The sequence below is a fragment of the Lontra canadensis genome, unplaced genomic scaffold (genome assembly GCF_010015895.1).
Source record: "Lontra canadensis isolate GAN:19392208 unplaced genomic scaffold, GSC_riverotter_1.0 scaffold21, whole genome shotgun sequence".
NCBI lineage: Eukaryota > Metazoa > Chordata > Mammalia > Carnivora > Mustelidae > Lontra > Lontra canadensis.
In genome coordinates this window covers 11,404,553-11,692,910 of record NW_022631015.1, presented here as the reverse complement: position 1 = coordinate 11,692,910, position 288,358 = coordinate 11,404,553, and the positions used below count along the sequence as shown (strand labels likewise).

Here is a 288,358-nt window from a genome sequence, read left to right as displayed (position 1 = left end):
GGAACAGAACCCCATCAGAATTTCAGAAGCAATCATTTCTGTTTGCTCAATATACCAGGAACTTCTGCATCACAACCAGATTTTAGGAGCAAATGAAATGGAGGACAAAGCCAACGGAACCTGTCCCAGAATATCTAACAGGCGGATTAACATGGCCTCATGTAAACGCAGAAGCTGCAAAGGATACTGTTCATTGTACCTTTACACATACACACTGATACACAAGTAAACTTCAAATGCGTTTCTTTCAAGGTCACCTAAGACAGCACTCACTCAAAACACAAAATGTAATCTCCTCTTTCCAATTTAGAAGACGTAGCAAGTTTGTCTTCTGAGTGACGCCTCAGGTTTGGTGAGATATCCATCAAGGCATCTCATCCATATTAATTAGTTGTTAATTGGTCTTACTGCTTTATTGACCTTTCAGGAAGTTCTATGTCATTTATTGCTTTTCTTGCATATGTCTCTGTAATGTTCCCACGAAGGAGCAATCTGTCACTGATCTATGCATTTTATCACATGGGAAAATAATGAATGAGGTGAGTGGGTTTTGGTTGGTATGGCTCAATATGTCCTTTAGAGGTCTTTTGTTTTCATTCAAATACCCTTGAGTTACAGATGCATATTGTGATATGTCCCTTGTCAGTATTGATGTAATGTTTACCGTTAGAGGCAGAGCAGCTTAGATAATATCCCCACCTAATCATGTTATGTTGCTGGTTATGCCTTTCTTCAGTCCAATATCCCTTTATTCTATGCTTGTGGAATTTTAGAGACATCTGCCCTAGCCAGATTCATGCTAGCTTCTTGGTATCAGGAAACATGGTCTAACTTGTGTTACATCAGTTAAACAGAAATGACTTGCTGGATTTCATTATACACTTGAATGGTACGATTGGCAATGACCATATGGCTAAGCCTGAGTTGGTATATGCAGGCATAGCAAGAGGCACTGGGAATCTGTGCTTAGGGAGCCCTCGACTTACCTACTACCAAGGACAATTGACCTCATGCTTTAATTCCATCTCCTAGGGAAAGCGACCTTGTAAAGCACTCCTTTTCTCTTGAAGGAGGACTTTTATCTTAAAAGGAAATTCAGAGACAGGAGGCATTAGATGGGGCTCCTAAATGCTAAAGTTGGAACTTGGAATATTTTCTCCTTTCTTTAATAAACCATTACAGAGTTTGCTTAGAAGGAGGCAGGAACAGGTGTTTTGTTTTGTTTTAGGTTATACAGCATGGAACTTTTTCAAAACTGAATCTTAACCAAAATTTCTCCTGTGGAACATAACAGACTTTTAGCAATGCTGAGAATTTCTGCTTATGGATAATGGCAAGAAAAAAAGAAATTTGAGATTATTTGGGCAAAGAATTGGAATGAATTCATTCTGAAGATATCTGCTCTGAGTCACTTACCCCACAGAAATTTTAGCTGATTTTACCACTAGCAAAAGTCATAGAGACCTGCAGACAGAGTGTCAGTTCCAGGGTCAAGTCTAACTTAGAAAAGAAAAAGGAAAGGAATAAACAAACAAAACACCTAAAAAAGCACACAGCCTTTACCCAACTGAAGCCATTGGCCACAGATATGACACCATATTATTTCCAATCAGCAAACACACTTACTTTCACCTCTGTGAACCTGATTTCTGTTGCATACTTCTGAGGGATCTGATTCAGTAAGACTGTGTGGATAAAGCACAGTTTTAAAAAGATTTTATTTATTTGAGAGAGAGACAGAGTATGGAGGGTGGGCAGAGAGACTCCGCACTGAACACAGAGCTGGATGCTGGGCTCAAAACCAGGACCCCAAGATCTTGACCTGAGTTGACATCAGACACTTAACTGACTAAGCCACCGAGGGGCCCCAAGCACATTTTTCAAGTCAAAAATGCTCTTGAATTTCCATTTCCTTTACTAATTCCAATCTTTAACCTAATAATTTACATATAATATGTATGTGTGTGTGTATTTACACATATTCTGAAATGATTGCTTCAAGTAGGTTAGCCTTCCCTTTACCCCTGGGAATTTCCTAGTTCCACCCACGGGCAAGCCTACTTCTGGCAGTCTCTGTTGTCTGGCAAGAGAGCAGTCCCGACTAGGCCAGAGAGGTGGCATCAGCAATAGGAATTTGCTTGTCATAAATCACAGGAGACTAAACAATGGTACACCCACACATTACCATGTCTGGCAAGTAAAGACTCTAGTTTTAGGGAGCTTTACTGTTACCAAACTTTCCAGTGCCTTCCCTTCACTCCAGGAGATACCCATGCATAAAATTATGAAACAATTCTTCTTTACCATTCCCTAAACCAATTGCTCACCCCAGATGAGTACCTATTCACAAGGGAGCTGTGCTGTTGGTTCTATATTAGCCTCCTCCCCGGCTCTGACACTGTTATTTTGTCTTGTCTCTAAATGCAAGGAATTCAAGATCCCCTAAATCAGGATGTATCATTTTCTACCCCTGGAAGACATTTGCCATACATCTCTGAAGATCCACTTTCCAGACAACAGCCAGTCCATTGGTATTAAGCTCATGTTCATGTAAAGAACTTGCTGCTGAAATTATTTTATAATCCCTGGTTCTTCTACATGCAAAATTTTGAACCATTTTTTTTGGGGGGGGGGAGATCCTGATGTACTGCAAAATAAAACAATGACTGAATCTCACGTGATGTTTTATCCATGGAGAAAACGCCAGTCTACTGGACAGCACACTAGACCCTTGCTAGATCGGTAGCATCCACACAAGCTGAAACCCTTTGGAAATGCAGGATCTGGGACTCTATTCCAAACCCACTGGATCAAAATCTGCACCTGAACAAGCTTTTCTGGTGATTTGTAGGAACATGAAAGTTTGAGAAAGCTACAGTGGACTAACTTTGACTGATTCACGTCAAATCACTTTAACCTTTGTGCTAAATAGTGAGAAGACTGTAGCCCCAATCTTTCAAAAAATTAGAGTTTGAGGATGAAAACTGAGATCCTAAATGCAGTCTTCACTCTTGTTCTGTCCCAGTGTTGTAGGAAACACAGTTTTTCCACTCTCCCAAAGAGTTGTCTCCCTGTGTGCATCAGCTAATAATCCCACTTAGGCGTGACTTCAAGGGTCAGTAACCATGGTGTGGGCAAAGGTGTTTTGTGAGAACTCACTCTGGAAACATTGTTTTAGTAAAACCTGACCCACCAGAAAGTCCCAGACCTTATCCATGTGGTTTGGCAAAAATTCCACAGGCTCCCTGAAACGACCTGTACCCTTTCACTCTGTGACCAGGTAGGGAAACACACTGTTCTCTGTAGTCATGGTCACTCGGTGGATTGTAGCTGCTCTTTTTCTCTTCTTTTTCCATCATGCTTGGTTCCCACAGTATTCAGACAGATGCGTCCAGTCCATTTCTATGCTTTTGCACATAGGATGGAGACAGAGGAATAGATGTCAGGATAACCACACACCAGTGAGCCAGACAAAGCCAAAGTCATCGTGGACGGCCATAGCAAAATCCCCAAGGCTGGGGGCTTAAACAATAGAAATTTACTTCTCACAGTTCTGGAGGCTGTGATATCAGATAAAGATGCCTGCCAGTCCATTCCAGATGAGAACTCTCTTCCTAGCTCGCCAACAGACACCTTCGTGGTCCAGCTTCACATGGACTTTCCTCTATGGCACATGGCAGGAGGAGGGAGGATTGGAGAGAGAGATATCTGGTGTTTCTTCTTCTTCTAATTAGGTTGTTAGTCCCATCAAATTAAGGCCCAACTCTTTTTTTTTAAGATTTTATTTATTTATTTGACAGTCAGAGATCACAGGTAGGCAGAGAGGCAGGCAGAGAGAGAAGGGGGGAAGCAGGCTCCCTGCCGAGCAGTGAGCCTGACGTAGGACTCGATCCCAGGACCCTGAGATCATGACCGGAGCCGAAGGCAGAGGCTTTAACCCACTGAGCCACCCAGGTGCCCCTAAGGCCCAACTCTTATGACCTCGCTTAACCTTTATTATTACCTCCTTATAGGCATTATCTCCAAATACAGTCACCCTGGGAGTTGGGGCTTCAACATGTGAATTTGAGGGGGACATAATTCAGTCCATTACATTCTACCCTCTAACCACCCCCCAACCACTGTCACCAAATTCATGTCTTTCTCATACGCAAAAGGTATGAGTGAAATTCATCCTGAGGCAAAAGTTCTCTCTGGTTGTAAACATGTGAAACCAGACAAGTCATGTTTCCAAGATATGATTGTGGGACAAGCAGAGGATAGACATTCCTAGTCCAAAAGGGAGAAAGGAGAAAGGGAGTATCGGGTCCGGAGCACGTCTAAAACCTAGCAAAGTAAATGTCATTAGACCTTAAGGCTCAGGAATAATTCTTTTTGGCTCAATGCTCCTCCCGCAGGCCCACTGGGGTGACAGTGTCATCCCCATGGCCCTAGCTGGTGGTCCTGCTAGGGCTTTGAGCAGGGGTAGTCTGGCTTGGTAACACCCAGGAGATGGCCCTCCACCCTTTGAAACCAACAAGGAAACAGCCCTGCCCCTGGGCCTATGGTAGGAGTGAAAACACTGATGATCTCTGAGTCACCTTTGGGTCATTCTTCCCTTTTCTTGAAGGATAACACATGTTTATATTTGAATAGCTCTGTTGTCTCATCCTATAGAATCCTAGAAGTCTAACAGCCTGTGTTCATTTTGTTTTATTTTCTTGGTTCCCTGTAACTCCAGGTGGCTGTATTTCTGATGATATAATCCCATCTCTATTCTGGGCTTTTCCACTAAAATGGCAGTTTAAATCTGGTTCACACCCACACTAATCCCTTATCAAACTGGCTGTTGGACCAAACCCTCAGTGTTCTCCTCTGAACACCTTCATTTTTTATAATGTGGTTAGGCTAAGAATTTTCCAGATCTTCACCTTCTAATACCTTTTGGCTTGACAATTCCTTCCATGTATCTCTCCCTTTGCATTTTACCGTAGCTGGTAAAGAGAAACCAAGCTATTCCATCAGAACTTTGCTTGGACATAGCCTCAGCTAAATGTCAAATTCCTCCATTCCCAAGTTCTACCTTCCACCAAACCCTAGAACACACACACAGTTCTGCCGCGTCCTTCGCCACCGTGTAACAAGGCCGGTTTGCAATAACCTCTTCCTCATTTCTGTCATACCTCAACAGAATGGCCTCGAATGTCACATTGCTGCCAATACTATGTTCATGATGCTATGTGTTCCCTAAAATAATAGAGGCTTTCTCTACAGCTCTCCTCTCTTCCTGGGTCCTCCCCGCAACTGCCGTTAATGTCCGCATTTCTACCACCAGTCCTTTCCAAAATCTCTAAGATCTTTCTACCACGTGCCCCCAGACTCTTCCAGCTTCTTCTCATTACCCAGCTCCAAAGCCACTTCCACGTTTTTAGGGATTTGTTATAGTAGCACCCCGCCGCCCCTCTGTACAAAATCCGTGTTAGTCCGTTCAAGCTGCCATAACAAAATACCACAGACTGGCTAGCTCAGACAGCAGACATTTATTTTCTCATAGTTCTGGGGCCTAGAGATCCCAGGTTACAGTGCTAGCCAGTTAGGTTCCTGATGAGAGCTCTCTTTCTAGCTCTTAGCTCTTGATCTGTCCTCATGTGCCTTTCCCCTGTGGCATGTGGAGGGAGTGGGGAGTGGGAAGGACACACAGAAAGTGAGAGACAGACATCTGGTTTATTTTTCTTTTCTTTTTTTAAGATTTTATTTATTTATTTGACAGAGAGAGAGAGAGAGAGATCACAAGTAGGCAGAGAGGCAGGCAGAGAGAGGGGGTAGGAGAAGCAGACTCCCCGCTGAGCAGAGAGCCTGATGTGGGGCTCGATCCCAGGACTCTGAGATCATGACCTGAGCCGAAGGCAGAGGCTTAACCCACTGAGCCACCCAGGTGCCCTTTCTTTCTCTTTTTTTTTTTTTAAAGATTTTATTTATTTATTTGAGAGAGAGGCAGTGAGAGAGAGCATGAGCGAGAAGAAGTCAGAGGGAGAAGCAGACTCCCCGTGGAGCTGGGAGCCCGATGCGGGACTCGATTCCGGAATCCCGGGATCATGACCTGAGCCGAAAGCAGTCGTCTAACCAACTGAGCCACCCAGGCGTCTTTCTCTTTTTATAAAGATCCCAGTTCCTATCAGATTAGGGTTCAACCCTTATTACCTCAATTCACCTTAATTACCTTTTTATAGGCCCTATCACTAAATACAGTCACATTGGGGTTTAAGGCTTTTGCCACAGAATTTTGTGGGGGATACAATTCATACCATGACAACAATGTAATTAGGAATTCTCCGGAAGAGTGTTTCCAAAATGATTTCTTTTGCCGAAACGTTGTAGGATCTGAAACTCCCTTGAAATTTTCCAGACCAGTAAAATGCCCAACGCCAGTATCAGTGTCATTCGTGGCATAGGAACATGTGTCATGAACTTATAAGATCAGCTCTCTGGGGACCAGCCTTTTCCCGCCAGCAGCTATACTTACAAACCAAGGTCCCTTTAGAGCGATCTGCTGGGCAGCAGGTCAGATCTACACAAGGAAACAGGATCATGGAAACCAAGTAGGTTCTGTCGCCTGGAAAAAGATTCCTAGTAACTTCCGTTCTGACAAGACCTGACCTGCTCCTACACCACACACAGCAGAAGCCAGGGCCCGGAGCCCTGCCTGCTACCAGTGTCATCTAGGATAAGTGTAACAAAACCACCGGCCCAATGCTTTTACAGTTTAACAAACATTTCCGAATGCAGCCGCCCATGTAACCAATATCCATTGAACATCTGCTACAGACACCGCTCACTGTTCCAGATACTAGGATGAAGCAGCTAGGAAAACAGTGCCACATGCTAGCGATCGGTTCTTAATGAGGATCTTGCAAAGGGGACAGAGTATTACTATTCCCAGTTTAAGACGGAAGACTCAGGCAGAGAGGTTAGCGGCTTGGTCTAAGCTAATAAATGATGTGTAAACCGAGTCTAAGTCTTCTGGCCCGAGGTCTGGTGCTTCTCAATCCCACCCAGAGTTTATCTCACCTTTCCCCCAAATGACTTATACTCCTCATAGGAAATGTAGAAACACCCAGGATTGGGGGGCGTGGTGGTGGTGGTAAGTCAAGACATTATGTCAAAGGGGCCCCAAGGTTAGGGACAGAGAGAGGAAAGCCAGAGGTGACAGATGAAAGAGTTAATTCCAACACTGATGTTGGATATCCGACCTGCCTTGACATTGACACTGGCCCCAAAGAGCAGGCTTATAGATTCTGCTTGCATGGGCTTGCCAGGATCTCATCAATGGCTTACAGGAGAGGGACTTTTGATTGATATTCTTGGCACAGAAGAACAATGTCATTGCAACTCCCAGGCAAATTACTGTCTGAGGAAATGGTTTTCCACCCAGGCAAGCTTTTTTTTCCTCCGATGGTCAGAAATGAACAATAGGATTCTTGTGCTCTCTCTCTGACCCCGAGACATGGGGTGCAGAAGGAAGACTTTCAGAGGCTGCCCTGCCTTCCAGGTGGTTCGGGTCAGGCATGCTCCATTCAGAGACTCCCCACCTGTGCCTTCCATTGGAATCCCGTACCAGGAGTTACAGAATGGAGGCCACAGTGGAAATAATGGGAAGAGAAAAGTGAGATCATCTTCATGAGGAAAGGGCCATATGACACACAAGATGAAGGAAAACATTTACCCCTCTACATATGACTGGGGGTCTATGTGTTCAGGGATCTTGCTTTGCCTCTGGGAGGTGAACTATGGGGCACGTAAATCCAGCAGTGCTATAGCAATTACTGGGGATAGGTGGAGAAGATCCTGTTACCTGAACAGGCTGGTGAGTGTGGACGTGACGTGTTAAAAACAGCTTCTGCGGGCACCTGGGGAGCCCAGGCGGTTGAGCCTCTGCCTACAGCTCAAGTCATGATCCCAGGGTTCTGGAATCGAGCCCTACATCAGGCTCCTAGCTCAGCAGGGAGTCTGCTTCTCCCTCTCCCTCTGCCCTCCCCCACCCCCATTGCTGCCCAAATAAATAAAAAAAAAAATCTAAAAAAAAAAAAGAGGAAGAAGAAGAAGAAGCTTTTGTTTACAGGACCAGGGAGTCACATTCGCCTTCTCTTTTTTGCTCATCACTGGTGCCCACCTGCCTCCTCCTCACCTTCCACACATTCTGCCTGTATCTCCAAACGATATCCCCCGCCCCGCATCACTCACAGCAGGAGGACGGCCATGGACTCCTTACTTAGCCCAGTTTCCCCTCTGGCTCCAAAGAGGAAGGAAAAAATGCATCTGTACTTTCAGAATGAGTAGCTCCAGGACACGCGGGCCGGAAGGCTCAGTCCTTCCAGGGTGTTTCTCTAATCTGGAATTCCAAATTTAGCAAGGGGCACGGCCCTGGCTTGCAGAGAATGACTTTTTTGAAGACCTTCCACCTATCAGCAGAAGTGCAACATGGAAAAGCTTCCGAGAGTCACACTTTCCCTGCAGGCTTTCAGTTACTTTGTAAACTCCACCTTAGGGATTTCCAAAGCCTCCGCCTTCACGGGAATCCTCTCTTTTTCATTAAAGTGAAGCATGTTTGAGGAGACTGGACAGAGTGACTCAGGATGGCAGGAAGGGAAAGGCATTGAGAAGTTAATCAGGAGGGCAGTCCCGCTCCTACCTCCTGTTTCCTCTGTGACTGTGCGTTGAGTCTCATCTTCTCAGTTCCCTCACCTGTAAAATGAAGCGGATCTCAAGTCCCGTGCAGCCGCATCACAGAGATGTTTTAAAGTCACAGTCGAATAGTTCATGATAAATCCATAGGAGAAAAGCCACTGAAAGTACATTCAATGGGGATTTTGTAGTTATTCACTGTGATTATGACTGCCACATCTTAAATGCTGAAATGTTTTCAGGGATAGAAAGTTTTAAAAAGACATCCTGAGACTATTTTTTTAAGGTTTTTTCTTTTAAGATTTTATTTATTTATTTGTCAGAGAGAGAGAGAGAAAGAGAGAGAGCACAAGCAGGGGGAGCAGCAGGCAGAGAGAGAAGCAGACTCCCCACTGAGCAGGGAGCCCGATGCCGGACTCGATCTCAGGACCTCGGGATTATGAACTGACCTGAAGGCAGATGCTTAATGAACTGAGCCACCCAGGTACCCCAAGGTTTATTTCCACCCAGGTGCCCCAAGATTTATTTTTAAGTAGTCTCTACAACCAACGCAGGGCTCGAACTCACAACCCTAAGATCAAGAGTCACACGCTCCCCAAGCTGAGCCAGCCAAGCACCCCTGAGACTTCTTTTTTATATCAATAATTATTTTAAAGCTATTTCTTGAATGTCAGTCTAAAACCCAATCATCATAAACTTTGGTGACATTTTGTTCTTGGTTTATTTGTTCCTGATGGGGGAAGGAACAGAAAAGATGCTTAATTAAAAGACCATATCAGTGTGAATGCGATGAGAATTCGATTCGATGTCGATGAGAATTCCGGTTATATTAGAATACCTATCACAGTGATTCTCAAAGAGTAGTCTGTTGCCCTTGGGATTTCCTGAGGTCCCATGAGATCAGAACTATTTGATTAATAATACCAAGCTGTTATCTGGCTCTTCCACTGTGTTGACATTCGCACTGATGGTGCAAAAGCACCAAAAGTGGGCAGAACAGCTGTTGCCTTAGTACAAAGCAAAGCAAGGGCTCCAGCCTCACTCACTAATAGTCACTGTTTTTATCACCAGAGAAAAAGGGAGATGTGGTTTCGTGTCCTCAAACAAAAACAAAAACAAAAAAATAGGTGAAATGATTAATTCTAGTTAATCTTAACCCTTTGACTAGACGTCTTTTCAATGTTCTATGTGATGAAGTAAGAAGTGTGCAGAAAGCACTTGGGACACATTACTCCCACAGATGCACAATGGTGTGAGCTGCAATCTGAAATAGCTCCTTTTCCCATAGAACAACATCTTTGCTTGACGGACAACTGACAGCAAACTATTGCTATGAACGTGACTATTTGACACACTTTTCCTTGAGGTTGGAAAAACAAAGCTTGTCACTTCAAGGAGAACAACAGACATTATTGCCTGCCAAAGATAAAAATGTGAACCATCAAGGCAAACTTAGAATTTGGGAAAACTTTTATCTACTAATGTAAACCTCACAGTCTTCTGACACTTGTCTGAGATGATCAGTGATATTAACAAATGGGATATTTAGATATCGTATAGCCGATAGTTTAAGTATTGTGTCGTCAAATATTCACTCAGCAAACGGGTATTTTCCGAATGGTTGATGCATTATATGGCAAAATCATGCTTAGGCAAGAGATCTGTTAAGAAAATATAATTAATTTTTATTAAAACTAATTATTTTTGCTAATATGTGCTGAGTTTCTCATTGTTGTTTTATACAAATAAATATCTTAACTTTTTCCACCTTAATCTCAAAAATATTAGTTATTTTATGTTAATATATATTGAATTTCATATTGTCTTTTCTTTTTTACTTTTTTTTTTTAAAGATGTTATTTATTTGACAGGCAGAAATCACAAGTAGGCAGAGAGGCAGGCAGAGAGAGAGGAAGGGGGAAGCAGTCTCCCTGCTGAGCAGAGAGCCCGATTCGGGGCTCGATCCCAGTACATGGGATCATGACCTGAGCAGAAAGCGGAGGCTTTAACCCACTGAGCTACCCAGGTGCCCCTTTCTATTGTCATTTTAAAAAGAGAAAAAATATTTTACATATTTTTCAGTTTTATTTTCTAATATATTCCATATAACCCATATAAACAAAAGCTTCTTGGGATCCTCAATAATTTTCAAGAGTATAAAGAGATTCTGAGATCAAAAACCTTCAGAATAACCTGTCCTATCGATCTCAGTCTTATACATTGTAGTGAGACACTCCAAATATAAGAAGGAAGGACTATTCCATCTCAAGTCAATAAATACTTTCTTTGACTGAGAGAGACAAAAAGATGACATTTGCATCCATAAGGATATATTCAACAAAAGTCTGTCTGAGCAGTTGATGGTATGTATTTTCAAATCGGAATGTTGCATTGTAGTGAACTGGATTTGAACCATCCTCACACAATGCACTCATTCACATAACAAATCTATTGAGTTCCTACTACTTGCCTGTGCAGTGTTAGGCTCTTACAGTACGACGATGAACGAAACATGGTCTGCCTTCAAGGAGCTCACAGGTTTTAAACAAGTAGAAAAAGAAATTCTGCTCACACTCATTTTGTTTATCTAGATATTCATTCAGTGGATGCTGCATGTCTGTTCTGAGCCAGACACTAGTCTAGACATTGGGCTGACAGACACAGGCTCTGTTGGCCTTCCCAAAGCTCACAGTCTCTCCACAAAGCCGAGAATCATCACACAAACCAATGTTTCATTGATATTATGGCGACTGCTCTGGAGGAGAGGGATAGGGTGCGCTGTGAGAAATTAAGAGCGACTGAGCCTGGTCTGGGAGGATGGAATAGCCTTCCCAAGGAAGTGATTTTTTTTTTTAGATTATTTATTTATTTATTTATTTGAGAGAGAGGGAGAAAGAGAGTGTATGAGGGGAGGGGGACAAGAACAGAGGGAGAGGGAGAAGCCGACTCCCTGCTGAGCAGGGAGCCCGATGCGGGGCTCCATCCCAGGACCCTGAGATCATGACCTGAGCAGAAGGCAGAGGCTTAACCCACTGAGCCACCCAGGTGTCCCCCAAGGAAGTGACCTTTGAATGATAATTAAATGAAGAGCATCCCAACCGGAGGAAATATTATATATAGGTTATAAAAACAGAGAAACTAAAAGAAGGTGAGCACAGTGAATGCATGGACAGCCTGAGGAAGATAAAGACAGAACAAGCTGACAAGGTGAGCAGAGCTCCAAGGTCAACTAGCTAGTAAGTAGTAAGGTTGAGGTTCAAATCCGGATCATTTCTCTACAAATTTAACTAGTACCTCACTAACTCCATTTACAAATATAAATTATAATTTAGGACCTATGACCTGCTGTGGGCCATAATATACACTCGACAATTCATCTGTATGAGTCTGTGTCATCAATTCTCTTGGTTCGGTACACACAAATCCCCATTTTATAGATGAGATGACAGGGCACAGAGAGGTAAAATAACAAGCCCCAAGCTACACAGCACAGCAAAGAAGTAGCAGAGGCAGACCTGGAACCAAGGAGTTTTGGGTTCAGAGTGTCTACTGTCTCTGCACCACCTCACAGACCACAATATTGGCTGGTCCAAGACCCGGTATTCACAACGGGGTCTTTAAGTCTTCTTTAATTCTTTAAGTCTTCCCTGGACTAGAAATCAGGTTGGTGAGTAAAATCTCAGTATCTTCTGGGCAACACCTTCAATGGCCTGGAAGACTACACATCTGCAGAGTGCCCCTGGCATAGGAGGGGTGAGGGATTCCGGGATTTCTTCCCGTGTGTCACCTGACATTTCGGTGACAGCTTTGTAGCAAAGAGGAATGAGCTGTTGAGGAAAATCTTTCAAACATGCATCTGTCCTTCCTCATTCCAGATAAATTATGTTAATGCATAGCCCATTACCTAATGGAGTTGTGGTTTAACTTCCTTCTTTCAAGCCTTTTATGGGAAACAGTAAAGATGGGGACAGCCCACACAGTGTACATTTGACTGTTTCAGGAGAAATTCCCACCACCACACCCTTGCTTTCTTTGGTTTCTTGAGTTTAAATTTCTATTAGGCATGTATGTTGATGCAATTTTTGAAAGTTGCTTAAGATAAAGCAATTGCTAGGGAATGCATGAGTTTGGAAACAATGAGTCTTCAAAAAAGTGTTACTCATGTGATTGCCTCCTATTAAAAGGTGTGAGAGAAAGAAAAAACTGGTTTCAATTCTAGACTACACTTAATTTCTAAAGAACAGAAACATGTGAGCAATTATCTTGATATTCCACTTACTGTAGAGCAATGAGCAATCTCATTGGGTAAAAATGTAGAACCATGCTTTTTGGCAAATAGTTTTATAAAGCAAGTGGTGCGTCTGAGGACACCATCTTATGCCAGTGCCTTTCTTTCTGTCCTCAAGCCATCTTTCCCGCCACAATACCTAAAGGTGCTTCCTTGCAAATGCACATCTTCAATTTTCCATGATGAAAATGCCTTCCAAGAGCATTTAGAGTCAGGATCAGCTGTGAGTGATTGAAAACTCAGACTAGAAGGGCTTAAACTTGGTGAAAACTGATGTAATCTCTCACATGAAGGTAAGAGATCCAGGACTAGAGTGATGACCTCGCCATGATCAGGGCCTCCAGCATTCTCTACCTTCATGTTCCACGTTCTCAGTTCTCAGCACAGAACAGGATCCACCACCAGCCGTCACATCTGCATCCCAGGCAGCAGGATACGAGAAAGAGAGGCAGGATATGACCACTTTGTCTCCTTCAGTGACTCTTCCTAGATATCATTCATACCACAGCTATTTATATCCCTTAGTTCTTTCACTGAAAGAGGAGAATAGATGTTGGAGGGCAATTAGGTCTTTGGCCATCACAGCAACTCTGTGTCCCCTTCTAGTTCCATGTGCAAGACACATTCAACCTCTCTCTCTCACAGAAAGAATCCCAAAGTTCCATCAGATTCATGTATCTAAGTTCAGGGCTTTCAGATAATCTCTAGTGCTCTTCATCAGGTCTGGACATGGCTACTCATGATTTGAGGGTCTATAAAAAATCTGTTATCTGATATAACTCACCCAATGTGCAGTAAGAATGGGATAAATGACAAAGTTTTCTCCCATTTAGAAGAAGAGGGTAAGAATTAAGCAATTGTTCCCTTATCCCTAAAGATGATAGAATCCTCTGGACAGGAAAAGAAAAAATGTCTAGTCATGTGGTAGACCCACATTCCTACTGAGAAGGACTCCTTATGTGCTGTTATCCGTAGACCCTGGCTCTCATCCTTGGGAACTATTTCTACCACCATGATCCTTTGAAGCACGTGCCCTTCTTAAAGACCCCACAGATTACATGGCCTTTCTCTTGGTGGTGGCTGGATCACTTTAGCTGTTGACTGGTCAAGAGCATTTGTAGGACAAGTTGCGGCCTCTTTGTCAGTACAAAACTTGGTGGGCCCTGGCCTATTTGATTGTAATCAATTCTACTTCTACACAACCACAAAGATCTTGTCTGAACATAAATTTTATGCCTGATATTTTTGTTTTCTTTTACTTCATAACCTCTCTACTCTCTCTCAACTTAGGTTCCCCTTACCATATTGTTCCACCTATTTTCAACCGAGAGTTTCTACCTTTATGGTCCAAGATGGCTCCTCTGGCTTTAGCCATCATATTTGGGCTTTAGCTAGAAGGAAGGAGAGAAGAAGGAAGAGGGCTGGCACATCCCTTAAAACACATCCAGGAACTGGACACATGCCTTCTGCTTTTATCCATTAACAAAATCGTAATCACTTGGCTGCATCTATCTGTTGAGGAGAGTCATGGAAATGGAGTTTTTCTTCTAGGTGGACATGACTCTGCTAGCCTTCAGAGGCTTTATTACTGAGGAAGAAGGGACACACAGGAACATTCGGGAATAAATAGCCATCGTTCTACACCTAGATGTGTATTTTCTACTAAGTTTAGAAAAATGGACAATGATAAAGATTGCAACGCATATCAGAGTGAGAGAGGAACAGGCACCCCTGAGGCAGCAACCTCAAAGAGACACTGCTTACCTCCTTTGCCCACTCCTGGCCCAGAATTTTAACAGTGATGGTTGACCATGGTTCTTAAGCCAACACACAATGAGGACTGCTGTGTGCTAGGGTGGGGACTGGCTATGAGATCTCGCCAGTGATCTGTGCAACTTATCTCAAAGAAGCTTCTAGAAGTTGGCATCTTATACAAATGACTAAAAGATCAGTTGAGAGTCGATAAACTCGCCAACTGATACATGCAATTTTCCAAACAGTTGGCCTCGGTCCTGCACATATGAATGTAGAAATGATAGATGGAATGGTTCTCAATTAATTTCCAATTCCTCTTCACTGCAGAATTGGGTAACCTTTCATCAAATGGAACTAAAGGAACTGCACCCATTGCAACACTTGCTTGAATTGTGTTCTTTCATTTTCTTCTTTGCTTTCACTTCTGCGGTTATAATGGTGATTGCATCAGATCAAGGCTTACAAACCGATCGTGGTGGAAAATTCTCAGTCTCTCTTCCTGCAAGAGCCAAATGCCCATGCTTGTACCACTGTTGGCATCAGTCAGGGTCTCAGGAGGTTTGCTGTGCTCCAACATGACACTGGGTGGCCTGAAGGTTATATTAGTTAACGCTGGACACAGTTTTCGCCTGTGAGCATTTCTCGCTCTCTGACAAATGCTTTTGACCAACTTCCTCCTGGTATCTAGGGTCACTGAGTTTAGGGCGCTTCCTGTCCTACGGTTCTGAATATTTCCTCTGCTGCAGCTACTTGCAGGGACATGGAGTGAGCAACGGGGGATCTCCGTTTCCTTCATGTGAGCCGTATGACACAGGACTTGAGAAATGGTCAGTTGGGATAATGACTGGCTTTTTTCACAGCATACATGTGCCTTCGTACCCCAACGTAACTTCTACATCCTCTCAAATACAACCCCCCCTGAAAACCAAATCACAAGGAAATAGAAACATGGACTTCATTTGTTTTTCTGTAGCACTTTGGCTTATAGTAAGGTCCTGAGGTTGATTTGCATTTATTTGCCTTTGAGCATAGGTGAAATGCTCATTCTCAGGAAATGCAGTTTGAGGGTTCTGAGTCACTTTCTGGAGCAGAGAATATTTTTTCTGCACCAAAGGGAAAAATGTATGAGGAATTCTTCAAATAGAGCTCTGGACCCCTAGAATTAAGATGTCTGCATGTCACCATCGTCAAGCAAGAATAGGCCCAGAGCAGCAGGCCATCATATATGGTCCCAGTAGGGAAACCACGGTTGTGTAGCAGACGAGAAAAAGACACTAGGATGCCACTCCTTCATTGTGGATGAAAGTCAGAATCTCTTCTTTACCGAGTTTCACTTACAATTCTGAAATATATCAATGCACATTCTTGTGCAAGCCTTGTGTTTTTACCATAATCTTTACAGGAGTTTATAGACTTCTCCTCCAGCCTAGGCATCACTTTCTCAGGACTGTCACCTGCCTGAAAACCTCTTTATATTCTTTGAGGATAAAAGCCTTTATTTTGAGATCAAATAAATAGATCATGTTGCTCAATCTTTCTTCTTGTGAAGAAATGCCGAGCTAATTAATTAGGACCATACTTGGAATGTAACTTGAGCTCCTTCAAGATAGAGTTATCTAATAAAGCATTTAGAACTTTACCAGTTGTCCCCCTCCCCAATTTTGTCCTCTGTATCAAATGTTTTAGGGAAAAAAATATGTTTCTAAATGGAGCCCTACTTTTAAGCATAGAACCTATTTTTATTATGACATCAAAACCAGTCATTAACTGAAAGACATGCTGAGATTACATTCAAACTTATTCTATTATTGACTCTAAACATCTTCGGAGTAAGAAAATACTTTTCTTTCTACTTGCAACTGTAGAGAAGTTCTAGTCCTACAGAATTAAACAAGGATTCTTTCTCTCCCTTCTAGTGTGAAATTAAGAAAAAATTCAGTCATCTCAAAGGCAGAATACATTTCACAAAGACTGATACGCTCTTACTTTTATGTAATCCTGCTTTCAAGAAAAACAACATAGAGAAACAGTCTTTCATAAGCCTGTAAAGTCAGTATTAAGGATAGTTCTGTTATGACATATGCCTGGTGTCCTAGAAGAACCACAATGTCGACAACAAAAATCTGTGTTATGACAATGTTATAGGGTCGTCCCGTGCCATGTGGTGGCCACATGTGATGGTTTCAATTAAAATTTAAACTAGTTAAAATGATATGGAATTGAAGATTTAGTCCATCGATCCTACTAATTCAAACATTCAATAATCACTTATGGTTACTGACCACTGCACTGCAGAAAGTTCTCTTGGACAGCTCTGTTCTAGAGTCTACTCTTGTATAGATTATCTGTTAATAATCTATTTCTATTTCATGAATAGAAATCCAGAGTCTGATCTGGAGAGTAAGAGCCCAGGAGGGAAATTGAATAAGAGCGGTTTAGAAACACCATGCACTGCCTCGATGTCACAGACTAGCAGCCACCCAAGAGAAGAAAGTTCATAGCAATGTTTCCTCTTTTTACTTTAAAACACTTTTTGTATTTCTTTTCGGTGGGTGGAAAAGAGCTAGCAAATCATGCACTGTGTGCATTTATCTCTTTTTTGGAAAAACAGAAAAGCAAATATCCCCTGCTCCACCCAAATCATTGTTGGTTAAAAAAAGAAGGAAAGAAAGAAAAAGAAAAGAAAGCAAGAAAAAGTTAGTGAACATCACTGTGTTATTGTGTTACCAAAATTAGCAGTGGGTTCAGTTGAGAATAGGAAGGAAGTATGGCAGGACAGACTTTCTAGGGAAATGGACAAAGCTGACGCTCCCAAGCCCTATTTTCCATACAGTTGAATTATACACTATCTTAGAGCCATCTACCTTTTAGTGTAGTTCAAGCCCCTGTTCTAGACATGAGAAAACAGAGACCCGGAGACGAAGAAGAGACTTCCCCAAGGACACTTGCAATGTCGCTGGAACAATAATCACAGCAAGTTCTCCCTTAGATTATTTTACCCACACAACCACTACTTTCCTTATACACTAGCTAAGAGGATACTCCACTCTCTCCTTTAAAAAAACCTATAGGATAAAAATAATTACTTTTTGCAAAAGGTAAAATATCGTGGTTCAGGAAAGCACTGTAATTGGGCAAGGGAATATCTGCCTTCTTCCTGGTTTTGCTTCTTCATGGAACAACTTGGGGCCTAGTCACTGGCCCAGTTGCTCCCTGGCCCATCCTCAAAAGTCAAAATGACTCCCTCATCTCTGGCCCTCTTGGGAGGTGGATGGACATTTATTTGTGTGAAGTCCCTCTAAATGCAGACTTTCCCGAGCAGGGTCATTTTGGAGTGGGTTATTTCCAGAATCTAAGTGAATGAATGTCATATAGGATGAAATCCAATTGCTTCTGATCTGCTTTTGAGTACAGAGCCACAGTCCCCTTGGAGACCCCAAAGTAGACCCTAGTCTTGGTCTTGGGAAATGGTTAAGGGCAGGGCAGTATTAGAAGGACTTGACTTCCAATCCGAATGCTCTACTTATCTGTGGTCAGACCACTGGTGGCCTCAGCCTCAGTTTCCTTACTTACTATGGTGAAACAATTAAGACCCATTTCCCTGTAGCTTTGAAAGGATGAAATTGGTTACTAGAAATGAATCGTGTGATACATCCATGTTAGAAACATGAGAAAAGTGACATTGTTGAGAATGGACCCGAGAACCCCAAGAACCCCAAGAAGACATTGCCTCCAGGCATCCTGCCTGAGACCGTTTCCAAATCTGGGCTTCTTTGCCACCAGCTGAGGGAGCATTTCCAAGTCTCGCTCTCAAATTTTGCCACTTTAATAAATGCGTCAGACCACAAGGTGGTGCTTTATTCTAAAGTTTGATATTAGGAAGTTTTGCCAACCACAAAAAGTGAATAGCAAAGCACATTCAAGACCATTCTCGAGTGCCAACTTCTTAACCCTAATACAAATATCCAGGTGGACTCCTGTCCTCCGCCACTAAGAAGCAAGGTGCACAGGCCACATAAGGAACACCCAGTCCTCTTTGTTCTTCCGTTCTTTGACTGAGAAGGAGGTAGGGAGATCCCTGGCAAAGCTGAAGTCTTTCTGTGGTTCCTTTATCTAGAGCATTATGTAAACTCCTGTCAAATCTATACATGCACTGTGGTTTCCCCCAATTGCTGTCACTCCATCTCCCGGTGAGCAGCAGTTCACAGAGTTCAGTGAAGAGGAAGAGAACGAGGGTATCCTTGTGACATTTATCCTGAGGGGGTGAAAAGTCACCTTCCCCCTTGTAGTGGAGGGACTGAAACCAGTGACCAGAACAGATCATGGAGCTCTGTGTGCAAAGCAGATGTCCACCCTGCTGAACTTCCAGCTTTCAAACACTCTTGCCATGGGGACTCCTTGAGCTGGCAGTGGGTTCAGTTGACATATGACAACTGAACCACAGCAATCTTGTTCATTGGGTTAACTACCTCGGACGAGGAGAGCAGTCCGGGCTGTTGAAAGGGCTGTGACGCCCATTTGCAGGCCATTATTGAGAGGTATTAGAGAATTCGCCATCCTGAGTACTAGTCCTGGCTCGCTCACTCCCTGGCTGCATGGCTTTGAGCAATTCCATGAATTTTGTTTACCTATAAAAGGGTGGGGGGGGTGGGAAAGGCAGGTAGACCAGATGACTTCCAAGGTCTTCTTCAATACCAGCATTGTGTAAGTCAGTCTCATTGTTCCAGAAGAAGTTCTGCATCAGCTAAGGCCTGGGATATTGTAGAGGCTAGGAGGGCTTCAGGGGGAATGCCAGAGAATATCAGGCAAAGACCGTAAGAGGTCAGAGAAAGGCAGGAAGAGGACAGAGCTAGGAAGAACTAGGCTGAAGAGACAACAGCTCAGATCCTATAAACTTGGGCTAAGACATGGAGGCGAAGAGAGAGGCTTTTTGTGGAAAATGGCCTCTATAAAGGAAAAAAAAAAGGGGGGGGGGAGGAGTGGGGGGGAGGTAAAGGGGTTTTTGGGATCCAGCCAAAGGATTAGCCCTAAGACTGTTTTCTAGCTGATCCTATGATAACAGCTTTCTAAAGCCTTGTGTAGACTTCCCTTCACCAAGTTCTTTGACCTTTTAATCCTTCTGAAAGTGACCTGCCCTCTCTTTCTACTAATGAGAACAGGGACAAATAAAAGAAAGTTTGCTAGCAGTCATTCCAAGAACATTCTGTTGATTTTCTCATTGTTCTTCAGGCTGCACCCAACAACCTTTCATTATAAAATAACCGAAAGGCCTTGCCATGAGTCACAATGGCTGTCATCCATAAACTGCACCCCAACTCCTATCCCACAGCATTTATCCTTTAGTCTAGTCCTATTTCGAGTGGACGAATCAATTAGGATCAATGAAACATCAACGATCAACTTTATTTTAATCGACTCAGTTCCATTTTAATGAAGGAATTCATAAATTCTTCTTCGAACAAGGAAAACACTAACACTTGGCGGAAGGCGAAGGGGATGAAAGATGAGCTTGACAGAACCAGGCTGCTTGGCTCAGAGAAAATACAGGGCAAGATTGCTACATTCCACAAGTTACTGATTTTGGAGGAGGCTGCATTTGTCCTCTTGAAATGATCTGACTCAGCTTCTTCGGATCTTATGAGCACTCTGGCCGTGTTGTTTGGGAGTCAGATGACCCTTATTTATTTGATTCTGGACATTTTATTGTCTGCTGAAAAAGAATAAACTCAGTTACCGAAAATATGAGCAGATTTCCCGTATAGGGATCTAGTCAAGATGTACGTATGTTATTGAAAATTATGTGTGTGCGTGTGTATATATATATATATATATATAATATAAAAATTATATATATAACATATATAAAATATATATTTATTTTATATTTTAACATATAGTTTAATATGTATTTTATTTTTATTTAATGTATATATTTAAATATCTAAATTTAATTTATATTTAATTTAATTTGATTTATATAAATATATATCTAATATATATTTTAAAATAATATAGTTTAATATATTAATGTTTAATATATTGATAAAATATATTATAAATATTATAAAATATATAATTATATATACTTATATATATATATTGAAGTATGTCAAACTCTATAGTTAGATGTTACATTGTAATAGAATATATAAAAATATAGAGAACTGCTATCTCTTGGGGAAAATGTCAACATTTTACCCCTTCCTTTATTTAGTCCAAATGCTAATGAAAGCCTAATGAGTTTAGGTCTATGGGTTGTTTGAAAACTTATTTTCATTCAAATTCATCACTGAACACATCAGACTTATACAAAAGATAAAAACTTACCAAAAAGAAGGAGTTACCATTGGTATGTGTCTTGAGTGACATTTCTGAGTAAAAACTAAAGAAATAAATCAGACAAGAATATTATTCCAAGAAAACAAGGTCAGGGTTACAGAACTCATTCCCCTTCTGTTTAAGAAAATAAATGCACATACCTTTCACTTACAACTCTGCAGATAACCATGTGTTTTTTCTCACAAAACTTGTCTAAAAAGCCACTGAAATTGTTTCATTTTGTTTCTGGTTAGCACAAAATCCTGGAAGAATCTGGAAGGCAAATTATAGTTCTAGTAGAAAGAAAAAAAACAGCATTTTTAATAGTCAAACTTGAGCAGCAAACATGTACAGAATGACAAGAGTACATGTTTTCTTTTTTTAAAAGATTTTATTTCTTCGACAGAGAGAGCAAGAGAACACAAGCAGGGGGAGTGGTAGAGGGAGAAACAGGGAGCCTGACTTGGGGCTTGATGTGGGACTTGATGTGGGACTTGATACCAGGACCCCAGGTTCATGACCTGAGCCGAAGGCTGGTGCTTAACCGACTGAGCCTTCCAGTTACCCCAACATGAGTGCATGTTTTGAGTGGATTTCACTACATGATTTTTCTCATTGGTTTTCAGATTTGTTGCAGTTCCTTTACATCAGTAATTTTATCTTTTCCAATCAAGTATGAACTTGACTTTTGATTCATCAAAGTGGAGTTCTGATAGATCATTGGACTTTACATTTAAAATGCCAAGCCAAAGACGGGGTTCGCAGGACCCCTCACCACCCTTTTGGGGTCAGTGACGTTCAATCCCCTGGCAGGAGGTCAGCTCTGCTGTGGAGGCAGGAAGTCAGGGTGGGAGGGCTGGAGGTCCACAGCAGGTTCTGGACCATTTAATCTCATGGCTTGTCTGGCTGTGAATCTACTTTCTATTAAAATATAATTATGTGTACATGGTGACAAAGCTCACATAGTACGGCAAGCCATTTTTCACAGTAGGAAGCTGCAGACAGTTTGCTGGAGATGCAAGGAATTATGTTTCTCCACCTTAGGCCAGTTAGCTACTATTCTGGTACTGTACCTCTCACAAATCATTTCTAAAAATCTCCTGGGTCTCCAAAATAATGCCTCGTTTCCTCTTCTCACGTTTTTGTCTACCCTCTGCAACAGAGTTCTGTTGCTTAATAGAAAGGAGCAAATACGAGCAAATCTGCTTACTTGCTCAAATTTATTCGTAACCCCAAAATCAATACCCGCATGTTTTCACAGTGATTTGCGGACACGTATGGAGCGGAGAAAAATGCGAGATACCAAAGCCTGTGGTCCCAGCTGAACTAGACCATGTGCTTGCTGCTTTCTTGTTTCAGCTCTCACACTTGAATAAAGTGTCTTTTTTGGCTATCTATTTAGGCCCACATTCTTTGCATGTCTGTGCTTTGTTTTTTGGATGACTTCACTGTTTAAAATGGCCCCCATGCAGAGTCGTGAAGGGTTGTCTACTGTACCTAAGAACAAGAAGGCTGGGATGTGGGGTGCCTGAGTGGCTCAGTTGGTTGAGTGTCTGACTCTTGATCTCAGCTCAGGTCAGGATCTCACGGTCATGGGATCAAGCCCCACAGGGGGCTCCACTCAGGACAGAGTCTGCTTCTCTCCCTCTCCATTTGCCCCTCCCCCTGATCTTCCTCTCAAATAAATATTGCTGTTTTTTTGTTTGTTTGTTTTGTTTTGTTTCTTTTTTTTAAAGAAGGCTGTGATGTGCCTCCCAGGGAAAAATAACGTGTGTTCCATAAGTTTCATTCAGGCATGAGTGACAACGCTGTTGGCCATGAGTTCAACATTAATGAATCCACTTTTTGTATTACATAAAGTGTCCTTCAACAAAAACACACATAAAACAAAGTTAGGTATTGATGGATGGATGGAAATGTAACAGAGGCTTACAGGAACCTAGCCCGTATTTCCTCTAGGAGCAATGGCTCAGTGTCCACTAATGTTCACAGTGACTTCTTAGAACATAAACGCCACTCAGAGTGAGAACAACCATAACTACCATTGGTAGCTTTTCAGCTTCCCAAAATGCATATTCCTGCTTCTTCTTCTTCTTCTTCTTCTTTTTTTTTTTCCAAAGAAAGGAAACTGGAGACAGTTCAGAGAAGAGAAACAGACATTTTATAAAGGAAAAGAAACCCTACAATGAGGAGTAAGTGCAAGTGGGGTTTGTTGAGTTTGCAAAAGAGATGCGGTGAAGACCCTTTCTGAACTCCATTCCAAAGAAGGGAGAGATGGCTGGGCAGTGTTGGTGATAGAGTGGTCAGCACAGCTGCCTTCCAAAGATGGGAGAGAGATGGTCCTACATTCAAGCAGATCAGATTGTGTTTGAATGCAGTGGAACATTTTACTGGAACTTTGGAATATGAAGTTCCATTCCTAGGGAGCATTAAGAAGAGAGAACTGACATTCATTCACAGAACCGCTAATATGAGTTTGAGATTCCAAATCAGGCATCTGTCTAGCTTCATACAGCTCTAGGATTCAACGAATGGCACCTGTTGTAAGGGGCCCCGCGAAGCTGAGGTTATGGAACATTTCTCCCTAGGACAGAGTTATCTAGTCTGAATAAAGCTGTGTGGGGATGAAAGCAAATCACTGGCCATACACTGACCAATATTTTCCAGACTGTATTTCTTGGAAAATGAGTTTCTGTTTCATTAGTGTGTGTGTGCTGGTGGTAGGAGGTAGTTGGGGAAGAAAATTGTGTGTATGTGTGTGTGTGTGTGTGTGTGTGTGTGAAATTAGTGATTTTTCTCTCTTTTTTTTTAAGATTTTATTTATTTATTTGAGAGAGAGAGAGAGAGGAAGAAGCAGGGTAAGGGACAGAGGGAGAAGCAGACTCCCCACTGAGCAGGGAGCCCGATGCGGGGCTCAACCCAGGACTCTGGGATCAGGACCTGAGCTGAAGGCAGACGCTTAACCGACTGAGCCACCCAGGTGCCCCATGATTTGTCTTTTTTAATATCACACTTCAATTTTATGGGTGGACATATTATTTGGCATTTTGCTCTTTATCTGCGGTCCAAGCCTATGGGGTTTATAATCACACAGACATGAGTTTGATAAGTCGTGTCTCCGGTGAGTTTCTCCTCTGTGAAATAAAGATGACCCTGTCTGCCTCGCAGGGTGTTTACTTTCTTAATTGAGATATAATTGACACACCCCATTAGATTAGTTTCAGGTGTACAACATGGTGACTGGACATGTGTACACATGGTTAATAGTCACCACCATGAGTCTAGTTACCGTCCGTCCCCTTATACAGGTAACTGCAATGTCAATGACCAGAATTCCCATGCTGTATGTTACACCCCTAGGACTTATTTATTTTATAACTGGTGGTTTGCACTTAATGTCCTTCTCCATTTTACCCCGGCTCCCCAACACCCTCCTCCCCTCCAGAAGCCACTAATCCCACCGGGTTGACTAGAAGATTTTGTCTCTAGTTCAAGCAGCTGTCCCACTCTGCCTGCTCTTGGTTGCCCCCGCAGGCTCAGCGTCTCACGACTAAACCGTAAGCTCCTCCGAGGCAGGCAACTGACAGCAGCATGCCTCTCACCTAAGCGGGAGCTCAAGGAAAGTCTTTTTGACTTTTGAAGGATCAGTATCTCTGAGCCCCAGCCAAGAAATTCCCTCCCACGTCTCCCAGAAGTCTGGCCTCCAGGTGTCTCAAGGATTTCCCATCGGTTTCAGCTGAAATATGGCTTCTTCCCCAAAGCCTGGCCCCCAGGATTGGGTTAATAATCCCTCAGCCCTGCATGATTGCTGCCCCTCTAGCATTCATTCACTTACTCCGATTTAGTGATTCTTTATTAAGGGTCTGCCAGCCTCTGGCCAACAAGATGGACACAAGCCCCATCTCTTGGAGCCGACAACCTATCAGGAGAGGTAGTCCTTCAACAAATCACTGCACACACAAAAAAGTGTTTTGCTTTTAATTTTGCAGGAGACTACAGCACTATAGGATGCATGAAGGAGAAGACAACTAGGAATACAAATCACACTTTCCGGGCTACATGGTTTATTGCCAGATTTCTTGCCAGTTTCCCCGACTTGACCACAGAGGGCAAGACCTCTAAATCTGGTTTTCTCGGAGCACAAGCCCCAGACTTGAGCAGGACACACTTCGTAGGGCCCTAAATGAATTGCTAATGTCACCATCAGGGAACCTGCTTCTGTAGGGCTCTGCATTTGCTCCCTTGTGACAATATGGGGTTTTGAGTATCGTCCTCCACAATCTTCCTTTGTCCCTGAATGGATAGAAATTAGTGGCACAGGTATGGGAAAAATCTTGTAAAGCTTGGGGCATTTGCTTTCAGAACATCTGACCCCCTCTTTGTGCCTGCTCTTTACTGATGAGAAGGTTCTCCCCCCTGGGGGGCCCAGGCACCTTTTCTCTTTCTCTCCCTCCTTAGGCGGAAACTCTGGGCTGTCAACCATTTATGCTTTGCCTGAAGCTCCTTCATTCCAACCCGTCAACTCTCCCTGGTCCATTTCAGTCTTCTTTTCACTGTGGAGTGAGAAAGCTTGTGTGTTCTGGAAGAGGAATTCCAGACAATTGTGAAAAGTGGCCGGGGAACGGAGATGCCAGCCCCACTCCCCGACGTGTGCACGTTATGGCTACAAGTATTTACCTTATCATTATGTCACAGGATGTGCCCTAGGCTGCACAGCTTCTTTTGCATAACTCAAATTGTACAACGAATGCAACTTTTCAATGAAATGACGTCCGGAGTCCAGGAAGGCAAATTTAGGGTGTGATGGTAAGTTAGCCCTGCCGTGGGTGCTCGCGGGTCCCTGTGCCCAGATTGAATTAGTTCCTCAGCCCGAGTGCCACCACTGGCCTCTCCCCTAGTCCCCGAGCACTGAGGGCTCTGGGGCTTAGGTGTCTGTGCCCTCCATTCTGTTCTGTTTGCATCTGAATGGCGCCTCTGCTCTGCAAACTGACATGCAAGCCCTTTGCCCCCAGATGGCATAGAGGAGCCCGGCCTCGTGGGGACAGCGGAGCACGTGCGTGTGTGTCTGTGCGCGCATGTGCGCTTTCTGGGGAGCCACGTGCAAGAGCACTGTGGGAGGACATGAACAGATGGCAGAGCATTATAAGGAAGAGCATCCTGGAAGCTGGAAGTAGGAAATCTCAGCGACTGGAGGTGTAAAATGAGGGTGTGAGCGCTGTATGCCAATGAGCACTGCCCGAGTCGGTAAGGATTTTTGGTCATTGGTGCCAATTATAGAGATCAAAGAAGTGATGAAAAAGAGAAAATAGAGTATTTATTTGCATAAATGATCCCCGATGGTGCATGCCTACTGTGTGTCAGATAACGTGTACTCTAAGTTGTACTGGATTCAGTGTAACAACATCTGTACCTACTCATGGGGCATGGAGATCGACAAACAGGCCAGAATTAAACACAAGCAAAAGACAGAAGCAGGCTTCTTCCAGACAACACCAGATTTTGAACAGGTGCCTTTAACCACAGTGAAGCAGCCCAAACCTGTTTGTTCTTGTTTGCTGGGGGCGGTGATCTGTCTAGAGGGCTTTTTTGAGGTGTGTCGTTTCTCCCCCTTTTACCCTCTGCCCCCTCAGTCTCCACTCCCTCCTCTCTACTGCTTACAAAGGTGAGGGTCAGTGAACCAGGAACATCCCCAAACAACGGGCACCTTCCAAGGGTAGGAGCCATTTGTGGAATTATCAGAGAGTGAGAGGGCTCAGAGCAAGTCCAGGTACGGGAGGAAGGGCGAAGAGAGCAAGAGATACCCTTATTTGCTATATTTAGTAGTGGAAGGGAAAAACCACAGTAGAAGAGAGAGTCTACCACAGTGAAAGAAGGCCAGGCCTGTAGAAAATATATTTTTACATGTATGAGGCAGGGATCGTGCCTTTATGAAAATGTACATACACAGATAAGATATAAAAAGAGAGACATGATTGATTCATGCAAATATAACACTAACTTGTTCTTTATGAAACTTCAGAATTTTTTTTAAAGGTTTTTGTTTATTTATTTGAGAGAGGGAGAGAAAACATGATTAGGGGGATGGGCAGAGGGAGATGGAGAAGCAGACTCCCCTCTGAGCAGGGAGTTGGGTGTGGGACTTGATCCCAGCATCCTGGGATCGTGAGCTGAGCCAAAGGTAGACTCTTAACCGACTGAGCCACCCAGGTGCCTGAAATTCTTCAGAATTTGTGCTTAAAACACTGTATTTAGTTACAGAGTGCTGACTGTGTGCTAGGCATCAGGGAACTGTGATTAGCCAGGCTAGGCGTGGGGTCATGCCCTCGGGGATCTGAGAGCTTCCTGGGCCGGCCCGGATCACCCAGGAGAGTGCATGAGTCTGTGCCTCCGATGGAGCGTCCCAGGTACCAGGCCAGCATCTCAGAGAGTGACTTGCCCTCTTGGGAGGGATAAAAAAGCATCAGGGAAATCCGCCTGAGGGAAATCACATTTCTTGAGAAACAAAATCACGATGGTCAGGATTATTATCTTATTTCATAACAGAGTCCATGTTCCTCGTCCTTCATTGTTTTTTTTTTTTTGTTTTGTTTTTTTTTTTTTTAATTTGGCTCTCATAGCCATGCATCTGCCAGGAGAAACAAACAAGTTGGAAATTCACCGTAAGTGTTGGCTTCCAGCTTCTGACACATCATTTGAATTTTAAATATCCAAGATGTAACTTTATATGCAATTTTTTTTAATGTTTGGATTTTTTTTTTTTAAATCATTTACTTACCTACCCGCTCAATGAGTATTTGAGCTCTAGACATATGGGCCACCCTGTGCTGTATTCAGAATACAGAAGCTGGCTGGAGACATCGGGGGAGAAGGGAAGGTACAAATGAATATATCACTGTAATTGTAGTGAGGGTTTCTCTGTGGGTCAGAGTTCTTAATTATAGATGCTAAACAATTTAAGCAGAAAGGGATATATGAAGAGTGACAGCAGGCTTCACACTGGAAAGTGGCCTAAAGAAATAGACTCAAGGCAAGAATTGCAATGCCAATGTCCCAAACCATCCTGCACAACGAAGCCACAAAGACAGCTGCCACCTTTGCCAAGGCGAGAATCACATCTCCTCTTCCAGGACCCCCACCAGTTAAATGAACTCCTCTATCCACCTGTCTCTCTCACTGAACAGCAAGTCAACACCACCTCCCACATATATGCCTGATATATGACCCAACTACTTCCAGAAGCCAGCTTCAAGGGATCCTAGGAAAGACAGTTTTAGTCATAGTCCTTGCCTTCTAGAAGGAGATGGGAATGCACATTGAGGCAACCCACCAGTCAGTCATAGTCACCAAGAGAACAAGCAGAGGTCTATCAGAAGGAGCAGCATGAGAGACCTGCTGTAGGGTGGGTAATAAAGCAAGGCTGTTCTGAGGAAGTTGCTTTTAAAGTGGGTGGAGAGGAAGAAATGGGATGTCGTTCAGGGTGTGCAAAGGCCCCGAGGTAGGAATTTGGCAGTGGCAGCAAACAAGAAAGTAAAGGAGAATGAGGGTGGGAAACATAGAGCTAAGCCTGAGAGCTTTCAGAGAAACAGAGGGGGTGGTTATGCAGGGCCTAGTGGCCCTTCATACTTTATTCCATTTGCAATAGGAAACCTTGAGGGGCCCATGAAAGGGGAGCTGTGATGATACATTTCATTAACATATCGCACTAATAAACATGTTGTAATTTATCGTTAATGCTCTCGGCTCCACGAAATGAAATACCTGACTAAAAGGGGCTTGGATACGTTTATTTTTATCACCTAACAGGAAGCCTAGAAAGAGGCAGTTCCAAGAGTGGTTCAGCTGCTAAGCGATGTCCAGGATCTGGGTCAGCTTCTTCATGATCCTTGGGGCTTTCCCCACCTGTGCACGAGACAGTGGCTGCAGTTCCAAGCCACACATGCTTCGTCCGTGGAAAAACCTCTCCTTGGAAACTAGGAAAAGAAAGATATTTTCCTGAATCCCTCAGGTTCCTGTGGTCCGTGTTGGGGGCCATGGCTCTGCTGAGCTGCAGATACACCAGAAAAATGATTAGCTGACATTTTCAGATGCTGCAGTGGGAGGTAACCCCTGCCAAGAAGGGGGAGGTGGCGACTTCTGATCGGGAGCTGAGGCAAATGCCAGGACTGTATTTTATTACAACACATACTCGGGTCATCCAAGAGAATGAGGATGGCAGGTGAGAGACAGCCAAGAGCAAGAGTGATGTTCGCCCAGACCTGCCTGGCTAGACAACTCTAGAAACTCCCCAAGGCATAGGATGAGATGGTTAAAATAAATAAATCCACGCTTGTATAAATCAATCACTTTTTCTTGTGTAATTGTGCCTCCTAGAAACTTTGTTTATAAATTTATCCATAAGCATTTTCATAGGGTGATATCAACCAGAGAGGTGGTTCTTGCTATACACTATCCCTGGACCTTAGACGTAGGCTTCCCTGCACCCCGGGGTCCACTGATGGGCTTATGGATGATTTTCCTTGGTCTACCAGACGGCTGTTTGACAATTTGCACACACAGGCGTGTGCAAAAGCTGCTTTCGCCTGACAGGGTGCCAGTGGGAGGGGAGTCTACCTGGACAACTGTACTCTTGGCGATTGGGTTTTATTAAAGATGGATCTTTTCTCATTTTACCCTCCTCTTCTATCTCCATTCTTTCATCGTCTCGAAACAGTTCCAAATTTCTCCCTCCCCGATGGTGGGGCTCGGTCATATTTTCCAGTTGTTGTTTGCACAAGAGAGAGGCAGGCAGGCGCACCCCCAGATTTACGTTATTTTTCTGTTTCTTTCTCATGCTCTTTGGAGATATGCTAATGACCTTGCCAGACCCCAAGGCGATGACAAATCTGGAATGCTGTTCTCTTGCCCATTATGATAGAGTGGTGAATAGTCATCTCCCTCTTTTGTTTTCATCACAGACTTTGCCTGATGTATTCCCAAACCCCTCCACCAAATCCCTGCTCCGGCTGCTCTCCATCTGGGAAAGCAAAGCTTACAGCTGTGTCTGCATCTGACAGTGCAGTTCCGTGGCTCTGACAGCAAGACCGGCTCGTGGTTAAGTAGGAGAGACTCCACTGGAGAGATGTGTTTGGGAAATATCCATTTGCAGGTGCAGAGGGAAGGTGCAGGGGGGGGGGGAGATGAAGAGAGAGAAGACTTTCTCTAAAACCCTTTGGCTAAATTAAAGATAAAATTGTAGGTTCTCATGTGATGTTTTTAACATTGCAAATGGAGTGTTAGCTCTCTTGCTCCCTCCCCTGCCCACTGCATTGCAACTGGAGATTTAATGTTCAAACACCTGATGCCCAGCACCCCCCCATCTGATGCTGAAGTCTCCTACCAGCAACGAGACGTGGGTAGGAGGGAGGAAAAAGCGGAAGTGAACAGAGAAGGAAGATGGAAATGGGCTGAGAGAAAAAGAGTAGATGCATCCCTGTAGGTAAGTGAGGGGATGCAGCTGCTAGGGAGCAAGGATTAATCCAGGTACAAAAATCCCCTCATCCTATACATTTGAATGCTTGTAAGTGGCAGACATTCAACCAGCAGCACACACTGATGGACAGGTGACCATCAAGAAAGACACATCCCCGCTCTCATGGAATGACATTCCAGCCAGGGAGACCAAGAATAAGCAAATACGCAAGGATACGATATCATGTCAGAAACTGTTAAGTATTACTATTGGTTTTTAAAGATTTTATTTATTCATTAGAGAGAGAGAGAGCATATGCAGGATGGGGGAGGGGCAGAGGGAGAGGGAGAGAGAGAATCCCAAGGAGATTCGGTACTGTGCATGGACGCCCAACAGGTCACTCCATCTCATGACCCTGAGATCATGACCTGAGACAAAATCAAGGTTGGATCTTCACCAGTTGAGCCTCCCAGGCATCCCCAGGAGCTGATAGGTCTTATTAAGAAAAACAAAGCAGGTTAAAGACTCAGAGAGAGGGGAGGATGGCAGGAGACAGAGATCTCTCTAAGGAGGTGATATTTGAGAAGAAAACTCAAGGAAATGAGAGAGTAAGAGACCCAGAGAGCTGGGAAAGAGCACACCAGGCCTAGAAGAATGGCGAGAAAAGACCCAGAGGCAGAAGCAGGCTGAGAAAAGGGAGGGGTGGAACAGATGGCAAGAGGGACAGACAGGTAGGAAAGGAAGTCAGGCCCAGAGAAGATAGGTGCTGCTCTAAGTGCAGTGAGGAGCTCCTGAGAATTTTCAGCAGGACAAAGCAGTGCTTTGATTTTTGTTTTTAAAAAGATGTCTGTGACATTAAAGAATGGCTCAAAGTAAGGTGTTGGTGAGGACATGGAGGAACCAGAATCGCCATGTCATACCTGGGAGCTCGAATTGGTAGATCCATTTCAGAAAGTCAACTGATGGTACTTACTAAAGCTGGACGCAAGCTTTGACCAAGTAGCTCCACTCCAGTGTATCTGTCCAAAAAAAGGAAAATGGCTGTGTCCACCAAAAACCAGGCACCACAGCCTTCACGGCACAGTTATGAACGATAGACCCAATCTGGAAACGTCTTAAATATCCATCAGCTGTAGAATTGGCAAATAAATTGTGGTAGAGTCACACAACGACTGTAACTCAGAAGTGAAAAACAACCACCTCCAGCCACGTACAACCGATCGAAGGACCCTCACCAACCTCACCGGGAGGTACCAGCGGCCAAGCACAAAAGAGCACATTCCGTATTCCTTCGCTAACATGAAGTTCAAAAAAGAAAAATGCATCTGTAGTAATCAACACCACAAGAGTCGTTGTATTTGGAGATTCTTGCCTGGGAGAGGCCCAGAGCAAGTCCTCTGAGAGCTGGGAGTGGGTCTCTGTCTGGGTAGCTCAGTCGTTAAGCGTCTGCCTTCAGCTCGGGTCAGGATCCCAGGGTTCTGTTCAGTGAGGAGCCTGGTTCTCCCTCTCCCAATCCCCGTGCTTGTATTCCTTCTCTTGCTGTCTCTCTCTCTCTCTGTCAAATAAACAAATAAAATCTTTAAAAGTTAATTGATTAATTAATTAAAAAATACTGAATTCCAGAAATCCAACAGGAGACCTCATTATTCAATAACCCAGGAAATTGATATATTGTACATGTAGATACACAAGCTTTTAAGTATGACCTCATGATGTAGGGTAGTATATGATTATTAAATTAATACACTTATACAGTAATACACTTATAAGTACCTAAGAATAGATTTTAGGAGTTGTGCCATTTCATATACCTTTTTTTCAAAGATTGAATTTATTAATTAATTAGTTACTTTACTTATTTATTTATATAATTGACAGAGAAAGAGACAGCAAAAGAGGGAACATAAGCAGAGGAAGTGGGAGAGGGAGAAGCAGGCTTCCCCTGGAGCAGGCAGCTAGTGAGGGGCTTGATTGCAGGACCCTGGGATCATGACCTGAGCCGAAGGCAGACACTTAGCCAACTGAGCCACCCAGCATCCCTCATATACATCTTTTTATTTTTATAAAGATTTTTATTTATTTATTTGACAGAGATCACAAGTAGGCAGAGAGACAGGCAGAGAGAGAGGGGGAAGCAGGCTCCCCGCTGAGCAGAGAACCCGACTCGGGGCCCGATCCCAGGACCCCGAGACCACGACCCGAGCAGAAGGCAGAGGTCTAACCCACTGAGCCACCCAGGCGCCCCCCTCATATACATCTTGATTGTAAAATTCATATTGTAATATTGTAAATTTATACTAGCTTTAAAGCTCGAGGAAGGGTTCCAGATAAATATGGTGAAATGACATAGCGTTACAGAAATGACTTTCTCTAATACCTGGTAAATAAAAATAACAACCTGAGTTTGAACTGTGCAGGTCCACTCATATGCACAGGTTTTTGTTTTGTTTTGTTTTTGTTTTATAAGTACAGTCCTGTCCTGTAAATGTATTTTCTCTTATAATTTTTTTAACTTTTATATTTATATTTTTATTTAATAATTTTAATTTAATAATTTTATTTAATAAGTATATTATATATATTTAACTTTTATATTTATATTTTTATAACTTTTATAACTTTTTTAAAAGATTTTTTTCTTTGTTTATTTGACAGACAGAGATCACAAGTAGGCAGAGAGGCAGGCAGAGAGAGGAGGAAGCAGGCTCCCTGCTGAACAGAGAGCCCAATGCAGGGCTGGATCCCAGGACTCTGGGATCATGACCAGACCCAAAGGCAGAGGCTTTAACCCACTGAGCCACCCAGGTGCCCCTAATTTTCTTAATAACATTTTCTGTTCTCTAGCTCACTTCATTGTAAGAATACAATATATAATACATGTAACATACAAAATACGTGTTAATTGGTTATCAGCGTATTATCAGTAAGGCTTTTGGTCAAAAGTGGGTTATTAGTATTTAAGTTTGTAAGAAGTGAAAGGTAATACGTGGTTTTTTGACTGCACCGTGTGGAGGAGACCTGAGCCCCTAACCCCTGTGTTGCTTTAGATTTTTAAAAGATAAAAATTTCTCTAGCAGGATCCAAATAAGGAAAAAACAAAGCATTATTTCATAAGCATAAAACTAGTGGTTGGAAAAAGAAACAAGATATTCTGCAGTGCCTTGGCTCTTAAGTACATCTCCATCCCTGGGAAAGGTATTAAGGAAAGGCCCATCTTCATCGTGAGAGCGTCATAATACTCCATGATTTGGAAGAAAGTAGACTAAGGGTAATAAAATAGGCTTAAGAAAAAAAAAATGATCTAAGGACCCAGAATCTTTCAAAAGTTGGACATGAATCCAGTGTAGTCTAAAACTGAAACATATAGTTAAAAATATAGTGATAATTATAACGAACAAGGATCCAATCTCTTAAAAGTTTTCATAATCGTTTTCTTTAGAGACATTTTCGTTGGTGAAGAAATGCTTCATGAAGTTCAGGCAAGTCTTTCAGGTTAACGCCAGTTTGTTTTTCCTCCGTGAAGGTTAAATAAAATTAACCATGATTTTAAAAAGTGAATAGCTTTGACAGAATTATTTTATTTTGAAACAATTATTTGATATGCAGCTCACTTTTTTTTTCTTACCAATCTCTTTGCCCGTATACTGATCGAACGTTCTAGAACTCCAGTCCGTAGACTACATTCCATATTTCATTTAGTCTGCATAGTGTTTTCAAACAATTTTGAGAAAATAGTGTCAAAGTAGGGGGGTTTGATTACAGAAGCAAATGCCTCATATCTTCGAATGAATTGGAAGGCCTGGCGACACAGGGGCCACACTCCTGCTTGGCAACGATCTGTTCTGCCTGAGTGATGGTACCATGTCCTCCGGTGAGGCATCGCTCTCCAGTTTGCCATGGCTCCCACCACCCTCTGATTGTCTTTAGCAACAAAGAGAACATTGGCTTCTACTTATCATTTCACTACACTGTGGTTTTCTAAAAGTAGAGAAACATTCCCCAATACCCATGTGGAAAAGGCTAAAGGAGACAAAGGAGGTTGAGTGAATTTTCCACACAAACCATCTTGATCACTGAGGCTCCTTTTGGTTGCTGAAGGCATTTCAGTCACCATGACAGGCCTAGAATGATGTCCACCAAGTTCCAGTACCAATATCTTTGTTATTTTTTCTTGTGGGGGAGCAGTTACTTTCCTTTTTGTAGTCTTTTTTTTTTTTTTTGCATTCTTTGATTTTTTTTTCTTTATGATGAGAGTGTCCCATTTTTATTAAAAAAAAGATTATTTAAATACATATACATATACATGAGTATGTTTATATAAACAGACATATATTCCTACGTAATTATATACGTTTGTGTGCACATATATAATGCAGGTTGGTGATGGGAAAATGATACAAGTATTCTCGTAAGAGGGTAGAATACAGATCCTTAGAGATAGTCTATGTACTTTCAGGGAATCCTCTCTATTCCATATCAAGGCAAAGGTAACTTCTTCTTCTTTTTTTTTTTTTTTCCTTAAGAGTTCATTAATTTGTTTGAGAGAGAGAGAGAGAAGGCACAGAGGGAAAGTGAGAGGGAGAAGCAGACTCCCCATTGAGCAGGGATCCCAATACAGGGCTCGATCCTAGGACCTTAAGATCATGAGCTGAGCTGAAGGCAGATGCTTAACTGACTGAGCCACCCACGCACCCCCAAAGGTAACTTCTAAATGAGGCATTCATTTATCAGGCGTTAAGACTTCCCAGGCTTTCTACAGCAGCAGAAAACAGTATTTTTAGTACCGCTGAAGGAAAACTGTAAAAAACAGGTCTATTCCCAAGGAAACCACACCTAAATTAGGAAGATATTTTTTTCCACTGAAAAAAGATTGACAAGGAACTTAATCTGAATATATGATGAGGTTTTAGTTGAGTTGTATTTAATCAATCTCCCTGGCAGTGGTGTTTAATTTACAAAAGCATATTATTTCCTTCTTCAGATTATTCAGTTCAGTCCCCAGAGGTTGTATCCAACACACTAAAAACCAGGAGATGACAAATGCATGAAGGAATAAAGGCAGCACTTTTCACACCCTTGTTGCTTTCAAATTATAGTCCTTCATTAGACTTGTTCCTTTGGAGAAAAAAAAAAATCGAACAGTGCTATTGATGTTTTCTGTATTGTAATTGACCTGAGCGACTATAAACTACTCTAACTAGGGCGAAATGGGTAATAAATGAGAATCACGAAGCATAAAAGCAACAGAGATTGAAATTTAGTGTTTCCAAGATATTACTTGCTTCAAAACGATGCCAGCTAGCTAGCTAATCAGAGGACATTTCCCAGTTCACCAGTAATGGTAAGAATTGTTTGGACTATAGCATAATTTTACATTTTTTTTTATTCCACTTTTGCACTCCCTATTTGCGTTTTCTGTGTTCTCCCTTCTCTCCCTGGCCCCGTAGTCAGGGACTCTGCTTCCTGTCGACCGAGTACTCAATCATCGGTATCTGATTGGTACGGCTTCTCATTTACCATGACCTCCTTTTTGAGTGAGAAGACACGTCTTTCTTTGTCCTGAATCAAGGTTTCCCTTTTAGGCTTTATCATCAACTGTGTGACTTTGGATGAATCCTTAACTTCTCTATTTCTCACACTCCCACAATATGTGATAAAGAGAAAAATGTCAATATTGTTTTTGCCGCACAGGATTATTTTGATTGTATGCATGAGGCAATTACATCCTATCAGATGTAATATGCTAAATATGTATCTGGGCATATTTAACAAGTCAACACGTGTAAAGCCTTTCGTATCTGGTCTACGTTGCTCAATTCCTGTTCATGTTCATATACATAAATCATATTATTTATATATTCATTCAATATATGCCTCTTGAGTGCCTGTTCTAATACCGGGTATACATCAGAGAATAAAATAGGCAAAAATCTCTTCCCTCATGAAGCATCATGGAGAAATCAGCGATGAAGTAAGTACATTCTATGGGATGTTTGGAGGTGATGAACGCTATAGAGAAAAATAAAGCAATAAAGGAGAATGAAGAGAGTTGAGGAAGGGGAAGAGGGGATTGGTTTGTAATTTTGAACAAGGTGTCCAGAGAAGGTCTTGTTGAGAAGGTGACACTGAAATAAAGACTTGAAGGAAGTAAGGGAAGGAACAAGGAAAGTACCTGGGAGAACTGTGTTCCACGCAGAGGTAACAGCATGTGCGAGGAACAGCAAGAAGCCCAAGGGGCTAAAGTAGAGGGAGGCTGGGGGCAAGCAGCAGGGGATTAACCACTCCATATTCTTTTGTTTTGTTTTGTTTTTCTTAAGATTTTATTTATTTATTTGACAGACAGAGATCACAAGTAGGCAGAGAGGCAGGCAGAGAGAGAGAGGGAAGCGGGTTCCCCGCTGAGCAGAGAGCCCGATGCGGGGCCCGATCCCAGGACCCTGAGATCTTGAACTGAGCCTAAGGCAGAGGCTTAACCCACTGAGCCACCCAGGTGCCCCTACCACTCCACATTCTTGAATGCCACATTGATGGCCATAAAATCTTTATGTATGTATGTATGTATGTATGTATTTTTAATAAATAAATGGGCAAGGGGCTCCTCTTCTGCATGGAAACAAGTCAGTCTCAAATTCTGTGCTTCCCACAGTCTCTCACCCTCTCCAGAGCCTCCTTAGTGAAGCGCACGGAGCTGAAGGACTGGTTTTCACACTGTTAATGAAGCCTCCAGAGCTAATGTCTAAGAACAAGCTTAATGTAAATGACACCATTCTTTGGAGATCTCCCCTTCAGTTTGGGATGAGCCTTTGGCCCAATCAAAAGCCACAGACAAGCCACAGACAAGCAGCGGGCTCAGTCCCTGGAGCTTGCGACTCGATCTCACGGTTGTAGGTTCGAGCCTCACCTTGGGTGAAGAGATTACTTAAGGAAAGATAAAATCCTTAAAAAAAAAAAAAAAAGCCATAGGCAAGCCTTCCAGTCAACCTACAAATTCAACTCTTACCTACTACACATGGGTTTAACTATGAAACTGTCTTTTGTCTCCTTCGCCCTCTAAACTATGTCCTTGATTAGAATAATTCTCCCCTTACCATTACTTTACACGTTCAGTGCCTCAGGGCAAGTCATATTAAAATAAAAAGAAAAATGCTAAATTTGTAAACCGTATCTTTGTGATTTTTGCCCAAATTTTATCACACACGATACACGTGGTGGGGCGCCTGGATGGCGCAGTGGGTTAAAGCCTCTGTCTTCGGCTTGGGTCATGATCCCAGGATCCTGGGATCGAGCCCCGCATCGGACTTTCTGCTTAGAGGGGAGCCTGCTTCCCCTTCTCTTTCTGCCTGCCTCTCTGGTGATCTCTGTCTATCAAATAAATAAATAAATAAATAAATAAATAAATAAATAAAATCTTAAAAAAAAAACATGTATTTTTCTGGCCTCCGTAAGTTCCTTTGAGTTCCGTTGTTTTGCCACTTACTAGCTGTGTGTGACCTTGAGCAAGTTGCCTCAGGTCTCTGGGCCTCAGTCACCTCAACTGAAAAATGGGGATGGACGTGATTTAGAAGGATCAAAAGAGTTAATATAAATATAGTAATCCCCCTGGGACACCTGGATGGCTCAGTGGGTTAAGCGTCTGCTTCAGCTCTGGTCATGATCTTGGTCCTGGGATCAAGCCCCCCCAACCCCACCACAGGGCTCCCAGCTCAGTGGGGAGTCTGCTTCTTCATCTCCCTCTGCCCCTCCCTCTGCTCCTGCTCTCAAATAAATAGATTAAATCGTAAGTAAGTAAGTAAGTAAGTAAATACAGTAGTCTCCCCTTATCTGTGGGGGGTACACTCCAGAACCCCCAGGGATGCTAGAAATCACAGCTAGTACGGAAACCTGCCTACACCACATATTTTCCTACACGTACATACCCATCATTAAGTGTACTCCATAAATTAGGCACAGCAAGAAATTAACAAGTAACTGATAATAAAATAGAATGTGGAGAAGAATATACTGTAATGAAACTTATGTGGATGAGGTCTCTCTCTCAAGTAAGTAAGTGGCTTACTGTGCTGTTCTCACCCTTCTTCTTGTGATGCGTTGAGAGGATACAGTGCGATGAGATGCAGGGTGGTGGCTGAGGCAGGCACTGTGACGTAGGGTCAGGCTACCGCCAGCCTTCTGACCTTGTGTCAGAAGGGTAGTCATCTGCCCCCAGACCATGGATGACCTCAGGTACCCAGAACCGCAGGAAGTGAAGCCGCGGCTGCCGGGAACCGTCGTAGTTATTTAGCTTAGTGACGGGTCTCCAGCAACACTTCACGAATACTTCTGGTTGTCATAGTCACTGTTATTTTGTTTTACTGGGGAATTGCTCAAAAGGCAGTGAGACATTAGGTGCTACAAAGCACCCGCGTAAATTAATGGAACATGTAAATCAAAGAAGTAGCAAAATTGATGACCACGCTCCTGGGTCTCCTGTGGAAGTATCAATGTTAAGGAAGCACTGACTTAAATCATGATTATGGACTTTCCTTTTTTCCAGATAGTCAGCAATTTCAAACAAAACAGCTATGTTCCTGTTTTTTACAATTTGGAAGAGATATGCCTTAGAAGATATTTTTCTTTTTTAAGATTTATTTATTTATTTGGGGTAGGGTGGCTCTGTGGGTTAAAGCCTCTGCCTTTGGTTCAGGTCATGATCCCAGTATCCTGGGATTGAACCTCACTTCGGGCTCTCTGCTCAGCAGGGAGCCTGCTTCCTCTTCTCTCTCTCTCTGCCTGCCTCTCTGCCTACTTGTGATCTCTCTCTCTCTGTCAAATAAATAAATAAATAAATAAAAATCTTAAAAAAAAAATTATTTCTTCATTTGAGAGAGAGTCCAGGGAGGAGGGGCAGAGGCAGAAAGAGAGTTCTGAAACAGGCTCCCCATTGAGCATGGAGCCCAACCTGGGGCTCGATCCCACCACCCTGAGATCATGACCTACGCCAAAACCAAGAGTCAGACGCTTAACCCACTGCACCACCCGGGTGTCCCTCAGAAAGTATTTCTAGAAATGTCTGTCACTTTGTAACATACTGTAGTGGATAATAATGATAATAGCAACCATCTGAAGGGGTTTTGCTCAGTGTCAGACACTTTATGTATACTATTTCATTAATTTTCAGAATAATCCCAACAGGGATGTTACCACCGTCCTTATTTTACAGTCGAAGAAGCTGAAGGCCAGAGAGATGGAATCAATCACAGCTAGTGGGCGACATCTCGGAATTCAGATCAGCATCTGCAGTCTCCCACACCTGGCTGCTTAAGTCTAGTCTCTTGATTGCAAAGTGCTTATGAAATGCCTGAACAATTGACCAGACTTTCAGTCGGTAGTCGCTGTCAGCTTCTACGGCTGAGGCTATAGGGCAATTCACCAACTATTTCTAGAAAAGAGTGCAGGCTACAGGAAATAAGTGGAAATCCCAGGTCCTTGGGTGTATTAGTAGGAAATTTAAATAATCTATGGGAGGAGATCAGGCTGAGGGCAACTTTTAAGTGTCATGATGAAAATTGTATGTATGGAGCATTTGGGTGCCATTGTACTGCACAGACGTTTAAAAAACAAAGACACGATCCCTGGCAAGATCTCCTTAATAAAGAGTGGAGGGTGGGGGCACCTGGGTGGCTCAGTGGATTAAGCCTTTGCCTTCGGCTCAGGTTGTGATCTCAGAGTCCTGGGATGGAGTCCTGCATCGGGCTCTCTGCTCAGCAGGGATCCTGCTTCCCCCTCTCTCGCTGCCTGCCTCTCTGCCAGCCTATTTGTGATCTCTCTCTCTCTCTCTGTCAAATAAATAAAAATCTTTAAAAATAAAAAAGAGTGGAGGATGGTTAAATCCATCTTTAGCAGATGCATTACCTTTCCATGTGCACGCTACAGCAATCACTTGTAGGAATTAAGACCTCAGACTAAAAGGAAACCACACGACGGGCAATCAAAGTGAGGTACCCTACTAGATTAGCCAGGTGCCAGCAATCTCTACACATCCGAGATGATTTGTCTTCCTTAAAAAATCAGCAGAATTGGAACAGATTTTTAAAAAATACTTCTGATACTTTGATGTAACATTTTTCCATGGGATCCAATTTCCTCATATTCTACTTGATCAATGTTGGCAACCCCCTAGGTTTATTAACAGGTGGTATTGACAGGTTAATTACAGGAGGAAATTAGTGCACCTCAGAGACCAGGGGGATTTCTCCTACTTTCAGTCACTTTTAATTGTAAATGATTTGCTACAGCTTCTCATTCACCTCTTGGGCTAAGGGTTCGGACAACAAGGAAGTTTCATTAAATTTGGGTCTCTTATCCAAGCTGGGATCTAGCACTGTGCCTTTGCTAGCAACTTGGCAAAGACAGATTTGCATGTATAAAATAGTAAAGACGACCTAAACACAGCATATTGGTTTCCTAAGGCAGCCGTAACCACATGTCCCAAGCTGAGGGGTTTAATCCTTAAACACTGATTCTCTCACAGATCTAGAGGTGAGAATTCTGAAATTGAGGTGTTAGGAGGGCCATGCTTTCCTCTAATGGTGTCTGTGTCCAAATTTCCATTTTTTTAATTAACATATAATGTATTATTAGCCCCAGGGGTACAGGTCTGTGATTCACCAGGTTTACACACTTCACAGCACTCACCATAGCACATACCCTCCCCAACGTCCACAACCCAATCACCCTCTCCCTACCACCCTCCCCTCAGCAACCCTCAGTTTGTTTTGTGAGATCAAGAGTCTCTTATGGTTTGTCTCCCTCCCGATCCCATCTTGTTTCATTTTTTTCCTTCCCCACCTCCCACAGCCCCCCCGCCTCTCAAATTCCTCATATCAGAGAGATCATATGATAATCGTCTTTCTCTGATTGACTTATTTAACTCAGCATAATACCCACTAGTCCCATCCATGTTGCTGCAAATGGCAAGATTTATTTCTTTTGATGGCTGCATAGTATTCGTGTGTTTGTGTGTGTGTGTGTGTGTGTGTATACATATATATGTATATATATACACACCACAACTTCTTTATCCATTCATCTGTTGATGGACATCTAGGTTCTTTCCATAGTTTGGCTATTGTGGACATTGCTGCTATAAACACTTCGGTGCACATTTGTATCTTTCGGATACCCTTCGGATCCTACATTTGTATCTTTAGGGTAAGTACCCAGTAGTGCGATTGCTGGGTCATAGGGTAGCTCTAGTTTCAACTTTTTGAGGAACCTCCATACTGTTTTCCAGAGGGGCTGCACCAGCTTGCATTCCCACCAACAGTGTTGGTGGGAAAATTTATAAAATTTATAAAAAATTCCATTTTTTATAAGGACATCAGTCATCTTGGATTAGAACCTACCTTAGTGACCTTATTTTAACTTGTAGTTCCCTGTAAAGACCCTGTGTCCAAATCAGGTCACATTCTGAGTTATGTGGGGGTTAGGACTTAAATACAGGAATGTGGATGAATTTGGATGGGACACAATTCAACCCACCACACAGAGTGTTACTATCATGTTAATGACAGTTCCAGCATTGGGGGGGCACCGAGGGAAAGAGGCAGGTCCCGTGTCTTGTGGTAAAATGGGCTCAGGGTCCTGCAGACCTGGCTACAAATCCTGACCTTGTCATCTGGGAGATGTGGCTTTAGGGAAGTTATTTGTATCATTTGCTAAAATGTAGGTCATAACTAATTATCGTGCAATTTTTTTAGAAAAAAATGATCCTTTAAAATTACAGTTATTTTATATGTGTAACAAATATGTAGTTTACAAATACTAATTTATATAATCCTTACAACAACCCTAATGGGTACGTACAGTCGCCACACAGAAGTTAAGTAACGTACTCTCAGTCATACGACTAGTAAGAAGCAGGGGCACGCTAGTAGCTTGGCCCAAGACCTGAAGACTTAGCCAGTCATGCCCCTTCTGCTTATTAAAACTGGCCTGCTAGGCCCCTATACCCCTTATGACACAGCAAGTCATCCTCCACCTACCCTTGCTCCAAATATTTGACTGGCTTCCCATCTGTCTGCCTGGGAGGGAAAACCAGGACCCTGATCCTGCCTCCAAAGCTATCAGAGGTCTCACCCCTGCCGGCTTGTGACCTCATCTTCTGTCACTCCCCCTATTTCTTCTGCTCCTGCCAAACCACTTTTCCTGGACACTCAGGCACCCTCTGACCCAGCTCTTTGCCTTTGCTGTTCCCTCTGGCTGTAATGCTGTTCCCATTACAGCTTCCCCAGGACTTGCTCCAGCCCTTTGCTTAGATGGCACCAATCTGTCTGCCTGGCCACTCCCTCTTCACCTGCTACTATTTCCTTTCTCTTCACGTCATAACGTTTATTGTTTGCGTATTGCTTCTCTCCCTGACTCCCAGGGTGTCTGAAGATGGAGTCTTTGTTTATTCACTGCTGGAATCCCAGGGCTTTCTGACAGGATAAGTAAATCAGTGGACTGAGTGATTACTGCCACGCTTGATCTTGCTTCATAAATAATGATTGCAATTTTTTTTTAAATGCAGAAACCAAAATTCATTGAAAGGGGCACAGGATCGGGTGGAGAACAAGATGATTCTGGCGGGGGGACTTTCTTTCTTTGTATTTAGGAGAATGCATGTCACTGAGATGCACCATGCGTTGATCTTTCCAAATTGTACTGGGACATGGCGCCCAGCAGAGAAGAAGCCCTTGCCACCCAGGGGTCGAGGAGGAAGAGCCAGAGAAAGAAAAGCAAAAAAGGGAAGAAAGGAGGGGGAAGGGAGAGCAAAGGAGAGCAAAGGAGCAAGAAAAGGGGAAGGGAAGCAGCTTGCATGGCGCTGACAGGGAAGCTGAAAACCCAGGGTGTGTCCACAAGCAGCCCACGGTCGGGAAGACTTGGATGTGTCCCGTGTCAAAGGCAGCATGACAAAACCACTCTCCTTCTCGCCCGTCTGCATGGAAGAACGCCCTGTCTCCTTCTTCGTTTTCCCTTAATGCAGAGAAAGGATTTTCTCCGAACCCCCGAAGACCAGTTTTCTAAGCCACGGTCACCCCAAGACCAGCAGAGAAACTTCTTCAACATGCAGTCACCCCCGGTGGCACTTTCAAGTCCTTGGTGGCACCGGGCAGATAGTTCAGTCTGGTGTCACTTTGTTTTCTCATGGGCTGGCAAAATCTCGATCTGTTATTTTCTGAAGGGCTTTTCTTTTTTTTTTTAATTTTTATTTTTTTGTCTCTTCCTGCTGTTTCAGCAAACAAAAACAATAGCTTGTGAGTGACTCTGAGCTTCTGTCACCCCTATAATAATAAACTACCACACTGAAAGGGGGACAGAGGCAGACTCACCCCACAGGAAGTACATCGGGGCTTGCAATTCCAAATGTTTAAAAGAAAAATGGGCCAAGCCCAGGTTGTGGTGTCTATGACTAATGAAGACTTTGCCGGCTGCCACTCTTCATGGGTCTGCAACAAGAGCCGGGGTTTAATGGGTAACCAGGCTGCCTGGATCCTTCCTCAGCCCAACCCCAGCATTCTCCCACTGGAATGTCCTTATCAGCATGAAGAGTCACCGCATTCCATACAGATCTTTCCAGCACAGGGAGTGTGAAGCGGTACTGCTATATAAGGTTATTTGAGCTGCCAAAGTGCTGCTTTCAGTAACAAAGCTCCATGTGTCAGACCATCCTCTTCCCCTCCCCGCCTGCCCCCATCAAGGGCAAAAGGGAGAAACTTCCTGGATGAGATCGTTAGCAAGATGGACCGCAAGATGCAGAAATATGCTGCCACTAAGGATGCCTGACATCAGCTAGCATTTGGCATCTGAAAATATATGCCCTTTTTTGGAATCTAGAAAGCCAGCTTTCTGGGGTCATGGGTCACACGTGGGCATTTCACAGGGGGTGCGGTTCATGAAGGCAAAGACTCACATTCACAGTATAGATTTGGGAAGGTACACAGATGGTTACTTCGTTTTCCTGAAAATCGAAAGAGGAAGGAGGTCTGATTTCTAGATAATTTTCTAGGAAGTCCGACTTTTCTGACTTTAACTCAGGGTTCACACTGCAAAGGAGGGCTGCAGGGAGGGCAGAGAGAGAGTCGGCATCCACTGGATTTGATGCAGCTTGTAGAGTGGGATACGTTGACCCTCTATGAGCTAGGTTTTTCAACTTGACATCACAATGAATTTGTGGGTTCTGGGAACGTGGCAGCTCCTCTGTTTATTCGACCAACACTGATCTGCAGTGTACTCTGCTGACGTGCAATGTTTGGAAAGAAAGATATAGGCAAAAGAAAAGTGATCCAGAAATTTCCTAAGCTAATGACGGGAGATAGTTAAGAACCGACAATAATACCTCAAACAATCAATAATCTTGCATTACTGGAAACATAGCAAGAAAACAAGACAGGCACTCCTAGTTATTAATAGAATACATCTTCGAAGTAATAAAATACAGAAGAAAAGATTTTCCATGCTAGTATGACAGGAGAAACTTAGCATGACTGACCCCATAGTGTTTCCATTTCCCTTGCTGCTGTGACCTCCAGCTTAGCAACATCTGCTTAGTCCTGCCTGTAGATATGCTATAGCTAGGATTTGCAATAACTGCTTTTTACCCAAAACCTATGTCACCATGAAAGATAAAGTACATACAGAAATGACTATGCTATGTTTAAGATGAGGAGCGGCATGACCAGAATCCTGTACCCAAAGACCAACTTGACAAGGACAAAGAAGTTAGACCACCTTCTTCAGTTGTCTCCAGACGTCAGTCACCTTTGGACTCCAACCCCTTCCTGCTTCCCCCTTTGGTTAATTGAAAGAAGCTCGAATTCCATGCCAAGGGGAGGTGATCCTTTACAGCAATGGTCCACCACCTCTCGGTTTGCTGGCTTCCCCAATAAATCACTTTCATCGATCTTATGCCAACATCTTTCCTTTTGACTTATTGACCTGTTGTAGACGAACAGAATGAGTTTAGGCTTATAGTAGAAGATAGTAGCAAATAAAAGTTGCCCCCTGTAGTATCTAAAATTTAGAATTTTTTTTTTTTTACTCCTAGGCAATAATGGAAGATATGGATTTAGATCAAAGTGTTTGCCATCATAAAAATTACAGAAAAATGGTTTCTTAAGTGTGGAGGACACTACCTTTGGTGGAACCCATTTGGTTTCTTTCCCATTTCCTTTCATCCTCCAAAGTCAGCAAAAGGTTCTTTTAGTGTTCTTTTTGTGAGATCCCCTCCCCTTGCACAGCCCTAAAATCAACCTACAAAAGTTTAAAATGGGATTGAGATAAAAAGAGAAGAAAGCATACATGGTGAGAGAAGTCTCTTAGGGAATTCTCCCCAAGTCATTAGTGAAAATTGAAACTATGTGCATTGGAATCCAAATTATTCATCTTAGGAGTCTCTAGTACGAGAGACCATGCTTTCTACACATTTAAAAAATAGTTAATCATTCTATTTAAATGAGTGGAAATTGAACACTAGAAGGGAAACAAAAACAAAAACAAAAAACCACATATGTTTGGAAATGTCCAGATTCAGATAAGAACATGAGTAAGAACATGAGTTTAGATAAGAATTGCATGAGTCAACCGAGATGGACGACTGTCTATTAGACGCCCACCTCTTCCGGGTATGTAAACCGCAACGCCCCCAAAGTCTGATGAAAAACCAATGTCATCAGTAGTTTGGTGTTGACTTCCATGTTTGTATCTCTCAGTCTGAGCAAGGTATGTAATGGGTAAAGTTGTAGGTCAAGGAATAGAAGATGTTTCGGTGAAATGCTTCTTTTATACAAAGGTATTTTTGAGAGGATTATAAAACAATGATAATATTATCAAGTAGAATGCAAAAGGTAGTTGAATTTTAAAGCGAAGTGAATTCAAATAAACTTCAGGCATGAGGCAGAGTACTGGGGGCTATGGGTTCATTCTCTTTGGCCGGAGGGAGTCTTCGGTAGGAAGTGTAAGAAGCGCATCTCGGGGGCACCTGGGTGGCTCAGTGGGTTAAGCCTCTGCCTTCAGGATCCTGGGATCAAGCCCTGAATCAGGCTCCCTGCTCAGTGGAAAGTCGGCCGCTCCTCCTCCCTCTGCCCCACCCCCACTCATGCTGGGTTACATGCATGGTCTCTCTCAAGTAAATAAATAAAATCTTTAAAAAAGGGGAAAGGAGAAGCATACCCCTCAATCCCTATGAATGGACCTAGAATCCTTAGTGGGAATGAATGCTAGATGCATAGAAATAGCTGCCCCCAATGAATTACTTTCCTAGACTCTAGTCTCTAGACTTCCTCACTGCTCAGTGCCCATTGGGGTCGAATTGAGTCCATTTATTTATTTTTTCTTTTTTAAAGATTCATCTATTTATTTTGGAGAGAGAGTGGGGGTGTAGGGAAGAGCAGAAGGACGGAAAGAATCCTGAAGCAGGCTCCCTGCTGAGCAGGGAGCTCCACTTGGGTCTCAATCCCCAGGACCCTAAGATCATGACCTGAGCTGAAATGAGGTCATGAAATCAGGTCAGCTGCTTGACCGACTGAGCCACCCAGGTGTCCCTGAGGCCATTTAATTCTTTTGGAGTTTTGGTGCTGTGAACTGAAAGTTTGTGTCCCTCTGAAGCTCCTGTGTTGAGACCCTAAACCCTAACGTTGAGTGTGACGGTATATGGAGGTGGGGTCTTTGGAGGTGATTAGGTCTTGAAGGTGGAACTCTCCTGATGGGGTCAGTGCCTTTGTACTAAGAGACAGGACAGGGTTTGCTTTCTCCTTCCCTCTCACAGCCATGAGAGGACACAACAAGAAGACAGCCATCTGCAAACCAGGAGGCTCTCACTGGAAGCCAGCCATGCTGGCCCTCTTCTCTCAGACTTCAGCCACCAGAACTGTGAGAAACAAATTTCTGTGGTTAAGTACCCCCAGTCTGTGGTCATTCATTAAAGCAGCTGGAACTGACTAAGACACTTGGTCTCTATCTTTCCAACATTCCTCACCTCTTCTTCTCCATCTCACCGTCTTGGCTTCAGAACTGGATTTGGAACTCTTCACCTTTGACAGTCATCCCTACTCTCTGTAGACAGGAGGCAAAGAGGTTCCTGCCTCCCGCCAGAGTGAGGCCAGCACCCAGTCTACCTGGGAATGGTGATGGGACAGGTGCAGCCCTGGTTTATGCCAGCAAAGGTTGGGCTCTGCACTGGAAAATCCCCCAGAAGGGCCAGATGCTTCCTATATGCAGCTTTTATATTTTGCATTCAAATACCTTGATATAGGGCTCAATGTGTTGCATAATATGGGAAAAAGGCAAAACTTCTGTTAAAAAAATGGTAAACATCTTTACCATGAAATAGCAGGAATGTATTTACACCAAATTTCTTCTAGATTTCACTAAATGCCCACTTTTATTTATTTTCTTTTAATTTTAATTTTTTTTATTATGTTAGTCACCAAATAGTACATCATTAGTTTTGAGGTAGTGTTCCATGATTCATTGTTTGCGTATAACACTCAGTGCTCCATGCAATTCTTGCCCTCCTTAATACCCATCACTGGGCTCACCCATCGTCCCAACTCCCACCCCTCTGAAACCCTCAGTTTGCTTGTTGGAGTCCACAGTCTCTCATGGTTCGTCTCCCCCTCCGATTTCTCCCCCTTTATTTTTCCTTTCCTTCTCCTAATGTCCTACATGTTATTCCTTATGTTTTACTTTTATTTTTATTTTATTTATTTTTTTAAAGATTTTATTTTTTTATTTGACAGACAGAGATCACAAGTAGGCAGAGAGGCAGGCAGAGAGAGAGGAGGAAGCAGGCTCCCTGCTGAGCAGAGAGCTCGATGCGGGGCTCGATCCCAGGACCCTGGGATCATGACCTGAGCTGAAGGCAGAGGCTTTAACCCACTGAGCACCCAGGCGCCCCAATGTTTTACTTTTAAATATTCTTTATGTTCAAGTCTGCCTCTTAGGGCAGGAAGGGAACTAACAGTCAGTACGTTCCCACCACACGGTGCTAAGAATTAAGCACCGCCTTGCCTTGCCTCTCACCTGCTATCAAAACATCACAAAAGATTATTTTTTAGCACCTTCTCACCGATGAGTAAATGGAAGATCAAAAAAGATTCAAATCCAGGTCTCTCTGGCTCCAAAGTCTGGATCCCTGGTCTTTCTATGTGATACTGCCTCTCAAAAGACATCATTTGTAAGTTTGCTCTGGTTCCCCAGTAAGACCTAAAAACTTAAAAAAGTAATCCTCGGCCTCTGCATGTCACGTGACCCAGAAACCCGCCCTCCCCCATTCCACTCCCCCGCCTCCAGCTGCCTTCCACAGGGTCCCGGCAGATCACTCATCCTAGAGCTCACTGCCATCAGAGCTAGTCCGTTCCTTGTCTGGCACCTCTCGATTCTGACTCTTCTGGTAAATTGATCCGCCCCCCCCCATGTTTGTGCAAATCCATTAAGGACTGCAGGCTTAGGAAACAAGATGAATTAAAGAATGTACTTTTTTGGTGATGTTTATAGTTGAGTGGAGGATTCTGAATTTTAAATGGATCTTTTTAATAAACTTTTTCTTTAAATAGCTGAATTCTGAGTTCCTGAATTCTTGACAATCTCAGTATGCCTTCTCAGATCACCCAAGATTGGGTTAGGCATCTCCTTTTGTGCTTCCATCACTTTATAGACCAATACCCATCAGAGTTCATAGTACACCATGTGGAAATTGACATTTTAAAATCTCTGTCCCTCAGGGCGCCTGGCTGGCTCAGCCTGTGGAGCGTGCAACTCTTGATCTCAGGGTCTGGAGTTCAAGCCCCACATTGGGCATACAGCTCACTTCAAAACAAAACAAAATGAAACAAAAAACCTTTGCCTAGACTAGCCCAAGACTTCAAAATATAATTCAGCAAGGTTGAATTAAAATCTGTCATTCTTCAATTTTACTGTAAGCTTCCTTGAATGCAAGAGTTGAATTTGATTCCTTTTTGTCTAAGACCTAGCCCCATATGGCAGATAGGAGGGACAGAAAATAATTTGTTGGAGAGGGTGCCTGGATTGGTTAAGCGTCTGCCTTTTGCTCAGGTCATGATCCCAGGGCCCTGGGATCGAGCCCTGCTTCAGGCTCCTTGTTCAGTGGGGTGTCTGCTTCTCCCTCTCCCCCTCCTCCTCCCTCCCTCTTTCTCTCGCAAAAATAAGTAATAAAATCTTTAAAAAGAACAAAAGTGTTTCCTCAAAAAAATCTGTTGGGGAAATGAATAAATAAATCTTTTCTTCACTAAGTTAATAGTTCCAATTTATTTGAGAAACCTGGTTTCAAGACACTCCCTTCCAACTAAGTTGTTCAGCTTCTTGGTGCCCCACTTAAAAGATGGCGGCCAATCCTGAGAAAATGACTTTAACCATGACCTGGTAAGCCATATTCTGTTATCTCTGGATCAGGACTCTAACCTATCCTTGGAAGTTGACTAAGTTTTGTTTGGTTACTAGGCTCTCTGTGCAGAAACCAGTGAGTCCACAGTAACTCATCATGATTGTTGTGGATTAGGAACAAGTAGGCACTAGGATGGCAAGTCTGCACCCTTTGTCTTGGTAGGTTCCTTCCTGAGCCTTTCTGCTATAGGTGTTGAGTATAATCTTGTATGTAGCAGTAAGCTTCAGTATTTGAACCAAGGAGATGATAAAGTAATCTGAAGAGCCATAAACAACCAGTGATTACGGTTTTGACAACTGTTACAAACTATGAGGACTCTGACCTCAGCAACTAATTTTGGTTGTCTTTGTACTCCAGCGGAGTGACGACCACAGGCAAAGATATGTAGGCTTTGACCCTTTCTCCCAAGCTCTATTGGAACACCCTGGTTCCAGCCATCATCGAGCCATCATCTCTCACCTGTGTTAATACAACAGCCTCTTAATTGGTCTCCTTGTTACTTCCATTGGCCTCTGTTATGATTAATTTTATACATTAATTTGGCCAGAGCACTGTATCCAGATATTTGGTCAAACAGTAGTCTAGATTTTCTGTGAAAGTATTTTTTGGGTGAGATTCATATTTTAATCATTAGACTTGGGGGGCACCTGGGTGGCTCAGTTGTTAAGTGTGTGTCTTTAGCTCAGGTCATGATCCCAGGGTCTTGGAATCAAGGCCTGCATTGGGCTCTCTGCTCAGTGGGAAGCCAGCTTCCCCCTCTCCCACTCCCCCTGCTTGTGTTTCCTCTCTCGCTGTGTCTCTCTCTGTCAAATAAATAAACGAAATCTTTCATAAACAAATAAATAAATCAATAGACTTTGGGTAAAGAAGATGGCCCTCTGTAATGTAGGGTGGGTCTCATTTAATCAGTTGAAGGCCTTACAAAAAAAGACTGACCTTCTCCAGCAAACTGCTTTCATACTCAAGTTTCAACACTTTCCTACATCTCTGGCCTTCTGCCAACTCTAGATTTTGGACTTGCTGGCCCCCACAATCACATAGCCAATTCCTTACAATAAATCTCTCTATTATATGAATATGAACATCCTACAGATTGTTTCTCTAGAGAACCTTGACTAATATCACCTCCAATAGTCTGCCTTCAATGCAGCCATCAAAACAACCTTTTAAAAGCTAAGTCAAAACCTGTCCCCAGTAGATTCCCTTTCCGCTTAGAGAAAAGCCATGCTTCTCACAAAGGCCTCTGTATGATTTGTCCACATTGTACCTCTCTGGTCTAATCTGCTACCGTTGCTCTTGCCCTTGCCCTTGCTATTCTGCTGCTGCCACACTGGTCTCCCTGCTGTTCTCTGAGGCTCAGATGATAGGCATTTGTTATTTCCCTGCCGAGAACATTTTTTCCCCAGAAATGTGTATGGCTCTCTCCATCTCCTCCAAGTTGTTGTTACTTTCTCGGGAAATTCTTCCTTAGTTACTCCATACCTGCTTTCCTTGTCTTCCTCGGGCAAACTTCTTTTTCTTTGAAACACTTGTCATCCCTTGATGTGCTCCATCATTTACTTATTTCCTACTAGTTCTCTTATCACCACCATCACGGAAGCTGATGAAGGCAAGGGTCTTTGGTTCCCAGCTTCCTTCCTTCAGTTACTGAACCAACAAACAAATGGATGAATATTTTGTGCCCTCTATGAAAAAAATTACTCTGTTAAAAAAAAAAAATCTCCAAGAGTTTCTGTTTGAACACAATAAAGCTAGGCAACGAAGACCAACCATGAACCTTCTCCAGTGTTCCATTCTCAGCCCTCTGTCCTTAACACTCTATACCTGCTTCCTGGGGGACTTGGTCAAACCCAAGGTTTCAACCACCCTAAACCTACCCTTCTTGGGGTTCCTGTGTTATTGCATAGGGGTGCCTGGCTGGCTGAGTTGGTAAAGCATGTGACTCTTGATCTTATAGTCGTGTGAACCCCATGTTGGATATAGAGATTACTTTAAAATTAAAAAAAAAATCTTAAAAAATAAAAAAAAATCATTTAAAAAAATGTGTTACTATTCAGATGAAATTAGATGTAAGTCCTAAAAGAATATGGGCACATTGTGAATTTTTTTCTTAATTGATTATAAAAAATTTTTAACTATTCACATCTTGTTTGCATGTTGTTTGGGTTTCTATACAATTCAGAATCCTCACTTTCCCCATTTTGAAGATGTGGATATTTTCCTGTTTCAATTATCTGGCCATTCTAAGCTCTCTCTTCTCTTCTGTGTATATTTATTGAGCACTTACTATATGCCCAGAAATGTTCTGGGCGCTGATGGTACACCAGTGAATGAAGGAGATCATTTCTATGCTCTCATAGAACTGATAATCCAATAACTGAATGAGTTCATTTTTGGAACAAATGCCAAAGACTACCAATGATTTCATCTCCCAGAAATAAAAAGTTATCTACCATTGGATGTGAACATGTATTTATAACACCTGGATATTCTCTATCTTCAGTCCATTTACTTCGTGAGATTTTTCCAATTTGAAGATCGTTTTTCTTTGGAGAGAGGACAGAAGCAAAATTGGAGCTACATAATTCTATCTTCCCTCTGTCTTATGGTGATATTTTGCCTGAATTTCTATCTGTCTTTCTTTGTTCTTCTTTGTGCTCTGGACAGAGTTTTTAAAGCACCTTTGGCTTCCTCTGACTCATTCTATAGAAGACTCCTGACACTAGCTGATTTTGCTCCTTTATGTTTGTCTTTGTTGTAGGCCCTTTAAAATCTGAATTTATGAATAAATATCTGAGCTCATGACAGCCCTTCTGGCTGGTCATATTGGTTGATGTGGTGCTATTCTCTTTACTTAATTTAATTACATGAGGCATCCTATTTCTCTCTCAAGTCAAATGCCCTTTAGATCTTTGGCTAAAGCAGTGAAATTCTGAATTGGCCTTATTAAAATCTGAGATCATAAAGATGCTTTAGACCTGTGCCAGCCAATGTTAGCCTATATGCATTATGAATTCCAGAGGTCCTATTTAAATAAGAAAAAGTGAAACAGGTGAAATTATTTCTAATGATAGGTTTTATTTAACCTAAGCTATCCCAAACATTAGCATGTAAATAATTTAAAAATTATCAATGAGATATTTTGCATTCCTTTTTGAGTGTGTGAAGTCCTCAAAATCAGGCATCTCTCTTGTACTTACATTACCTCTCAATTCTGGCTCATCCTAGTTCAAGGTTTTGATAGGCACCTGCTGCCATATTGCCCAGCATGGCTGTAGACCCATCACACAGCAAATATTCATGCTGCTCAAACTTCCGTTGAATATCAAATCAATTCCTTTACATCAATACATTTGGTCTGTAAAAGCTTTAACAACGGATAAAAGTCCCTTAAGATCTAAACCTGAGCCAGTCTGAAGTAGTTTTTTGCTGTATTATGAGCTCAAATCTCGTGACTTTTGCTTCCTCTCTTTCTCATAATTTGCATATTAATGTACCTGAGAATATCATTTGAAATAATCATCACCTTAGTAGGGGGTCACTAACCATTTCTGCCTCCTCTCTGCTCTGCATTGCTTTTCATCTTTAGTGCCTTAGCTTGTCATAAAGATTAAAAAAAAATAGTGGATTAATCTAGTCTTAAAAGATACCAGGTAAACAAACAAATTGGAAAATGTTTGATCTCATGAGCAAGCAAATAAATGCAAAATAAAAGGACAATTGGGAGCTATTTCACCTATCAAATCAGTGATTTATTTTTAAATGACAAACCTTGAGAATAAAACCTTGTAAACTGTTTACCACACACTATTGTTGATATTGTCACATCCTTTGAAGAGAAAACACTTTGACAATATGAATCAGTGATTTAAAAATATTCATTCCATTTGAGCTTGAAATTATCCTACAGGGAATTTGTTCCATAGAAATTATGAGGGATAATGACCATGATATTCACATGGACTGTTTACTTCAGAATCATTTATAAAAGCAAAAAGAGAAAACAACTTCAAAGTCCAAAATGGAAGTGCGATAAGTAAATCACACTACGTTCATTGGGCAGCATATTAAATATGGAGTGAAATTATGATTATGAAAAGTTTGCTGCAATAAAAATATAAGAATGGCATGTTAAACGAAATGCATAGAGTGAAATTACATATACATTGAAAAATCTATGAAAATCATATGCAAATCAAAGAAAAATACTAGAAAATAATATCCCAACATGAAAACAATGGGGATGCCTGGCTGGCTCAGCAGTGGAACCTGTGACCCTTGATTTCAGAGTTGTGAGTCCAAGTCCCACATTGAGTGTAGAGATGATTGATTGGTTTATTGATTGATTGATTTTAGAGATAATTTAAAAATAAAATTTTAGGGGCAAAATAAAAATTTAGGGGCACCTGGGTGGCTGTGTTGGTTAAGCGTCTACCTTCAGCTCAGGTTATGATCCCTGGAGTCCGGATGCTGGGATCCTTGCTGAGCGGGGAGTCTGCTTCTCCCCCTTCTTGTGCCCCCTCCCCCCATTCCACCCTCTCCCAACTTCTCCTCCTTGAGCATGCACTGCACTGGCATTCTCTCTTTTCTAAATAAATAAATAAAATCTTTAAAAAATGCAGCTCTGTAGCAATGTGCACTGTGTCGGACTTCTGCAAAAATAATCAAAGGATGTGGAGTGTCAGTCTGTGTTCATGTTTTTTTTTGGAACTGGTTGACAATGGCAGATATTTCAACTAATAGACGCTGGTGTAATGACAGCCTCTTAAACAAGAGTGGCTGGTTCACATCTTACATATATCAGCTTGTGTCTTAGTTTCCTCTTACAGGAGAAGTTAGCTGAGAATCACACTTGACAATTATACTTCTTGGAATTTTTAAAAACTACTACTGGAGTTATTAATCCATCTAGTGGTTTCTAAAATTACATTTTTCTGTGCTTTTTTCTTCTGTCTTGGTTATCAAAGCACTGAGATTGTCAAGACAAATGAGCATACCAGCTGTATGTAGTTCTGTGTATAAAACAGTAAAAAGCGTGCTTGGGTAGCTCAGTGGATTAAGTGTCTGCCTTCAGCTCAGGTCATGATCCCAGAGTCCCAGGATGGAGTCCCACATTAGACTCCTTGCTTGGTGGGAAGCCTGCTGTGCCCTCTGCCTGCTGCTCCCCCTGCTTGTGCTCTCTCTCCCTCTCTCTCAAATAAATAAATAAATAAATAAATAAATAAATTTTTAATAAAATAGTAAAAAATATTGGGCATCATGAGTTTTAAATACTAAAAATAGGGGCCACATTTGTGTATCAATCCTTAAGACATTTATTCTGCTATGTTGTTATACAACTTCAGTTTTTCATGAATGAATGAAGGTGTTCAAGAGATGTTGGCATTCTCACCAAGCTGGAATGTGTCAACACCCACTATCATGGGTGTTGACCGATCGAAGAATAAAATAGAAATGGTACCTTAAATAATTAACAGTTTGAGGAAGGGTGTAGAAATACACTGAACAAGCCAACAAGACAGATAAAGAAATGAAAAACAATTATCTGTGGTTAAGTGTGAGTAGGATTTAAGTGCCACAAAACACTACTAAAAAGGACTACTTTTTTTTAAAGTTTTTATTTCAATTGTTTAAATTATTTAAGTAATTATTAAATTTAGTTGATAAATTTAATTAATAAATTTAATAAACCATTATACATTATTTAATTAACAAATTAAATACATTACTTAAATGTAAATTTACTTAAATTTATTTAAGTTATATAAATTCTAGTCTGTTAATATACAGTGATATTAGTCTCCGGTGTACAATGTAGTGATTTTTTTTTTTTCAGGGAAGAAATCTTTATTTTTTTATTTTAATTCCAGCATAATTAACATACAGCATTATTTTTTTTTAATTTTATTTTTTATAAACATATAATATATTTTTTTCCCCAGGGGTACAGGTCTGTGAATCGCCAGGTTTACACACTTCACTGCACTCACCATAGCACATACCCTCCCCAATGTCCATAATAGCCTCACCCCCCTTCTCCCAACTCCCCTCCCCCCAGCAACCCTCAGTTTGTTTTGTGAGATTAAGAGTCACTTATGGTTTATCTCCCTCCCAATCCCATCTTGCTTCATTTACTCTTCTCCTACCCCCTTAACCCCCATGTTGCATCTCCTCTCCCTCATATCAGGGAGATCATATGATAGTTGTCTTTCTCCGATTGACTTATTTCGCTAAGCATGATACCCTCTAGTTCCATCCACGTTGTCGCAAATGGCAAGATTTCATTTCTTTTGATGGCTGCATAGTATTCCATTGTGTATATATACCACATCTTCTTTATCCATTCGTCTGTTGATGGACATCTAGGTTCTTTCCTACAATGTAGTGATTTAACACCTGCATCTATCACCCTGTGATCATCACAAGTGCCCTCCTTAATCCACTTCACCTCTTCCATCCCTCCCTCTATCCCCCCCCACCGCACCTGTCCTTTAGTAACCATCAGTTTGTGCTCTATAGTTAACAGTCGGTTCTTGGTTTTTCTCTCTCTCTCTCTCATTTTATCCTCTTTGCTCATTTTTTTTTTGTTTTTTAAATCCCACATGTGAGTAAAATCAATAGTATTTATCTTTCTCTGACTGACTTATTTTGCTTAGCATAAAACTCTCTAGCTCCATGTCATTGCATTCTTTTTTATAGCTGAGTAATATTTCACTATATATACCATATCTTCTTTTTTTAAAGATTTTATTTATTTATTGGACAGAGAAAGAGAGAGCACGAGCAGAGGGAAGGGCAGAGGAAAAAGCAGACTCCCTCTGAGCCACCCAGACATCCCTATACCAAATCTTCTTTGTCCATTCATCAGTTGATGGACACTGGGCTGTTTCCATAGTTGCTATTGTAGATAATGTTGCTATAAACAGAGTGTGTGTATCCCTTTGAATCTGCATTTTTGTATTCTTTGGGTAAACACCCAGTAGTGCAATTGCTAGATTGTAGGGTGGCTCTATTTTTAACTTTCTGAGGAACCTCCATACTGTTTTCCAGAGTGGCTGCACTAGTTTGCATTCCCACTGACAGTGCAAGAGGGTTCCTTTTTCTCCACATCCTCGCCAACACCTGTTGTTTCTTCTGTTGTCAATTTTACCCATTCTGACAGTGGGAGATGAAAGCTCAATGTAGCTTTGATCTGTATTTCCTTGATGATCAACGATGGTGAGCATCTTTTCATGTGTCTGTTGGGCATCTGAATGTCTTCTTTGGAAAAATGTCTGTTCATGTCTTCTGCCCATTTCTTAATTAGATTATTTGTTTTTGGGGTGTTGAGTTTTACAAGTTCCTTATATATTTTGAATACTAACCCTTTATCAGATATGTCATCTGCAAATATCTTCTCCCATTCCATAGGCTGCCTTTTAGTTTTGTTGATTGTTTCCTTTCCTGTGCAGCTTTTTATTTTGGTGTAGTCCCAATAGTTTATTTTTGCTTTTGTTTCCTTTACCTCAGAGGAATCTGTTTCATTTTTTACACCAATAATAAAGCAGCAGAAAGAGAAATTAAGAAAACAATCCCATTTAAAATTGCACCCAAAATAATAAGATAGCTGGGAATAAACCTACCTGAAAAGATGAAAGATCTATACTCTAAAAACCTGATGAAAAAATTGAAGACAACAAAAAGAAATGGAAAAACATTCCATGCCCATGGACTGGAAGAACAAATACTGTTAAAATGTCTCTACCACCCAAAGCAATCTGCACATTCAATTCAATCTTTACCAAAACACCAATAGAATTTTTCACAGAGCCAGAACAAATAATCCCAAAATTTTTATGGAATCACAAAAGAGCCAGAAGAGCCAAAGCAATCTTGAAAAAGACAAGCAAAGCTGGAGACACCACATGTCTGGACTTCAAGTTAAATTTACAAAGCTGCAGTCATCAAAACAGTATGGTACTGTCATACAGACAGACACATAGCTCAACAGAACAAAATACAAAACACAGACATAAACTCACAATTATATGGTCAATTAATCTTTGACAAAGCAGGAAAGAATATCCAACCAGAAAACGCCTCTTCAACAAATGGTGTTGGGAAAACTGGAAAGCAACATCCAAAAAGAATGAAGCCAACCACTGTCTTACACCAAACACACAGAAAAATTCAAAATGGCTTAACGACTGCTGAGACCTGAAACCATAAAAATCTTAGAAAAGAGCACAGGCACTAACTTTTCTGACCACGGCCCTAACAAACTTGTTAGCCCTACTTTTACCATGTGGCTTTTCTGAGATGTCAACAGAATGTGTGGAATATCCAGTGAAATGACTCCCCTCTGCTTGGAACCCTGGTGCCTCCCTACATCCCTTAGCCTCCAGCATCCCAGTGCAACTCTGGCCCCTTGGGAGTTCTTCTCTACAGGTGACCCTGGAGTTCCGCTCTGAGCATGAGCAGGTTGGTATTTGGTGAAAGACTGAAAGGAACCTACGTGCAGGTTTCTAGAGCTGCTTCTCTGTGCAGCAACTTTTTTTCCTCTCTGGATCACTTTCTCCATAAATTACAGCTGTCTCGGCAGCCCTGAACTCTCCACACCCGTTTCCTCCACCCCGCAAGATCACTGCTCTCAATCTGGGTTAACTCCCTTGCCCTACAGTTTGGAAAGCGCCCCAGGCAGAAAGCTGAACTGAATACCTATCCACACCCCTGTGTTTTCCTTCTCTTAAGAAAGGCAGAACTATGTGGTATACTGTCTGATGTCTGGAAACAGTTACTTGCATCTTTTTTCCATAACTTCTTAAGTAGTTATAACCAATACCTGTTACTTGGTCATGACCGTAACCAAAATTTCCTTCTTTTTGAACACCAAAATACTTATCCCAGAAAGTTTACTTTAAATGTATGTATGTATGTCATGTGCATGTGTGTTTATTTATTATTTTATTTTATTTTATTTTATTATTTATTAATTTTATTTTATTAAACTTCAGTCTGAAGTTTTATAAAAATATTTTGAAGATCTCAGCTGCTTTTCGTTTTTTAAAATTTTTATTTATGTATTCTTTTTTTCTTGTCATTTTTTTAATAGATAATGCTTTCTCCTGGGAAGATTTTGAATGTTGCAATAAAATAATAATACATATCACTTTCCAGCTGAACTTTTTGCTGTTCTGGGACAATTAAAAAATCACTTATAAAAATTCGATTTTTTTAGTGGAATTTAAACTTATGAGTCTGAATTTTTTTTTTTTTTCTATCCTAACTGTTTCACCGGGAACAGAAAATGCATGCTCACAAAACTTCCTCTGGGAAAACAGATTGATGCACTAAAGGGCTGCAGTTCACATTTAAGAGGCTATTAAAAGGGAAAATGGAAGAAACCATCAATAGTCTCATTATTCTAATCATAATGAAATTAAAATGTAAATATAGTCTTCCAGCATGGCATTATTTGTGAATGCCACATGAACAGACGGCAATGAATACAGATCAAAATTTACTTTGTGGGCTGTTCTGGAATAGTGGAATGCAGAGAAGTTTGTTTGTGTCTGTATTTAGTGTGATGATGTATGACTTTAAGAAGATGATAAGGAATTTTTTTTATGTTTGTGCTAGATGTTATTAACAGGGATTGATATCTAAACATTCTAGAAAATCCCAGATAAGCCCACACAGTGGAGACAAATATATCGAATTCTCAACACAAAGGCTTAGAGAGATCCAAAATTAGGATCTTTGCTGAAAATACTTTGCCTCTAGTCTCTTGAAGCCAAAAAAGAAAGGCAGCGTTATGTCATCTGTAATTGTCTCCAAGAACAAATGACCTGACAGAATTCTATTTGTCCTCATTTACATTCTGACTCACTCTACCTTCAGAGACTATTTTATTTTTGTTCTATTTTTATCTATTTATTTTTTCTTTTTTCCTATTTTTTCTATTTTAAATTTTATCTATTTTTATCTATTGTGTTCTATTATCTTTTCTATTTATTTGTGTTTATATTAATAACATGATTTAGCCACTGTGGTTTCTTAAAGTAATTTGAATTAATAATCTGAAATTCTCCATCATTTATTTTCATTAGTGATTTATATTTCAAATTTTTTCATTCATATGGAAAAATATAAGCACTCTACCCTTTGTTTTATATCACTGATCTCAAGGGATATAAAAAATTATTAAGATATAGTTATTTTTGATCCATATCCGTATATAGGAAATGTAGGCTGTACTATAATTTTGAGTGGTGGTGCAAGACAGGGGCCAAAAATGAGTTGAAATCATTGTCCAGTAATTAAATGATCATATCTTGTAAATGCAAAAAAATGATGAAAGGCAGCAAAAAGATTAGGAATCGGGAAATCTGAATTTAAATCCAAACAGGACAAGATTAAATTAAGTGAATAGAACTTAGCTATCTCAACTATCTTTTCCATCTAAAACGAAGGGCTTTTATCGGAAAGATCACTGTGGAGCACATCTCCAAGAACTCCAAAACGCAGTTTGCAACCCAGACATTTCCACAGAATATTTAATAAACACAAGAGGGTGCTGAAGCCAGTTTGCTCCACAGAAGAGCCAGACCCTTTAAATACGCCTTTCTTTCTCTCTCTTTTCTCTCATTCTCTCTTTTTCTCAATTCACTTTCTGAGTGCTTAATGTATCTGATTGATCCCACAGAGGGCATTAAGATCAGTACAAACAGCTTTGCTTTACCATTATTTATGAATCCATTCGTTCTCAAGTTTTTCTACTTTTCAAAATGATTAAAATTACATTTGGTATGCTCCTAACGTTTCTTTTGTTTTCCTTTGGCTTAAAACTTGCTGGGAATTTTTAAGAAAATCATTTCTCTCAGCTGTCCTAGTTGAAAGCCCATTTTCTTTTTTTTTTTAAAGATTTTATTTATTTACTTGACAGAGATCACAAGTAGGCAGAGCGGCAGGCAGAGAGAGGGGAAGCAGGCTCCCTGCTGAGCAGAGAGCCTGATGCGGGGCTCGATCCCAGGACCCTGAGATCATGACCTGAGCAGAAGGCAGAGGCTTAACCCACTGAGCCACCCATGCGCCCCGAAAGCCCATTTTCTTATGAATACATACATTTCCCCTTTTTAAATGTCCGGGGACCATCTCCCACCGCCAAGACAATATTATATTGTGGTTTGGTCTCTGGCATGATTGTTGTGTCTTCCCTTTAAAACATCAGGTCTCCTGGGCTAAGATGGACACCGTTTTCTGAGTCACTCAGGAGGGCCACCATCTGAGCAGATACCACATCCCCGCAGGAAGAACCCACACGGTGTCACACTCATTAGTAATCATAAGGAGTTTCTGATGTTAGTAATGACATTTTCTTGGACAGCATGGTTTGTTTTATTAGGTGGTTCTACTATAGGTCTTTGAATCTTCCTCACAAACCTTTCTGAGGGGAGCATGGCAGGCATTCCTCTTTAAGAAGGAAGACAAGGAAGATAGAAGAGAGTGAATCACGAAGAACATAAATGATGGAGTTGAGGTGAGAATCCATGTTCTACAGCCCCTGGCTCAGGACTTAGTCCAGGGCGCCATCTTTCCTCTCTGAAGAAACAGGCATTTCCCTCAGCCCTGAATTAAAGGGAAAACTTCATTTGACATCTCCATGAAAATACCTTGTTTCATATTAATTCCTGCGTGATCAGAACCTCTACTACTCAGTTGGAAGGAGAACCATAGATCTCAGAGGTGCCAAAGATCTGCTCGCCTAATGATGGGAACACCGATTATGCTTTCTTTTTATTTCACATGCCTGAGGCATGGCATGAAGAAGCAATTTTAGAGTTTGGTTCTTTACATACCTTTTTTTTTTTTTTAATTTAAATGAAAGGGAACTTTCAAAGATTAAATGGGGAAAAATAGTACTGATATGTGCGAATTATTTTCTCTTTGACTTCTCTATGTGTTGAGATCCTAAAACAGATTTCTAAATATCTGCTTTAATCTGCATTTCAAATTGTTTTCCCCTGGGGGTGCCTGGGTGGCTCAGTTGGTTAAGCAACAGACTCTTCGTGTAGGCTCAGGTCATGATCTCAAGGTTGTGAGCTCAAAGGGTCCTGTGTCGGGTTCCCGTTGAGAGTGGAGCTGGCTTAAGAGTCTTCTCTCCACCTCCATCCATCCCCTCTCTCCACCTCCATCCATCCCCTCCCCCAAGCTCTCTTTCTCTCTAAAAAAATAAAAATAAGTTGTTTTTCATTTTTGCATTGTAATTTTTATCTCCTATTGTTAATATAGGAAGTGCTTGAGTTTTGGGCCCCACGTATGGTCTAATTCCCAAATCTTAGGAGCTGTGAATAAAATACAGGGTAACTGGATCATTATTCTAGGCATAATAACTTGGGGATTATTATCTGGGAAATCAAGTTTTGGAAGAAGAGATGTGATATATTCCATCATTTCTGTATCTTGGCTTTTAATCTCGATCATAATCTCAGTCTTTCAGCAGATAAAACAAGTAGCTTCTCTTGGCTCTACTGCAAAATACATTATCATTATCAAAAGAGAAGAAAAGGATTTTAAGGTGAGTCATCAAGATGTTAGCTTCCATGTTGAAGGCATGGGAAGAACCAAATCTTCACTTTGACAAACATAAGCTCTTACCTTAACACACTCGCGTTAGCACAACGGCCTCCAAAATAATATTCGCATGTTCATGTATTGACTTTAGCGAGGGAGTGCTTTGGCATTTGGGTGTATTTTTGTTGGCTCAAGAACTTACTGGAAGTCCCCAAGTACTTTCTTTTGGATTACCTCAGTTCTTTTCTGCAATAACAGATTGGAGAAAAGCTCGCACGCCAAGCTAAACACACATACAATGAGAATTATAAAGTAGTCTACGGTCGGAGTATCAGCTCTTACCTTGACATATCTTCATAGGCCTACGAATCTCTGCCATCATTGCTCTCTACTTATGTGCATCCTAATGTAGTCACATGCTGTTTCACCCCTGTGTGATGTAGTCTCTCAAGCTTACTCCGCATTAAACAATATTTACAAAAAGAAAGAAAAAAGTTTTCTGTAAATGAAAACAAAGATACGTTCATGTATTAGGTTATGAATCTCTCATGTAAATTTCTGACATGGTAGAGGAGGCTCTGAATAATTGAGAAGGAAACGAATGTGCAGATGCTTCCAGCAAAGACTTAAGCCCAGGGTATGGCCTTGGACGCTTTCATATCAGAAAATGGAAATTGTCATGGAGGGAAATTATATGGCATTTATGAAATACAGGAAACACTGAATAGCATTCCCATTTTTTCATACCGAAACGTCTATTTATAATTACTTGTTAAGAAATTTAGAAAACCATAGTAAGTCTGGAGAAGCTTACAATTAGAGCAAATCTCTAGGTGATTATTAAATACCTAGCATAAACAGATACATTTTCCCCCTAAAAATATTGAATGCTTTTAATTATAGTTTACAGGAATAAAGGACTCTTCCCTCTCAGGAGATGAAGAATCTAGTTGATGAATATTGCAAGTGTATATGCCAAGAAAATATCAGAATTTATTTTAATTTTAAAACACATATGTTCAGCTTATCCAGTGATGGCCCTGAAGCTGGAAGAGAATATTGGTAAAGAGCAAGGGAGATAAATATGCGTTGAGATGGGTTGAAATTTCTGGGGCCCTGTGCAAATATTTATCCATTTTATGCCTCAGTTTGCTTAACTCAAGAGGTGTGCTTTCACCCCACGGTGGAAAAAAAAAAATAAATGAAAAAAACCTTGTAAAGTAAGTTTTTATTTTACTAATTATTATTACAAAAATGCTATTCAATACCTTACGTGTATTTTGGGGTTGATAGAAAACTTAACTGAAATTCTACCTGTTACATTTCTTAGAAATAATTTCCAGTCCTTTTAAAGAAAATTCATGTCACCACTCTTGAGCCTTCTGTTTTGTTTTCTTTCTTTTTTTTTTTTTCCTGTTTTGTTTTCTATCTTAATTTTATTCTCTTACAGGACTTTGACATAAATACATTTTCCTTGGAAGTATTAAAACATTACTTGTAAGTGACCACTGTTCTAAGAAAAGGCTAAGAGCTTTTGTAAATTTCTATTCGAATTTTGGTTTTGTTTACTCGTGTTGCAAGAGTAGGTTTCCTCTTTTTAAAGCCTTGAAACATTGCTTGTTAGCAACCCGCTGATGGGGGAAACACTCATCAACAGGGTGGAACAATAGTAACAGTAACATTGAGAGCAATCTTGACCTTGCTGTCCCACACTTTCAAACTCACTCCTCCAGAGCATTGGAAGGAGAAACCTCTTACCTAAATGGTGAGGCAGCACTGGTCTACATTTTTAAGCAAAATGGAGCCCATGCTATTAAAAGATTCTGAGACTGAGGAGCAGTCTCTTCACTCCCCTCTCTGTCTCTGACCATTATGAGGTTATGTAGGACTATACTCCCCTTCTTGTGGACTAGACTGGAGGGGAGAGGGGATATGCAGGGGGTAAATGTGGTGAGAGGGTAGAGGAGAAAGCCCGATGGGTGTGGTCCTAAGCCATCTGCTCCATGATAGCCTTTATCTGTCATAAAGCTGACATTTCTGTCCCTGTCTATATATTGGCTGGGTCCATTACACCCAATGAATGCCCACTCCCAAATACCCTTGCCATGATCCCAAGGTCTTCTTCGGTGATGTCCTGTGCTATGACTTCTATGTGTCATCCTTCCATGCCTTTTCTATACTTTTATGTAAAGACATAAGGCTCTAAACCTCTGTACGCCGTTTGGTTATATCTTTTTATATTTTTTATATAGATTGTACCTATTACATGAATTTTCCTGTAACCGGTTATTTGTATCACAAAATAGGTCTTGGAGATCTATGCTTCTATTTAATGCTTTCCGTTTCAATCATGCTGAGTATTCCAGAGAAAGGATACGTTCTGGTTGATGAAGGCATCACTCTATGTAAGGATACTTAGGTGTTTTTTTTTTAATAATTTTTCAATATAGCAAACAAAAAAACCAAAAACCCCCAAATCACACAATGTTTTTGCTCAAGTTCCTTTGGCGAGTATTCCTCTATGTGTTCCTTCATACTGAAGATTGATATGGAGAAATGGGGAGGGACATAGCTTGTATTTCTGGTTCTAATGAATATTGCTGAATTGTTCTTCCCAATGGCTGTATCAACTCAGTCCTCTACCAGCTGTGTCTAAAAACACTGCTCCTTCCACAGCCCTGCTCACACTTAAGTGATTAGGTTTTTATTACTTGCCTATCTAGTAAAAAAAAAAAAAAAAATCTCATTTTAATTTCCACTTTTCTCATTTCTGTTGAACATGAACATTTGTAATATATTTCTTGGTCATTTGTATTTTTTCTATGAATTTCTTATTCTTACCTTTTGGAAATTTTCCTTTTGGGGCTTTTGATTTTTTTCTTACTGGTTTGTAAAATATTTTAAATATGTTTTAGGTGAATATCCTCTGTTAGATGTATAAACTAAATCCCTTCTCCAGCTGAGTTGTCTTTTTTATTGTTTTGATGTTTTTTACATTGAACCAAAGTTTTGCATTTTGATGAACTTGAATTTATGACCCTTCCTGATTTTTGTTTTTAGTTCCTTATCTAAAAGCCCTCTCTTGCCACAATGTCATGAATATAGTACCTCATATTTTTTCCTAGTAAATTCATAATTTCCATTTTTATAATTATACTTTAAAATGCCATCTTAAGCATTTCGAGTTCAGTCATCAAAACACAAGCTCAACAAATTAAATTCTTTCAAACATTGTTTGTAAAATAATCAACTTCTTTAAAAACATTGAACATTCCAAGCATAACTTTTATAATCTAATCCTCTTCGGTACTTTGAATATGGACTTGGGAGACCGACAAATGGAAAACAAAAACAACCCTAAATATATAAATACCCTCCTTATCATTTAGCCAGTTCATTAGAGGTCAAGAATGAAAATTTCAGAGCATAAAGGGATGCTTGGTTGTCAGCTATTGTCTTTTGGTTCCTTTCTAACTTTGACTTCCCTAAAATAATACCAATAGGTATATTGTAAAAATAATATTGAGGTAACTTTCAATGCTTATAGTAGGCAAGTCAGGCTCTTTAACAAATACCCTAATGAGATGTCATTTGATCTTCCTGCTGATTTCTGAGTTTTGGTATTATTATCATCCCCATTTTTTGGATCAGGAAATTAAGGTACAAGGAGTGTCAATGACCTTCCTAAATTTAGAAAGCTTGTAAATAGTAGAGGAAGGAAATAATCTCAGGCACTGTCTTCTTGGGAGCCTGCACGTAACTAGTGTCAATGTGACCACTTTGTATCTTTCTTAAATAATGTAGAGTATTAAAAAAAAAATCGTAGGGATGGGGGACGCCTGGGTGCCTCAGTTGGTTAAGCTTCTGATTCTTGATCTCAGCTTTGGTCTTGATCTCAAGGTCGTGAGTTCAGTCTCCCCATTGGGCCCCACACTGGGTGTGAAGCCTGCTTAAAAAAAAATAAAGTATAGAGTATTTACCTTCTTTGGACATCATTTTCCTCATTTTCTGAATGGGAAGATTGGAGGAGTTGCCTCAAGCTCACTTTTTACATCTAAAATTCGGTGATTCTTAAAAACACACCCAAGATTTAAAATAATAAAGTGATCTAGAATCAAACCACATAGCTCTCTGACAGATCAATTGTTTCCGATCACTCCTTAACAATCTAATTTGGATAGCCTCCTGTCCCAGTTGGGCATAACCTTGAAGTTGCAGGCAGTGAAGGCAGCCCCAATACAAACACAGCAGAGATGCTAAGAGGCACTAGCCTGATTCTGTGGGGTTTGGGCTCCTCCCAGATCCTGGAGTTTAATTGTTCTATAACACTGGTCTCTGGGCAGGCCTGGGCTCCATGGCCAACCTGGCTGGAATCTTCCTTGAGGAAAATTCTCTGCCCCCACTTCCTGCTAGATTCTACCAAGAAGAAAAGCAAGCATGGACAACCTGGGAAATGAGTACCTTTCCCTTAGCGGCACGCTCATCAGCTGCAAATAGCACACACATCTCCCCCACCCCCCCACTTTTTTTTTTTTTTTTTTTTGCCAGTGGACAGCCCATCTTCTTGACAATGTACAGGAATGTCTTCACTTTTTTGAACGTATAGTTAGAAGAGTTCACGTAAGCTACTAGAAATAACCAGTTTGGTTGATTCATTTTACTTCTGCCTTGTCTGGTTTTCCTGCAAAGCAAAAACATTAGAAACATTTTAAACACAGCACAGCAGTTTAAAAAAGGGTGCAAGTGGGTTTTAGCATAGATGAAGATCCGACATCGTTTTGTACACAGTAGGTGCTTAATGAGTATTTGCTGGATGACTGTTGAGATTTGTCTTTTTGCAAAGCATTCAAAATCACTTGAAAACTCTCATAATCAGTGCTAACATTTATTCAAATGTTTCTAGGCATGAGAAATTGTTAATTTCTTTACACACTGTCCGCTTAAACTTCCAATAGCCCTTTCAGGGGTATACTTCCTACATTTTTAATATAATAAATAAATATAAAGTATTATAATAAATAATTATATTTCCAGATATAATTGACATATAACATTGTGTCAGTTTAAGGTGTACAAAGGCTTGAGTTGAAGCATTTGTAAATTGCGATGTGATTGTCCTTGTAACATTAACTAACACTCTAACACTTCTACCACGTCACAGAATTAGCATTTCTCTTTTTGTGGTAAGAACGATTAAGATCTAGTCTCTCAGCAACTCTGAAGTTTATAGCACAGTATTGTTAATCATAATCACTGTGCTGTGCATTATTAGGTCCCCAGGACATACTCACCTACTAGTTGCAAGTTCATATCCTTAAACAACATCTACCCAATCCCCCAGCCCCAGTCCCTGGTAAACATCATTCTGCTTTCTGTTTCTTCGAGCTCTGCATTTTTGGATTCCACATATAAGTAAGATCATACAGTATTTATCTTTTTCTGTCTGACTTAAACTCACTTAGCGGAATGTCCTCAAGGTCCACTCCTGTTGTTAAATGGCAATATTTCCTTTCCCATGGCTCCATTACATATATAAAAATAATTATATATAAATATCACATTTTCTTTATTCATTCTTCCTTTGATGGAAACCTAGGTTGTTGCTATATCTTAGCTATTGTGAATAATGATGGAATAAGCATTATTATATATATATTATATATATAATATATATAATTATTATTATAATAAGCATGAGGGTACTTACTTTTGCCCTAAAGGATAGATGAGAAAATTGGGGAAAAGAAAATAAATAATTTAATAGTTAGCTGGTAAAGTGTCAACTTGGGAATTGAATTTAAGCAGTTGGTTCTTTTTTTTTTTAAGATTTTATTTATTCATTTGACAGACAGAGATCACAAGTAGGCAGAGAGGCAGGCAGAGAGAGAGGGGGAAGCAGGCTCCCCACTGAGCAGAGAGTCCAATGTGGGGCTCGATCCCAGGACTCCGGTATCATGACCTGAGCCCAAGGCAGAGGCTTTAACCCACTGAGCCACCCAGGCACACCCCCCCCACCTTTTTTAAAAGCTTTATTTATTTATTGAGAGAGAGCTTGAGTGGGTGGAGGGTCAGAGGGAGAGAAGAGAGAAAGAATCTCAAGCAGACTCCTTATTGAGTGTAGAGCCCTTCAATGGGGCTCGATCTCATGACCCTGAGTTGATGACCCGAGCCCAAATCAAGAGTGTGACGCTTGACAAACTGAGCCACCCAGGCACCCCTAAGCAATCTGTTCTTAACATTTCCTTGTTTCCACATGTACTATGTTACTTGTCTCTACATGTAATACTTAAAAGAACTAAGACTGAAGCTGATGTTTTGATTTGATAAACTATAGAACATACACTATCTATGCTAATCATTTGTTGCAATGTGTGGCTTATGAAGCTTGAGGTATTTTTTGTGCATCCCTTCTTTCTTGTTCCTATTCTGTTTGATCATAAATTTGTGAGATGAGTCACAGCAATTAGCAAAGTAATCACTGGCCACTGAAATAAGCCAAGATTAAATGAAGGCTCATTCTCCAGCCCACCGATCTAGGTGGCCCCTAACTCTGGACAAAATTGTAATGAAATGCACAAGTCTTACTAATCGGTCACTTTATATTACAAATCATTTACAAACCCATTCAGCCCGCATTCTACCAGCTGGAGAGGAAGTTACTTCAGTGGCAATGGTAAAACAGTAGCCATGAAAGCTTTCAGTGCTTCTAAGAGACAATAATGAAAGTCTGTCACAAAATATTTTCTCTATTTCAGCTGAAATTCAAAAGAATATAGGACTCTACCTATAGAAGAAGTTTTAAATTGTTTTGACACTGTTTTGTCTTCCAAATCCCTCTCTTTTTTGAAGGATTTCGGAAAAATGACAACAAAGAGTTCACAGGAATTTGTTTAGTTACAAAACAAAACAAACAAAACATTTTCCAGGATAGGCCCCTGGGGTCCCTGTGTCAGTTCTGATCTTTATCTCCTATTTAAAGAACCTTCAGAGCATTGACCTGAAGGCGTTCAGGGTTGCTCAGGCGTCAAAAAGGATTGATGTACCATGTACTAAACATTTTACAACTATTTCCAACAGAGGCCAAGACAAAGAAAAATATCTTTTATTAAGCATTTCACTTCACGGTCATTCACAAAATGAAGTCGTTAGTGATCGGGATCTGAGATTCATTTTGAAAAAGGTGAGTCATAAAAATTATTTTTCTCCTCGTACATTATTTTCTGAAATTCAGTTTCTTATCAGCAACATTAGGATTTCAAAAGGCGGCAACCCCTGGGAGACTGAAATGGTGGGAGTTATTTTATCAGAATAGTTAATATACTTTCAACGAAGACTGGATCTTACCATAATTACGATGATGATGATACGTGGTTGGTTATAAATGAGCAGACTCAGCATGAAATCTTACACTACTACTGGAGAACTATTAGTGTATATGAGTGTGGAAGTAACAGAAAATGTCTCAATGTATAAAGGATGTATAAAGATGTTCCAAAAAAACTAAATTCAAAGGTATCAAAGGACACGATTGCTGAATCAGAATGAGTCTTAACATTTGACCTGACTGGGCAAAACTAAGCCTTGCTATTAGCAAAGCAAACTAAGCATGCCTGGCTAATTGACTGATCTCAAAGCTGGCTTTTCTTTCCATGATTGACCTCCAGGAATGTAAAGTCCTGTTGTCTTTCACTTAACATGGTTTCCTTAGATCCCATTTGGCAACATTCATAGGTAAATAACTAAACATACTCTCTTTCAAATAACTGCAAACGAATGAATGAAAGATGTCTTGTCTCCAGCAAAACCAACTACATAACAAATATCTATTGGGCTTTATATTTATAAAACCCGCAAATACGTGGGCATTATGAAAGGTATCTAATTATTCACTACTATAACCCAGATTCCAAAAGTGAGTTCTGGAAGAAAATAAGAATTAATTCTATATAGTTACTTCTACTGGTTTATTCTGAGATACGGAGTCATTTGCTAAGGAGATCAATTTTTTTTTCCCCTCTCTTACTTGTTCTGTAAAAAGAATTTATTAATATCTTCATTTCCTTCTAAATTCCGATCTTTGCTTTCTTTGCATTATATTTAAATAGTATAACTTAAGACATTTTAAAAAGTACAATTTGATGTTGCCTCTTGCAGGAGAAACACGTTTAAAAAATCTTCTTCTCTATCAAAAGTAAAAGAAAATTGCTCTATTTCTTTTTGAAAATATTTCTGAAAGGATCAGAGTCAGAGATTTTATGATATAATGTTATGCTCTGTTCAATCCAAATGTACATCCGAAACAATGTGAACCAATGTTCAACTCTCCCGTCATTTGGCTTTTACCACTATAAGATATGTAACAAATACATTTTTCTGAATAGTGACTAATAATTGAAACCTAATACACTTTGGAAATTTACACGTTTTATGCTTGATTGGGATTGTCACTTTGCATTGCTATTTTATCTCCTGCTATTTAAATTAAATATTTCTTCACTAAATATTTTTATGATTCCTGTTATATCAATTATGAGAAAGGGCATAGAGAAAGGTTATAAAATCTAATATCTATACAAATATGCATGACACTGGATGTACTCATTTCAGTGGGAAATTTAAATGGGATGTTTTATGAATACTAAGTAGACTTTCACCTAGAAATGAATACAATACAACCCAATTACTGTAAATCATTACTGAAAAGCAATATGGTATAGTGGGGGAAAAAAAAAGACCTACTTTTCAATCCCAGCCTCACTACTTTGTTACCCTTAGGCAATATTCTCAGCCATAAAATGGGAATAACATCATATAACAATTGTCGTAATTATCAAAATTAGAAATACTGCATTATATATAAGGTTATCTATAAGACTTGTTCATAAAATAGACATTATGTATAAGACTTGTTCATAAAATACTCCATTGAATCCATCGATGATCTCAAAACTTTTGTCTGTACAGATACCTTATTAGTTTAAGTAAGAAAATTTACCTAATTCTGAAAATGAATTTCCCATATCCTTTTAAGCCAGGGAATGTTCAACTTTAATTTGGAATTTCATCCCAATAACCTAAGTCAGCTACATCTTTTCGGCATGGCACGTGGTTTGGGTGATGAGGAAATAAAACGGAAAGCTTACCTTTCTTCCATCATTCGCCCCAGTGTGCAGCGCCACACCTACCAAAAAAGCCAGAGCCGCCAAAGGATAGTGCGTCCGCGTGTTGGGATATAGCCTTCATTTCCAATGAAACCTCAGGCATTATTGGAACGAGACAGCCCTAACTTCTCAGGGAAAGAAGCACAGGGATGAGAACACTCTTGTTCTAGGTCACGGGGACTTTTTAATTAAAAAACGGCCCAACTACAAAATAAGCAAAACGTGATTCATGACTCTGAGAAATACACCTGCCTGGTCCTTCTCCCTGCTATGAGAATGTGGCTGGGGCCACTGGTCCTGGTTTCTGGGGTTCTTCTCAGCTGCAACTGCCCATTCCCAGAGCAGACACCGTCCCCAGCACCCAAGCGCTCGGAAGTGGTGTTCTTGTAGAACTCGCTTCAGAAGAAAGTGGAGGGGAGAACGGTTCGGCAGGCCCTCCCCGGGCTAGTCGCGGATAGATCTTAAAGGATTGGTGAAACAGTAGAATTTTTAATATTGCAGTCTTCCCTGAAGATATATTCTTCTATGTCTGGTTATTATGCAAATGTGAGTTTTAGTTTGAGAGCCATGAATTCCCACTGGCTGCTGGCTGTGAGGCTAACTAATCCTGGTTTTACACAAAAGTTAATGGAGACCTGGCATTTCCATCACAATGGTCTTCTCTTTTTTTCATAATCCCCAAACTCTCTCTCCCCTACTGGAAAGATAACTTTATGGTTATTCTTTCTTTATTATTATTATTATTCATTACGATCCCTCTGTATTATTTCTGCTGTTGTGACTCTCCTGGAGTGCTTTCTTCCCCATCATGATGAACTGTCCATGTGCTCCTGCCTGCGGTCCTCTCACCAAGGCCCTTCCCAAGGCTTGGCCTCCAGAGCCTGATGGCCTCAAAATGTGCTCATTTGTCTCTATATTGCTCAAGCCTGGGGTCCAGAAGTCGCAGAATACTCAGGTGGCGTTCAGTCCATGAGACAACAGAGCATGGTGATTTTTGTATGTGGGTCTAACTAATGTATTTCTAATATCCCCAAGAAAATGCTTTTTTGGGGGGGATGGATAAGAATAGTACATATTGAGCTTTGTATAAATGAAACTGCTCCATTTTTAGTACAGTTTAATTTTCCCTGTTGTGTCTTAGATCCAGCCCATCTTTCCAGCTGGTCCAATCTTCTTGCACACTGATCTTCATCTGTTTGCATGGTCAGTAAATGTCTCCTGTAATTTTATGGAGTCCACCAATTAAGAAGAAATACTGTGGCCAGCTCGGTAATGGATCAAGTGTTTCTGCTTTCCATGCTCCCTGCATTATTTCCTTTTCCTCCTCACTTCTCTGGGTTGTTATTGCCAGCTCCTCCCCTAAATTATTCTCCCATTAAAGAAATGACACTTCTTTCCTCGCATGAATGACTCTGAGCCCATGAGTGCCCCCTTCACGTGAGGAGCCCACACTTTTTTTTTTTTTAAGGTTTTTATTTATTTATTTGACACACAGAGGGAGAGCATAAGCAGGGGGAGCAGCAGAGGGAGAGGGAGAAGCAGACTCCCTGCTGAGCAGGGAGCCTGATGTTGGGCTCAATCCCAGGACCCTGGGATCATGACCTGAGCCAAAGGCAGACGCTTAACCCACGGAGCCTCCCAGGCGCCCCAGCCCACACACTTTTAATCATCTTCAATTCTGTCCCTGTTCCCACAGTATCACCATGGCTATGTCGGGTGCTTGCTAAACCACTAAAACATTGTCTGCTCCCTTCATCTTGATCCTTCTTCCTGATTCCTGCACCTTTGCTTCTGTGCAACACTGTTGTCATGCAATCTACATTCAAATACCGGCTCCTGCCGCAGCAATGAAGATTCAAAACAACGAGAGAGGCAGCCTGCTTGTCTATAAAGTGGGAAGATCACCCTTGCCTTGGTCTGAGATTATCAACAACACATAGCAGGGATAAATACTGGTTGCCCTCCACGTCCTCTGTCCATAATGTCCTTCCCTTCTATTGCTTCTGCTCAGTGAAGTTCCTTCAATGCCAAGCTTAAATGTCACATGCTTCATACAGCATTCCCTGATCAATTTCACCAGCAGCTGCCCCTTAGTTGCACTACTATTCCCGGTTGTCCAGTAGCCTCCTTATCTTTGGGGATATGTTCCAAGACCCTCCCCCCAAAACAGTGGATGCGTGAAACCACAGATAGTACCAAACCATCTATTTGCTGTTTTTTTCCAATACATAGATATCTATGATAAAATTTAATGTATAAATGAGGCACCATAAAAGATCAACAGTAGCTTTTTAAAAAAGATTTTATTTATCTGAGAGAGATAGAGAGAGGAAAAAGAGGGCACAAGCAAGGGGAGGGGGAGCAGCAGCAGGAGAGGGAGAAACAGACTCTCCTCTGAGCAGGGAGCACAACGTGGGGCTTGATCCCAGGACCCGGGGATCCTGTTCTGAGCCAAAGACAGATGCTTACCTGACTGAGCCACTCAGGTGCCCCAATAGTAACTCTTAACTTAGAACAATTATAATGTACTATAGTAGAAGTTACTTGAATGTGGTCTCTTTTCTCTTAAAATAACTTACTGTGGCATATTCACCCTTCCCGTGACGATGTGTGTTGAGATGATGTGGGAGGAGTGACACAGGCACTGTGGCGAAGTGTTAGGCTACTACATGCCTGCTGAGGAGGGGCCGGGGAGACACCTGCCTTGGCCAAGGTTGACCGCAGGCAACTGTAACCACAGAAAGCGAAACCACCAATAAAGGGGAACTACTGTTCCGCTCTTATGCCTCTTGAGATACTGTGTCTTACACTTACTCTTCTACCAGAACTTAAGCACCTAGAGGGTGGACACCTAATTGCATTAAATTTGGAACTCCCAAGTGATCTCTATATTATTGGTACTAAATAAATATTTGTTGAAAGCCCTTGTGAATCTTCTCTTCCACTTAGATGGCTTGCCAGGCACATTATTTTTTTTAAAGATTTTATTTATTTATGAGAGAGAGAGTTCGAGTGTGTGTAGGGGCAGGAGAAGGAAAAACTTTAGCCAACTTCACCCTAAGTCTGGAGCCTGATGTGGGGCTCCATCTCATGACCTTGAGATCATGACATGAGCTGAAACCAAGAATCTGATGCTCAGTGGACTAAGACACCGAGGCATCCCCCACCCAGGCATAGTTTTTTTTAAGTAACATAGTCATCTCAGCTATTTCTGTTCTACTGCTTAGCGTTATCTCTATTCGAAAGTCCCGAATCCAACTCCTCCTTCAAAATACAGCAGTCCCCAACATACGCAAATCGTTCTTTAATTACTTAAGATAATAACTTACCTCTCAAAATGTTTAATAGTCTGTGGTTTCTAAGACGTGTGTGCTCTAGTATTATTCTCTAGTTTATATGGCCAAAGTCTTAGGCAGGCATGCTCCTTTGGGGTAGAAAGTGTGCCTTCTAATTTCTTTTGTACCTTGCATTGTATTGGAGTTGGTTGGTACTTAAAATAAATGTTGGATTTGGGGTGCCTGAGTCTGCTTCAGGCCTGAGCCTGGTTCAGGGGACAGGAAACATCCTCCAGTAGGTTATATCTCTGCTTTAACTCTGATGTCTGCAGTTCCTTCCACAGAACCTTATATATGCAAGGTTCTAGATGACCCCGACATAGGTAAGAATAGCCTCATGACTTTCAGATTCTAAAACGTGTAGAGAAAAATATTTTACCATTTTTTGCTTTAAATTTGTTCTTTTTTGTAATCATGGCAGAGAGTCAGGGTCATTAAAATACTATAAATACTATAAAATACTATATATAAACTTTTGTATCATACATAATACCATATATATCTTCACTGAAATATTAAATAGTTAACTCAAAGTTATGGGAAAACAGTTTGGAAGAAGATTCTTGTCTTAGATTTAATATCCCATGCTTAGAATTTATAGGTAGTTTTGAGACAAAATTACTTTAATGGAAGTCACTTTTTGGTGTTGCTTACACATGATCTCAAAACATAAGCTTAATAGAAAAGTAAAGAAGAGCACTGATGTTATATTTTGATATATGCATCAAGAAATACCTTGACAGTCTTCCAACAAAAATAATGAACCGCTCCATAAGCCTTGTTAAGTCCTATCATTTAAAATTTAGATAAGAGATTAACAAATAAGAGTGTTATTTAGAAATATTATCAGTTAATTATCATTCTGAAAAAATCAAGTACCATTGTAGCCTAAAGTTTGGGGAATGAAAATAGGTTACTTGAAGGCCACTAACTTAGGTTAACGCCACACATTTTCATAAAACAGATATACCAACCTTTAAAAACTAGAAAGATGACCTTTTTTTTCTTCAGAAGTTTTATTAGATAAGCTTTATTAATTTTTTTAAAGTAATCTCTACATCCAATATGGGGCTTGAACTTGAGACGCCGAGATCAGAGTTGCACACCCTACTGACTTAGCCAGCCAGGTACCAACCAGACTTTTGGTTCCTTAGCTATTTTCAACACTTCTGAGAATGACACTGCAGTGGGTTCCTACAAGGAGATACTGAAATTGTATCACATTATGCTTTTCACCTGTTTGGCTAAGAACTTATCACAGGGGTTTGCTATGGTCATTGTGCTCTAGTTTTCTAGTGACCTGGGTCTTTCAGTACAAGAGAATAAAAGTCAGATGTAGGCTCACCAGCTCTCTGGATTGCATTATTTGGAAGTCACTTATATTTAAGAATAACAGTGCTCGTGTGGTGTATGAACAATGAATCTTGGAACACCGAAAAAATAAAAGAATAACAGTGCTCTGTGGGAAAAAATGACTTTGCAGAAAGTGTTCAGAATTATTCCCTAGTATTTTGTTTATGTGACTATTTCAAAATATAATGGCCCAGACTTGGGTTTCTCACTTAGCTGCGTATTTCAAATGTTAGCAAACTATTTGAATGTCATCTTGAAGTATTAAAGTAACTAATATTAAAGGTATGTGTATAATTTAATGAATCTTGAAAAGTCAAGACTACAAAAGAACCTTAAGAGGTATTACAGCATTATGAAATTCCCAAGGGAGCATCCAAATACATCAGAACATTTGGTATTTGGTTAAATGTAGAAAATTTTTCAAATTAAGAAAATTCTATCCATACAAACTAAAACAAAAACAAAAACAAAAAAGAACAACAACAAAAAACCAATTCCCAAATTCTGAGCATTACTTTGAGTTTAGAGAAGTTGTACATACCTAAAATATGATTCTAGAATGAAAATGTTTGCTATACTGCTTTAAAATGTTAGGCAAAGTGCAATAGAAAGTATAATAGAAAGCATGACATAAAGTTAAAAGATTAATTTTGAGAAATCTGACAGATAATGGACCTCATTTTCAACAACTATATTGACAGAGCAATGCAATTCTTATAAATAAGTTTCTAGAATTCTTTTCCAATTTATCTTGGAAAAAAAATTTTTTTTGTATTTTTGATAATTGTTAATCTGTCAGTAAGTGTAAATAAAAATTCAAACATGCATCAAAAGCATCACAGACCCATCTAAGCCTGCTGGGGCTAGACTGCATTCTAGAGACCATAATTTAGGCTCAGGGCATGCAGGCTAAGATGGCAGATGCCTTTCCCAAAGTCACAGAAAGCAGGGACTGGCCAACAGCAGGTCTTCAGTACTTCCCCCAATAGTCTGTCATCTCACCAGCTTTGTACCTTTGATATCCCCATGAAGGAGTGCTTTAAAAAATCTGAATACATTGCCTTAATTATATGCTACATATTCAATTTCAATATTAAAACACTTTCTCACAATCTAGCATGTGTAATGCTTAAGTAATAGTGCAAATCACTGCAATGGGAACTGTGAATGTTTTCTGAACAAGTAGGGGTAGTTAAGCCTTACAGGGCAGGAAATAATCATTTCTAAAGAGAGTCACATGAGTAATTTTTAAGTCTGAGTTTGGTTCTGTCAATTTTGGACCCTCTGCATTGTGCGTTTGGCCAGAGAGCTCTCTGAGCATCATCAATAGGACTTCCTATGAGGGAAAGAGCCAGTGGGTAATGAACAGACCTGGGGGCGGAGCCTGAGAGACCGGGTTCACGGGCCTCATCCAATTGTTTTTTTTTTTTTTTTTTTTTAAAGATTTTATTTATTTATTTGAGAGAGAGTGTTCACAAGTAGGCAGAGCAGCAGGCAGAGAGAGAGGGGGAAGCAGGTTTCCTGCTGAGCAGAGAGCCCGATGTGGGGCTCGATCCCAGGACCGTGAGATCGTGACCTGAGCCGAAGGCAGAGGCTTAACCCACTGAGTCACCCAGGCCCTCCCATCCAATTGTTTTTAAGTTATTTTATGTTTACCAGAAATTGTTACAACCGCATTTAGGAACTTTGCACATTCCAGACTGTATGCTGTATCTATGTGCAGGTGTTTATGAGTACTGAATCTTTTAGAAGTTAATACCTATAAAATGAGTTCTCAAAAATAAGTAATGTAAGCCTCTCAGTCATATGGGCTTCCCCGAGTTTCACACGTTTCTCCAAAATACGGGTGGGTGTGAGTGGAAAGAATGTGACCGATGGTTCTTTTCTGAATACAGATTACTGATCATGGGTATATAAAGAAGGCACAACTTAAGCAATGGTAAAGTCAGTAAACAATATTTTACTGAAACATTTCATGACACAGAAAATCTGTCTGAAGTGTAAAGTTACTGTCTTACACAAGAAGGACAAACCCATTTTCAAAGACTAATATGAATACAATAAATATGGAGTTTACATACTAATTTATACACAGAAACTCTGCCCCACAGCCATAAAAATTTATATTTAACAATGCAACATATAATTTAATCATTTGATTTATTTGACAGGTTTTTTTCTTTTTTCTAAACACAAATAACTACCTGGTTTTCATATACATATATAATATATATCTTATGTATATAGATATTCAACAATCTGTACAGCTTCTAAACATAAACTCCTAAAAGGCACAAGTGTCTATACAACATGTACAAAAATGGCTGGAGCGGACACAAAACAACAATTATTGGTCAAAAGTTCATGATTGCACAAAGATTAGTCATGAGTTTATGTCAGAAAAATGTGCTTTAAGGAAAGGAGGGTTTTCAAAGAAACCTTTAAGTGTTATAAAAAAAAAAAAACCACCAAAAAAACAAACCAAACCAACCCGCCCCCCCCACCCCCAATAAAGAGCCCCTAGGTCGCTATCACAAGCCTGTCCTCATCGTCATCACTACTCACGTCGCTGAACTGGGCGGCGGCCTGCCTCCGGGGCGGTGCTGCGGGCCTGGGCGCCGCTCTGTCCGGAGAGAGGGTGGGCCGGCAGGGGGGCTCCGGGAAGGCTTCGGGACGCACCTGTGTTGGAGGCTCGGCGGCACAGGCCCCTTTGCCCTGCACTGGCGCGAGCTCGGGCTGGGGCTTCACATGATTCACGGAGGCGGCCTTCCCTGTGTCTGCTTTACCCAAGCCATCGGGCCTGGCCGGGTCTCTTGTGGGGGCAGAGGGGTCTGGAACTTTTTTTGCATTTGCCCGCTGGACCTGAGGAGACCCCTGAGGAGACGTGGTCCCGCCGCCTTGATGGGCGCCGGCTGCCGGGGCGGGCTTGGGCGGCGCCTCCCGCGCTCTGCTGTGGGTGGGCGGCATTTCGGGGGCGCCCGGCGTGTCCACGGCGGCCACTTGCCCGACCGAGGGGATTAAGGTAGGCAGCGCGATGTTCAAGATCTGGAGGCCTGGAATGTGCGCTTGGGGGCTGGGGCTGCTTTGCGAGGAAGGGTTTGCGGTCAGAACCTGCAGCCCCACGGCGTTGAGGGCGAGCCCCGGCGGGTGCACTTGAGGGGCCACGTTCGTGTTGGTGAGGCCCAAGATGTTGACGGTCTCCATGCTCAGGGACGGCAGCGGCTGCAGGCCCGGGGTGCTGAGGTTCGGCAGGCCCGGCACTCGGATTTGGCCAATGGGGATACATGGCACGACGCCGCTTAATTCGGCCACTCCCGCGGCGTGGGTGGTGCCCGAGGCCTCCGTGGCCGAGTCCCCGGGAGCGCCCACAGTCCTGTGAATGACATTGACGGCTGGGATCGTCAGCTGCATTGGCCCAGCTTGGATGGGTACAAACGTGGAGTACGTGAGGCCGGCAGGTACCACGTGGATCCCCCCGACTGGAACCATATTATAGGGTGTCCTGGACTGCTGCTGAGAATGCAAAGGAAGGTGGCTGAACAGATGAGTCTGGGGGGAGGGCAGGCCTGCAGGCGGCTGGAGGGTCACTGGCTGCTTCTGTTCTGGAGCGTCGGGCTGAGGCAAGGCCCCCGAAGGAACCCCTGCTGCTGTCTGAGGGCAGCGCTCCGCCGCAGGAGGAGGAAGTCTTAGAGACGCTGCGCTCTGAAAGGCAGGACACAAAACCCTTTTACAGCACGGCTCTCTCAGTCACCGAGCTAAACTGCTGGTATCAAATCTATTCTTCCTAACCAGGCGGAAGCATGTATATTTGTATAAAAATCACAAGCTTGCTGAAAAGGATGTTTTCATTAAAAAAAAAAATAATAAACTGCCAACTAAAAAAAAATCTATTACATCTTTAATTTTGAGTACCAGTAACAGCAACACATTTTGTATACTACTTTGCAGTTTTCAATCCAATTTCCTGGATATTGTTTCATTTATAGGAAAGTTAACCTTGCGGCATAGCCATAATTACACTGCTGTTGTTCTACTTCTGTTGTGGTTGTTGTTATTGACGGCACCACCAGCTCTACCTATTTTAGAGATCAGGAGTTCGTGAGAAATTGCGACACTAGCTGGCTATGAATGTCAACTCTAAGGGAAAATCAACTGGAGGATTACTCATTTTTTAAATAAACAGTTGTCATTAATTTAAAAAAATCTGCAGTTGTTTATTTATTCCTTCGTTCCTTCATTCATAAACTTACGAAATGTCTACTGAAAACCAGATTTCCAGGCACTGCGAGGTGTGTCAGTGATTTTAGGCTAAAGATGAGAGCACAGGTGGCCAAATCTGGAAGTCAAAAAGGGACAAATCTTGCCAATCTCCCTCCCGAAAGAGACTATCACCTAAATATTAGCTTTTTCTTGATAATATCTACACTACAGAGTTACATTAACACATATGCTAACTTAAATATCAAAAAATGACTTAAGTATTAGTGCAATAAAGTTAAACTATACTAATTTAGAATAGTCTCTAGAAAGCCAAGCTTGCACAGTCTGCATTTTTCTCCAGGGTTACCTCCCAAACCAAAATCTGCCCCGTTTCAAAATACATCCTATGACCATCGTCAATCCATACTTGAGGTAAGACAAGTGTCAGGGAGATGACTATACGCATCACAGATTTAAATATTCCTCATGAGCCACGCCAGGGGTAAAAGCAGAGACTTGTTCAGAGCACATGTAGGTTGTTTCTGTAGGCCTGTGTCTGGCCTGGAGCTGGTTTTCTGGCAGGTAGCTCTCTAAAGCTGTCATGGCACTTCAATCATTTAAGCAAAGTGAACTTCTTGGTACATTATTTGGGTCACACCAACTTTGCCACAGAAACTGGTAGCTGTCTTGCCAACGGGGGAAAAGTGCAAAATGTTTGGATAATTTAGTGTAAATACATCATATCAATGCCAGTGGAAAAAGAACTCAGGGTAAGCACGGGGACAACGAGGTCCCAAGGTTCACGTTCCTAAGGGCACATACATTATTTTTTCAATGAATAGATTTTCAGGATCCATTTGGTCCGTTTACAGGTTTATGATGACAATATGTGAACTCTGATTAAAATACCTAGCAAGGAACCAAAAGACATAAATGTCCTTTACCCTTAAATAAAACAAAAAGTTAAGGCTAAACAAAGTGATTTAGCCAGAAGTAAATAATTTAAGTCCATTATTTTCTCAAGCCATTAGGATCCCCCTATTTAACAGGTTAAACGAAAGGAAACCAACAACAAAGCATTTACCTGTGTTAAAGTGATAATCTTTCCAGCCACAGAACCTCCCAGAATTACTTCTGAGTCTGGGTAGTCTACAGACATCTGGTGACATGGGGATCTGGGCGCAGTGTCGGGTGACTGAGAAGAGTCTACAGGACTCGTTGGTTCTTCTCCGTCTTTTGTACCGTGCTGCCTGGTCTTTGCCGGGGACTCTGTATTCCTGCTATGGTCTGACTGCACTGTGCTTAGCACAGTCATCTTGGTGGGCAAGGCTCTGGGCAGAACGTCCATCGGGTCGGTGTGCACCCCAGAGAAGCAGTCAGCAATCCTGATGTCCTCCTCCACACTCCCAGAGTCCTGGAGGCTACTTCTAGATGGAAGGTGCTGTGGGCTGGCTGTAACAGAGGGAGCTGCTGACAAGACAGATTCAGCCTGACTGTCTTCATCGTCATCTTCATTTTCATTATCATCCTCATCTGGGCCATCTGATTCTTCAAGGTCATACCCAGACCGCTCGAAACCAAATCTTGGCTTTTCATCTAATAAAAACAACCAAGGGACTATGTTATAGAATGTTTTGCATATGGACAAGTGCACCCTTTTATTGTTATTATTATTATTATTATTATTATTATTATAAGCTTAGCAATGCTGTGAGGAATAGAACAAGTGAGGGCTCTACCCACAAAAAGCCTACAGGTTAGGTGAGGAGAGTGGTGAGGGGAAGAACAGGTGAGTCAGTCCAGGAATCAGAGAGGGCAGGTGCTGACAGAGTGGCATGGCCAGGACACTTGTTAGGGATGTAGAACGTGAAATGGACCTCAGTAAGAGTAGACAGGCAAGGGCAGTTGTATCAAGAAAATCAGAAATAAAGGCCTTAACTATTAAAGAAGACTGAAAGATATTTAAAAAACTGAGAGTTCAACACAATTCTTCCTGAGCTCTTTCTCTCTAGTACTTTGTATTTCCTGTTTATTGGACAAATTAAAATAAAAACAAACCAACAAAAACCTGAGGCCATTTGTATTTGTAAGTGAAATAATTTTATTTAATAATTATATTAAATATTTGCATTAATTTGTGAATAGTATTTTAGATATGTTTCCATTATCCTCTGGGTAGTAATATTCTTTAATATTTAAGACATCTACTTTTTATTTTCTTTTTTACTAAGAGAGGTGTTAAATTTTCCCATCATTTTTTCATTATGATAATTCAACTCCTCACACGAAGAGGAACGTTAACTAAAAGTCATCATATCAGCTTCATATCCTCATGTGGGACCGTGTTTAACAAAGAATATTCAAGAAAGTCCTGTTTCAAATGGTTTCAAAATACTCATAAGCTCATGTGGAACTGGATTTAAAACTCTGTTCAAAAATCTTACAAAATTAAAGGTGCTTTCTCTTAGAAAGCTAATAAACTTCTAAAAAATAGGAGAAAGATGAATGCAAAACATCCACCCTAATTTTTTGTCATGAGCCGTAATAAAGACATCACATTGTACTCAACTTAGCTCTGAAACATTCTTCATTTACATACTTTTTAACATCTGCTTTTACACATGTATTTTGAAGAGGTTTATTTCCTGCATATCACAAATGGTCTGCATCTTAACTTATTTTACTACTCCTTATATATGACAAAGATAAGTTCTTAGAGAAATGTCTTAAGGGATGGACACCAAAACATCTGAGGGTGATTATTTCAAGAAGATGGAATGGGTTAGAATTTTTAAGTTGTTTATCTCAAGTACATGTTACTTTTAGAATTAAAACATTCAAGGACAAAAACATATGCATGTAGGCTACTTTAAAACATGATTTTCATTTGCTTTTTGCCTGAGGGGTTCTGCTGTTTTGCTATAAAATAACACTGATTTGCTGAATCCCACCAGGTGCCCATGCTAGAGATGGAATGGGTGGTTTCTGGATAATTGCCGTGCCTCCTGCCTCACAGATACCTTTCTGCAATCCTATCTGATGTTTGAAATTCTAAAACTGAAGAGTCATTCCCAATTTGTTTTGAGTTTGCCACAATAGTGCCAAATCAGACATTTTTAGGTACTTTTTTTTTTCCTCTTAAAGGGGAAAGTTGAAGAAAATCAGAAGACACCAGATGATTAGGAGAACAGGTGACTAGAGAGGGAGGTTGATTTCATCAGAGGTCAGCCCTGCTACAAAATCTAACTAGGATGAAACTTGCTTTACCTTAAGAACTATTACTCTATTTTAAAAGAGAACAGACCTAATTTTATATTTCCGACTTTTTCAATATGCCTCGTAAAGCTGAGATCCTAGTTAAAGAGTCCAAACTCCAAGCAGAGACAGCATCTGCAGGAAGAGAGGAGACACCAAGTCTGCATCACCTGGGGTGGAGGCAATGGGACACTGGCCAGAAGAGTTCAGCTAAACAGCTGACACGTTGGTTAGAGCCAACTACGGTCTGGCAGGATTGTGTGATTCCTCTGAAACCATGCTCTCCTGAAGGCTCTATGCTGTGAACCCCACTCAAGTGCTCACAGAAGAGAGCACTCAGTATCCATTGTGATCCAGATCTGGAGGACAGGAGCGGTGGCCATAGAGAAAGGACAAGATATTCCACCTGGATCCACGTCCTCCCTTCCCACTAGGAAAAAATGCTACCCTGTGAAGGGAAGGGCACAAGCATCACTGCCCTTAGGACACTGGTGAAAACATACTGCAGTGGCGAAAGGAGAGGAATAGGAGAAAAAACACAGCTCTACTCCTTGAAGAGGGTAAGGATTACCAGGTGAGTTAGCACAGCAGCTTAGGCAGTGGTCGGGAAGCACAAGGGCCACAGCCCAGAAACCTAAGAACCTGGTACATGTGGAAGACAGGCTGAATCAGAACACAGGTGGCATCCTGTCCTCCTCCTCACCCCTTAATACCAAGCTAAGACCTTTAAGTGACAGGTAACAGCCAAAAACTGCTGGGCGAGGGACAGGAGAAGAACAGTAATGTGTACAGTGACTCTCACTGAGACATAGTACACAGGGAAGACCTAAAACTGGGACTGAAACAGGCATTGCTCTCATAATCCACTCACCACCCCAAGGACAAATGATCTCTGTAGCAATCTGAAGGCTCTGGTGCTCTCAAAGTTGCCATAGCTACAATGGATCTTTCACACAGGGTCAGATTCCTAACTAGAGACACTCTAATGCCCACATAAAGGCCCAGCAGGAGGGACACAACCCTTAGGAGGCAAAAAGACTGTTTACAATTTCTGCTGTCTTACAGAAGATGTCTAGCTTTCAACAAAAATTACAAGGCATACAGAAAGGCAGGAGGAAAAAAACCATACTCAGAAGAGAAAAAGCAATCAGAACCAGTTGGATGGGATACAGACATCAGATGTGCCAGAGCATTTAAAATAAGCGATGTGTTAAAGGCTCTCATGGGAATGGTGGACAACATGAAATGTCTAGTGGGAATTTCAGCTGAGAGATGGAAACTATGAAAAGGAATGAAATGAAACACTACCAATGAAAAACAGTAACAATGACAACAAGAAAATGGTTCAACCCAGAAGTCTATGCTCATTGGCAATAATTTTCAAAGATGAAGGAGAAATTCAGACTTTCTTAGAAAAACCTAAACCGAGGGGATTCACTGTCAGCAGACCTACTTGACAATAAATGTAAAAGGAAGCTCTTTAGGCAGAGAGAATATAGTATTAGATGGGAATGTGGATCTACACACACACACACAAATGAAGAGCTTCAGAAATAGGATAAAGATAAAATTATTACTCTAAAGTTCTAATTGCTTGCTCTAAAAGACAACTGAATGTCCACAGCAGTCATAGTATGCTGTGTGTTTACAGCATTGGTAAATGGAGAAGGGAGGAAAGCTACAGCACGAAGGATGGAAAGAAGGAATTGTGATACACTGTTACAAAGTCTTCACACTACCTGTGAAGTAATGTACCATTATTTGAAGGAAGACAACTCAATTTTTCAAAAAGGTATAAATAATAAAGTCAAGGAGGAGATAAATATAACAAGTGTAAATAATATAACAAGGTATGAATAACAAGTCAAGGAAGAGATAAAACAAAATCATAAAAAATGCTCAATTAAGTAAAAAAATAAAATAAAAAAATGGCTGGCAAGATGATACGTTTCATTCTACTACACGGAAAAATGACTTTAAAAGGAATGGCCTAATGTGAACTAAAGGAGAGAAATTGCTAAACTGGATTAAAAAAAGCAAGTGTCAAGTATACATATTGTGTGCAAGAAACGTATTTTAAATATAAAGACAAATAGATTGAAAGTAAAGTTTGGAGAAAGATATACCTTATGACATTAACTAAATTACAGATGGAAACACTAGTATACTAATAGTAGACAAAGTAGATTTGAGAACAAAGAATATTATCAAGACTGAACAGGAACATTATGTAATGATATGGAGTTAGCCTCACTATTATATAATCCTAATTGTGTAGCAATGAAATCAGAGCCTCAAGATAAATGAGGCTAAAACTGAAAAAATTAATAAACCAATCCACAATTACAGCTGAAGACTTCAGAACATTTTACTCTCAGTAATTCATGGAAACAGAATATAGAACGTCAGTAAGAACACAGAAGACCTGAAAAACGCTATCAAATAACCTGTCCCAGCTGACAGTTACAGAACATTCCACCCAACAGAGAATATGTTTTCCTTGTAAGTATACTTGGAACGTTTACCAATATATATCATATTCAGAGCTACAAAGGAAAACTCCACAAATTTAAGTAATGAAAGTCATATAGAGTATGTTTTTGGATGAAAACAGAATGAAACAAGAAACCAATAACTGGAAGATATACTTGAAAATCCCCCAATATTCCAGATTTACCTAACATTCCTAAATAATCCTTGAGTCAAAGAAAAAGTATCAAAGAAAGATCAAAAATACTTTGAGCTACACGAAAATTAAAATATAACATGAAAACTGTGGTAGGCAGCTAAAGAAGTGTTTATTGGGAAATGTACTGTATCAAACGCTTCTATTAGAAGAGACGCCTTAAATAAATAATCAGAGTTTTCACATTTAGAAACTAGAAAAAGAAAACAAAAACCAAAGCAGGGAGCAGAAAGGAAATAATAGAGATAAGAATGGAAATAAAGAAATCGACAAAAGAAAAGCAGAGAAAGTCAATGAAACCAAAAGCTGGGTCCTTGAAAAAAAAAAAAGAATAAAATTGATAAATATCTAGTAATACTGGCTAAGAAAAAAAGATACAAATTACCAGCATTAGGAAAGAAAAGTGGACTACTACTATAAATCCAGAGATATTAAAAGGATAATAGAAAATCTATTAAGGGTACAGTTGGTTAAGCATCTGCCTTCAACTCAGGTTGTGATCTGGGGTCAAGAGTCTCCAGGCAGGCTCCCTGCTCAGTGCGGAGCCTGCTTCTCCCTCTCCTCTCTACTCCTGCTCTCTCTCGCTATCTCTGTCGCTCTTTCAGATGAATAAATAAAATCTTAGAAAAAAACTTTTAAGAATTCTATGACCCACCAATGAAAGCTAGAATTCAAAATTAAAGGTACAATACTAATTAAAATAGCACTAAAATAATGAAATATAAGTATAAATTTAAAAAAGGACCTGTATGTTGAAAACTACAAAATACTAGTTAAAGAAACCAAAGACAGGAAATAAATGAAGAGATATACTAATATTCACAGACTGGAAATTTCAGTATTGTTAAGAAAGCATTTCTTCCCCAATTTGATCTACAGATGCAATACAATTCCATTAAAAAGCTCATAAGCGTTTTATAGATATTGACAACTTGATTCCAAAATTTCAAAGGGAAAAAAAAAACTAGAATAGCCAAAGACGTTTAGGAAAAGAAAAATTGAAGAACTCAGACCCAAGCAGTGTGGTATTGGCAGAAGGATAGACATATAGGGACCAACAGATGAGTGGAGAGAATCAGAGATAAAAACCACACAAATATAGTTAGCTAAATTTTTGACAAAGGCGGTTTCCATGGGGAAAGGACGGTCTTCTCAATAAATTGTTGCTGAAACAAATGGACAACCACATATGAAAAAAATGACACATACTTTATACCTTACACAATAACTCAATGTAAATGTAAAATATAAAACTGTAAAACTTCTTAAAGAGAACTGTAGAAAATCTGTGTAACCTTGGAGTAGACAAAAGATTTCTTACGTATGACATCAAAAGCACAATTTTAAAAAATTGATCAACTAGGCTTCATTAATATTTTAAAAAAGCCCTTTTTTCTCTGAGAAAGACACTACAAAAAAGAATAAAGACAAGCAGAGACTGCAAGAAAACACCTACAAGGCACATTTTGGGCAAAGAAATGGTATCTAGGATATATTTTAAAAATATCAAAATTCAACAATAAGTAAATAAATACCCCACTTTAAAAAAAATGGGCAAAATTTTTGAACAAACACTTCGCCAAGGAAGCCATCTGGAAAGCAAAGAGCATATGAAAATACGCTCATTGTCATCAGTTGAAGAAGTGCAAGTAAAAACTGCGATGAAATGCCACTGTACCTCCCTATTAGAATATTTTTTTCAAAACGTGCGGGTAAGGTTGCAGAACACTGGACTCTCCTACATTGCTGGTGGGAAGGTAAGATGGCAAAGACACTTTGAAAACCAGTTTGACCGCCCGTTATAAAGCTATGCGTCTCCCAGCCACAACACCCAGAGATTCCACTCCTCATGTCAAACCATGCAGGAATGGGAACTTACATTCATATGAAAACCTTAACATGAAGGTCTTACAGCAGGTTTATTCATATTTGCCAAATACTGGCAGCAATCTAAATCTTTCCACCGGTCTGTGGATAACAAACTACGGCACATCAATACAATTGGAATACTATGCAGCAATACAAAAGAAATGAACGAAATGGAAGAAGCCAGACCCCCAAGGCTATTCATTATATTATTCCTTTCATATGGCACTCTGGAAAACTCATGACCATAGGGAAAGAAAGAGATCAGTGGTTGTGAGGGGCTGTCCGGCAGGGGCAGCAGATGTCTATAAGGGAATGGCACAGGGGAATTTGGGGGGTGATGGAATGCCCCTGTATGGAACTGTGGGCTTGGACATATCATTCTACGCATTTGTCAAAGACCGCCCTAGAGTGAGCTCAATGCCATGAAGTGAACTTTACGGTATGTCAACAGAAACAAAATCAGGATGTGGGACATATCCAAGATGGAATGCGAGCTGAGACAGATGATGCTAACTGAAATGCAAGTGAACTGCATAACCACTCTGAAGGGGTGGGAAAAAGGCTCCCCCCTGGGTGAGGGTTCTGACCGGATGAAGTGAAGGCTGAAGACAAAAAGAACTGCACACAAACACTGACTGCAACTGTAAATCTGCTTTTTTGCAAGTGGGTTAGGATTTCTGAAACTGGTTCATTAATTAATACTAGAGCTCTGCAAGGGGCACCCAGGTGGCTCAGTCGGTTGGGTGTCTGACTCTTGGTTTCAGCTCAGGTCATGATCTCATGGTTCATGGAATTGAGTCCCGTGTCAGGCTCCACGCTCAGCGGGGAGTCTGCCTGAGAGTCCCTCTCTCTATCTCTCCCTCTGCCCCTCCCCCATAATAAATAAATCTTAAAAAAAAAAAAAAAAAACTAGAGCTGAACAAATATTCAAATGTAGATGGGGACCAGGTTCCTCACTGCAGGCGAAAGAAAAAGAAGGAAATAGAGAAGGCTAGAATCAACCATGTGGACTGAAATTGGGACTTTCAATATGGACTCATGTTTCATTCATGTATACTGCGTAAGTGTGTGTTTATGTATGTGTGTGTGCATGCCTCCCTTCCCCCCACAGATACAGAAATGAATATAGGTGTGTGTGTAGGTAGGAGTTAGCATATGTACATATACTTCCTAACTCTACCCAGTGACAGAGGACAGAAGCAGTGACAGGTCAGTAGCAGTGAACACACCACATGCAAGATCTTGGTTTCTAAACACCATTCTCCAGTAGGGGGAACCAGAGGTCCTTGGAGAAATGGTTGATGTCAGGGCTGAAACATCTAGGGGTGCTAGAAAATAAGGAACTTCTTAAAGAAAAAAAAAAAGATGGGGCAAGTCAAAAGGGCACAGGAACAGACCTCAACTCTTGATGGCTAATGAGAACTTGAGCTACACAATAAAAAACGGTAAGACTGATCATAACCCGAAGAATAAAATACGTATCCTTGAGTCCATACAGATGTAAATGAATGAAAGGATGAAAGAACAAATGAAGAAATGGTAACTTCTCCCTGCAGAAAAATTCCAGTTAATAAATCAGAACACCCTAGTAATATTCATTGTAGGCAAGATCCATCAGTGTATAAGCAGAGTATCTGCATAGTCTCAAAGTATCTCCCATAAACATTTAATATTTACAAAGGGAACAACAGTAAGTTTACAGTAGAGAGCCCTGGAAGATTAGCCAAAGTCCTTCCAGAGTCCTGGAAGATCATGTTAATATAGATTAACGTGACCAATAATACCTGTTGACATATCCGGATACGACAACACTGAGACAAGTACAATCATTCTACGGCACATTTCTAATGATGCAAACCTCAATCCAATCACGAGCATCCACCAGAAAACCCCACTCTGAGGACATTCTACAAAATGACTGATCAGTATTCCCTACAAATGGCAAGGTTATGAGAGACAACAGAGACTGAGGAAGTCATCAGAGGAGTCAAAGGAGCCATGACCGCCAAGTGCCATGTGGGATTCGGAAGGGGATCCTGGGCCAGAGAAAGGACATCGGTGGAAAAAATGGTGAAACTCAAGTCACTTCTGTACTTTAGTTACTAATGTTGAGCTGAAGTTAATCTCTTAGTGTTGGCAAACATTCCGCAGTTCTGTAATATGCTAACATAAGGGGAAGCTGGGTGAGGAGTATACAAGAACTCTGTACGCGTTTTGCAGCTTTTCTCTTAAGATGAAAATAATCTCTTGGAAAGCTGCATAAAACAAACAATTTGCCAGTACTCCAGGGTCTTTATTTTATTCCCTCAACACCAATATTCTGTCTCCTTCAGATAAACTTGCACAATATCCACTTCCCTGCTGTTCTTATACCCATTAAGGCTTCTTTCTCTGATAAGCAATTTTCTCTTTCTTATTGTTTAGTAGGAAACCATTAATTCTTGAAATCAAATTCAATGCTCCTCTTGGTGAATTTTTAGAAGCACAGGAAATTTCTCCCAAATACATGTGTTAAATTTTCAGCACCTACAACTCTTTCTACCTTGTATTTTGTATCTGGTTTTGCATCTCTTAGTCAGCTGGACAAAGGGTTCTTCCAGCCACCGGGGCTCGGGGAGAATGTAGCTTCGCGCTACATACACGCCAATGCTATTTGATTATAACTAAGACAAGGAGCAGATAAGGACTTGATATTTTCTCAGATAATGATTTAAAAAATGTAAACTGTAGGTAATTATTTTAAAGTGTCAAGCCCACAGCTCACCTGGCTCCTCAGTCTCTGGCTAAATGCTGCACATTCAAATATCCTATTTTAAAAATCTAACTACAGGGTGCTCTGAAAGGTCAACAATAAATTATAGAAATTAAGCTAGCTTATAAATATGCATGAGTCGAATGTTTATAGGCACAGAAATTAAAAGCTTCATGTAATTATTTGATTAGGCATAGTAGAACCTATAAAATGCAATCCCCAAGAATGTAAACTAATCACTCAACGTTAACCTCACAACACATACACTGGACTTTGTAGTGACTATGGAAGTTTAAGAGTACTTGTAGAATAGTATACATCTTTAAAATTTTTAAATTTTATACACACACATACACACACAATTTACATGAAGGATTTAAAAACGACACCATATATCGTTTAATGTGGAAGGACGTAAAACTATTTGGCTCCATGTTAATCTGATTTTGCCTTGATCACGGCAAGTTTCAGACTAAAGCTGGAGGTATGATGGGTGGGAAAGCTGCAGAGTGGCTTCCCTGGACCTTTCTCCCTGGACAGAGCCACAGACCTACAGCCTGGAGAGGAGTTAAGAAGGGCTGGGATTCCTCTCTGTAGTTTTCCTTCCGCGGGACAAGGACAGAGTAATGTTTATCTCTGCATGTGCTGTGTCTTGAAACTCCTGAAGGGGGAGTTTCCAAGTCTGGAAACCTGAACATAAACTCTGGATCATTACATTACATATTACATACATGTATGTTAAACAGGGCTGATACTCTAGGGTGACAGAGAAAAGAGAAAAGGGATAGCTTAAACGAATGGGAGACAATGGCATCCTTTTAAATACCCATCCCAAGGCAGAGCCCACCAACCCCATTCTCTTGTGTTAATACAAGTCCTTTCATATAACTTCACTGTCCCCTTAGCCCTGCTCCTATGCCCAAAGGACACTATTACTACCACATCAGAAATTGTGCCGACGGAAGACGAAGACAGGAAAAATGACTTGTCTGTGATCACAAGCCGGCAAGCATGAGACCTCAGATTTGTTAACTACTCTGAAAACTTACCATTTAGGACTCTGTGGTATTGTCCATTTTGCTATAGCGCGTTACATAGTATGAGAACTATGTGCACGCTGTGCACGGTTCCTGCTGTATCCGACACTGGCAAACTGTGGCTGCGGGCCGCGTGTGGCTCGCTGCCTGTTCTTGTCAATAAAGTTTTCCCAGCATGCAGCAGGCTCAGTGGTTTACAAACTGTCCAAGGCAGCCTTTGGTAACAACCACAAATGTCAGTAGTCATGACAGAGGCTACATGACCCACGGAACATGAAATACTCACTATCAGGCCCTTTTCAGAAAGAGTGGGCCAACATCCAGGCTCTGCTGTCCTGTTTCAATCTAACCAGCACTACGTGATAGCAGTGATCTCAAACTCTTCTTAGCAAGGAAGTTAAGAGATGTCTCTGTGGCTAGGAAGCATCAAAGCCAAAACTTGGAACCAGCTTTTCATGCACTTGGGAGTCCTGTCATTATGTGGATAAGATGTACAGATTTCCTACTATTCTACCCTCATTGTTCTTTTTTTTTTTTTTTTTGGTGTAGAGTGTAACACTCCAGGAGGGTAAAGGCTATAGCTCACCCCTCCGCATCCCCCAGAGACTCTACAACAGACATTAAAAAAAAAAAAAAAAAATCCACACTTGCTTATTAACAAGTTCATAAATGCATGGCCCTTACAAATTCTATTTAGTTTATGTCCTCCTAGACATATTCCCTCCCTGCTCGTAAATTTTTCCAATACTCAGTAAAAATTTATGGAAGTGGAAAATTAATTCCCTTAATTTCTGTGAATTTAAATTCATGAAGAAAAGAAGAGGTAGGCAATGCGGCACTACTGTTCTTCAAAAGTAAATGTTTCCATACACTCTGTCACCCAATTTCTCTAAAGATGTAGTTCCAACTTCAGCATGGGTGGGACAAAGGGTAGCCGGGACCTCCCATCGCTGCCACACAGTGACACCTGCTGGAAGAATCGGATTCACAGGAGGCCAGAGACGCAGGCTCCCGTCGTCTGCTGCCTGTTTTTGTTTTGCTCACGTTTGGAAACAGTACTTGGAGACACAAACAACAGCAACTTGAGGGAAAAAATTCTTGTAAAGCCTGCAACTATGGCAGTAATAAGTTATTGGGTTATTTTGTTTTTGTTTTTTAAAGATGAAAACATCATTAAGAAAGTAATGGGGCCAGAGTTTAATGTTCGTTCACTCAGGAAGTAAAACCAAAAGACTCCTATCCGTGTCGTTGGTTAATGGTATTAACACTTTATCTTACACAGATATCTCCAGAACTATTATGGTTTTGTATTGTACATGGAACATTTTCTTAAAAAGGTGCACTCGTGTTTTCCCTGAAAATCCCAGAATGACAGAAACATACTGTACAGGTTTCATGTCGACAGAATTTCACTTAGAAAAATTCAATTAATTTTAAGGGCAAATATGATACAGGTTTTAAATCCTGCGGTCTGCCATCAAGCTCTTCCACACATTGCTCTAGACTTAAACCCAGCAAGATCAGATCCGCAGCTGCACTGGCCACACTGGCCAGTCCTCCCCGTTGGGCAGCCGAGGGCACGTATTAACATTCCTAGCACTGCAGTCCAGCACTCTGTTGACAAAAACATTCTTTGGATCAAGGCACGGAAAGCAAATAGCTGGCAGCACGGTTTTTGACTGACACAGAAGGAGAAAACGCGAAAGTACTCACTACCACCCCAAGAGCACAGGGATGAAATTCCAGAGACCGTGCAATTTTGCATGGCCCAGACGACGAGCACCACGGGCGGGCTGGCTGGAGGGATGAGACTTCGTGAGCACATACTACTATAATTACAGCTTGAGTTGCTGGTTTTAAACTAAGTGGGAACTTCTTTCAAATGCCAAGTGTCCACATTTTAATGGCTGGCTTAGAGAAACTTATAATTCCTCCTGCTTCATTCAAAGTAAATGGTTCCTCGCATCTGTAAATCGACTCCACTTGGAAATTAGCACAAGAATTCATCCACTGAAGGATAAAATGGGTAGCTACGCAGCCTGCAGTTGCTAAGGGTAGTAAGGAATTCTAAAAAATCGAGGTTCTTGGGTCCTTCATCACACCATTTTCACAGTAAGCTTTAATGAGTCGTCTTTAGCAACCGGGGACCTGCACGTGACTCTGGTGAAGGACATTCTGAATGTTATGTTGGTTGGCACAGTGGGGAATGGGTTTAAGATAATTTGGGGGAAAAAAAAAAAAGACTTAGGATGAATGCCAGGAAAATAAATTCTGAAGTTAAGGAGAAACAAACCCAGAGTAAAACTTTGGGGAAAATAGACAAAATGAGGCAGTCATAAAGGAATAACTAAATAAACATACAGCATTAAGAGGCCTTTAACTTTGGCCAGAAAGCCATAAGCTGGCCAAGACGTTACCAAATGCTAATAATATTTAAGAAATAAATATTCTGGGGGCGCCTGGGTGGCTCAGTCAGTTAAGCATCCAACTCTTGATTTTATTTCAGGTCATGATCTCAGGGTCATGAGATCGAGTCCCATGTCCAGCTCTGTGTGGAGCATGGAGCCTGCTTAAGATTCTCTCTCTCCCTCTACGCCCTCGCCCCACCCCCTGCACACATTCAATCTCTAAAAAAAAACACAGACACACACACACACAGACACACACACACACATATATTTTTTTGGTGAGATACTTTGTAGTAACACTGGCCTTTCATGAGCGTTTAATAAATTTTGTTGTATGAAAGAAAGCTCAGAGATGGTATTTCTTGATGATATATCTTGGTGTGCTACAGAGAAGATAAATTAAATGACCAAACTGCCCAATTTTCCCTGTAAACCTATAAGCACTATCCTTGGTATAGGTTTTCTGGGTCCTAGTCTATGAACTCTGGCATTTAGTATCAGGTCTCCCAAACAAAACCATTGTGGGTTATTTGTTTTTCCTTTAAAAAGATCTACCCCGTTTCTTGGATGTCCAAGGTGATCAAGATTTAAATATACGCAGGAAGGTCGTGCATGTCACATTGGCACTGACCATCTCAGCGCACGTCACATTCACTAATGTGTGCCGAATCTAATTCTCTCTCTTTTTTTTTTCTTAAAGATTTTATTTTTGTGAAAGAAAGCAAGAGACAGCGAATGAGTGGGGCGGGGGGCGGGGGGGTTGCTGAAGGCAGAGAGAGAGGGAGAAGCAGGCTTCCCACTGAGCAGGGAGCTTGACTTGTGGCTTGATCCCAGGACCTAGGGATCATGCCTTGAGTCAGCTTAACTGACTGACCACACAGGTGCCCCCCCAGTCATCCTCCCTGAGGTACCGTAGGAAACCACTGCCGGCACAGCCACCACACGGTTAGACTAAGAAATGTAGCATGGCTATCAAAATTGTGTAGGAATTTAAATCAGTATCTGGAGAAGACAATGTCGCACATTGTCACACTGATCAAGCCCTGACATTTTGGAGGAACGGTTTCCCAAAAGACATGGAGCTTCTGAATCTGGCTACGTATTTTTCTTTATTCACTATATTTTTTAGTGGGCATCTATCATTTATCAGCATTGGTAGTGACAAATTTCAACTGTGTTTAGGCAAAGCTAGGTCACAAAGGACAGTCAGCTGGTAGACTTAGTTATTTCAGACTTTACTTTTCATAGGGTAGACCAGCTGTCCCCCCCACCCCCACCCCAATAACTGCCATCATGTGGGCACAAAAGGCATTGGAAGAGCCATAGCAATCATTACCTTTTTGAAATAAAGGGAAGAAAGCTAACCGTGAGGCGTGCTATGGCACCTTCCTGCCAGCCCAACCTTGGACTTTTCCTCAATGTTTACTGTAGATGTGCAGCAACGGGATTCCAGTGTGGTTTCTGGCAGTACCTTGCGTCAGGGCTTAATATCAGATTTATACTGAATTACAAATTTAAGAAATGATACCAAGATCGCAGGGTGCCACGAAAGCATTTGCTAACCGTTCACCATTAAAGAGAAGACAGCAAGTTCTGTGTGCAAAGATCCCACATCACACAACACAGGCTGACCCCTGCTTTTCATCCCGTGGGCAGGGGAGACGGAGAACACACTAGCAGGCAGGAGTGTCGAGATGGGCAGAGGAGCCTATGCGGCATCTGAAGTCTCCCAAGGAACCATGGCCATGTGTCTGATCCCTACACAGGGGAGACTCTGTGACCAGGAGACAAGGAACCTCAGTGGGCAAGGAGGGTGCAGAGAGGCGGAGCTGGCGCAGGTCACCCAACACTGACCAGCCTCAGACCCCGGAGCTTCAGTCTACCCGGAAGTGTACATTTCGAAATTGAGAACTGCAATACTTGAAAACCACTGATTCTCCTTCCTAACTTTTTAAAAGTCAGCCACTTCGTCTCCGACATGTTCCCCTGGGAAAGGAAACGGACAGTAAAGTGAAACACTTTGTGACAAGCTGCTATATTTTATCACATCCTTTATGGAGACCATGAGGGCAGGATTTTAAAATACACACAAAAATTAAAGCAGGAACAAATCAAGCCCTTACCTTTTACGATCGTCTATTCTATGGGGAGAACAGAAATTAATTCCAGGGGAAAATGCTCCCTAATTTAATAAATGAAGAGCAAGTTTTCTAAATTAGTCATTACACATTTCTATGTATATATACAATGGGATGTCACAAGGGAAAATCCGTACCAGACTTCCCACCCAAACTTGGGTGGGAATGAGGCACGCGGAAGCACTGAGGTGCTCTCTTTATATAAACAGCCCTCCAGAAAGAGGCGTTTGCTCCATGGAATTATTTTTTATTGCTGCTGCTGAAAGGGACCATCCACTTAATGAACGCATGCTTCTTTTAGGTATTACAGTCTAATTTCCCACTACAAAATAAAAGAGCATCATCGGGGGAAAAGAGAAACAAAATCAAAAGAAAGCAAAACAAAAAAGCTCGGCAATGAAAATTCCAGAGTCATGGATTAAAAGCCCTATTATCTTTTCTTTCCTTGTTTCAAAAACATTTGAAAAAATAATCCGGATTGAAAGATAGGTGTCTATGCGCCCGAGGAGGCAATGGCTTTAAATGACTTTAGATGACATCAAAAAAACAAAACAAAACAAAACAAAACCCCAAACTTTTTAAATAAAAGGAACACTTTCTGTATCATGGAATGTTTAAAAGAATAAAAATACTAGAAAAACATCATAACAAAGAAATAATGGGTTTCAAGAGTCACAACATCATGGAACTGGCATGAACTGCCACAGCAGAGGCTCTGGTTACATCTGAGGACAAACGAGTACGTGGGCAGCTGGCACCATCGCTCCCTGCGCTAAAGCCCCCTTGCATAGTCTGATCTGTCCCGCAGCCCCTGTCAGGGGTGCACCCTGTCCAGCTCTCACGTCCTGGCCCAGTTACATGCTTCGTACCTGTTTCTTTCCCTGGTCCTCGGGGCTTCTGCCCAAGCAGCTCTCTCGGGTCCAGCAGATAGCCCTCCCTTACCCCTCCTCCTCACCAGTACTTTTTTAAATAAAGCAACGTACGGGTAAATAAGTCCCTTCCCTTTCTTCGGGGGTACCCTTAGTCATCTTTCTGCACCATCCAGGCCTCCCTGCTCCTGCCCCAACCCCAGCTGAGGCTGGGCTCACTCCTAAGCACTGGGGTGGCGGGGCGGGGGGGGGGGGATGCACGTCCCCTACGGCTGCTCCAGGGCTGAATAAATACATAAACAGATCAACCAGAGAAGCAACTTTTCTTCTCTAGAGCTACCGAAAAACAGGTCTTCGTCAATCTGGAGTGAACATCACTGAAGATGGGAAAACGGAAGAGTCAGATGACCTCAATTACCCTCTCGTCTTCTGATCCCACAACCAGTAACACATTAACAAACGAACGCCGTCATCGCTTCGACAATACCTGTGTCTACCTTGGCCATATCATGTAAACTCTGTTTACAGGTAGAGGCGTTAAACGGCATCTCAAAGCTACGGTCTGATTTTAGTGAAGGGATTTAACAGAAAACGAACATGCCCAATTCTAAAAATAAGAAGGTTGAAGAACTTTCTGACAGATTGTAGGTCATTTTTTCCCCTCTAGTCCTTCATTAAATCAACAACTGTTTACTACCTATCACCTGCCAGCCACCATCCTGAGAAGCTGGAGATTGTGCAGCAAACAGAGAATCCTTATCCTCACGTCCTATTTCCATAAAACACACACAACACACCTGGTAGGGATATGTGCCAGAAGGACTATAAAGCGGAACAGAGAGGTGTGAGTACTGCTGGCAGAAGAGTGGGAGGGGTGTTCGTCTGGGGGGCTCAGGAGGGCCTCGCTGACCCAGCAGCACTGGGCGGAGCACTGAAGGACACAACCAGTTAAGTCCGGCAGAACTGGCAGAGGGCACTGGGAAGACAGGAACTGAGCACAAGCCCGAGTGGGGGCCTGCTGGGCTGTTTAACGAAAAGCAGGGAGATGCGAGTGGGTGTGGATGGGTGAGCAAGGGCAGAAGAGATGGGAGACGAGCTTGGGAGAGACGGTGTGAGGAAGGTAGTGGGCCGGAGGGCTCCCAGCGCACAGCCGACCAAGCACTCGGAAGGACAGGAGACCTTTAGAGGGTTTTCAGCAAAATAATGATGTAATTCAAAACACAACAAAACAAAAAAACAACACTTTGGTTGCTGTGCTGGAAGTCTGTCAAGGGGCTGGGGTTGGACACAGAGCAGTCAGGGGTACTCCAAGCCACTGAGCGGAGGCAGTGGTGACTCTGACCAGGGTTGGGAGGCAGCGGGGGTCAGATGTGGGGAAGATCCTGAACACACTTGGAAGGAAGTGGGAAAGGCACCAAGGATGACTTCAAGACTAGCAGCTGGAAGGACGGGACAAGACACTAGGGGAAGTGCGCTTCTTGGAGGTAAGGGGTGAAAGTCCAACTCGAGGCGCCCATGAGACTCGCCAATGGGGGTGGTGAGCAGACGGACAGATGCGCCAGTCCGGCGTGAATACGGCAATCAGCAGGAGACAGGTGTTATTTCCGTCAGAAAATGGAACGAGATTACTTAGCGAGTGGGTACAGGCAGAAAGAAAAAGAGACTGATCACCACAGCCCTGGGGCACCGCATGTAGAGGCCGTGTTCTGGCAGAAAACAGAACCCTCTCCAGCCATGTAGCATCCTACCGCATGCAGACTTCTGGGCTTTCTCCCCTAAAAACACAGACATCTGAGGAACTGTTCAGCAAGATCCCGTCTCTGACTACTGCCGGTTTAATGGAGAGGAGCCTCTTCTCAAAGAACCATAAGATACCACTTTAGGACAGTAATCAAGAAAACACTAAGATAGCAGGCTCTCATTCAGCCAACACAGGCAAAATTTAAATTCTTATAGTATAAGGTAGAGTCAAGGATGAGCAGAGACAGAAACTGTTCTAGAAAACAATTTAAAATTAGAAAGCAAAATTAATTTTCTAGGCATCTACGTACAAGGTTGATACTGTTGATACAAATTCAAAACACAAACCAACCAACCACATACTATTCATGGATATATGAAAGCACAATAAATGAACTGAAAGGCGCAGTCAGTGTCTGGCTCTGGGAGGGAGAGTGACCGGCAAAGGTGACCTGATGTGTAATGATGTGCTTGACTGTTTTTTTTAAAAATACACTGAATTTATGAAAAAGACTTGAGACAAATATGAGAAAATATAATAATCAGGTCTGGTGTGAATCCCTGAGGGCGTGTAATAAAACTCTTTGTAATCATTCTGTATTTAAAAAAAAAAATTTTTTTTTAGAAGCACAAAAACAGAAGAATGAAAAGAAGTCCACTGTATAAAACAACACGTTTACTACTGTTACATGTACATTCCAAGCCCATAATAAAGCAAAAGTAGGATATGCTGGTTGGCATATTCATAAAGAATTGTTAGGTCTCCAGTACGGTATAGCACTTGGCAAAATCCACCTAGATGCTACAATCTACTATTCAATTAAAACTGTGAAAACACTGAGTATGCTAACCATAATTACAGTAATTAAAAAAAAATTTAACCAAGAGAAAAATCAAGTAAAACTACCCAGTTTTATCAAAAGATCCCATCTGAATAGGGAATCAGGCTATCAAGTTTGAGTTATCATCTAAAACCCGCTTCAAGTGCTTCTGGAATGAGCTGAGAAATACAAACATGAGTGGACAGATATGTAAGTCCACCCATCAGCCAATCTAAGCAATACATGGTTATAATGCAAACCACACTTAATTTTCCTATGCAAATTTTAGATATAAACACTACCTTCCTCTAACTTTAGAGGACTCTAGAGATATTTTACTTAATTTTTATAAGACATCTTCTTAAAGACATACTTCTTAAAGTAAAACAAGTAAATGAGTGTATATTATAATACTACTTTTTACATTTGTGTTTCTCAGACATTAGTATTTCATATTTCTACTTTGTTCCTTTTCTAGTCTGTGGGTAATAATAAACTTGCTGAAACTCTTATTCATTCTTCCTAGCTTTTTACTTGTGAATGGCTCTATATAATAGCAATATAGCAAATAATAATAAAGCAAATAAAATTTTTTTTTTTACTTTATCATGGTAGTTAATTTACTGTGTGACTGCTAGGAGCAAAAAATAAACCAAATAAGCTGTATACATTAGAAGTGAATTATAAATAATTCTATTAAATGTGTAAGTGTCTTTAAACAAAGACACGACACAGAACTCAATTTCTGGCAATTCAAAAATCAGCTTTTAATAAGTATGTTCCTAGGACAGAAAAGTAACACATATGTTAATGTGATAGGCACTTTTAAATCCTGATATTGTCATCCCCAAAATGTATAAAGTGTCAAGGTGCCAAAAACACGTAAAAAGCTCCTTACTGTCCTAAATTTGTTATGATGATTTTTTTCTTCTATCAAGAATGTATCAGTTTATTCCCAAAAAAGAGTTAAAGGCAATCCTTTCTGTGTGCTCAAAATCCTGAATCATATTGGCTTTACCACTTAAGGTGTGAGTCACTTCCTTTGCGTATCCAGAAAAAAATTCAGGGTGATTCATTCAGTGTGTTACTGGTTGTCAGGTGGAATAAAATGCGTTTGACTTTTTACCTATATTTTCAATGATATCCTCACCACTTTCTGTTTGGAAATTTTCTAGATACCAAATAAATGCATATTAACTAAAACATAGCAAGCAAGTAAAGGTCAAATTTAGGGCATGTTTCAAAAAAAGTAGGACAACTTTTTAGGGGAAACTTCTCTCTCTTTGGTTGATAAATTCTTGGCTTAAAAAAAAAAAAGTCTTACGAGAGAATAATTCTACTCTCTAATGAGTCAGAACAGATGAACAGGCTTACGTTCCCTCAAAATTGGTTAAAGATAAACACTTCTATTTGTTGAGCGAACACCATTAAGAAAACAACCGGTTAACTTCTTCAAAGTAACAAACATCTTGGGGATGCAAACGAATGTTCTAGTCCACAAACATTTCCAGAGCAGCTGCTCTGGGTGAGGCCGTGCACCACAGGCTGTGGGTGAAGCGGGCATCACTCCTTCACCAGCTCTGCTCAGGACACGCTTGGAAATCTCGGTGAGGAGGTGAGGTAAGCAGTTGTAGATAACCCCAAAATAAGGCAGAAAGAGACTCAAAGCTTCCAGAGAGCAAACGTTAAACTGCTACAGGAGCTGAGAGCAGGGAGAAGTGGCTACCCACAGTGTGGGAAGGGAAAATCAGAGAAGGCTTCATAGCAGCAGTGGGTTTGAGCTAGACCTCGAAGGAGAGGAAGAGTTTTGTCCAGTGCACACTGGGAGCCGTGTATGCATGGGGATTGAGGGCGGTGGCGGGGTGTAGGGGAAGGTTGGAAAGGGAGGGAGCCAGATCAATGCCACGTAGGCAGGAAATTTAAGCATGAGGAGAGGTGAAAGAAAGAAATGAGAAACAAGGCTGGAGAAGGAGGAGGACAGCAGACTGTAACGGACTTTGAAGATGTGCGGTCAAGCGGCTGGCAGTTCACTTGGGAGGCAAAGGGAAGCCAATGGAAGACGAGCAGTAGAGCAGGAGTGTGAGCAGACACATGCTTCGGGAAGACGGACGTCTGTGGGGTTGGACGGGTGGGAAGGAGAACAAACTACAGACGGGAACACTGATTAGGAGTCTAATGCATCGTGTAAATAAGCAGCAACGACAAGAAGAACTAGGAAGTATCAGTGCCAATGGAAAGAAGGGTATGGATGCAAAAAAACCAGCATATTGTAAATAGCATTTATGAAAAATATGGAATAAAGCCTTACCTGATTCTTCTGTATCTTGTTCATCTATTAAACCTACTGAGACGCCTAAATCCACACATTTCTTGCTATGTGTCTTGGACTTCATGTGTTTTGTCAGATTTCCTTAAGGGAAAAGAATGTTTACTAAGCTTATGTAGTATTATTTTGCTCTCGCATTTGTCAACACTGGCAAATTTCATTCCTCTTTCAAGTGAAAGCACAGACTGTGGTTATACAATTCCAAGACTAAAATTTGGACAAACAAAAGAATTGGTATCTATATGTTGTAATAACCTTGCTATTCATTACTAATAGCTTCTCTTTTTCAAATCTGCCTCCGCTACCCGGAGGTAGTCTACTATAATAGGATAAGTCTACTTTTGCCTTTGGTTTCTATTCTGTAGTCCTCATTTATTTCTGAGAACATTTTATATTTTGTTTAAAGTCCTCTTGGATTGTACTAAAATCTGTGGTTCCTGTAGTCTGAAACCTCCCCCATCATGTCTGCTGGATCTCCCCCATGGTACCTTGTTTCTTTGCATGCTTTGTAGTTGTTATTGAAGGCTCATCTTCAGCAAGACTGTTTCCCATGGAGTCTTAAGGACCCTGGGTTGTACGAACATCTCTATGGATCAGTTTTCCAACTGCTTCTACTTGGGACTTAAGGTTTCAGATCACTAATTCTAGACTAACTAACTAACTATCTATGAATGACATGGCGGAGGTCAGGGGTTTTGCTTTTTAGGAGGTATCTTTTCCTCACTTGATCCAAAGTCACTGGGCAGGAGGGCCAGGCTTATTTCAGAAGCCTCAGACTCCATTCCAGGATTGATGTTAAAACCCCAGGGCTGGATAGCTGTGATATCCCCACAAATTCTTTTTTTTTTTTTTAATTTTGTTTGTTTATTTAATCATTGTTATTTTTTAAGTGTCTATTACTATTGGGGCTAGCATGGAGTTTCTTTTTTCTTTCTGTTACCTGGGAATTTGTTTTTTTAAATTTCAAGCTTGACTATCTATTAAAAACTACATTTGGTTGTTATGTCATAAACAGAATTTCTGTTCACTGGAAGCTGAGAAAGAATTTCCTGCATTAATTTCCCTTCACCATATTGACTAGAAGTCTCTCAACAGTATCTCTAAAGAGGTGTTTTCTTTAGCAGCTAAGTATTACCAGGTTAACTGGGAACCCCTGGGCACATTTGTCCCACATGATCATGAATGCAGGTGGAGAGCTCAGGTTCTTTTCCGGACACCAAGCAGCTTGAGTGGAGAAGGCCACACACACACACACACACACACACACAACTGCCAACAAGGGAAAATCATCTCTTTTGAGAAAACAATCAAAATCTAAAGACTTAGTTTGGTTAGCAGGGGCAGACTAGTATTTCAGAATAAGCATCTAGAAGAGTTAAGAATGTCTAAATCGTTGCTCCCAGCGCTCTGGGCTTGCAGTCACCGGAGGGTGTGCGACATGGCTGTTATTTGTAGAACCTCAGGACCACTGGAAGTGCCTTATTCCATGGAACTGGTCACACTTGTCCCAGCCAACTCTTGTGCTAGACAGTACACTGGACAGCATCCCAGAGTCGGGTGCTTCGGGGGCTCCAGTGTGAGAGGGTGCCTGGACCAGATGAGGTCTAAGACCCATCAAACCCTGACTTCTATAATTCTAGAGGGGACATCTGGCTTACATGGCCTGGCCATGTCGGATACTTAATTTAAATACACTTAAGAAAAAATGAAGCAAATATGGCAAAATGTTAACGATTAGTAAAAGGTGGTTGGTATATTGGTATTCATGATACAGATCTTTACTTTTCTGTCTGCTTCAAAACTTTCATATTAAAAAGTTCAAAAGAAATGGCTCAGCCATCTGAATAAGGCTGAAATTTCCAATTATAAGTCAAAGCACTTTCAATATAATAACAATATGACAAGCCAAATTACGAATTCTACTAATAGTCTCTTTTAAAGTGCTTTTGTTCCCTAAATGGACAACTATAGAACATTATTTGCTTCTTATAGAAATTAATGGATAATTATACCTGGCAAATTTGGGAATATAAAGTTCTAATAAGCACATTTTCTCATAACTTGAGCTATTATTTATTATTAACCTACTTCTTAAATCAGTTAAAATAAATAAACACTCTGCATTTTAACATGCAAAATATACATATTAAGATGCAAATATCCCTTAGCAATGCCATGAACTTTGTGCATTAACTTAACAAGTAAGTTTTTTAACAGATTTAATAAACATGACCCTAAATCCTCTGGAAAGCACGTGAGGTTTTGTTTCTGGGTTCTGACGGCTACATATAGAGTGTCTAGCTTTCTGTGTATAAATGACAGTAAATCCCGTAAAGATGCAAGCTCATTTTCTGCTGACTGACCTTTAAACAGGGAAACAAATTAATTAAAATTCTTTTGACTATGTCCTCATAAAATAAATTAAGAGGACAAATGACGAAGCAGAGATTTACACGCATTGCCATGGGAAGCATGACTCTCTCGCACTGCATATGTCCTTCTCTGGGTGCCGTTTCGCCCCCTCTGCGTGCTCATATTGATATCGCATTGTCATTACATCGCTCTTTCTGTGACCACCAGACACAGCCAGTGAGAAGTCGAGCTGCACCGACTAGGACAACAAGGTAAATCCAGGAGGGCAACATCTACAGCCTCATCTAAAAACAAGTCTCTCAGGGCACCTGAGTGGCTCAGTGGGTTAAGCCTCTGCCTTCGGCTCAGGACATGATCCCAGTGTCTTGGGATCGAGCCCCGCATCGGGCTCTCTGCTCTGCAGGGAGCCTGCTTCCTCCCCTCTCTCTCTCTCTCTGCCTGCCTTTCTGGCTACTTGTGATCTCTGTCTGTCAAATAAATAAAATCTTTAAAAAAATAAAAAAATAATAAAAACAAGTCTCTCGTTAGTTAGCTGCCTTTAGAAGATACTGTGGGGTCTGTCTCACAGACAGTCCCAGGAGGCAGACTTCTACAAGAAAGCTGACCCGTAAAATAAAGAACTGTCATGCTGGGAAGACAAAAAGACTGAATTTGTAGCATTTTCTTCACCAGTCTCCTTAGCCAGGGTAGCTTTCTTCAAATGAGTATTTATTGCATAATTCCAAAGAATTAGCTGACAACACAAAACATTTAAGGTAAATTCAGGGAAGCAGCGTAGCAGAGGGGTGGAGGATGTGACCGCCGTGAAGACCGCAGGCTCACTCTTCAGGGGTCCTTGTGCTCTGTCAGCCTTCTAAGAAACATTTATGTCAACCCCGATGTGGTGCCCTGTTGAGTTATTTCACTAGGATTGCTCGTTGGTGATTCAGAGTATTTGTCTTTGCCAGAAGTCTCTGGAGCCTGATCTGGCTTTCCACACCTAAGTGTTCCTCCCTCTCCTGTCCTTATTTTATGAATATAGTTTTTTGAATACCCTGATTCCTTTTCTTCCTTCTGCTGAGAAATACTCATTTCACCGTATACCTGGAGCCTCTTCTATTTAGTACTTGGCAATCTTCTATTAGATTTTTTATTTTATTACCAGACTCTGGGATGCTGTCCACTGGCCTCTTTTTGGCCTCCTGGTCTCATATTGGAAAGTAACCAATGTTTCTTAATCACAGGATCAAAACCAGCAAAAGGGCAACAAATTGGGTTAAGAGATCAAAACACTTTCTCTTATCACACCGGCACACAAGGCCAGGAGGAACATCCTGAAACCCACCCTCCACTTCCAGAAGGGGAATCCACATCACAGCCGAAGGACTACAGACCGTGAACCTCCCAATTACTCGTGTTGTCTTGAAACTCTTCAGGAACATTCCAAGCTAGCTGAGAACAGTCCTGTTGCTGTTGCTTCCATCACTCTGGCCTCAGGTACTAGTGGCTTGTAAAGAGAGTGAATTCGAAGCTGCTTATTAGCCGCTACCTATTATAACTCTCTTTAAACACCAATAAACACTAGCCCAAAAAAGGAAATAAATTTTGCTGAAGAGCTGATCAAGTTTTAAAACAAAACCCCTGAAGACAGCCAATATAATTAGAAAAAAGGTGCATGTTCACTCAAAAGGGATAAAAAGAAGTTTCTGTTAAAAAAAAAAAAAATATATATATATATATATATATATACATATATATATATATATATATTTTAAACAGAGATTGCGCTTTCAGACAGATAATTTTAGGAATACATTGTTTTATTTTAGAGAGATTCCTAGTTTTTAAAGGGTGGTATGGGATATTAAAGCCTCAAGTAACATATTTTTACATAATGATTCATGAGCAAGAGCCTAATGGAGAAAGTGAGCATTATTTCCTAAGTAGTGTACTCATTATATGTAGCAGGGAATCTGAAGAGGGCAAAATTACCTTAACTACAATAAGGACTTACAATTTAAATAAAAACATATAAAGAATACAAAAAGAGTACTAAATATAATTTTAATGACTAGTTCAGAGTTCTATGCACATTAAATAGTGTAACAGCAATTTTGTGAAGCTGAAATTCAATAGAATTTGGGTATAAAACAAAAAGCATCATGGAAAAAAGAGAAATGGCTATTCATGTCTAAAATTAGATAATAAAACATGAACATAATCATTATAAGTTTACTACAGTTATTATTTAAACATTTTCTTCAATCTTTTTGAGTTTACTGGTAATCATGAAAATTTCTTTCTCTTCTTCAGCCCCAAAGTATTTTTGAAATGTATTAGTCATCATGTTATGCAACTCTAATTTGGAGAGTAAAACAAAAAAGGGAAGTTTCTCCTCTTAAAATGTCATATTTATTATATATGATGTAAAAGTGTATAATTAAAACTTTTTTTTTCCCCTCAGAGGTCTAGAGACAGATAAAGAAAGAAGTCTACCATGTTGACAAGACATATTTATATTAGTCAATTTAAGCTATTGCATCCCTGGTCAAAGAGTAGGTAAAGTTTGGTCTCAGCTCTACTAACTCAACACATATAAAAAGGACTATGAAGCAATGTCATCTCATACCTTTTGTCTTAAAGGAGAAGTTACAGTAAGTGCAGTGGTAGGGGCGGACATCCGTATGGGTCCGTATGTGTTTCTTTAACATACTAGGTTTCTTACAACGTATTCCACATTCTTCACATATGTACTTTCCTCTTCCCCTGCCTCGGACATATACATACTCTTCATTTGATTTATATCTAATTTAAAGAAAAAAAAATAAATAGGGAGATTGGATACTATGTCTTTGAGAAAATAATGATGATTAGAATTCAACTTACAAAAAATACAGCAAGTCACAGTTTTTGTGCTCAATCAATACAATTTTATGCACATATATGTAAGTAACAGAATATTCCAGGTTTTTGCATCAACACTTAATATGCTAACAGCTAAGTCTAATCAAGCAACCTTATTCAATACTAGGTTTAATTTTAGCATAGCACTCTCTCCTTCTAAGCCACTGATTCAAGAGTGTTCTTTATTATTAAATTCAATGACAACAACTCTATGTACTGAAATATTTCTTGGCTTTGCCACAACTACAATCAGCTTTTACAGTATGTTTTTATCATTACCAAATACACAAAGGCATCAAATAGGCAGTGAATTCGTCTGACAATAGATTTCCCGAGGCACTCCTTATTGTAAATCGACGTGAAACCCAGAGTGTACTCTGAAAACAGTTCTTAGCTGCCTCCTAGGACCTATGATGTTTCCTAAATATTCTCTTGATCAAAATGGAATTATTTAACATGACAATTTAACATATATTTTGCCATGAAGATTCTGTTAATAAGCTAAGAAACCTTGCAACATTTATGTAAAATTGGCACTGGTAAGTCTTCATTCACATGAAAGCAAATGTACATTTAAAAAGTATGTTTAAATGTACATTTAAAAAGTAAAATTTGTACTTGCCCTCCATCAAATATTTTAATTCTTCTTGGTTCACTTTTGATTAAGGAATTTTCTTTATCTTGCTCACTGTTAATTTCAGAGGCATCTTTATTGCTGAATTCAACTACTGTGGACTTTTGATTACCTAATGCTCTCTGAAAGGGAAAAAAAAAAAAGAGAAACTAATTTAATAAAACTGAAAACACAAACATGCTAGTGTTTCACTTGGAAATTAAAACATGGCACAGAACCGTACACGTAGTTAACTTACTGGGATGCGTTTCGAGGAAGTAATATGTTTAGAGGACATCTGCTTTCTCCCCTCCCTCAGCTTTAGTCTCTCTGTTGGCCCCCCAGCAACCTGACGACCGTAACCTGTTTGAACAACCCGCCACAATCCACTGACCAACCGCTCACACTACTCTTTACTCCTCAAAGAGCTTTACTCTTTGGAGATGGGAAAGAGCCTGTTCCCCGTTTTGGTATAATCCTGTCTCATACTCCTGAGAGACAGGATTATATCCCCTTCACGGGAAGGCACTGTAACTGTGCATTCTGTCAAGCAGAGGCCCCATTTCCCAAGAATCTCCCCTTTCCCTATTATTTTAAACCATAATTACATTTCCTCTCTGTGTCTTCTCAAAAGTTCGGGAATGCTGATAATTCTGAGAGAAAGCCAGGTCGGAAGTCAGGCTGTGGCCTGATAATAATTATGTCTCTAGAAAAAGGCAATAGACGTCAAAATGAAAAATTGTATGTGCATTTTCTGTGGAAACTTTACAGCGACAGCACCTTAGGATTTTACTAGCGTCACGTTCTCAGCCCCTGTCCTTCTCACACACCCTGTGCAGCAGGCAGCACAGGGGTTATACCCAGGGAAGAAAGGCACTCTTGGGGTAAAGTCACTTGTCCAAGGTCAAGCTCAACAGCCAAGGCTCAAACACCCATTCTTTGGCCAAATCCAACATGAGGTGCAACTTTTCTAATCAAGGGCCCTTTTTTCAAACCACATCTCCAAGCAGACAGCTCTGTGCTGAGCTGACTTATTGTCAGCAAGTGAAGAGAGTGTGCACCCAGACAGAGGGCCTGCGTAGCCTCAGAAGGAGCACCCCGGGGAGCCCCTGTCCTCTCAAGGCCAGGAGTAAAACCAAGCTGCTGGCCCAGGTCAGGAAGGTAGTGCGAGGAGGTCATGATGCTGACCCTGACAGGCAAAAATGCATCGGGCTCTTCTTTTCCTGACAAACACATCGGGTTTCCCCACAATCTAGAATGCACACACATACCTTTCCTTGACTTTATACCGTTAACACTAATTCTACTTTTCACCTTCTTTTCAACACCTAATTCCCATTTGTCTTTTGCTCACTTTCTTACTATAGAATCTGGCTTCTAGTCACCAACTGCCAATGAGCTAGACACCCCCAAATCCTTATCCCGTCCTTGGTCTTTATACACTTGACCACCTGTGCTGTTTATGTTGCTGATACCTTATTTCTCTCAGAAACACCAGTCCTTCAAGACCTGTCCCTTCCTGTCCATTATGAATCGTAACATCTGGGTTGGGAATTAAGAGTCAACCCAGCTCCCAGTCCTCCACAACCGCCTGCCCTTACAACCCAAGTCACCAGCGATATTACAACCACTAAGCCTAGGAACCATGTTCGTCTTCATCTTTATGTGACCTTTATTTGACCTCTCCATCTGAGTAACTTTCCTTGAAATTTCCTCCTTGATCTATGCGATCCCACTTTCTTCTAGTCCTCTTCTTTCTTCTATGAACAACCTCTTTCAGTTTCCTGCATGTTCAACCCTTTAAGTAGTAGTGATCCTGGATCCATCCTGAGCTATTTCTTCCTTCTGCCTTCTCTGAGCAAGCTCATGAATTACACCAACACACCAAGGAATTCCAACACCGTCCACTGGGAGTCCTTGCCTAGCTCCAAACCTAGATACACATTTCCAGAGGCATTTCTACCACAGCACTTGGTACTGAGGAGAGTCACTTCATATAGGCACAGTAACATTCATAAAGCTCTGTTTAAATTCTTATAATCAGATCTCATCTTCCAAGATTATGGTTTCATTGGTCTAAAGTCTGGGTATCAAAAAATTAAGTTCTGAATGGTTTGGATGCACCTTCCTTCACTGAAAAAGCATCAATGTCTCACCACCACCTGGCACATTCTTTGGTTTTTACCCATATTTCCAACCTGAAGGCACAGTGGTGTTTCAAACTTATATCTTCTAGCTACAGCAGACTCCTCAAGTTTCTTTAAAACAAATCTAGTTCTTTCTCACTTCTATATCTTTTCAGCAAACTATTAAAATTTCTCATTCTTATTTACCTGAAAAAAAAAAAATTCCTACTTTTTCTTTCTTTTTTTTTTTTTTCAAGACTCCGTTAAAGAATCTCCACTTTCAGAATCTCTTCCCTGTATCCATACCTCCTCGACCTACTGGCAAAGTTAGAGACTTCCTTCTTAAAACTGGATGTACCTCCCAGTATCTGGGATACTGAAATACTTCCTTATTGAAAAGCATGTAGATATCTAGGAACCTGTATTATACACGCTTGTGAACCTATGGAGGTCAAGGACTTACTCTCTGATTCTGAATGGCCAGAGTCTAACACGATCCCCTTACCTATTTATTCTCACTTCCATGATTTTTCCCATTTTAGAAAGCCAACAACTCTACTAAAACAAATTCCATAAATAACCCAAAGTTACAGCTTTATGACCTTACTCTATGTCTTGAGCACATCGACTCAATTATCCAGTGTCTGAGTCAGCCTTTTTGTGACCCTGCTCTCTAGTACTAAGATTCCAACACTGGGCGGGAGTTGAGACTGGCATGGTGAGGGGAGAGGAGTCAGGGCACACAGGACAAGAATGAATGGCTCTCTGATTATATTTCAAGATGAAATGTAACACTCTTTGATAAGTCACACCTCTGTTCCTCTGCACTAGCAGGGACAAAGCATAAACATAATCTCCTATCACTTAGTATAAGAGAAAGATGAACGTAAAACCATGTTTCTCTGCACCATTATGCAAGGACTTAAATATTCAGCTCAGGGCAAGTTATTTTCAAAATGTTTCAAGATAAAATCACTGAAGGAGTCCATGTGACCCTTAGCAGCCTAACTCCCAGGATAAATTTATCATCCTTTCTTTCGGATAACTTTATACTTACAGAGCACAAGTTGTCATTCAAAATTAAGATACAACTTCCAATGAAAACATTTAAAGTTATCAAGACATTGCACAAACTATTTCTGAAGATAAATGATATGTCAAGTACCTTGCTTAAGTTGCTTTTCCACTTGCTCGAATAGACCAATAAATCTGATTTGGAATGGGTAGTTATTGCTTGACAATATAGTGATTTTCCGGTCTTCTGTTTGGAGTTAAGGAGAGAAAGAGCAACTTTTGTAGGTAAACCAAGTGGGTTTGGATTACTGGCATTAACTGTCCAATCAGTATAGGCTGAAGTTTTCTGGTCATTCTGAGGCAAATGCAATGCCTTCTGCCTCAACAGGTAACACCACGTAAAGTTGGTTGAGGTCTTCAGGCTGGGAAAAGGCAGCTGCCGTGTGTCTCCCGCATCAGACACTAAAAGTGTGCTGGTCGTAGCTGGACTTTGCTCTGGGATGTTCTCTCTGTCCCCTTGGGTTTTAACCCCTGGAGACTTCCTTTCTTGGTTATTGTCTACATGTTCCAAAGGAGACATGTGAAGGTCTTCTGCAGGGACAAGTGAATCTCTCATGGTAAGAGTGAGCGATGTGGATGACTTGATCTTTTCAAATTCCTGTAGGTCGCTTCTAGGTTCTGTGACTACAGAGTTAGAGTGTTCGGATGACAACTGATCAGCTGGTAAAACATCTGTTAAATTAACAGCCTCACTACTAATTTCTGGTGGAGAAAAAATACCCTGTTCCAATAGCACACCTTCAAGAGGCTCTGTAGTACAAACCTGCCTCACCAAGATGGGTTTCTTCTGTTTACTACCTTCACTAGGTCTGGAACTCAATGGCTCCAAGGGTCTAACCTCTGTTGTACAAACAGCCCCATTCTCATCTTTAGCTCGCTTCTGGTGCTTTTCCATGGCAATGTCTAAACTATTTGCTGGGGAAAGCATCCTTTTACTTGAAGCTGAAGATTCTTGCTGGGGGGAAAGCCTACCCATAGACATTTTCTGGGTTATGGACAAGGAAGCTGATGGAGAAAAATTCTGGCCCATCTCTGAAAACGCATTTTCACGAATGAGTTCCTTCTCTGGGTTTGGCAAAGCATTCTGGTGATCTTTTTGCAATTTTGGCATGGAATCTGGTTCTTCGTTGATTGGCACCATGCTACAATTAGCCTGGCAAATTGGTGGGTTGGAGAGATCTTGGGTCACCAGGATCTGTGGCAGAGGCGTGACAGTGGCAAAACAGTATGCTGGAACGTTACTCTGCAGGTGCACGGGCAATGCAAACGATGTTGGCACCTTCTGCGCCTGACCGCCCAGGGGCCCGAGCTTCAGTGGGGGCAGGACACATGAATTAGGCATGGCATCCATTAATTTGGTTGGTAATGCTAATGAAGTCCCACGATGGTCAACCCCAATGGGATCTGAAAGAACTGGCTTTGGCAAAGAAAGTACAGGACTGGAAGAGCAAGACTGGCTCGAAGTGAAAACCTGACAATGAAGTTGGTACTTTGGTGCAAAGCAATCTTTACTTTTAGAAGATACACATACACTGGGGCTTGCATCCAGTTTGACACTCTGTGTAGACACCTGCAGAGACATCTGTGTGTTTTGGTGGCTAAGGGGTGCGTGGATGTGATTTAACAAATTGATACCAAAAAGCTGTTGAACAGGAAAGATGTTAGCAGAGGTGGAACTGGAAGTTTCTGTTCGCTGATCCTTGACTTGAGTGTGCGAGTGCAAAGTGTTTGCAGAAAACTCGGCTAAAGATGCATGAGTGAGCTGGGGGCCCGGAAATGGTGCTGTGTTCACACCGGGAAGAGCAACTGTTTGGAAAGATGGTGGGTTCACGGGAGGTACATGACTATCTGGAGCTATGTTTAAAGATATCTGCCGCATCAGTGGACCTCTCCTTCTTTCTAAGAGAGGCACGTGCCCGGTGACCCCCATGCCAGAAGGGGACGTCAGGGGCTGCGATTCAACAGGTGGTGTCGTCTGAGGTGGAGTTATGCTTCCACAGTCGAATGATTTACTTCTGAAATCAGAGACCTCCATGGATGTTGGCATGCAGCTGATCTGTTCTGAGGCAGCACGCCTCATTTCCCGGTGAGTTCCAGGAACATTGAGTGTATTCGAGCCAGCTGGAATCATGAGGAACTCTGCTCTGTTTAGAAAATCGATTTTGGGGGGAGCCTCAGTTTTAGAAATATCCTCTATGTCTAACGAAGCCGAGAAACTGGAAGTGTGAGACAAACTACTCTCCCTACTTAGACTCCTGGACAGAGTGGAGTCAAAACTTGATTCTGTTGAAGAATGTTCCATCTCGGCAAGACGGAGCCTCTTCTTTTTGGGTGGCAGCTTCTCAGTTGGCAACTTTGACAAAGTTTCACTACGCTGAGGCCAGCTGAACTTCTCTGATTTTTCCTGATCGTAGCCTTGGGCTTCGAGGTCCCGATCTGGCTCTTCTGTGACCAGAATCTCTGGGACTTGGATGTTGTGCTGACGAACTAGTCGGGAGGGCTGTCCTAACACATGTCGTTCATTTGAACTCTTTCTCAAACTGTCCTGAAGTTCTCCTCTCAGAGCGTCTGATGATAGCACAGGCTGGTGAGGGTGAGATGTGTTCTGAGGAGGGTGGCCTTCCTCTGAGGAAATTCCTATCACTTTCAGAGGCCCAGGCTTCACTGTTCTATTCAGCTCCTGGAAGGAAACTGGGGAACCTCTTTCAAAAGACTCAAGCTTGTCGAATGAATTGGGTCTGCTCAGTGAGTTCGTATGCTGAATGACTGAGATGCCAGTTCCATGCCTCTTCAACTCTGTCTTGTCCTGGGTAGCTGAATTTAGGTGTTGCTCCGTGATGGTGGACGGCTTTGGATCCATGATCTGGTCGGGGCCTCTGGCGACCAGTTGGATTTGGGGAGTTTGTAACTGTATGTTTCTGTGCTGCTGGTCACTTGTTATTGCAATACTATGCTTAGACAGAGTGGAAGCGGGGCCCAGAGAATTCTGAAAATGAAGGCCTTCAGAGCTTTTGGGAGAAGCTCCCCTTTCACTTTGCTGAAGTTCATCGTCATCTCCAACACTTTTCATCTTCCTCCTTTTTCTAATCTGGGGTGTCTGTTCCCACACCCCTGTGGAACCAGCAACTCTGTAGTGCAGAATCTGAGGCTGGGTACTATTAGGCACGGGGCTGTGTTCAGGTTCTCTCACAGCCACCTTTGTTTTTGGCCCGTGCAACTCTGAACAGTAAAATTTCTTATGGTTTTCAAAATTCTCCAGTTTTCTATACCTGTTTCTACAGGTTTCACACTCAAACATTGTCCCACGCCCTTGATGCGACTTCTTTTTCTCTAAATGTGAGCCTGGGGCTGACGACTTGCTCCTGGCTGATACAGCGTCACTAGGGGCCCCACAGCCTTGATAGCTCTCATCCAAGGACTGTCCAGGACCGAGAAGGTGATTTTCATTTGCGGAAGAGTCTTCGACTGCTGACTGTCTGACGAGGGTCCGGGGATGCGCGCTGGGGGGCACAGAAGTGTTAGGTCCCGACATGAAGACATCATCGTAGAGCGCGCCAATTTTGTCATCAAATGACTGACTTCCTCTCAGTGGGTGAGGGGGAGGTATTATGCTGGCAGGTACTGCTGAATAACCTGTGGTGGGCATAGAATTACTTCTCGTAATGGGCAAACAGTCAAGGGAAGGTACGGACAGAAGAAACACTTGCTTTGATTTCTCAGTCGGGGTAAAAGGGGACTTCGGTATATCAGAGCCTGAGCTTGTTCTCCGTCCCACTGGTTTCAAATCAAACTGAAAAGAATCTTTAAAAATATATGACTTGGGGGAATCGATACTTCCTCGTCGTGAAAGAGAGGTTCTCCGTGGCTTAACACTATCCAGCTGCTTATCATCTACCAAAGCTTCATTGTCGGAGATAAGCTTTGATATCCGTTCTTCCAGTGTTTTTGTTGCCAAGGGTGGGCGCATCTGACCTGGCAGAAGCAATGCTTTCTCACTTGTTGACAGAGTCGAAGGTGCTGGTGTACTGAGGCGAGGTGCAGAGGGCCCGTTATTCTTATTTGAGTCTTGTTCCACGGTGGGTAACGCTCTGGCAAAGGGAGTCGGTGGGCTCGCTGTCTGGTCGGCACTTTCAGAACGTGAAAAGTAACCAGAATCTGTACTTCCTAAACTCCGAGGACTCAGAAGTTTTCCTTGTTGCTCTTGGGAGCAGTCGGTAGCCTGCTGCCTTTGTAGTTGGGCATGTACCGTTCCTACGTGTGCTTCTTGTCTTCCTTCTGGCTGACTCAGGTCCCCCTTCTGACGGGACTTTTCGTCAGTCTCCAGGGAGGAGGCCCAGGCTGAATGGGACAGGACACTGGTTCCCTGAAGGTCCTTCTGCTTCTGTGCACTAGACAGTTCAGGCTTGGGATCCGTAACCTTTGGGCTGTCAACCCTTAACGGGGACAGGCTGACAGGGTGGACCACAACTTTGGGTAACTCTGTCACAGCTTGGGATTCGGAAGCTTTGTCCTGTAGTGAAAAGTCACCCACCACATGGTCTGGATTGCTGGGAACAGAACCTGATTTCGGTAAAGCTTCAGAGTTTGACATCATTTTCATTATTTGCACAGGCTGCAGGTCCATGGAGGCCGGGTCGTTGTGTCTTTCGTCAGCGGCCCCCTCCTCATCGCTCTCCCCGCTGTCTTCTATGTCTGAGTGGATACTAAGTGCTTTGGGGGACTCCTGTGACAAGAACAAACCACCAGCATCCGGTTGCAAGACAAGACCCAGTTTGATAGTATGTGCATGGGATTTTTTGTGCTTGTACAGATTGCTTTTAGTCTTAAATGAAAATCCACAGGTGACACAGGGATAGGGTCGCTCCCCAGTATGGGAGCGGATGTGCTTTAAAAGCACGCTAGGCTTTGCACACGCCCTATTGCAATACTCACAAATATATTTTCCTTGTTTTTTGGGCTTCTGATCTTTCAGAAGAAGATTGCACATTTGCTCCACGCTGTGGTTAACCACAGAGGCGACAGGAGTTGAACTGTAAATTGGCGGGGGCGCCGACTGTGTAGAATGGGCTGGACTGACTGACATCGGGGAAGCAGAATCCGTTTGCTGGTTTTGAGGAGGAACCTGAGTTCCACTGGAAGGTGAAGTCAGACCCACAGATGACGTCACTGCTATATGATAAACTTGCTCAAGTTTGGCATTGTCTTGATTTTGCAGGTTCACCAATGACCTCGTGAAACCCGAACACCCTGGAAGCGGCGGATTTTGTTGGCTAGGTTTGGAAACAAAGTGTTCTTGTTGATTATGTGGATGAGAAACTGACTGAACTACAACCGGCTCATCCTTCTGAGCAGCAGACACATGCACGGTGTATGAGGTACGAGGAGAAGGCCGTGGTTCAGAGACAAATTCTGGCGGAGTCTGATCTGGGGCCTCCACTGAGCTGCTGTGTAACTGAGAAGGGAGTCGTACAGTTTTATTTGGTCTCAGTTTTTCTATCTTAACCGCGCAAGACGAGCCCTTCTGTGACAAGGTGCTCAGTTCTGGCTCCATTGCTTTCAGTAAGACATCGAAGGCGGTGTTTGTATAAGAGGAAGAAGTAGGACTACGAGTGGAGGAGATACATTCACTATGGTCAGTCCTGGTTTTACTTGACAAAGAACCAGAGTCACATTTTGTGTCCAGGAAGTCTAACTTGGCGGGGTCGGAGCCTTCCGACCCCCATCTCCGCAGCTCAGACGCATGCTGCAGGAACAAGGGCTTCTTTGGGGAGACAGAGTCTTCGGAGTGAGGGGCTTCGGCCACTACCCCAGGAGTTTCTCCATTTTGTTTGGTGAACTGCTTCCCACCTTTTATGGGACTAGGATTCTGTTTCTTGTGAGACGCCGAAGCACTCTGGAGGACAGCAAAAGATGACTCTTCTGTATTCTGTTTATGTTTTGCCTGAAGAGGATTCCTCAGTGGGGATTTTGGTATTTTTTTCAGGTGATTCTCAGCTACAATCTTTTTCCGTTTCACACCTTTAAGTGACTCTGAAGTTGCTTTAATGCCAGCCTCTAAGATTTCTGTTTAAAAACAAAAATTAAAGAGATCAATTGGTAAAATGGTATATATACCAACTATAGACATATTTTTAAAATTAAGATTACAATCACAAGACTGTTACGACAACTGAAGAAGGTAGTCCAAGGAGAGCTTACTTTGGATAAAACTGCATTCGAACAGTCTGGCAATTTTAAGAATTTGGCAATCAAAACCTATTGAAACATTCATGCCAAGACCTTAGTGTACATTTCCAGAATGTTGTGCTCCTTTCTTGACCACCTCTGTCACCAAGGTCTTAGAACCAGATCTTTCAACAACAAAATTACCCTTCTCCTTCACCTGACAGCAGAGGATTCTGTCTACACAATGGTCTGAGAGACCCGCCACACGAAGAAGAAAATTCCGTGTTTTAACGTTGGGTATTTGACTGTCTTCTCACATTTAATATCTTCTAAGGCAAACTTCTCTGCAAGTTTTTAGGAGTACTGTTCTAAAACATGCAATATTGATATTCTTGTGAGAAAAAAGTCTACTATACACTGATTTTTAAAGCAAACATACCTCAGATGATCGTGAGCTATTAGCTGGTAGAAGCATGAAGAATTGCTAACACGGAATTTTATCAATGAACGAAAACTTTATGAAAGTAAAAAAATCTACTTATTTATGGTTCTTCACCAATATAATTTAAAAGTTATAATGTTGTAATGGCCCTTAGTTTAAAAAGAAAATCACCATTTTTAACTGAGCAAAATATTCAATGGCTTTGTTTCTTTGTCATTAATGACAGGAAGGAAGATAGAGCTGACTACAGGAGAGAAGGGATGAAACCGCCACCATTTCTGGTTGTGCTGGAAGTAAATCGGTATTTAAATGGCATTGACCACCCACAGTCTCTGTCAACTATTACATTTTTGAGCAGTGATTACTTGCCATAATTTCATTTGTTTCCATTTACTGGATCCTTGGGCACACACACAAAAACTATTCGGGCTCATATTATTTATTTAGACAAAAGTCAAATACTCTAATTCCTCATATTTTCAAATAGTTGTTGCAATGTATGTATTTGAAATTCACATTAGACCAAAATGCCTACACCATAGTAACCACTTTATATTAACTGAGGATAAAAATTTACATAGGATAAAAAATATCCTAGTCATCTTGTGATTATAAGTTTATATGCTGTCATAGATTTATGAATGAAAAAAATACATTACAAATACGCCAAAGATATATTTACCCACCATAATCAGAAGAGCAAAAAACAAGGTAGGGGATGCCTTGTGACTAAAACATTTGAACTAAGAAAAATAGGGGAAAAAAGTATCAGGCTTGTTGATAAGAAATGATGTTGAGCAAATCGTTTTTATGCTTCAATCCACTCATTTATAAAATGTTTCCCACTGGTTTTCCCTTTTCAAGACGAATGTAATGAAGCTCATGGCACACTCGGTGCCTTTTATTAACCACGCCAAGCAAACAGGTGGAAATGAAAAATCATGCTCGTCATCTGGGTGAGCAATTTCCTCATTTGTCTCCAGAAAGCGTGAAGGTGGGTTGTAAGAGAGGTGAAAGCTACCAGGCTGTCAAAACATGTATAAAAACAGAGAAGAGAAACTGCTGGCGCAGCAGTTCCAAACTGTCAGAACATTCAGAAACACAAGAGCTTTCTTAAAAATCTGCCCATGCCAAACCCCAACCAAGACCTATGCAACCAGAAGCTTGGTTGGTAGACGGGTTTGTTACGTTGAACAGAGTTTTCGGAATAAGCTTTTACTTTTAGATAAAGTTATTTGTTTAAAAAAAAAAAAATTCAACAATGTCTGACACTCCAAAGGAAAATGCAAAAATTCAACGCACAGGCACAACACCCAGAAATACCACACCACGTTTTAAAGGGATTCTATACACCCTCCTATGTGTGTCTTAAACAGAAAGAGTAAAATTTAACTTTGTACTTAAAATGAAGCTGAAGTGAAAATAAAGGAAAAACTCCACTTAAATCCATATTTCTTTATAGAGACACTACATTCCCAAAACATTCCTCTGAAGTTAAGCTTTTGAAAAAACATATTTTAAACAGATTTTCTGAACTATAAGTTTCAATTTTAAATGAAGACCAACTATCTTTTGTCAAAGTGTATAACACTTTCATTCTATTTGCATAGTTGTTTACTCTTGGTTTCTCTAGCTGAATTCTAACACTTACTTGGTGCTAAATACATCAATTCTTTCTTTCAAGACTCTGCATTCTCCTTTGCTTTCTGGCAATGATGCTAAAGTGGAGAAGCCTGGAGCCAGCCTGATTGATGGCCTCCCCTCCTTGGGGTGACTTGCCTTTCTTCTGGCTCAATGTCTGCAAAATTCTTTATTTCTGAAGTCTGATAAATAACTAGGTGTCAGCTCGGGGTCTGTCACTATACAACCTTTCTTTCCCCCCTAGAACACAATGACCTTCTCTGTAAGGAGATACATTTCATTTCAGAAAAAATTTCTTTTATTGTATCTTCAAATAGATCTTTTCTGGCCAAATTTTTTTCTTTGGGGGTAGGCTCCTTTACATTACAGACACCAATTATCTTTATGTTGGACCACCCTTAATGATGATTTAAATTGCTTCCATTTTCTTTTGCTTTCTAATTATCTAAAGCTTTTCCCTATGTCAGTAACTCAATTTTCAGGTCATTAAGTTCCTTACTGTTTCAAATTTATTAGTTTTGGGTGAATGTTGTTTTGTTCTCATCTTGTTCCCTTAGTTCCGTATTTCCCATTTCATCTCATTTTGTCTCATATTATGTTTGAGCTGTTGATTTAATAAATTTATGATCTTATTAAGTTCAATGAAAACACTTCTGTTTCTGAGGTAATAGTTTCTCTAAGGCTGAGTGGTCTTTTTGTGTTCTACTTTTCTATTGCCTGAGATCGTGGGGGACGAAGGGGGTGGCGTTCAGTGGAGAGTACGTTCCTAACAGTACTTTTCTGAGTTATGGTCACTCTTCTAAGATTTTGTCAGGTCTCCTTTAACAGGGTTTACTCTCCTTGTTCAAAGAATGAAGCCCATTCTATTGAGGGTGGGGATGACTCTGCATGTTGGATCAGTCTCTAAATCGAAGGACTTTGTTGTTGTTGTCGTGACGGGAGAGGACAGTGGAGGCGATCAGAGAGAACGTCAAGAAAGGGAGGGTATCAGGCAAACCTGAGCTGAACACACATATTGTTCTAGAGCTGGAGCTGAAAACGTTGTGTGTCTCACTACTGACTGTCACCCTCCACCTCTTGGTCCTCAAGATTTGGAGCAGGAGTGCATAGAGTGGACCGCTAAGCCATCTGGCTAGGAATTACAGAGAGAAGCCTCCTCGTGGGAACCAACGCCTGGGGCAGAATGAAGCGGCAGACCCTTGGGTCTTCAAGAATGAGGCACTCAGGGTAGTTTTTGAATTGTGATTAATCTGAAATGTACCATTAGAGAGTGACAAGAGTTATCTTCTCCTGCCTCCTGATCTACAGCAGAGAGCACCATCATCAAATACTGTCACTGTGGCTACAACATCTGGTACACAGTTACTGTGGGCCACTGAGATCTGGTATACAGTTACTGTGGGCCACTGAGTTAAGAAGATGCATAGACCAGAATGCCTCAAGGCAGAAGTATAGTCGGGGCAGAGAGTGAGAAGGGAGTGGCTGTTACCATCAACACATGTGCTTTTCAATAATTTTAAAGGCAATTTGTTATTATGGTAGACTAAACTGGAAATTAATTAGAGGATGCGAGAGAAAGGCAGACAATGGGATAAGTGGTGGAAGGCAGCAGAAGGGCACTGCCTTGACGATATGCCCACTCTGCACGGGCCTGCGCACAGGCCCACCTTCTGCTCCAAGTATGGAGCCTGCTTCACAGTTGCTACTACTGTATGGTTCCTGGGCTGCTGGTGTTTTACTAACACGGGGCTTGGAAATGCTCGGTGCACAAAGCCTTGTTTGTGCGAAACACAACCCTCTTTCCTTACACAGTGATAACACATAGTCAGAACAGGAAAGGATGGGAAAGGCTCAAGAATGGATCAACCAACTGCTGCAGCTCATGTCCTGGTCAGTGTGCTCCTGGAAATGGCTGACAATCAGGCAAAAGCTCGGAGGCATTCCCAGGTCGGACACCCAAACAGGAATTCATGAACACAGACAAACCATGCCTAGGAGAGGGACAGAAACTGGTAGCGCTGCTACTGCTGGAAGCTTTGATCTGATGGGCTTCACTAAAGAGCCAGTTCTCCGTCAGGCAGGTGGGTAGAACAGCTTGGCCAGATCACAAAGGCCACTTGGCTGGGGACAGGTGAATGGTTAGAGGAATAGTTCCCAAGTCCTCTGTAGCTAAGGCACCAGCACTTCGTTTCCCAAGGCACAAGCGTGATAATCATTAGGGTTCCTATAGTTTTTGAAGACCACCACCAAGGAGTATAGAACAGCACCATCAGCGGGTTTCCAGGTTCCTTCTGGAGAATAACAGAATGAAAACAAACACATCACCTGGCTCCAGAGAGCATCTGAGTTGTCAGTTAAATATGCCAAAAATCCTCCCAAGGCTGATGGTAGGTATTGGGAACCACAACCTTATGTTTAAAATCCTGCCTTGGTTGAAGGTCAATCTCTTTTTCAGATTTACTCAGAGACACATCAGTGTGAGAAACTTTAAGGTCTCTGGGGTCTTGGGGACACAAGGACTACTTCTTCTGTAAGAACAGAGAGCCTGCTGTATTAGTGAGTAAGGAGCCTGGGGACACAGAGACCACGTGGAAGACCTTTCAGGAGTTCACGCAAGGGTTAATAATGCTACCTTGAACTTGGATAGTGATGGTGGGCCTCTCAGCTGATCCAAAGCAAGAAAGCCTAAGGAAGCTTTGCCAAAGATTCTGCTGACTTTCCCATCTTTATCTAGGGGGCCTGAGCTAGTCTGGGGGGTGGGGGTGGGGGAAAGCAATTCATTTTCCATCTCACCAAATCTCAAACTCAATATACATGTGTAGAATTATAAAGTGTAGCTGCAAATCCAGGACTAGAAATTTTCAACAGAGAAATGGTTAGGCTAATTACAGCAGAGGCACTTAACATAACATTACACATTCATTTAAAATAATTACAAAGATTACACAGCAATACGAAAATTATGATCTATTAAATATAGATGCATATTCTTTTCTTTCCCTAGAGAGAAGTCTGGGCTAGAGGCACAGATCTGGAAGTACACAGTGAGAGCCGTTTTTGTAAAAGGACATAAATGATAAGCCAGAGAGCATATACAGTAGATAGAGAAGTCTGACTCAGCACCTTGGGTAATCCCAATCTATTAAGGGTAAAGTAGAAATGAAAAGAAACAAAGGGTCATAAGAGAGATAAAACAAAACACGAGACAGCGAAGGGCCCAGGAAGTCAGGGTTTAGAGACTTTGAAGAAGGAAGACGTGGCCAATAGTGTATTTTTAAATCTTCCATTCGGGGAAGAATAAATGAGAGGGTGCTGGGTTTGGTGGTCACCAGGATTAGGAGGACATTGTTATGGTGAAAAACCATTTCATAGAAGGGTAAGGAGGGAGGGAGGGAGGGCACAGTGAAGTAATAAGGGCCTGCAAACACAGAACACGGTCTGAGAAGTGGCTGTGAAGGAAAGGAGAGAGGCCGGGAGCCAGGATCAGCAGAAGAGGACATGGGAAGGTTCCTTTGGGATAAGGAGGAGCTGAGTGTGGTTAGAAACAGGAAGAAAAAGCACGGAGAGACTGAAAATGTGAGACAGATAACAAATAAATTAATGTGAGATAAACAACTATACTAGAGGCTCCCAAGCCCATCTTGTGTCATTGGGCTTTGCTTTACTGCACTTCGCAGGTAAGTTTAAAAACAACAACAACAACAACAACAACAACAAATTGAAGGTTTATGGCAACTGCATCAAGGAAGTCGATCGGTGCCATTTTTCCCACAGCATTTCCCACTTCATGTTTCTGTGTCCTATTTCAGTCATTCCTGCTGTATTTCAAACTGTTTTGTTATTATGGTATCTGTTACGGCAGAGCTGTGATCAGTGACTATCGCTCATGGGAAGCACAGAAGATGGCTAGCATTTCTCAGCAATAAAGTATTTTTTAAGTGTATCTTAAACTATTTTTTTTTGGCATAATGCTACTGCACACTTACTAGACTACAGTGTAGTGTAAACATTTTTTTTTTTGTAATAATGAAACTGGAAGTTTATTAGCTGGAAACATTAAGTGTGAGAGAATACTTAAATTTTATCAAACTCATTCACATTTAATGCAGGTTATTTTATTTTTTTTAACTTGTAATGAGTTTATTATTGTTATTTTAAAAAATTAACATACAATGTATTATTTGTTTCAGGGTTACAGGTCTGTGATTCATAAGTCTCATATAATACACAGTGGTCACCACAACACATATGCTCCCCAATGTCCATCACCCAGCCACCCCTTTCCTCCAGCAACCCTCAGTTTCTATCCTGAGATTAAGAGTCTCTTATGCTTTGTCTCCCTCTCTGGCTTCATCTTGTTTCACTATGATCCTCTGCCTTGGAAAATAGTATGGAGATTCCTCAAAAAGTTAAAAGTAGAGTTATCCTAGAACCCAGCAATGAAACTACTAGGTATTTACCCAAAGATACAAATGTAGTGATCCAAGGCACACCTGCACCCCGATGTTTATAGTAGCAATATCTACTACAGTCAAACTATGGATAAAGTCCAGATGTCCACCGACTGATGAATGGATAAAGAAGATGCGGTATATATGCATGCAATGGAAAATGATGTAGCCATCAAAAAAATATGAAATCTTGCCATATGCAACAACATGGATGGAATTAGAAGGTATTATGCTGAGTGAAAAAAGTCAATCAGAGAAAGACAATTATATGATATCACTGATATATGGACTTTAATAAACATCACTTTTATATGCATTGGGAAACCAAAACATTCACTTGACTCACTTTACTGAGATATTCACTTTATTGCAGTGGTCTGGACTCGAACCTGAACCACCTCTGAGGAACTGTGTAGATGTGGGAATAATGACTTTTACTGATCAAGCAAGATGAGGCCTCCTTCAATTCATCTCCAGGTTCTTCCCCTTCCTCATGTAATTCAAACATGTAACTTGGCTGAAGAGATGGTATGGCCATTTTGCTCTGGCTACCTTTTCGATCTCCCTTCATAACATTTCCCCTGTACTCACTATGTTTCAGCCACACCGGTGAACTTCCTGATCTTCCACCAAGCCCATCTCCTTTCTGCCCCTGGGAATTCGTACCTGTCAGCTCCCAAAAAGCCCTCCCTACTCTCAACTCTTTTAAGCAACTGGATCATTTTCAACCGTTAGTGCCTAACACCAGTATTACCTCTAGCCTGTTCCTGTCCACCCTATCTAGAGTAGTTACTCCCGACTGCCCACCCACCCTATTCGTTTCCTTCCTAATCTAAATCACAATCTAAAGTGACCTATTTATTTATTCACATGTGGCTTTTGTCTCCCTTTTGATCAGAATACAAATCTGTAAGACTCTGTATTACCCATCTCTATGTATCTGGCCCTTAATAGATTATCAAAGAAATATTTGCTAATGAAAAAGTTCTTCAAGTAAGAAAAAATAAGGGGTGGATTTAATATCAGGTGACCTATTGATATACTTCATCACGTCAGTAAGGGTAACTTAGAAATTCACATGACCATTTTGAATAAGGGTGAATGATATTTAATAAAATTCAACATCCATTCCTTATTTTAAAAAATAAAAGCTAGATGAGTCTGCTTCAAGATGCAGACACTTGAAAAGAATGTTGTTCCCAGCATAATAACATAAAAAAGCTAAAGATATCACAAAAATCATAACTTCTCTTAAGCCCACCAGAAAGTTGAAGTCACTGAGAACCAAAGCCTGAACTCCATGCAGAGATGCATGAAATGGCTCACCTGGGGCCAAGAAGGGAAGGGCATGTGGAGGGAGACATGAAAGTTATTCCAACAAGCAAGAAAATATCATCTAAAACTATAACAAACTGTTAAGAGCTGAGCATGGGCTGGATTAGCCTGGTCTCAGACCCAGGGGAATCCACACTCACTCCCAGGCTCTCTCCCATGAGCTCCCCGGCAGGTACGCACACAGTGGGCAGGGTGGGAGACCAGAGACAGCAGGTCTCTGTGGGAGGCACAAAAGGGGGAGCTACAGCTGTGGAAAATCCACAGAGCCCAAGGCCCTGAGAGCTTCTCTAATGTGGAGTAAAAACCTTAAACTTCAAGCTGCTGGGCAAAGAGCAGCATACCCACAGGGTCTGGGTAAAACCCACTGTGGCTTGGTGAAGAGTAGAAGAAGAAACCCTTTATCCCAGGGGAAGCAGGAAACTGTCCTGGGACCCAAATCCCATACCAATAAAAGGAGAGGTCTGCTACCATGAGAGATGGTCAGGAAGCACAGGAACTAAGACTGAGGCTGGAACAGGACAAGACAGCAATCCTCACAAACCCCCACTACCTGCCTAGCAATGAGGAAGAAGCAACAGCAGTCCACTGCTAGAGGAGGTAAAGAAGTAGAGACTCTACTCCCGCAATGACAGAGGCATCTAGAGCTGAGCATGGAGCATTAAACTGAAAAAAACCTTCCAGACCCCTAACCTATAAGCACAAGGAAATAGGAGGCCATCACAAGAATAACTGGAAGCCAGGGTGGAACACGAAAGATACACACACCACCACCAAAATCTAAACCCAGCCCAACTCCTGAACAAACCACCTCCACTCCCCACCTGATCACCTGAGAGAAGAAAAACAGTGCCCATATCCAGCCACTAAAAACCACTGACCTCAATAACTACTGTTATACACACAATATCCAAAGTTCAGTAAGACCCAGGCATTACTGACCCACTGTCAAGAGACAAAACAAAGAGAAGAACCAGACTCAGGGATGATTCAGATGCCAGAACTCTCAGAGTGGGAATTAAAATAACTCTAATCAATATGTGCATTCACAAATGGGAATTTAAACACACACACACAGAGAAAGCCAAACAGAAATGCTAGAAATAAAAGACAAAGTAATAGAGACCAGCAAAGCCTTTTATAGACTCACTGACAGACCTGACAAAACTAAGGAATTGGTGAACTTACAGATAGGCCAATAAAAATTAACCAAACAGAAATACAAAGAAGAAAAATAGCACAGAAACAAAACAGGAGAAAACAAGAACAGTGCATTCAAGGCCCATAGGACAATCTCAAATGATCTAACATATAAATGAAATCACAAAAGGAGAAGGAAAAATACCGCAGAAGAAGTGAAGAAATAATAGCAAGTATTTTCCAAAAATAAACACACCATAGATTCGAGAAACTTAGACAACCCCAACTGATGAGTAAGAATAAAGAAAGATGAGAAGAAAAACCAAGAAATAAAAGAAAAGGAAAGAAGGAAAAAAAAATCACCTAGACAAATCATATTCAGTGTGCTGAAAATCAAAGTTCAAAATCTTGAAGGTACCCAGAAGTTAGAAAAATGTATTACACATAGAAAATCAAAGATAAAAATTAAAGCAGACTTCTCAACAGAAACTGTGTGGTGACATTTTCACACTACTGAAAGAAAAAAATAAATGGCCAACCCAGAATTCTCCATCAAAAGATAACAGTTTTCAAAAATGAAGGCAAAACAAAGACTTTTACAGAAAAACAAAAGCTGAGAGCATTCATTGCCAGCTGGCCTGTACTGCAATGTTAAAACCTTAATTTGGATCTACATATATAAAAAGGTCTGAAAATGGTAACAATAAAAGAACATTTATAAAAGAATTTTTAAAAATTCCATCACTTTAAAATATCACACAGTGTTACCCTGCATTTTCCAATATGGTAGTGTGTGAGGCAAAATAATAGCTCGGCAAAATGTCCACATCCCAATCCCAGGAACTGGAGACTATGTGTCCTTGCATATGCAAAGGGGACTTTGTAGAGGTGGTAAGATTATGGACATAAAAATGGGGAGACTATCCCGGATGATCACAGGACCTCTTCAAACTTAATTGATTGACAGAAGAATATGAGGGGGCGTGGGGGAGATAGAGGGGTCTCACGTGTGACAAACCTGATTGGCTACTGCTGCCTTTGGAGACGGAAGAAGGGAGCCAGGATCCAAGGAACATAGGTGGCCATTAGAAGCTGGGAAGGCCAGCAAGGACAGGAGGAATTCAGGCCTACAGACACAGGAGTTTAATTCTGCCAAAATCTTAAAGAGCAAAAGACAGATTCTCCCCTACAGACTACAAAAAGAAACAAAGCCCTTAACACCTTGATTATAGCCCAGTGAGAGCATGTCTTATTTCTGCCTTACAAAACTATAAGTATTTTTTAAATTGCTACGTTCACAGTAATTTGTTACATAGTCTTTGGTAGCCACTGGGCACATGTGACTTTAAACTTAAAAACAGTCGGCTGCTCAAAAAGGTTAAAAGGACATACAAAGTATGTTCTCGAACCACAATAAAATTAAAGAGAAATAAATAGTAGAAAGATCTGGAAAACCCCCAACTATTTGGAAATTAAACAACATATTTCTAAACAGCCTAGGGGTCAGAAGGGAAGTCACAGAGAAATCAGAAAAATCAAAACAAAACTTTAGAGAAGTAGGAAAACACAACAAAGAATATTTACCATATCCACAATACACAACATTCAAAATCAAACACTAGAGAACTCTCTCTTGAACCACGTGACAATGAAGGGATTTTTGCCATAATCACTAAGATTTTTAATCAGTTCTTTAGGTGACCAAGCTAACGCAACAGCAATAAAAATAAGTGAGATATAAATAATGGTAAGGAAGAAAGTAGACTTATTTGCTGATAATATAATGGTTTCCTAGAGAACCTATCAGAAATCTACTATATCTAAAAAGAGCTCAGGAAGGTAGATGTCTACCAAAAACATAAAAATATCAGTCTTATCACTTGTACCAAAAATAACTAGTTGGGAAAGATAATGGCAAGAATATTCTATTAGAAACAGCAACAAAAATGAAAAGATGCCTAAAAATAAATTTGGCACAAAATATTCAAAACATACAAAAGAACAGTTTTTTGATATGATTTAAAAAAAGACTTGCAAAACAAAGAAACACACCATGCTCCTGGAAAGAATAGTTTATAGATTACCAATTCAGTTCTTTTCAAATTTCTAAACTTTATACAATACAATTTCACACAATTAAAATTTTTTTTTTTTTTTAAATGTGACATGACTCTAATCTTCGCTTGGGAGGATATTCTAAATTAGGTAATAAAACTATAAAAAAAAAGATATAAGGATACCAACACAGAGAGGCATTAAATTATTAAACAGTATTTTCTCAAAATCAGATTAATGGTTAAACTGAAAACCCACAGAAAGATTACATCGTATATGCGTCTTTAGTATACAAAAAAGTGGCATATTTCAAAATCTTGGGGAAAGGATGATACAGTTTTTCAATATGCAGGTTTCACACATGGAACCAAAAAAAAAGGACAGTAGATTCTGAGCAAACACTGCATTCCACACAAAGTCCATTAATTCAATGTAAGAAATAAAACCAGAGAAAGAAGTGAACTGTGGAAAGACTCTGAGTATATACGAGAGACTCTGGGGTGCCTGCGTGGCTCCGTTGGCTGAGCTTTGTGCTCTTAATTTCAGTTCAGATCATGATCTCAGGGTCGTGGGGTTGAGCACAGTGTCCAGCTCCACACTTAGCATGGAGCCTGCTTGTTCCTCTCCCTCCTTCTGATTGTAGGCTATCTCTCTCTCAAATAAATAAACATCTTAAAAAACAGAAAAATCTCTTTTACATAGAAAAAAGCAAATGACAAAAAGAAAAATATTGAACATATAAGGCAGATATCAGGTTGATATTCTTTAAATGTATTACCTTTTATGGTAATAGATAATTAAGTAATTAAGTAATTCAAATGATGGTCCTCTGAGGATAACAGAACAGCTTAAACGAATTAAAATATTATCAATTTAAAGGCGCCAAAACAGTAGGAAGGTAGTAAAAAGTTAGTAGGCCAAGAGCTAGGGGAGGGTAAAGTCCAAAAAGGTGAACTCAGCATTTGGGCTCCTTTTGCTCAGGGAACATTTGTCCAGATGGAGCAGCTCAATGGCCAAGCAGTTCTTCTGACAATCTAAAAGAGCTAAGGGTATAAATGACAGAATCCAGGGAATGTCATCCATGAGTCCCTGTGAAAATCTACATGGTCCCAGTTGAGAGCCTGAAGGGCTTTATTCTAGAAATAAGAGAGGACTGGATGTAGACCAAGCAAGCTTCACATGAACAGCAACTTACTTCCAGTGGCCCAGAAAAATCAAAGACCCCAAACAGGATTAAGTTGACATTGGATCGTTAGCTCTCCTACGAGCCTCGCAGAAGCAAACTCTTCTCTGGAGGAAGATGTCAACTTAAGCTCTGAACCATTTCAAAGATTTTTTTAACTAGAATGCCTAACTATTCAAAGATAACCGGGCACCAAAGAAAAGAATGAAAGCACCAGTATCACAAAAGATCGACGAGGGTCCAAAATACTGGAACTGATAACACAGAGACTTCAAAATCAATGTACTAATGCTATTAATATTGAAAGCATATTGAACATTGTAGAGGAAAACGGGAAAGTAAAGAAGAGAGCGTGTCTGAGGAGCCAAATATAAATGACAGAACTGGAAAGTACACGCAAATTTAGAACTCCCTGGGTGTCTAAGCTCAGATTACGACAGGGGACTGAGAGGAGTCAAGAGAAACAACAGGGCATAGAGTAGCGGAGACAAAAGGTGGCAAAATGGAGATGTTCCAGAACAAAGGACAAGTCGAAAAGACTGGAACTGGAATCTCGGAACGGGAGGACATAAATAACTGGGCATCCCCCAGACCCAGGACTCTATAAATTCAAGAGTGCCTCGGAGCACCAACAAGATAAATACAGAGAAATCACACCTATTAGCCCCTCTGTGAAACTGCGAGGCAGAACCGAGGCCCCCAAATCTAAAAGTTTCAGGAAAATACGTTAAAATGAAGATGGATCACCTCCCAAGGAGCAGTAATTAGACTCACAAGTGAAGCTCCTGATGGCAGCAATGTGCGCAGGCAGGTGAACTGCCAAGCTAGAAGACTCTAGTTTTATACTCAACAGAAGTTTTTTTTTTTTTTTCCCCCCACGAATGAAAACGAAGGAGACATTTTCTAATAAATGATACTTGAAGTAATTTGTCACAACAGACCTGCATTAATAGAAAACTAAAGACTACGCTTGAAGTAAAATAAAATTATCCTAGATGGGAAACCAGAGATGTAAGACAAAGTTGAAGAGGGAAAAGCGTGATTATCATGCGGCTAAAACAAAATGAGCAGCAACTCTCTGGAAAGTAATAAAGCATATGGAATGTCACGAGAGTGACAGCACGTGAGTCCAAGCAGGGAACGTGGACCAGCCCCTGAGGGGAAGAACGAGCCCCACAATGGAACGTTCGAGAACCTGGCGTCAACGTGCCCACAACAATAGGTTCTGAGAGCACCACTGAGCCTCATCAGGCCCACCTCAAGCAGAAGATCGGGGCAGTTGTTGGAGCATTCAGTGAAATGTGGGTGGAGTTTTACCAACCAGAGTGGGTTCAAAAGCCTTGTTAATATTCCTAATGGAAGAACGCATGGGAAAGCAATCGGAAGCCAGGAGCTTTCCTGAACAAGAACCTCAGCTCTGACAAGAAAAGCAAAACTAGAAGCTAAGTGGAATTTAGGTTCCCTCCCATCCCAAGTCTGAGACCACACATCATCAGGCTAAAGGTTTAAACAATGCAAGATACAACATCACTAAACTTTTATAATATAACAGAGAGACAACAACATACATTAAAAACGCTTCGAAAGACACAGAAATAGAATTGCGGAGGAGGGTTGAAATTCACCAGCAGGATATGATGTAGCAAACAGTCAGGAAAGAGAAACACACAGGTTTTAACACACAAAGAAAATAAAACACAGACCTACTAACTTATAAATCTTCATTAACAGAAAATCTCATACATAAAGTTTTGAAACAAATTAAAAAACATGGAAGGTTGAAACAGGTGAAGGGGATTAAAAGGACACTTACCGTGATGAGCACTGAGTAATGCATCCAACTGTTGAATCACTATATTGTACACTGAAACTAATAGAACACAGTGTGTTTATTATATTGGAATTAAAAAAAACACCATGGGATTGGAGTATAAAGATTGCACAGGCGACCCCTACTATTTGTCTCCTAAAGTTCCACATTTTTAAATTCATCATGCACAAGTATGTTCTCATAAATATGTATTAAAATACTCATCCCCAAACTAGTTCAACTAACAAAGTAAGAGCCTATTTAAAGGTATCTGAAAATACTACAGATCAAAAGGTAGCAGATATGGGCAATATAGGTACTCAAATATTTGTGTAATTCACCACTCAAGGGCAAATGAATGCTGTAGGACCTTTTTTTTAAAAGATGAGAGATAATTTGCTATGCAGTTAATACATGATTTTGGAGAACTAATTAAGATGGTAGGAATACAGAAAAAAGAAAATAAAAACAAAAATAAAGCTAGACATAGTCAAATTTAAAAAATTATTTTTTTAATTTATTTTTAAACTTTATTTATTTATTTGACAGACAGAGAGAGAAAGAGAGAGAGAGAGAGAAAGCAATCATAAGCAGGGGGAGCTGCAGAGGGAGAGGAAGAAGCAGGCTCTCTGCTGAGCAGGGAGCCCGAGGTGGGACTTGATCCCAGGACTCTGGGATCAGGACCTGAGCCGAATGCAGACGCAGACGCTTAATTGACTGAGCCACCCAGGCACCCCTAAAATAACTTTCAAAGTAGAGTAAGTAATACTTAACTTTGAAAACTTTAAACACAAAAATCAGTGTAACCAATAAGTGCTCTTAGATACTGAAAAAGGGTATGATATAAAAACAGATAAAAGCATTCAAAATTATAAGAAGAGAATATTATATTCCATCTAATTATATTTGGAAACTTGAATAATATCTAGAATATAGCAAGTTATAAATCAAATTGATCCAAGAAGGTGAAAACTTGAACAGACCTCTAACTGACGAATGTACGAAGACCGTCTTCGAGACCTGCACACATACTCCTCTCCTTCCATGCACTTAACTTTCAAGTAACCTTTCCAGACGCTTCAATATAAGGAAAGCTACCCAACACAATCAATAGAGTCCTGTCAGATCAACACAATTAATATTAGGCCAATCTCAGTGCACAGGGCGTGGCCATTTGTGCACCGGTTAAAACCACAAATCGTCCTAAATTCTTCCTAACTCTCCTACCCCATCCACTCAGTTAGAGAGGGAAGCCTGGCTTTAAGTCCTGGCTCTACCAATCACCAGCTCCAGGACCTTGAACATGGACTCGTGTTGTGTAAGGGCTGCAAGGATTATTTGGGTAACGCATGTAGGAAGCACAGTGTGGTGCTTGAAACCTCGATTTTCGTTCTAATACCACCACTGCTACTGTTGATGGTGATGATGATGTTATATCATCAGCATCCTATTATTATTATATTCTATCATCATGGATTACAATTATATTACTAGAACAAAATGGCTCAACCAGTATTACAACATTTATTTTCTGTAATACGGAGTAGCTGGAATTAACTCCAATATTTTATTTTAGCTCCAGTGAAACCAAATTTTTAACTCATTTCTAATAAAAACATCATAAAGACATATTTTATTTGATGTCTTGTAGTAAGTTTATAAAAGAGCTAGCATTATTCTAATGTTCTATGTTATCAGAATATAAAATAAAAACTGTTAAATAGACTGAACACTATCAGAATAAAGAGTATTAAATTAACATAAAAATAATAGTTAATCTCTTTAAGAAATATGTCCTTAAGAAATGACAAGGTAATGACACTGCGTGACAAGTGTACTTTTCTGCGAAAAGTTTCAGCTGCTAAAATGCTTTGACTGTCTTATTCAAAAGGAGACAACGAGATAGCTGTTCCAAATACATTTCTCTGTGTAATCCCTTTCTTGCTTAATTATTAAGGAGATGATTTTGAGTAACTTTTTGTTCTTTTGGAGGAAGTGTAAGCCTTAAAAATTTGTTACAGCAAGCTCTATTTCTGTTTCAGAGAAAGCATTCCCAGTGGTCTGTACCTTTGTTAGCTTCCTCATGGACAGATAATCTAATGTAGAATCAATCCTTTTATCAATTTTATGGCAGTGTTCATAGTGTATTTGTCTGAAAGTCTCTGAATCATCTGTACATTAAAGTTTTGCTTTGCCGCCTGCCATTTCTCCTCTGGGGGATTATGTAGGATCAGAAGAACTTTTTCAGGTGCGCATACTTTTTCTGTTACTGATCTCTAACTTCACTGGCTCTGGTCAGCTTGAAGACAGACAGACTTGGTATTATTTCAGTCCACTTAAATTGACTGATCAACTGTTCCATGGCCTCGGTTTGGCCTGTCTTGGAGAATCTTATATGCACACTGGAGAACATGTGTGTTATACTCCTGTTCGGTGGAATATTCTATAGATGTCTATTAGGTACAGCGAGTTTATTGGGCTGTTCAAGTCGTCTATTGACTTGCTGACCTTCTGCCAAGAGTTTTGTGAGCTACACAACCATTGGTAGCTTGAAATCAGCCATGGGAGGCATATTTTCACCACACTGCAAACACTGTCAATTGTTCCCTCCTTTCCCCCAGGGACCAGCGCATGACTGACCCTAAGTTTAAAAAAAGAAGAAAGAAAACAAGTTTAAATTGAGGCTAATCTTATTACTGAGACAAGGAAACATGAAATCTATTTGATAAACATTTCTACCACAAAGGCTCTTGGGGTTGTAGAGCTGAACGTTCCGAAGCCTGAAATGCTCAACTTTTCATTCGGAACATCTAACCTCCCACCAGGTTAACTAACATGTAATTATACTATCAAAGTATACCAAGAATGGTTTCAGGGGCGCCTGGGCGGCTCAGTGGGTTAAAGCCTCTGCCTTCAGCTCAGGTCATGATCCCAGGGTCCTGGGATCGAGTCCCGCATCGGGCTCTCTGCTGGGCGGGGAGCCTGCTTCCTCCTCTCTCTCTGCCTGCCTCTCTGCCTACTTGTGATCTCTGTCAAATAAATAAATAAAATCTTAAAAAAAAAAAAGAATGGTTTTAATCACAGCATTTAGATAAAATCATGAGAAAGGATTCATTTGCAGTAGCTGACCAGTAGCTGACCACTGCAGTAGCTGACCAGTCTCTATTAAAGGCTAGAGGAAGGCTTTTATTTTTGGTAGGGAGAGAGATATAAATAAGTTCTGTATATCACTGCAGAGAGATACAATTAAATTATACAGGTAATTTAATATAATAAAAAATTTACTTCAGAGATGCCAGCTAGGTTATAGCAGGAGAAATAAAAAATATCTATGTAGCCACACTTAAAAAAAGAGAAATTAATGGTACGTGTCATCTGAAAGTCCTGCCTGTAATGTGAAGGAAGCCATTCTTCTCTCTCTCATCCACCTACCCACCCAACCTCATTTATTCAGTAAATTTCTGCCAAATGCCTACTGTATGCACTAGGAACTGGAGCCAAGTGTGGGGGGTGGGGGTAGGGTGCTGGTGGGGTGGACAGTAGGCAAAAGTGAACTGGAGGCATCACAGGAGACTGACTGGTGAGGCGGGGGTGAGCAGCCGGGGGGGGTGGGACTTAGTGAGATGAGGTCTCTCGGGTGCCTTGGTTTGGAGCACTGTCTTCATGCCAAGGGCCACAGAGAGCCATGAAGGGGTTTTGTTAGGCAGTTTCTGATAGGCCTGCGGAAATCAGCACAGCCCTAGCAACACCCTCCTTCCCTGCTCCTGTGCAGGGTGCGTGCTGCGCTCCCCATACAACCTGTTCTGAGTCTGCTGCAACCTGCTTCCCCACTTCAGCATCCGCCTCTGTGTAGACATCTCTACCTGCCTTTGTGCTCATTTCAGCACGCTTTAGCCCTCTTCGTCCCTTCCCGCGTCCATCCATAGACTCTAATTTGCGGCTTCCAAATCTTTTCTTGAAGGAAAAGAGTTCATTCTTTGCCTGGTGCGCAGGACAAAACTCTAAATGATCCTTCAAAATTTGAAATTTTTCTCAGATGCAGCCCAGCCCAATAAAACACACTCTGAGTCATGAAACTGACAAAAGAAAATCGCATCTTGGTGAAATGGTACTGTGTGATTTCCAAAGACGTTTGTGTTTTAATTTTTAAATTTAATTTTCCAGAGTTTCTCCCAGTTGTTTAATCCGGCTTCAACTGATTCTGCCTCCTCTCACTTTTATTTTCTATTCTTCCTTGCCTGGAATTATATGTCTCCCTTTCATGCCACACATCTAGCACCTTCTCTCATCTGTGGAAAGAGAGACGAACACGTCTCTCTGTAGGCCACACATACCTGAGCTCGCTTCCCCTTTGTTCCTTTGGCCCCACACATAGATCACAGCAGCCAAGCGGAGAAATGCCTTAGTAAATCAACAGAAACACACACTACGCTTTTAAGTCACTGGGCAACATTATTTACATAGAAGATACGGAGGCGTACGCATGATGAGGTCAGTTACTCAAGAGGCAAAGACAGTAAGCTGAGCATAGCCTGCTTTTATTCTTATCATTCTCGATGAATTTCCAAGTGAACCAACAGAAAAAAGATCCATTCCTTTGTTTTTCACAGTTCTTAGGGACACTGTCCTCAAGGCAGCTCAAATCCAGCCTTCACCACCGGAACCACTTCAGCTCTCTCACCACAAAATGAAGCCGTGGACGTGAATACACTCCACAGACTCTCAAACAAACAGGTTTTGGATATTTTAATCTCCCTGAAATGAGGATTCATCTTCTACTCAATTATAAGAGTACTGTGTCATGATTTAATGGGTAGTGACTTTCCCTTTCTAAATGGTGCATGAGATCATCGTGAATCTCACAATTAATAGCATCTTGAAGTCAATGGAATATGCAATAAAAGTACAAAAGAATGCAAGTCTGTGATAGTCTATGAATCCTATATGAATCCTGTAAAACAAAAATCTTTTTAGCTACTTAAGCCTCTGATTTAATGAATGATTCATCAACAGACAGTAATCAGCAACGGAAGTTTCTTTCTAATAGTAAGGTATTAAGGATTTTGCTTCTCACATTTTATGGGAAACAGAGCATTAGTTTCACTGACTTTAAAAAAAAAAGAACAAGATTTGAGAGAGAGAGAGAGTGAGAGTGTGCACGTGCACAGGACAGGCAGAGGGGGCCGGGGAGAGAATCCAAGCAGAATCCCTGCTGGGCACAGAGCCTGACCAGAGGCATGACTTGATGCAGGCTTGACCTCAGGACCCTGAGATCACAACCTGAGCAGAAACCAAGAGTTGGTTCCCTAACCAACTGCGCCCTTAGTTTTTCTTGCATTTAAACACCATGAGTAAAGAATATTTAAAGACACTTGTTTTACACTAATGAACTAAAAAATGCTTTATGTTATTTATCATTGCACAAATCATCTTCTATATGGCTGGCACAGTCTATCTGAAAGGCAATCATCTCTTGGGATTTAGTATTTTTTAAATCTCAAAATATTAACCAGATTGCCATAGGATACTTTTAAGTCACACACATTGCACAAATAATTAAAACAATACTAATCTTCTTAGAATTCAATTTAGCATTGTCCATTACACTCAGAGAATACTTCATGAAACCTGAATGTTTAAATCTAAAATTCCAAGTAATAAAATATAAAAGATGACTTTTTTTCCCTGAGAAAACAGAAAATCTGCTGCTGTTTTCCCAAGGGAAATTTGTTAGGCGCTGCTGCCAGTCTACATAAAACCTCATCAATTTTGATTCTACCAGTTCAGATTTCAGGACAATTTGGGCAAGAGCAGTAAAGTTAAAAGTTATCCTTTTTGGGTAAGTTAGACATGTTCTCTCCTATCTACTTCCCAGGGTTACAAAGAATGGTAGATGCAGAATATAAATTTATTGAATAAAAGAATGAACTAACACCTTATAAGAACATAGAGTTTTTTAGGGCATTCATTAAGAAAAAAAGCAGAATTTATAAATGTTTTTATTTAAAATAAACATCCATTAACATGTGCATTTAAATACACTATTTCCCAGCAATTAATTTATAAAATCCAGGGACCACAAGTTGCCAAGAAGGCATACTTAACTAGCTAGTATTACCGTACACTAAAGTAATAAAACTGTGTTTCTTTAAAACACTCTCGAGTTCAGACACCTCAATGAAATAGTACACTAGCCTTTCCTCTGCCAAGGTACTTTAATTTTTTATATTGTTAACGCCCTTCTAGGTTTATTACATTTTGATGATGATAATCAAGTTTTGTTCTAGTGCACAAACTTGCTCCCAGACTATTTCTAAGACATTTTTACCTTCCCTTAGATTGCATTCATATTATTGATTTTAATTTACTAAAATTAGCCCAAATTTTCCATAATGCCACCTCAATTTTAGTCTTTCTCAGGAACCACTTCATCGTCCCAAATCTAAGAAGAAACCCTTGTATTTTCCTAAGTGTACTTAGCAGAATTCTTAAGGAAGGGAATGTCATTAGCATTCAAGCATAACCTTATTAACATAAAATATGATCACAAATCAGCCTTCATTTTTTTAAAAATAGCATGTGTGGTATTTAAAACAGAAAAAACATGGGAGAGTTTTTTGTACTGCTGGCGAACTTACTCCTATTATAAGAAGCTTAAAAAAAAAGACATTTAGGAAACTAGGTGAGCAAACTCTAGGTTTCTTATTTACACACTAATTAGAGTTCCACAGTCTAGTTTTCTGCTCATTAGTCTGTCACTCTCACTTCAGAATTATGCAGCCTAGTTTTACATAGACACCTAACTTCCCTCCAGCTTCCTGGGATAACAGGAGGGTAATTTCTGGGCATAAATTATGCCTATGTTAACAGAAATCCTACTTGTCAAGAGCCTCCTTGGAGCAAGTCTAAACCTCCTAGCTACTGCAGCGGTGTAGACCCCTTACTGTGTTTCTTAAGCCACACAACCCACACAGACATGCTTATGGCCTCATTACCCTCATATCCGCAGTAAAACAGATGATTAACAGAAATTATTGGGTTGTTTTTTTTTTTTAATAAACTTTCTGGTGGTTGGAGTTTAAAAAGTCAGAGTGATACTACTGCTGCTGAAGGAAATTACTGTCATTATGGGGCGATTTCAGGATTTTGCTGTGAATTACTGTGAAAAAATCTCATGCAAGCTGACCCACAATCTCCACCTTTTTCTAGACTCAACTGTCTAAGTCCTATTTTTCCTGAATTATCACAGTGTTTTTTAAAGGAGGTGACTGCTAACATAATCTCATCACCCAAAGGGTAATTTAGAACAGGACTATCACAGATTCAACCACCACTGGACCACAGCTCTCATCCAGTTATGATGCAGGAATATTAGAACGGCATGGTCCAAGACAAGGACTTAAACCCTCCTCATGCTACTTGCTGCTTCCACTCTCTGGGAGTAACGTTCTTTGACATCTTTCAACTTCAGCTATTTAGTCTTTGTAACAAGGTAAATTTAGAAAGTGCTGAATTTTGAATTTCTAGCATAAAAGCTAGGAGCATTTTTGTAGGGCACTCCCTGAGAATTTTGATTACATAGTGTTCAGAAATAGTAAGTTGTTTTAGAAATACAAACTGGTTTTAAAAAACAGTTAATGTCACAATATAATTAAGTGAGAAATCACTAACAAAAACATAAATAAAATCCCCAACAGTGTGTATGGAGAAATTCTATCAAGAGGGTCAAAGAAGAAACCGGCAGAGAAATTAATGAAAGCAACAAATATGACATCGTGTAGAATGTAATAAAGCAATACGCAGAAAGTAATTAATAGTTTTCAGTGATTCAAACAGGAAAGAACAAAGGCTTAAAATAAATTAGCCCAAATTCCAACTTTAAGAAACTTGATAACAGAATAAACCCAAAGAAAAGGAGGAAAAAAATAATAAAAAGCAAAACTTAATGAAATTAAAAGGACAATACAATATGCAGAAAATCAGAAGTTGGTGTAAAATAAGGAAGTGAAACAGATAAACCTCTGGCGAGACTAATCAAGAGAGAAAAAGCACAAATAAGCAAAATTAACAATGAAAAATTCCAGTAGCAATGAAAGAGAGTTAAGAGAATACCACCAATGACTTTTTGCCAATAAACTTGAAGACTTGATAGAATGTATACACTGTAACATATATGTAACTTACTGCCTGATTGAAAAGAAAAAAGAAAGTATGAGCAGAACCTAAATATACTGATTTGATACTTAAAAATCTACCCTCAATCCCTCTTGAAAGTCAAAGTATATTCCAAGACCTTCCTGTAAAGCTATCATTCTAATATTAAACAAACACATCCATGGGAAGCAGGACAGTTCTCAGATCTCCTCTGTTAAGCTAATATAATTTTGAGACAAATCAGAAAAGGAAAATGATAAGAAAATAAAACCATTATTTCTTGAACATGGACACAGAGTTCAACAAATATTAAAAGATCAATCTAGCAGTGTGTTTAAAAAGACAAACATCAAGACTAAATTGGTTTTATTAAGAGAACGTAAGTGAAGTTTAAACACTAGAATGAGAGAAGACCAGAAGATCGGCTCCACATATGAAGAAAAAGTATTTGATTAAAAAAGCAGCCACTTATGATTCTTTTTAAAAATTTCAATAAATTAAAAAAAATAACCTCCTTAAGCTATAAAAACAAAGCAAAACTAAAATAACCTAACCACAGCCTCCCATAAAAAGACTTTGAACATTTGAATGGTTAAATACTAGAAGCATTCTCTTTAAAATCAAGAAAAAGTCAAGGATGCCAACACTACCATTCTTCTGATATTTTACTGGAGCCAACTGGGTAAAATAAGAAAAATAAATAAAGGAACAATGATTTAAAAAGGAAGAAACGAAACTTTGATTGCTTTCAGCTGATATCACTGTCTATAAGAAAATCTAAAGCATTTGCAGATAAATTTTCAGAATGAATGATTCAGGCAAGTGGCTGGATACAAGACGAATATACAAAAGAATCATTGCATTTCTATTTGTCAACAAGAACTAGAAAACAATTTCACATATACAATCAATGAAATCAGCAAAAAAATAAAGTACCAACAAATAAATTCAATAAAATAAATACAAGAGCCATATGAAAAAAAAATTACAAGATATAAAGAAAATATATGTATCAAAAATATGCTATTTTTATAGCTAGAAAGCCTGGAAATTGTGACAACAGTCACTGTGCCCCAAAGTCAATGTAATCCCAAACAAGGTTCTAAAAGGTTCCTGTAGAAGCTGATTCTAAAATGTAAATGCATGAACAAAAAACTAGAAATAGTCAAAACACTTCAGGAATTTGCCCTATTACACTGTATGTTAAAACATAAAGTGAAGTAATTAATACACTGTGATATTAACCTATGGATACATAAACAGAACAGAAAACCAAGAAACAAACCTATACATATAAGGAAAATTAGTATGAAACACAAAGTAAAGGAAAAATCCACTCGATACACGTTCAGGGACAAAAAACAAACAAACAACACCCCCTCCACAAAAAACAAACAAAGCCCCCACAAAACTGGAACCTTGATACTATATTTTTTTGAAGAATCAATTCCAGACAGATTTTTTTATCTGAATGTGAAAGTTTTTTTTTTTTTAAGAAGAAAATAGAGAAAAAAATATGTATGACCTTGTGGTTGGGAAGAATATAAGACAAGCAAAGTAAGTTTAAAAATCCCCAAAACAAAAAAATACTAATCATAAAAGAAAAAGCCTAATAGTTTGATAATATTAAAATCAAGAGCTTCTGTTTACTGAAAGGCAATTTAAAGAAAGTAAAAAATTAAGCTCAAAACTAAACCACATAACATGAATAAAGGACCATTACCCAAGATATATTAAGAAAAAGAAAAAAAAAAAAAAACAGAGAGTTTTAAAATGCAAGAGATACTCCTGAGCATTTCAAGAAGGTAGAACACAAATGAAGGCATGTTTAATATTACGACTAATTAGGGAAAAATAAATTGAGAGCAGGCCAAAATACTATTTTTTACCCATCCAACTAGAAAAAAATAAAAGGGTTGACAATTCCAAGCACAAAATGAATTCTTAGACACCACTATGCTCCCCATTATATGCCCCCGAAAACTCACAGATGTGCACTAGGATGTGAGAATCTTCACAGCCACAGGAGGTAGAAATAACTCAAATCCATCAACAGGAGAATGGAGGCACAAATTGTCTCACACAATAAAGTATTATTACAGCAAGGAAAAGAAAGAGCTACATTCAACAACATATATACATTTTAGAAACAATGCCGAGTGAACAAGCTGTTAAAAATTATACAAGATTATTTTTAATGCCCAAACTCAGGCAAAACTAAAACGTATAATTATTTTCACCAAGCGTTAACACTATGAACACAAAGTTGAGGACGGTGAACACCTCAACAGAGCAGTGGGATGAAACAACCCAGCGCTCAGGCTGATGCGACAGCCTTGACAACGCACTGGCTCTTACTTCCATGGGAAGCGGGATTAAAGACACCGGGTTATTTTTATGCTATATAATGTATTACATGCACTAGCTTGCAGGTATCAAATAGTATATGATAAAAATTTTAAACTATTACAACTAAAACTTACAAAGAAAGCATATGAAAGCTCTCCTGAGAAACTGATTTATTTTTCCCCAGTTTATTTTATAACATACTCCATCCCCACACTGTGACATTCACTATTTATTTTTCATTTAAATCCTGTGCAATAATGTGGGGAATAGTGTCCAATACAAAAGATGCTAGGAAAAAGGAAATAGCAATGTAAGGAAGAATTTGATGACATTATGGAGAATTATATGAATGCTACATGTTCTCTTTATCCCCAAACCCATTAAAATCAAAATAAATCAAAGCCATTCATAAGCAGAAAGAATAAAAGAAATACATTAACATAATTTCGCATCCTTCTTTATTTTATTCCTGTGTAATGGACCAAATCACTTTCTCTGCCACCATATTAAACAGATTAATCCTTTCTTAAAATGTTAGAAAACAATAAAGATCTATCAAAGATCAAGGTTTACTTTTTTAAAATGTTTTTTTTTGTGAGGGCTTGTCATTAACGTAGATGCTTCTGAAGATAAATTAGTTACCTGTCCTAATGGTTAAAAATAAAGGAAAGGGGAGAAAGATCCACAGATAAGTTAAGGACTATACTGTCTTCTATGGAAGCAAAGCCTTAGAACCATGAGCGCTGTAGAAAAATAACCAGATGCAGAAGAAAAAGTCAGACTTGCAGGGGGAATAAAAAACAAAAGCACGTTGAAAAAACAGTGAAAAAGTGATCTGTCCTAGATGACTCGTCTTAATAAAAGTAAGAAACAACAAATTTTTAAAGAACATTATTTGAAGGAAGAAATGAATTTCCTTTTTAAAAAAAAAATATATATATAGGTATATATATATATATATATTTGAAGATTTTATTTATTTATTTGACAGAGAGAGAGATCACAAGTAGGCAGAGAGGCAGGCAGAGAGAGGGGGAAGCAGGCTCCCCACTGAGCAGAGAGCCCAAAGAGGGGCTCGATCTCAGAACCTTGAGATCATGACCTGAGCCGAAGGCAGAGGCTTAACCCACTGAACCACCCAGGTGCCCCAGAAATGAATTTCTTTGAATAAAATAGGCAGCTCAGCAAGCAAAGACTTGAGAAATCTCAAAACTTTTATTACTCAAAGATTTTATCTCATATTGTTAAAGACAAACTGATATTATTCCTTAATTATATTTGAGGGAAAAGCTATTTTATTTTTAATTTGCCCAGAATGTGTACATAAAAATGGAAGTCAAGTAGTAATTCTAGGCAGTGAATTGCACAGAACTATGCTCACTTGGTATTCATCCTAGGTCTTAAATAAATGTAGCCACTAGATTATTCTGAACCTCATTGTTCAATTTCTTTTTCTAGAACCTTTGTTCCATTTCCTCCTTCCTATCAGGCATTTAGTTCACTCTTCTTAAAACTCTGCCACTAGGGTAAGAAAGAAGGAAAAGGAAAACAGGCACACATTTATTTTTCTACTTGAAGCAGCTCTAACCCATTACTAGATGTAAAAGATCTCTTACAGCCTAGCCTGCACGTCTAAATGCTTTATGTCCACAGCGATGGGGGAAGGGATCTTCAGTCAACCACTGAAAGGGATAGCATGGCTACAGCGACTTCTCTGTTCTTTCTAGACTTTTCTGCAAGAATGTCATTAAAAGTGCCTATTTGTTAAGGACCTTCCAGATTGCATGGAAGAAGGGGGTGGGGAAAAGGAAAACAGGGAAGAGAGACACTTCAGTACCATTGCACAACACAACCTAACTATTCAGACCAACCCCAAACCATCCTGAAGGTTCACAGGTTGGTTTAAGGGATGGAGAACGTGGATGGCCAGAAGTATTTCTACTAAAGACACCTAGCTACAAACCTAACTAGATTAAAAAAAAAAAAAAAAAAAAAAGACATTCAGTTGGAATCCTACATGGCTAAATTACTCTGTCAAAATATTCCACTTTCATTAGAAGATAGAAGGACAAAGAAATAATAAATCATGAAATATAAACGCTCTAAAGAGAGCTTTAATTATGCCCTTTTAATAAATTTTTCTCATTAACATATAGGGTTAGAACACTATCCACTTCACACTGTCTTCCCCTCTGCACTGGCTGTTTTATACTGAATGTATTCTTTCCTGCTACCTGGAAAAGAAACCAGTGTGCTTTCTATGATGACAATCAATTTTTGCATTTAAACTTTTTATTTTTTATATAAAATAAACATTATAATAAAAAACAGAAAGCCATAAAAATAAAAGTTAATGTTCCTCAGCTCCTTCTTCCACTATTATAAATATATTTGTGCATAGTCCTTGCAAACTTTGTCCAAACCTGTACAATCATATGTATAAGTAGGTGTGTAAATATATTTGTGTTCACGTGTATGCCTTCGTCATTTGACTGAACAAAAAAATTGAGATTTTTACAAGCTACAGTGCAGCTTCACTTTCCTCATTCAGCAATAAATCACCATCAATTGAAATAGTTAACATTTCTTTAAAAAGTATATAATATATCCCCAAATATGAATGTATTATAATTTATTCAACTATTTTCTCACTGACTAGCATTCATATTATTTTATTTGTCTCGGGCTTTTGTCCTTACGAAAAAATACTGCATCACAAGAACACACATAGGCACATATATATGTAAACAGCCATCATTAGTCAGTGTGTTTGTACTTTTATTGCTACCGGATGGTCTCATAAACAGGACTTTAGAAAGACCTGCAACAATCTTTCATAATCCCACCAGCAACTTATAAATACCTGGGAAACAGTTACAGAATATGATACTTAGCTAAAGCATTTCATAAAGCAGAGCCCATATACTTCTAGACCTCAATTAGTCTAAGGTGATTTTTAATTTTATGATATGTTTACATTTAGTAAGGCTGCGATTATAAGGTAGCTATATAGGAATCACTTAAGAATACAGTCTATATGCGGTTGAGTTCAATTTACCTTTTTTTGACACTTCTGCCCCATTAAGTTCTTTTTGTGCTTCTTCAATTTTGTCTAAGAAAAAGATAGAAATTTTACAAATCAATTCATCATATACAAATAAAAATACAGAAAAACAAACATACTACTTATACATGGTATCTGATACATAGTAATAAATACTTATTGAATGAATTATTTGTGAAATAAATGCACTTAAACTGTCAAAATAATGATATATTCCCTTATTTTAAAATTGAATTTCTCCCTTCAATCACGTCTTGGTCACAAGGACCACTTCCAATTAATTAATGTTTCCATAATGCAAATAATGAGTGCATTTCAAATACTGAACTATCGTTTAAAAAATGTCTAGGTGCCTAAGAAAAGCACCTAAAAATAAAACTTTCCTTATTGAAGATATACAAATGCCCAAGAAGGATTTTATTAGAGAGATATAACAAACACCCCTAACTTAGAAACAAGTCTAATCCAAGTACGTAGATGGCCTGAGACCTATGCCAAACATGGAAGAACCAGGAAATAAATGAAATGAGGAGCTTTAATTAATAGCCACCCGTCCTGCCAAGCCTTGGTAACAGGACAGTCATTTATGAAGGGGGAGGGTAGCATACTGCATTAAAGAGATCCTGTATCAAAGTAATGACGACAGAACTGTTTGTTTTGAAGGAGCAGGTGTAACCCAGAAGTAAGGCCTAACAAGGCCCTGGGAGGCGGCCCCAGGAGCGGACAGGACAGGGAGGCACGTGTGGGCCCTGAGCCGACAGGTCTTGGATCTGAGGCTCTGAGCACCACTGGCTTTTGCAAAAAAAGCATGTGTTCTACCTTGGTTAACAATTAATTTACAGTTTATAAGGATGCACTTATTTGATGATTATGACAATAACCAGTTTCAAGTTTAACACAGGGTAGTCGAAGTGCTTGTGATCACGGGAGAAGCTACAAAATTCCCGGGGAACTATTTTGTACTGAAATGAATATACCACCAACAATTATATATTATTATAGTTAGTTCATAGAAGTATCACTTAAAAGCTTTCAAAATATTGGTACTTCCATCATTTATGCCTTCGGGCATCCACCAACACCCCTAGAATGGTCTCCCAATGTTGCCACCACTGGCCACAGATGAGCCTCCGAAATGCATCTTTTCCAAACAAATAAAAGACTCAGATCCCACCACAGGTCCCCTGAACTCCAGTCCACCTGCTGCTTCTCCGGTCCAGCTTGTGGGGAAAGCCAGAAACTCAGAGAACCTCCAATTTACTGACCAAACTTCTTTTAATTGCTTATTGATCCACCTAGCCTACAAAATAAAGGCAGAGTGGGAGCAGCAGAATAAAGGAGACAAGCTAGTTTGAAATATTAGACACTGACTATCCGCACTGATCAAAAATAACTAAATTTTTATCCTGACAAAGGTGTCCCCACAGCAATGTCCTATTTCTTTGCTGCCAATTATCAGATCCAGAATGAGACGTATGAGGAATAGAGGTAACCCGTAGAAATAATGAAATTTTTCTTATGTATAAATTCTAATTATTTCTCATGAAATGACAGGTGAATTTGGAAACGCCCCCCCCCCAAAAAAAAAAAAAAAAACAAAACCAGAAACCTCTTATTAAATGTAGGAAGTGGATCCTGCCTCCACAGCAATTTTACTTCAAAGAGAAAAATACCAAATGCAAGGATGAAATCTATGTTCATATAAATAACAAAAGGGCAAGGGCCACTTAAAAAAAATAAAATATACTAAGTACACTGTAGACCTTCAAAAATATAAAGACACAAATCATATAATTTAAATATACAGTCCTTGAGAAACATAAAAAGGAAAAAACACTGTTAGTTCTGTGCCAGCAGTACATCCAAACTCAAGAACCATAAATAATATATACGTATATAGTCTATATAATCACAGTAGTAATGACTGTGTTTAAGAGCTTATGCACACGTAATTTGGCATTTTACAATAAAACAACTGTTTATTAATAGAATTGACTGTGGCTTAAGGCAACAAAAACTCATGATCTAACACATATTTAAAGAACAGCTGCTATTCAGTATAGGGAGGTTTGGTCACCTGCTGTTCGCATGGTAACCTAACAAATTCTTACAGAAATGACCTCAATTTACATGTGATCACAAAACACTACTCTTTGTTGTTAAATTTTCAATCGAGTTGCCTTTTTCTCTTCACAATAATAGTGCCTAAATCAGCAGATGTAGGACATCTACTATGTTAGGGATAAGCACCTACCTACTTAAATGCTTTTACCTAAGGCTCCAGTTCAATAGGTAAATACAATTTTCATGTAGAGGGCTTCTAACGGCCAATTTTCAAAGCATTTGCTTCGATTTTTAGAAAGAAGTCCTGTTTATATTTAACATATGCTTTATGATTCTCCTGGTAAAACAGGATGCTTTAGAGACACTCCAAAGTCACAGAGAAAGTGGTCATACATTGTACATACTTAATTGGTTCAGACAAGGTAATTTACTGATACTTAAAGCAACATTTATCATTTTTTTGCACTATGACTCAGAGCAATAAATATATTTTTACATCCCCACCAACTGCACATGCACACTATTATATGTATACATAATTCAGAAACAAACTTACCCACACTCCATCCTCTATCTTTTCCTATTAAAAATGAAAAATGCTGCCTTGCCCAGCCAGCTACATTGATTTCACAACCCACTGCAGGATTCTGAACCAGATATAAGCAGCAGTTCCCTACACATCTTTTTTACCTTTTATTTTTTTACCCTTTTCCTTTTACTAAGGCTAACACTTCCCGGCAATAATATATGATCTCCTTATTGTAAGTGTTGACTTGGGGGCTGGGGGTGTTGTTTAGAATGGGATCTCCGATTCGGAGCCATCTCTGTCACCCCCCTCCCCAGTGTCACGGTTATCTGAGCTAACAATCTCACATAAAACTACATATTCAGAAATAAATTGTAGTTTCTCTGTTGCTATTGTTTAAGGATAAAAACAGACCTACACCATGTTGGTAAATGCAAAGTGAGGAGTGCGTTCTTATGTAATGAGTTCTTACTGTATTTAAGATGCAATTCTAATTAATTCAACTTTTATGAAATGTACTTTGAGGAGCTGTCACCTGGAAAAGGCAACACGAATAGATCCATAATCTTTCCTAAGTTCCAGAGGGGCCTGTGGCTGAAAGAGTAACAGGGGCAGGGGTACTAATCGTGTAAGTCATATTTTGGTTCTGCAACTATTAAAATTTACAACTTTTTATAGATTTTCTTCTCCAATAAAGCACAGAAACTGTTTGTTAATGGCAAAGGCTACAAGCGATCTTGTATAAGAGCTTACGTATATTAAAACTTCTGTTTGTAAAAAATAAATAAATAAATACTTTTGGTTGTACAAGAAAATGATACAAAAATATTGTTTTTGTCATCCTCATAAATAATTAAAGAAAAAAATCTCTTTATGAAATGTAACCTGAAAACACTGAGCAAAAACAGAAAAACAAAACAAAACAAGTTCTAGAGCCTTAGAAACAACCTTTCTTTTAGGGCTCTGGGAAGAAGACTGGATGATTAAAAACAAATCATTTATAACCATAAAGCACTCTTAAAAGACAGGTTCATGGTTGAGTTCCTGCCGTCTGGCCATGTCTATCCTATGGTGAAGTATGGGGGCCTCCCTCTGCACCACTCACGAGCGTCAGGATGCCTGTAAGACAGCACAGCTCTGGGGACCAACCCACGGGGTCCTTAGGATTTGATTCAACCAAAGCTGTGTTTTTACCATGCTGAATGTCTACCCTCTGTCAGGTACAACAGGAGGAATTAGAGACAGGAAAACAAAATAAAACAAAACAGAATGGCTTTCCTACAGGGGCTCACAGATTACTCTATCCTTTCAGTGATCATTTGAATGTCAATTTCAAGGTAAACAGGAAGTCTGAATTCCATTGTGTGGCTTAATGAGGTCCCGCTCCGCCTTCCTCCCATTCCCACTCCAGCTTTCTTTCCTGCTTCAGCCACAACTACTGCAGGCTCCATCAGATCCCTTCTCCTGTCCCTTCTCCTGGTGGCGTCCTTTCAAGATTCACCTCCTCCAGGAAACCTTCTTTAAACACCTCATTCACAAGCCTCTTGCTCCCTTCTCTGTGCCATGAAACCTTGCATGTGGAACCGTGGGTCTCTGTAGCGACACTGCTCATGGTCACTGGTCACTAATGACAGCATGACTTACTGATTTGATCAATGCTAACAATAACGTGCCGAGACATGGAAGCACTGGTGCACTCTGAAAGGGAGGAGAAGGCATACCTGTACACAGATTTAAAACTGGCACTGGGTGGTTCCACTTAAGAACTCAGCATTTTATCCTCTTTAACATTACAAATTATTTCAACATGTGCGAAGCCATATGGGTACCCTGAAAACACTTGAATCAACTATTTATTACTCCATTTGGTCAATGACAAGTGATTTCTACCTTAATTTTACTAGCTCGTCCTGCTTTTCGGATCGGCACCCGTCACCCCTGCTCTAACACCATACTCTCCCTCTTCGCTGGGCCCTAACAGCACAAAGCCGAAAGGCTAATAGTAAAATTGTATGAAATAGATCCTAATGAGCTGTAAAAGGCACCTCTATTTACTGAAAGAGATACCATCTGATTGAAAAAGGATCACCATATGTGACTGTACTATTTTTACTACTAAATAAGCATAACTCCTACGTCCCCTCATTACCCATCAGTACAAGCTCCTTACTCTTACTGTTTGCTGCTAGAGCTATTTCGGTCAGACTAAATATATGACAATGACGTAATGTTAAAAACGCACCCGATACCCATAACCATTTATACGTGCTCTTTTAAATGAAAATTATCCCAGTGTTCACTACCAACTCAGCTAAGTAAGCCTACATTTATGTGCCATACGTCTTTGTACCTCTGGACCTCTGTCTTCCAGGCAGATGACACTGGACAATAATGCTGAAAATGAAAATCCTGACTAGTAATATTTCAAAATTGGAAAATACTGCCTGAAGTAAATAGCAAAAAAAAAAAAAAAAAAATCAGGCTCAACTCTGTGCTAATGAATTTGAAAATTCTGATTAACTAGTAAAAAGTTCCAGAAAGCAAAATTACTCAACTTGATCCAGGAAGAGGAAAACGCCACTGCAGTAACAACCATGGATGAAATTAAGACAGTTATCAGAGAATAACACAGAATTACCTTATTTTACATATGTATGTATATACGTTTTAGAGAGATAGAAAGAGAGGAGTCAGGGGAAGGGGAGGGGGAATCCCAACCAGGTTCCACACTCAGCACGGAGCCCAAGGTAGGGCTCGATCTCACAATCTCGAGATCATGACCTAAGCCGAAATCAGAGTCAGATACTAAACCGACTGAATGAACTATCCAGGCACCCCTAGAATTACCTTTTTCAAGGTTCCAGGCATAGATGGTTTAGTTCTCAAATTCCTTCTGATTCTGAAGAGCAAAGCATTTTAGAACACAGGATAACACAAAAGCTGTTCTAAGTCATCTTATAAAACTGACATGACCCTGATATCAAAATGCAACCAAAGGGGCAGAAAAATCAATACCACAGGCTAGTCGTATGCATGTGTGAATACTGATTTAACAATCTATATCAAGAAGTACAGGGGTGGTTGGCTGGCTCAGTCAGTAGAGGCGTGAGTTCCAAGTCCCACACTGGGCATAGATATTACTTAAAAAATAATAATAAAAAATTTCTCAAAAGATGTGTATTCAAAGTTTGGAAAGCCACATCCAAGAAGGGTATAAAATAAGTATACAAAACTATTTCAATATTAGGAAGAATGCTGTCCTAATCTGTAACAGCAAAAGGACAAGGGAAGAGGGAAAGGAAATTTAAAAAATGTGCAGAATGTACTTGATTAAATCACAACTCTTTCTTTTTGATTTATTTCATACAGAGAGAGAGTGTGCACACGCAGAGGCAGAGGGAGAAGGAGAAGCAGACTCCCCACTGAGCTGGGAATCTGATGCAAGACTCAATCCCAGGACCTTGAGATCATGACCTGAGCCGAAGGCAGACACTTAACCAACTGAGCCACCCACATGCCCCTAAATCATATCTACTATTAGTGTAGTAAGAACAAAACAAAACAAAAACAAAAAATCCTCAACAATAAATAGAAATAGGATAGACTTCCCCATATTAACCAAGTATTATTCTAACAAACACCCCAGAACAAAGAAATTGGCCACTAATCACATTATCACTTCCTTGAGAAAGGCTTCCCGGACCCGGTCCCCCACCTCTGATCTGCACCCTAGCACAGTGCTCTCACCCCCAGAGCAGCATTCATTACCGCAAGGTTTTCTGGGATCATTTCTAAAACATTAATGCACGGGGTTCATTCAGTTGGGAATATATGCATTAGCTCCCATGTGCTAGTGTGAGGATACACAAAGATGAGAGATCCCACGTGCAGGAACCTTCAGAGGTAAACTAGCAGTTCTTGCACACGCTGTGATGGTGTGACTCTAGCTATGGGGGCCTGGAGAACACAGAATGGGGAGGCGTGGCTGTTCTGGCAACAGAAGATTCCTGAAACACGTCCATGGAAGAGATACACAAGCTGAACACAAACAGAAGATGAGCGATCCCACCGCGGAGAGAAGAGGAGGACATTCAGGTTGGAGAGCAGGAGGAGGTTGGAAAGGCAAAGAAGAAAACCAGACAGTGTGTCAGGAGCTCAGAGTAGTTTGGGAGCAAACCTGGAGAGTGCAGGTCTAGGGATACGGGGATTGCAAACTACCTTCCTACATACCTAGCAGTTAAAACCATACCATGGAGTTGGCGGAAGCAAAAACGTAACTAGTCGATGAAGTGTCTGGGCTACAGGTAGTAGGATCTTTGGAAACCAGCTCATCCTTAATACAGTGATTAAAATACTATAAATCTAGACTAAGACCATAGAAGGAGTGGGGCAAAGGCCATTCATCACAGTGCTTTTCATACTAGGGGAAAAAAAAAAAAAAAACCTAAATCATTTACAGGATCTGGCAAAAGTAGGTGTTCAATAAATATCTGCTGGGTGAATTCTTGAGAAATAAGTAAATTATGGTACTTCCGCATAACAGAATATTATAAAACCATTGTATTTTAGGTTTCTGGAAGGAGGGCCTACTGAACCAGTAACTACAGAAATGGTGGCCCCAGATTATATAGATATTAAGAGCTTTGACAAGAGGTTTTAATGGGCCGCCTTCCTTCCAGTTAAGAACCAGTGGTGGGATGAGAGGCAGCCCCAACAGTTAAGGAGGAGGTAAAGGAAACCCAAGAAAGAGGCAAATGGGGGGGAAAAAGGAATGGCTGAAAAAAATGAGGAGACCTAGAAATAACTTTGGTCCCAGAGGTCACCAGAACAGTGTTTCACTATCAAATCTGTAGATGATGCACTCCGTAAAGACTGAAAAAGCTTCCACTGGATGGAGCCATTAGGAGGTCTCCTAGAGATGCTTTGCAAAGCATGCAGTGGGAAGGGGAGGCCGGAGGGCAGGGGCTGAGACAGCGATGGGATGGAAGGTAGAGGAGAGAACAGAGCAGAAGTATCTTTCCAAAGATTCAGTGGAGAAGAAGAGAGGGAACTGGGGAGGCACTGAGAAACACAGGGTCAAGGGAAGGTTGTTCGCTGTGCTTTTCAGAGAGGCTAAATCAGGTGAAACGTCTACTGATGGGAAGGATGAGTTTGAGGGAATGCATATCCAACTGCCTCAGTTTTATTGAGATAAGAGGCATGATTGTGTACAAAGGAAAAGAAGCACAGTGTTTCTATAAGGGGTCTGCAAGACTGGCTAAGGTGAGACAAATTACTGATGAGAACGGAAGAGCTGACCGATTTTAAGGACAAGTGAAAGCACCGATAAACAGCGACTAGGTATCTGTGAGGTGGAAACCCTTGGGTATTGCATGGCTCCCATGTGCTATTTATCCTAACAAAGTCTGGCAACCTGGATGAAGAAACGGAGAACGAATGCCACATTTGGACTTTTCCAGGGAGGAAGGACAAAGAGTTCAGTGAGATGAAGATACTAGACGATGGGTCATCTGATCAGCCAAATACACAAGATGGGTCGTGGTTTGGCGGGCAGTGGCGAGGAAGGAACCGAACAAGAAGTCAGAAGAACAGCGGGGCAGAGAACAGAAGCTGAGAGTCTGAGGCCAGCAAATCTGGCTGGTTGTGATCGATTTCTGAAACGAGGTTCACGGGTTTGAAAAAAGATCCAGAGTTTGGCCGCACGTAAAGTAGGGCAGAGAGAAAGGCTAACTGGACACGAACAATCTGTTCATCTAGTATGGTAATGAGTCATGGAACAGCAAAGATTAGGAACAAAATCTACCATAAGAAAACTCCAACTGTGAAATGCCTAGCCCTGTTATACTTTTACGTATACATAAATGTATACCTTTATAGACTTTGCAAAATTGTTCCTTTACCCTTCTCAGAAAGCATGTTTCCATTGTGACACTGAGGAAAAAAAGAGTTCAGAGAGAAAAGTAAAAGCTCCATCACACTTTTAAAAAGATATGGATTAACTAAATGCAGTTTCTTCTATAGAGGATCATCTGGATATCAAAACTGACCATGGAAATAACAAAATTTATACAAACAGTGAATATGTTCCCACTGAACCAAGTAAGGCTTTTAAATTACTTTTTTGTCCTTAATAACATATCGTCGGTTCCACTTTGCAGAGTTCCTTAGTCTTCAGCAGCAGAGCTGGGAACTGTGTTAGCCTGCTGTGTGCAAAATACGCTTTGAATAGTGGGGTAATTATAACTTATTACCCCTAGAGGGGGCTAGGAAGTCCTCTGGTTTTCAGAGTTGAGCATACATTTCCCACGAAGTAAAAAAGCAAAGCAAACTCCCAAAGTCTCTTTCCTAAACCTCACAGGGTTTCAGAACCCATGAGAAGTCCAGCCAAGAAGGTCAAGTTTGATGAAAAGCTCCTTCTTCAGATGGCTGCCACAGCAATGTGGACCAAGGTGGAGTCCCCTGATGCCAGCCTCCTGGCTCATTTCTAAGTCACCGAAGAGACCCAAACTCCAGCTTGTGGTTCCTTTATTACTGCAGTCATTTAAAAATCTGGGTAGGAAGGCTGCAGCCCCTATCAATCAAATCAGCACTAGAAGTTTCCCAGGTGATTCTAATAGGCAGACAAACCTGAAAATCAATGTTCTCTAAATTACAGATATTATCAGGTCAAGATTCAAAATTGTGTAAAACCCAAGGAGTTAGGGGGGAAAGTCTTATCAGCTGGCTCCTTGGAGTCAAGTAACAGGGACAGGGACAGCAACAGCATCTGCCTCATCACAGGGGCTGCTGTTGGTGGATGGACACCGGGAAGATAAGGAAGGGAGAGCTCCGGGTACGCTCCATGGCTATGGATGTCCAATTCAAGTACACTGCTAACATGCAAAGTCAAGCCAGACGTTCTTAACAAGCATTACATCACAGATAGATCGACTGTTTATTACCAACATGAGCCCTAAACTAGAAAATAAATCTCCAGCTGAAAAATGTATGTTTGAAAATACAAAAACTATTTAAACCTAATAAGCTCCTGTGTAAAGATGCTAAAAACGGACATGGATCAAGACAGTTTTCTAACAATCACATTAAAATACGTGGCCCATTTTGGTTCAGATATTATTATTAGAGTATGACAACACTGGTTTCCTCTTCCCACTTGATGATTTCTAACGCTGTGAATGGGAGCAGGTAGTCATGGTAACTATGATGGGGAGAGAAAGGATTAGGAAGACAGAGCGTTCTCATCCTGAGAGGCTAAATGCCAGGTTCCACCGAACTTGAGTTACTAACCCAGTAATGGATTCACACATGTACACATATGTGTGTGCACTCCCATACACGCATGCACACACACACACCACACACCAATTCAGGGGTCAGCCTGTAATTGTAGAGATGGTTGAGAGAGACCCAAGAGGTGAGGATCTCAGAGTCTGAAGAGAACTCTTCTGGACAGCTGCCTCACCTCTAGTCAGCAAATACACACACAGGTTTCCCTGTCATTTTTTAAAGGCTTCTTATTTAAGAAAGAAGGAAGAACAAAAGAAAGAAAGAGAGAGAAAGAAAGAGAGAAAAGAAAATGAAGGACTTAAATGCAGGGTGTTGCTATGATCTAGGGAACAGAAACGAAGCACAGTGAGCTGTTATCTGAGAGAAGGCAGGCTGCCCACCTTCTGTGTGCCTGGGCGCTCTCCTTGGGACAGCCTCCTTAACCCTCACTGGAAGGCCACACACTACTCTTCTCCTCAACAGGAAACAGTTAAAGCTCACAGTATGCCCGGAACTGTGGTAACTCAACTATGAGCTGGGGTAAATGACAGTTTGACAGTTCAGATTTCTGGTTCCACTGGTTCCATCCAGTGATCTCCAGTTACTGCAGATGCGAGTCAATCAATATGCTCTAAGAAGTGGGGAAAAGGGTTGGGGGAAGGATGAAGATTAGTAATGTGAGGGAAGAAGGAAATCAGTATTAGAAATAACTGCCCAAACCCCCTTTGGGTAGAATAAGAGTATTTAGAGACTCACAAGACTGGACAAAGAAGTACAATTACATTTCTTCTAGAATTCTGACTGGATGAAATGTCAGTCTGAGGTAAGGAATACTTGGATATTTCAGTTTTCTACTACACACCTGCTGAAGACCTATGCCATGTGGTCTTCCCAGCTACCTGTCACTGGATTTCTCACCACTGTGTTGGCCCCTTCTGTCCAGGGAGGTCCCACTCATGAGTCTGGATGTTATGGCTGCAGTGGTTCAAGCCCTGGTCTAGTGGTTGATATCCAGCATCCCTTCAGCAAGATTCAACTCTATAGAAAGACTCCAAAACATGTATGCCATACTGAAGAGACTCTGAAAAGGCTTCTCTCTGTATGACATTAAGTGGTTAATTGTATTCTATTGAAAAAAAGAAACAAGAACTTTTTCCCACTTGTACCCCTACCACAAATTTAGCAGACACAACACACTGGTCATCGAATGCATCGGTAGGGCCACCTGTCATGGTTGTATTTAAAGCAATTTTATCTGATTTTATCTTTTATTTTCTTGTGAAAAGGAGAGACAGAGAAATTAGTATGTGACTATCTGGCCTAAAACACATTATTCACTCAAAAAATGTTGACACTGAGGCACCTGGGTGGGTCAGTCGGTTAAGTGTCTGCTTTCAGCTCCGGTCGTGATCTCAGGGTCCCGGGACTGAGCCCTGTGTCAGGCTCCCTGCTCAATGGAGAGTGTGCTTCTCCCTCTCCCTCTGCCCCTTCCCCTGCTTGTGCTCTCTCTCACACTCTCACAAATATATAAAATCTTTAAAATAAATAAATAAAATTTCCATATTTAAAAGATTAAAAAAGAAACAAAAGAAGCCCGATGTTTTCTAAAAAACTAGATCACCAAAGTATTATTAATGTAGTGTTACAGCATTATACTTCAAATGATAATCATAAGCAAGAAATGCTCTATAACAGTGTTAAGTAAAAAGGCAAAGTTTCTACAGGCCCAGCACCCTGGGGGCATTCAATAAAGGTCACTGCCCCCAGAAATAATCAGAACCAAGAGGAAATTAAATCATTTCTGAACTACCACTAGCAGTCAGGTTTGTATATACCAAGGCCAAAAAAGATACCAAAAAGAAAACAAAACAATTTCTGGGAATACGCTACCTGGTGTTTTTAACTCCTTTGGGTAAGGCAGGGGAAGATAAGAACTTAACGATGAGAAAGCAAAGTTAGAAAAACAAAAACAAAACCCAAGAAGTAAAACAATGTATACCGTATATTTCCATTTGTGTCCAAATATATAAATCAGTGTGTGTGTGTGTGTGTGTGTCTGTGTGCGCGCGTGCGCACGCGCCACGGGTGTTTGCAGCCACCCCTGAGGAAGAGGGCCCACACAAGAAAGACACATATTTCACTGTATCTTTTAATGTCTTTTCTGTTTGAATCAGTTAATAGTGTGAGATTTACTTAAGTTCTGAAATTTAAACCAAAAATATATGGAACAAGAATAAAACAATATCTCAACTATACAAATTAACTACTGTTAGCATGCTGGCACATCAGATTCCAGGTTATTTTTCACACACACACACACACACACACACACACATACACACTTTTGCATATGGTCTCAGGGACTACAGGGACCCAAAACCCAGGTTAAGAACTGACAAGGACCTAATCTACACTATTACTATTCTTTTGCATCCTAAGTGAGCATTCAAAGGTATATTTTCACAGTGTAAAACCATGTTTTCATTTTTTCAGTTGTTAAATTTCTCCCCAAATAATTGAACAATGTAGCTCTTACTAGTACAAGCTATTCTTATGTAGCCACATGAAAAAAAGGGGGGAAAGCAGGTAATTGTAATAATCTGTTCTTTTCCTAGTTTTCCAGTCCCATTATATTTAATAACTCTTTACAGAGCAGAGTAGATAGGAAAGAAAAAAAAAATCACTCATCACTATCCTAAGTACATCAGGCATCATGCTTGGCACAGTACATTTAATTTCATCCTTAGAACCTACCCTGTACAAAGCTTTTATCTAGATACAGTGTCTTCCCTTTGGAGCCCAGGCTCTAGTGGAGATGAAAATACATTAAGCAAGGAAGATATATTAATGTATTAGTACTTATAACATATAGTAAAAAGTGATAACCTCACTTGCAAAACAAAGAAAGGACACGAAGTAAAACTCTCAAAGTATGTGCCCAACTCATAACCCATCTAACTTTTGCTCACAATAGTTAGTGTGTAGTGGAGTAGTGCACAGTGAGTTCACCAGCTCACCTACAACCAGCTGCCAGTCAACCTGGGACACCAAACTCATGAACCAAAAGGATCAGAGGACTATCTTATTTCTCCCGTATGCCAACTTGGAAGGCTTCCCAAAGTCTCTTAATTCTTTGAATAATCACCTTACTAATATTATAAAGATCTTCCACTGATAGCAAGAACTTATTATGTACTCATTTAGGATTTCTGGCTTCTGGTAATGTCAGAGTGGCCTACAGGAGACTAATTCCCCTGTCAATACAATAAGAGTATGTATGAAGTATTAAGTAAACGAAAAACAAAAAATTTCTTGCTTTAAAAAGGCAAACAAAAAATAAAAGGCAGACATGAGAGAGTGACCAAATGCAGGCAGTAACTGGATGGAATTTGACCTTGGAAGGTCAAATCGTTAAGCTTCACTTTTCAATGGCTATTTCCTGAGGGGCAATCACCAATTCCAGAAGAGCATGGATGAAGCAGACAGTACCAGTCACACTGGGCTGAGGAGACAGAGGTAGAGTTTGGAAAGGCTACAAACAGCTAGACGTTGAGCATGTGTGTGTGTGTGTGTGGTGGGGGGGTGTTGGCGGGGAGAATCCCAGAGGGAGCCTCATAGAAAAGGGTCTGGAATCTGTGAACAAGCCCCTCAAATCCCTGACTGCTTCTTGAACTGCTTGTATGGAGGGTAAGATCTCAAGGAACCCAAGGAAAAGCAACCCAAGGCCAAGACGAAAGAATTGAGCAAAGTAACAGCAGCAACTATCAGTATGAATATGGGGGACAATGAATCTGGAAATCAACTCCTGTCACATTAGAGGGTCCAGGTAAACACCTTATATTTCCAAGGCCATGCCTTAGGATTAACATCACATCCTGGACTCAGGACAAATCAAAGAGACCTACTCTGAAAAGCCTCCACAAGTTTCAGAAAATATGATAGTAACTTAACTGTCTGCTAGTTCAAAACTCAAAAAAACTCAACTTCAGATCAAGATGACAGAATGTATCAACCACACTGTTCTCTATACAACAAAACATTATAAGGAAGGTGAATCATGACACTGCTATAGACAGGTAAGTCAGGAAAAAGAATTACAGATAACAAAGATGTTGTAATTAGCAGACAAGAAATTTAAAGTAACTACTACAGTGACAAAAAAATTATAAAAAAGAAATTAATCTCGTAAAGAATACATAGCAGAATTTCAGAACATATGTAAAAACTCAAAAACAGTGGAAATAATATCAAGAAAAATGAAATATCTGGAAAAAAATTCACTGGATGGTATTAAGAGCAGATGAAATGCTACAGCAGAAAGAAATTGTGAACTTGAAGACAAGTCAAAAGAAATTATCTAAACTGAAGCAGAGAGAGGAAAAGTGAAAAGTAACATAGTTTCAACACCCCAGGGAACAGTATCAAGTAATGTAACATATATATAACTAATGTCTCAGAAGAGGAAGAGAGAAAACTGGGAAGAAATAATAGGTGAAGAAATAATAGCTGAATTGTTCCCAAATTTGACTAAAATATCAAAATATAAAAGATCAAAAAAGATCAAAAAAGCTCAGTGAACCCCAAGGAGGATGAACACAAAGAGAACGACACATAGGCATGTCTTAGTGCAACTGCACAATAAGGGGGTGGGGGGTGGGGAGAGTGGCAATAGATATTTAAAGTGCTGAAGAGATGGGGCATCTGGGTGACTCAGTCAGTTAAGCATTTATCTCTTGATTTTATCTCAGGTTGTGATCTCAAGGTCAGGAAATCAAGCCCCTATTCTGGCTTACACCAGAGGTGGAGCCTGCTTGGGATTCTCCCTCTCCCTCTGCTCTCCACCTACCAACCCCTGGCTGTCTCTTTGTCTCTCTCTCTCAACTAAATAAATAGGAAAGTGCTGAAGAGAAAAACAACAACAACAACAACAACAACAACAACAAAATCAAATTAGAATACTATGTTTAGCAAAATTATCCATCAAAAATGAAAGCAAATGAAGATATTTTCAGATAAACAAAAGTTGAGAAAATTTGTTACTTATATAAGCAACGCAAAAAGTGGTTATTTAAGCTGCAGGGAATGGTAACGGATAAAAATATGTCTCTATAGTAGGGGCCAGCAAACTGTGGTTCACAAGTCAAATGTTGACCACAACCAGTTTTTGTAAGGCTTGTACACTAATTTAAACATTAAAAAAAAAAAAAAAAAAAAGTGGGGAAAGGACAAGAAAAATATGCAATGGAGAATATATGAGGCTACAAAGTCTAAAATATTTATTATCTGGTCCTTTTCCAAAAAAAAGTCTGCAAACTCCTGATTTATAAGAAAGAAGCAGAGAGAGAGATGTAGGAAGAGAGACAGGACAAATAAAGGCTGTATTTCTCTTTTCTTCAATTCTTTAAGACAAACTGAGCATTAAAACAAAAAATAAAAACAGTATATTATAGGGTTTCTAATATATACACAAGTAAAATATATGACAAAAACATTTACTCATCTCAAACTGCTCTAAGGCCCAAGGTCATCCCTACGAAATGAACTCATACAAATCTGAATCTTAATACCCATAAGTTATTTCATATTCTACCAAAATCTTAAACACTAGATTGAAATTATTATTTTTAAAAAACACAAAAATGAAATAGATGGTTTGTTCCCAACCTATTTTCTGGCACACATTTCAAACAGCAAGCACATTATCAGCTACGGCAATCTTTTGAAAAACTGAGAGCATCCTCTCTTTTTAAGTAAATAATGAATTATTTCATTCTATTAAGTACTGGCAGAGTGTGAGCTCAAATAATTTTAGGGGACGTGAAAGAGCCTGTGGGAGAGAAGAGCATGAAGAAAGCAGGAATAAGTACTCGGCATGTGGGGCACCATGAGTAGGTGTGGCGTGGCAGAAAGTAAGTAAGTACACAGGGTGAAAGGAGAACGTTGTAAAACGTTAAGATATCAGGAAAGTAATCAGAGAGTCACAAATGATATGGAAGGTTCAGGTTTGCTGGCTGGGTGACTGACGCAGCCACACCACACGTCACAGAGGCAAATGACCTGCTTTCCCCCCAACATCTATCCAACCTTAGCCACGTACACAGATGATGGAGCAAGGATTCTCCTTGCGTTTAGGAATCCAGAGATCAATGAATAAATGAATAAAAAACCAAAAATGGCTTCTCTGGGATGGGAAGTCCATTTGTAGACATGATAATGAGTTTGGAACATGAGTCCAAGGGAATAAGAGCTTATTCCAGAAGAGATACTCGAAGGGAAGCTAAACAGAACTTTATTGACTGGTCAAGGCCGGACACATAGACTTGGAATTAAGACTCTAGACTTCATGTTTATTTTCAAGGATTCTGGTTTGTGTTTCAGCATGTTTAGTCACCAGAGAAAATTGAAAGTACTTTACTCTTATACTATTTCAAATGCTTATTTTGTAAATAATACTATTATGAGCAAGAAACTTTTTTAAATTCCGCAATACACTGACAAAGACACTGAAAGACACTGATTGAATGGATGGGAATTGATGGCAGCCTAAAGGCACCGCAGGAGGTTTGGGTGGAGCCAAACTGTATCAGGAGTGAGCCTGCTACTAGATGTTTTCCTACTGGTATGGCTTTTGCTTTCAATTTCAGTTTATAACCCCAGGGATTTGGGCAATGACTTGTTGGAGTGTATGAGAATCCTAAATTTAAAAAACATCAGAGGTTCAGACCAGCATACATTATACAATTCAGGTTCTGTAGGGGTTTTTAAATTTTATATAATTCAATTTTTTAAAAATGATGTTGTCGTACCTGGATAAACATTTCTGAAAAAATGACAAAGAAATTAGGATGAGTAAGTGCCTCTTCATACTGGGATAAAGAACAGGGGCTGGAGAAGGGAGAAAAGGACTTTTTCGTTGTACATGATTCTGTACTAGTTGATCTTTAAAAAAAACTAAGTGTATGCATTACTCATACTGAAAATATATTACTCATTTACATATCTAGGCATGTACAAAGATATATGTATGTACATGTACATAAGTGTGGGTAGCCAAATCAACAACAGAACTGAATGCTTCAATTCTCTTAAGAGTATATAAGTACTTACATGCTTAAAAAATTCATATACTATGTATATTACATACATACACACATTAAATGTATACACATGCGCTCAGATATTGTTTCAGTATTCTCACTTAAACCATCATTCCATGTTTCCAAAGTCATTAATGCCAGTTTCCTCCTTGCAAACCGAGGCTACATTAACATTTACTGAATGGCAGTAATACCTCTGTTAAGTACCGCAACACACTCTTCTTTACACTTCCTTTAACTTATTCAACTCAACACATTAGGCAAAATATTCAGAGGTCAGATAACAAGTCTGTTTTTCACCTCAAAACAGTCCAATTTGCATCCTTGCCAAAGGGTAATTCCCTCACCAGCAAGAATCAGAAGTTAAAAGGATATGAAAAATTATAAGTAGGTGGTAGAAGGGAGAGAAGCAAGGTGAAAACAGACAGAGTCTAACAATTTTAGTCATCAACTACAGACATGGGGGGGAATTAAAGTCAAAATAAACCAAAATACCCTAACATTTTGTAGTTTATGAAGAACAAGTCAGGGCTCACTAGGTACTCCTGCAAACCCCAAAACCTTCTACCGTCCTACCACAGCAGTTGGCTCACGGCACTGTGGGTAATGGCTGACTTGAAGTCAGCTTCCTCACTGGCCTGGTGGCCCATGAGGGCAGAAACCAGGTAGGTGCTGATCAGCCCTGAGTCCTAAAAACAGTGCTAGACACACAGCAGGTCAGCTGCCCGATCACCTGGACGCTGGCATCAGACAAATGCCATAAATCCTAACCATCCCATACTGTAGAGTATGGTAAGTGGGGAAGAATTAAAGATTTGATAACAACAAGAAAAGTGACCTTACAAATTTCCAAACTTGGGATTAGCTATATCTTTTAAATAATCCTTACCATCTTTTTCTGTGCTATAAGTGAAGAAATAGCCTAGACTAGTAAATACCTTTCTACTCAAGCCATTATGACCAAAGATCCCAAACTTTGCATAGTGTCACAAATGTAAGAAATGAAATATATAAAATACAATTATTTCCAGTTACTAATATTCTATGCCATAATTTATAATGTGGAAGATATCAACTTCTGAGTGATTTAGGTCATTACAAATACACAATGGTAAGGAAGTGCACAAACACCCAGGTGGTTGTCTGTAGGGTCCACAGTGTGAAGGGCCAGTCATGGACTTGAGTTAGTTTTGATTATTGGCCAACACAGACAGACATTCCCTAAACTGATTTTGAAATGAATAACACTTACAAAATACATTATCAAATCCACTGTTTACATTAAATTATATTTTAGGAACATAAACTCAAATGATTTTTTGAGGCTCTGGGCCTGAATGGTCAAATAACAGTTCATACAATTTTTGTATATTTGTGCATGTAGATATGTATAACAGATGATGTGTGTGTGTGTATTACATGTATGTTTTTATACATCTTACCTTATTTGAAATATATCCACATGCCATTACATGCATACATGCCTATGTCTTCTAGGAGCCGTCACTGTTACTGAATAGTAACATCTAAGATAATGACCGCACTGGGCCTTTGAGGACCATTGAAGTAGTCCTGAATCAATATTTATTTATTTATTTATTTATTTGTTTGTTTATTTGAGAGAGAGAGCATGAGCAGAGGGGAAGGACAGATGGAGAAGCAGACTCCCCACTGAGCTGGGAACCAGACATGGGGCTCCATCCCAGGACCCTGAGATCATGACCTGAGCCTCGAAGGCCAACACTTAACCAATGGAGCCATCCAGGTGCCCCCTGAATCAGTATTTATTATAAATTTTACAATACGGAATTCCCAATTCAAATCTTTGTAGTGCAAGCACACAAACACGCACACGTACACAACTCATAGACTTTTAGCAATCGTAACAACTGAAACAATGAACAAATGTCATTTTTTTCACAAAGGAAGTACTTGGCTAACTCCCACACTTGCAAGGACTCTGGCCAAAAATAACAGTAATTAGGCTTGTAACTTCACATGTATGGATCTAACTAGTCAAGCCAAAAATAGCTTTGTAGTCATTTATCAACTGTTGTCATTTGCTTTAGAGGCTACGGCATCATACAGACCCAGTTAGGCAAACCATGGTGAAAACATGCTAAAATATCGCTAAACTTAAGAAAAGTTTAGCTCTTTTCAGTTACAATATTGTAACACATGAGAGATCACCATGATGTAATTACTTTGGATAGCTAATAAGGTTAACTCTTTTTTAAACTAAAACATATGTTAAATAAACTAGCAAAATAGGATTAACACACAAACATTTCTCAAAAACCAATGGAGGTTACCTGCTCCAACCCATCATTAGAATCCCTGCTCTTGAAAACCCTCCTCTGGTATGAGCAACACTGCCTTTTAGGGAGACCCACAGTGCAGGGGGCCTGCCCTTTCCCCACCACTTTCACAAACTTAGGGATGTTCCCTTAACATCTGCCTGGAAGCCCTCATCCTCCTTCAGAGCCTAGTGGGACAAAGCTATCAAAAAAAGCACAAATGTGTTTACTAGGTGCTAGACACTGTTCTGAGGACTTTACTGCAGGAATCCATTCAACCCTCACAGAAAACCTACCCGGGAAGAAGGAGAAGGAGCTGCCTTTGACCTCCGCTCCACAGAGGAGCAAACTGAGGCACACAGAGACCGACTTCATAGAGATAATGAGAAGTGCCAAGTTGGAACCCGGACAGACTGCCTCCAGAATGTGTCCTTCTTAACACCACACTTGATTTCTCCTACACTGCTTCGATGCGACGGCGCTCTGTGCCCGTCAAAATGGTGTCCTGCCTGAGGGGGCAATGCCTCATCCTCTCTCCTGTTTGACCCGAATACCAAATGCTCTTACAGCCCCTTCCTGAGCCCCAAGGGGGGCCACTGTAGTACACACCAACACTAACTAGCCCCGTTCCTCTCGCATTAAGCACATACGTGGGTCAGGTTGTTCCTTTCCTGCCTTTATCAAATCGTTGCCTCCATGAGAAGGTTTACCACAGTGGCTCCATCACCCTGGCCCCCGGAATCCACCCAGACCTCACCAGTGTTTCATCACCAAGCTTCACCCGACTCTCAGAAACATCTAATAAATCCAGCAGAGAAAGCTCCTTCCCTTCCTACACATCCCCCAGAGCTTGATTTGGTCCATACCACTGTCTGTAAAGTCTCTCTCCAACGGCATTCAACTGTATCCCATTTACCCATTATTATTCGTGGTCTCATTTATGGCTTAAATTCTCTATTACGTGGAAGCCTCTTTTCCATCTCTGCGATTGTTCAGCTACCTGCGGAGAGGAAAACCCATCCCCGCGGGGCGCGCACAAACACGGCATGTGTTCCAATGTGGCCGGATTCCTATCTGTCAGAGCAAATGAACAGACTAGAAGACTCAGGACAGAAAAGGGAGGTGAAAAAGCCCTTCTCCCAGAGGAAAACAAAGCAACCAATGGCTGACCTAGCAGATCACCATGACTGGGGTGGGGACTGTGGAGGAGAGGAGGGCAGACCAAGAAATGAAAACTCTGCAAAGCTGTGAGGAAAGGGGGCTTTCTCTTCTCTTTCCTTTTTGCCTCCCCTAGGCCAGACCTATGCACTGCAAGGCCTCAGTTCAGGTGAAAAAGGAACTTCTCCTTTACTATCACAGGAATCACTGACACACGCAGCTACACACAATGCAGTGGGGGTGGGGGAGAGTGTTTGTCATCACTGCTGAGGTAGGTAACCGGCACTGCAATTTTGTAATACTACCATTGAAAGTGTAGTCACAACTCTGAGTGATTTTACCTAGGCTTATTAACAAAAGTTATTGTTAATCACTAAGTTAAGCTGATTCGATCTTACTTTAGGACTAAAAGGGCCTCAGAAAACAGCCTGTTGAGGTTATCTGCTACCTGAAGACAGAAATTCCATCAGGTTTCCCTGAATGCTGTGCCACAGCAAGGGCTTGGGCTGCTGTGTCCTTACCACTTGTTAAATTGATGGCCTATGCTGTGCCCACTACAGAGATGTGCTGCTTTAAGAAATCTGCAAATTTTGAAATTGTGACTCAAAAGCCAGATAATCATTTGATGTCCAAAAAATTACTCACTTCACAAGTGGAGGCATTCGAGGAGAAAGCTCTGGGGCCAAGGAGAGAAATCAGGGCAGGGACAGGCAGGCGGGCAGGGACCCAGGAAGAAGCAGTAGCATGTATAGAGGCACACCACTGGCCACAACGGGAGACCTCCCATCTCTCAAGATCACATCTAAACTGTGAAGCAAGGCAGATCCTTCAAGTCTTACATGTGAACTCACTTGGCAGCTGCAGACACGAGACTCAGGGTTTCCAACATTCACAAAGGCTTAGGACATTCAGTCACTTGTAACTTTGCTGAGAAACACATGTGAGCCCCATGCACGGCCACACTGACACAAAGAGGGTTCACCTGGCTGGTGAGCTCGTCATGCATACTGCCCAGCACCCGCCTCTCTAACCCTCCTTGTTCTTCACTCCTTCTAGCAAACCCCAAATCGTCTGGGTCTCCCTCCAGAAAGCCCTCCCAACTGTCCACCCCCACTGACTGGTGCAGGCCCTCACCTCTCACTGAGACCCCTGCCCATGGCCTCTGCGCTGGCCTTCATGTCTTTTCATGCCCTTCCCTGCGGGCGAACCCACACTCCATGTGCAGCCATGACAGCCAGCCTGCTTCCTCACAGTTATTCCTACTAGAGTGTCTTGGTCTTTTCCATCAAAGTCCTCAACACACTTTGTAATTATATTGTTTATTTACTTGAATAACCCCTCCATATCCCCAAGAGTCTTTAGTCAGGGATGATTTTGTCCTCCAAAAGGCCTCCGACCATGTCTGGAGATATTTCTGGACGTCACAATTGAAGGGGAGGGGCTGCAGCTGGCATCTAGTGGGTGGAGGCCAGAGACGCTGCTAAACATCCTATTGACACACAGGACAGCCCCCACAACAAAGAATGGTCCAGCCCATAATGTCCCTCACTGCCAAGGTCGAGAAACCCTGCTGTGTAAACGGACACGTACTTGAAAGGATATCTGAAAAACCGTTCAGTATTACTTTAATCACATCTTTGGTTTTCAAACAGAACAAAACATAATTTTGATTACTATCTTATATTTTAACATTATGAATAATAATGCATGTTAGCAGATAACTACTACATGGGGGTAGGGGGAGCAGTCTTCACATTAGCACTAAAATTAAAGTATTCACATGTATTCCATCATTAAGAACCTACCAAAAAATTAGGCATGACCAAGTCTAACCTCTGCTATGTCACTTGGCTAAGACACAGGAAGCTGGGGTTCCATCCCAGCACACCTAAACACAGAGCTTTTCTCCCTTCGCCAGGTTATAGTTTTCACATGCAAGAAACAATAAAGTGTGGTGGTTACAAACATTCGTGAGTTCAAATCCTAGCCTCCCCACTTCTTATCTCTATGATATTGGACAAGTGACTCTATCTTCTAAATCTCCGTTTCCTCATCCATAAAATGGGTAAGAAAACAACACCCACCTCACAAAGCTGCATAAGACTGAGAAGAGACAACAAGGGAAAATGTTTAGAATAATACTCAGCTTGTACTTGATATGCTATAGGGGCACCTGGGTGGCTCAGTCGGTTAAGCATTTGACTCTCGGTTTTGGTTCAGGTCATCATCTCACAACCACGATCTCTGACCCATAATCTCAGGGTCCTGAGATCAGGCTCTGGGCTGGATACAGCACTCAGCAGGGAGTCTGCTTGAGATTCTCTCCCCCCGGCCCCCCAATATTCTCTCTTTCTCTCTCCCTATAAAATAATAAATAAATCTTTGAAAAAAAAATTACTTGTTATTATCTAGCAAATATGCAAATATTTTATACTTCATAGCCTTCTGACCTGCATGAGTGATCAAGAAAACGAATTTTGGTTCCCTTGTTGAATCAGCATACCTTGGAATTAATTTAAAAATTAAGAAAAACAATGAAAATGTCAAATTCACCAATATCTGTACCTAATAACTCACGAACTTTTGTCTTTAGATATTATATTTAATAAGTAAGGAAATGTATTTTTAATATACAATATCCCCAACACAAAAGAAATAGAAATTTTTCATAAGCCAAATAAGGTTATCATTTAAGGACTAGTTTTATATATATAAATATATAAATATTTATTGAACACTTTCTGAAGTACCCTAACTTGAAATAACATTTTCCAAGTAAATTCTGTAATAAATTTGTATATTTTACAAATCTTTTCAGAAGCACTGTGTGTACCACTCTATATGACACTGTGTATAAATTTTAATAATGCTACTTTACCAAAAAAAAAAAAAAAAAAAAAAAAACCACTTGGCTTGGCATTTCTTTCATGGACTAAATTAGGTGATTAGTGGTCATTCTTAAACTAAGTTTTACCATGCATTAAGCAGTCAACGACAGTAACAGCCTTACAATCTATTCGTCACCTAAGCCATTTCTGACTCAACTACTACTATAAAACAATATCAATATTCAGCTTTCATTCAGATTTCATCAGAAAATTAAGAAGTCAAGTTTCCCTAAACTTGGTAAATTGAGCACATTATATGATTTCCTTCAGAGAAACATGTATTTACTTAGAAAACAAAACCGTTTAAGTTAAAATTAGTTAAAATTACTAATCACATTTGTTTTTAAACAAAGGCATTATCCATAATGATACCCATGAGAAAAGAAAAGACTAATATATCATCAGATTCAATTTACCAGTTATGTGAAAACAATAATGTCCTAAAATGATCACACTACAAACTCATTAACCACAATTTTCTATCTGATCTGAAACTACCCCCCCAAAATACACTGATGACAAAATCTTTAGAATTCATCTGTTAAGATCAAGCATATTCATCTAAAAAAACACACAACTGATTTTCTTCTACCTGTTAGTGGAGAAGAATCCTTACAACTTTTATTGTTTTCATTTCTGCTGTATTCTCTAGCTACACCACTCTCTCTCCTCTGGAAATATAATGACTCCAGGTTAGTAACACATTCATTTCTGGCTGCAGTTTGATCTACCATATTAGATTTTTCGGAGTGTATTATTCCCATCGGAATTTATTTGACTTAGTATTTATGTCATTTATCTATATGCAAACATGCCAACCGAAGTTAGTTTCCTATGCTAATAAGGGTGTACATTTGGGTTAAATATGTTTAAACTCTTCTAATCACATCTCGCGTGGAAGAAATCGTATTGGGGGGGGAATACATACAACATTACAATCCTTTCACTTCACATAGAGAATCCACAGGCACTTCCACAAACATGTCTGTCACACCCAGGGGTCTGTGCACAGTCACGTTACCAGCCATGGCAGGTCAGCCAGCCCCCATTAGCTGTGCCGCTGTGGCACACCTGAGCTCCCTGCCCCTCCACGTCATGTTCTGGAGCAGCTCTGAGACGGAATCGCTCTCCCAGTCTGGGTCCTGGGAGTCCTCCCCCACTACCTCTCCATGGCAACCGCAGCTACAGAAAAGCCCGTCCACCTCTTACGCAAATGAAAAGAGGCCACAAATGTCAGCAGTCACAACATCCCCCTTTCCCTCCCTACTTAATTTCCTTCTTAAAGTAACAGTGGTGCATTCTTCTTCTTTTGCATTTTCAAATACCTTCCACCGGCTAATGGACGGGAAGGCAACTTAGGAGAATCAGAGTTAAAAATCCATCTGTATGACCACTTACATAACATGACTGAGGACCCAAAGAGGCTTCTGATTTGCTGAGTTTCATTACCAAGACAGCATCTCAGCAAGTCCTCTTTGTATCTGGGCATCCCAGTATCTGAGACAAGAATCCTTTTAGATATTAACCATCCTATAATTTGGCTTTCTCAGAGAAAGAGAGAGAGGGAGATCGATCATCCATTATGCTTACTCAGGACTCAACATGCATCGTTTCTTTTCTAAGGTCTTATTTTTATGTAAAAGTCAAGGCTATTTTTTTTTTTTTTACTTTCTGAACCAAATTGTCATTATCTAAATCACTGGCAATACTGACACCAGCAAATGCTCCCTGATCAAAGTGCCTTAGATTTTACAACAGCATGTTGGCTTTAAAAATGATCTTTCTGGAATTTGCATTTATAGCCTGATGGATTCTAGCCCTCCCAAAGACAGGCATTTTTTTAAAACAGACACAATAGTTACCAGGATAAATCTGATCATCTAGATTCCTTCCTTCCCACACTAAGGAGACATGACAACTCTACATGCTGGCTTCAGGGATTTCTCAAGTCGAAACCCAGTATCCTGCACATTCTATGTTTACTGAACAATGATCGATTAGTAGAAAGGATTCTGAAGAAATACCAACCACCCCTTGCCCTTCTAAGAAAAATTAAATTTTATATTTACTAATTCTTATCTATTTAGAAAAAGTTGTAATGTTAAATATTCAAGAAAGGAACATCTTAACCACCCCTGAGCATATGAGGAAACAGTTATTAACAAAAATGTCCCAGAGTGCGAATGTCAGGAGATATGCAATTGATCGTAAAGCTTTACCATGAGCTATTTCATAACACTATAATGCAATCACTAGTTTTCTGAATCTTAGGTAAGAGAAAATAAAAGGAGAACTGAGACAGCCTCTGAAAGCTTCTTTAGTGGGTGACCCTGCAGGGCGTCCAGACTGACATCAAGATCCTCTTCTAGATAACAGACTCCCTTGCAAACTACCAGAAGGAGGGCAAGGAGGAGTATGAGATTTGTTTTTAAGTATCCAGATTACGAATTCCCTACAACTTCAAGTCTGAGGACCTCTTTTCAACCAAGAATTCTGTAGTCCTCCCTGTAACAGTAGCTATACTTTTATTATCTGTTGATGTAAGAAGTATATCAATGATAAAAATATATAAAAGCAATACTTCTAAATGGATCTGTAGGGGCTCCTGGGTGGCTCAGTGGGTTAAGCCTCTGCCTTTGGCTCAGGTTACAGTCTCAGGGTCCTGGGATCGAGTCCCACATCAGGCTCTCAGATTAGCAGGGAGCCTGCTTCCCCCTCTCTCTCTCTGTCTGCCTCTCTGCCTACTTGTGATCTCTCTGTCAAACAAATAAATAAAATCTTTAAAAAAGAATAAATCTGTAATTCATTAGCCACAATCATGTCCACATCGACCGACCTACTTAAAATATAGCATCATCAGAGGTGCCTGGGTGGCTCAGTCAGTTAAGGGTTCAACTCTTGGTTTCTGCTCAGGCTGTGATCTCAGGGTCATGATATCAAGCTCTGCATCGGGCTCCACGCTTAGTGTGGAGTCGGCTGAAGACCCTCCCTCCCTCCCCCTCTGCCCCTTCTCTTGTTTTAAGATAAATAAATAAAATCTTTTACATATATATACATATATATATATAAATAAATACTAATATATAGTAGTACCAAAATACATTAAATGAATAAAAGATCATCACCAAGTAGGATTTATCTCAGGAATGTAAGGATAGGTTTGACATCAGAAAAATCTATTACTACAATTCACTACCTAGACATATTAAGGAACAATATAACAACAGAAGCCAAATTTCAAGTGATAAAATTCCATACCTATTCCTAGCAAAATACCCAAAAAGTTATGATTAGAAGATGATTTCTAAAACTATGTAAAGCATATCCACCAGACGCTAACTACAATCACTACATTCAACTGTGGATCACAGGAAGCATTCCCATTAAAGGCAGAATTTTACCAGTGATAACTACTTAATGCTTCACTAGAGGTTCTGGACAATTTGATAAGAAGAAAAAAATTAAGAGGTATGAAAATTGTAAACAAAGAAACAGAATCATTTATTTGCACAGCTGATTGATCTAATTAGAAAAATTCAAGAAAATCAACTGAATTGGTAAGAATGAGTAAGAAAGAATTCCGTCACGTGGCCATATACACTCAACTCATGAAAATCGATAAACACTTTTAAAGTACTTTCAAATACACCACAGATGAAACCAAAAATAGTAGAGAGAGAGAGACGGTACATGGGACAACATGTAAACAGCTGTGGATTTAAGTGAAGGACACACAGGTATTAATTCTTTTAAGAGTACCACACTCCCACAGTCTAAGGCTCCACACGACATGCTGAGTAAATTCAAGACACTTCCTTCCTCTTCAAATCCTCTCACCCTGCCCAGTTACCCTACTAGCACTTCATAGATCCTACTTTACCACCAAATTAATGCTAGGGCATTTAGCTTGACTTTCAGCTCTGTATTCTTCACTTCTGTTTCTTTATTAACTAACCACCTTGTATCTCTGCTTTTCTTCCACCTTCAGCATCGGATCAAGGCTGAATCTAAGCTGGACCCCAGAACAACCGTCTACAGCCTTTCTCACCCACTACCTGACTTCTGCTAACTAAAATGCTGAGCCATCAAATGTATAGGAACCAAATACTAACTCACCCTTTCCATGAATATTCCACAAAGCACAATTCCCCTAAACGACGTACAATATTCTCCCATGTCTCGCTGTATTGACATCATAACCATCACTGGCCTCATAGGACCCAAGTCACAGGCACATGTCTACATCATTTTGCTTATTTTGTGCTTAACTTACTCTGTGAGCAAGCCAATGGTTCTTAATCATGATGAAGTCTAACACTTCGAAACCGCCACTATGGCTGGAAGAACTCAACTTATACCCTGAAATCTGCTAGTTCAGGAAAAAAATTCCAGCTCAGAACTCAAATACTCAACCAAAAGGATTAATGATTTCTTCTCCTCCAGACCAGGTATATTTGGTGAGAGCAAAACACATGAATAAAGTGTTTGCATTGTATCCTCTGGTTTGTGCCAACTCCTCAGATACCACACAGAGGCTTTCTATTTTAAATAGAAGGGACGAAAGATAATGAAATTAATGAGAATGCTTTTAACTGAAGAATTGTCTTTTCCTACCAGTTTAGTTCCTCAAGTGTATGTTCTAGGGCTACACTGTAACTTTTGGTTTATAACAGTTATTGTGAGTATAATTCTATAATAATTTAATTATTTTTTATAAGATTTTATTTGAGAGAGCATGAGAGAGCATGAGTGGGGGGAGCGGGGGCAGAGGGAGAAGGAGAAGCAAGCTCCCCACTGAGCAGGAAGCCCGATAAGGGGCTCACTCCCAGGGTCTGGAGATCATGACCTGAGTCAAAGGCAGACGCTTAACCAACTGAGCCACCCAGGCGCCTGAATTATTAAGTAATTATTTAATATAACACTTTCTGACCAAGCAATAAGCTCTGGAAGAACAGGAACCCTGTCCCATCTTGGCTTGCCCTGTAGTCTGACTACCCAGCACAAAGATGCTCCCTTTACATTTCATGGGAGTGTGAAGGAAAGTTGATCAAACTGAAGCTAACAAGGACAACTTCCTAAAACACATATTTAAAATGCAAAGAATTTTTTTCTTAAAATTATTGCAGGATAATCACAAAAATGGAATATTACAATCTTGAATTGGGTTCTCAGATGCTCAGACTTTTTTTTTTTTTTTTTTAAATTTGAGAGAGAGCACAAAGGAGCCTGTGCCAGTGGAGGGGGGGGATGGGCAGAACGAGTGGGAGAGAGAGCAACTCAAGCCCATTCCCCAGGGAGCACGGAGCCCCCACAGGCAGGGCTTGATCTCAGGACCCGGAGGCAAAATCAAGAGTCAGAAGATTAACCAACTGAGATACCCAGGTGCCCCAAATGCTCAGACTTTTTAATGAACAAGAAGCAAGCCATTTTTGATCAAGGAATATGTAACACCATCAAATCAGGCAAGTTAGTTATAAAAGTAGAAAAAGGGATTCCATGATACCCATTAAATAAAATGGATACAAACTAATCATAAGTCAGCAAGAGACCGTTAAGTCTAACAAATTAATATGAGGCAAAATATCACGGAGTTATTTGAAACTGGTCTATGAGGAATTTTAATGACATTCTGGAACACTAGTGGCAGATATTATCAAAGGAGGATGCCACAAAACATACTATACTACCCCAACTGCATTTTAAAATTTATACATATGTAATTATATGTTCAAAGTGACAGCTGCTATTACTGGATGTTACAATTACGAGTGACTATAATTTTTGAGTATGAGGATCCTTCCAATTTTCTGCAAAAAAAAAAAAAAAGCATATTAATAATATTTTTTGGTAACTACATCTAAAGGCGGGGAGAGAAGGCAGACTATATTCTATTCTGCATATCTTAACTTCCAGGGCATAAACACTGTTATCAATCCAATTATTTACACACTCATCAGTCAGATAAGTCAACTAAATACTAGACTGCAAATATAATACTCCAAGGCCCTCAGATTGGCATCACAATTGACAGAGTAAAGTAGCCAAATACAGAGCAGACGCTTTCTCCATCTTGCTGAGCACTGTAAGCGGTGAGAGCTAATAGCTTTCAAGCAGATTCTACTTGAAACACAGAGAAGAAAGAGAACCCATTTTTTCCGATCCTAACAAATTGTAGGTCCTTTCTCTCCACTGAGAATGCTGCAAGTGTACGTCCCCTCTTGTCATCCTACTTGTGACATTCTTCACTGAAACAAAACAAGAAAACCTCTTAAATCTGAAACAATCACTATGCACCAAGATGTTCATCATAATGTTATTTATTCGGGAAAAGGCTGGAAGCCACCAAATGACACAGTTTGTGTTATGTTGTCTCTATTTTTTTTTTTTTTTAAGATTTTATTACTCATTTGACAGAGAGAGACACAGGGAGAGAGGGAACACAGCAGGGGGAGCAGAAGCAAGAGAAGCAGGCTTCTCGGTGGAGCAGGGAGCCCGATGCAGGGCTCGATCCCTAAACCCTGCAATCATGACCTGAGCCATAGGCAGACGCTTTATAACTGAGCCACCCAGGCAACCCTTATGTCGTCTCTTGATTTGCTTGGGGCTTGATAAGGCTGGACAAGGAAAATTGGTGTTTTCTTTTCTCTCCAAACATATCCTGGTTGAATCAGTACACAACCTTCATACACATTCCCCAACCACCACCACTCTGGTTTGGGTCATGACATGGAGTCAATTCTGCCCCCAGGGCTATAGAGTCTGGGAAATCCCCACACCGTCTCCCCAGGGCCTTAGAACATTTCCATTGGTCTCCTGTCCCTAAGACTTGCAAATATCTATTTAGGTTCTTCTGTTATATCCCAACATTTGGGTTAATTATAATTAAAAATGTTTGCCCATGATAGTCTTTTTTCCCATAGTTTACAACACAGTTTAGTCATAGTCTATTTTTATAGTCATATTTCTACAGTCATAGAAATAGTCTATTTCTATGCTGTCTCTCTTATTTTTACCCTTGATCTTCTTTTAGCTTGACCAGGAGAAAAACCCCATTCTTCTCTTACACAAACCATAAACTGACAGGACAGTTTCATGTTTAAAGAGCAGCATTTGGCTAGACACGCCTCAGAACATATCAACATACAAAAGAATGAGCAATTAGGAAATACTTACGAAAATTTTATATCCTGTCTCTAAATCTATATTCTGAAACACCGTTTATAGTATGGGCACCTACTCTTTCAGATCTTCCCCCAAAACAGGGACATAAAGTTGCTGCCCAGAAAGTCTTCTGATCTAGGGGGAAATTATGCTACGAAGTATAATGGACACAGAGCCCCGTAACAAGAACTGTACAGTTTTTCCCATAATGAAGATACATTACTTTAAAACCTGTACCAATGACGGGACGCCTGAGTGGCTCAGTTGGTTGGACGACTGCTTTCAGCTCAGGTCATGATCTCGGAGTCCTGGGATCGAGTCCCGCATCGGGCTCCCAGCTCCACGGGGAGTCTGCTTCTCCCTCTGACCTTCTCCTCGCTCATGCTCTCTCTCACTGCCTCTCTTTCAAATAAATAAATAAAATCTTAAAAAAATAAAAATAAAATAAATAAAATAAAACCTGTGCCAATGAGAATCTCACTGCCTACCCCGACTCCAAGAAATTAGTGTCTCGGAGTTCGTTAAAAGTCTTCAAAAGGTAACATTTCCTAAGCATTTTGGCAAGCAGTTTCAGATCACAGGGATGAAGGGTCCATCAACTCAAAGCTCTAGCTTACAAGTAGTTACCTAGTTTTAATCTGGTGAAATGAGATCCTCTGGTTTCATTTTAGGATAAGAAGAGAAAGTAAACCGAGACAACAGGGCACACTGGGAAAAGCAAGGGTTTTTCTTTTCAGACAAACTGAGGCTCCATTCCTGGTTCTGCCACTTGCTAGCTGTGAGACAGCAGGCCCAGGTTCTAATTCTCACACCTCAGCTATAGCATAAAAAAATAAATACATAAAATTAAAAAGGTCATCTGCCTCCCAAGATGGCTTTAATTCCTGGAAGTGATCACTCACGGGATACACCAGGACAGAGACAGTCAATAAGCGCTAGCTCTCTCCCCACTCTTTACAATTACAGATTTCTAAAACTGACTAAACAACTTTGTATATGTAAGGGTCAGACAGAACTGTCTTACACACTATGGGCAGTATATTTAGAGCACCAGGTTTGTTTGTTTTTTTAATAGCATTTAATAAAGTTATAACGCATTAACGTAAATCCTCAAATATTACAATATGCTGTATGTAGCAATCTCCAGGAAGCCCCCCTTTTTAAAATAATATTTTATTTACTTATTTGACAGAGAGCACGAGTAGGCAGAGAGGCAGAGAGATAGGAGGAAGCAGGCTCCCCACGGAGCAGAGAGCCCGAGGTGGGGCTCGATCCCAGGACCCTGAGATCATGACCTGAGCCGAAGGCAGAGGCTTTAACCCACTAAGCCACCCAGGTGAGCCACCCAGGCACCCCTCCAGGAAGCCCTTTAAAGATGTATTTGCCCACTTTGTGTGCTTCTGGTAATAAGACACATTTCATGATTTCGGCTTGTGCCTTTATTAGAGAAAACATAATATAAAGGGAATGAATAAACACATTCATAATCTGAATGGATCTATCATGGTTTTGTTGCCATAGGAAGATGGTTCTTGATGCATCGAATGCCCTGTACCAATGGAAGTTAAGAGTTTCCAAATACTGCTTTTGACCCAAAGGCATGTTTCACAGGTTAGCGACAGCTGTTGCGTCCCTTCCACTTGTACCGGCCAACCACAGAGCGTGGCGTGCTTTTCTCATTCGGAAAGTCCCCCACACAGAGCTTCAATTCATTTTGAAACCAGAGAGAATGGTTCCTCCTATAACTCATCTGGGCAAGTTTATATGAGAGAAGACGTTTTCAGAAAGCCATGGAGTTTCTCTCCCAAGACTGTTGAAGCATAATTATGGGCAAATGTAATTATGGAAAAAGAAGCTAACCAAAAGTAAAGGGGGAAAAAAAAAGCACACTGAGTAAGAGGTATGAAGGGGGAAAAAAAACAACAAAAACTTTAATCCTTCTATTGAAATAATTTTAGAAATATCCACTCATGTATCATCCTCCCTCATAACTTCTTCTTCCTCAAAGGGAAAAACAAAAACAAAAACAGTTACAGTCTGTATATTCATTTGTGAAGTATAACTAGGTGAGTTTCCTTTCCTTTGGAAATATAAAGCATAGATCAGTATACACATACATACATATGCTTACATTTTTGTATTTTATCTATAAATTATATATGTATATATACACACATAAACAATAAAGACAAAAACAGAAGAATAAACCATAATTTTTCTTAGATACCTAAGTTTTTTTAATTGAGATATACTAAACATATGTGACAACATAATGAGCTGATATATGTATATGTTGTCAAATCATCAACATAATATTATAGTAACATCCATCACCACATAGTTACAAATTTTTTTCTTGTGATGAGAAGTTTTAAGACCTACACTGCTAGCAACTTTCATATATACAATGCAGTATTATTACCTACAGTGGCCTTGCTGTACATTACAATCCATGACTTATTTGCTCTATAATATAAAAGTTCGTATCATTTGATCACCTCCACCCTCCACCTCTGCCAATCACCAATCTGTTCTCTGTATCAATAGATTCATTGTTTTGTGGTTCTTTTAAGATTCTGCACATAAGTGAGATCTTACAGTATTTGGCTTTCTCTGATTTCTTTCTCTCTCTCTCTTTTTAGATTTATTTGAGAGAGAGAAAAAGGAGAGTGAGAGCACAAGTGGGAGGTAGGGGTAGAGGGAGAAGCAGACTCCCCACTGGGCAGGAAGCCCGATGTGGGACTCGATCCCAGGACCCTGGGATCATGACCTGAGCCACCCAGGTGCCCCTGATTTATTTCTCTTAGCATAATCTTCTCAAGGTCCATCCATGTTGTTGCAAACGACAAGATTTCATTGTGTTTTTTGTCTGCATAATAGTCCACTGTATTTATATACCAGATCTCCTTTATCCATTCATCCACTACTGGACATATGGGTTGTTTCCATGTCCTGGCTATTGAAAACAATGCTGCAGTGAACCCGGGGGGGCAGGGGCACAGATCTTTTCAAGTTATATATTCTTTGGATAAATATCCAGAAGTGGAATTGCTGGATCATATGGTGGTTCTGCTTTTAATTTTCTTGAGGAACCTCCACCCTCTTTTCCACAGTGGCCACACCAATTTATGTTCCCACCAACAGTGCACAGGGTTCCCTTTTCTTCACATCCTTGCCAACACTTGTTGGTCTTGTCTTTTTGATGACAGTCATTCTAAGAGGTTAGAGACGATATCTCATTGTGGTTTTGATCTGCATTTTGTTGTTAATACTAATGTTCAACACATTTTCATGTAGCTGTCGTCTATCTGTATGTCCTCTTTGGGAAAAGGTTCAGATCCTCTGCCCATTTTTAAAAATGGATAATTGGGTTTCTTGCTATTGAGTTGCATGAGTTCTTTATGTACTTTGGATAGTAGCCCATTATCAGATATATAATTCGCAAATATTTTTTCCCATTTTCCAAGTTGTCTACTCATTTTGTTGACAGTTTCCTCCCCTCTGCAGATTTTTAGTTTGACGTAGTCCCTCCTGTTCAGTTTGCTTTTGTTGCCTTTGTTTTGGTATCAGATCCAAAAATTCATTGCCAAGACCAATGTCAAGAAACTGCCTGTGTTCTTCCAGGAGTTTTATGGTTTCAGGTCTTAGTTTAAGTCCTTCATTTTGAATTGGCTTCTGTGTCCAGTCTAAAATAGCAAGCAATCCAGTTTCATGCTTTTGCATGTGGCTCCATTTATTGACAAGACTGTCCTCTCCCCATTGTATACTCTTGCCTCCATCGCCATAAACTAATTGACCTTATATGTGTGGGTTTATTTCTGCACTCTCTATTCCATTCCATTTATCGGTGGGTCTGCTTTTATGCCAATATTATACTGTTCTGATTACCATAGCTTTGTAATACCATTTGAGATCTCAAATAGGGCATACGAGAAAAAGGAAACTTATTTAGAAAAGCCACTCACACTTTCCAGGAAAGTATATACTTATTAAAAAGTTAGAAATCTACTAATTCCATTTGTTTTTAAATAACCTTGAATCATCTGTAAATCATCTTTTTTTTCTTTTTTCCTACGTGGAAATGGTTTTTATTACCTGAGTGAGCAAACAGGAAAATACCTTCTTTGGCTAATTGTGTTGATTTGTGATCAGAGAAGTGGATGAAGTTCATAAACCGAAAAGCACTGGTGAGATTTTTAATGTTCTATAGTCACTTAAAGAGAAGCACTCTGTCCCGCAGAGCAGCTGCACAGTGTCTGCACGAGGCCCTCCCTTCTCCACCAAACACACGAGCCCACCTGCTACCTGAGGAGGCCAAATACTACTCAGCTCCTCTTCCTCAAGGTGATGCCCTGCCTGTCAAGCAAAATCTTGAAGAGTGAGCCAGTGAGAGAGAGGAGAGCCGGCACAGAGAAAACCTTTAAAGGAGGCTGCTTGTGATGAGGGGTGTGCCCACAGCACCTTTCACCCAAAATACATAATCAGTATCATTAATCCCCAATTTCCATATACCAAAGATTTCTACATCTTAACAACTGTTTATCTCAAGGGTGTTCCTGTCATTTGATAATCTAAACCCTATACTAAATGTTCTGCTTATAAATGCTTTGGGATAGTCACCCTCCCTGCACACACACCTTTTTTCTCTGTCTCCCCTCTGCTCTTCTCCTTTGGATACCCGGGAGCTGACTATATGCTAGAATCCAAAATCTTACAATGCACAATGAATTACAATGCACACTTTAACACTTTTTTATACTGATACTCTTATTAAAATGCAGTAAGCACTCAGCATGTTTCAGGAGACATCACATAAACACTTTGAGGTTTGCTTTTGGTTTGAATTGAGCAGACTAGTGGTGAGAAAAATAATACCAAAATGTTCCCAAGCAGAAAGAACAGCTTCACCGTTTTTGCTCAAAGGCAAGCCAGTATCTGGGTAGAAAGCTTCACAAAACAAGCATGGGTGCCAGTTTCACAAAGGCTGAGGATATTTTTATTTAAATAGTATTTAAACAGAGAAAAATCCATTTTTAACTTCTAGAGTTCTTTAACTCAACTGGAAAGGTCTTTTGAAAAACAGACATTCTATTTTGGACTTTCATAGTGAATTTTCAAATATAGAGTATATCCAGGTCCCAATAACAATAGATTCACCGTGCATGTTTTAAAATATCCTGTGAATCACAAGTAACATCTTGATTACAAAAAAAAAAAAAAAAAGGTAAGAATTTTGGGAAGGATGGTGGATATTTTCGGTTGAAAGACCAAGAGATGTTTGTAGAGATGGAGTATTGAAAATATAAGGCATCTCTCTCAAATACTAAATGATCATTTAATGTCTGGGTGACACAGGACAAAAACATATGATAATTATTTATTCAAGCCAATTTTCATTTCCTTATCTGAAGATGTGGAAAATGTGGACTCTCTGGCCCTCTGACTGCTGTTTTCAGGAACATCGTTGAGGTGCCTTCCCATGGCTAGTCACCTGCTCTGTACCACACACCTACTCTCACCCCTGGGCCTCAGGGTGCCTAAAATTCACGACTCTACACGAGGACATCAGATTAGCCACCACCAGAAAGCCTGGAAAAAGCTGAAAACATCCATGGGCACAGAAGTCCCTGTTTCCTCTACTGAAGGTTCCAGGTGTATCCTAACTGCTGAACTAGGGACAGCAGGAGCCAAGCACAGAATTCACTTATATACTCCGAAGGTGTCTAGCCACATCCCAACACTCTGCAAACTGCTCGAGTACCCAGATTTTGAAAAGCAAGGAGAGTACTGTTGAGAAGAAGAGAGTGCTGGAACACCCCCACCCCGGGTGGGGGGGCGGTTCTCGGACTCGCCCGGCTGGCTTGCTGAGAAAACCGTGGTCTTCCCTGACTGCCTGTGATGTGCCTTAGGATGGAGAGAGCTTCCTCCTTGGTGTATCAGTAAGAATGAGGTAGCCTGCATGGAATGACCTCAATTTCACAGACTTAACAACGAAAACAAAAGGAAACAGCACCCTCAGACAAGGCCACCACAAAAGCGGAAGTGAGGGAAAGGCCAAGCTGCACAACGGCAACCAGCTCTGTGAGAGGTGGGAAGAGGACATGTGTCTGTGGGCAGATGCTCCACGAGGCAATGGGTCTGCCCAGGTGGCTGAGGGACCTGGGACGGGTGACCCAAGCTTCCCTGGGCAGCTAGGCACCTGCCTCCCCGGTCCCGGGACTAGCACGGTGCCTGGAACAGAGGGAGCTACTCGAGAGAACCCGTCTCCCTCACTTTATCCTTGGGATTCCTTCCCCAGCCCTCTGTCGGCTGCTGGCCAACTGCTCCACTTCCTGATTCTGACAATGATCCTGGCTAAGTGTGTCTCGTCATTTAGAACAGTGTCTCGAGGGCCTGGTGCATCACTGTACGAGGCTGCACTTGACACGAGCATGTCCCCAAAGTCATAAGACTTACACATATCTCTGAAAGGCATTCAGAATTGCTAGTATGACATCATCTACAAATTATGGCACAAAGTGATAGCATTTTATGCACTTCCAAGCCCTGTGGCAGGAAGAGGAGGTAAAAGGCTTTGGGGAGGTCAGACCAGAATTGTACTTTCAGTCTCCCACGTGATTCCTGTGGGTCTGTCGCTTTTGGCTCCTTATGCCTCAGTCTTCCCCTCTCTGAAATGGAGACAACATAATACTGACAGGCTGCAGGACTTTTCTGGAGATTAAATGAGGTAAGGAGATTGAGAGGGGTCCAGAAATACAGTAAACATTGACCATTATCCTTAATAACATATACAATTTACTATTACTCCATGGTTCATTTTTAAACTACTAGTCAACTTTACAGCATCAGAGTGTTTCAAATACATAAAAAAAAGGTTTCTGAACACAATCTTAAAAGTCTATAAAATCTACCAAGGTAGTTCAGATAGGACAACCAAGGTAAAATTTTTCTAGTTTCTATTTTCCTAAAATTATGTGAAAATCCTTCCCCAGTGAATTCTGGGTTATTTAAATTACACATATTTCACATCTTCACTCAGTGTTTCTATCAAAAGCTACTTAACACTGTTGAAAATCGCATTCATTTATAAAAAGAAACTTTAAGCATTAAAAATATAAATAACTGGATTTCAAATTGGTAGAATTTAAAAGATGATTGTAAAGCATGGCTTCCCAATGCTTATAAACGTTATAATCAAAATTTTATTAAGCATGTTTACACCATTACAGATGTTATAGAAAGCCTTTAGTGAGCACGCACTGTTAAAATGATAATGTGTTTTTAACTGCTAATAAATGAGGTTTGAGATCTGCTGTAAAAAGGTGTTTACACACTACAAACACCACTAACACACCCTCGAGGCCTGCGTGGGTCCGGCACCAACATCCATCTCTTACACAGAGACACCTGCTTTGCTAGCAAGCACTGCTGGGGGAGAGGTCAAGGCTGTGCCCATTGCACAATCCCAGGGGACGCCACTCACACTGTCTTCTGGAGTTGTCAGCACAGTAGCCCTGGGCCACCTCTCCACTCTGACAACACCTTGAAAAATGTGCCCGACTCATGACATGTTAAAGGAAGTGCACGAACCAAATAAATCTCCCTCGACATGTCAAATAAATTCAGCACGCTCCTCCTTCCTTTCCGATGACTCTAACGTGTCGGCAGCCGAGGCTAAGGTAGAGCAGAGCTGTCCTGCTCCTCCCTCTGCCCACGGAGCCTCCGAGGACCCAGGCCGAGCTGCTTGTCCGCGATGGGTGACGGGTGTGTGAGATCCACGTGCACGTTCACCCCATCTCACTTCTGACCAGTGGTATCTCGGAAAATGCCCAACCGCCAACCAGGGTAGGGACAGAGATGGAAAACTAGAAGCCAAGGCCCACTCCACGTTTCAGCCCCCGGTGATCCCCATTAACCTGCTGCTCCCGACAACTTGAGGACATATGCCCGGATGTCCTAGAACTGGAAAACGAAGGTGAACCTTCTCACAAGGCAAATTCAGCCTGGATCTACAGACAACAACAGGTTGGTCCCATCACGGCAGAAGCTCCATAATGACTGTAAAGGAGGAAGGCAGGGCCAATCCGTGGGGGGCAGGAAGAAGCGGGCTGTTGAGACACACACCTGCAGGACAAGCCCTCGGCTGCAGCCCAAGCCATGTGGTCGGAGGGGGCCGCTAAGAGGGTGATAGGATGAGCCACCCTCTAGCTCCCCAACAGTACACTCTGGTGCCCCCACTTAGTCCCTAATTAAAAAGCTGCAGTTTTCAAGTTCAACTGAAAATCTTTTTGTTCGGCAATCAGAATATATTTTCCCTTAGGGAAAAAATGACATGTGCTGGTATGTTGACCAGGTCATAAGGAAGCCCATAAATTTGCCCTCCAAAGTAAGAAAAAATTAATACAGATCCCAATTATTCATTATAACAATGTTCTGTAGGAGAGCAAATTCATTTAGCATTCTTATTCAGGAAGCCAGAAACCCATTTTCCCTGGCTTCCATTCATGGCTTCAGAGTAGCCATCTCTACTCTAGGCCACCCTGCACAACGCATCACGTACATGCTTGGGACATGGAGTGCGTGTGCACGCGCACACGCACACACACACACACACGCTTTATCACGGAAAACTCCAAATACATAAAAATTGATAAAATGCTAAAACCCTGTATTCTTAACCTCACCCATCTTTAGCCATTATCCACACTCCCCTGTCACCCCTAAAGTCGACTCCACCAATTACTCTGAAGCAAAACTCTGGGCATTTCTGCTTGGCATACTCACTGAATGCCATTGGCATTTAGAGAACAGACCTCAGAGGTTGTTAGAAACTCCACAAAGTCCAGGACAGTCTCTAAGTTTTATTAGCTTCTAGAAGGACCACTAACGATCCAGGAAGGACACAGGGGAGCACCCGATTCACCGGGAACCTGTCTTGCACTGAAGACAGAAGCGTCCAACGCGCCCCGAGCGGCAGACAAACTCGGTGAAACGGGAGACGCTGTACATGAGCGCTCGTGAGCACACAGGCATCAACTGCAATGCCTGCCCAGTTCACCAAAACTTTAGGGAAAAAGAACAGGTAAGAACAGAGCCTCTGGAATTGAAATTTAGGGTATTTAAGGCAAACATTAACTAACGTTACTTTAAAAAAAAAAACAGTGAAGCCAAACTTAGCGTTTTGGAATTTAAAACTCACTAAAAAAGCTACTGCCACTGAACAATATAGTGTCAACACAGGAATAAGTAAGTCAGTAAACCCAGGCCAGGAGGCCAACTGTATATGGAAATTACGGCAATTCTGTGGGAAAAGGATTCTTCATTTAATAAACAATCCTGACAGACTGGTTTTATTTCTGGGGAAAAAAAATAGACTCCCTACCTCACAATATACACAAAAATAACCACAAATAAATTAAAGATCTAAACGTAAGAAATGTTACAGAGGTAGCTGGGTAACTCGGGCAAGCATCTGACTTCTGCTCAGGTCAGGATCTCAGGATCCTAGGATCCAGCCCCACATCCATCAGACTCTGCTCTCTGCAGGGAGTCTGCCTGCCCCCTGCCCCCCCCAAGCTTGTGCGTGCCCCCTCTCTCTCTCTCAAGTAAATAATTAATTAAATCTTTAAAAAAAAGGAAATATCACATTATACTGAATTCAAAGCATCAGTCATAATTCAAATTATTGTTTTATATGGCACTGAAAGAAAAATGCACTACCAGTTAAACTGTGACACGCTATTAAAACGACTCCTGAGATGTGAGAGTGGAAAAAAAAAAAAAAAGAATCTATGCATCTTAGAATTAATTAAATATGGTATTTCTATTAAAAATAGCAGATGAAAGTTCGGAAGAATATTTATGTCCCTGCAAGTTAGGACAGGAAAAATGCTGATGGATTTGACTATATGAAAGTTTTAAAATTGTGTATAATTAAAAGGTACCGTGAGCAGAACTAAAATACAGACTGAGAGAAACTTGTGTAAATGACATGACTGACAAAGTGCCATGACTCCCAAACAGAAAAAGCGTCCTTCAAAGGGATGAGAAAAGACCAACAAGTAAGAGAGAAAGTGAGTGGAGGGTATGAAGCAGCAAGGAGGAAGGTCAAGGGAAGTAACCAACATGTTAAGTTTGTTTAAACAAGATAAATAGATCATACTCACGGAGGATGCTTACTGCAGGAGTTTGTAATGGCAAAGGTAAGAACAAAAAAAGGCAAAACCAAAACCAATTAATCTGTTCTATCAAAGAAATAACTCAGTAGGTTAGGTAAATTGGTATTTCAGAGTACTAATTATTTTAGATTAAATTAATAAAATATGAATTAAGATCTCTATATGATAAGTGGAATGATATCCCTATCAAACTATTAAGTTTAAAAAAAAAAAAAAGGTTGGGGCACCTGGATGGCTCAGAGGTTAAGCCTCTGCCTTCAGCTCAGGTCATGATCTCAGGGTCCTGGGATCAAGCCCCACATCGGGCTCTCTCCTCCGCAGGGAGCCTGCTTCCTCCTTCCTCTCTGCCTGCCTCTCTGCCTACTTGTGACCTCTATCTCTCTGTGTCAAGTAAATAAATAAAATCTTTTAAAAAAATTAAAAAATAAGAGAATTTTAAAAAAGGAAATTAGGATCATCATTTGGGGCAAAAAATTAAAAATTGGCAAAACTTTCTGTGTGTTTATGTCTACAAACAAAACAAGATACAGCAAGCTATGAACAACTTAGAGGGGGAAGAAAGCAGAGGGAGGCCAATCATCAATCCACACATCCACCACCCATCAGTTAGATCCTTTCTCTGAACAAATAAAATTAGAATTTCTTTTGTGCCTCTGAAGTCAGAACGGAAGGTAGGAGATGCTACTCTGCTTCTAGCAGTTTCATGCTAAGTCTTTTGGCCAGAGTTGCATTTCTTTCTTTCTTCTTCTTTTTTTAAAGATTAATTTATTTGAGAGAGAGGGAGAGCGAGATAGAGAGTGCACAGGTGTGCACACATGTGCATATACATTAGAGGGAGTGCGAAGGGAGAAAGAATTCCCAAGCAGGTTCCACGTCCAGCGTGGAGCCCAACCCCAGGACCCTGAGATCATGACCAGAATCAAAGTCAGATGCGTAATGAACTGAGTCACCCGGGGGCCCCAGAGTTGCTTTCTTACACGCGAAATGAGAAAAACCAACCTAAGTGATCCTCTTCCAACATGCTACTCTACTTTCTTTTGCAAAATCGCCAAGAAAAGCATCGTAACCTTTAAATTGTTTACTTGGCTTCTTCTTCAGCAAAACACGAACTTTATGACAAAACAGATAAAAACCACAATCTCTGGTTTATTTCTCCTTCTGGTAGTACAAGGGAAATGGAGAAGACCAAGGAATTCACTCTTATCTAACCTGAGAAAACGTCTCGAAAAATTCTACTGTTTGGGGCCGCGTTCGTTTGGGAGGCAGGGAATCAGCACCCTCAGTATCAGTCTCGGGATGCAAGGACAATCAATAAGGAGCAACTGAAAAGCACATTTAATTTCCCAACATTACAACAAATGCATCATATAAGGAATTCTAGTATTTCTCGTTAGGCTGAAATTCAAAGTTAATTAATGGTCAGTTTTTCTCTTTAATGGGATAATCAGCTAAAACTGAGAGGCACTTCTCTGGACCGTTCCTACAGAGTCATAAGGATTATCAAAAAAGATTGCATTTAACAAGTTTTCACCTAAACTCTAGACACACAGCAGGGACCTTGAGGATATCCAGTGGGCTTGGAGTACTTAAAATGTTGTTAGGCATAAACTAAAACTAATAACTAGTTAACCACTGGTATAAACATCCAACCTATTAAATAACCAAATTCAAATGTCAAACGACCTCCAAACTATAAAAAAATCATCTTGGCAATGTATAATTTAAGCAACTCTGCTAATGGTGTGTGTATATATATAATATTTAAATTTAATGAGTGTATTCAAATAGTTTTCCTCACAAATATTCAAAACATGTGCAAACTGAAACAGTCCCAAGTTTCTAAGGCAATTGTAAACATATGCAAATACAAAATCCTCCTTGTCTTTATCCCAGAGATGAAATATGCATGCTTGGCTTACAAAGACCCTACCTGAGGAGATTTCTACCTCTCACAGACAAAAAATGTCGTCAAGGGACCGGTTCCATTCAGAGGCCTACCTTCCTGTTTTGATTACAAGTCTACTTGTCAGTTGGGTCACATTACGAGACAGTTAAAATATATGACATGTCTGCTACGATACACACTTATCTTCAAAAATTTAAATCATACAAGTTTTCTGTATCAAGCAAAAAAGTTACAAAAATTGAATGAAACAATCAGCATAATGAATATATCACCACTCTTTCCCAGGTGTCATCCTTTCTTTCTAGAAAGAGCAAAACGAAATAGTGTGGGATAGCCTCAAAAATCTATGACTAGCTTAAAACCATCGCCAGCATTTTAGAAGTTATACATCCACAGATTTCTTTATGAAAGACAGAAAGAAGGCAAACATCAGAGTAATGATCCTTCACTGTTGTGTGGTCGAGCTAAACTTTTTAAGAGAGAAAATGACTTAATTTAAAATTTTTCTTATCTTTTAAGAGGATTAACTTCTGTGATCATAAAAGATTTGCACCACCTGGTGGAAAAGCAAAGATTCAAACACAGTTAAATCTCTTTATTATAGAGCATTTCTTAGTTCCTCTGGGATCAAAGGCTCTTTTAGGCCTCTGATGAAAGCCCCGAGCACCCCCACTCCCACCCAAAGCAGGCGTGTACCTGCCTACTCACAGCAGGTACACACTCAAACACACAAATAATAAGCACTTTCAACAACTTCTGGATCCAGCAGTAGAAAACACTCATTTTTCTTTCTGTTTGTATTTTCTCTTAGCTGCCCGGCACCTGAACTTCATCCCATCGTTGGGGAATCCACCACTGCCTGGTGGGCGGCCAGGCCCTCCTCTGTTGCCTCTGCCATGACCTCCCGTGTTCTGGCCGCACACATCCTCCTACTATTAACACAGATATCCACTGTGGTGGCAGTTACGTGGGTGAGCCCATATCCTTCCCATGAACTCCGGCTCTGAGTTTCTAGACTTTGTCATCAGGAGCCCTGACTATACAACTGTACTTTTTTGTAAGTCTCTGCCAACCACCTCCCGAGCACCCCGCATCGACCACTCTAACCAACCTGGAGCCCGTGGATCAAATGGGGGTTAAAAAGCTACTGGAAGTGAAGATTCGGGAGAGTAGGTTACCTCACAAAATGCAAAAATACCATTTTTAGCACTGAAGGAGGATTCCTGTATGCCAACCCCTAAGAGAGGCCCGTTTACCAGGATAGCCTCCACAGTTGCTCTCGGTGATCATATGAGACAACAGGTGTGGTTTCAACCAAAGGTGACTGGCCAGCATGTAACGAAAGAAAACCGGTAAAGGAAAAAGCGAGGTGGCACAGAGACAACAAACATGTCCATGTATTCACGTTTCCAGTTCGCAATATAAAAGGTCCGGGCCTGCTTCCCTTTAGACGGGTCTAGATCCTTTCAGTTTCAATAAACATACAAGATCAAGAGATGATAAGCAATCTGCAGGACACACAGCTGGTTTCGGGCAAGAGGACCCAGAGGTAATGACGTTTGTTCAACTTGCAGGTTACCCTGCTGGGCATATTACACAGGCATCTATTTCAATCCTTGTCACCAACCCGGCACAGATGTGTCCTACATAGTTTATAACGATGGATGCATCTCAGAAGTTCAAGGCCTCAGCCACAGAGCTCCTAAGAGGCAGAGCAGAGGTTCACAGAGTAGAACTGTATTCGTTTCTAAAGTTCATTCTGGTCCTTTCCCTTCCCGGCTTTGGGCTTTGGGGGAGAGGAAGAGTTTGGGGGGGGGGCGGATAGTTCTTAACATTTCATGTATGCTCTATACATCTTTGCAATCGAGTAAAACCTATGGACCTCTTCCTAGAATGCTTTTATTTTTTTCATTTTTATTTTTCATGGTGAATTCTACATAAATTTATTTTACTTTTAATTGAAATATACTTTACAGTGTTATATTCACTTCAGGTGTATAATATAGTGGTTCAACAATTCTATACATTACTCAGTGCTCCTGATAAGTGTACTTTTTTTTTTTTTTTGAGAGAGAGAGAGAGAGAGTACACAAGTGGTGGCAGAGGCATAGAGAGAGGGAGAAGCAGGCTCCCCGCTGAGCAAGGAGCCCAACACAAGACTTGATCCCAGGACCCTGAGATCATGACCTGAGCTGAAGGCAGAGGCTTAACCCACTGAGCCACCCAGGCGCCCCAACAAATAACTTCTAAAGAAATAGCAAAATATTGCTACTACCTCTTGCATACACAAAGTTCTTTCCCATAATATTCAGTAAAACTTGTTTCTCAACCACATAAAACTGTATTACCCACAAATATGTTCAGATTCAGCTATAACCTGCAGCAATAAACTACAAAGGAAATATAGTTTCATGGATCAGGAGTCAGAAAATTTAATTTTTGCCACTGATTCGCGTACAGTCACCAGGAAATCATGATAGATCAGTGTATGAATGACCCCAGTAGTAAACACACAAAGACACTGACACAAATGAGTACCCGTTTTAATTCTGTGTCCTTCCCTCGTGTTTACTGTACAGTCAGACAACCACAGTAGTCCATGTCCAGAGGATGGACATGACTAACTAAACAGAGGGCGGGTCCTGTACTCTCACAGAAGAACACACTGCCTGAGGTGAAAACGACATCCTTGGTAACATACACAGCCCCCGAGCCCCGGTACCCGCCACCCACCCCGTGCCATCTACACCATTCCTCACAGTTACATTTGCCCTGGAAATAAGACGGTCCTTGTAAACATGCACATTCCCCCATGACTCATGCTTCACACCTTTATTCGCACTGTCACCTCTGCTCACATCAGGCCCGCCCAGATGATTTGGCCAACTCCTATGCGGTCTCCAAGACTCAGCTCTCGAGTACCCTTCTCTGGAAAGCCACTCTTTCAAACTGGACTGTTAGCTGCGCAAGGGTCCACCTACAGGACCACACACCGTGGCCTGAGGAGCTCTGCGTCCCAGGGTCGCAGCGTCCCAGCAGGGCCCAGAGCACAGCCTGACGAAGCTGAGAGTCACGTGGCAAATGCTCAATCAGTGTCCGAAACGGTTTAAAATTCTCATGTTGCTGTCACAGCAACAGAAGCATATCCACAAAGGCCATATAATTGCATATTCTATACTAGACATTTATTTTTCACATACAGCAAGCATTTTTCATGTTTCCACAGGATCTCAAAACTATCATTTTTCAAGTCTGTTGATACAGAAGATCAATTTACTATTCTACATTAAAGGGCATTCAAGTCACTTCTACTATTTTGCTATTAAAGATTACGGTAAAATTAGTATCTCTGGGGAAATATCTTTTTCCCTCTGCCAAATTATTTCTTTGGGATAAATTCAAAGAAATAGAACACCTGGGTGAAGGGGTTTATTTAAAGGAATTTATGTGGCGTATAAACTGAGTATATGAGAAGTATGAGAACCTTTAAAGCCCTAGCACGTCATCCACAACCAATGATAACCCCTGTTCCATCAGGCACCCTGAATGCTTTTTTAAAAAAAAGGTCAAGTGCATTGGTAAATAAAAATTATCTCCAGACTGTTTCTACTTTCCCTTTTTATTACTGGGAGTAATAGAGCCACTCACCTATTGCTTTATCTTACATATTAGAATAAGCTGCCATTGTAATATTAGCTGCCATTTTAATATTATAATCTTCTCTGAGATAAATCCTTTTATTTTTAGATCTTCCATGCTTTTTATTTCTGAGTTGTAATTCTCCAAACCTGAGAATGTAACCTCTCCAGAGGTCTGGAATGTTCTTCTCCATTTTCTATACTTTTTTATATTTTGATTTTCTTTTTATGTCCACTCTTTAAAATTTATGTTGCTTCATGGGGTGAAATTCCAGTATCCAAACACCTACTCATTAATTTCCACATTGTTTTCTAATGATCTTCTTCCCCTGTGTATGGATGTCCGTGTATGTATAAGATGATTCCAAAATTACAAATGTTAGCAAACAAGATTCACTTTTGAAATAGATTTTGGAAACAACCGACTTGGCTGATACGTAAGCAAGTCCAGGGAGCAAGGGATATGTGAAAAGTTAAATGAACTATATGCGATTTTTCAGTGTAGACTTATCTAGGCTCACCTGTCAGTACGTCCTCATACTCCGTCTCTTCACTATCCTTATTATATCACGAAAAAAGAACACCATGATTGTGACTCTCTCCTAAAAGAATAATGCATGTAAATTTGAAAAAGATAATGAATTAATTACATGCTACCTTGTTTTCACTTTCCATGAGTCCTATCAGCAGAATTCTGTAAAACAAATATGGATACCTTGGGAGAGATTAAGCTGTTACTTAACAGATATACTCCAACTTTTATTTGTCAAGTAACCTGGGAACCTACTGAACAGCTGTCATTGTCACAGATTAAACTCACCGATCGGTCTGAGCCAAGACCATACATGTGTCCAACCTCGTGTGCAGAGAGACTCTGCTACATATGCAAACACACTTTCTATAACTAAAAATAATATCCACATCCATGAGGTGTCAGTAGTTCTTCATACATTTGGTACCAACAGCTTGATTCACACAAATGGTATTTTTCCCAAATCTATCTACTTTTACCAAATCTATCTAGCGTGTGTCCAGCCCCTGAGCTTACTTGAATTGTTTCTCCAGGATCTTTTCACCGAGTAAGAGCTTGCACTCACAAGGTGCTTCCGGTGACAGGTCAGAGGCCGCAAGCGGCCTGGCTCAGCCCTCAAGTGGAGAAGCCACCCCAAGGGTTCAAGCTCTGCTCCTTCACCAACTCTCTCACCTGTGAATTCCTCTTGCCTTTCAGGCTCTCGTGATGAAGGGAAATCCGAAATGCATGTGCAGGTTTTTTGCACTAATGTGGGGACTCAGAGAATTGGTTCAAAATGGACAGGTGAAGAGAATTTCCGGGACCAGGGATAGCTTTCCTATCAAGCAGAAAGCACTGCCTCCCTTCCCAGTCTCTCCTGGCAGCTCTACTCACCCCCATGGCACTCATCACCTGGGACCTGTGACGGCTCAGGGCTTGTCTTCTACTGAAATGCAGGACCCTGGAGGCTGGCATAAAATTAGTGCCACAGGCATTCTCGTACGCTCCACGGCACTCACAGGGCCCAGCACTTTGCATGGTTTACTTATCAAATGTTCCCTGAGTAAACAAGAAAAAATAGCCAATCTACACAGAACAAAAGTCGAAATGTTTATTTCATTTTAAAACTCTCCTAAAATTTTTAACATAAATACTGGGTTGATTTTTAAAGCCTGCAAGAACAAAAGCAATGATTTTTTAAAACCTGTTACAGACCTGCCTTGAGCCCTGCATTTGTATCAGTGTTTAACAGAAGCAACCCGCCGTGTAACGCCACACTTTATTCCCACAACAACTACAGGTACTAAAATTTAACGTGAACAAATCCATGATTTAAAGAACTTTTGCCGTACCGTGCATATTACAGGCATGTGTGAGTTGCAGGACAGACCTCATCCCAGACAGCACCCAGCTGCACCTCCAAGGGCAGGGTGACTCCTGTAAGACAGGATCTTGCCCACCCTGTACCTGACCTTCCTGATTTCCCTCTACAATGACAGAGCTCTGTGTCCTGACTTCCTGTATGTCTAAATTCTGCAATGTCAACATTGCAAAACTTAAGCTTACTTTATCTTCTTTTAAAAAATTTTATTTATTTATTTATTTGACAGAGAGAGAGAGAGAGAGCAAGCACGAGCACATAAACAGGGAGCTGTAGGCAGAGGGTGAGGGAGAAGCAGGCTTCCTGCTGAGCAGGGAGCCTGATGTGGGACTCGATCCCAGGACCCCAGGATCATGGCCTGAGCCAAAAGCAGAAGCTTAACCGACTGAGCAACCCAGGTGCCCCTTAAGTAGTTTATTTTTAAGAAGAGGAACTGTTAGTTTCTCAGCTTTGAAATCATAGGAAAGTATGGCTATTCATAAAAGGATCTGGACATGACTTAGTCCAACCAGACCCTCTCTCAAACCAAAACCGACATTACAACCTAATGATGCGACCAAAGCCAGCACTTCCTCCCTATGGACGTAAATAATATCACAGTCTCCAAAGCTGAACAAAGTGAGCTGTGGTCCAGCAAGATCTAAGAAAATTTCTCTGTAAAAGTCTTTGATCATCTCTACTAGAGACCTTGTCCTGCCCCTTCCAATCATGTCCTGAGGCCATCGAGATAATGATCCACTTTCTTTCATTTTATAGACCTCCCCAAAAGGCAATCTTATACATATGAGCTCACTCACTATAAAGTGGCCATAAAAAGTTTCACTGCCACTTATAAGCACATAAAATTTGGATTTTAGAAAGGAAATCACTGTGAAATAGTGGGAACACTTGGATATCTGGAAAGAGCATTCAACCAAAATGATCTCTGAGGAAAATATACTGTATGCTTCAGTACTGTATAAAGTACTAAAATTATTCCATAAAAGGAAAGGGAATCTCAGGAAGCAAAGCTGGGTAGAGGAAGGAACAGATAACCTGAAAAAGTAAAGTTACCAAAACTGCATTCCCAACCACAGGCTAAGGTTTACTGAGTACCTATGTTCCAAATGTTTCCTCGATGTTACGATTAATCTCCAGGATTACTCATCAGGTAGGTATTATTATTCACAATTGAAGGGGAGGAAACCCACAGGGGTCAAAAGGCACTCTGTAAATCACAGACCTGGTAAACCACAGAATCAGGATTCAATCCAATTCCACAACTCCAAAACCCCGAAGTCTCTGCATTTCTTCCCAACCAAACCACTCTTCCAGTGACAGAAACTTAGACAAAAAAAGTCATCAGTGAGCTAGTGTTCAACTGAGTAGTATGGATTTTCACTACCAGTAATGGCCATGCCAGTATCCTAAGGGCACAATCATCTCAGTTTTTGTATCTTTTCAAAAGCAACTCGATTTTCGGCCCACTTGACAGGTCCCTGTGAGCAGTCCTGAGTAAAAGGCGTGTTAAAAACACAGCCTGAAACTGACGCCCTGCGGAGCCAGGGTGAGGCTCAGAAGACCTTCAGAGAAAAGGCAGCAATGACAAAACTAATGAAGTAGGCAGATCTTCTCCCCAAAACACAACTTCAAAGCCAGACAAAACTCAGAAACCATCAGTTCAGCATTCTAGAAATCAACCGCAACCAATCACAAACTGATGAGTATTCCTTGGGAAAAGCACTGAACTTGAGGGGGGAACTGTGCCGCACGACCCACCCCCACGCCCCTAGCTCCATCAGTGCAATCGTTCAGCTGGGAGGGTGGGCTGAGACCACCAGTCCAGGCCACTACATGTGGAGCACTGTCTGAGGGGCAATCCCATCATCAGAACACAAAGGCCTGGGGGTCTGCTAGCCTGCAGCTAAGGTCCTATGCGGGGCAAGCAAGACCCCAGTCAACTGGCTGAGACTCACCAGGGAGTCCTGGGAGCTGAGAGAACCACGGTGCCCCCGATAAACTCTCCACTGATAGCCCCAGTTGACCAGAGATTCTGCATACGCCCCGTCGACTCCAGAGTGGACTCGCGCCACCCACACGTTCCTTGAGGACGGAACCTACACCTATACGCACCACGAAGATGCAAGGAGGTTCGTCTGAAAGAATAAGCCAGGGCAGACGCAACACCTGCCTGAGAACTGCATATGATCTCCGGCCCACACACCGATCCAGCGGCAGAGGGAAAGTTCTACTGACTCGAGGTCAACCTCTGGTCAGTCACTGGCTGAACACAAAACTACGAGCCACGGGGTTGACCCCTAGAAAACGAGGCTTCAAGAACCAACAAGAAAACAAATCCGAGCAGACAGCAGCAGCCACACCGCACAGTACAGGAGAGACAGCCTGTGCAGGTTTATTCAAGGCAAGTTAGAGAAGAAACAAACAGAATAATGACAGCGATGACAAAATACACACATGGCAAGAATCAGTAAAGTGAGCTGCTCCAATCCATTACCTGAGGGTAAAATATTCCACAAAAAACTTGAGAGGCATGAGGAGAAAGAGAAAGCGTGACCCATACTCGGGAAAAAGCAGTCAATATGAGCTGTCTCTAGTGTCCCCAGATGTTTGGTTTAACAGATTAAGACTTCAAAGTAGCAATCATATGAACATACATGTTGAAAGCACTGAAGGAAACAGAAAATTAAAATAAAGAACTGAGAGAAACCATGCCTTTAAGAATTAAAATATGATGATAACTCAAGAAATAGAGAACCTCAAAAAAAAGATATAAATCATAAGAAAGAGAACAGAGTGAAAAATTCTGGAGTTGAAAGGTAAAAATGAGATAAAACACTGACTAGAGGGGTTCAAAAGCAAATTTGAGCTAGTATAAGGAAAAAAATAAGAAGAGTTGATGATAGTGCTGTTGAAATTAGCCAGTCTGAGGAACAGAAAGAAAACAGATGAAAGCAAAACGAACAGAACCTCATGACACCAAGTTTACCAACATATGTGTAGTGGAAAAAGGGTGAGAAAAAAAAAAAATCTTCAGAAATAATGGCCTAGAACTTCCCAAATTTGATTAAAAAACAACAACAACAACAATAAAACCACTAATCTCCATATCCAAGAGGTTCAACTCAAAATAGAATACAAAGAGATCCACACCTAAACAGAGAGTGTTCAAACTGCTGACAAAGAAAAAACTGAAAGCAGAAAGCAAAAAAGAATTCATTGTGCATAGAGAAAAACAACACACACACACACACACACACACACACACACACTCTCTCACACACAGCTGACTTCTCATCAGAAACAATGGAGGCCAGAAGGCAGTAGAAGGTCCACAGTGATGAAAGGGAAAAACGCTATTAGTAAGAATTTTATAGCCAGAAAACTACTTTTCAAAACTCAAAAGCTGGGGGTGGGGAGCATTCTATGATTTTTTTTTTTTAAGACAATTTGCTGCTAGAAGACTCACCTTATAAAAAAGGCTATATCAAGACCTTCAGGGGACGCCTGGGTGGCTCAGTGGGTTAAGCCGCTCCTTCAGCTCAGGTCATGATCCCAGCGTCCTGGGATCGAGCCCCGCATTGGGCTCCTTGCTTGGCGGGGAGCCTGCTTCTCCCTCTGCCTCTGTCTGCCCATGCTTGCTCTCCCTCTCTCTCTCTGATAAATAAATAAAATCTTTAAAAAAATTGTTTAAAAAAAAAAAAAAAGACCTTCAGGTTGAACAGAAGTGACTCAGAAGATCATCTGAATCCACATGAAGAAATGAAGAGCGTCAGAAATGGCAAAGACATCAGTGGATCGAAGACGGACTGCTTTCTCTCATTTATCTTAAATGTTTTTAAAAACTTCAGGTTGTAGAAAGCTATAATTTAACACGGTATAGCTAGGGTTTTAACATAAAAGGATGAAACATTTTTGACAAGAACAGCAATAAAGGATCAAAGTCTCCACGTTTTACCATGACTCAAGTAGTACCATTCTCAAGTAGAAAGGGATACATTAAGGGGCATATTATAATGTCCAGAGCAACCACTAAGAAACTTACTCAAAAATAAGAGTAAAAACAACAAGTGCAACAGAGAAATCAGAACTGTATACCAAAAAAAATATGTAATACAAAACAAGGCAGAGACACACACAAGAACAAAAGTAGGAGGCAAATAGGGGTGACTGGGTGGCTCAGTTTGCATCTCTTGGTTTCGGCTCAGGTCATGATCTCAGGGTTGTGGGAGTGAGCCCCATGTTGGGCTGTGTGCTCTGCTTGAGGATTCTCTCTCCCTCCCCACATCTCCCGTGTACGCATTCTCCTCTCTGTCCTTCTCCCTCTCAAATAAATCAATCTTAAATATATATATACATATATATATATGACAAGCAGAAAAGAAATAACAAAATGGTAGACATACACCCAATATACCCAACAATAAGCACATCAATGTGAATGGAATGAACACCCCACACAGAAGACAAACTGTCAGGCTGAATAAAAAAACAATTCCAATGACACCGTGTCCGCAAGAGACAAGGCTTAGGTTCACAGAATCCAAAGGCTCAAATAAAAGGGTCGGGAAAGATATACCATGCAAACAGCAATCCTAAGAGAGCCAGAATGTCTATAATTATGTCAGGTAAAACAGACGTTAACAACTCACTTGCCTTAAGTGGCATTTAGAAAGCACTGAAGCTAACTGCAGACTTGGGCATCACTGGTTACACTAGTCCTAAGAGCCAAAAACTGAAAACAATCCAAATGGCCATCACCTGGATGGACACATCAAAGGTAATACATTCATATAACGAATATTACTTAGCAATAAAAGGTAAAAAAAAAAAAAAATCCTGATACATGCTACAATGTAAGTGTGTCTCAAATACGTCATGCTCATTGAAAGAAACTAGAGACACAAGGCAGTAAATTGTATGATCTCACTCTGTTAAGGGTCCAGAAAAGGCAACTGTGAAGAGCCAAAAACCAGGCCAGCAGTTGCCTGGGAGCATGACTGACTCCTACCAGGCTCAGGGAAATGCTGGGGGTGATGAACGTGTTCTAAAACTGGACTGTGGTAAAGGTTGCACAACTCTGTAAGTTTACAAAATTTCATTGAATGGTACACTTACAATGGTTGAATTTTATTACATGTAAATTACATCTTGAAAAGCTGTAAAAAAAAATATATATATATAGTGCAGTGGTTTCTCAGGCAATAAACTACCGTCTGGAGACTAAAAAATGCACTCTTTCCACAAAAACTTAATGGAACTCCACATTCCTGAAGATGTTACTGTGAATGGGAAGCATGGAACTCATCACTCATATGGCATTAATTCCACCGAAACATTAACAGGTCAACCTGAACTATCAACAGATAGAAGGCCAAATAATGCTCTTAACCCCCTTGCCATGCAGTGACCCATCTGCTTACACATGTAAATTGAACATCATTTCTATGTTCGCTCATCAAATCTTTGCACAGCTGGCTGGACTTGTATGTGTAAGCTATTACAGTCTCTCTCAAAATAAGTAAATAAATCTTTAAATTCCAAAGTATTGTAAGGTCGTCTCTAGCCTCTGACCTATCTTTTGTAAATACTCAACTTACTATAGAGACCGTAATTTGGTAGGAGACAAGGGCAGAGCTGTTGAACTCCAGTGTGTCCAACCCATCCCAGCAGGGGCTACAGAAGTCCAGGCAGAGGCTTCCAAAGTGGCCCTCTGTTTTCACCTCCATTTGTGACCACTATGGCTCTGCTCCTCACTGAGGAAGGTCACATCTTAACATACTGAATGTCATACAGTTTCTGAGCCACATGATAACACTGGCAGGTGCCACAATAACAAGGCTAATGTTCTAATGTGTCTGTGGAGAATCAGCTTTGCTTTTTTTTTTTTTTTTTAAGGGTTTTATTTATTTGAGAGAGAGACAGAGAGCATGAGTGTGGGGAGGGTAGAGGGAGAGGGAGAAGCAGACTCCCCGCTGAGCAAGGAACCCGAGGCAGGGCTCCATCCCAGGACCCTGGGATCATGACCTAAGCTGAAGGTAGACGCTTAACCGACTGAGACACCGAGGTGTGCCGAATCAGCATTGTTTTCAAAAGCGTTTCTCAGGGGCGCCTGGGTGGTTCAGTGGGTTGAAGCCTCTGCCTTCGGCTCGGGTCATGATCCCGGGGTCCTAGGATCGAGCCCCGCATCGAGCCCCGCATCAGGCTCTCTGCTCGGCAGGGAGCCTGCTTCCCTTCCTCTCTCTTTGCCTGCCTCTCTGCCTACTTGTGATCTCGGTCAAAAAAAAAAAAAAAAAAAAGGCGTTTCTCAAACTATTCAATTAATTACTATGAACTCAACCAAGCCCATCCTTAACATAAAGTATTTAAACTTAAGCAAAATAAAGTAAAACAAAACCAGAACATAAAAATATCTTCTCTACTTACTGTCATTCCACCACCCCAAAACCACCAGAAATAATTACTTGGAGATTAAAGATGGTGGCATAGGTAATATGAGAATTCGGACACTCAGAAATGCAATCACGTTCTCTGAAACCGAAATGCAAATTGCCGGCCCTAATGTGTCAATAGCAGTGATGCAGATAACAGGTCCCATTCTTGGCACATCACTCTCAAGTGGTGGGACTGCCTCCCAGGCCCCATTTTCCTGAGGAACAATCCTTCACAAGAGGTTTGGTGGCTTTGGGAATCATGCTTATGATATTATTCTACCACTGTGAGTTAAATATAGAGGTGACTAAGGAACACAGTACAATTGGAAGAAGGACAGTGCTCTAACAGAACGGCCCCCTGATGACCCAAGCCTTTTGAGTGGAGACCCATGATCTGGTATCAGAACATCAAGAACAATTAAATGTTTCTGTCAAGACCAACTGAACCTCTAAGGCTTTCCCTTCACCTCATGACCAAATGAATGTGAATTCCCTTATCATGCCTGGCAGGAAGCAGACCCTCAAACAGACCCTCTGAGATCCCCTATAATTCATTCCTATGGTCCTCTAAAGATAGATGGAGCATTCTTACTCATTCCCAAACATAAAGGGGTTTCTAAATAAGTAATCCAATTCCTCTCTATTCCATAGACAAGGATCAGCAAACTGTAAAAGGCTAGACAGCAAATATTCTAGGCTTTCTGAGCCATTTCCAACTCCTGCTATAGCAGGAAAGCAGGCACAGGCATATGTAAATGAGTAGGCATGGCCGAGTTCCAATAAAACTGTATTTATAAAAACAAGTGAAAGACTGGATTCAACCATTAGATTGTGGTTTGATGACCCTTGCCTTAGAATAACCACCATTTAAAGCTAAAAAGAAAATTACAGGTCAACATCACCCCACCCCCAACCCCTGTCCACTCCATGTTGTTCTCATGAAAGAAACTTGAGTTATTTGCTCAAGGTCATATATGATTCTTTTGCTAGTTTGTACATCTGTATGAAGATGAATTTCTGAAATACAGACAGAGAGAAAGAGACTGCCTCATTCTTTGAACCTACCATCCTTTTCCTGGATAGCAACAAATCATACTGACCCTAGGTGGAGGTGTTGTTTTTTTAGGATATACTGTATTTTTTAGAACAGTTTTAGGTTCATAACAAAATTGGGGGGACTGTACCGAGATTTCTCATATAGCCCTCTCCTCCACACATGCACGGCCTCTCTTACTATCAGCATCTCCCACCCGAGCCATAGACCGGGTTATGACTGATGAGCCTATGTGGACACATCGCCACTCAGAGTTCACAGTTTACGTTCCCTCTTGGGGCTGTCATTCTATAGATTTGGACAAATATACAATGACATGTATCCACCATTATAGTGTCATACAGCGTAGTTTCACTGCTCCAAAAATCCTCTTGTGGGGAGGTTGTTTTTAAATTTCTAAGTATTAGGGCACCTGGGTGGTGTAGTCGGTTAAGCGTCTGACTCTTGGTTACGGCTCAGGTAGTGAACTCACCATCATGAGATCCAGCCCCACGTCAGGCTCCATGCTTGGCTCAGAGTCTGCTTCGGATTCTCTGTCCCTCTCCTTCTGCCCCTCCCAGCCGTGCATGCATGCGCTCTCTCAAAATAAGTAAATAAATCTTTAAATTTCAAAGTACTGTAAGGTAGTCTCTAGCCTCTGACCTTTTATAAACACTCAACTTACTAGACAACTCAACTTGTTGATTTTATAATTATTGTCAATATAAACTACGCATGTCAAACCTACAAAGTTTCCTTTATTTTTCTTCTTTAAAGTTTTAAGCTCATTGAGAAATCCACTCCAGTCAAGCAAACAAGACCAACAACCACTCCTGTATGATTTTCTCCCCATTCTATCTTCTGGCAAAGTCTCAAAACAACTTATTTTCTCTACTGATCTATCCTTCCATTCTTTAAAAGCTCATCTCAAATCTCTGCTTCATTCAGGTTTTCATTCGTAAAAAAGTTAACTCCTCTAAGAAGTATTTTCTGATTGATTTATCTCAACCAATTTGTTTTTGCCTCATTTTCCCTTTGAGAGTTGCAATGTTCCATATTAATCTTAAATTTGTTGCTTTATACTGCCCTTAGATCTTTTTCATACATTTGGAGACATATCAGATGAAAAGCCCTCAGAAGGCTAGGTGTGAGGGTTTTATTTCTAAGCATAGCATACTAAGCATCCTCACTGTGGAATTAAAAGGAAAACAGATAAAATCTCCCTTTCATTCTTTCATTTGCCCTTCATATACATCTACAATCTAGAAGAGTCCAAATAGATCTAAAATAGTACACTTTTTCTATATTCTTCTGTTCCTACTTATGAGGAAAAATTATAAAATGTTTTCATCTATATTTTCTTAGAATTTTAATATTTTCACATTAGTTTTCCCAGAAATAGTTTTCAATCATTTATGTCTAAAATTTCAACTGTTAGGCTGAGACTTCCATTTACATACTGCAATTCTTCTTAAAAACAGAAATACCATATGATCCAGTAATTCACTACTGGGTACTTACCCAAAGCAAACAAAAACACTAATTTGAAAAGATACAGATACCCCTGTGTTTGTTGCAGGATTATTTACAATAGCCAAGATATGAAAGCAACCCAAGTGTCCACTCACAGAAGAATAAAGATATGATACACACATACAACAAAATATTACTCAGCCATAAAAAAAGAATGAAATCTTGCCATTTATAACAACATGGATTGATTTGGAGTGTATCATGCTGGGTGAAATCAGGTACAAAAAGACAAATACCATATGATTTCACTTACACGTGGAATCTAAAAAACAAAACAAATTAAAAGCAGAAACTAATCCATAAACACAGAGAACAAACTGGTGGTCGCCAGAGGGGAGGTGCATGGGGGATGGGCAAAACAGGTGAAGAGGATTAAGAGGCACAAGTTTCCAGTTATAAAAAGAAGTAAGTCACAGAGATGGAAAGTATAGCATAGGGAATATGGGCAACAATACCGTAATAACGTCGTCTGATGACAGACGGGGACTACACTTATCAAGGCTGAGCACTGAGCTATGTCTAGAACTGTCAAATCACTATGTTGAACACCTGAAACTAATATAACATTGTATGTCAACTACATTTCAAAGATAAATTTTTAAAATAAAAAAGTAATTATAAAAAATAAACACTGCCATTTTCCATTTCAAGCAAGGTATCTCTACTTCCAACTCCATGTTACTAAGTAAATAAGTAAGCAAAAATCTTCGAGAGAGAGAGTGGGACAACCACTCTCTCTCTCTAAGAGCTTGGAAATTTGTTTGTAATAGCAAATCCAGCTTGGAGTAATAGAGACATCAACAGCTTGGAAATGAATTTAGCCGATTAGATTTAAAGAGAAGAAAGAAAGGTCCTTCAAGTTCTGATCTTCTGAGTGACCTCGGCTCTACCTGCAGTGCTGGACAACTTTATTTTGTGACTGGGATGGAGAGCATCTGTCAGCTCATACTAACCACAGAACTCTGCTATCCACACGGGCCAGTATTAGCATGACAGTCAAGAAGAGGAAAGGCGCTGGAGACTCCTGGATGTGGGGCCCTGGGCTGCCAGCAACTTCTCTGTGCTTCCTCCCCATGTCTACACCACGAATGTCTACATCACGAAGGCAACAACCCTGTCTCACTCAGCTGGAAGGATTACACAAACACGATATGAAAAGCACGCTGAGTGGAGCCTAGCACACAGACCTGTGGACAGATGAGCTCTTTTTACCCTAAAAATGATCAAACACAACATCCCTCTTGCCGCCAGCCCACAATGAAATGTAACTAGGGGAAGCAGTATGATTTAAAAGAAAAAAGTACCAAACACCCCTCCACAAATCTCTCCAATAAGATACAAACAAGCTGCTCAAAAGTTGATTCACTTAAACTTCTCTGGCCAATTTTCTCAACTGGAAAATGAGGAAGATGGACTGTCTTCCAAGGGCTGAGAAGCCAGCGGGACAGAGAACTCCCAGACACACGTCTGGCACCGGTCAATACCACGTCCCAGGTCCCTGTGCTATGTATCAGCCCAGCTCATTTTTAACTTCTTTTTAAACTATCAAACATGGCCCCAGTTGAATGCTTAATTTCTATTTGAATACTGCAATAGTAAGCAATTACATGCTGATGGTCCTTTTCTTCCCTGGCGAATCTTTTTTTTTTTTTTTAAAGATTTTATTTATTTGACACAGAGAGAGGGATATCACAAGTAGGCACAGAGGCAGGCAGATAGAGATGGGAAAGCAGGCTCCACGCTAAGCAGAGAGCCTGGTGCGGGACTCGATCCCAGGACCCCGAGATCATGACCTGAGCCAAAGGCAGAGGCTTAACCCACTGAGCCACCCAGGCGCCCCCACTGGCAAATCTTTTAAAGAATTGGGAAATAAGCACATATAACCACACTACCAAATGCAAAGCAAAAGGAGTTTTGAGTAAATGCACGCTCTAACCATACAGGCACACAGAAATATCAATGTACATAAATACCCAAGTACCATAAAAATCCAGCTTGACATCAGTTAGGCCAGAATAACTCTTAGACTACTACAGGTCCACTAACACTTAAAGGACGGCTCTTCTAGTTACTTAACAGCCAACTAGTTAATCATCACTGTATTTTTTTTAAAGTACTTTAACAGGGCAGCACGGCCCTAGAATATTTTCTAGAACAAAATTCATCCTAGAAAATTTCTAAGAACCTTACATTTTAAGTTTATTTTAAAAAGTCACGCCTGGGGGTGCCTGGGTGGTTCAGTCAGTCAAGCGGTCTGCCTTCGGCTCAGGCCATGATCCCGGGGTCCTGGGTTTGAGCCCTGCATTGGGCTCCTTGCTCAGTGGGGAGTTTACTTGTCCCTTTCCTTCTGACCCTCCCTGCCAACCCCTACCCCTGCCCTGCCAATTCTTTCTCAAATTAAAATACAATCTTTAAAAAAAAAAAAGTCCTGCCTGGCTGGCTCAGTTGGTAGAGCAGCATCTCAGGGTTTTACGTTTGAGATCTACACTGGGTGTAAAGATTATTTAAATTTATTTTAAAAAGTCAAAATTAATGCAATGCTACCCCAAATAAAAGCCCCAAAATAAAAGCCTAATAGTCAACAAGAACTTCCTTCTGAAGAATGACTTGAGTACTGAGACGGAAGGACACTATGTGGTTACAAGGTTTTGCCGTGCAGTGTTTGGTGGCTGACAACATTACAAATATCAAGGGCTTTCTAAGAATACCTGAGCACTATATGTAATTTTGGCACATTGTTAATTTGCAAAAGAGTACTCTTAAAATGTTTTAAAATAATAAATAGAGGAATGAAAAAATAAGGCATTTGATTTATTCATAAAGTATTTTTTCAGATAACACAAGAACCAACTTTGTCCCAGACATGTTCAAATTATGGGGCATAGATTCTAAATGTGGTGCTTAAAATACATGTATGGATATAACAGGAGATTTTATATACATTATGTATTTTCCAATTCTATAAGATAAAATTACAGCTCATCAGAACATATTTTGTGCAAAGATGTTCTAAAATAAAATCATTACTCTGATTAATCGTATTATTACATTTTGTATTTGCTTTTAAATAGAAAAAAGCATTTGGTTAATGTTAATAAGCATTCCAAAAGCAGCAAATAAGCTCTCAATATGAGCTGAAAAATAATGATCTGAAAACAAATGGGAGGCTTGCTTTATGAAATCTACTCTCCTACTTTTATCCCAGTTGGACAAACTAACAGCTGCTTAAATGACAGCTGCTAATAACTTCAATACCTTTCTTACCTTTATCATCAAAAACGTAACTATAACTTATTTACTTATTTCCTTCCTAGCTGCAATCATCTACCAAAAAAATTGTTTCTAAGCCATGGGTTGTTTACCCTACAAGACTTCTGACTTCTCAAATCTTCAGGCTGTCTACATAGAACTGCTGACTTAACATTCAAACATGAAAAACAATGCGCATGAACAGCTGGAATTCCATCTAAAAATCATCAAAATTAGGGGCCCCCGGGTGGCTTAAGGTTAAGCATCTGCCTTTGGCTCAGGTAGTGAACCTGCAGTTTTCCAGGATCAAGCCCCAGGTCGGGCCCCCTGCTCAGTAGGGAGTCGGCTTCTCCTTCTCCCTCTGCCCCTCCCCTGCTCCTTCTCTCTCGCTCACTCTCTCTCTCTCTCAAATAAAAGCTTAAAAAATACACAAAAGTAAAAATTAAAAAAATAAAAATCATCAAAATTAAACTTAATCTACTTATAAGCCCAACAAGACCATCCCCAGGGAACAAGAAAGCGAGATTTTCTTCATGACAGGTGACTGATAAAAGAAGTCACTGGAGTGGGTCCCCGCACTGCTAGCAAATTAAAATATTCACATTCATCAGATTACTCCTGAAAACCCACTGGATTTCCAAGGTCCCACACGAGACGGGGGCACAGGGGACAGAGAGCGGTGCCGTCTTAGAACATAAACACAAGTGTGGGCTACGGCGCCTCACCTCCATCCTAGGAGATCGTGAACGTGGAAGGCTTCTAAAAGCAGTTCCATTACAACAGAACGGAAGACTTGACGATCAGTTTCCCAAGAACTAGAATCAAAACACGAGGTAAGGTTTGAATCTGTGCAGAGGGACTGACCGAGGAGGCAGCACTCTGGGTGATAACTGTCCTTCCCAAACTCTTTCTTACAGCGATGGCTCTCTTCCACATCCCCAGCCCTGGACCGCCAGGACCGTAAGACGTATGGCTGACTCACGCTGCGCACACTGGAGCAGCATCACGCCACTCCTGGGTGGCCTCTGTTTGCAAAGCACATGCAACCCAAGAGTTCGGCACAAACCAGTTTTTTAGAGAAAGTGATGCTGAGTGTTTACCTGGTGTCAGGCATCGTGCTAAATATTGCGGTGTTACCTCATCTTCACACACTCTCCCTGCTTTGCAGAGTCTGAGGAACTGACACTTGCTGCTTGCCCAAGGCCACACAGCTAGCCGGTGATAACCTGAGGCCAGACAGTTTACCCATTACGTTAATTAAATGTACCAAAGAGATAAACTTGAGGACTCCAAGGACAAAAACGAATGTAAAACAAAAGTTAATAAATAACAACTTGGTTCAGGCGATGAAAATTTCACATTATAACAGGTTTTTTTAATCAGAGGCCAGCAAATATCACAAGAAGCATTTGCGCATCAAGGCTCAGAAGCGTATACACATTTGGAGAACACGAATCATCTTTAACTGTCTTGTTTGCTAAAGAGCTAACGCAAATACGTTTTTGTTGAACACGGATGGGTGACTAAAACAAGCTCTTCTGACACGGAAGTCATACCCGGCTAGGAAGATCTGCAGAATGATGACAACGCAGTATTAGAAGCACGGTAAGGAACCTGGAGACATAAGCAGTGGAGGTCCACCATGTATGCTGGGGGGCACAGCGGCAGGGGAGAAGGTAGGAGATGGGGAGGGGCTCAAAGATGAAGAGAAATCTGCTTTGGCAGAGACAACTCCCGCGCAGAATAAGAAAACAGAGTGGAAATGAGGAGGGGAAAGACTTTCCAGAAAGAAGAACAAGCACAGAAACGCTGGGTCTAGATGCTGAGCTCTTGAAATGTCAGATTATTCATCAGATACACAGGAGAACAAGAAGGCCCAATTGTGTCTGAGCCATACTCAGGACCTTGGACTTTACCTTCCAAGATGATGGGGCATCCACAGACCCCACGTGTGGACCTCACCCTTTACTTCTCACATTATAATAAAGCAGTGTGTTCAGAGCCAAACACACTCAACCAATAAAAATGAAAAACAGCCACAATGAAATTCCCCAAATATGTTTTGCTAAAGGTTAAAAAAAATTCACCGTTTTGCAAAAGGTTAACACTTGGTATTTTCTACACTGACTTCCAATCTTGTACTTTAAATACATCAGTCTTTGAAACTCTTAAGCCCAAACTCAACTTAAAATATGTTCTTTCTTCCCCAAAGTTTTGAAAACACATTCACAATGATGACCTGCATAAGAAAAAAACAGCCCTTTCTCTTAAGAAGACTGACATGGAACCCCAGCAAGTCTCTGGTTTCCTGTATCAGGGTTACCTGAGTCCAAGCAAAGGCCAGGGAAGGCAGGGGAGATGGCTGATCAGAAATGAACAAACGCTGGTAAAGGGGGCCCTGCCTGGCTGGGACATTCATCAAGACCACATATGGGAGCCCCAGCCCCAGAGTCGGCCACAGAGTGGCCACGAGCCCCACTCCAGGGAACCTACCACAAGATAAAAAGCCTTCCTTTTGAACACCAAGTGTTTCCCTCATGCTCTTCAGAAATTCTCATTCACCCTCACAAAGGATATCAGTCAGGAGGGGCTCCTGGGTAGCTCAATCGGTTAAGCATCTGACTCTTGATTTCAGCTCAGGTCATGATCTCGGGGTCCTAGGATCAAGCCCTGCGTCCGGCTCTGTGTTCAACGTGGAGTCTGCTTGCCGCTCTCTCTCTGCTCCTCCCCCTATTCTCTAGCTCTCTCTAAAATAAATAAATAAAATCTTAAAAAAATGAAAAAAAAAGGATAGGTCAGTGTTAAACTCTCCCCATCTGCTTCACGCAGACAAGCACCAGAGACAAAGGTTCTATCTGGCTTATAGGGCCAAGGATAAAGATACTAGAATTCAACAAACCCCACTCCTACAATCTGTACAGATTCCCATCGTTCTAACTCTGTCTCAGTTTTGTCTCAAATCCATATCTTACCCTTAACATATCAGTTCTCATACTTTTCTACTAAAGAACCTGTAACAGCAGAGAACTGTAAATTCCACCTCCTACAGGAGCCTTGTATGCGGGCCTCGTTTAAACCCATACAAATCTTGTATATTCATATATGACTTGTATGATATTTTAATACATGAATACACACACGAGTGTATACGTATTTTTCCCCCAAATAAAACTTATATTCCAGAAAGTTAGAATAGGATTACCCTACAGCTTTGCATAGCCTTAGGACTACACCAACACCAGCTGAAGAATAGAATAAATCAAAGAAAAATTATATTTTAAGAGTTAATACTGCCATGAAAACATAATAAACATATAATTTGAGTTTAAGTATATATCTTTTACTACTGACTTAATGACCAAACACAAGACAAGTATTTAACAGACTGTTTTTGGCAGACACCTAGAAAGAAGCAATGCACTTAAAGTAGTGCTAGCAACGTGCTCGCCAGAGCAAGGTGGGCTGTGACTGGCTTTCTGGTCTTCTGATTTCCTCTCTCCCCATTTCATAGCTAACTTATGTGGCAGGTCTTCTGTAAGTCAAAGCAGCGGGTGACAGGTAAGGCGAAACAAACATGGTATTTCAACGGTCCCAGTGAGACACAAACTAAATGCTAAACAATTCATTTTACTAGCTAATGTTTACTTTTTTTTTAACCAGCAAAATCAGTTTCTTCAGGAATAACAGAGGAATTGCAATTCAGAACATATCTTCTTACTTTAACCCCCAATCTGTGCCCAGAGATACAGTCCTCAAATACATTTTTAGAAGAGAAGTGGAAATTCTAGAAGTGTTACACCTTAGCACTTTCTTGCCTTTGTGCCTCTGTTTACTAGGGTTTCCTGGGCAGGAACAGCCTTGCCCTCATCCCTCTCTGCTGAGTAAGCTCACTGGCTCAAACTCACAGCCTCGCCTACAAAGAGCTGCCCAAGCCCCCAGTCCATTTGCGCCCCACCCCCACCCCACCCCTGGACCTGGCCAGTCTGCAGGTCCCACTGAGGACGTGGCTTCTGCAGTTTGTCTTGTGCTAATCTACTCTGATCTACTCTTCAGTGTCTGAGTCATCACTGCCTTAGTCAAGCAGCTCTGAAACTCCCAATGAGGGGCCAGAACAGAACTTCCTTCAAATTCTCTTAGAAAACTTTAAAAACATCTGAATTTCGGAAAAGAAGCCAGCTTTCCTATTCCAAGTTTCAGCTCTGCATACTAAATTTAGACTCAGATTTGGTGGACCCTCAGGACCTGATTTCTAATTGTCTCACCCCAGTCTCCTACCCCTTCCTCCCCGCGAACAGAACGGTGTACGCTCCAGTAATGAAGAACTCCAACTGGCTTGGATTTCCCATGTCACTTCATAAGCTCCTACCCCAGGATGAAACATACTCACCCTGTCTTATCAGTCTTGTGCATAATTTCTCGGCCCTAAGACCCACTTCAGATGGTACCTTTGCTTCTCTTCCCTTCCCACACTGCCCCGCACCAAACTGCCCCCCAACCACGATCAAGACATGTTATGAGGTCCCGCCTCTGAGGAAGGTCCATACCCCTGTTCCTCCCTTACGACACGGGCAAAGGCGCATGTGTACCCGCCTCCCCTCTTCAACCCCATGCTCTTTCATTGTCTAGGCTTGAGGATCATTTTATCCCTGCCTCCTAGAACAGTGCAACAGGAACAGTTCAACAACTACCCAGTGGGTTGTACATTAGGTACAGAAAGGAAGATAGTCTGTGGCCTAACATCTGCATTTCTCTGGATGGCCATGTGATCTAGAATATTACAAAGTACAAGCACACCTTGTTTTATTGTGCCCTGTTTTGTTGCGTTCTACAGACGCTGTCTTTTACAAATTGGAGGAGTTTCTGGCAACCCTGGGTTTAGCAGGTCCAACAGCACTTGCTCACTCCGTGTCTCTGTGTCACATTTTGGTAATTCTCGCAATCCTTCAAGCTTTTTCGTTATTGTTATATTTGCTACGATGACCTGTGATCAATGATTACAACTTGCTGAAAGCCCAGATGATGACTAGCATTTTTTCAGCAGGAAGTATTTTTTAATTCAAGGATGTACATTTTAAAAAACAATGCGATCGCACACTTCAGAGTCCACAGCAGAGTGTAAACATAACTTTTATATTAACTGAGAAACCCAAAAACTCACCTGATCCACTCTATCACAATATTTGGTTTTTGGCAGTGTTAGGGAATAGAACCCACTATACCTCCAAGGTACACCTGTATACATTTTAAATATGAAAAATGTTTACGATTTATCACCTAATAAACAATACTTTAAGATCCATCACGTACTCATTTCAACAAATATCTGGGCTCCTATTAGCCACCAGGACCTGTGCTGGGCTAAGGTGACTACCAGCCCCAGGCTACCTTGGTGTACCCTCTTTAGACAGATGAATTAGAGAAGCTGGGCCTAGGACTCCAGATGTCAACCTCAGCTGGTACCTCAAGTGTGAAGGCTTTGCCTCTAAGAGTAAATAAGAGAAAGTAACTACTTGTGGGAGCTCAAGTTCTAGTGAGAAAGACAGACAAATACATGGTCAGCTCCTAACATTGTCTGTAGGACTTGGAAAAATCAGACTTCAGCACACAAGACTTAACGTTCTCTATCTAAATCCTCACCTCATTGAACACTGGTGCTATCATCATCAATTTGAACTTGGTCCAAGGCAGCCACCTAGGCCAGCAGAGTGTTCCAGTACTCTTCCAGATAGGAAACACACCATTCCAGATTCGAGGAGGCCCACAAAATTGACCACATTTTCAATGATCACCCCACAGTGACTGGCCAAACTTATTTCACAAAGAAACATCTCCCAATTAATCTGTTTGATCTCTATTTTTTTTACCTTGCAGGTGCCTAAGAATTTTTTTCTGTAACAGTAAATACATCATAAGCTATTTCACCCTGTTGGGGTTTATATTTGCTGTAACTGTTCCTTGTTTCGCACTCCTATACCCTTATCTACTAAAATGGAATATAAAAGATAATTGCTCTTCCCAGTTGATACAACACATTAGAATAACGTATGTCTTTCAAAACAATTAACTAAATTAAGCTTACTCTCCTAAAATCAAAATCTCTCCACAGTGAAGGAGCAACACGCATTTTCCACCTTTGCATGAAATGTACATAGCATGCGTAATTTTGACTGATTGCTTCCTTTATGGAAAACAGGTCATGTTGCCCCTGAGTTCTGCAAATAATGGCCTGAGTTAATGTCAACCACAACTCTCTTCACTTCTTGATAATCTAACCTATACAGTCGTACAGAAATGAATCTTGAAAGTAGTATGGGGGAGGGGTTAAAAAAATCATATTGGCAAAGACTATCCAGCGACTCATTTCAGATTCCTCCAGGCAAAAGCTGTCTCTGTTAAGAGAAAGTAAATCTCTCACTTTCACACTCACACTAATGGTTGGGAGGGCACTATAATTTTGTCAAATGCGATTCATTCATTCAACAAATATTTATGAAACATTTTCTGAGAGATGAGAATTGTGCAGAAGACTGGAAGCGAACAAGGGAAACGGAGGCCTCCGGGTGCTCACTGTGGACCAGGGTCAACATGCAGCAAGCTGCCATTCCTGTCACCCAAGGAGTACTTTACTGTAGGATTTCCTATAAACCTTATTTCTGTTTCATGCAGATCCTTACCTCTTAGATTTCTGGGATGAATCTGTTTAGTTCGAGGCATCTTCTTTGATTCAGGGGCCCCTTTTTCTTCTTAGAAACTGTAGGAAGAGCAGGTCACAAAAAGGTAGCTCCATTAAACTCAACATCCATCAATTAATTCATGTGCTAAAAAAGGAAAAAAAATCACACTTTATTACTTTCAAAGGAAAAATACACTTCAAAAGTCATGGTTAGAGTCCAGCACTCACCCAAACCCAATGCAAGATGACCAAGCCAGAGACACCTGCAAAAACTTACTTACTAACTTTTAATTAACCGTAGGATATCTCATTTTGCTACTCTCTGGGCTTTCTCACTAAGAAAACAAAAAAAAAATCACTGTACTTTTATCAAAGAAGTATGAAAAGATTCACTCCACGGTGTTTTACAGTGACATCACAGGATACAATTAAAGTATAACATGAGACTATAAAAAGGCTATGTTCCATGTAATGTGGCTCCTGGTTCATCAAGCTCTTTGGGAACAAGGACCATGTCTCATTCATCTTATTTTACTGAATTAATTCAGTTAATATATGTGGTTGCTATTGGAACTGCTCCCCAATTTTTCTAGTATTTTCCTCTAGGCTTGTGCCAGGACTGTACTTTATGCTTCTCTGTGTTTAGCTACAATGTGTGACCAGTTCTGGCTAATGACCTATGAGTAGAGAAGGCATGCACCGTTTCCAGCCTATACCATTTAGTTAGCAAAGCAAAATCCTCCAGCGCTCTCTGTTCCCTCTGCAGTGGGACAGGCACTGTTCCAGACAGTGAGTGTTGCAACACAGAGCTGGGCTCTTGCTAAGCTACCATGATCACCCAGTGTAAACAAGAAAGAGACCTTTGTTGTTTTAAGTGGCTGACGGTTGGGAATTGCTTGTTACTTCAGCATCACCTGGTCTGTCCTGACTTATATATCCTAAACACGATGACCAGAAATGCAATATGCCAAAACAATAGTAATTCAAAACCTGATCATCCCTCTTCCCAAATCAGCCACCTCTGTCTCCTGTTCCACAAGATCCTCACGGACCCTAGAGCTAAAACTTTAGTTCTGATTTCCTGGAATAAAGCTGATGATATTAAGGGGGAAATTATGTTTTATCACTAAGCAATGCTTTGTTTAAAACTTGTAATACCCAGTACTGTAGAAGGAACAAGAGAATACTTACTGAGCCCCTGCAGGGTGCCTCTGTACTTTCTACACATTACCTAATTCGGTCTTAATAATAACTGGTTAGATAGCTATCATTTACCTACTTTACAGATAAGAAGAGTTGGGGAGAGGTTGACTAACCTGCCCATGGTCAGCATCTAAACAATGTGGCACACATGACTCAGTTAGTCTCAGTGCTCACTTCCTCAGCAGAGATAATAGGTATTCCATGAATTAGGGTCATGAGGCTATAGAGCACAAGTCATGACTATATATTTTGGCATCAAACTGTACTGGGTACAAAGCCAGGCTCTATCCCCTTACTGTGTGGCCTTGTTAAGGTACTTAACCTCTCTGAAGATCAGATTTCCCAACTGTGAAACTAGGAAATATTATCCACCTCACAGGGCTGTTGTAAGGTCTAAACTAAACAATGTGGATGTCCACTGCCTGGCACACAAAACTACTCAAATATTAATTCTCCTTAAGAAAGCCTATATGGGAAAGGCTAGATCTGATATCCCTGTATAAGGTTTTAGAAATTTATGATTTCATTACAGCAAAGAAGAAACAGAAGTAAAGAAGGTTACAATTAGTACTTCAGTATTTTATCCCGAATAAGGCTATGTGTGGGCACTGCACAAAATTATTTGCAATTTTTTAACTGCACAAAGAATAAGAAATACGATGGCCAAATACTATATACTTTATCTAGCACCATGCTAAGTGATCTATCTATAAGACATGCTTCCTCAACTCCCTGCATTAAAGACATCCACCCTCCGATTCACGAAGCTTGATTCAATAGAGAATTCAGAGACATTAGGGCCAAAAAAATTGTATGACTGCTTAACTACATTCCTTGTTAAACTTAAAGCTTTTAAATGGTCACGATATCTGGAAGTTTTTAAAGCGTGAACTCCGAATGTAATATAATCACGTGATCCCGTATCGAGAGCATAAATATAAAATATGCAAATTCCCAATCAGTAACAGCTCCCTGCTACCCCGCTCCCTGCCTACCCACTGTCCCTAGCTGTCCATCCCATGTTTAAATCCTTGTGGGGGGAAGTGAGTACATGCAAAGACAGCGGCACTAGCGCGACTAGGACGAGTAATAAACCATTCCTTTACAGGAAAGAAATAAATACTACATGGAGCAAAAACATGACACGATCAAAAAGCGTAAAGACAGTTGCAAGGAGAAAAAACATGAATGAATGTGGAGGGCGGAGCCTGGGAAAACCCCTCTGCAACGCTGCACTGAACAAAGCGCTTCGCATGCCAGGAGGAGGGGGAATGGAAGTGCCAGCTCAGGAAGGAGCCCGGAGTGGATGCGGAGAGCATGAGGAGGAGGAGGAGGAGGACGGAATGAGGCGAGCGCGGCAGCCCAGAGACTCCTCCTCGCCGCCGGCTCCGCCACCGCCCCCTCCCCTCTCCAGCAGCAACTCCTTCCCCAGCCCGACCCCAAGGCGAGCCCGAGCCGACCCGCGCCCAAACCCACCGCCCGCTTCCCAACTGCTGCAGGCGCGTACTCCCAACCCGGAAAGAAACTACCCAGGTGGCTGGGAGTAAACTGGCACTTAGAGCAAAGAACGAAAGGAAAAGAAAGCCACAAAGCCGGGAGGTTGGGAAGCCGAGGCCTGGTCTCCCTCACCCCCCACCCTCTTGCAAAATGCGTCTGCGGCTGGAACGCGGGTGGGGAGGCTGGGTCCCTCCGTACCTGCTCGCCTGGCAAGACCGCAGCTCGGGCCGCTCGCGCGCGGCGAGGGCGCCCAGAAGTGGCAAGTGTCTCCCGCACGCAGCCATCCCCTCTGCAAGGTCGGCGGTTGCACACACACGCACACACACACACACGCGCGCCCGCACGCCCCCCGCCCGCGGAGGGGGAACTGGCCCTGCCCCCCTCCCCGGTACCCTCCCCCCCGCCGCCCTCCCAGCTGCAGCGCCCGCGCCGCGGAGCCCGCGCCGAACCTGCTGCCAGGACGCCCGGCGGAGCCGCTGCCGCTGCAGCCGACCCAGGAGCTGCGCTGCTGATGGCGGCGGCCCCAGCTCGGAATCTCCGCGACCCCCGCGCGGTGGCGGCGGCGGCGGCGCCCGGGATCCCTCCTTCACTTGACAACCCCAAACACAAACATAGCCTCCTCCTGCTGCTGCTCCCGGCCCCCGGGCTCCGTCACCCTCCCCGCCGCCGCCGCCGCCCCAGCAGCAGCCACACTAGAGGCCGGCGACTGGCACTCACACCACCCAGCGCTGAAATATTAAACAGGGGAGCCAGCCGGGGGGCGGGGGGGAAGCGCGGGGCGCGCGGGCGGGGGCCGCAGGCGCCGGGCGGGGGAGGCGGCCGCGCTCGCCGGCGCCCCGGGCCGCGGCATGACCGCCGCCGCCGGGGAGGGGGCGGCGGGGGGCCGGGCGGCGAGGCGGGGCGAGCGGCCCCCGGGGCCGTGGGGCCCGGGGCGCGGAGGGCGGGCGCGGGCTTTACCTCTCCCCGGGGCAGAGTAGGGCACGTTTAGCGTCTTTAGGGGCGACGGGAGGAGCGCGGGCCGAGCGGCGCGGGGGAGGGAGGGCGAAGGTCCGAGGCTTTCCCGCGGGTGGGCGGGGCGGCAGGGGATCCCCGGGGGCGGGAGGCGGGGAGGCCGCGAGCTGCGCCGCGCGGGCGGGGGAGGGGGGGCGTCCCCCAGCGGGGGCTCGGCGGGGGAGGGGCGGGGGGGGTTCACCGCCGCCGGTTCGAAGGCCCAAGTGGACAGGCGAGGCCGGCACCGCGGCTCAGGGTGGGGACGGGTTGGGTGCCCCGGTCGGGGCTCGCGTGGAGCCCGGAGCCCCGGGTCTCCCCCGCGGGGCGGACCCCGGGCCGCGCCTCCCCCTCCGCTGCCCGCCCCGCGGCTCCGCCCCGCCCGGCCGCCGCAGGGACGGGAGTGGGGGGCGGGAGGAGGCGGTGGCGCGGCCCTGGCGGGGGGGGGGGGGGGGGGGGGGTGGGGGGGGGTGGGGCGGGGAAGGGGGGCGGGGACGGGCGGGGCGGTAGTTTCTCTTTACCGTCTCTTTACTTTCTAAAGCAGGATGTGGGCCGGGCGGGTGACGTCATGGGGTCTCCCAGTCCCGCCCCCCGCCCGGGCCGAATGGGGGAGGGGAAAGGAGAAGGGAGGGGGGGGACCCCAAGGGGGTTTCCTCAGCAACGCGTTGAGGGAAGGGGAAAGTCATTGTGAAACTTGAAACTCATTAACTTTGAAAAACAACTTAAAAAACCTGGGAGGGGGGCGGGGTGTTGGTTTGGAGGGTGGAAGGGGACATATTATTAACCCTGAACTGAAACCACTTCTTGGTGGCGGATGTTCTATTAAAAGATTGAGGGAAGCCAAGGTTATTCCAGAGGCCGCTCCAAAGCCGGCTGGTGGTTCCCAGAGCCGGGGCTGCCAGCGCGTTAACCCTTGCCTGTCCGCCTGACAGCTTGGGGCAGGGAGGGGAGGGGTCTTTGGGGTCGGAAATGGAGGTGCGGGGCTGGGCAGCGGACCTGGCTCCTAGGACGCCGAGGAGAAGAGAAAGAGGGAAGAGGGAGTAATTATCATAAACCAGAGTTTGACCCTTGCTGCTAGAAAGCAGTAGAGGAAGCAAGGAGTGGTAATCTATGGAAATAAATCAGGAGGGGCTGGACTAGGGTAACGAAGGTTTTGGGGTTAGAACTACTAAAGAATGTTAGAAATCGGGGGCTCAGAAATTCACACATGTACACCTAAAGAAGCAGGCAAAAGTGACTGGTTTAAGGTGCCACGTTGAACTTAGGAGGAATAAAGCAAAACAAAAAATTTGATGCAGAAGAATTTCTCAGATTAAACCAAACTGCTTTCCCCTTTTAAGGAATAAAAATGCTAAACGACCGTACACCCACTACGCGGGCCATCTGTGCAAACTTGAATTGTTTTGTTCCCTGGGGCTTCCATAAAGACATCTAGGCTTTTCCTGCTACGGTTGACCCTGAAAATTACCCTGAGAAAATCCTACCTCTAGCTCACTGAGCTAAGAAAAGCTTAATGCACCAAAATGGGAATGATTAAAAATGTAATACTCAATAAAGGAGAGCTTGTAACCAAAAGAAAAGTCAGGAAAAGGGGTGGGGGGAATATACCTATTAAAAACTAACTTTGGTCATAAGAGCAAAGTCACCCAAGAACTGCCTAAATTTGAAATGATGTTTATCATATACTTTACTTTCAACCTGTCAATGAAATAATGCAATCTTTAAATTTTCAAGGTGATGTAATCATCTGGCTTTTGTAAAAGTAAATGTTATCTAATGGATTGCAGTCACAAAAAGTATGTAACCTAACTTCCCAACTGGGCTTTTGAAAAAAAGATAAACACTCATTTAAATGTTCAAGTATATCTAATCTGTCAGAGGATAAAGATTAAGGTAGTTTGATAATGATTAAGTCTGCCTGGTGTCACTTGCTAAATCAAAATGCTAACTGAAGGAATATATCTTTACCCCAGTGGTTGGTGAACAGAGCAAATGCACACTGTGAACACAATGTTTATATGGGATTCGGCATTGTTGTGAGCTTTCTAACAGATTAAGCATGCAATTTGGAGTTATAATAGATAATTTTGCCATTTCAGCTTGTTAAGGAGTTTTTTCGTTAAGTAGACGACTGACAACTTAACTTTCTTGAGTGGCAAATCAATATTAAACTTTCATTTGAAATATATGCAGTACGGAACAGTTTCCTATTTCCTAGTTTCGAATTTCCTAAACGCAATTTCTTTTCCTTAATTCTGCCTGCAGGTCTAACTTCCTATTTACGAGAACGCAAGGAAATCCAGCTAAAAGGTAAAGTAGCTAGCTTCGATTTGTTTTGTGGCAAATTAAATACAGTTTCTCAAATGCTATAGGAATGTGGGGGAAGATAATTTTTTTTTTTTAACCAGAAGATAAACATGAATGGTGAACAGCAGTTTGAACTGTCAAAAATTCTGTTAACAATGGGGGAGGTGACCATACTGGGGGGGGGAGGGAGAAGAAGGGGGTTCCCAGGGCCCTTTTTCGCTCTAGCTGCATCCCTACTGGCCCTCTGAACGCTTTGGAGCCCCCCTCGGGGCGCGGCGTTCAAATGAGGTCAGTGTCATGGTAGGGCTCTGTACACATTTTCGTTGCTCAGAAGTTTTGGGAAAACACTAGTCCACCCTGGGGCTTCGTGGCGGGGCCCGGCCGTCCCGCCGCGACCACCGGGCTCCGCGCCACCAGCGCGGTCCGCGTGTCCCTAGCCCCGGTTCCCACGCGGCCGCCCGGCCCGGCCCCGCTCGGGCTCCCCCCTGGCGCGGCCCCGCGGCCCCGGCCCTCCGCCCTGCGCGCGGCCAGGCAGCGCCGCCGCCACGCGGAGATCCCGGAGGTTCCTCCCCGCCGGCCGCCGGGTCACGCCGCCGCCCGTCCCTCCCCTCCGCCCTCCGCCCTCCGCGCGCGCCGGGCTTTCCCGGCCACCGGCCGAATCCCCTCCTCCTCGGGGCGACCTCGGCGACAAAACCTTCCCCCACTCGCTCTGCCAACTCTGCCCCCACGCCCAGGCTGCCGCCGAGCCAGACGCCAGACAAAAGAACCGAGAGAAAACTTACCCGAACTGCAACGCAAAAGTCTGATCCAAAGCTTCCTGGGTTTAACTTTTAATTTTAAAAACAACAAAAGCAGAAACCAAAAGCCTCCTAGGTTGGAAGTGGGCGTGAGAGGAAATGCTAGGGGGAGGTGCTTCATTCCCTCGGCTGCTCTTGCCCCCCCCCCCTTTTCTGGCCCCTGCCTGGGGCTTTGATGTTATCTGGTGCTCCGCCTCTGTTGGTTTATACCGTGGGCTCTGGGCCGAGAATGATATACAGATATTTGGCACTTTACGTGCTGGTTTGAAGAGAGGGAAGCAGGTGGTCACGGTAAAGGATTTCCACTTCTTCCCCCCGCCACCCGCCTCAGTGAGAAAGAACCATTTGCCCCGGGCTGTCCTTTGTTACCTGGACCGAAATGAACAATCCACCAATCCAGAAATCCTGGAGAGCTGGGCCATGTGGTATCATCTGTTAGACACACACACACAGGCCTTCTAAATTAGATTCATTTCCCCTCCCCTCTTAGCACAAACTTAGAACAAGGTGGCATTGTATGTTTTCGGAGGCTTTGTTTGCTTTTTAGATCTGTTTTGAAAGTAAATCGTATTTCCTTTCTGAGATGAACCTGCAGCCTTGAAGCCACAAGGATATACTTCTGAAGAAAAGAATCTCCATAATAACATGACTTTCATGCCTGTTCTTATAAATAAGAATATTCCCTCACCCTCCCCCTCACATCATGGAAAGGTTGTCACTGTTGATTTTATCTTAGTTAAGTGGACACTAGCAGAAACTGGATATATTTTCACATTAGATTAGCAGTCTCAGGCCATCACAAACAAAGCATTAGCAAAGGATGGTTTGGGATCCATTCTTTCCTTATTTCTCTCTCTCTCGCTCTCTCTTTTTAACAGAATAGTAATCAGAAAGGTTTGTTCTGTCTGTCATTCAGCTCTAACTGTTCATTCACTTTATGCTAACACCAACCTATGTTCAAGCCTTGCCCTCTGGGAGTTTACAAATTAATGGAGACAGGATAAACACATAGAAAAAAATACCTAGAGGGAAAAAAAGATACAAGAAGAAGCTTATAAACAGAGCCAATTAAAGTTACACAGAGTTATTTACATGCTTGCTGAGAGCTTTCTGGGTTGGGTGGAGGACAGGATTATCAGAGAAAGTTCCATCCTGCACGTGAGTTCTGGCTAGCGTTTTGAAGCAGAGAACGTTCTTGATTTGGCACTGGTAGGAGAACCTCGTGCCAGGCAAGGGGAATAGCTTGAAAGTTAGAGCAAGTGAACTGTGTGTGATGGTGTTGCCAGCTAGAGCCGGAAGTCACAGCAAACGTGACACGAGTAGGCTGGCCCTCGAAACGTGGCCTCCAAACCAGGACGCTTTTGTGAAAGAAAAGGACGCTATTAATGACTATGCAGATGAGAGACATATAGCTCGACTGTCCTAGTAATGAGCTATGAAGACAGAATGAGGAGACAACAGATAACCCCGGAAAAGCCTTCTCTGGCATGCTTAGGAAGGAATTCGGACGTGATACTGCAGTTGGTAGTTCTTTGGAGACGTCTGGACTGAGACTGATCTTTTTAAGAAAAATCATGGTCATTGATGGATTTCAGATCTGTCACTGTAGTATCTTTACCAGTAGAAGTACTAAAGTAGTATTTGTATGGACAGAAATTGCTCCAGTAGGCTTGTATCATCAGCAATGGTAATGGTCTCAAGAGTGATGGTGCAAATAATTGACAGTTTTTGAGAATTTATGACTTGTTAGCCTTTCCTGTGTAAACTCATTTAATCCCCGCTATAAACCCATACTGCAGATGAAGAGAAAGAGGCTTAGCATTGCCAAATAATCTCCCTACAGCCACAGAGCTGGTAGATATGTGCTTGGAGCCCAGAAAATACTGAGAGGCTTAAAGCTTGGAGAGTATAACTTGAGAAAAAAAGTTATAATAGCTCTACCATGCTCTACATCTGTGGGGAAAGAAGAAAAAAATGAAAAAAATAAAAGTCCATATTTTTAAGTTTTGAGAAGCTGGTAGATTGTGTGATGAAAATGGGGAAGTCCTGCTGGTATGATGGTTGAAGGGGAGAAGAGACAATGACTAATTTTAACCTAGTCTACTTTATTATTATTATTATTATTGACATATAATGTATTATTTGTTTCAAGGGTACAGGTCTGTGAATCATCAGGCTTGCACATTTCACAGCACTCACCATAGCACATACCCTCCCCAATGTCCATCACCCAGCCACCCTACTTTTATTTATTTTTTTTTAAGATTTATTTATTTATTTGACATACAGAGATCAGAAGTAGGCAGAGAGGTAGGCAGAGAGAGAGGAGGAAGCAGGCTCCCTGCTGAGCAGAGAGCCCAATGCGGGGCTCGATCCAGGACCCCAAGACCATGACCTGAGCCGAAGGCAGAGACTTTAACCCACTGAGCCAGCCAGGTGCCCCACACCCTACTTTTAAGGAGGATGATTTCATTCACATTTATGCCAATACTATGAACCGTACAAGATACACTATTACAAGAAACTTGGTCTCTAACTTCATTTAAAAGCACCTAGGTCAACGCCAACTAATAGAAGAGTGTATTGAGTATTATCTGGTGTACTATCTGTTGAAGGGGTGAAGGCAGGCTAGAAGTGACTGGTGGAAGGGAGACTTGCAGTTCCTAAAATCATTCTTCATAAACAGTATCCATGGGTGGCACACGGGGAGCACTAGAAAAAGGCACTGGCTTTCGACCTTATCTGAAATCAAAATAGTCCAACTTTGTCCAGGATGGAACGTTCTGGAAACAGGGAAGTGCTGTAATCTAAGACATGGTATTGTTGGGCAGGGACTGCTATACGGAACACTGTAGATGGAGCCACTCAAACCTTAGAAGCCTATTTCCTCCCAGATCTGGAAGCTCAAAGTCCAAGATCAAGGGTTGATCTGACTTGGCTTCTGGTGAGAGCTCTCTTCCCGGCTTATAGCCAGCCAGCCAGCCGCCTCAGCCCTGTGTCTTCACGTGGCATTTCTTGGGAGTGTGTACATGGAGAGAGCCAGCAAACCTTCTAGTATCTCAGAAGGACCCTAATCCTATGGGATCAGGGCCCCACCCTTATGATTTCATTTAACTTAATTGCCTCCCAAAGACCCTATTTCCAAATACAGTCACACTGAGAGTAGGGCTTTAACGTATGAATCTGTAGGGTGCGGGAAGGAACAATTCAGTCCATAGCAGACTTATGTGGAGATGCAGAGTGAATCCATACAGACCTAGGAAGCCATCCTGTCAGCTTCTTGAAGATGAAATAAGTGACATGGGCTTTGGGTTCATGCCCATGTTCCAGTCAGAGAGGACACTGGTGACTATGGGGAAAGTTGTGGTCATCTCTTCAAGTTCTAGTTCCTTCCTCATGGGGTGAAGATGGGATTGAGTGAAACACTGGATGTAAAGCCTGGAAGTCAGTGAACGTTAGCTACTATTATAACTCTCGCTGCTATTTTACTAATGCCGCTGCCTGGAAAAATCAGGAATTGGAAAACCTCTGAAGTAGACAACAGCCTCCTCTATCCAAGAGGAGACCGGACTGGGGCGTGCTTGATTTGATCATAGCTGCATCGAGCCAAAGGCCTTCATGCTTGTCTCCTCTTTCCAGGAAGAATGACGCCTAAATAACTCTTACAACATAGTAGTGGGGGCAGCTGGGTGGCTCAGTGGGTTAGAGCCTCTGCCTTTGGCTCAGGTTATGATCCCAGGGTGTTGGGATTGAGCCCTGCATCGGGCTCTCTGCTTGGTGGGGAGCCTGCTTCCCTTCCTCTCTCTGCCGACCTCTTTGCCTACTTGTGGTCTCTGTCTGTCAAATAAATAAATAAAATCTCAAAAAAAAAAAAAAGAAAAGAAAAGAAAACATAGTAGTATACTCTACTTTTTTAACATGTCTAGTGAAACACTTTTAAACCTCCTGTTGAAAACCATTTTGGTATACACATTTATTGCATTGTAAATAAAGCCATTTTATTGATAGCCAAAGGATGTAAGGGTCTCATCTTCCCCATTGGGTTCATCGGCTGAACTTATATAAATTAAGCATTCTCTGTCTTAGCCTATCTAAACTATAGAGATCCCTTTCCCTACCCCACACTCTCCATCTCATCACTCCGTTCATTTCCTTTATAACATCCAGCATTCTGGAATTATCTTGTTGATTTCCTTGTCTGTTATCTCTCAATTCTCCAGTAGAATAGGAGGGCCATGAGTGAAGGGGGCTTGATTTGTTCCCCCACTGAATCCCCAGCACCTGGACCAGTGATACAATCAATATTTATTGAACAAATGAATGAGAAAATCATAACTCCTTTCCATCCGAGTGCAATCCCACTCGTTACTTTCAGATCTTGCTTTATTGGTGGCAGGATCCGCTCTCAAGATGGCCCTAAACTAAGAGCTTTGTCGTAGACTGAGTCCAGCTCGTCTTTCATTTTGGTTATCAAGGTTCCCATGCCAACTTTACTGTTTTCTTACTTGGGCATTTTCATTCAAATGACTTGAAATGTTTGTATTTCTGGACTCAATGTCATATAGTACAGTTAAAAGGGATGGGCTTATTTTGTAGACTGGGGAATAGAAAGATAAAGGGGCCCTGTGTCTGTACAACACGGTCAAGCTGAGTCTTGGCCGAGCTTGAAGGCACACCCCCGGTCAACCCTTGCTTCCTTCTGCACCCCAGTCGTTCTCCTTGCATATCCTTCCCGGATTCTCACCCACCAGAGCCACTCCACTCCTTTCACCTGCTCTTAATTTTCATCCCCAGATTTGTTAAAAAATGTTTCTTCTTTGGTACAGGTTTGACTGAAGTTTCATGGCTTGAGCATTTTTATGTTGAAAGGAAGAAAGGAAAGGAGGGAGATCGAGAAAGAGAGAAAGGTAGGTGTGTTTAGAATTTTAATTCTAAAATTAAGAAAAATATGGCAGAGCAAGGGTTTAACAAAAAGCGACATATAGGAGAAGCTATTCACGGAGTACTCCTGGCTAATGCAATCTACCATTCCATACCTTTTCTTTCTGGGTTGCTATAATTGTGGAATTAAAGAGGGTTAAAAATCAGGCACTTTTCTTATGAGAAATGGGGTTGGGAAATAATTTCTTAGTAATACCCCTACTGCCCTGGAGGAATTCACCAGTTCCAGAATCTACTACTAATAAGAACATGTATTAAACATTCACAGACGAGGATGACCTGGTGATTAGAGGCCTAAACTGGATCCTGGCTCTGCCAGAAGTATGATCTTGGGCAATTTATTTGACCTTCCTGTGCCTCAGTTTACTCATCTGTAAAGTGGGTGTAATTGGCATCATCATAAAATTATGAGGATGATGAGTTAGTATTTTTTTTTAGATTTATTTATTTATTTGAGAGAGAGAGAGAGAGAGAGTGGGGAGAGGCAGAGGGAGAGAGAATCTTCAAGCAGACTCCCCACTGAGTGCAGAGCCTGACCAGACCAGTGGGACTCAGTCTCACGACCCATGAGATTATGACCTGAGCTGAAATCAAGAATTGGATGCTAAACTGAGCCCCCCAGATGCCCCATAAATCTCCAAAGCACTTGATGATTCCTGTCACCTTGTTAAAACAGCAACACACAAGGGGTGCCTGGGTGGCTCAGTAGGTTAAGCCTCTGCCTTCGGCTCAGGTCATGATCTTGGGGTCCTGGGATCGAGCCCCACATCAGGTTCTCTGCTCCGTGGGGAGCCTGCTTCCCCTTCTCTCTCTGCCTGCCTCTCTGCCTACTTGTGATCTTTCTCTCTGTCAAATAAATAAAAATAAAACCTTTAAAAAAAAAACTGCAACACACATGAATGTAGACCAATTCTTACTGCATTTCCTGCACTCTGCCAAGTGTGCTTAAACGTTTATTACCTTTCAAGTCTTGAAATTAAGTCTGGAGATGGGGGAGTCATGTTAACTAGGTGTAACATGGTGCCCAGGATGGAATCCTGGGGATAGCGAGAGGATATCAAAGGAAAAACTTGGTGGCCTCCAAATAAGGTCTAGAGTTAAGAGTAAATGTACTCTCAATTTTGACAAACAGATCATGGTCATGTAACATGTTAACAGTGGAGGGAAAATGGGTGAGGGTATATGACAGATCTCTTTTTTTCATTGTAATAAGAGTCATATCTCTAATTATGAAATTCCAGCATCAGCACAGGGGGCCACTAGGTGTATGAACCAGCTCCAGGACAGGATTCCACAGAGCATTAAAAGCATTTCATGTTTCCCTTCTAAATCACCAGTTATCTGTAGCCTTTCCTTTCTGTAAATAAACTGCCAGCCCCACAACTCCACCCCCCTCAGCTTACAAGTGCTCTCTCTCTCCAAACACAGCTTGACTCCCAATGTTTGCATCCCACGCTAATGTCTCTATTACCCCAGACCTGACCAGGTCCCAAGTTCACCAGCTCCTGGCTTTTTAAAAACCTTGTTGGGTTCTAAGAAGTTCTCTCTGGATGTCTGTTCATTGAATGAAATGGTGCAACGAAATTGCTGCTGGTAAACCACCCTACAACTCATCATTTTTTCCTTCCCTAAACTCACTGCCCATACTATTCTACACTGTTCCATTTAATTTTCTGCTTGCAAAAGCTCGCGGTTTGATTTACGATTTTGAGTTTCCCGGGCTCTTGTTTTCGTGGTGGTTCCTATTATGCCAATATGTCTATGGGTATCGATATAAAGGAACCCAGGAATCTAGAGCCAAAGTCCAAATTGGGGCAAATTGGAAAAAGAGCAATAGACAGAATGAAATGTATGGAGGCTGAGGAAAATTAAATTAATAATTATACACACAAGTAAGACATAAGCAAGAGAATGAGAGACAAGAGTAAGCCACTAATGACAGGACAGTAACGGTTCATGGCAAACTTTAACATGTTTTGAGTGCTTTTTAAATTTCAGCTCTTTTAATTTCTGCAAGAGGAGGTAGAGCTTGATTTATAGTAGATAATTGGATATGTAACAAGGATTATAATAAGGCGTCTAAATAAGGCTGTGTGTGTGTGTGTGTGTGTGTGTGTGTGTGCATAGTGAACACCCGCAAACCAGATGGCTCTCTAACCTAAAGACGGCATAGATATTATTTGTAAGATTTTTTTTTTTGCTATTAATGGATTATGCACAGGAGGTTTGGTAATTATAAAAAATATTGATGCAAGCAGGAAATCTTGCCTTGGCACAGTCGTGGTGTGTAGTGCTCAGAGCAGGAGTAACAGGACACACACATTTGTCTTCTGCTTGCTACTCATACAACTGTCGTTCCCAACTGTTGTGGAGCCTTCTGGTTGCAAAATTCCAGCGCTCACATAGTAACAAGAGAGTCAAAACAGTCCCTCCCTCCTGAGCTCGAATCGCACAACAGTTTCGTAACCATGTTCTCTCAGAAAGTTCCATAGTCCAAAATAAAATGATTTCCAGAAAGGTAAATCAGACGGTTCTCTAACAGTAATTCTTCTCTTGTTTGTCTTATTCTAAAAGCATGGTCTCTAGGATCCCAAAGTTTGCTTGGGGGAAGGAATGTGGTTAGCTTCTGGAAACGCTTCAGAAGTATTTTTTGACTGTCTCAGTAACCATTTCTTTTAAGCATAAGTTCTGAGCAATTGATGATCTTATATCCATCCTGATACCACTAAAGCAAATCCACACAGTTTTTTTCACTCCAATCTCTAATGACATTTCTTATGAAGAAATCTTTTATTTTCTAATTTAGGAATAAAAAGCATTATCCTCAACCAATTATTATTCAAGAAAGTTTTCAAACATAAGTTCCTTTATGACGGTGGTCTATGATTCCTATTCCCAAAAGGCCAAGCTGTTATTCTGCAATAAATCCCAAGAAAATATTTTGTGTCCATTCTTACAAATTCAAAGAAAGCCAGAATAAATTTAGGCGGTACTTAAATAAAAAAATTCTAGGATGTTGCAGAAATATTAGCAAGTGATTTAACAGTATGGATGTCTCACTACTAAGATTTCCTTAAGGAAATTTGCTTGATTTTCCAGTACTCTAAAATATATGGCAGTGTTGAGATGTTGTGATGGAACACCAACCAGTTGTGTGGTGGTTAAGTTGAGGGAACTGTTCTTTTGGGTTAAATGAAAGATCCTAGGAAGAGAGAGAGGAGAGAAAAAAAAAAAAAAGAAAAGAAAAGAAAAAAGAAAACATTAATGTTTCTTATCACAGCCAAATTACAATTCAAATACACTGCTAATTAGCACACGAAGATTAATGTGCTGAAACACTAAGAAGCATTTTACAGTATCCTCATCTGTACAATGGAATAATAATCATAACCTATTTCCTAGGGATGCACTACAGGGAGCAGAGTGCTTATTAAGTAATCTGAATGTATCTACTTCTATAAAACTATCAAACTAGCTTTCTCTTTATCGTTCAAACTATGTGCAATGTCTCCTTTATATTATTCTCCCATAAATCTTCATTACACCTCGTTTCTGTCGTCACTTCCATTGTAACTAGATCCTTTTAAGCAAGCATTTATTCCCATACTTGTAACTATTCCCCATTCTGCTGCTAGATTTTCTTTCTCTTCTTTGCTTCTGAATTTGGTGTGAATGGCTTATTCTTAAACCCAGGCCAATATTATTTTTAGGTTCTATGAAGTCTGTGAATTGGATACCTGTCCTTTTTCTTCTAGTTTGTATTGCCCTGACACCTGGCATTTAGAATACAGATTCTCTAATGAAAAGCAGATTAGCTCTTTACATCCACCCAGAACCCACAATTTTGACATCATTTCCAACCACATTTTTCTAGTTCCCTCAATTTTTTTTTTAAACCAACAACCTCCTGTTTTCCCAACATCAACTCTTTGCTTTTTTTCTCCCACATTTAGAAGATTTGGGATTTCATGAATATTACCCTAAGATGTAAAGGTCAATGTGATAGGTTGAAAAATATTTTCCTCACCGTTCTTCACAAAGACTGCCAAAGAGGAAAAGCAAGTACACTCTATATTACATTTAATAAGAAGCCTCTCAGTAGAAGATTAATCTAGTGGTACTCCACTGTTGCCAATATTAACATTGGAGAGTGTCTGGAGAGAGAACACAGCTGTCCACCAATGCATCAACTTGGAAAAGATAGGCCTGGAGGCCACACATTCCTAACTTCTCCTAATCAGGCACACCACCCTAATTATCTCCCCCAAATAATGCTTTGAACATATAACTCCCTTGCTGAAGCAAGCAAGCAGCTTACTGCTAACTACAAGATGAAGTCCATATTCTCTAGCTGCTTTCAAACCACAGGGCCACCCAAATGCACATTTCCAGCACCGATGTCAGCTGCTTCCCCAAAGAATGTCTTCGCATTTCAGCTACTCACTGTTTCTGCAAAAAGTTTCCTTGTTTCCAACCACTGTCGTTACGGAGAATGTCTGCCTTCTTCCTCTTTGCTCATCCAAACCCTACCTTAGTTCTCTAAGATCTCACTAACTCGTCCCTTTTCTGTGATCATTTCCGGAAGTGGTTGAGCAGGCTCACAGGAAACGGGCATACTCTCAGTCAGAGAGGTTAATCTAAGTGCTATGATTGTTTTACTTTTTCTAGGTTTCTATATTCTGATCTACATTGTTTAAACAGACAACTCTACCTTATTATTCTATGTAGCCCTCTCTTTAGTCTCCTTTACTAATCAGTTAATTAATGACCAATTCTGGATGTTATCCATAGTTGTATGCAGATATTTTTTTTTTCCTTTTGGTGAAAAACAGGTAAGTGGTACTTTTTATCACTAACACCCACATCTCACTGAGTTTTAGTTTCTATTTGTAAAGTGACTCTGTGGGACCAGCTCACTGTCTATTCTAGAGTGAAGAATCTGTGATTTGGGGGCACCTGGGTGGCTCAGTTGGTTAAACGTCTGCCTTTGGCTCTGGTCAAGATCCCAGGGTCCTGAGACTGAGGCCCTAAGGTAGCGGGGAGTCTACTTCTCCCTCCCCCCCTGCTCATGCTCTCTCTCTCAAGTGAATAAATAAAATCTTAGAAAAAGAATTCATGATTTGGTGGTTCTACTTCAAAGACTGGTGAATTTTCTAATCAGGTACTTTGGGGTAGTATCAACTTTAATCATGGACCTCAGTTTTTTAGATTTTCTTTAATCTGTTCTCTTACTATGGTCTCCTTTATTCTTCTTCATTACAACCTTGAGATGACATTGTTCAAATCACAAACCTTCAACGATCTTCAGTTACAATATTTAGTTTATGTATTCTAGGCTCTTTTCAATCTGAGATAACATGCAAGATGTGGGTACATTCGCTGCAGAATATTGATTTGAAAACAAAATTGATCAGTGCATTTGGCCCCCTTCCTTTTGTACTATAGAATTTTGATATACCTGTAAGAATTAAATGATAATTTCCCCCAACCTTCCTGTATTTCAGTAAAAATTTAAATTAAAATAATGCCTCCATATATTACTTTTCTTAGAGAATATTGAGGTATAACTAGAGAGTACTGATTGGAAAATTTTCAAAAGGTAGTACAAAAATACAAAAAAAGGTTTTTGTTTTGTTTTGTTTTTAAACAAAAGGACTTTCCTATGACTGCTTTGAAGCCCTGGCTAGAAGCACTACCACGAATCCAAAATCTAAGTGTTCATTTTATCCTTTGAGCATTTTTCTCAACTTAAATATTAATAAATCAAAACTATTTTGTAGGTGAGATATTTAAAAATGGTAAATTAAAAGCTGTGGGTTCCCTAGAACTATACCACATGAGAAGAGAACACTCATGTAAACTATGGGCTTTAATTAATAGTAAATATCAACATCGGCCCATCAGTTGTAACAAATGTACCATACTAATGCAAGGAGGGATAGTTCTCTTTTAAACCTAAGACTACTCTTAAAAAAATAAAATCTGGGGCGCCTGGGTGGCTCAGTGGGTTAAGCCTCTGCCTTTGGCTCAGGTCATGATCTCAGGGTCTTGGGATCAAACCCCACATCGAGTCCCCTGCTCAGCAGGGAGCCTGCTCCCCTCTCCCCTTCTGTCTGCCTCTACCTACTTGTGATCTCTCTCTCTTTCTGTCAAATAAATAAGTAAATAAAATCTTTTAAAAAAAATCTAACAATTTCTTTAAAAGCAATGGGTTCTAGTTCATGTTGTATATGTGCCTTCTATAAAACTGTTTCCTTCATCCTATTCTAATACATCTTCTAAAGTTGCTAAAGAGCGAGTATTCTACTTTTCTGTCTTGTTATTTTATCCAGTTTTTCTCTTTTTACTCTCAGCTGAGATCCAGAAAGTTCTCCTCCTTCAGAAAATTCCTCTTTGGAGGGGGCAAATCTCTTGAAGCTTAAGCATTTTACTGTAAATGCAACTTCTTTTACTCTAATTTGATGGTATTTCAATTATGAGTAAGGCAACATTAAGTACCCATGCTTTCAGACATCTCCCGTCCTCAAGATATGATTAACTATGGAAGCACTGGGAACTAGAAAAGGTGACAGTAAGATTTCTGTGCCACCATGTAATCCTAATGACAGTATATTTAAGACCTAGTTAGTATTAGATGGTCTCTTCAAAATTTTCTTTTCCTATCCAATTGTTAGAAATCTGTGTTCATATACTGCAAACACATAACGTTATGTAATACTAACCCAAACAGTTACTTGGGCGACCTTGACTTTACTTCTACTTGTGAAACTTCAACTTTCTTGCTGACCAAGGAATTAACCCAGAAAGAATACCCGTTTCATAACTTAATCAGAATGATTTCCTCCCACTGATGACCCAACATGTTTGATATTTTTATAATATAGACAAAAACCTACTAGGCTGTCATTTGGGCAAGTTATTTCTTTCTTACCTTCAATTTTCTTATTCTGTAACATGGTGTTTGCCTATGAAGATGACTGAGATCATACGTTTTAAAGAACAACTGTTCAAAAAGCATAACATGTCATATGAACTGTAGTTGCTCTATGTTAATATGTCTCTTTGGTGTCAGTGAGCTTGCTTATATTTTCACTTGATGGTCCTTTGCATAGTTGGGTCTCCAGCCCTGCCCTCTAGGACGGGAAACTTGTCTGCTCCTTTTAAGCACCTAACACCTCCCCCAACACATCCACTTATCTTGCTTTTAGCAGAAGTCCTTGACCAGCTTGTGGAGAAAGTTAGGACTATTAAAACCAGAGGCCCCTGACCCCTGATACCGCACCTTCTGTCCTTCTGCTCTCCTTCTCTTGAGAAAGTGGAATCTGTTCTCCACTGAAGGCCAATGCGTTTTCCCAATGACTGTGCATCCTTTGATCTGCAATTCTTACCCCGTCCATTGCCCCCTCTCCTTATTCCTTCTCCTATTCCATAGACTCTTTTTTCTATGACACATCTGTTCAAATATCTCCTAGATTCAAAAAATCTCTTCTTGGACTCAGTTTCTCAGCCCAGTGACTATCTTGTTTCTAGTTTTCTGTTGACCTCTAAACTTAAAAGCTTCATCTCCATCCATTGCTTCTGAGTCCATGGAGTGCCCTTTCCTTGTATCCATGTCAATGTCTTTCAAGATTCCAGCACATCAGAAAGATGTAGGTTACATACACCTCTTACTTGTCTAGCTCTCCATAGTTCACAACATGCTCTTTTATAATTTTGTGAATCATTGTGGACTTTTAGCTTCATTCTCAACTGTGAAATTTTATGTCCCCCATCTTATGGTTTTCTCTTCTTTTGTTCTCAATTTATACTGCGTTTGTGCATTTACAAATCCTTGGAAGGTACCTGGTACCCTTTCAACAAAGGGGGAAGGATTTTTTTTTAATTCCTAATTTTACTAACAAGGAAACTGATATTCATTAAAGAGTTTCTATAACTTGTTTCAATGACTTCTCACACATTAAATCCCTGAGAACAGGACTTAAATTCTGATTTCCTGTCCCCAAACTTGATATATTTCTATAAAGTCATGGCTAGCTTCTATAATAACCGCTCTATGTTTCTCCCTTTCTACTTTAGTGGCTAATGGATAGAAATCAGACTTTATTTTCCATTTCTTGCTAATTAAACTGACATCTCTCATGTTTCCAACCTATCTTGAATTCAGCCATCAAAATTAGACCCATGAAAATCCTCTCCTCAAATGTTTTCCTATTACTTACAGTCTAAACTCTTAAGTTCCTTAGCATGGCATCAAGACCATCTGTTACCAACTCCTAACTTAGCCTTCCAGTCTTTTCAAGCCATGCATTGGGCTAATGTTTTTGAATCTTCATTATGTGCCAGACATAGGTTGTTGAGAGCATAGCAACAAATAAGGCCCCCAAGATTCTCTTGTTCTCCTCAAGAATTCCCTGTTCTCCTGGAATTCACATTGTCATTCCTTGTCCTCCATCATATTGAATGATTTGTAACCTTGCAAACTCACTGAAATGTTTCCTTTCTTCATGATTTTGCTCATGTGAGTACTAGCTTGTCTACCTCTTCCTTCAAAGCTCAACTCAATTGGCCACATCTGACAGGCAAATCCTGACCCTTGTTCTTTTATACTGTAATATGGCATTCTTTACCTCCACACTAGTCTTTTTGTCATCTATTCCTATAAATGTAAAAACATATTTCATGTATCTTTCTTATTTGTTTGTCAGCAACACGAGGAAGAAAATCATGTTGTAGTCCTTCCTGTTTACTTTTCCCATGGCCCCTCACATTGTCTTGCACGAGGTAGTCCCTTAATAAATGTTCCTTCACAGTATGATTCTATGAATGAATGAAGAAGTAGACAGGTATGATCCTTGTGACATAAGTGATCCATCTTAGCCACATCTCCTGAAATCATTTACTCAAAGACTTTAGGAATACAGGCTTTAACCTGAACTTTTTTCTTTTTAAAAAAATGAATGTATAAGATTTCATTGAAGTTAAAAGAGTCAGGCATTTATAATGCATGTCGTGAACAACAGCTGTTTCCTACCATCTCTGTTTTTCCTATTCTTTAGACACAAATATTTTCAATTATTTCAACCAACGTTATGTGTATAACGTAAGCATGTTGCCAGTTTTGGGCTTCAATTTAGACATTATCTTTGACTTCCAACTCTGAAACAAGAGGATTTCTGTCTTTCCCATCGCCACTGCCTCTATCCTGCAGTGCCAACAGTTACAATGCCATCCCCCATGTGCCCTATGTAGGTTATAATTTTGCTTGGATCAACAGTATTTACACGTATATTATCACCATGACTCCATGTAGTACTCTGAATGCCATTCACAGCTAAACCATATAATGCCTTTTCTTTTTCTTCATTACCCTGGTGAAAGTAATTGCCTAGTTTTTACATTTGCTTGGCTTCCCATGTACTTAGTAATTCAATCTAAGATGGGTAAATGCCATCTTAATGTAAACTCATTCAATATACTATTAATTTGGTTTTATGGAATAGCTCTCTCCTAGAGTGTTTTGACTTGCATTCTGAAGAGTCACCCCTTAGTGTGCCATATCACTGTTTCCATGGGGATCCCTTTCCCATCCTTCTGGGGATTGCTGTTTCTGATTTCTCAAGTGGGGCGCCATTTCCTAAACCCCACTTTTCTCCTAGTTTTCTCCCTTATTTGGGTGATGCTCCTCCTCCACCATCTTCCTAAGGAAGAGTTCATGGGAAACAGTGAGACTTGAAATATTTGAGAATGTCTTTACTCTACCCCCACACTTAATTTATACTTTGTGTAGAGAAGAATTCTGAGATGGAAGTAATTTTTCCTCAGAATTTTGAAGGCGTTAATTCATTGTCTCTTAGCTTCTGGCATTACTGCTATTGAGACACTTCATGCCATTCTGAATTTCAATTCTTCTTACAAAGTATTTTCTTTCTAGAAAGTTCACAGTATATTCTCTTTCTCTCCAGAGTTCTAAAATTTCACAATGGTGTATCTTAGTGTAGATTTATTATTGTCTCTGGTGCTGGGTTTATTTTGATCTGAGGACTTATGTCCTTATGTTTGGGAGAGTATTGAGTTTTGTTGTTTTTTTTTAATGATTTCCCCTTGTCTCTTTTCTTGGTTCTCTCTTCATGGAACTCCAGTATACAGATGTTGGATGTCTGGGACATGTCTGTTTTTCTTATCTTCTTCCATTTGCTTTTACTTAAGGAGCTCTGGGTCATTATTTTCAGATCTTTTCTCTTAAGCTGGTTAAATTCCATTAAAGACTTCCAGTTACTGGCTTGGGGGTGTGTGTGTGTGTGTGTGTGTGTGTACCAGTGTTCCTAAATGGAAAGGGCACTCATTATGTAGGCTCATCCCCCACCCTGTTTTTTTTTTTCATTTTATTTATTTTTTTTATTTCTTTTCAGCGTAACAGTATTCATTGTTTTTGCACCACACCCAGTGCTCCATGCAATACGTGCCCTCCCTAATACCCACCACCTGGTTCCCCCAACCTCCCACCCCCCCAGCCCCTTCAAGACCCTCAGGTTGTTTTTCAGAGTCCATAGTCTCTCATGGTTCACCTCCCCTTCCAATTTCCCTCAACTCGCTTCTCCTCTCCATCTCCCCATGTCCTCCATGTTATTTGTTATGCTCCACAAATAAGTGAAACCATATGATAATTGACTTTCTCTGCTTGACTTATTTCACTCAGCATAATCTCTTCCAGTCCCATCCATGTTGCTACAAAAGTTGGGTATTCATCCTTTCTGATGGAGGCATAATACTCCATAGTGTATATGGACCACATCTTCCTTATCCATTCGTCCGTTGAAGGGCATCTTGGTTCTTTCCACAGTTTGGCGACTGTGGCCATTGCCGCTATAAACATGGGGGGTACAGATGGCCCTTCTTTTCACTACATCTGTATCTTTGGGGTAAATACCCAGTAGTGCAATTGCAGGGTCATAGGGAAGCTCTATTTTTAATTTCTTGAGGAATCTCCACACTGTTCTCTAAAGTGGCTGCACCAACTTGCATTCCCACCAACAGTGTAATTGGGTTCCCCTTTCTCCACAACCCTACCCTGTTTTTCATACTGTTCCTTCTACGTGTCTGTCTACAAGAAATATGTCTTTTCAGTCAACTGCTGGGGTATGTGGTTGGTCTGTTGCATAGAGTAGAGGAGGGGATCAGGAGGTCCAGCTCCTTCTTAGAGCACCCTACTTTCAACTTCCAGAGGTACCAATGATGCCCATTCCTGAATCATTATTTGAAAATTTCCCCCAAGATTAATCTACTTCTCAGCTTTCTCTGTAGGTGGCTTAGAATTTAGCTTTCCCAGGACTGCTCCTAGCTTCCAAATGTTTGTAACTGTTGTCTGTCATTTTTATTTATTTTGTCTTTGTTGGTTTGTGCCTTTTGAAAAAAAATGTGATTCTCATTTGAGCAGAAGAGGTGAGTTAGATGCTAATAGTTAATCTTCCCTCTTTAAAGATTTTTATTTATTTATTTATTTGACAGACAAAGATCACAAGTAGGCAGAGAGAGAGGAGGAAGCAGGCTCCTTGCTGAGCAGAGAGCCCAATGGGGCTCCATCCCAGGACCCTGGGATTATAACCTGAGCTGAAGGCAGAGGCTTTAACTCACTGAGCTACCCAGGCGCTCTAATCTTCCCTCTTTAATAAAATCTCCTAGGGTAACTATTCACGTGGGAAAAAAATCCAGATTATTGTTTAATAATGAATTATTTATGAACATGAGCTTCCATAAGAACAGAACTTGAAAGTGTAGGTATTCTTGTAATTCTTATTTCCTCTGGAGGGGTGGGAGGACTCTGCTGGGCAGTTACCATAAGTGAGTAAATTTTTAAAAATCCCCACAAATTTTAAAACTTTTTAAAAGCCAAGAACAAATTTTGTAAATCCTAAGTTGTTGTTAATAGTTAAAAAGTATGTCCTGATTCTTATTTTAGTTAGTCTGTTCCCTGTTAATCTAGGCTTTCTGGGTTTATGGCCTTTCAGGAGACTGGCATTGCTATTCTAAATTATACGTGTGCCTATGAGGTTCCTGCAGGTTAGTTTTTGCTGCTGAGGAAACAGCCATTACTAGCACTGAATTTCAATGACTTCCTGCAGGCAAACACCTGGAGGCAATTACCTGTACTTGTCTGCCAGCAGACACAAATATGCTTTAGGATAGGAAAACTATATGTCTGATTTTCTGAAAAAAATGAGTCCAGCTCCTTTGTGTCATGTTTTACTTGTATCTGAATGAAATGCTAGGTTATCTAGCCTAGGAATTTATCCTCCAACCCAGTACAGGTTAACCAACCCATTTTTATGAGCATAGAATTTTTTACTATTAGCGATTTCCTATTACGCTTATCCTCCATCTGATGTCAGAGCTCTCTTGCACTTTTACAGGGTATGGGTCGGTGACAGTGAGTGAAGGAAAACCAATAACCTTCATGTTATGGAAAATGACAACACGTTAACTTGAGTTTCCTTACAAACAGACTCTCCAGTCTATTAAAAGAAGGACAGAGGCCAGGAGAGAGTAAAGCACATGCAAAATAATATCACCTTTTATTTTAATATACAAAGGAACTTAATAATATCTTATAGATCTAGAGATGGTCTAGAAGGATAATATTGGTGATGACCACTACTTTAACTAGACCATGGAAGTTTTGTCCTTGAATTTCAATGTAGATTTCAATTAAGCTTTTAGAAGTATTAGAAATACTATTAAAGTACTTATTAAAGATTTAAAATGATATGTATTAAAAATCATGTTTGACTATATTTTTATGATTTTATTGACTGCCACTGAGAGGGTAGGCTCTTAAATCATTAGGCGTGCAAATAGACCTCAGTTTTATTCAGTGTAACTTCTATGTGTCACATCTTTCTGATTTTTTTTTTTCTATTTCAGGCAAAACTAAAGGTAATGAACAAGCCCTGCAGCTTCCTTTTTAGCATGATCAAATTTCAACAAAATTCTCATTTCTTTCTCTCATTCTTTCTGTCATTTTTACACTTAAGGTATTTTTAATCCTTATTTATTTATTTATTTTTCTATTTACAAGCACAGCTTCCTAGAGTGTCTAGTTCTTATTTCATAGATGCATTTAACCATTCAGTTCCAAAATACATTTTCTAAATTTCCACTGTACACATTATTAATGAATAAGGTGTCTGTTTTGTTTACCACAGGGCCTTCCTAGAGCTCCTGTCAAGATATATTACTGAAAGGCAAATCATACTTTCCAATAGTCTTGGTGTTATAATTAGCTATTGCATTCCCAAACAAGGACTTGACGTTAAATAAGTCAAGGTTATGACCGACAATAAGCTGTTCAACCGAAACTATGACCACAATTCTCTTTAATGATTTAAAATACTATGGTGTTTCTTTCCAAGCCTGGAAGAACTTTAGAACTGGCAGAAACCTTAGAGATCATTGACTTTAACAGACAGATTTCACGGGTGAAAAAACGGAAACCAGGAACTGGTGACTTTTTTGGATCACACAGCTAGTTTTCCACTGCCAGCTTGGTGTTCTCAAGGTCTTGTTGCCTCCCAAATCCAAGATCTGTTGATTCTGACCTAGGATTCCCTCTTCAGTGTCCAGGCTGATGTCCCAGTACTGAGATAGATCTCAGCTCTTCCCAACTTTCACTGGAGTCGCTTCTTATGCAAATTCTGTTTTCCCTTGAGGATCAAATGATGCCCCTTGAATGAAGCATTGACTGATCCTACTTTCCACTGAATTCCTGTGGAATTCACACTTTCAGACGGTATCTATCACTGCTGAAGGTATAAAAATACTTATCTCACTCCCAACTATCTACTTATTTCTTGAGTATATCTGAGTTGTTATTGATGATTTTTATATCTCTTAAAGCTACTTACAATAGTAGACATTCAGTACAATTTGTTGAGTGAGTGCCTATAAACCGTTGTCAGACTTTTCTTCTGGATTGCATTGTAGGGATAACTCAGGGTCAAGGAGCTTGCAGTACAAAGATAAATATCTGAAAATTTCCCATATTATTTTGTTCTTTTTGGGGGGTTCTTGAATTCCCTTAGTCGAATCAAACAGATGTATTATTTGATATTAAGAAAACTTTGTCATGGGGCACCTGGGTGGCTCAGTGGGTTAAAGCCTCTGCCTTCAGCTCAGGTCATGATCTCAGGGTCCTGGGATTGGGCCCTGCATCAGGCGCTCTGCTCAGCGGGGAGCCTGCCTCCCCCTCTCTCTCTGCCTGCCTTTCTGCCTACTTGTGATTTCTGTCTATCAAATAAATAAATAAAATTTTAAAAAAATAAAGAAACTTTGTCATGATAATGACTATAAAAAACTGTGACATTTTTATCAATAGAAAGTTACTCTTCTCTTGGGATGCTCCTAGGTCACCTACTATCCAAACAGGATTTGGTGTTGGCCATTTCTCCTTCTGATGACTTGAAATCACTGTCTAAAATTATCAGGTCTCATTTGCTCTTTCACGTCACTGCAAAGTTGTAACCTCTATGGACTGGTCTAGTAGTTCCTTGATCCAGTCTTACCTCCATACATACCTTCCGGTGACTTTATGCTATGAATGTTTACCCAGCAGCAGTCTGTGGGCTTTCTCTGATATTTAAGCAGTGGTCACAGTGTAATAAAGATGGTCTACTGGCCCACTGACTTTCTCCCAATTACCACTTTATTTCTACTAGTTGACAATAAGGCCTTCTAAAGCTTATGGCTCAGCTAGCACTGTGCAGCATTAGCCAATTGGTGAACCTCCCCATCCATATGACTACCTCCTTACCCCACAGATTGCTACATCTTTTAGCCACCCAAGTAAAACATGAGAACATCTAAAATTTTTCTCTCTTCCTTTATTCTGAGTCTAAAAGTTTGGAATAGGACTTATGTCACTTAGCTTTTGATGCATCACAAACCACTCCAATATGTAGTAGCTTAAAATAATTATTTATTTAGCTCACGATTCCACATGTTGTTGATTTGGTGGGCTTGTTTATGCAGTTCTTCTGGTCTTGGCTGTGTTCTCTTGTGCATATGCTTGGCTGCTGGGTCAGATGGGAGCTGGTCAGTCTAGGATGGCCTTAGCTAGGATGCTTTATCTCCTCACATGGTCTATCATCCTCCAGCAGGATAGCTGCATCTTTATTTGGTGGTTCTGCCAATTTCAAGAGAAAGAACCAAAATCCACAAAACTTCATGAGGCTTTGGTTTGGATTTGGGACAGGACTGCCATATTTTGCTTGTCAAAGCAAATCAAAAGCCTAATTTGAGGAGTAGGAAAATAGACTCCAAATCTTAATATGAGAAATCACAAATTCATATAGAAAAAGGGTGTACATTCAATGACAGAAGTAATTGCTTCCAATTTTTATTCAACTTATCAAGTTTCCAAGAAAACGCATCTAGATTACTAATATTGGACAAATACAACCCTCCATAGGGAAGAGGTAATAAGAAACAGTAAAAATCCAGACATAGGGAAAGACTTAGAAATTCAGAAAAGGGGATGAATTTGAGATAATGAAGTAAATCCCTCTTTCTCACCAACTTCTTTATTTACTGCAAGAAACAAAAGCCTATTTTAAAAATCTCTGATCTGTATTCCCAATATGATCCAAGAATATAATCATGTCCATTCAAGTAAGAGCAGGTAGTAATAAAAAAAAGAAGAGTCTAAGAATAGGGGAAATAGAATTGAAGTGTTGTTCTAATGTTTTTACAAGTTCCTGAAAGATAATACAAGTTATAAATTAATACTAGACTTTGGTAAGTCAGGAATGCCTACTTTAATCTTCAAGTTAATCACTAAAAGAATAATCAACGAGTGTGTTACTTCTAAACTAATAGGGGAGAAATAAAAGAAAAACAATAATCAGCCCAGAAGAAGTAATAAAAAAAAGGAAAAGAAAATGGAGGATAGAAAGTAACATGAAGTAGATGGAAACTAAGAAAGCACTCAGTAAGGTGGTGTTTTTGAAAGAATATATTAGTAATTACATCAAGTGAGATGGACCAAATGACCCAATTTAAAGATAAAGATGTCAGACTGAATAAAAATGTAACTCACAGCTGCTTAGATAAAACACATTTAAAACATAAGGCTGAAAAATATAAAACAAAAACAAACAAACAAAAAAACCCATAAGCTGAAAAGAAAATAATAGAGAAAGATATACTACATCAACTGACAACCCAAAAAGATAGTGTCCCCAGAACAATATTGGTCAAATGAAACTTTAAGGCAAAATCCAATCTCTTTACTAAAGACAAAGTGGTACACTTTAGTGAGAACATTCCAATTAACAAGGAGGTTCTAAAAAATGTCAATGTACATGTACCCAATATTGCCCCAAAATATGTAAGGGAAAACTGGGAGAATTAGAACAAAAAAACAGGCAAATCTCCCACCATACTCAGAGATTTTTAGCATGTCTTGCAATATCTGATAGAACAGATTAAAAGCCAACAAGAATATAGAAAATGTGAGCAATGCAACTGAAAAATTGGATCTGATGAACACATTCAAAACACAGATCCAATAATTGCAGACCCCACATTCATTTCAATCTCATGGGGAACATTTGTAAAACTCGAGAATCAAGCAGGCCAAAGAGTAAGACTTGAGACATTTGGCTTGAAATCATGTAGTGAATATTCTCTGACTCCGTGCCATTAAGTGCAACAACCTGAAAAGATAAATAGAAAATATTCGTGTGCTTGGAAATTAAGAATTTTGGGAATACAAATGTACATAACACATGGATCAAAGAAGATGTCACAATGAAGATTAGAAAATCACAATAAAATACTTTGCATTAAACTTGTGGGATGCAGTTAATGTTATATTTAGAAAGATCTCGGGGCGTCTGGGTGGCTCAGTTGGTTGAGTGTCTGACTGTGGATTTTGGCTCAGGTCACGATCTCTTGTAGTGAGCTTGAGCTCCGTGTTGGTTGGGTTCCCTACTGGGCATGGAGTCTGCTTAAGATTCTCTCCCTCTCCCGCTGCCCTTTCCCTCTACTACCCCCACCCCCCGTTCATGCACTCTCTCTCTCTCAAAAACAAACAAACAAACAAACAAATAAAAACAAAACAAAACAAAACAAAAAACCCTTAATGGTTTAAAATAAACTAATTTGAAATAAGATAAGCTGAAATCAGTAAACTAAACTCACCTTAATAAGTTAGACTAATGAACAGTAAGTTAAACTTAAACAATAATAATGGGAGGGGGGTTGAGCTGTGATAAAGCCATTGATGTCATGAAGATTTTGGTACTTGTGCAAACACAAAGATAGGTCTGAGCTCTAACCTTTTCTTCCTCCAGTGAAGAAGGTACTCAGTTGACCCACTCAAGGGCTAGAAAAGCTGCCATTTAAAGAATCTTGCCTTAAGAAATCTAGTTTTGCTTAACCTTTTGTGAAAGGACAAGAATCTACTCTTGTGGAAGTACATAAAACATCCATAACTTCTACTCTGTCCCCTCTGTATCAGAAGGCTTGTGAGTGAATGATGAGGAAAGGTAAATATTCCTTCCAAAAACAGACTTGGGTTGGGACTTGTCTCAAGGGTAAAGAAAAGTCTTTGGATTCCATCATGTCCTTTGTACCACTGGATCGTTAATCATTCCTCACCTTCAGGATTTCCTAACAGTTCCCTAGTAGCCCAGACCCTAAAAGTCACTGTAGAAATCCAAAATTTCAAATCGCTGAGCAGAGGCCTCCTCCTCTGAGCCTCTCCAAATGGATGAGCTCACAGCAAACTGGCCTGATTTGGCAGGAGGGAGAAGGAGAAAGGGGGAAAAGCACAGCAAGCAGCCCATCCCTTGATCCCATGGCTCCACAGGCTCCATAGAGCTCCTTTGATGGTGTCCTTGTCCCTGTCCTCACTGTCCCAATGCCACTTTTTCACCCCATCCCAAGAGCCTGGAGTTTCTAGTATAATTGCTTTTTAAAAAAATGCAAATACATTGCTTATTCTCTTATGTCACTGGACCCTTATTTTCAGATCTTTTTTTATATTGAAGTTAACCTTTTGCTAAAAATAAAATTAGAATGAAATAACAAAAGGAAAAGTAGAGCAGATATTAATAATAGAAAACAAACACACTATAAAGAAAAAATCAATGAATCTAAATGGTCTTTCATCAGTAATAAAAGAGGGCAGAATTAACCAATGTCAAGAGCCAAAAAAAAAAAAAAAAAGGTAAAGTAATTCAATTCTGAAAAATGACAATAATTATGAGAACATTAAGAAAAGCCTTACCCAGGGCATCTGGGTGGCTCATCTACAATATAGTTAAACTCAAAAATGTTGTGCTCAGCAAAAGAAGCCATATATATTATATGATTCCATTTATATGAACTGTCCAAAAACAGACAAATAATTAGAGACAGAAACTACACTAGCTGTTGCTTAAAGCTGGGACTGGCAATAGGGAATTATTTTCACATGAGGTTTCTTTTTAGTATGATGAAAATATTTTGAAGTCAGATATTGGTGGTGGCTACAAAACTTTGTAAAATTCATTAAAACGTACACTTAAAACATGAATTTTATGATATGTAATTATGTCTCAATAAAACTGTTAAAAATATCAATTTATGGGGCGCCTGGGTGGCTCAGTGGGTTGAGCCTCTGCCTACCTCTTTGTCTACTTGTGATCTCTGTCAAATAAATAAATAAAAATCTTAAAAAAATCAATTTATGATAGTAAGCATAGGGTAGGACCCAAACAGATTCTTTTATACTGATACAGTAAAACTTGCAAAGTCATAAAATTTATATGTAAATAATGATACATCAAATATACACCTTAAAAATACTAGAAAAAATTTCCTTTAAAGAAAATCGTGGAATTAATATTTGTAGCATGATCCCATAGTGTGGTGCACAAACAATGAATCTTGGAACACTGAAAAAATAAAATAAAATAAAATAAAATACAAAATAAATACTTCTCATTATTTGTTTGTGTATATTTGTAAAAAAGATATGAAAGAACATGACCCAGAACTTCTAACATTGAGTTAATATTTCAGGAGGAGAGGACTGGAAGGGGTTGAAGTCAAGACGTTTCCATTTTCCATTATCTGTTTCATAACTTTGATGTTGACTCCGTTATCTGTTACATAACTTTTATTACTGTGTCATTAAAATAAAATTCTCAACTTTGAGACTGAGAAAATTCTCAGTCTTTGAGTTGAGGCAAGCAATACCATCAAGTAGGCAACAATGTAAGTATGAAGATAAAGGATCTCAAATAAATTAGCAATGATGATTTAATAAATACAAATAAAACTGCCTCTTAGAAAGAAAGAATACCCCTATCTTTTTAGTACTCATAGAAAGGCAGAATGCTGACCTCAATCATGGTGAAGCAGGTCCCTGTAGTGATCTGCTAAGAAGGACACGTGGGGCTTGTTCAGCCAACACTCCTTCTCCCAGGTTGGATATTAGGTAAGGAAGGACCTCACCTTCTTCCATCCTACTGGTACAAAATCGACCAAATACATAAATAAATAAGTTACTTTCATCTTTAATTCAAGAAATTTTGAGCAGGTATTTTTTGGAGAGCCTGTATTTTTAGTTCCTTCAGCAGAGCTATTTTTGAGAATATCCGTGTCCTGTGTAGGCTGTAGTGTGCTGTGTACCATCTTCCAGGCCACTCTGACCCTGGTCACAACAGTGAGTCACGATCCACAGGTGGGTGAGACAACTAACTAGTAACTGCACTCGGAACTTTATCCCCCCCCCCCCGCCCCCCCGGCTATGACGGTAAACAAAATGGCCGCTGCATGTGGGCATGGTGGCTATACTGCTGTTTTTCTCAACTAAAGTGACGATTCCAAAGAAATCAGAGTCTATCCTGTCCTGTTCCAAGAAGTAGAGGAACCCATACCACCGTCAATGGTGTTTTTGTGAGTATTGTTCTTTGGGGATGGAAGTTTTCTTTGAGAGTGATCCCAATAAATCATAGCACAGCTAATTCGAGATTGGTCATGGAACTTCTTTTTGTTAAAATTGTGCGACTCCTAGATCAAGAAAGAGCTATAGATTAAATCCCAAATCCAGAACCCATGACAGCCTCTTTCCCGAATCAATAACTGAGAACAATCTTAATAAACTCTCCAAAGCAGAAGTGATATAAGTAGATTTTGTGATGACAGTACTGTATGTGTAACTCAAGATTCATATTGCAAAACAAAACAAAACCCAAAACCTTTCTTCCTCTAAGCCCAACTAAGGGAAAATATTAAAACACCCTTCTAAGTGACATTTGAGTAAAGAAAAAAAAAATCAAATATGAAATTATAGATTTAAACATTAATATATTTAGACATGGGCCATAACGAAAACATTTATCATCTGTACAACGAAAGCTATACTCTGAGGAGAAAAAGTCATCTGGCACCTGGGTGGTTCAGTTGATTGAGCATCTGACTCTTGATTTTGGCTCAGGTCATGAACACTGATCATGAAATTGAGCCCTGTGACAGGCTCTATGCTGAGCATGGAGACTGCTTGAGATTCTCTCTCTCCCTCTCCTTCTGCCTCCCGCTCTGCCCATGTGCTCTGTCTCTCTAAAAAAAAAAAGTATTCAAAAAAGAAAAAGTCATCTTTAATGCTTCATGCCCCCAGCTTTATTGAGATACAATTGATCAGTAAGAATTCTATGTATTTTAAGTTTAAATGTAATGAGTTGATATACATATACATTGGGAAATGATGACACAATCAAACTAATTAACACACCCATCACTTCCCACAGTTAACATTTAGTATGTGTGTGTGGTCAGAGTACTTGGGATCTACTCTTTTAGGATTTCAAGTATGGAGTACAGCATTATTAACTATAGTCACCTTATTGTAGTACCCCCAGTATTTCATAGATCCCCAGAAATTATTCCTTTTCTAACTGCAATCTTAAATGCTTTTTTTTATCACTTAACTACAGAGACTACAACAACAAAAGAATAAGTATTTAACTCCAGAAGCTAATATCACAACAAAAGGAACCTAAGAAAAGGAATGGAAATAGTGATTAAATGTAAAAGTCTAATAAGAAATCAAAAGAATAAAAAACTGACCAATACAAGAAATTGTTTCTTAAACAATCCCACAAATTTGATAAATACCTGGCAAGGTCAGTTAAGAAAAATAAGAACAAAATTACAAATACCTGTAATTAGTAACAATAAAGAATATTTAACCATAGATTAAAAGAGATTTAATTTGAATTTAGAAGAGAATACTCTTCTAAATTGAGAATAGTCTTCTAAAGCAATATGGATACATGCAAAGGAATGGCCCAGAGTGGTCTGCAAATAAAATCATGGAAAATCTACTTTTATGTTTTTTTTTTAATCTAAAATTTTGAGAATAAACTTTTTTAATAATAAAGCTCATATTTTGGAGCAAACCCTCAGTCTGTATGTCAGACCTGTGTCACCTTGGTAGGTGAGGGGAGGTCAGGGTTTCACCCTGTTGTGTTGATAGTGATGTCCTTGGCTTTTCTTCACTTTCAGTGTATTGACACGTGTTTGGTTAATACATGTTTAGCTAAATGGTATTCAGATTAAATTACTTAAAACAATAGAATCTTTACAATTCTCTGAAATCAGGTGAGGAATTATTATGAATATATTTTGTGTTCTGCAGAGATTCCCCCCAGTTGCCTTTTGGCGAAGTATTTAAAAGAATCTTTTTCCTTTTTTAAACCAAGAGTCTTCACACTGGGCTAAGTAGAGACTTTTTAAAGGGGATACCATGTGAATAGTTTAAAGGACACAATATACAGAGAACAACTTTGTTATATCCTCTTCCCTGGTGTAATGTAGGTTTCTTTTTACTTATCTCCCCTTTCAAAATAGCCTTGTCCCACTTTGCAAAAAGAAAGTTGAATTGGTTAGGATGGTCTGGGAAACTTCAAAATCTCAGTGGCTTAAAACACGGTGTTTATTTCTCATTTATGCTGTCCTTTCCATTAGAGGATGTTTGGGTCTTTGTATCATGTTGTCCTCACTCTGTGACCCAGGTAGTCAATGCATGGAAGGTTGCTAAACATCATGGCAGGAAGAAAAGAGGACTCCGGAAGGTCTTGTAGTGGAACGTAATGCTTCTGCTTTGAAAGGACATACATCATTTTCCCTTACAATGCAGTGACCAGAACTAGTCTGTTGGTCTCACTGTGCCTACGGTGAGCACAGAAAGAGGAAAGTATGGACAGGTTTGGTGAACAGCATTAAGACTACCCTGAAAGATTTACACTTCTGGGGGTGCATGGCCTCTTGTCAACAGGGGTTTCTAGGACACCAAACAAAAGGACTCGTAGAAATACTATTTTTTTTTGCAAGTTTCCTTTTATGATTAGTCTATGAATCAATAAAAGTCTATGGGGTTTCTAGGTTTTTCCTCTCTCATATATATTTCTTTTTCAAGGTACAGCCAGTGTATCAGAAATAAGAATCATTTGCTCATGGGAGATTGTTTTGAAATCTGATCTTCCAGGAAGAGGAGAGGAATGGATATTGTCTTTTACAGTCTTTCCTCTTGCTTCTAAAAAGGATTGTCAAAAAGTGCATGGCTCTCTAAGGGAAAGGTTAGAGGGGGCAAAGGAAAACGAACATTGGTAAGACATATTGGTGCTGAAACGACTGTTTCTTTTTTCTTTCACTTATTTGAAGGTAAGCAATTTTCTTTGGCTATTCTCAACACTCAGCCCCAAGACTCATTGACAAGAAAAAAAGCATATTCTAAGAACAGGTGCAGATCTGTGGTACTACCTGCTTTAAAAGGAACTGGGGCCCCAATTTTTTGAGTTATACTATTTTTTTCTTTTTGTATTTGGTATATATTACTCAATAATTGATTAGTGCTTGTTATAGCATGTCATATCTTATTAATATTTCATCTTCTAGATTTTTATACTTTTTTCTACTTCATCAAAATTTCAAATTAATAAGATAGCTTCTGAAATAATTGTTTAGCAGTATGTAAAATCTTCTTTCATGAAATATAGAAATGTTTATTTATAGTGTGAACAAAATTAATGAAGCTATTTTTGGATCTTTACACATGATTTTTAGTTAATTATTCTAAAAACCTATGTCAAAGCCTAAATATACACATGTGTACAACATTTAATAGATATCATGATTTTACTATATTTCTCCCCTCATAATAACATCATTTTATTTATAATATACACTGTCATATAATACACTATCTCTATATATACACTGCACTGTACTATTAGAAATTAGGATATGAAAAAGTATACAGATTTATTCTTGTTTTTTAACTTATAAAGTAGATGAATTTATCATATTAAATCTAAATTTAATTTTATTATATATTATATATAATGTATGTATATTATATTATTTATTATATATATTATTGCATATTATATAATTTATTATATATTATATATTATTATATATTTTCAATTATATATAATGATTATATATTCATGATACATTCAGTTATATTATATATTATATATTCAATTATATATTATATATATTTGATTATATACAGTTGTATATATTCAATTATATATAATTGAACCTAATTTTAATTTTATTCACTTTAGTAAACCATATTATGGAAGACATTCCATAGTTTACTTTGCCGTGTTTTTTAAAAATAAACATTCTTTGACATAAACAACAACATATTTATTTGAACGGAAAAATGTAGCGAGTGTTTTTCCGATGCAAAAATAAATCTAAATCTGATTCACTAGATAAATTTGAAAACAAGGAATGGTTTTGTTAAGTAAGTTTCAGAGCATTTTCCACAGGTTGAATGCCCTAAATCTATAGTTCTAGAGATATTAATAAAATACGTATTTAAATGTTGTGATATGCTAAAAAGAGTCTTTATAAAAATAGAATCTTGAAAAAGGTTCTGAGACGATTAAGAATTTTCTCAACTCCTCATTCAAAAATAAACTCTTATTTGCAGCATAACATGCGTACAGACCACGAGTATGCAGTTTCACGAATTAGCACACGTTGAGCCGACCTGTGGAGTTTTTACCACCTAGGTGAAAAATAGAGCATAACTAGTGTCTCAGAAGCCTCCCTTATGCCTTTCTTAACCTACCAACACTTTTTAATATATTGTTTTGGACATGTTGCCACTAAATCCAAAACAAAAAGCAACAACAAAAGAATAGGCGTGGTAGATTGCGTTCGTCAGCAAACATTTTCTCCCCCAGCCCACAGATCATCCATGAGAAGACAGTTCATCCCACCCCAGTGAAACTGGGCTCAGTCATGTGACTTTCTCTGGCCAATGGAACGCGGGCAGAAGGGGCAGTGTTCCAACTCTGAGCCCCCACTTTAAGATGCACACGTCGTGCCTACTAACTGGAGAATATGTTCACTGCGCCTTCATTCTAGACCCGGAAAAGCAACACACAGAACACACCAGAATTGCCCCAGTTGACCTACATACTTGCCAGGGACAGAAATAACCACTTTTTGTTATATGCCTCTGAGATTTTGTTAGTTACACAGCAAAGCTGACTCATATAATAATCATTTGGTTGATCTCAATAAAGCCTAAGTGAATGAACTCTAATGACCGGGTAACACATCCATTCTTGGCTTTCAACAAAATGGAAGAATGAATTAGAATTGTAAAGATAGATTATTAAAAGTAATTTCATCAGTGGGTGACTTTTTGGCATATGATCCAGAAGTGGTTAAACAAATTGAACAGCATTGCTAAAATAAAACTTCTATTCCTATCTATTTATATGAATAAGGTTTCTCGGGGCTTATATCTAGAAACATGAAATATATAAATAGCACTATGAGTTCTGTCTCATTCAAGCCATAAGCAATATTTATCTTTAATACAGCAAAATAACCCAACCTTATTCATGTCCTTAAGCATTTTTTTCCCAATGATTAAAAAAATTGTTTAATGATTATTTATGGAAATTTGTAATATAGTTAAGTTGTTTTGACCAATTATGTACTACTAACAATTGCAATGATAGCTCTACCCAAGAGGCAATTAACACTTAGAGCCTTATGTTCATTCACAGGTAATTATAAAATTAAACTTTCAATTTATGTGCATATTTTTATTGTAGAAAATAATGGTAATAAATCTAGAGTTTCAAAAATAAACATACATTAAAACAAATTCTCTGGGGGAGGGAATAGTGGAAGCAGGATAAAAATATAAATTCAAGGAAAAAAGGATGAACCACAGTTTCTCATTGTTAAATAAAATCTGGTTCATGTATTTTTAAATAATGGATGGTAGTAGGTATTGAAGTGTTATGGCATTGGGATGCCACTGGATATAATGTGATTTACATTTTATTTTTAAGATGTCAATCATTAGCAAATTCAATAATAAATAAATCCTTAAAAAAATCAAAGCAAATTGAATTTGGAGAAAGATCTTTGATCTCTGGATCATAATGTATTACATGAAGATTAAAATATAACAAAAAAGCTTATTTAGTCGCATGACTCTTACTAAAATATTAAGACTATTTCATGCCAGAAGGTGGGAGAAATGGGGAGATGTTGATCAAAGAGTCTAAACTTCCAGTTATGAGATGAATTATTTCTGGGGATCCAATGTACAGCAGGGTGATCATAGCTAATAATATGGTATTACATACTTGAAAGTTACTAACGAATAGATCTTAAATGTTCTCACCCCAAAAAAGCAAATGATAATTATGTGATGTGTGAAGGTGTTAGCTAATCATTTTGCAATGTGTGTGTCAAATCAACACATCATACACAAATGTAATACAACATTATATTTCCAATTAAATTTCAATAAGACTAGAAAAAATAGACTGTTTCAGTGGCACAAGAAGGTTATTTTAACAAAAATTTTTTTATTGGGCTACAAAAATGAAAAATTACTTTCAAGTAGTTTATTTAATCTTTTACCTTATCTTTAAATTTTTTTTTTATTACCAATTTGGTTTTATAATGAATGTAACCCATGAATATGGTACACAGTAAATATGAGAAATTATTAAATAAGAATATTACTCAGACAACTTTACTTGATAGGGTGCAAGGATAAACCATTGGGAGCCAGTTCTCTAAAAAACTTGATGTGACTGAGTTAGAATATCATAAAGAAATAGATTGTCAGCATGGAATATATAAATAACCAAAATTGGCTCAATATGCAAAGGATCCATCATGAATAAAATTGAAAAAGATAATTATCCCCCCAAATTTGCCAAAACCAGATGATTTTATGGATGTTATTTTAAACTCTGAAATTATAGCGTTCTTTTGCAATTTAAAATGCCCCAGAGCATAAAGAAAGATGGAAATCTTCCCAGTTTATTTTAACCTTATACCAAAACCTGATAAAATTATCACAATAAAAGAAAACTACAGCTAAATTTCACTTATGATTATAGAGGAGAAAAAAATCCTAAATAAAATGTCAGCCGCCAAGATGTGTTAAAAGAACAACAAATTACTACTATAGTAGGGTTTATTTTTGGAATCAAGGATCATGTAGCGAGAAATCTCTTAATGTAATAGATACAAATGATAAAAAAAAAAATCGTATCAATAGATGCCCTCCCAAAATCCCCAGTTCAGTTCAACATCCATGTTTGATATTGTATTTAAAGAAAGTAGGAATATTCCTTGAACATTTCATGTGTGTGTGTATATATATATATATATATATATATATTTCATATATATAAATATGTATATTTTTCTTCACACATACACATACACAAATATAAATGCAAATAAATATGTAGATACTTAGATGGGTCTTTCTGTGTCTCCCTCCTTCCCTCTCTCTCTCTCTTTCAGAGGTATTCCTATAAAGTCATAAATACTAATCCAGTTATCTGCTATTTGTGATGTTGGAATCTTAGCCAATATAGTGAGAAAAGCTAACTAGGCTGCAAAATATTTTGATGAAAGAAAGTATCAAATGGATACCAATTTGCAGTTGAAAAATTACACCAATAAATAAAGAGACCTTAGTAAAATGACCATTTGCGAAACACGCAATACAGACCTATTAACTATAAAACAGTTTTCCAATAATAACCAATGATAACCAAGCAGAGAACTCTTCACGACGACAACAAGTGTGAATTACCTAGACATAGACTTAATTAGAAATACAGAGGATCCGCAGGAAAACATTTATAACATTTTCTGAGGGCAACTACAAAAAAGTGATGTTGCCAGATCAGAAGACTCAATATTGTTTAACGGTTTTTGTGGAGTTACATACAAATTTATCAGGATTCTAGAGGGCTTCTTTTTATAACACATGACTGAGTGGTATCAAAGTTCAACAACAAAAATAAACAAACTGCAAAAATCATGAATGTTTCAGAAACAGCCTGAGAAGAGATTTTTTTCTCTCCTGTTTTTCAAATACGTTATCGAAACATAATAGTTAAAAATGGAATGGAAATAGTTCCCCCTTCCCCCTCCGTCCCTCCATCTTTCACTCCCTTCCTTTCTTTCTTTTAAATTTATTTTTGAAAGAGAGAGCAGGAGCAGGAGGGCAGGGAAAGGGAGAAAATCTCAAGCAGACTCCAAGCTCAGCATGGAGCCTGACACAGGGCTGGATCCCAGGACTCCGAGATCATGACCTGAGCCAAAACCAAGAGTCGGATGCTTAACCAGCTGTGCCAACCGGACCCCCCAGCAAGGGCATTATTTTTTAAGCAAAATATATAAAGCAATCAGTAGACTCTGCTCTAATGATGTTTGAACTCAGTATTCAAAATGATGTATAGAAAAATACAGAGTTCCCCAATTAGTCAATTTGAAACAAAGAAGGCCAATTATCATACAGTTAATAATACTTAAAAAGAGTGGAGGAAATTGACAAAGTCACAGAGAGCAAATGAGGGAAAATGCAATTTAGGGACATGCGGGAAAAGACCACCAGATACTAGGAAATGGGATACAGAGGAGCAGGTATATGGCAACGAAACTAATTACCTGGCCAAGAGAGGTGTGTCTGACAGCTGAGGGTGGGTCAGATTTAACCAAGAGTTGTCCTGTGATATGCAGAAGAAAGAAGCCCATACAAAAAAAGCGGGGGGGGGGGGCAGATTCTGGGAAAAAGTAGCATGAGTAGGAATAAATGGTAGCATACAGATCATTGTCTTTTTTTCCCCATTAGTATTTCAGTTATTTCTTTTCCTGATATTTGCTTTGTGTAAATCCTGGATACTCCCTTTGGTGTTCTCTTTTTACTACCTATCATTTGGCACTGTAGAAGAGGGGTACAGATGCTGAAATTTAGGGAGTTGGAGTATGGTTCTCTAATACTTCATTGTTCACCGTCTCGGGTCCGACAATGCTGGTATTATGGCTTTACCCCATGGGGACTGATACTCCTGAAGAAAGAAAAACATCAGCCAAGATACACTCATTGAATCTGATGAGTTCCATCGCATCCGACTTACTGACTCTAAGAAGCGTCGGGCCCCTTGATAGTTTCTGGGGATGAATGATAGAGCAAGTCCATGTGACGGTCACGTACAATAACCACATGCTGTATGCCAGAAACGATAATGGAGGTATCTAACCAGTGATATGACTGCTGAAATGAGGCAAGTCAGAATGCTTTCCATAGGGCCAGAATGGCAAAGGAGTAAGATACCACGTGTCCACCAGGAGGGAGAAAGGCACACAGGAAGTAGAGAAATGGGGGAGAACACAGAAAAGTGGACGATCATAGCACACTCAGGGAATGATCTCATGCAGATGAAATGAAAAATAACAACAACAGAACAACTGGGGGGCATTCTTACTGTCCTCTGGAGTGGCCATTCTCTCGACTCCTACGGAAACCATGGGCGCAAGCAAGCCACTTCGGAGGAACAGTGGAGGCTAGAGCACAGCGTTTCCATCTCAGGCTGAAATCTCCCAAGCTACCTTCTTTTAGAGGAGCGAGACAAAGAGGCAGGCTGTCATCTTCTATGCAAAACCTTCTAGGGTTTTACTTCAGAACACAGCCTTATGAACACAGCATCCAAATCCCTTCATAATAGGAAACGAGTGTAAGATCTATTTGCTATTTTTTTCAGATTTGTTATGGCATAAAAATCATCATTTCAAGAACTTCTTGGCAGGAGCTAAGGTAAAAAAAAAACAACAAAAAAAAACAACACTTTTATATTTGAACAGGCTTGCCTTTAGCCTGTTTCTCAGAAGTCAAGACAGCTGGCAACTTCAGACTTCTGAAGTGACTGGGATTGGGAATGGTCTGGACCAAAATGCCCAGCCCACCCTCCGGAGGCAAGAAGGCTGGGCTGAGCGCTCGTGGCTCATTGCTCTCACTCACTGAGCGGAGAGAGGTGAGGGCGCGGTGGCCGCCACGGGTCCCATGGAGCCCTGTGGTTGATGGGGATGTTGAGAAAAGGCCAATTTGTATTTGTTTCTGTGTTGGTTTAAAGGCCAAAAAAAACAATAAAGATCTGCCAAGGAACTGGTCAAGAAAGAAAGAAAGAAAAAATAACTCACAGGAGTGCCCAAGAGATGTGGTTGCTTTAGCCATGGGGGGCAACTTGAAGGTGGTCAGACAGGCGGTAAATAGATGGTTCTCTGACCACAGACGAGATGACCACATTCCACGAAGACAGGCATGTTAGGAGAGCTGTGTTGTCCTCTAAGGGGACAAAGAGCTCCCCGGGCTGAATGACCCATACATGACAGAGTCATGTGGGAATGTGTGTGTGTGTGTGTGTGTGTGTGTGTGTGTGGTGTATGGAAGATTTCATTGCATTTTATAACAATAAGCCAAATGCCCAAAATGCATGCTAACATCAATGAATTTTTTTTAAGATTTTATTTATTAATTTGAGAGAGAGAGCATGAATGGGGGGAGGGGCAGAGACAGAGGGGGATGCCACCTCTGTGTTGATCAGAGAGCCCAATGTGGAACTCGATCCCAGGACCCTGGGATCATGACCTGAGCAGAAGGCAAGCTCTTAACTGACTGAGCCCCTAGGGGCCCTCAATGACTTTTTTTAACAGGCCAATTTTAGGGACATTCTAAAGCCACATATTCCACACCATCTTCATAATCATTGATAGCAACTCATAAATGAGCTCTTCAGGATTTGCTGAATCTTTGTTCCTGTGGGGCATTCCCATTCCCACCTTAGCAAATGGCTACACAGTAACTTGGGCCAAAAATCCAGGTATCATTCTAGATCCTCTTCTCTTTTGTACTTTGACTCTGGCCTTCAGATTATTTAACTTCCTTTATGTATGTACGTATGTATGTATGTATGTATGTATGTATCTGTCCATCTATCTATCACTTTCCATAAAAAATGGATAATATGTTTTCTCTGTTGGATGGTAAGCTCACTGAGAAAAAGCTTAATTCCCACTTTTCACTTCCAATGCTTCCTACATTCATTGTTTTAAACACTCAAACCGTGTCACATTATATGTTCTTTCAGTAAAGGGCACATACTGCATGGAACACTGGGTATGGTGCATAAACAATGAATTCTGGAACACTGATAAGAAATTTAAAAAAATAAATAAAAATTTAAAAACAACAACAACAAAAACCATCTACTGGCAGGTCTCACTCCGTGGTAAGCGACACCTCCAAGTGTCGTCCAAGCCTACAGACGATGCCCCTTCAAGCTGGGATGTATTCAAGAATATCCACATTCTCAAACACAAGCATTCCAATAATGACTCAGCATTGCATATTAGAGGGTAAAATTAGTAACTCTTCAGATCAGTGCAAAGAAAATTGTTTCTAGATTTATACACCAAATTTCACTGAGTTGCATATAAGTAAATCACAATCCTTATGCTCAATAGTCTTCTGTTTGAAAAAATAGAGAAGACTGACACACCTAGAGATAGATAAGACTGTAGATAAAGCAAGTGCTTCTGACTTCATTCCAATGGAAACATTTCATACTAAATTAGGAAACTCCTAACTCTCTTCTTTCTCAAAACATTGTTTTTCCTTTCATTGTTGTTTATATGATTGTTATCATGGAAGGGAAGAGAATCACTCATTTTGACTTTACCTTGTGATTAATCCTAGTCTTCCATAGCTCTTTTTCAACCATTGTCATGGTAGGAGGAGATTCAGGGAAATTTCTCAGTGCATATGATGCTGTGGTAATTCTCTATCTAGTTTTGACTCTTTAAAAAAAAAAAGAAGAAGAAGAAAACTTCTTTAGCCCTTTGAACCATCCCATATTTTCCTTGTCTTTGTCTTTGTTCCATTGTTCATATTTTCCCCTTGAAACCAACTTATTTTGAGAAAATGAAAGCACTAAATTTCATTCTGGAATCACTTTATTGTACCTGATTAGAACAGCTGGTATTTGCTTGTGAGTTTCTTGAGCCAGATTTCATGGGTTTAGCATAGGTTACATACCCGAACCATGAAAACACCTTCTTTCTTATGCTACGTGAAGGTTTGGATGCCATGTTTCTGTAGGGGGACCTGCATAAGATGGCTTATTAAAGGTGATGTTCAACAAGGTACTTGCTTGATTGTTTAAGTTTGATTGACTTCCAATTCATCCTTGAGACTAAAAGCAGATGCTGGGGCACCTGGGTGGCTCAGTGGGTTAAAGCCTCTGCCTTCGCAAAGCTCAGGTTGTGATCCCAGTGTCCTGGGATCGAGCCCCACATCGGGCTCTCTGCTCTGCAGGGAGCCCGCTTCCACCTCTCTCTCTATCTGTCTGCCTCTCTGCCTACTTGTGGTCTCTGTCAGGTAAATAGATAAAATCTTTAAAAAAAAATAAATAAAATAAAAGCAGATGCTTAGGACTGTGACAAAATAATGTTTTTAACATTTCCTAATGAGTTCGATGTGGTTATTTCCCTTTTGACGGAGAGAAATGTTTCTTTAATAAAATCGATTTGTACCATGCATTTACTGTTTTATTTTCCCTTGAATGCTGGGTCTAGCTCAGTAGTAGCAGACATAGAAAATACATGGAGACCCATTGTATAACCACTTATGGTGCTCTTAGTACCAATAAACAGAGACCCACAGGTGGCTTACTCCGAGAGAAAGGAAATGATTTGCCTTTTAGATTTGCTCAGCTTGCATTTCATTTATTCTGTAAAGAGCCAACAATGACACATACACTTCAGCTCCAATTTCAGTTGTGCTATTTGTTGTTTAAAATGATCCAGTGTCTGTTCTGTGTATCAGGGTGTATCAGGGACTGTTGTACAAGGCTGGCCAGTTCCTTATGAATTCTACACTTCCTAGCCCCATCATATTAGCCGGATGTCCCATGGTCAAGGTGGCACATCCCTTGATAACCCAATGGATGACTGGTCCAAGGATGCAATTCTTTCAAAAACAGCAACAGCAAAACAAACAAACAAACACCAGGCAGAAGCTGGCATTGTTTGTTAAGTGTTTGCTGAATGTCTTGGTTTGGGGTCCTTAGCACACTCCAGACAAGAACTTGGGGGTCATTTACTGAGTCATCCCAGGAAATGCAGATGAGGGCAGCGTGAGAGGCAGAAATGGTAGGAGGAAGGAACACAGGGGAGGAGTAATGCCCAGGGTATCTGGGGCATTTATCCCCTTACTCTTATCCTTGCTGGTACATCCCCAGTGTTCCTGGCTGTCCTGCATGCTGGTTGAACAAGCTGGCATGGTTTGGGTGACAGAGACAGTGTCACTTAGAACAACTGAGAGAAGCTTTCAGGAGTCCAGAAACCATCCCCTGCTGATTCAGACGAGCTTGGGTGCATGAAGACCTGGAACCTCTGCTATTCTAAGCTTAATAGATTAAGCTTCCTTGAGAAAATTTGGATAAACCTTGTTTGATGACTGCTTTGAAGATATCTGCAAAACTGGATGTTAGCATAACAAGGGTACCCATCTGAGCACCATCTATCTTGTCTCAAGGAGATAACACAGAAATTTGGAAGTGAGGATCATTGTATCCTTGGCAAATTACAGACATCATTGAGGAGTAGTGGGGTCTAGTGGTTCTGAACGCCGGCTGAGGGGTCTGACCAGCTGTGGATGCTGACAGTGATACCTGCTACCTGTGTGACCCTGGGCCAGTGACTCAGCCTTCCTAGTCTTATAGCCCCGTGTCCCCATTTGTAACATGAAGCTAGTCAGAGTATCTACTGCTAAGGGCTGTTGTGGGGACTGACCGAGATCCTGAACGTGAAGTTGTTAGTGCATTGAACAGCACTGAAGTCCATGTTCACTGTTACCATGATAACAAAATGACATCTGCTGCTGCTTCTCAACTGGAATTCGCAGCGGAGGAACTGGTGTGAGGAAGTGGTGCTAGGATCGAAAGCATGTTATTAGCCAGTCATGAAGAGACAAAGGCTGTATGATTCTGCTCGTACAAGGGATCTAAAGTAGTCAAATTCATAGAAGCATAAAGTGGCATGGAGGTGGCCAGGGGCTAGGGGAAGGGGGAGATGGGAATTTGTTCAATGGATGCAGAGTTTCAGATTTGCAAGCTCTAGAGATAAAAAAAAAAGCTCTAGAGATCTGTTGCCCAAAAACTTGAATGTGCTTAACACCCCTGAACCACGTAATTAAAAATGAGTAAGATGCTCAAGTTTATGTTTTATGTTTTTGACCACAATTAAAAATAAAATATTTTTAAAAAGCATATTGTGGATAAGTCCCATCAGTTACACCTATGAGATGACATTCAGAGCCTGCTATAAGCTTTTCTCTTATGTCATAGTCATCTACAACAACATGGAAATCTGGAAGGCATTTCAGATCACTCTTCTATTTAGAATGCATGCCCCCCAAAATACCACTTAAATTATTCATTGTGGGCACCCAAGGGAAGACCGTAGCCGGAAAGAGAGCTTCACTCCCTGCCAGAGTTATCAAAGCAGTTATTTCTAATATAAACACTGCCTCTAAACAGCAGGCTTCCAATAAGGTCAGGAGGATACAAGAAAAACATCATTCAGAGGTTTTGCAGATCAACGCAGATAACTCTGCCTTCGGCTCTGTGGGGATAGATTCAGTTTTCTGATTGAAAATTCAAGGATGTGGAGAGCCAATTCTTTAGGAATGAAAAACCATTGTAAAAAAGAAGATGTTGTACATATCAGCCAGCATAACGTTTAAGAGTTGTGTTCTACCTGCAGGTTCTGGGGAAAGAAGCCTCATGATATTCTAGAACACTGAAGAGTCTAAGAAGGAAGTCAGTGTCAGTCATGGCCCATTATTTACCAGGAATCCCACCTTAAAAAAATTTCTCGGGGGCTTTTGGCAATTAGCAAAGTCACAAAGATATCGTAGAAAGGGACAGAACAAGCTATCAAAAGTTGGGCATCATCCCTTCTCCCAGATTCTGGTCCTTAGCTTCAAAATTTCAATTCATTTCTTCCCCAGTTCTTCCAGATCTAGGGACCAGACCCTGGGAAATGACTGTGCCTAGATATTACCATCCTGTAAGATCTTTTGTAAGTTGACCATTCAACTTCTCTGAGGGTGTCTTATGTTAATCGAATTTATGAATGACAGATGTATAAATAAGACCTCCCATTTAATAACTTGTCTGGAATCCAGACTCTAATTTCTGATACCAGAGTCAAAATATTAGTCAGAAGAATTTTAAAAAAAAGATTAGAATTAGAAATAAAGAGAGTGAGATCATTTTAAGTAATATCTCATATGGGCCAGGAAAGAAAGTCACACTTGTCTCCCAGTGGTTTATATTTCTCTAAGTGGTTTGACTCTCTGTTTTTGTTGGCAGTAGTAGGTTAACATGAACAAATTCTTGATCTCTATTATAATATCCTGTTGTTAAGCTCCAGTCAGATCATCTTCTCCTTAAACACCTTTGTCTAGATGAGGTTTCTTGATTAGGCTCTCACGTTCATAGTTACAATCCCTGCTTTCTTCCGATGACTCTGACAGAGGCTTTTTGGGCTTAGAGCTTACCCAAATTCCCTAGCCATGTATTTACTGGAAATCTCTTGGCTAATTTCTGCTGATCCCATCCAGGCCAACTGGTCTACTTTCACTTTTTGAGGGGAACACGTCCTCAGGATACCTCCCGTAAGATTTTGAGACCATTTAAAGACCATTCTGAAGTTTGCAAAGGCTTTCTGCCAGAGCACACACAGCAAAGAAACTGGTATAGTCCTGAACTCAGAGGGCTGTTTCGCGGTCTGTGGCATTTCTGTCATTAGCAAGGTGTCTGAAGCCCAACAGGCATTCAGCATGCCTGATATGTCTTTACTGCCTCTACCATATTCATAGAGCTCAAAAAAATTCCCATTCCCCATTAGTGCAACTGTATAATGAGTTCCCACTAGCCCATGAATGACAGAGCCTTGGGAGGCAGATGTCTCTAACACTGGGCCTGGGATATAGGAGGGACTCAAGAAATTTTCATTGGATAGAAATTAGTATAATTGCCATGGATTCAGTGATGTCTCTGTTAAGGGAGGAGCCATCAGGAAGCAGCACTGACGGGGTGCTGCCAGTTGGTCAGTTCTTTTTTTTTTTTAAATTTTTTATTTCCTTTCAGCGTAACAGTATTCATTGTTTTTGTACCACACCCAGTGCTCCATGCAATCCATGCCCTCCCTAATACCCACCACCTGGTTCCCGCAACCTCCCACCCCCTGCCCCTTCAAAACCCTCAGGTTGTTTTTCAGAGTCCATAGTCTCTCATGGTTCACCTCTCCTTCCAATTTCCCTCAACTTGCTTCTCCTTTCCATCTCCCCATGTCCTCCATGTTATTTGTTATGTTCCACAAATAAGTGAAACCATATGATAATTGACTTTCTCTGCTTGACTCATTTCACTCAGCATAATCTCTTCCAGTCCCGTCCATGTTGCTACAAAAGTTGGGTATTCATCCTTTCTGATGGAGGCATAATACTCCATAGTGTATATGGACCACATCTTCCTTATCCATTTGTCCGTTGAAGGGCATCTTGGTTCTTTCCACAGTTTGGCGACTGTGGCCATTGCTGCTATAAACACGGGGGTACAGATGGCCCTTCTTTTCACTACATCTGTATCTTTGGGGTAAATACCCAGTAGTGCAATTGCAGGGTCATAGGGAAGCTCTATTTTTAATTTCTTGAGGAATCTCCACACTGTTCTCCAAAGTGGCTGCACCAACTTGCATTCCCACCAACAGAGTAAGAGGGTTCCCCTTTCTCCACATCCTCTCCAACACATGTTGTTTCCTGTTCTAATCCTGACTCTGTCATCTTACTAGGTATGTGATCCAAGATAAGCCATTTATCCATTTTGAGTTGTCTCCATTTCTGCCCTTGCAAAATGGAAATGGTAGTACCTGATCTCATGAGGTAGTTGATAAGAAAATGCAGATACAAAAAACATGTGATGATACTCGATAGAATGTAAGAACTCAGTGATTGTAAGTTCTCTACCCTGATTGTCCCTTGATACCCAGTCTTTTCAGCCTTTCCATCCACTTGTTGGACGCTGATATACTAACTCAGTAGCTCCTCACATTGGACCCCAATTTGGCATGTTACACCTATTCTCATTTCTCCAGCCTGGCCTAATCCAGCCCTGGCCTCTCTTATCTACTCCTGGGGATTTTGAAGTCCTAAAGCCTTGTCTTCTTATATCTTCTGATGTTTCCTGCCCAGGCTCTACCCAGCCCTTCTCAGTACCTTGCTGACCTTGGCTATATACAGCAAGTGTAGAGACTTCTCCATTGGGTCCAGTTGTAGCATAGCCCAATGGGATTAGCAAAATCATTAATTTTATAATTTTAGGGTTATATAAGTATATAATTTTAGGATTTTAAGAATATCTAAAAGTCTATTTTTAGATATAAAACCTCAAGCATTTCTATGTTGTTTCAAAATATCAGATATCCAAGGTAAAGGAAAAAATTAAATTTGGAACATCCAATGTCACCATTTTGGGTCACGTCAATGTTATTGGTATTAATTCCTCTCACAGTAAGGAAGAAATGAACCTAATGCAAAAACCAAAGCTGAAGTTCTAGGCCTTGAAGTGCAACTGTGTATTTGCAAAGCTTTCCTTCTATAAAAGTAAGGCTTGGGTAGTCCCAATTACCTCCTCCCATTGCTTGACCCAGTGTACTAGGTCCAGGCTGGGATTCAGAGTTTAAGGAACATCAGTCCTTTCCCCGGGGTGGGAAAAGGAGAAAAATGGTGGCTGGGCTTATGTGGGCTTATGTGGAATCAAGGATAATTCAAGGGGTAACAGCATCCATGTGAGAAACAAAAGCTCAAATATGTCCAATGTCCATCTCAACTAACAGAGCAGCTAAGAGAGAAGAGGAGGTGTTAACTAAGGAAATAAGCCCACAGGGACTGAGAGTTTGAAGAAAAGGATAAAGGTAGAATTTTCTTCTCCCAGAGGCTGCAGGAACATTCTGGAGTTCCTCTCTATAGGCTACCTATCTTGTCTGGAAAGGTATTCTAAAACCCAGTTGTCAGGGTGCCTGGGTGGCTCAGTTGGTTAAGCATCTGACTGTTGGTTTGGACCTATGTCCTGATCTCAGGGTCTTGAGATCAAGCCCTGTGCTGGACTCTGCATTCACTGTGGACTCTGCTTGCATTTCTCTCACTGCTGCTCTCTCTCTCTCTCTCTCTCAAATAAATGAATAAATAAATCTTAAAAAAATTTTTTTAAACCCAATTGCCAAGCACCCACTGCTACTCATCTATGACATTTGCATTCATCTTCTGTTGATGTGTAACAGGTTATCACACACTTATAGGTTTAAAACAATTCCCATTTATTAGCTCATAGTTCTGTAGGTCAAAGGTATGGCATGAGGTAGCTGGGATCTCTGTTTAGGATCTCATAAAGCTAAAATCAATCAGCCAGATGGAGCTGGGTAAAAATCTACTTCCAAGTTCCTTCTTGTTGCAGGTTTCATTTCTTATGGTTGTAGGACTAAGGTCCCCAATTCCTTGCTGGCAGTCAGCTGGGGCTCATACATAGTTTCTAGGAACTACCTGTCATTCTGAGACTTGGCTTCCTCCATCCTCAAGCCAGCAATGGCCTGTCCTTGGGATCCTTCTTATGTTCTCAGCCTCTGAGTTATTTCAAGAGCAGCTGTAAAAAACCCTGCTTTTAAAGGTCTCATGTGACTATTTCAGTGCCACTTGGATAATCTCCCTTTGTAACAGTCAACTGTGCCATGTAACATAACCTCATCACAGGAGTGAAATCCATCCTCTTCACAGTTCCAGAGACTACGCAGGATGTGAACATTTAGGAACGAATGAGAAATTTGGGAGACCATCTTAGAATTCTGCCTACCACAGCACCCCATGGATTTGTTTCAATAGGATACTTTCAGCTGTTACTGATTTTTGAGACTGGGCCACAGTATACTTAACAGCCATATATATATATATTCAGTGGTAATTCACTTTGCTGTTTTGAATTTGTTTTCACCACAAAATCCCAGCTGTCCCTGGATGTATCTATTCCCTTTTGAAGGGTGATAAAGAAGATCCAAGCTGGGGCATTAGCCAAGTAAGCCAAATCAGGGACTTGGTTTCAAAGAGCTGGAAATAGCAGGTCACACAGCTCAAGGCAGCCAGGAGCTAAGGGGATGAGTCCTAGCCAAAGTTAGAAGGAAATACTGAAACCCAATCAGAAACCAGCATGCAGTGCTCATTCCAAAGAGCCAGAGAAAGGGCCAAAATCTGAGTTCAAAACAAAGGGCAGAAGCTTGGTGGTATGGAAATGGGATAGAAGTAGGTTAGAAGCCAGACACAGAGAAGGTCTTAGATGATTGCTTCAAATGCCACTGGGGTGTCTTTCTGTCTGGGGGAGTCAATGTGGAAACATATACATCCTTTACCTTTTCATGAAGGAAATGGTCACCTCCAGAATAGATCTCTGAATGCATTATCAAAGGAACATTTGAAGTTACCAAGGGACAAGTTTCACAACATTGACTTCTGCCTACTCTGGTCCTGTAAAGACAGCCAGCCCTACTGCAGTGTTCCAGCGAGCATGCCCAGTGTGACAGATAGCACATTTCCACACGCCATTACTGCCCTTCACCATAGCCGAATTCACCAAGCTCCGTGCAAAGACAACCCATCTCTGTGCTCAATCCCATCTGCTCTGATCCACCCCAGAAATTCTCTCCTCTCTCTCTTCCATCATTTTTTCTTCTATTGGGTTATTCTGCTGTAATCCCCTCTAGTGAAAGACTTCTCTTCTCCCTTCCTATCCATGACCCCATTGTTTGCCCCTCTCTTCAGCAAACTCTTCGAGTTATTGTTACTCACTGTCTTCTACTGCCCTCCTCCAGGCCCTCTCTAACCCATCCAACCAGGCTTTCATCCCACAACCCCAATGAAACTCCTCTTGTTCAGGTCACTAAGGGTCTCCACGTTACTTAAGCCAGTGGCCAGTTCTTGGCTCATTTGACTTGTTGTCTCAGCAGTATTTGGCCCCCAGGATCACTGTGTCCTGATGCACTTCCTCACTCACTTTCCAGGATTCTACCTTCATTTGTTTCTTCCTTCTGCCCTTCTCATGGAGGCTGCTTCTTTTTCTTTGCTGCGTCCTGCTCATCTCTAGAGCTTTTCCTGCCAGGATGCTCCCAAACTCAGCCTTGGGCTCTGTCCTCTATTCGCATTCACTCCCTTATTGACTTACTCCGATCTCATGGCTTCACTCTCCACACACTGATGGCTCCCACAAGCATATTTCCAGAGATTTATTATGACAAATGCCTACTTCACTTCACTACTTGGATATCTAATAAAGACATCTCAATCAACATGTTCAAAAATGGACTCCTCATCTTTACCACAAAACCAGTTCCCCCTCAGTCTTCCCCATCTTAGTTGATAACAGATTCCCTTTCTTCTTGCACTCCTCGTATCTGATTATTCAGAAAATGTTTTGATTTTTATCTGCAGAAAATATCCAGATTCTGACCACTTCCCACCACCTTCATGGCTACCACCAAAGTCGTGGTATCACCCGTTCTTGCCTGAATTACTCAACAGCTTCCAGACTGATCTCACTGCTTCTGCTTTTGCTCTCCTTATAGTTTTTTTCTCAACCTGGCATCTGGAGTGTTCCTTTAAAAAACTAAGCTGGCTTATCAAAAGAAATGAAATCTTGACATTTGCAACGACATGGATGGAACTAGAGGGTATGATGCTGAGCGAAATAAGTCACTCATAGAAAGACAATTATCATATGATCTCTCTGATATGAGGAATTTGAGAGGCAGGGTGGGGGTTCGCGGGGGGAGGGAGGGTAAAATGAAACAAGATGGGATCAAGAGGGAGACAAACCATAAGAGACTCTTAATCTCACAAAACAAACTGAGGGTTGTTGGGGAGGGAGGGTAGGGAGAAGGTGGTTGGGTTATGGACATTGGGGAGGGTATGTGCTATGGTGAATGCTATGAAATGTGTAAGCCTGATGATTCACAGCCCTATAACCCTGGGGCAAATACATTATATGTTAATACAAATAATTAAAAAAAATAAATAAAAACCAAACCAAATCAAAACAAAACTAGGCTGGCTTAAATCTTTCCTCTGCTCAAAACTCTGCAAAGACTTCATCAAATGCTCCCTGACAGAAATGCTGAAATATGGAGATGAAAAACACAAAACAAAGTACCTACCTTCATGGGGCTCTACCACAGAGAGAGACTTCAACATTCTGTCCAACCATCTCAACCAAAGACACGCCCCACACTGAGATAAAATTTGCAAAAGACATAACTGATAAAGGAATGTTATCTAAAATATAAAAAGAGCACCTAAAACTCAATGATAGGAAAATAAACAACTCAATTAAAAAATGGGCTGAAGACCTGAATAGATTCCTCATCAGAAAAGATATACAGATGGCAAATAAGCACATGAAAAGATGCTCAATAACATATGGCATTAGAAAATTGCAAATAAAAATGAGATACTACTACAAACTTATTGATGCCCCAAATCCAAAGCACTGCCTTTACTAAATGCTGATGAGGATCTAGAGTAACAGGAATTGTCACACATTGCTAGTGGGAATGCAAAATGATAGAGTCGCTTTGGAAGACATCTTGGCAGGTTTTTTTGTTTTTTGTTTTTTTGTTTTATAAAACTGAACATACTCTTACCATATGATCTAACAATGATGCTTCTTGATATTCATGCAAAGGGGTTGAAAACTTTTATTTACACAAAAACCTACACATGAATATTTATAGCAGCTTAATTTATAATTGCCAAAACTTGCCATGACCTAGGTAATCAAAGGACAGAGTGACTGTAGGATAGTGACGGGTAAGACAGCAGGAGATGAGGACTGAATCATATTAGGTTGGGTCTTTCAATCAGAGTAGAGAAGTGGAAATTTAAGCTGAGCATGATTGCAAGCTCCACAGAGTTTTCAGTAGAGGAATGACATAATTTTACTTTGAAAATGAGGAATTTAATTTGAAACCTTGATGTGAGGGTCAATTTTATATGTCCCCTTGGCTAAGCTATGGTGCCAAGGTATCTGGTCAAACACTAGTCCAGATGTTGCTATGAAGGTATTTTGTAGATATGATTAACGTCTACAGTGAGTTGACTCTAAGTAAAGTAGATTGCCCTCCATAATGTGGATGGACCTCATCCAATCTGTTGAAAGCCTTAAGAGGAGAAACAGGTTTCCCGAAGATGAAGAAATTCTGCCTTAAGACTCTCCAGTAGAAATCTTGCCTAAGTTTTCAGTCTGCTGGTGTGTCCTGCCATTTTGGACTTGCCAGCCCCCAGAAGTGCATGAGCCAATTCCCAAAATTAAGTCTCCATACATATACAGTTAACCCTTGAACAATGTGGAGTTTAAGGGCATTGAATCCTCATGCAGCCAAATATCCATGTATAATTTTTGACACCCATCCCCCCACGGAAACTTAACTACAACCTAATAGCCCACTGTTGAGTGGAAGCCTTACCAATAACATAAATAGTAGATTAACACATATTTTGTATGTTTATATGTATTCTATACTGTATTCTTACAAGTAAGCTAAAGAAAAGAAACTGTTACTAAGAAAACCATAAAGAAAAGAAAGTACATTTATAGTACTATACTATATGTATTGAAAAAAAAAATCTTTGTCTAACTAGACCCACGTAGTTCAAATCTGCATTGTTCAATGGTCAACTGTATATCTCTTTATCTTTACTTCTCTCTCTCTCCTCTTGGTTCTGTTTCTCTGATCAACTCTGACCAATAGACTTGGCTACAGTGAAGTTGTGGCCAAGGTTTCAATTTGAAAATGCCTTCAGAACAAGACCTAACAAGGTTTATTAAGTCACCAAATTCAACATTTTGTCTCAGCAGCTTGCATAGAAGCAGCTGACAATGAGAGTTGGATTCTGGGAAGGCCTGGGGGATCTAATAATTGGTGGGTAGAGGGATTATATGACTCAAATGTTTGAGATTCATAGACTTGGTGAGATTTTGAGACCCAGCCATGTATCCCTGCACCATGCCTTTCTTTCATCCTCTGCTCTGAAGTGGGATGTTCTGTATCAAGTTAGGTCTAAGGGAAGCCAGCAAAAGTGCAGCACCATAGACTCATCCAACATCTAGTTGTTTTTATATTATAAATTATATTATATAAAATAATATCTAGTTATTTTAATGGGTGGCTCGGCACAATTGTTTCTTACCCTGGTCTATAGGTGGGCAAACATTTATTCACCCAACCAGTCATATAACTTCTTTGGTACCTGTTATTTTTTGGGTTCTATTCTAGGGTCTTCAAGGGTTGTGGTGAATAAGAGAGAGAGTCTCTATCTTCATAAGGGTTCATTCTAAGTGATGATAGGTAAGGATGATAGGTAGTCTACAGGTAAACCAAAAAAAATAAACAAAATGATTGCAACTTGTGGTAAGTGCTATCATGAAACCAAAAAAAGAGTCTGGGATGAGAGTGATTAAGAAGAATGATCAGAGACTTTGTCTTCCATATACAAATAGAGATCTAAAAAAACAGAAAGGAGTTGTCCATCTGAAGGATTGAGAAAGAATTTCTGGCAAATGAAACAGGATTAGAAAATCTCCAAGAAAAGAAGCAGCTTATTACAGTGAAGCGTTTTGTGGAAATAAGTGAAGACCAACCAAAGAGAACAAGCAAAAATCATTTATTCCAAGTTTGCTACAGCAAGGGAGTCAGCCATTGTCACTTAGGCTTTGGCGGAGATGCAAAGGCTATCAGCTATTAATAAGTCCTGGTCATTTCAGTCTACTTGTTGAGTAGACTGTCTACTTGTTGTTTGGTTTCTTGGATCAGTTTTTAGAGGTAATGGCCTGACTTCCTGTAAGTCTGACTCATGGAAGGCAGGCCAGATTTCTAGGCCGGTTACTGTAGATAATGAGTTGATTTCCTAGGCTGGTTGTTGCAGGCTGTTGGTTAGAGTTCTATTTTTATGTATGGCTTGGCCACTGTCCATTTATGTACACAATCTGTCAATATGAAAGCACACTCGTGTATTGGGACATCCGGAGTGCTGGGGAGAAGGGCATCCAATGAGATTAGAGAGGGGGCAGGACCCAGAACACACTGAGCCACCGTGAATAAGGGTCTGGATTTCCTTCTAAGGTAAAGAGAACAATTGAAGGGTTTTAAATAGAGGAGTGGGGTGATTGGATGAATGTTTTTAAAGAAACACTTTGGCTGCAATTTGTCCAATAGATTTTAGAGGGATAAGTGTAGAGAACAGTTAAGAGGCTGCTGTAAGAATCCAGGTATAAGGTAATGGTGACTTTATCTAAAATGATAGTAGTTCAGCTGTATAAGTAATTTGTGCCCAAGAATCTTTTCTGAGCTGCAGTTATCATTTGCTTATAATTTAGCTATCCATCTTTCTCCAGTAGGGAGTTATTGAGCTAAACAAAGACTGAGGATCAGGTTGACTTGAGAGTTTTGTATTTTATTATAAATTAATGAGTTGGCATTGTGATCTATACATAAATCTGTCATGGGTTTATTCAGTATAAGTCAGTTGTTAATTACCATGGATGCACTGAAAAATTATTTCTAGACCCAATAAGTGAAGAGCAAGCATGGTGGCCATGTTGACTTCTAACACACTGTGTGTCTGGGAAGCCATATGACCTCCCTAGAGGGCCCTGTATCTATCCCCATATCTTTTTGTCTTTAAATCACATAAATAATAGTTATTCCTATCAATCTTTATCTCATTAGGCATCTATCCTATCAAAATATTTCTGGATGTGATTATGCTGGGTTGTTTTCCTCTTCATTTACTGAACATCTACTGCATGCTGAGTACTAGGGTAGGCACTGGGAATTTAGACAAGAACAAGATAGACATAGTCCTTTCCCTCTTGGAATCTATATGGTGGGGGAGAGGATGTACATTAAAGAGGCATACACTAAGATTAATATATAATTATACATTAATATGTAATTATACTATAAAAGAAAAGGTCAGAGGCCAAAATGGTAGATATAAATGTTACTTTAGATTGTGTAGTCAGGGAAGCATCTTATTGGTAAATACCATTTCAGTCGAGGCCTGGATGATAAGAAAGATACAATTAGGCAAAAATTTAGAGAAAGTGAGTATGATAGCCGTGAGGAGGGATGCAAGGAGATAAAAGAAGCAAAACTGGTGTAGTGAACAAGAAGAATAAAGACGGAGAGGAGGAGGAGTGAGGGCATGGCAAGTGTCTGCTGTCTTCAAGGTCACTGCAGAGCAGCCCTGGAAGGTAAGGACTCTCAAACATAAAGGGACAGGACTACCTAAGAGTTTAAAAGATCACCCTGATTGCTATATGAATGCGTTAGAGGGACAAGAGAGTGGGCTGGAAGAATTAGGAGTTTATTGTAGCTAACCTGGTAAGATGAGACAGTGGTGACACCAGGCTGGAGTCATTGAAAGTAGAATGCCGTGTAAAGATTTGAAAGATGCTATGATAGTTGGATTGATGGAATAATTTTTATTGTAATAATGGACTGGATGTAGAGGTAACGGAAGGGAAATATAAAAAATGACCTCCAGTTTCTGGTTTGAACAACTGGTGGATGGCTGGGAAAACATATGTGTCTGTATTTCCTCTATCAGTTTATTTACATTATCAGAATTCAAATACTTGTTTAATATTGGTACAACTCTTTGTTTTAGCTTTCATTCGCTGCTTCTCAAATACCTCCTCTAGTTTTGTGTTGGCTCTGTAGTCTTCCTCTCTAGTTTTCACATTACCTAGCAGTTTCTCCACACCTGGCTTTATAGACCTCACACCTGCTTTTCTTCTTTATTTATCCTAGCATGTATTTCCATTAAGTACAAGAAATGTATTCAGATAGGGAAATTCATTTTTCTGTTTCCTTTCTACTTGAGTGATCTCTAGGAGTCAGGCTATCCTATTCCCCAGCATACACTATAAAAATAACTAAGCTATTAACCAGAGCTAGGTAGAACCCTGAGTGTTCTCTCCCTAGCTTATCCTCCAAAATAAAAATGAAATTTGCTTGATCTATAGTTCAATGAGTTGTGCTTAGAATGAAATCATTCACATTCTTGAGCTTTACCAAGAAAATATATCACCTAGTTTAATCTAAGGAATGCATATTTTTGGTTACATATTCTACTTTTAGCTCATTTTTTCTTCCTAAGTGTGACCTTAAAAGTTGGACAAAATAACTATATTTACATAGAGCTGCTCTAAATCATAAGGAATCTTATTTTTTCACTTTACATTTTTAGCTACATGTGTCATGAATGAATAGATTCCTAATGTAAAAATTCAAACCAAGAATTATATGAAACAAATACAGAGTAAAATATGTAACTCCTCTCTCATCTTCTTATACATCTACATATATATTGTATTATATACATAAAATCATACTATATCAATTGATATGCAACTTGCTTGCCATAAAATGTCCTTAGGATCTTTCCATATTTATTGGTAAACACTATCTCATTTTTTTTAATAATTGGAAAATATTACAATGTCTGAGTGTTCTATAATTTTGTAACCCTTTCCCCCTTTAAAGAATATTGAGTTTTTTCCCAATATTTTGTTGTTGCAAAGAATTCAAATTGTCTTTCCTATACGTGATTCCTGTGTACATATTTGAGTATTTTTGATAGATTCATAGAAATCAAATTGCCAAATCAAAACATATGTGCATTTCGTTACATCAACAGTTTTTTTTTTTTACATCAACAGTTTCTGTGAGTTTTTACTTCATATCTAACTAACCATCAACACTGGACATCAATCATCTTAAAAATTTTTGCCAGTTTGGTGAAAGTATAAAGTTGTTTTAATTTGTATTTATTTTTTCATGAAAGAATTGACCATGTATCTCTGCCACTATCCTTTTTGTGTGTGTACAAAAATGTTTCCATTTTATGAAATTAAAAATTTCATTATTTCCCTTATGGCATATAGATTATCTATCCTATGTGGAAAGGTCTTTCCCAATTCAAGATGATAAAAACTATTCTTCTGTACTTTATCTTACCATTTTTATAGATTAAAAGCTACTTAACTTAGTACATTGGAAATCTGCTTTTTGTAAATGGAGTTGGTTAGAGATCTAATGCCTATTTCTCCAAGATTCAGTCTTTTTAAAAAAACTATAAGGAAACATAAGCCTTAAATGATACTTTAGACCAGATGGAATTAATAGGTATATACAGAACATTTGATCCAAAAGCAGCAGAATACATTCTTCTGAAGTGCACATGGAACATTCTCCAGGATAGAACACATGCTAGGACACAAAATAAGTCTCAAAAATTTCAAAAAAGATTGAAATCACAACAAACATCTTTTCTGATCACAATGAAAGTAGAAATGAATTACAAGAAGAAAACGGTAAAAATGTGGAGATTAAACAACATGCTACTGTATAACGAATGGATCACTGAAGAAATCAAGGAAACCTAAAAAAAAACTAGAAACTGATGAAAACAGAAATATGACATATCAAAATCTATGGGATGCAGCAAAAGTGATTTTAAGATGTAAGGTAGTAACAATAAAAGCTTACTTCAAGAAACAAGAAAAATATCAAATAAGCAATCCAACTTTACTCCTAAAGGAACAACAACAACAAAAACAAATGAAACCCAAAGTTAGTAGAGGGAAAAAAATAATAAAGATCGGAGAAGAAATAAATGAAATAGAAACTAAAAGACATAGAAAGATCAATGAAACTAAGAGCTGGTTTGTTGGAAAGATAAACAAAATTGGCAAAACTTTAGGTAGACTCACCAAGGAAAAAAGGGATGAGACTCAAAAAAAATAAAATCAGAAATGAAAGAATTTACAGCTGATACCATAGAAATACAAAGGATCATAAGACTACTATGAACAATCATACATCAATGTATGGTGACTAACATAACATAATTAAAAAAAAACAATAAACAAAAAATGAAATTGGACAACTTAGAAGAAATGGATGAATTCCTGGAAACATACAATCTTCCAAAATTTAATCATGAAGAAATAGAAAATCTGAGCAGACAAATTACTAGTAAAGAGATTAAATAAAAAACCTTCCAACAAAGAAAAATCCAGGACCAGACAGATTTATATGAATTCTACCAAATACTCAAAGATTTAATACCTATCTTTCTTAAACTCTTCCAAAAACTGAAGTGTAGGAAATGGTACCAAACTCATTTTACAAGGCCACGACTACACTGATACAAAAACACTGATACCAAAACAAGGACACCACAACAAAGAGAAAATTATAGGCCAATATCCTTGATAAACATATATGCAAAACTTCTCAACAATGTATTAGCAAACCAAATTCAACAATATGTTAATAGGATCATAAACCGTAATCAAGTGGGATTTATTCCAGTGAGGCAAGGATGATTCAACATCTGCAAATCAATCAACATAACACATTACATTAAAGATTTTTAATCTTTTTAACATATAATTTTAAAGATTTAATTATTTATATAAAAGGCATATAAATTTGTAAGGAAGTGGTAAAACTCTCACTATTTGCAGAAGACAAAATACTATATATAAAAAAGTCTTAAAAACTCCACCAAAAAACTATTAGAACTAATAAATTCAGGAAAGTTGTTTCATTTCTGTGTATTAATAACAAACTATCATTTCTGTGTATTAATAACATTTCATTTCATTTCTGTGTATTAATAACAAACTATCAGAAAGAGAAACCAAGAAACCCATTTACAATTACATCAAAAAGAATGAAATACCTGAGAATAAATTTAACAGAGGAAGTGCAAGGCTCTTACCCTGAAAACTATAAGATGTTAATGAAAGAAATTGAGGAGACACAAATAAATGGCAAGATAATTCACGCTCCTGGATTGGAAAAATTAATACTGTTAAAATATCCATACTACCTAAGCAGTCTAGAAATTTAGTGCAATTCCTATCAAAATTCCAATGGCATTTTTTTCATCATTCTGAAATTTGTATGGAATCACAAAATATCCCAAATACCAAAACAAATTTGAGAAGAGCAAAGCTGATTTCAAACTATACCACAGTCAAAACACTATGGTGCTGGCATAAGAACAGACCCATAGAACAGAGAGCCCAGAAATGACTGCATGCTTATATGGTCAATTAGTTTGTGACGAAGGAGGTAAGGTTGTATAGTCTCTTCAGTAAATGGTGCTGGGTAAACTGAACAGTTACATGCAAAAAAATGAGACCGGACCACTGTCTTACACCAGATACTAAAAAAAAAAAAAAAGACTCAAATGGGTTAGGGAATGTTAAGACCTGAAACCATAAAACTCCTAAAAGAAAACCTAGGCAGTAAGCTCCTTGACATGGGTCCTAGTGATATTTTTTTGGATCTGACTGTAAAGGCCAGGGCAACAAAAGCAAAAATGAATAAACACGGCCACATCAAACTAAAAAGCTCCTGCCAGTGAAGGAAACTATCAACAAAATGAAAAGACAACTTAGTGGTAGAAGATATTAGCAAATCACATACATCCCGATGGGTTAATATCCCAAATATGGTAAGAACCCATACAACTCAATAACAAAATAACAAATAATCTGATTTAAAAATGAGCAGAAGATCTCAGGGTGCCTGGGTGGCTCAGTCGTTAAGTGTCTGCCTTAGGCTCAGGTCATGATCCCAGAGTCTTGGGATCGAGCCCCACATAGGGCTCCCTGCTTGGCAGGAAGCCTGCTTCTCCCTCTCGCACTCCCCCAGCTTTCATTCCCCCTCTCTTTGTCTCTCTCTCTGTCAAAAAATAAATAAAATCTTTAAAAAAATGAGCAGAAGATCTGAATTGACAGTTTCCCAAAGAAGACATACAGATAGATGGTCAACAGATACATACAAAGATGTTCAACATCACTAATAGTTAAGGGAATGCAAATCATAACCACAAGGAGATAATCATCTCTCACCTGTCAGAACAGCTCATATCAAAAAGACAAAAAATAACAAGTGTTGGTGAGGATGTAGAGAAAGGGGAGCCCTTGTGTGCTGTTGGTGAGAATGTAAACTGGTACAGCCACCATGGAAAACAGTATGGTGGTCTCTCAAAAAATTAAAGATAGAACTACCATAGGATCCAGCAATTTTACTTCCTGGTATTTATCCAAAGTAAATGAAAACATTAATTTGAAAAGACATACATGCCCCTGTGATCATTGCAACATTATTTACAATAGCCAAGAAATGGAAACAACCTACGTGTTTATCAGTAGGTGAATGAATAAAAAAGTAATGGAATATTACTTAGTGGCATTTATATATATAATGGAATATTACTTAGCCATAAAAAATAATGAAATCTTGCCATTTGCAACAACATAGATGGACCATCAGAATATTATGCTAAGTAAAACAAGTCAAACCAAGAAAACATAAATATCTTTAGATTTCATTCATAAGTGAAATCCAAGAAAACAAAACAAACAAATAAAACAAAACATAGACTCTTAGATAGAACAGAGTGGTGGTTGACAGAGGAAAGGGAGGTAAGGGGGGGTATAAATGGGTAAAGGGGATCAAGATGTATAAGCCTCAGCTATAAAATAAATAAACCATAATGATGAATGTACAGCATAGGGACTAGGGTCAGTAATATTGTATTAACTTTGTACAATGACAGATGATAGACGACTTAATGTGGTGATCAGTTTGCAACGCTACAAGTGTCAAATCACTGTGTTGAACACATGAAACTAACACTATATTGCATGTTAATTATGTCAATAAAAACCAAAAAAACCCATGTAGTCATTTAAATAATTGTTGAATGAATAAATAAGCTTAATTATCCCAAAGTCATTTAATGACTGGTTAACTTTTTCTTTTTCTAGATTAAAATATATTAGTATCCTCTCTAAATTTTCCTAGATAGATAAAACTATTTCTGGTGTTTTATCATTCCATTGACTACTTCATTTGTTCTTAGCACACCACTTTAATTACTATAGATTTAAAGTATGTTTTTTTAAAAATATTTATTGATTTATTTAGAGAAAGAGAACGAACGAGCAAGAGAGGCAGAGAGAGAAGGAGAGAGAACACCAAGGAGACTCCATGCAGAGTACAGAGCCCCACGTGGGGCTCAATCTGACAACCAAGAGATCATGACCCCAGCTGAAGCCAAGAGTCAGTCACTTAACCAGCTGTGCCACTCAGGCACCCCTAAAGTATGTTTTAATATTTGTTAGTGTAACTTGTTAAAATTTCCTTAGAGATTCTCACATATTTTAGCTTCTAGCTGAACATTAGGATTAATTTATGACACCTTATAAAATTCTGTTGGGATTTTTAAATTAGACACACATAGACTTCACAGATTAATTTGTATGTTCCTTCTTTATTACTTTTGTCATAATACCATCATTACAATTAGAGATATTCAGTCCTCATTTCTGCAAAAATAGATTATTAATTTAATATTAGTTATTAAGGATTTCTTGAAATAACTGGAAGGGTTTGTGTGCATGTGTGTATATATGAATGTACTGTGCATCCTTAGATTTGGTTAGCATGATGCTTGGTACAGAAAAGTCATTCAATGGGTATCTGTTAAATGAACATCATTATATTTAAAATCTGTAAGTTATGACAAATATATTCTTTTCCCAGTTTTAAAAATTGGAATATTTCAGACTTACATACTTCTATAATAGCTACTATAATAACCATAGCACACTCAGTGAAAGGAGGAAATCAACATTAACATCGTACAATGAACTACATTATAATCCTTGTTCAAATGTCATTTTTTCACTGACATTTTTGGTCTGGGATTCAGTCCTTAAAGAACCTACATGGCATTTGTCATGTCTCCTTCATCTCCTTCAATCTGAAAATTAACTTTTTTTTTTTTTTTTTTTTTTGGTTCTCACAACCATGACCCTTTTGGAGGACACTGGTTAGCCATTATTTAGAATACCGCTCAATTTACCTAATATTTTCACTGGAGGAAACAGATTTTGTACTTTTAGTGAGAAGGTAGAAGTGATGTTGTGGCCTTCCCAGTGCATCATATCAGGGAATACATCATGTCAATATATCTTATTACTGAGGATGTTAACTTTGACCAGTTGATCAAGGTGCATCTGCTGATTTCACCATGGTAAAATTAAGATTTTCCCATTTTAATTAGTAATTATCTTATTGGGAGATGTTTTAAGGCAATGCAGTTTTTCATCATGGTTTTGTCCACGATGCTAGCTAGCATCATTCCATGGCTCTTGTGTTTGCCTAAGATGGATGTTTCTCTCTTCCTCATTTTTTAATATTTATTATTAGAATTCTATTGTAAAGAAGAGTAATCTCCACCCACATACTGACTGATTGATTGACAGGAGTCTGGACTTATGGATATTTCTTTTATTCTATGTGTTATAGTCTTATGCTGTAGTTTATTTTTTCACTCAAATTCTTTCAGGTTTGGACATTGGGGAGCTCTTCCAAATTGGTTTCAGTGTTCTTCTGACATAGCCGCATCATTTTCAAACAAGTCTTTAATTTTCGGTACCACAGAATGTTCTGGGCTTGTGTTGTATGTTCCCTATCACAGTCCTGAAATCAACACTTTCTCCAAGAAGCCTTGGCTCCTTTTTATTGGAGACCAGTATTTTGAACTAGTATCTGGGCTCTAGGTGTGCTTATTGCTATGGCTTATCATTGCTTCTAGGTCTTCTCAGCAGAAAAAGCAGAAAATATATGTCTCTATAGTAATCCAGGTACACACCTGCATTTCTGTGTATTCATCTGTATATATATATATTATATATATATATATTATATATATATATATTATATATATATTAAAAACCATGAATTCATACTAACACCTTTAGTTTCAACCCAGTACCAGAGTTTATTCTATTGTTCCTCTTTCCCTATTTATATCTTTTTCCCCCAGAAATGAAAACTTAGTTCTCACTATTCACATTATATTTATGTATTTGTACAATCTTAGTATAAACATAAGTAGTACCATGAACTTTCTCAGTTTGAAAAACTCTCAGATATTACTTGGTATATAATTCCCTCATTTTATAAGTGAGAAAACCCAGGCCCCTAGAGATGAATTTGCCAAAGGGAAGAAGCACATTACTAGAAGAAGAGAATTATAAATGTCAGAATTTTAAATTTTAACATTGTGTATATTTTGCAGGAGGGTGTAGAAAGGACAGGAAATGTAATGTCAGGTAACCGCTAAGAATCATTAATTTACATTTTTTCCTCATCGCTGCTATATGAATCAGAACATTCTGGCTAAAAATGTGAGACATTTGGTCAGCATGGCTTGTGTATATAACATGGCCAAATGCCAGAAAAATGAAGCACACCACTCATGTGGTGTTAAGAAGGCCTCCGGAAAGGAGAAGAACCAAGTGTTCCATTACTGTGTCTAATTTCTACAATTAAGGATACAGTCAAATCCTCTGAGGTCATTAAAGTTTATAGATCTTGTTATATGAAGTAGACATAAAGGATTCTATTCCTTTTTTCTGTCGTAAGTATCGCCAACCTCCTGTCTTTTTTGTGACTGAGTTTCAGTCATAGGAGCTGATATTTCTAAAGTTGAAATGAACAGAATATTAAGTATTCTGGGAAAATGCTTACTTTTTGAGCCTGAAAATTTATAATTGTATGCCACATGTTTAAACCCCGAGTATTAAATCCCTTCCATATTTAGTCCTCTCTGTGCTAGGGAGATTTGGGATCTCTGTTTTAATGATGCCTTGAATTCTTGATTTTTTTCTAGTGGCCCAGTGTTGCCTTGGACAAGAGGAAGAGTTTGCTATTATTGTCAAGATGGGAAAGATATGCTCACAGCTTCTGGGAATTGTAACTTTGTTTCGAGCTTCTTTTTTGGTAAACAATGTCACATGTAATGGTCAAGGTCTAAAGTTTGTTACCAATACAACATATATATATATCTTGGGTTAAAAATCTAAATTCTACATATAATGTTAATTCTTTGGAGAAAACAAATTCCAAGCAATCTGCTTGGAACTCAACTCATGGGCTAGGAACACTTTGTTGAGTTCTTGTGTCTACAGTAGGATAATATAGTAGAGAATTATAATTTGTTCATTCCTAAGTCTTCATTCAGACTCCCAACACATTTCATGCTTGCCTTGGCTCACACAAGCCCGAGGAAATGACAAACTGGGTCACTGTCTTGGAATTTGAGGAAGCTCAACAAAGCTGCTGAGTAGGTTCTGATTCTTCTTCTCTGAGAGTGAGAGAAGCATAAGGACCCAAGCAAAGTGAGAGACGTCATACATCCAGAGTAATATCACAGATAACCCTTAGTTTCTTCAAAGTAACCACTTCTCCCCAGTTTCAGAATTCCATAGTTCTGAAAACTCCCTTATGAAAATTTTCTCCTTCCATCTTCACTTGATATACGTGACCATCATGTTTTTTACAGTCAAATACTTAAATGAAGATAAGTCCACAGAAGGTTTGTAACCAAGATCATACTCTGGGGACATGAGTTCATCATAAATCTTTATTCTGATTCAAGACATTTATGGACATTCAATTAGAGATTTGGGAAATATGCTCTTGTATTGTGTGATTTAAGGAACTGAAAATTATTTCTGAGTTGTTTGATTGAAAATGAAATCTGTAAAATCACCATCTTACAAAATGTTGAAGGGTTTATAGCTTAAATAATCATGAAATAAAAATTTTTTACTACTGAATGAGTAGTAGCCTCCTTAAAGAAGATCTTTGTATTATAAAAGACATTTCAATAAATATTTTTCAGAAAATATACTAATTTTTCATGTTTGGAATTTTACTGAATTTTTTTCCTATTAAAGAAGGCAAACAATATTTCTCAGAGGACTTCTTTTCTTTCCAACAAAGTCAAAATGTTTATAACAATAGAAAAGAGCTTGAGATAAGAAAAAAAAAAACCAATTATTTTGAGGAACAAACCAAGAGTTGCGATGGAGTGGTAACAAATGGATGCCAACACATATATTTGCAATAATAATAAAATGAACAGAAAATTATCCTTTAAACAGGATAATTTTGCATTTTCTCTTCTCATATCCATCAAGATGAGAAAGTTTCTCCTTAAATTTACAGGGATTCAGGGGCACCTGGGTGGCTCAGTGAGTTAAGCCTCTGCCTTCAGCTCAGGTCATGATCTCAGGGTCCTGGGATCGAGCCCTATATCAGGATCTCTGCTCATCAGGGAGCCTGCTTCCCCGCCCCCCTCTCTGCCTGCTGGTCTGCCTACTTTTGATCTCCCTCTCTGTGTGTCAAATAAATAAATAAAATCTTTAAAAAAATATTTACAGGGATCCCAATTGCTTAAACTGTGTCCATACTCCCATTAATATCAATGGACCTCATGGTGAGAAAAGAAGAGTCCCCAGAGGATGTCTAAATGACATACAAAAATGGGTGTTATTGGGGCGCCTCTGTGGCTTAGTCAGTTAAGCATCCTACTCTTGATTTCAGCTCAGGCCATGACCTCAGGATTGTGAAATCAAGCCCTATGTCAGTCTCCATATTCAGTGTGGAGCCTGCTTCAGGTACTCTGTCTCCCTCTGTTCACCCCCCCAAAAAAAACCAAACAAATAAATATTTAAAAAAAATATTTAGGAGGGGAACGTGGATACTATTTCAAGTCCTGAAAGGAAAAAGAAAAATGCACCCAAGAATTAAAATCATGGGATGAGAAGTCAGGTGAGCAGTCTACTTTTTTATCATCTGATCTTATTTAGAATATTTCTTAGAAAATTGTTCTCTGATATAGGCTTGAGTGACTGAGCCTTATCCAATTTATATTAAACAGGACTTGCCAAGATTCTAACATATTTCAAATTAAATCTAACTCACAATCATCATTTTCTCCACATTTTAAAATGGTGCTTCCCACAAATAGGAAGAAACATACAGGGTTAAAATGATCTGTAAGTCATTCCTGAATCTGTGGCTCTATTCCTGTGAGCTCAAAAGTTTTTTTTATAAGCATCACATTTTTATGTGTGTTTAAGTGATATTGTAAAAAATGACTGCTCAAAACATTTGGATGACTTTTTTTTATAACCAAACTTCCTATGTTAACATAGTGTTTCTATTTATATTTAGGATCACATTAGAACCAACTAGGTTTTCTTTGATCATGAAAAAAAACTAAATAGAGGCAGCAGGTGACGCATTAAGGGCAAATAAAGTCCAAGTCGTACATGGGAAGGTTTCCTGAGAATCGGAGCTGGGGCTGAGACATCCTTGATCCTTGCTGTACAGGCATGTGAAACTCAAAAGCATCTTGCATCCTCTTGTTGAGGAAGCAGCTGAAAGCCCATTAAAATAGCAGTAATGGAGTTCAGATAAAACATAGTCCTCCACCTTCGACAACAGAGAATGGAGGGGCCTCATGAAGGTAAGATCTCTCAACAAACTTTGGAAAACTGGATGAAGAATGTTGACTGATGATGGAAAGTGAAAGAAGCTACAGCCTAAAATACATGCAGATTTCAGTACGAAGGAGGCTGGGAACAAAACAGAAGGCTGAAAGTAGAGTGATCCACCATCCCATTTGCTTGACTGTCATGGTTTTAGGGCTGAAAATCCCACATCCCAGGAAACCGCTTAGCCTCATGCAAACTGAGATGGTTGATTGCCCTAGCTGAAAGCATGGGGTATCATACTAAAGTTCTTACGTAGATTGACCTGCTTTCCTGTTTCCTCCCTACACAATTGTGCATTTAAAACAAGAGGAAAGAAATATGCTAAACTGGGCTGATACCTGGGTATCAGATGTTTGGGTAATTTTAGTTGATTTCATGACTTTTGGGATTTTATAATTTAAAAAACTAATTATAAGATGTAATTGTTATGATATAAACTGTACTTGTGCTTATATAATAAATAAATATTATAACTTATTATAATATTTAATATAATTTGATATAATAAATATTATTTATTATTTATTGTGATTATGTAAATTGTTATGTATGCAATACACATTTTACATCAAATATAAGAAAACTATTTATGAATATATCATCATAAAATATAAAACTATCAAAATATTCATAAACAGGGAAAAAAGCAATCCTGGGCCATAGCAGTTAGTCATACAGTCCTGTTATAAGCCAAGATTTAGCAAAACAGCATGAAACCTAGCAGAAGAATTTCAATTTTAGTTTTATTGATGTATTTTTTTGTATTTAATTATTATTTTTTTCCTAGTTTTATAGATGAATTCAAGATATAAACCTTGGGGGTTTATACAGACATTTATGTCTACATATAATTTAATAACATGAGGAAAGAATTTAAGTATATACTGAAGCATGCAGGATTTATTTTTTTGTAAAGGAGTTTACTTATTCCTTACGTTTGATATACCTTTTTTCCCTCATTTGGGTGGCCTGACAAACTTGAGTCTACTATGTGTCATTTCGTTTGGTTTTCCAGCATGTTTGGCCCACGTTACGATGAATTTCAACATCCTGGTGTGTCAAGAAGAGCATATTTGCTACTCCCAACTGTGGGTGGATTGAACTGTGGGTCACAGTGGCACAATTCCTTATTAATAAGTTATCTTTGGAGGTTTTTAATAAATAAATAAATAAATGATTCTATTATGGGATGTAAGACAATTAATCACAAAATGTCCATAAGAAAGAACGGAAGAGTGAGGCAATCAGAGTCTACTTACAACACCTAATGAGCATGGACATTCCACAGTTTATATTGGATTAAGAAACTATTTGACTCTGGGGACACCTGGGTGACTCAGTTGGTTAAATGTCTGCCAAGCGTCTGCCTTCAGCTCAAGTCACGATCCCATGGTCCTGAAATTGAACCCCACATTGGGCTCCTTGCTCAGTGGGGAACCTGCTTCTCCTTCTGCCTGCTGCTCCCCCTGCTTGTGCTCTGTCTCTCTCTCTGACAAAAAAAATAATAATAATAAAAATTAAAAAAAAAAACTATTTGACTCTGAACAAGAGGCTGCAAGTGTGCACATTTTCTTGATATGAGCTTTCCTAGAGATCCTCAATGGCACTCCAGCCTGGAAAACCAGGCAGTGTCCAGTGTGCTGCACGTGAACCCCTGTACTTAGGGCAGAGGTGGAAGGAGGTTAGGAAAGTCTGTATCTCAGATCCTTGGGATGTTCTGGTGTCATAGTGACTCTGCCACAGTATGGAGCAAGTCTAGCTGTAGTGTTACATTTTCAAATCCATCAATCATGGCCATGGAAATTCTATCAAAAACTATTTTCGAGACCACCTGTGTGGCTCAGTTGGTCAAGCGTCTGCCTTTGGCTCAGGTCATGATCTCAGGGTCCTGGGATTGAGCCCCACATCAGGCTCCCTGCTCAGCAGGGAGCCTGCTTCTCCCTCTCCCTCTGCCTCTGCCCCTCCACTCATGCTTGCTCTCTCTCTCTCAAATAAACAAATAAAATATTTTAAAAATCCTATTTTTGAATAAAAAGACCAATAATTCTGAGTGAGACACTGCATATGAGCTTTAGGAAATGAGAAGGCCTGCTCAACAAATTTATCTAGAAGCCTGGTAGTTTAAAATACTTAGTGTTATTTTGAATTCTAGGTACTATTTAATAATTGCACATTCCTTTTCTTGCAAACTTAAAGCTATTCAAAGTTAACTAAGACTAATCTAGTTATAGCAACAAAATTATGGTAAGGATTTTTATAATCTGCTGTTGACTCAATTGTGTCCCCATAAAATTCATATGTTGAAGCCCAAATCTCTAATCCCCAGTATGACTATCTTTGGATGTTCTTGAGAAAAAAGACTAAGCCTTACAGATTTCTTTAAACCCAGAGTTAATGTGCATGGCTTGCAGGAAATATTTGTTGACTGACAGGTGGAATGACTGATGATTGCATAAAAGTCAGTAGGTGTGAAACAGATAGATGCTGCCTATAGACCCTCAGAAGTGAGGTGGAAAGTGGGTTGACAAAAATAAGTTGAATAAATATGAGGAAATGTAAGAATGGACAGCTCAGGAACATAGGGCATTGTGGGTGCACAGAATTTTGATAGCTATAGAATTATGGAGGACCTCAGAATTTTCCCAGGAGTGTGGATATGAATGGATATATGCATACACGTGTACTTCTTATGGATTATACTGCACATTATATGAGAGTAGTGATTATGTAAAAGTAGCCCTCACAAAATGAGAAGAGAAACTACAAGAGATGGCTTAGGTGAGTTAAGAGTTATAGTGATTATAGCTGCTTAAGTATCTAGTAATCTTGAAGCATAGTATCATTTACAGAAAGCAGTAATTTTATTCTAACTGAAAGAACACTAAATTAAGTACAAGAATATATAATTTTATTATATATTGTGCAGGTAGCATATTGTGTGTCATAAGTGTAAACATTTACATGTATAAGATTACTGATAAATTTTGCATAATGCAGTGCCTGACACACAGTAGGTGTTATTAATCATTTATTGGTAAGTGAAGTTGTAGGGAATCATGCGGAATTCTTCAACTGTGGAATTACAGTGTCAATGGACTAATTGTATGCTCCCTTATATTTCTAACAAAATCACTCAAAAACACTTATGTTAAAATAGGTACATTTTCCAATCTGACTTTACTTTTATGTTCTCCTTGTCTGTAACAAATCCATATATCTATATCCATATATCTATCTCTCTATATATAAAGACAAAGCCTGATGATCAGCCTAGAGCAGGAGTTTATTTTGATTATCATCAACAATGATCTAAAGAAGGTTTGTGTTTTAAAAATACACAAGTGTATTTTTGCCATCTGAGTAATACTTGCTGGTCTTTTCAATTTAGATCAGAGAACAAATATTACCAAATTCTACTAAACGAAAGGTGAATATAAATTAATTCCTGTGCTCAAGTCTAGCTAAAGAGGACCTAAGTATATGAAAAATTAATAATTAGTAATTGCTGAATTTGAAGGATTGCAGTTCATGTTGAAGGTCATGTCTCAATCCAAGCAGTGGAAGGTCAAGACCAAGCTAGGAGAGTTCCTAGGAGTGTTGTAACCGAGAGAAATTCATTTACAGATACAGACATCAGGAAGTATACTTTAAAGACCTATTACTGACTCACAGATTTTAAAATCCTCAACACCATCCTCCTTACTCCTAGTGGATGACATTCCTTGTACTATACTCCACAGAGAACAGCTACCATGTAGATCCTTCTACTTCCTGTCTAATAGGATCATGCATTCCAAACAGAATGACTGGAAAAAAAAAAGACACAACACCCAGGTATCATGATTACATTTCCAAATTTTATAAATGAAACAAATTCTATAACCATGGAAACAGGGAAAAAAAGTCCTAGGTAACATGACGTATTAGTCAGGGTTCTCCAGAGAAACAAAATCTATCTCTATCCTCTATCATCTATCTATCATCTATCTATTTATCTATCTGTCTGTCTATCTATCTATCTACCAAAAGAAAGAGGAAAACTTAAAAGGAAGTGAAGTACATGATTATGAAGGTGACAGAAAGCCAATGTTCCATTTTGAAGGAAGGCAGGCAGAATTTTCTCTTACTTGGAGGGTGATCAGGCTTTATGTTTTATTCAGACCTTCAACTGATAAGATGAGACTCACCCACACCAGGGAAGGCAATCTGCTTTACTCAATATACCAATTCAAATGTTAGTCTCATCAAAAACATCCTCACAGAAACACCCAGAGTAACATTTGTCCAAATATCTGGGTACTCCATGGCCTAGTCAAACTGATATAAAACTAACCACCATACATGCATACTCTTCTCTATTACATTGTGTATCAGAAGACACTGCGAATTTGTGAGAGAAAGCTTGTAGCCTAAGAACTCCATGTACTGCCAAGATGTCATTCACATGTGATGGAAGCAGGAAGGATATTTGAATTACGCAAGGGCTCAGAAAGAACCTCTGTTTGTGCCCTGAAAAACATACTCAAAGATGTACTATAGCCAGTAAAGGTGGAAAATTCAGTAACTCAGAAGTATGAAATATTGGGTTAAAAAGGAACATATGAATAAATACCATGGATAAATGGTTAATATCTTAATGGTACAGAAAAAGACTTTGACCATCACCAGTAAGAGAACCAGATCCTCCAAATATGACAAAAATCAATATTGCTTATAAGGCATAAAATAATATTTAATATTCTAAATAATCAAAGAAAGGCAAATTCAAATACAAAGCTGTTATTATGTGTCAAGTAGGAAAAATTAAAATACTGATCATTCTTTATGCTGTAAAACAAGTCCTCTCATTCCCTATTCACAGGTGCAGCTTTTTTGGAACACAACTTTGCAATGTGAATTAAAAGTCATAAAAAATGTTCAAATCCTTTTACTCAACATTTCTATTTTTAACAATTTGTCTTAGAACTTAATTCAAGGTATGCACAGAGGTATACAAAAATGCTCATGCAAAAAAGAAAATGCTCATGTGAAGATGAAATATAAAAGCCAACCCAAAGTCCAAGATAGAAATGGAGATTGGTAACAGCCCACTCATACCAGGGAAAGTCATGCAGTTCTTATAAGCCATGGTCTGAAGTCTAATCAATGCTCATATCCCACTTGCTCCACAAGATGGTATGTTAAATTGAAAATACAAGTAAGTCCAAATACAATAAAGTCTCAATTTTGTTAAATACATTTAGAATATTAAGAATTGGAAGGGTAGGAGGAAAAGATGGTATAGGATTAAGAGACTTAAATATCATTGGGTCCCAGGAGTTCAGCTAGATAACTATCAAACCATTCTGAACACCTACAAATTCAACAGGAGATCAAAGAAAAGAAGAGCAGCAATTTTAGGAACAGAAAAACAACCATTTTCTGGAAGGTAGGACATGCGGAGAAGTGAATCTGAGGGGACATACAGGAAGACAGACCGCAGGGGGAGGGGCCAGCTCCCAGCAAGCAGTGGAGCAGTGAGCACAAAATCAGAACTTTTAGAAGTCTGCTCCACTGAAGAACATCACTCCAGAGGCTACGTGGGGGGTGGAGCCCTCTCGGGAACAGGATGGTCTCAGGACCCGTGGCATCACAGAAAGACCAGGGGTGTCTGAGTGTAGTAGAGCTCCCAAGGATTGGAGCGGGGAAGCCGGCTGCAAAGACAGAGCTGAGCAGTTGGCTCTCAGCTAGGGGTTACCTTAAACCGGGACATAGTCAGGCCACTGCTCTTTGAGCACAGACCCCATAAGTTGCAGATCCAGGGAGACTCACCTTCTTCCTCTGGGAGGAGTGGCATGGGAGCTTGTGGCAGGAATCTGCTGGGTTTGGAGACTCCAAATGGAGCCGAGCACCAGAGATAAAAACGCTCAGTCACAGGCTAGATGAGCTCAGAGTGTGGCTGGAGACAAGGGAGATGGGAAGGATTGACTGCTTTTCTCTGAAGGTGCACTGATAAGAGGGACCCTAGCTCTCAGCTCCTCTGGGCTGGAGATTGGGAGGCTGCCATCTTCATTCCTGTCCTCCAAAGCTCTACGGAAAGCGCTTAGGGAACAAAAGCTATCAAGAGTGAACCCAAGCAGATTCGCTCTCCGAACCAGGCCACTTAGCCTGGCCCCTGGCAAGGGTGGTGCAATTCCACCTTGGAAAAAGACATTTGAGAATCAGTACAATAGGTCACACCCCCAAAAGATCAAAAAGAACATCCAGCCAAGACCAAGTTCGCTGATCAATGAGAACTGCAAAACTTCAGAGCTACAGAATCACAGCACATAGAATTCACAGCTTTTCCTCCATGATTCTTTAGTCTTTCAAAGTTAAATTTTTTTTATATTTTGCTTTTTTCTTATTCTATTTTTTAAATTATTCCTCTTTACTATTTTGACATTTTTAAACTATTTTATCTTATCAATACAATTTTAAAAAATCTTTTTGAATTTTCATTGTTATAGTCATATTCTACCCCTTTGTTCTATTTAACATTTTTTTTTTTTTGTATACATATAGCTTTTTTTTTTTTTTCTTTAAAATTTCCTGATAGATTTTGGGACAGTTTCTTCTGAAAGATCAAAATATACCCTATACCTAGCTCATGGCTTTGTTCTAGTCTTCAGCCTGATCACATTCTTTTCTTTTTTTTCTTTTTTCAACCAACTTCTTTTTTTTTTTTTTAAAGATTTTATTTTTATTTATTTGACAGACAGAGATCACAAGTAGGCAGAGAGGCAGGCAGAGAGAGAGGAGGAAGCAGGCTCCCTGCTGAGCAGAAAGCCCGATGCAGGGCTCGATCCCAGGAACCTGGGATCATGACCTGAGCTGAAGGCAGAGGCTTTAACCACTGAGCCACCCAGGCGCCCCTTCAACCAACTTCTTATATTATCAATTCCTTTTTTAGAATATTTTTTAATTTTCACCTTTACAGTCATATTCCATCCCTTCATTGTATTTACCTTTATTTTTGTATATAAGTTTTTCTTTCTTTAAAATTTTGGGAGGCGGTTTCTTCTAACAGACCAAAATACACCCAAAATCAAGTGTGTGGCTCTGTTATATTCACCAGTCATATATATATATATATATATATATATATATATATATATATATACACACACACACATACATACATACATACACACACACACACACACATATATATTTTTTCTCCTTTCTTCTCCCCCCAGTTTCAGGTCTCTTTGGATTTGGTTAGTGTATATTTTTCTGGGGTCATTGCTACCCTTTTAGTATTTTGTTCTCTCATTCATCTATTCTTATCTGGATGAAATGACAAGGCAGGAAAACTCACCTCAAAAAAAAAAAAAAAAAAGAACAAGAGGCACTAATGATGGCTAGGCACCTAATCAGTATGGACATTAATAATATGTCAGAACTAGAGTTCAGAGTGACAATTATCAAAGTGCTAGCTTGGCTTGAAAAAAGCATAGATGATACTAGAGAATCCCTTTCTGGAGAAATAAAAGAACTAAAATCTGAGCAAGTTGAAATAAAAAAAGCTATTAATGAGGTGCAATAAAAAATGGAGTCTCTTACTGCTAGGACAAATGAGACAGAAGAGAGAATTAGTGATATAGAAGACCAAATGATGGAGAATAAAGAAGCTGAAGAAAATAGAGACAAAGAACTACTGGACCATGAGGGGAGAATCTGAGAGATAAGTAATACCATAAGATAAGACAATATTAGAATAATTGGGATCCCAGAAGAAAAAGGAAGAAAGATATGGGCAGAAGGTATATTGAAGCAAATTATAGCAGAGAATTTCCCTTATTTGGCAAAGGGAACAAGTATCAACATCCAGAAGGCATTGAGAGACCCCCTCAAAATCAATAAAAATAGGTCCACACCCCATCATCTAATAGTAAAATTTACAAGTCTCAGTGACAAAAAGAACATCCTAAAAGCAGCTTGGGACAAGAGGTCTAACATACAACAGTATATATATTAGATTGGCAGCAGACCTATTCACAGAGACCTGGCAGGCCAGAAAGAACTGGCATGATATATTCAGAGCACTAAACTAGAAAAACATGCAGTCAAGAATACTATATCCAGCTAATCTGTCATTGAAAATAGAAGGTGAGATTAAAAGTTTCCAGGACAAACAAAAACTAAAAGAATTTGCAAACACCAAACCAGCCTTATAGGAAATATTGAAAGGGGTCCTCTAAGCAAAGAGAGTGCCTAAAAGTAACAGACCAGAAAGGAACAGAGATAACATATTATAACAGTCACCTTATAGGCAATACAATGACACTAAATTCATATCTTTCAATAGTTATCCTGAATGTACATGGGCTAAATGCCCCAGTCAAAAGAAATAGGGTATCAGAATGGATAAAAAAACAAAACCCATCAATATGCTGTCTGCAAGAAACCCATTTTAGATCCA

At 40.3% G+C, this 288,358-nt stretch overlaps 1 protein-coding gene across 5 annotated transcripts; it reads right to left on the bottom strand.

Annotated features, from left to right (window-relative positions):
* Nucleotides 1-78,234: 78,234 nt before the first annotated feature.
* On the bottom strand, nt 78,235-219,132 carry HIVEP1 (HIVEP zinc finger 1). 5 transcript variants are annotated; one of them, XM_032861570.1, is made up of 9 exons: nt 219,017-219,132; nt 212,242-212,385; nt 145,245-145,298; nt 111,556-117,527; nt 108,274-108,407; nt 107,377-107,552; nt 102,378-102,479; nt 81,579-82,090; nt 78,235-79,996 (listed from the first exon to the last, which is right to left on the bottom strand). In XM_032861570.1, the coding sequence occupies exons 2-9, from the start codon at nt 212,279-212,281 to the stop codon at nt 78,815-78,817; spliced, it is 8,172 nt and encodes a 2,723-aa protein (XP_032717461.1). In that variant the 5' UTR covers nt 212,282-212,385; nt 219,017-219,132; the 3' UTR covers nt 78,235-78,814. The 5 variants fall into 5 exon arrangements, with proteins under 5 accessions (XP_032717461.1, XP_032717459.1, XP_032717460.1 ...); XM_032861568.1 differs by lacking the exon at nt 219,017-219,132 and adding an exon at nt 215,898-216,013; XM_032861569.1 differs by lacking the exon at nt 219,017-219,132 and adding an exon at nt 215,390-215,505.
* Nucleotides 219,133-288,358: the final 69,226 nt, after the last annotated feature.

Bases quoted from the DNA above. Each gene is read 5' to 3' on its own strand.
- HIVEP1 (XM_032861570.1), bottom strand. From the start codon at position 212,281: ATGCCTCGAACTAAACAGATTCATCCCAGAAATCTAAGAG. The intron at 108,408-111,555 runs GTACTTGACATA...TTTCCCTTTCAG, and splicing joins GGAAAAGCAACTTAAGCAAG to AGAGCATTAGGTAATCAAAA. The intron at 102,480-107,376 runs GTATGAGATGAC...TTTTCCCTTAAG, and splicing joins CTTCTCCTTTAAGACAAAAG to GAAATCTGACAAAACACATG.